A 288,358-nucleotide genomic window follows, 5' to 3' on the forward strand; every position below is an offset into this window, starting at 1 on the left:
CAATTATGATGTGGGTAATCGGGAGCTTTTGGCCATGAAGTGGGCATTTGAGGAGTGGCGTCATTGGCTTGAGGGTGCTAGACATCGTGTGGTGGTCTTGACTGATCACAAAAATCTGATTTACCTTGAGTCTGCCAGGCGTCTGAATCCTAGACAGGCTCGTTGGTCGTTGTTTTTTTCTCGTTTCAATTTTGTGGTTTCATACCTGCCAGGTTCAAAGAATGTGAAGGCAGATGCTCTTTCCAGGAGTTTTGTGCCTGACTCTCCTGGAGACTCTGGGCCTACTGGTATCCTTAGGGATGGGGTAATATTGTCCGCCGTCTCCCCAGACTTGCGACGTGCATTGCAGGAGTTTCAGGCGGATAAACCTGATCGTTGTCCACCAGAAAGACTGTTTGTTCCGGATGATTGGACCAGTAGAGTCATCTCCGAGGTCCATTCTTCTGTGTTGGCTGGTCATCCTGGAATATTTGGTACTAGAGACTTGGTGGCCAGGTCTTTTTCGTGGCCTTCCTTGTCAAGGGATGTGCGCACCTTTGTGCAGTCTTGTGAAGTGTGTGCTCGGGCTAAGCCTTGCTGTTCTCGGGCCAGTGGGTTGTTGTTATCCTTGCCTATCCCGAAGAGGCCTTGGACGCACATTTCCATGGATTTTATTTCAGATCTCCCTGTCTCACAGAAAATGTCCGTTATCTGGGTTGTGTGTGACCGCTTTTCTAAGATGGTTCATTTGGTACCCTTGCCTCAGTTGCCTTCCTCCTCTGAGTTGGTCCCTTTATTTTTTCAGAACGTGGTTCGTTTGCATGGGATTCCGGAGAATATCGTTTCTGACAGGGGATCCCAGTTTGTGTCTAGATTTTGGCGGACGTTTTGTGCTAAGATGGGCATTGATTTGTCTTTCTCGTCTGCATTCCATCCTCAGACGAATGGCCAGACGGAGCGAACTAATCAGACCTTGGAAACTTATTTAAGGTGTTTTGTTTCTGCTGATCAAGATGACTGGGTTGCCTTTTTGCCACTGGCCGAATTTGCCCTTAATAATCGGGCTAGTTCTGCTACTTTGGTTTCTCCTTTCTTTTGTAATTCGGGGTTTCATCCTCGTTTTTCCTCTGGTCAGGTGGAGCCTTCGGATTGTCCTGGAGTGGACGTGGTGGTGGACAGGCTACATCAGATTTGGAATCAGGTGGTGGACAATTTGAAGTTGTCTCAGGAGAAGACTCAGCAGTTTGCTAATCGCCGTCGCCGCGTGGGTCCCCGACTTCTTGTTGGGGACTTGGTGTGGTTGTCTTCTCGTTTTGTCCCTATGAAGGTCTCTTCTCCTAAGTTCAAGCCTCGGTTCATCGGTCCTTATAAGATCTTGGAGATTCTTAACCCTGTATCTTTTCGTTTGGATCTCCCAGCATCGTTTGCTATTCATAATGTGTTCCATCGGTCGTTATTGCGGAGGTATGAGGTGCCCGTTGTTCCTTCGGTTGAGCCTCCTGCTCCGGTGCTGGTGGAGGGCGAGTTGGAGTATGTTGTTGAGAAGATCTTGGATTCTCGTGTTTCCAGACGTAAACTCCAGTATTTGGTTAAGTGGAAGGGTTATGGTCAGGAGGATAATTCCTGGGTGGTCGCCTCTGATGTTCATGCGACTGATTTGGTCTGCGCCTTCCATAGAGCTCATCCTGATCGCCCTGGGGGTTCTCGTGGGGGTTCGGTGACCCCTGTTATGGTTCTCAATGGCAAGAGAACATAGCCCAGCAAACATAAGAACTAGCTCTTGGAAGGATGGAAACTAAACTGACCATGAACTAAACCTGTCGCACAACTAACAGTAGCCGGGTAGCGTAGCCTGCGTTTTATCCCTAGACGCCCAGCGCCGGCCGGAGGACTAACTAATCCTGGCAGAGGAAAATATAGTCCTGGCTCACCTCTAGAGAAATTTCCCCGAAAGGCAGACAGAGGCCCCCACAAATATTGGCGGTGATTTTAGATGAAATGACAAACGTAGTATGAAAATAGGTTTAGCAAAATTGAGGTCCGCTTACTAGATAGCAGGAAGACAGAAAGGGCACTTTCATGGTCAGCTGAAAACCCTATCAAAACACCATCCTGAAATTACTTTAAGACTCTAGTATTAACTCATAACATCAGAGTGGCAATTTCAGATCACAAGAGCTTTCCAGACACAGAAACGAAACTACAGCTGTGAACTGGAACTAAATGCAAAAACAAACAAGGACTAAAGTCCAACTTAGCTGGGAGTTGTCTAGCAGCAGGAACATGCACAGAAAGGCTTCTGATTACAATGTTGACCGGCATGGAAGTGACAGAGGAGCAAGGCTAAATAGCGACTCCCACATCCTGATGGAAACAGGTGAACAGAGAGGATGATGCACACCAGTTCAATTCCACCAGTGGCCACCGGGGGAGCCCAAAATCCAATTTCACAACAGTACCCCCCCCTCAAGGAGGGGGCACCGAACCCTCACCAGAACCACCAGGGCGATCAGGATGAGCCCTATGAAAGGCACGGACCAAATCGGAGGCATGAACATCAGAGGCAGTCACCCAAGAATTATCCTCCTGACCGTATCCCTTCCATTTGACCAGATACTGGAGTTTCCGTCTGGAAACACGGGAGTCCAAGATTTTCTCCACAACGTACTCCAACTCGCCCTCAACCAACACCGGAGCAGGAGGCTCAACGGAAGGCACAACCGGTACCTCATACCTGCGCAATAATGACCGATGAAAAACATTATGAATAGAAAAAGATGCAGGGAGGTCCAAACGGAAGGACACAGGGTTAAGAATCTCCAATATCTTGTACGGGCCGATGAACCGAGGCTTAAACTTGGGAGAAGAAACCCTCATAGGGACAAAACGAGAAGACAACCACACCAAGTCCCCAACACAAAGCCGAGGACCAACCCGACGCCGGCGGTTGGCAAAAAGCTGAGTCTTCTCCTGGGACAACTTCAAATTGTCCACTACCTGCCCCCAAATCTGATGCAACCTCTCCACCACAGCATCCACTCCAGGACAATCCGAAGATTCCACCTGACCAGAAGAAAATCGAGGATGAAACCCCGAATTACAGAAAAAGGGAGACACCAAGGTGGCAGAGCTGGCCCGATTATTGAGGGCAAACTCCGCTAAAGGCAAAAAAGCAACCCAATCATCCTGATCTGCAGACACAAAACACCTCAAATATGTCTCCAAGGTCTGATTCGTCCGCTCGGTCTGGCCATTAGTCTGAGGATGGAAAGCAGACGAGAAAGACAAATCTATGCCCATCCTAGCACAGAATGCTCGCCAAAATCTAGACACGAATTGGGTACCTCTGTCAGAAACGATATTCTCCGGAATACCATGCAAACGGACCACATTTTGAAAAAACAGAGGAACCAACTCGGAAGAAGAAGGCAACTTAGGCAGGGGAACCAAATGGACCATCTTAGAGAAACGATCACACACCACCCAGATGACAGACATCTTTTGAGAAACAGGAAGATCCGAAATAAAATCCATCGAGATGGAAGAGGGGGAAAAAATATATCCCAAAAAGGAAATCTTCTGAACCCCAAAAACGCACTTAGAACCCTTCACACACAAGGAATTAGACCGCAAAACCTGAAAAACCCTCCTGACCTGCTGGACATGAGAGTCCCAGTCATCCGAAAAAATCAAAATATCATCCAGATACACAATCATAAATTTATCCAAATAATCACGGAAAATGTCATGCATAAAGGACTGAAAGACTGAAGGGGCATTTGAAAGACCAAAAGGCATCACCAAATACTCAAAGTGGCCCTCGGGCGTATTAAATGCGGTTTTCCACTCATCCCCCTGCTTAATTCGCACCAAATTATACGCCCCACGGAGATCTATCTTAGAGAACCACTTGGCCCCCTTTATGCGAGCAAACAAATCAGTCAGCAGTGGCAACGGATATTGATATTTAACCGTGATTTTATTCAAAAGCCGATAATCAATGCACGGCCTCAAAGAGCCATCTTTCTTAGCCACAAAGAAAAAACCGGCTCCTAAGGGAGATGACGAAGGACGAATATGTCCCTTTTCCAAGGACTCCTTTATATATTCTCGCATAGCAGCATGTTCAGGCACAGACAGATTAAATAAACGACCCTTAGGGTATTTACTACCCGGAATCAAATCTATGGCACAATCGCACTCCCGGTGCGGAGGTAATGAACCAAGCTTAGGTTCTTCAAAAACGTCACGATATTCAGTCAAGAATTCAGGAATCTCAGAGGGAATAGATGATGAAATGGAAACCACAGGTACGTCCCCATGCGTCCCCTTACATCCCCAGCTTAACACAGACATAGCTTTCCAGTCAAGGACTGGGTTATGAGATTGCAGCCATGGCAATCCAAACACCAACACATCATGTAGGTTATACAGCACAAGAAAGCGAATAATCTCCTGGTGATCCGGATTAATCCGCATAGTTACTTGTGTCCAGTATTGTGGTTTATTGCTAGCCAATGGGGTGGAGTCAATCCCCTTCAGGGGTATAGGAGTTTCAAGAGGCTCCAAATCATACCCACAGCGTTTGGCAAAGGACCAATCCATAAGACTCAAAGCGGCGCCAGAGTCGACATAGGCATCCGCGGTAATAGATGATAAAGAACAAATCAGGGTCACAGATAGAATAAACTTAGACTGTAAAGTGCCAATTGAAACAGACTTATCAAGCTTCTTAGTACGCTTAGAGCATGCTGATATAACATGAGTTGAATCACCGCAATAGAAGCACAACCCATTTTTTCGTCTAAAATTCTGCCGTTCACTTCTGGACAGAATTCTATCACATTGCATATTCTCTGGCGTCTTCTCAGTAGACACCGCCAAATGGTGCACAGGTTTGCGCTCCCGCAGACGCCTATCGATCTGGATAGCCATTGTCATGGACTCATTCAGACCCGCAGGCACAGGGAACCCCACCATAACATCCTTAATGGCATCAGAGAGACCCTCTCTGAAATTCGCCGCCAGGGCGCACTCATTCCACTGAGTAAGCACAGCCCATTTACGGAATTTCTGGCAGTATATTTCAGCTTCGTCTTGCCCCTGAGATAGGGACATCAAGGCCTTTTCCGCCTGAAGTTCTAACTGAGGTTCCTCATAAAGCAACCCCAAGGCCAGAAAAAACGCATCCACATTGAGCAACGCAGGATCCCCTGGAGCCAATGCAAAAGCCCAATCCTGAGGGTCGCCCCGGAGCAAGGAAATCACAATCCTGACCTGCTGAGCAGGATCTCCAGCAGAGCGAGATTTCAGGGACAAAAACAACTTGCAATTATTTTTGAAATTTTGAAAGCAAGATCTATTCCCCGAGAAAAATTCAGGCAAAGGAATTCTAGGTTCAGATATAGGAACATGAACAACAAAATCTTGTAAATTTTGAACTTTCGTGGTGAGATTATTCAAACCTGCAGCTAAACTCTGAATATCCATTTTAACCAGGTGAACACAGAGCCATTCCAGGATTAGAAGGAGAGAAAGAGAGAAAGGCTGCAATATAGGCAGACTTGCAAGAGATTCAATTACAAGCACACTCAGAACTGAAGGAAAAAAAAAAAAAAATCTTCAGCAGACTTCTCTTTTCTCTCCTTTCTCTGTCAATTAATTTAACCCTTTTTTGGCCGGTCAAACTGTTATGGTTCTCAATGGCAAGAGAACATAGCCCAGCAAACATAAGAACTAGCTCTTGGAAGGATGGAAACTAAACTGACCATGAACTAAACCTGTCGCACAACTAACAGTAGCCGGGTAGCGTAGCCTGCGTTTTATCCCTAGACGCCCAGCGCCGGCCAGAGGACTAACTAATCCTGGCAGAGGAAAATATAGTCCTGGCTCACCTCTAGAGAAATTTCCCCGAAAGGCAGACAGAGGCCCCCACAAATATTGGCGGTGATTTTAGATGAAATGACAAACGTAGTATGAAAATAGGTTTAGCAAAATTGAGGTCCGCTTACTAGATAGCAGGAAGACAGAAAGGGCACTTTCATGGTCAGCTGAAAACCCTATCAAAACACCATCCTGAAATTACTTTAAGACTCTAGTATTAACTCATAACATCAGAGTGGCAATTTCAGATCACAAGAGCTTTCCAGACACAGAAACGAAACTACAGCTGTGAACTGGAACAAAATGCAAAAACAAACAAGGACTAAAGTCCAACTTAGCTGGGAGTTGTCTAGCAGCAGGAACATGCACAGAAAGGCTTCTGATTACAATGTTGACCGGCATGGAAGTGACAGAGGAGCAAGGCTAAATAGCGACTCCCACATCCTGATGGAAACAGGTGAACAGAGAGGATGATGCACACCAGTTCAATTCCACCAGTGGCCACCGGGGGAGCCCAAAATCCAATTTCACAACAGACCCCTCCTCAAGGGGGGGGGTACTGTTGTGGATTCTGTTTTTGGGCTCCATCTGGTGGTTACAACTGGTACTGGGTGACTTTGGTGGGTTGCGGTCTCTGGTTTCCACCTGTCCATCAGAGGCTGGGTGTTTCCTATTTAACCTGGCTTTCCTGTCATTCCCTTGCCGGCTATCAATGTATCAGTGTGTCTCTGTTACCTTTGCTACCTGCTCCTAGGCCTTCAAGACAAGATAAGTCTGGATTTCCCTGTTTCATGTTTGCTTTCATGTTTTTTTGTCCAGCTTGCAGATATGTAATTCTCTGCTGCTGGTTGCTCTAGTGGGCTGAAATTACCACTCATGTACCATGAGTTGGCACATGAGTTCAAGTAATTTCAGGATGGTATTTTGAAGGGTTTTAAGCTGACCGCGCAGTTCTCCTTTTGTATCCTCTGCTATCTAGCTTTAGCGGGCCTCATTTTGCTGAATCTGTTTTCATAACTACGTGTGTGCCTTCCTCTCATTTCACCGTCATTATATGTGGGGGGCTGCTATTTCTGTGGGAATATTTCTCTGGAGGCAAGATAGGTCTGTGATTCTTCTGATAGGGGTAGCTAGATCTCCGGCTGGCGCGAGACATCTAGAGTCCCCCCAGGTACGTTCCCCGGCTGCTGTTAGTTGAGTGTTGAGGTTCAGGATCGCGGTCAGCTCAGGTTCCATCACCCTAGAGCTCGTCCTGTTTTTGCCCATGTTAGGTGTTTAATTCCCTGCCATTGGGACCATGACAGTGGGCCTCATTTGCTGAATCTGCTTTCACCCCTGTGTATGTGCCTTCCTCTTACCTCACCGTTATTATTTGTTGGGGGCTTCTATATCTTTGGGGATTATTTCTCTGGAGGCAAGTGAGGTCTTTCTCTCTCTCTAGGGGTAGTTAGCTCCTCAGGCTGGCTCGAGACGTCTAGGATTTTTTAGGCACGTTCACCTGCTACTTCTAGTGTGTTTGGATAGGTTCAGATTTGCGGTCAGTCTAGTTTGCCACCTCCCTAGAGCTTGTCCTATGTTCGTTACTTAGCTGGAGTAATTTGTGATCCTCTACCACTAAGGATCATAACACGAGACCACGAAATCGAAACGGGAGAAAAACAACGACCAACGAGCCTGTCTAGGATTCAGCTGCTTGGCAGACTCGAAATAAATCAGATTTTTGTGATCAGTCAAGACCACCACACGATGCTTAGCTCCCTCGAGCCAATGTCGCCACTCCTCAAATGCCCACTTCATAGCCAACAACTCCCGATTACCAACATCATAATTCCGCTCGGCAGGCGAAAACTTTCTTGAAAAGAAAGCACATGGCTTCATCACAGAGCAATCAGAGCTTCTCTGTGACAAAACAGCCCCTGCTCCAATCTCAGAAGCATCAACCTCGACCTGAAAAGGAAGAGAGATATCAGGCTGACATAAAACTGGAGCCGAAGAAAACCGGCGCTTCAGCTCCCGAAAGGCTTCCACGGCCGCAGGAGACCAATTAGTCACATCAGAACCCTTCTTGGTCAAATCCGTCAAGGGTTTAACCACGCTAGAAAAATTAGCAATGAAGCGACGGTAAAAATTAGCAAAACCCAAGAACTTCTGAAGACTCTTAACAGATGTAGGCTGAGTCCAGTCATGAATAGCCTGGACCTTGACTGGGTCCATCTCAATAGTAGAAGGAGAAAAAATAAAACCCAAAAAGGAAACCTTCTGTACTCCGAAGAGACATTTTGAGCCCTTCACAAATAAGGCATTAGCACGCAGGACCTGAAATACCATCCTGACCTGCTTTACATGGGACTCCCAATCATCAGAAAAGACCAAAATGTCATCCAGATACACAATCATAAATTTATCCAGATATTCTCGGAAGATGTCATGCATGAAGGACTGGAACACAGAAGGAGCATTAGAGAGTCCAAAAGGCATCACCAAGTACTCAAAATGGCCTTCGGGCGTATTAAATGCTGTTTTCCATTCATCTCCCTGCTTAATACGCACAAGGTTATACGCACCACGAAGATCTCGTATCTTGGTGAACCAACTGGACCCCTTAAGCCGAGCAAACAGATCAGATAATAATGGCAAAGGATACTGAAATTTGACCGTGATTTTATTTAGAAGACGATAATCTATACAAGGTCTCAGAGAACCATCCTTTTTGGCCACAAAAAAGAATCCTGCACCAAGAGGGGAGGAGGACGGGCGAATATGTCCCTTCTCTAAAGACTCCTTTATATAACTCTGCATCGCGGCATGTTCTGGTACAGACAAATTAAAAAGTCGTCCCTTAGGGAACTTACTACCAGGAATCAAATTTATAGCACAATCACAATCCCTATGAGGAGGCAGGGCACCGGATCTGGGCTCATCAAATACATCCTGGTAGTCCGACAAAAACTCAGGGACCTCAGAAGGAGTGGAAGAAGCAATTGACACCAAAGGAGTATCGCCATGAATCCCCTGGCAACCCCAACTTGAAATAGACATAGCTTTCCAATCCAGAACTGGATTATGGGCCTGCAGCCATGGCAGACCCAAAACGACAACATCATGCAAATTATCACCATCGAAACCTTCAAAAAGAGTCTGAAGACCCACCTCTTCCGACAAGCCTACAACCTGCAGTAACCACCGATCAACCAACCGCTGCACGATCAGCTCTATCCTCACCTACTGTATTCTCACCCATCCCTTGTAGATTGTGAGCCCTCGCGGGCAGGGTCCTCACTCCTCCTGTACCAGTTATGACTTGTATTGTTCAAGATTATTGTACTTGTTTTTATTATGTATACCCCTCCTCACTTGTAAAGCGCCATGGAATAAATGGCGCTATAACAATAAATAATAATAATAATAATTATGCAGCACAAGAAAGCGAATCACCTCCTGATGTACAGGAGTCATGCACATGGTCACTTGAGTCCAATACTGAGGCTTATTCTCAGCCAATGGTGTAGCATCAATTCCCCTCAGTGGAATAGGGAATTCCAAAGGCTCCAGGACCAAACCACAGTGCCTGGCAAACGACAAATCCATCAGGTTCAGGGCAGCACCTGAATCCACAAAAGCCATAACCGAGTAGGATGACAAAGAACAAATTAAAGTAACAGACAAAATGAATTTAGGCTGTATAGTACCAACGGTGACAGATTTAGTGATTTTTTTAACGCGCTTAGAGCATGCTGAGATAACATGAGTTGAATCACCACAGTAAAAGCACAACCCATTTTGACATCTATGATTTTGCAGCTCAATTCTGGTCAGAATTCGGTCACATTGCATAGACTCAGGTCTCTGTTCAGAAAACACCGCCAGATGGTGTGCAGATTTGCGCTCCCGCAAACGCCGGTCAATCTGAATGGCCAAAGCCATTGAGTCATTCAGACTTGCAGGTGTGGGGAACCCCACCATAACATTCTTAATGGCTTCAGACAGACCTTCTCTGAAATTTGCAGCCAGGGCACACTCATTCCATTGAGTAAGCACCGACCATTTCCGAAATTTTGGACAATATACCTCAGCTTCATCCTGGCCCTGAGAGAGAGCTAGCAAGGCCTTTTCTGCCTGGTTCTCAAGATTAGGTTCCTCATAAAGCAATCCAAGCGCCAGAAAAAACGCATCCACATTCCGCAATGCAGGATCTCCTGGCGCCAGGGAGAAAGCCCAATCCTGAGGGTCGCCACGTAACAGGGAGATAATAATTCTAACTTGCTGAGCGGAATCACCAGAGGAACGAGGTCTCAAAGAAAGAAATAATTTACAATTATTCTTAAAATTCAGAAACCTAGATCTATCTCCAGAAAACAACTCAGGAACAAGTACTTTTGGCTCAGATATAGGACTGTGAACAACAAAATCCTGAATGCTTTGCACCCTTGCAGTGAGATGATCCACACTAGAAGTCAGAGTGTGAACATTCATGTCTGCAGCTGAGCTCAAAACCACCCAGAGTTCAAGGGGATGAAAGAAGCTAAACAGACTGCAGCAAAGGACAGCGGGAGGAAAAAAAAAAATTGTACTCAGGACTTCTCTTATCCCACTTCTGCGATGCATTAAACACTTTTTGGCCTGCTGTACTGTTATGATCCGTAGTGGCTGAGGATCACAGATTGGACTAGCTAAGTTACTGAACATAGAACAAGCTCTAGGGAGGTGGTAACTGGACTGACCGCAAAACCTGATCCTAACCAAACACACTAAAGGTAGCCGGTGAACGTACCTAAATTCCTGGACGTCTCGACGCAGCCTGAGAAACTTGCTACCCCTATAGAGAAAGTAAGACCTCACTTGCCTCAGAGAAATTACCCCAAAGATATAGGAAGCCCCCAACAAATAATAACGGTGAGGTAAGGGGAAAATACAAACGCAGAAATGAAAACAGATTCAGCAAATGAGGCCCACTAATACTAGATAGCAGAAGACAGACAGGGAACTGTGCGGTCAGTAAAAAACCCTATACAAAATATCCACGCTGAGAATACAAGAACCCCCACACCAACTAACGGTGTGAGGGGAGAAACTCAGCCCCCTAGAGCTACCAGCAAGCAAGGAAATCACATATTAGCAAGCTGGACAAGGACAAATAAATAACCAAGAAACATATTGAACTCTGATGAGCAAAAAATAACCAAACAGAAACTTAGCTTCTCTTGACGAGACTGATAGCGAGGGAATTCAGAAGAGATCAAAATAGCACTGAATACATCGACAGCAGGCAACAACTAATAGTCCAGGTGAGCTAAATAGGAAACCAGCTAACAGATAACGAGACAGCTGATCCAGCCTCAGACCTGCAGAATGACACAAAGAGCCACAAGAGGGAGCCCAAAGCCAGCACTCACACAGTACCACTTGTGACCACAAGAGGGAGCCTAAAAACAGAGTTCACAACAGATGTGGTTACCAGCATCTGACGTCTATGCGGTAAGTTTGACCCGGTCTTTTTAAACAGCACACTCTGATAAACTCAGCCCTGAAGTTTCAGAGGTCCCTTGTAAAATGGGGGGTACTGTCACGTGTTTTCCGCAACGGAGAGGAGCCAGAAGATCACACCATCTGATTTCTCTTATTCCTGCACTGACTAGAAAATTTCTCTTTTATATTAAACGGTACAGGTTTCTTCTAGCAGTGCAAGGGTTAATCTGCTTAGTGAGACTCATGGAAGCTTAAATGCATTAAGGCTCTCAGCTGTTCACTGTTGTTTATTCCCCTCTCCTATGTAAACTGGAATCTGGCAAGCAGACATTGCCAGAGCTAGCTTTATTGCTGCATGTTCCAGGAGTTTGTGGAGAGTTGTTGTTTGAGAAAGTCTTTGTTGGATTTATTTAAGATTGTTGTTTGGTTTGGGTGTGTGCATATCCTCTCCTTCTCCTACTTTGGTTTTTCCCAAATACTACACTCCCCGGTGTTTTTCTCTGTTGTTTGTGTGCACATATTTGTATGATTGGTATTTTCCTTTACCCCGTTCATATTACCTTGTTAGTTTGGTGGGTGTATTGCAATATACCACTACTCCCCTCTTCCCTGGGTGGGGGGAGGGAACAGACTAAGGGCAGATTCAGGAGCTCAGCAAGGCAAGTGGCCCCATCATCTTCACCATTAGAAGTAATCTGGGGAACAGGGATAGGTAGGGCGCCCCCTAGCATTAGGGACAGGGAAGGAGCCCCTGGTCCTGGGATACCCATCAAAAGTCGTGACACATGCAGCCATACAGTCCAATTGAACATAATCCCTAAATGTGGTGTAAACCTACATCAATGAGCTTGCCAAACTCAGGCTGTTGGTCTTGTCATTGCCTTCTTTCAATAAACACCTTTATTCTTTAGTTTTGAAAAAAAAAATCAATTGTGACGGTCTCTGAGTTTGACATTTTATCAGTATTACTAATTGGGATCTTTTTTTAAAACTAGTTGAATTCAATGTATAGTAACATTAATTTTTAGTCCACAATATAGAGCATTTAATTTGGTGCTTTTTGAAACTCTTAGGACTCCTTCAAATGCACTTTATTCAGCATTTTCAAGCACTTGGAAAAAAACTGAAATTTTAAGCATTTTTAATAGATTAGTTGGTTAGATTTTTTGAAATTTTGTTACATTTTAAATTTATTTTTCATGGCATTTTTCAAGTACATAAAGGCTTATGGGGAAAATAACCATAAAAATTATCAAACCAAAAGCACAAAAATGCCAAAGATGCAAGAAATGTCAACCAAACAATAAACAGCACAAAATCATTTTGTATGTAAAAGTGACCTTATACTACTTTACTAAAGCCAATAATGAAGACACTTACAGGTAGGTATTTTAGGAACATTTTAACACTGCAGTCACATGCTGCAGGCATAATACATTTTTTTTGTTAAAAATTGCAATTTTGTTGTGATTTAATGAAATGTGGCTGCAGCGTGTAAACATTCACGTCTGTTTTACTTGTGAAGAATTGACTGATTTTCATCAGTGTCTTGAATCAGTTTTTCATCACTTTTTCCCTATAGACTATAAGGGCTTAGGCAGACAACCGTAATATTTGGATGAGTGCTACCCGTCATTTTGACTGATTGTCCACATGTTATTCTGTGGGGCTGTGCACAAATCCGATTTTTTTCCTCCGACAAAGCTTGCTATGGGAACAAAAAATCACCGTATGCCCGATATTCGGATTGCACTCAGCCATGCAAGTCAATGGGTCCGTTGAAACCATCAAACTGTGCTCGGATGACATCTAAGTGCAATCTGATTTCCATAGACTGTGAGTGAAGAAGATGGAGAATTTTTTTCTCCATCGTCTCCACATCCGAGAGAATCAGGTCACACTCTGATCGACCTCATGGTGCATAATTGACCTTATTCTCTTGAATGATAGAATACATGGTCATTTGCACCTAACCTAATAGGTACTCGTTCTATGCATGAAAAACATGGATACAATTCATAAGTGAAACAGACATCTGGATGAGGCCTAACTGTTGGAATCTAAAGCTAAGAATCCATATGTGCACTATGATGCGAGCATGGTCCGTGTTATAAGGCCGTCTGACTGCGCCCTAATAGAAGTCTCCCTTCTTAACATCAGAAAATATCTGCAGTTTCTAATGTGTTAGTGATCATCATGAAAAGAGCAGAAATGGCTAGGCTAGGATTTTGTCTAAAAATATTTATTGAATCTCATCTGCATGTCATGGAACTCTATAATGCCATTAGCTTTCTAATTAATTCCCAATCTGTCACTACCGGGTATAATAGCTGATGAAAAATAGCTACAGTGAGAGTGGATTAATGCATTCATTTAGGACCAGCAGAAGATGTTTGTTTTGTAAAACATGCATGATGTAAAATGTGTTATTTGGCTGTTGGGAAATGCCGTGTATGTGTAAACACACTTGCTCATTTCAAGTCACATGTATTAGGTAAAGTTGTGTAGAGAGATGGTTGACTTGTGCTTGAGTGCATGGAAATATAGAAGAGCTGCATATATTTGGATGCCAATATATAGCAACAATGTGTCATGTCTTTTTTAATATATTTATTAGGAATGAGTAAATCTTTTAACTGCGAATTTGTCAACAAAATTTGATTTGCAGCAAAATAATTCTGCACGAATCGCAATACCGCAAATCTTTCAATTGCCTGGAAACGATGGGTGAGGAGTTGAATGGTTTTTATTTCCACAATGCATTTCAATATCAGACTAGCTTCTTTTTAACATGAAAAAAAAAACAATTGCACAGCAAGAGTTCGAGGGCAAGCGGTTGAAACACTTTGTCGAATTAAAAACCGCTCAACTCATCTTGGTCCTAAGGGTTCTTCAATACAGCAGCGCAGTGTGATATCGTGTTATTGTCCAAATTGGTCATGTAAAAATATTGCAATCATGGAAGCCCATCAATTTTAGTTTGAGAAAAAAGTTTGCCTCTTGTGTCCAGCCCTGCGCAGGCAATTTATCCTACACAGAGTCCGACAGGTGGAATTCACCTCACTTGATGCCCAAGTATTTAATTTCAACAAAAAAAGGAAGGAGATAATGAGACAGCTTTCTTCTAGAAATAGTGGTGCTATGTATCTTCCATTAAGGCTGAGCACACGCCATCATTTTGTAAAAAGCAGTACACTCAAAATGGTATAATAGCCCAATGTGGTGAACTTGGACATGTTGGAGTTGACTTTCTACACAAAGGCATTACTAGACTCACATTTCTTGTGCACACATAACTGATGATACAATGCAGGGAGAGGAAGAACAGTAGAGAAAGCGATATATTTTAACGGGCTGGAGGGTGGAACCACTGTACCAAAGCCCAAGGAAGACCTGGAGGGGTGTGACTAGAAGCCTCACCCAATCTGACCTCAGATCCGCAGCAGCTAACGACACTGAGATCTGAGGAGAGACAAGGGATGTGGTGCAGGTCCTACTCCAGGACTGTCCTTGGGTGAACAACCCCTAGAAACAGGTATCTGAGATGGCCCGGGGAAATGTCCAACAGATGCAGACATACAGAGAAGATGACAGGAACTGCAGGTGCAGACAGGACAGGTTGACAAGCTCAGGCGGGTGCAGCAGGCTTGGCTGCCATTGTGGTATGCACTGGCAGGTGCAACTGGTAAGGTTGCCGTTGAGGTGAGTACTGGTGGGTGTGACTGGTTCGGCTGCTCTTGGAGAGAGTACTGGTGGGTGAAACCGGTTCGGCTGCCATTGACGTGAGCACTGGCTGGTGCAGCTGGCTGCGCTGCAGTTGAGGTGAGTACTGGATGGTGCGGCTGGCTCAGCTGCCGTTGAGGTGAGCACTGGCGGGTGTGTAGCGCCCCCACTGCCGCAGGGCCGAGCGGTACCCGGTACCGGGCCTCTGAGTCTCTGCTCTGGGATTGTCACGTTGGCTAGACCCGGTCCGTGACCCTGCTGAGGGGCGTATAGTAATAGATGTGGATAGTGGTGGTGGTGCGGTGCAGTAAATAACGAGGACACCAGGTTGCAGTCTCTTTACCTCTTTACTGAAGATCGCTGGATCCTCAATCCGGAATACGGTTCACCAGGCTGCGCAAGTCCGGCCGGTCCAATGGCACCTCCAGAGTTCTCCTCGCAGGTGGAAATCTGTGCCTTCCTGCTAGCGCTATGTGTTGTGATCCTTCCCTGCTGTGCTTACGGAAAGTCCCCACAACTGTTGTGTCTGTTTCTTAGGTTCCCTCACAACTCGATTAGATGATGTTCTGCTAATCTTCCGTCCCTCCCTGATGTTACGGTTAGGACGGCACCCGTATGACGGGTAGGCTCGGAGCTCTTCCGGGACCCTAGAGTCGCCCCTCTCCACAAGTTGCCCCCTATGTCTTCGTAGGTGATTTAGGTGAGACAGCCCGGCTATGACTGACTGTCCTGCCGTTGGTTTGAAGTATTGCTTGAAGCTAGATGTATAAATACTTCCTCGGCGTTCCGGCCGCCGGTTGTGCGCCTCAGTAGGATGTTGCCTCGGTCTCACAGCACGACTCCTACTGGTATTCTTGTTGCCTTGATCTCGTTTCTCACTCAGCACAATCTATCTCGCTTCTAATCCTTCCTTGGGCACCGCCGCTATGCTGAGCAGGCACGGTCCCTTGACGTTCTCTCAAGTTGCCAGACCTCTGTCAGGATCCCACCCCCGACAGGGGCCCTACCGAATCTTCCCCCACAACACCCTCTGCCACAAGGTGTTGCCTGGTTCCAACCCAGTCAGCTTTCTGTCCTAACTTCCTGCCTGACCCCCAGTTTTACCAGTATGTGAGGAGTGGCCTAATGAATAGAACCCTTAGCTCCCCCTGGAGGCCCGGCTGTGAAATGTATTGGTGTCTGTGATACCTGGTCAGATGAACTCCTTCAGTGCCATCAGACGTACCATAGCTCCCCTTAGTGGCGGAGCCACAGTACTGCAACGACCAAGACTCTGGGGCGCTGCAGGTGCAGCAGACTAAATGCAAATACTGGGACCTGAGAACTGACAAGAGTGGTAGGAACAAACTCAAAACATTGCACATGCACCTCCATGTTGGAGGAGACACTATAAATAGTAAGTGACCTCCAGCTATTGGCTGAGGACACTTTAGAAGAGTGCTCGTGGCCCCTTTAAGAAAGAGGTAGTGTGTGCGCGCCCTAAGCACAATGCCTGGAGACTGCAGGCAGAGATGCGGGCACTGCATAGATAAGGATGATGATGATGATGACAATGACCAAGCACTACCTGAAGATGCGCCTGGCTACCAGAAACATGATCAAGAGAAGACAAAAGGCATCTTGATCCTTGCACAAATTACTGGTCAGTTTGATTTTCCTCTGAGAGTAGGTGATGCCATCTCATGTAGTCACGGAGAGCTGTATTTCCTACTGCAAAGACTACACTGCAATAGATTGGTCCTATGGCTATGTGGAAAAGAATATCCACACCAGAGATGGCCGCATGTAGGATATGCCACCACAATGACTAGTAAAAAAATGTATTCCAGCATCAGGGTCTTCCAAAAAAATCTATACATTTATTGTGAAAAAAGAAGAACCCAAGAATCGCAATTCCACACCAACACCAAACCACTTAAAATTAAGAGCAAACGCGTTTCAGATGGTAGTCTTTAATCATTGCATATCAAAATGTGAAAAGAACGGTGTGTTAAGTCATATGTAATGATACATGATAGATGGGAACCAATCACAGAATGGCAGCATTTTTGTGGTCAAAAAGTTAATCAAAAATAAAAGACAAATATAACCATGTGGATATTACAAAACATATTCATAGTGATATATAAGATCTTTCCTAATATTAATCCCAATGAGTACCACCAGAGGTTGAGGCACTAATGAGCTTCCTTCACCAACAGTAATCATAGCATTAAAGGGGGTTGTCCACTACTCGGCAACTCCTGCTAAATCCCAAGTAAAATAATAACACCTATACTCACCTATGGTGCTGGCTTTGGTCCAGTGGTCTGGACACTCACTCTCCCGGTATAGTTATGTCATGCAATCCCTGTGCTTATCAGTGCTGGCCTCATACATTTCACATACATTCGGAGGAGGTGAGAAATTCTTTCAAACTACCCCATCCAATGATATTGTCACTTTTTCTTTTACCATACTTTTGTACATACGTAAGTGTAATTGACGCTTACAAAAATGTTCTACTAGTTATTCAAGCATTGACAAAATACTGAAGAAGAAATGCTAGGTAGCCACATGTGACACCCACAAATCCTAATCCAACAACGACCTGTAGTATTGGTGTGGCATGTACGGTGTTGTGAATTAGACTTTTTTGGCTCCCTCTTGTGGTCACTAGTGATATGACTCTGGGATTGTCTTTCCCCAGTTTGGCACCACCTGGGTCGTTAGTCCAGGGGTGTTGCTATATAAACTTCCTGAATTCTCAGTCTGGTGCCTGGCATCGTTGTAATCAGTTCCTTTCTGTTTGCTCCTGTCTGCTGGTCCTGGTTCTTGCAAAATTAAGCTAAGTCCTGCTTCCTTGTTTTTTTGGTTATTTGCATTGCTATTATTTTTTGTCCAGCTTGTACTAAATGTGATTCCTGATTTTGCTGGAAGCTCTAGGGGGCTGGTATTCTCCCCCCGGGCCGTTAGACGGTTCGGGGGTTCTTGAATATCCAGCGTGGATATTTTTATAGGGTTTTTGCTGACCGTATAAGTCATCTTACTATATTCTGCTATTAGTCAGTGGGCCTCTCTTTGCTAAATACCTAGTTCATTCTTACGTTTGTCTTTTCTTCTTACCTCACCGTTATTATTTGTTGGGGGCTTGTATCCAACTTTTGGGGTCTTTTCTCTGGAGGCAAGAAAGGTCTATCTTTTCCCTTCTAGGGTTAGTTAGTTCTCCGGCTGGCACGAGACGTCTAGAACCAACGTAGGCACGTTCCCCGGCTGCTGCTATTTGTGGTGCTAGGATTAGATATATGGTCAGCCCAGTTACCACTGCCCTATGAGCTGTTTTTTTGTGTTTGCAGACTTGGTATTTACTTCTGAGACCCTCTGCCATTGGGGTCATAACAGTACGGGTCCCAAATTTAACAAAATAAATAGGTGTTCAAGAACAGATCTGCACAATGAAATGTGAAGATTTTTGTATATTTTTTTCATTTCGTTAACACAAATAAATCCTCTTTCCTAAAACTGACATAAGAAAAAAATGCCAGGTAGAAATATGCCCCAAAAGCAAAATGTTGTAGAAGGCCGTTGTATTATTGTGGCGTCTACAGTTGTCAAATTGGACTAGTAAAACAGGTGTGCAAAAAGTTAAACGTGTATATATTATAAAAAATTTGTTTAATTTTTTTTAACACTATTCTATCCATCTTGACAGAAAAGCCGTAAGAAAAATTACTATGTTGGAAGGTAGATGACCAAAAAACAAAATTCAGCAACAGCCCACAGTATTATTGTAGCATATATGGTTTTCAAATTGCAAAGCAGGTGTAAAAAGTTTAAGATGTATTTTTTTTTTTACTATTTTTTTCTATTTTTATAACAAATTTCAATCCCCTTTTGCAAAACAGAATGTAACAAGTTGTAGATAGGTAAAGTACACATCCCAAAAGTCAGCACCATTAACAGTGCAATGTATTGGTGTAGCGTGTAGGATGTAGACCTTGACTAGTAAAACAAGTATACGTGCACATCTATTGCTTGTAGTTTTATAACTTTATCATATTGTGAAACTTTTAAAATACAAATGAATATATTATAAAACACAAATGAGCTCTATAAATACAAAAGAGAAATAGAAAATGTTTTAACATCTCTCATATCAAGTGTGCAAGATGCTTTCTGTCATTTATAACAGGGTGTAACACAATTTTATGATGACTAAAGATACATAAAATGTAATGGAGGTTGCCACATTGCTAACGAATGGGGACCACTCTTGGAGATCCATTGTAAAATAAGAGGGCGCCATCTGCGCTGTTGGAAGGTGATGGGCCTTACCTGAAGCTAGGATGTAGATCAAGCTAAATAATGATAGTTAAAGCCTAAGGCCATGATCACACTATCAGTATTTGGTCGGTATTTTACCTCAGTATCTGTAAGCCAAAACCAGGAGTGGGTGATAAATACAGAAGTGGTACATATGTTTCTATTATACTTTTCCTCTGATTGTAAGCCAATATCAGGAGTGGTAAAAACACTGAGGTAAAAAAGTCACCAAATACTCATGTGAACGTGGCCTTATTGAGACTGACGTACACGCTAGCCTTAGGTCACGTTCACACGTTCAGTATTTGGTCAGTATTTGTAAGCCAAAACCTGGAGTGGATGAAAAATGCAGAAGTGGTGACGTGTTTCTATTATACTTTTCCTCTAATTGTAAGCCAATATCAGGAATGGTACAAACTCTGAGGTAAAAAACTCACCAATACTCATGTGAGCGTGGCCTTATGGAGAATGATGTGCACACTAGCCTTAGGCCACGTTCACACGTTCAGTATTTGGTCAGTATTTTACCTCAGTATCTGTAAGCCAAAACCAGGAGTGGGTGATAAATACAGAAGTGGTGATGTGTTTCTATTTTACTTTTCCTCTTATTGTTCCACTCCTGGTTTTGGCTTACAAATACTGAGATAAAATATTGACCAATTACTGAACGTAACCTAAGAGTCATTAACTCTATAAGGAACAAGCCAAATTTTTACCTTAAAATGTGTATTCAATTAAATAAAAAACTATAGTGTACTAGTGCGCACAATAATATATTTTCCTAAATACATTACTGTACAGTCTACCTGTTCTGCTCCGTGCACTGACAGGCTGTCTAGGACTCGGAGCACCTTTATTCTACTACATGTTCTTTACTACTGCTTACTTGTACCAGGATAAGCCGCTCATTTAAATATCAAGAGAGCAGCCTCATTGTATTTGCAGATACATGGCATATTGTACAGGACCCTGAAAAAGCTCCTACCCCAAGAGTTAAAGGGATTTTTTTGCAACTTCCAACATCTATTTTTTACTTTTTATATGTATGGTCTTACTTTACCTGTATTAGTAATCTGCTTACTTTTCTTCTAAAGGTACCTTCACACTCAGCAACTTTACAACGAGAACGACAACGATCTGTGACGTTGCAGCGTCCTGGATAGCGATCTCGTTGTGTTTGACACGCAGCAGCGATCTGGATGCCGCTGTGATATCGCTGGTCGAAGCTAGAATTCCAGAACTTTATTTGGTCGTCAGGTCGGCGTGTATCGTCGTGTTTGACAGCAAAAGCAACGACGCCAGCAATGTTTTACATGGAGCTAACGACCTCTGAGAACGATAAGTGAGTCGCCGTTACGTCACTGGATCGCTCCTGCATCGTTCTCGAGCTGCTGTGTTTGACGTCTCTACAGTGACCTAAACAGCGACGCTCCAGCGATCGGCTCGTTGTCTATATCGCTGCAGCGTCGCTGAGTGTGACGGTACCTTAACTTCATTGTATATTGTTCAGATTCACATTTTGAGGGCTTTAGAACTAATCACTGATCAAGTAACTATACTTTTTTAACGTTCTTTTTATGTTTGTTGCAGATAACCAAAAGGGCCGATTAGTTAAGAATTACTTTTTTGTAAGAGTACAAGGTGCCTAGGAGCAAGATCTGCCAAATTCAAAGAGGAACCATGCACTTTTTAAAAGGAATCTGTCTCCAGGTTTTTGCACTTGAGAGCAGCATAATTTAGGAAAAGTGTTCCTGATTCGAATGATATGTCTTTTAGTTTACTGGGTGCAACAGTTATGATACAATCAGTTTTTAACATGCAGCAGAGCTCAGAAAGCTAACCTCGCCAACAGCATAGTTTTCTGCGTACACTGTCTATTGACAGCAAGCTGCTTATCAGACGAGGGGATGTGGTTGGACCAGGGTTTAAGTGAGCTATAGTCTGGGCTGGGCAGTGATAATCTCCTGGTGATAAAACCTTCATTGTATTGAAACAATAGCACACAGTCTAAGTCTATCTTCATATGTCCAATAATCATCCATCAGAAAGGATCCAGCAGCAAAGAGTTGACAAAAAAGTTGTGCAGATGCAACTTTTGAACGGCTTAAAAAACCTGATGTGAAATGGATCTTTTTTTTTTCAAAGCGAACCTGTCAGCAGTTTTGGCCGCTATAAGATACGGCCATCACCTTTCAGGGCTTATCTACAGCATTCTATAATGCTGTAGATAAGCCCCAGATCTGACCTGAAAGATAAGAAAAATAGGTTTTATTATACTCACCCAGGGGCGGTCTGGTGCGGTCCGGTCTGATGGGTGTTGCAGGTCCAGTTCCGGCATCTCCCATCTTCTTGTGATGCCGCCCTCCTGCTTGCTTCACAGGCTCCCCAGCATCGTGCTTCTGGGCAGGCATACTTATGTGACTTGTTGAGGGCAGAGAAAAGTACTGCAGTGCGCAGGAGGAGGGAAAGGTCACAGAGGCCCGGCACCTGCGCACTGCAGTACTTTCCACTGCCCTCAACAGGGCAGATAAGTACGCGTCCTCAGGAGTGCAATTCCGGGGAGCCTGTGAAGCAAACAGGAGGGCAGCATTGCAATAAACTGGGAGGCGCCAGACCAGGACCTGCAACACTCATCAGACCGGACTGACCCCCCAGGTGAGTATAATAAAACTTATTTTTCTTATCTTACAGATCGGACCGGGGGCTTATCTACAGCATTATAGATGGCTATTTAACGGATCCTTTTTCCATAGACTTAAATATTAAAAAACAGATCCAGTTGAAATTAGTGTTTTTGTATCTGCACAACTTTTATGTCGATGTATTGCTACTGGATCCGTTTTAATGGATAATTACTGGAGATGTGAAAATAGCTTATTAAGTGACAATCAGTGCCTCAGCCCCTACCTAATATATAGCAATAACCTGAGGACAGTTTCAGAAATATACTTCATTCATGGACTGGAGCACATCTTTGTCTTAATTTACACTTGAAAAGTCACAATTTTATTGTGCTGCTTCAAAATAAATTTGCGATGCTCCAAATAGTTTCATGCCAGATTTGTGCTAAAACTGTCTGATGATTTGACCCCATGCTATTTTGAACACTGTAGTGTTGTCTGGAATGCCAGATCAATGCAGAAGTCCTTTTATGCAAAAAATAAAAAGCTTGCAGTTTTCATGATGGCCACTGGAGATTTTTTAGACTCAAACTTCCTGTTATTTCACGAAATTCACATGTACATTCCCTGCAATTTACAGACTCTGACCCTGTCTTTTGTATGGAGGCAACCAGGTACAGACTGGGGCTGAAATTCAGCCCTGGCATTTGAAATCACACAGGCCCATGCTGTCCCCGTCCCCAAGCAGCAGATGGTATATATTACAAAAATTACTCTGGATGGAGGAAAGCAAGATTTACTACAAGGCCAATATTTCAAATAAAACCCGAGGCCTGCTGGAGTAAGTGACGGAATCACTGACTTTTTGCCCCATCACAACTCTCAACAGTATGGGTGTCTTGAGAACACCGATTCTGCTAACAACGCTGCAGACAGTGCAGCCCACAACCAGACAGGCCCTTCTGGCATTTGCCAGAATTGCCAGATGGCCAGTCCGGCCCTGGAGGCAACTAATGAGTGTGGTCAGCTGTGATATTGTCTATTGCGAATGGTTGATCCTATATTATTATGTGTTAGCCATCATTGTATTCCTAAATATATGGAGCCTGCCTAAAACTCTTCCTGATAGGAGATTAAGTATAAAAAAATAATGGCCAGTGTGAAAATTACGAGATTACAAATCTTTCTTTTTTATAAAGTGATGATATAAAAAAATTGCTCCCCATCCCCCCAATACATGCATCACAAAAACCGAAGTTAAACAGTAAGTTATTTTCTGAACACAAATTCCCTTTAACTGCTGCAATCCTTTCCTTGTATTAAGTAAAGAGAGAAGTAAATTCCCAAAGCTAAGAGGGACAACTGAACTGAAAACAAATTGAGAATAGAATACATATGTGTAATCCGAACATGTAGGTAATTCCATACAAATGGGGACTAGAGAATGAGAAACAGTCACGTAAACAGACAGGTCAGAGAGAGGGAAATATTCATAGCAACCGATTCATTATTGTTAATTTTAAGGCCCACAAGTAATGTCAGCAAAAAAATGCCTGAAACACTAGGTGAGAGAAAGCTAAGTGGGCAAAAAAGCTCAATAGGGCATTATCCAGACAACAGCAGTAAATGGAGGTGCGGCAGTGCTCATCAGGTATTGTGAGAAAGCACAACACTTTATAGGCACAAGCAGGGCCGGAGTTTGGCGCAGGCAGACCAGGCATACGCCTGGGGCCCCCACCTAGAAAGGGGGCCCCCTACCTCTGCAGCCCCTGCATGAAGTGCCCAGAGGGTGTACAGCAGTGGCGTCTCTCCCAAACCCCCCTGGAGACCCCCTCAGTGCTGTGATTTACTCATGTGGTCCCGGAGCTCTGTGCTGTTTGCTGTAGGATCAGGTTTCACAGTCACATAGGCAGGGATCAGCATAGGCTCTGACCAGTCACTAAATCATTGCTTGTAATCTGACAGGGCGACCTGCAGTCACTACTGTCTGGATGACACAAGACAGGAATATTGTCTGCTGAATCAGGGCATTTATTATATAGAAATAAATGAATTCCCACGTGAAACAATAAGGGTAAACCATACACATATAGTACAGGTGAGCATAGGAATCAGCGCTTTTGGTGCATTTTTTTTTGCAGCCAAAGCCTGCTCTCTTGGCAGTAAAAACACTGCTTTCAAAGCACCCTTTTTTTAGGGTATGTGCAGATGATCCGGAAATGGCAGCCCTTTGGACGCAGTGGACATGTGCGGTGTCCAAAGTGCTGCCATGTTTTGAACACAGGTGATTCCGCGTGTGTTCATTGATCTGTGCGGAATCCCTGCATCCTATACATTGCAGGGGTGAGATTTCTCTTGTGGAGACTCGCGTCTACGCCATATAAATTGACATGCTGCAGCCTGGACAGACGCGCCCCACGTCCGTCTCTGCGGATGAGGTGCGGGTGTCTGTGCACGCATAGTAGAGATGGAATTTCTTGAAATCCCATCCACTATACTGTAACATCTGGCCGCTGCGGGTTGGACGCTGTACAAGTACACAGCAGCCGAACCGCAGCGTTTACTGACTGTGGTCGCATACCCTTAGAGCTTTTGCTGTTTGTTTTTTACAGTATGCATTTTGTCTACAGTACATGTTTAATAAAGTTAGTGTTATTCACAAAAAATGCAGCGAAAAACAACGTTGCCACATTTGCAGCATTTCTTAAACTTTTTCATTGCTTTCTACGGGTGAAAAAAATTGCTGAAAGAAGTGACACTCTGCAGATTTAGGCTATGTGCACACTCTGCGGCGTGCTCTGCGGGTTCTCCCGCAGCGGAATTGATAAATCTGCAGGGCAAAACCGCTGCGGTTATCCCTGCAGATTTATCGCGGTTTGTTTTGCGATTTCCGCTGCGGGATTACTCCTATACTATTGATGCTGCATATGCAGCAATATGCAGCATCAATAGTAATGGTAAAAATAATAAAAATTGGTTATACTCACCCTCTGATGTCCGGATCTCCTCGGCGCTGCACGCGGCGCTCCAGTTCCAAAGATGCTGTGCCAAGAAGGACCTTCGTGACGTCACGGTCATGTGACCGCGGCGTCATCACGGTCATGTGACCGCAACATCACCGCAGGTCCTGCTCGCACAGCAACCAGACCGGACGGCCGCGTGCAGCGCTGAGAGGTGAGTATAGCATCATTTTTTATTTTAATTCTTTTTTTTTACACTATTTATGCTTCCCAGGGCCTGGAGGAGAGTCTCCTCTCCTCCACCCCGGGTAGCAACCGCACATTATCCGCTTACTTCCCGCATCGTGGGCACAGCCCCATGTGGGAAGTAAGCGGTTCAATGCATTTCTATGGGTGCAGAATCGCTGCGATTCTGCACAAAGAAGTGACATGCTGCGGGTTGTAAACCGCTGCGTTTCTGCGCGGTTTTTCCCGCAGCATGTGCACTGCGGTTTGCGGTTTCCATAGGGTTTACATGTTAATGCATCAAAATCGCCGCGGATCCGCGGTAAAAACCGCGAAGTGTGAACATGGCCTTAAAGAACACTGCAGTTGTGAAATTCAGTCAAGGGAAAATAAAAGGGTGTGCAGGAGATTTCTGAAAATCTCAGTTTTTGCTTGTGCTGTAAAATGCTGTAAACTTCTTATTTGCAAAAGAAAGAGCTGCACAAATTCTGCATAAGAACATGGCGAAAAGCTGCTTTTCAAAGTGCCAGCAAAACATAAGAGATTTCCGAAATCTCCTGCAGGCGCTTGTTTGTTTTCTGACTGGATTTCAGAACTGTAGCACTTTTTAAATCCCCTCAGTTTTACCTGCAGATTTACCGCAGATTTATCGTGGAATTACTGCGGTTTTTGTGCGGTTTTCAACAGCGTTTTTACACCTGCGGATTCCTGTTAGCAGGTGTAAAACGCTGCGGAATCCGCACAAAGAATTGACATGCTGTAGAAAATACAACGCAGCGTTTCCGCGCGGTATTTTCCGCAGCATGTGTACTGCGGATTTTGTTTTCCATAGGTTTACATGGTACTGTACAACGCATGGAAAACTGCTGCAGATCCACAGCAAAGTCCGCAACGTGTTCACATACCCTGAGAAACACGTCACTACTTATGTATTTATCACCCTCCTGGTTTTGGCTTACACATGCTGATTTGAAATACTGACCAAACACTCAACGTGTGAACGTGGCCTTAAACATACTGTAGACAAAACAAACATCCTCACTCCAAAAAAAAGCTGAAAAAAGTGTGAAGAACACCACAAAACAAGCTGAAAACAGGTGTTTTGAACGCAGCATTTTTACTGCTAATAGAAAAGGTTTTGGCTACTGAAAAAAAATGCTGCATGTGAACATAGTCTTAGTCTGAAACGCTATGTCTATCTGTGGTGTTACATAGGACTGCAGGTGACATCTACTACATTATCTGTTCTCAGAGAGTTAGCACTGTTTTATCTGAAGAGTTAAAAAAAAATTAAGAGGGGGTTGGGGGCAACTCTTTGTCTTGGGCCCCCAATCTTTTCTGACCCTAGCAATGCCCCTGCGTACAGCTAATAGTGGCAGACCCGTTGGCCGATATAAGGCCCCTAAATATGGAGGCCACAGTGCAATGTTATCATTTGGGGCCCCCACTTTAAATTTTTGCCTAGGGCCCCACTTTGTCTAAAACCGGCCCTGGGCACAAGATATAATCCAGCTGCTCCTGCTCTGCAGTCTGGGGGCTCCAATGTGAAGCTCAGTTTCTGGGGTTTCTCCTGATGAAGAAATTATAGATAATTCAAAACGCGTCGAGAATAAAACTGCTATAATTTAATTATACCCTAGATTCTCTGGATATCTTTTATTCCATGCTGAGGAGTAGTGCAGCACAATGGTATCTCCTACAACTAAAATGGGCATTTAAAGATCTTTCTATGCTTCATCCGAGAAGTGGTGTACGGCTTATCAGTGGTTTAAGGCTACTTTCACACTAGCGTCGGGCACTGCACGTCGCAATGCGTCCTTGTGGAGAAAATACGCATCCTGCAAAGTTGCCCGCAGGAAGCGTTTTTTCTCCATAGACTTTTATTAGCGACGCATTGCGACGCAGTGCCACACGTCGCAACCGTCATGTGACGGTTGCGTTGTGTTTTGGCGGACCGCCGCCACAAAAAAAGTTACATGTAACTTTTTTGTGCATCGAGACCGCCATTTTCGACCGTGCATGCGCAGCTGAAACTCCACCCCCTCCTCCCGGACCTTGCAATGGGGCAGTGGAAGCATCCTAAGACTGCAATCGGGCATTTTTTTCACAGTATGCATCGGTACATCAGGCCAATGCAGCGCGATGGACCCGTACCGTCGCTAGTGTGAAAGCAGCCTAAAATGTGTCAAAATGTGGCAATATATTTGCGCAGAAAACAGCGACGCTTGTCACTACTCATGGACATGCCACGAGGCGGGATAGTCAAGAGATCTGGGGTCAAAACCAAGAAGGCTTGTAATAGACAAAGGGAAAAGACAAAAGCGTAGTCAGGTCACAGTCCGAGGTCAGAGTATAAGAAATGTAGCGGAGCAAGACAAAGGGGAAAGTCAAACGGATGGTCAAAAGTAAATCCAAGGTTGGCAATGGAGATCTGTGTGAATACGACTCTGCACAGAACAAACACACACACACCACTTGAGCAAAGCTACAATTGGCAATGGTCTGACTATTGTCAGAGTGCTAAACAGCCCTGTAATCACCCAGAATGGATGACACCTGGAGGAGATTCCACAGAACCAGCTAGATAGCACTGCTGAGCTGTCATTCACAATATTCACAACTCTGCCTCAGATTGGGCAGTTGAGCTGTCACTCACAATCCTGACAGCTCAGCAAGCCCTAGATCACATAGGGCAACAGAGCTGTCATTCTCAGCATCCATAGGACCCAGTGAGTGGTGGAATCGTGACAAAAACTATGGTAAACCAACTAGAAGGTAGCATATAGGTAAATAAAATTGTCTAAAAATGTGCCAGATTTGTTATCTATTGTAATAAAATTGGTTCACTTAGTCTAAGCCCATGTGGTCCAATTTTAAAGGGAATCCTACATAAGAAGGAAATGCCTAAATTTCATATTATAGTAGCCTACAAATACCAAAAATCATAAACCTACAAAGTGTATTCAAAAAGAGGCAATGGTATTGAGTCGCCCACCAGGGCAGGGTAATCAGTACCGGGTCCAGTCGGCTATTAAAGGGGATGTCACGGTGGCTGCGACCCGGTCCGTGGCCCTGAGACTCACTGTAAAAGGGAACGGTCTTTAAAGGGGAATTGTGAATAAAGGTACCTTCACACTAAGGGACTTTGCAGCGAGAACGACGACGATCCATGACGTTGCAGCGTCCTGGATAGCGATCTCGTTGTGTTTGACACGCAGCAGTGATCTGGATCCCACTGTGATATCGCTGGTCGGAGCTAGAAGTCCAGAACTTTATTTTGTCGCTGATCACCCGCTGTCCATCGCTGGATAGGCGTGTGTGACGCCGATGCAGCGATGTGTTCACTTGTAACCAGGGTAAATATCGGGTTACTAAGCGCAGGGCCGCGCTTAGTAACCCGATATTTACCCTGGTTACCATTGTAAAAGTAAAAAAAAAAAACAGTACATACTCACATTCTGATGTCTGTCACGTCCCCCGGCGTCCACAGGGTTACGCGCTGCTGCTCAGAGCTTCCTGCACTGACTGTGTCAGTGCCGGCCGTAAAGCAGAGCACAGTGGTGACATCACCACTGTGCTCTGCTTTACTGCCGGCGCTGACACATTCAGTGCAGGCAGGAAGCTCTGAGCAGCAGCGCGTAACACTGTGGACGCCGGGGGACGTGACAGACATCAGAATGTGAGTATGTACTGTTTTTTTTTAACTTTTATAATGGTAACCAGGGTAAATATCGGGTTACTAAGCGCGGCCCTGGTTACCCGGGTGCTGCAGGGGGACTTCGGCATCGTTGAAGACAGTTTCAACGATGCCGAAGTCGTTCCCCTGATCGTTGGTCGCTGGAGAGAGCTGTCTGTGTGACAGCTCCCCAGCGACCACACAACGACTTACCAACGATCACGGCCAGGTCGTATCGCTGGTCGTGATCGTTGGTAAGTCGTTTAGTGTAACGGTACCTTAAGTCTGTTGTGACGCCACCTGTGGTGTTCGGTCAATAGGGGGACCAATGCTGCTTTAAAGGGGTCCTCTGGGGGATGTTGTTGCAGCAATGATGGTGACGGTTCCCAAAGGTGAAGCAGGGTCCCCAGGGGTCCTAGAGTGTATGGTGATGATGGTGTTTGCCGGTCAATGAGTAAAGGACACAAGTTGTAAAGTCTTTACCTGGTTTACTGTAGTTGGCAGGCCACAGTCCAGGGTACCAGCAACAGGTACATTAGTCCAGGCAGCCCGGAAACAAGTGGAATCCCCTTGGCAAGTCAGGTTGGGAGCCTTCCACTGTGCGCTTGCTATGGTCCCTTGCTGTCTGTAATGTCCTAACAAGGTCCTGGTTCTTTCCCCTGTCCTGGGACAGGTACCCGAATGGTAGGCAGCTTGAGCCGTTCCTTCTGGGGTTTCTGCACGGTGACTCCAGGCTCCAGGGTGTTGCTGTACCACAGGCTTAATTTTGGCAGTACACGTGTAGTTCTGTGCCCTCCAGTTCTGCTATGGGGCTTGCAGCTCCCCACAGCCTCAGGCTCCCGGTACCCGGTTTCTGCGCTTTGGCTCCTCAGAGGCCCACTTGTAGCCTCCTTGAGCCCTGAAATCTCTCCTCTGCTCCTTTCTTGTCTGCACTCCAGACTGTCTGATCCAGACTAAACTCAGCTCCTCCTTCAAACCAGGAAAGCTGCCCTAAAACAGGGTTTTGAGCTCCCCTCCTGGCCTGGATTCAGAAGGTGTTGTGTGTGTGATTTACCTGCCAAAGAGATCCCTCTTGTTTCCAGGCATAGCACTACCCTCCCCGAGAGGAAGGCAGCACTACTGTGGTACCCAAACTCCTGGGGTGCCACAGTATAATATTAATTTCTTTATTGATTAAATGTGAATTGCATATTAAAAAGCATATAAAAGACAAAAGACAAGATAAAAAAAGTTTAAAAGAAGGGGGAAGGATGTGCTGTGTTGTATATGATCTGTAAACAGTATGTAAAGTGCACTGTGCATAGAAATACATTCATAACATACGATGAATTTAATAATAAGAAATATATGTATACAGTTATATGAAAAAGTTTGGGCACCCCTATTAATCTTAAGCTTAATGTTTTATAAAAATTGTTTTTTTGCAACAGCTATTTCAGTTTCATATATCTAATAACTGTTGGTCACAGTAATGTTTCTGCCTTGAAATGAGGTTTATTGTACTAACAGAAAAGTTGCAATCTGCATTCAAACAAAATTTGACAGGTGCATAAGTATGGGCACCCTTATCATTTTCTTGTTTTACATACTCCTACCTACTTTTTACTGACTTATTAAAGCACTTTTTTTTGTTTTGTAACCTCATTGAGCTTTGAACTTCATAGCCAAGTGTATGCAATCATGAGAAAAGCTACTTAAAGTGGCCACTTGCAAGTTGTTCTCCTGTTTGAATCTCCTCTGAAGAGTGGCATCATGGGCTCCTCAAAACAACTGTCAAATGATCTGAAAACAAAGATTATTCAACATAGTTGTTCAGGGGAAGGATACAAAAAGCTGTCTAAGAGATTTAACCTGTCAATTTCCACTGTGAGGAACATAGCAAGGAAATGGAAGAACACAAGTACAGTTCTTGTTAAGGCCAGAAGTGGCAGGCCAACAAAAACATAAGAAAGACAGAAAAGAAAAATGATGAGATCAGTCAAGGACAATCCTCAGACCACCTCCAGAGAGCTGCAGCATCAACTTGCTGCAGATGGTGTCACTGTGCATCGGTCAACTACACAACGCACTTTGCACAAGGAGAAGCTGTATGGGAGAGTGATGCGAAAGAAGCCGTTTCTGCAAGCACGCCACAAACAGAGTCGGCTGAGGTATGCAAAAGCACATTTGGAGAAGCCAATTTCTTTTTGGAAGAAGGTTCTGTGGACTGATGAAACCAAGATTGAGTTGTTTGGTCATACAAAAAGGCATTATGCATGGCGGCAAAAAAACACAGCATTCCAAGAAAAACACTTGCTACCCACAGTAAAATTTGGTGGAGGTTCCATCATGCTTTGGGGCTGTGTGGCCAATACCGGCACCGGGAATCTTGTTAAAGTTGAGGGATGCATGGATTCCTCTCAGTATCAGAAGATTCTTGACAATAATGTTCATGAATCAGTGACAAAGTTGAAGTTACGCAGGGGATGGATCTTTCAGCAAGACAATGATCCAAAACACCGCTCCAAATCTACTAAGGCATGCATGCAGAGGAACAATTACACTGTTCTGGAATGGCCATCCCAGTCCCCAGACCTGAAAATCATTGAACATCTGTGGGATCATTTGAAGAGGGCTGTCCATGCTCGGCGACCATCAAACTTAACTGAACTGGAATTGTTTTGTAAAGAGGAATGGTCAAAAGTACCTTCATCCAGGATCCAGGAACTCATTAAAGCTACAGGAAGTGACTAGAGGCTGTTATTTTTGCAAAAGGAGGATCTACTAAATATTAATGTCACTTTTCTGGTGAGGTGCCCATACTTATGCACCTGTCAAATTTTGTTTGAATGCAGATTGCACGTTTTCTGTTAGTACAATAAACCTCATTTCATGGCAGAAACATTACTGTGTCCAACAGTTATTAGATATATGAAACTGAAATAGCTGTTGCAAAAAAAACAATTTTTAGAAAACATTAAGCTTAAGATTAATAGGGGTGCCCAAACTTTTTCATATAACTGTAATTGTCTAGTGACCAAAAAAATCAGTAAATTAATATTATTCCACAGTGCAACAATGTAGCAAGACCAGCCACCAGAACTATAGATCAACTCCAAGGAAATTACAAGCACGGATATACGTTTTTAGAAAATTAGTACTTTATTTGCAGTAGTTACAATATATTGTGTGCACATGTTTGACAACAAAGCTAAATAAAAAATACACTCACTGGCCACTTTATTAGGTACACCTGTCCAACTTCTTGTTAACACTTAATTTCTAATCAGCCAATCACATGGCGGCAACTCAGTGCATTTAGGCATGTAGACATGGTCAAGACAATCTCCTGCAGTTCAAACCGAGCATCAGTATGGGGAAGAAAGGTGATTTGAGTGCCTTTGAACGTGGCATGGTTGTTGGTGCCAGAAGGGCTGGTCTGAGTATTTCAGAAACTGCTGATCTACTGGGATTTTCACGCACAACCATCTCTAGGGTTTACAGAGAATGGCCCGAAAAAGAAAAAAAATCCAGTGAGCGGCAGTTCTGTGGGCGGAAATGCCTTGTTGATGCCAGAGGTCAGAGGAGAATGGGCAGACTGGTTCGAGCTGATAGAAAGGCAACAGTGACTCAAATCGCCACCCGTTACAACCAAGGTAGGCCTAAGAGCATCTCTGAACGCACAGTGCATCGAACTTTGAGGCAGATGGGCTACAGCAGCAGAAGACCACACCGGGTACCACTCCTTTCAGCTAAGAACAGGAAACTGAGGCTACAATTTTCACAAACTCATCGAAATTGGACAGTAGAAGATTGGAAAAACGTTGCTTGGTCTGATGAGTCTCGATTTCTGCTGCGACATTCGGATGGTAGGGTCAGAATTTGGCGTAAACAACATGAAAGCATGGATCCATCCTGCCTTGTATGGAGCATCTTTGGGATGTGCAGCCGACAAATCTGCGGCAACTGTGTGATGCCATCATGTCAATATGGACCAAAATCTCTGAGGAATGCTTCCAGCACCTTGTTGAATCTATGCCACGAAGAATTGAGGCAGTTCTGAAGGCAAAAGAGGTCCAACCCGTTACTAGCATGGTGTACTGTTGTGGATTCTGTTTGCGGGCTCCCTCTGGTGGTTACTGCTGGTACTGGGTGACTTTGGTGGGTTGCGGCCTTTGGTTTCCATCTGTCCATCAGAGGCTGGGTGTTTCCTATTTTACCTGGCCTTTCTGTCATTTCCCTTGCCGGCTATCAATGTGTTCAGATGTGCTCTGTTTGGTTCCTGCCTACCTGCTCCCAGATCTTTCAGGATAAGCTAAGTGCTGATTTTCAGTTGTTTGGTTTTTTGTCCAGCTTGCTTAGAATGTCTCTTTGTTAGCTGGTTGCTCTAGTGGACTGAGGTTTTCCCCATGTGCCATGAGTTGGCACATGGGTTCTTGTAATCTCAGGATGGTTTTTTTGATTAGGGTTTTTTTGCTGACCGCTCAGTCCCCTTTTGTGTCATTCTGCTTTCTAGTTTTCAGCGGGCCTCTATTTGCTAAAGCTATATACATCATCTCTATGTGTGTGCCTTCCTCTCATTTCACCGTCAATACTTGTGGGGGGCAACTATATCTTTGGGGTTAATTCCTCTGGAGGCAAGTGAGGTCTTTGTTTCCTCTGCAGTACTAGTTAGCTCTTAGGCTGGTGCGTGGCGTCTAGAACCAACGTAGGCACGCTCCCTGGCTATCTCTAGTTGCGTTTGTCAGGCGTAGGGCAGCGGTCAGCCCAGGTTCCATCACCCTAGAGCTCGTCCGATATTTATTATACTTTGCTAATCCTGTGCTATCCCTAGCCATTGGGGATTCATGACAGTATAGCCGGCCCACAAAGTGTTAATTGTTTGGGCTGAAGCAGGAGATATAGAAGTGTTCAAGGGAAAATTTTTTTTTTTTTTTCCTTCAGAGTTTTGCTGCCTAGCCCTTAATTGCTGTCTAGCTGCTTCTTACCTCCTCTTAACCCTTGAATGGCTCTGATCTTAGCTGTTTATCATGGATGTCCAGAGTTTGGCTTCCAGCCTGAGTAATCTCGCGGCAAAGGTTCAAAACATACAGGATTTCGTTGTTCACACTCCCATGTCTGAACCTAGAATTCCTATTCCAGAGTGTTTTTCTGGAGATAGATCTACCTTCCTGAATTTCAGGAACAATTGTAAATTGTTTCTCTCTTTGAAATCTCGCTCCTCTGGAGACCCTGCTCAACAGGTCAAGATTGTTATATCGTTCCTACGGGGCGACCCTCAGAATTGGGCATTTGCATTGGCACCAGGGGATCCTGCATTGCTCAATGTGGATGCGTTTTTTCTGGCATTGGGATTGCTCTATGAGGAACCTAACCTAGAGATTCAGGCTGAAAAGGCTTTATTAGCCCTCTCTCAGGGGCATGATGAAGCGGAAATATATTGTCAGAAATTTCGGAAATGGTCGGTGCTTACTCAGTGGAATGAGTGCGCCCTGGCTGCAAACTTCAGAAATGGTCTTTCTGAGGCCATTAAGGATATTATGGTGGGGTTCCCTGCGCCTACAGGTCTGAATGAGTCTATGGCTATGGCCATTCAGATTGATCGGCGTTTACGGGAGCGCAAACCCGTGCACCAGTTGGCGGTGTCTTCTGAACAGGCACCTGAGACTATGCAATGTGATAGAATTCAGTCCAGAAGTGAACGGCAAAATTATAGGCGGAAAAATGGTTTGTGTTTTTATTGTGGTGATTCAGCTCATGTTATATCAGCATGCTCTAAACGCACAAAAAGGGTTGATAAATCTTTTGCCATTGATACTCTGCAGTCTAAGTTCATTTTGTCTGTGACTCTGATTTTTTCACTGTCTTCCATTTCCGTCGATGCCTATGTGGATTCAGGCGCTGCCCTGAGTTTTATGGATTGGTCATTTGCTAAACGCTGCGGTTTTAGTCTAGAGCCTCTGGAAGTTCCTATTCCTCTGAAAGGAATTGATTCTACACCATTGGCTATGAATAAACCGCAGTATTGGACACAAGTGACCATGCGCATGACTCCCGTTCATCAGGAGGTGATTCGCTTCCTTGTACTGTATAATTTACATGATGTACTAGTGCTTGGTCTGCCATGGTTACAAACTCATAATCCTGTCCTGGACTGGAAAACAATGTCTGTGCTAAGCTGGGGATGTCAGGGGGTTCATGATGATGCACCTCCGATTTCTATCGCTTCATCTACTCCTTCGGAGATCCCTGCGTTTTTGTCGGATTATAGGGATGTTTTTGAGGAGCCTAAGCTCAATTCGCTCCCTCCCCATAGAGAGTGTGACTGTGCTATAGAATTTATTCCTGGCAATAAGTTCCCTAAGGGTCGTTTATTTAATCTGTCACTGCCAGAGCATACTGCTATGCGGAATTATATTAAGGAGTCCTTGGAAAAGGGACATATTCGTCCATCTTCGTCCCCTCTGGGAGCAGGTTTTTTTTTCGTGGCAAAAAAAGATGGTTCCCTGAGGCCTTGTATAGATTATCGCCTTCTGAATAAGATTACAGTCAAATACCAGTATCCATTGCCATTATTTACTGATTTGTTTGCTCGCATTAAGGGGGCTAGGTGGTTCACTAAAATAGATCTTCGTGGTGCGTATAATCTGGTGCGGATAAAACAGGGTGATGAGTGGAAAACCGCATTTAATACGCCTGAGGGCCATTTTGAGTATTTGGTAATGCCTTTTGGACTCTCCAATGCTCCGTCAGTCTTTCAGTCCTTTATGCACAATATTTTCCGTGAATATCTGGATAAGTTTATGATTGTGTATTTGGATGATATTTTGGTGTTTTCTGATGACTGGGAGTCTCATGTTCTACAGGTCAGGAAGGTGTTTCAGGTTTTGCGGGCCAATTCTCTGTTTGTGAAGGGCTCAAAGTGTCTCTTCGGAGTCCAGAAGATTTCTTTTTTGGGGTACATTTTTTCTCCTTCTACTATTGAGATGGATCCCGTTAAGGTTCAGGCTATTTGTGACTGGACACAACCTACATCTGTTAAGAGCCTTCAGAAGTTCTTGGGGTTTGCTAATTTTTATCGTCGGTTCATTGCTAATTTTTCCAGTATTGTTAAACCTTTGACTGATTTGACTAAAAAGGGTGCTGATGTTGCTGATTGGTCTCCTACGGCCGTGGAGGCCTTTCGGGAACTTAAGCGCCGGTTTTCTTCTGCTCCTGTGTTGTGTCAACCAGATGTTTCACTTCCTTTCCAGGTGGAGGTTGATGCTTCCGAGATTGGAGCGGGGGCGGTTTTGTCACAGAGAAGTTCTAATGGCTCGGTGATGAAGCCATGTGCTTTCTTCTCTAGAAAATTCTCGCCCGCCGAGCGCAATTATGATGTGGGTAATCGGGAGCTTTTGGCCATGAAGTGGGCATTTGAGGAGTGGCGTCATTGGCTTGAGGGTGCTAAACATCGCGTGGTGGTCTTGACTGATCACAAGAATCTCATTTACCTTGAGTCTGCCAGGCGTTTGAATCCTAGACAGGCTCGTTGGTCGTTATTTTTTTCTCGTTTCAATTTTGTGGTTTCATACCTGCCAGGTTCAAAGAATGTGAAGGCAGATGCTCTTTCCAGGAGTTTTGTGCCTGACTCTCCTGGAGACACTGGGCCTGCTGGTATCCTTAGGGATGGGGTAATATTGTCCGCCGTATCCCCAGACTTGCGACGCGCATTGCAGGAGTTTCAGGTGGATAAACCGGATCGATGTCCACCAGAAAGACTGCTTGTTCCGGATGATTGGACCAGTAGAGTCATCTCCGAGGTCCATTCTTCTGTGTTGGCTGGTCATCCTGGAATATTTGGTACAAGAGACTTGGTGGCCAGGTCTTTTTGGTGGCCTTCCTTGTCTAGGGATGTGCGTACCTTTGTGCAGTCTTGTGAAGTGTGTGCTCGAGCTAAGCCTTGCTGTTCACGGGCTAGTGGGTTGTTGTTATCCTTGCCCATCCCGAAGAGGCCTTGGACGCACATTTCCATGGATTTTATTTCTGATCTCCCGGTTTCACAGAAAATGTCCGTTATCTGGGTTGTGTGTGACCGCTTTTCTAAGATGGTTCATTTGGTGCCCTTGCCTAAGTTGCCCTCCTCCTCTGAGTTGGTTCCTTTGTTTTTTCAGAACGTGGTTCGTTTGCATGGGATTCCGGAGAATATCGTTTCTGACAGGGGATCCCAGTTTGTGTCTAGATTTTGGCGGACGTTTTGTGCCAAGATGGGCATTGATTTGTCTTTCTCGTCTGCGTTCCATCCTCAGACGAATGGCCAGACGGAGCGAACTAATCAGACCTTGGAAACTTATTTGAGGTGTTTTGTTTCTGCTGATCAGGATGACTGGGTTGCTTTTTTGCCACTAGCCGAATTTGCTCTTAATAATCGGGCTAGTTCGGCCACGTTGGTCTCTCCTTTTTTTTGTAATTCGGGGTTTCATCCTCGTTTTTCCTCTGGTCAGGTGGAGTCTTCGGATTGTCCTGGAGTGGACGTGGTGGTGGACAGGCTACATCACATTTGGAATCAGGTGGTGGACAATTTGAAGTTATCTCAGGAGAAGACTCAGCAGTTTGCTAATCGCCGTCGCCGCGTGGGCCCCCGACTTTTTGTTGGGGACTTGGTGTGGTTGTCTTCTCGTTTTGTCCCTATGAAGGTCTCTTCTCCTAAGTTCAAGCCTCGGTTCATCGGTCCTTATAGGATCTCGGAGATTCTTAACCCTGTATCTTTCCGTTTGGATCTCCCAGCATCGTTCGCTATTCATAATGTGTTCCATCGGTCGTTGTTGCGGAGGTATGAGGTGCCTGTTGTTCCTTCGGTCGAGCCTCCTGCTCCGGTGCTGGTGGAGGGAGAATTGGAGTATGTTGTTGAAAAGATCTTGGATTCTCGTGTTTCCAGACGCAAACTCCAGTATTTGGTTAAGTGGAAGGGTTATGGTCAGGAGGACAATTCCTGGGTGGTCGCCTCCGATGTTCATGCGACTGATTTGGTCCGCGCCTTCCATAGAGCTCACCCTGATCGCCCTGGGGGTTCTCGTGAGGGTTCGGTGACCCCTCCTCAAGGGGGGGGTACTGTTGTGGATTCTGTTTGCGGGCTCCCTCTGGTGGTTACTGCTGGTACTGGGTGACTTTGGTGGGTTGCGGCCTTTGGTTTCCATCTGTCCATCAGAGGCTGGGTGTTTCCTATTTTACCTGGCCTTTCTGTCATTTCCCTTGCCGGCTATCAATGTGTTCAGATGTGCTCTGTTTGGTTCCTGCCTACCTGCTCCCAGATCTTTCAGGATAAGCTAAGTGCTGATTTTCAGTTGTTTGGTTTTTTGTCCAGCTTGCTTAGAATGTCTCTTTGTTAGCTGGTTGCTCTAGTGGACTGAGGTTCTCCCCATGTGCCATGAGTTGGCACATGGGTTCTTGTAATCTCAGGATGGTTTTTTTGATTAGGGTTTTTTTGCTGACCGCTCAGTCCCCTTTTGTGTCATTCTGCTTTCTAGTTTTCAGCGGGCCTCTATTTGCTAAAGCTATATACATCATCTCTATGTGTGTGCCTTCCTCTCATTTCACCGTCAATACTTGTGGGGGGCAACTATATCTTTGGGGTTAATTCCTCTGGAGGCAAGTGAGGTCTTTGTTTCCTCTGCAGTACTAGTTAGCTCTTAGGCTGGTGCGTGGCGTCTAGAACCAACGTAGGCACGCTCCCTGGCTATCTCTAGTTGCGTTTGTCAGGCGTAGGGCAGCGGTCAGCCCAGGTTCCATCACCCTAGAGCTCGTCCGATATTTATTATACTTTGCTAATCCTGTGCTATCCCTAGCCATTGGGGATTCATGACAGTGTACCTAATAAAGTGGCCGGTGAGTGTATATGAACAATCATTATTGTATAAAAACTTAAGTAGGCATGGGGGGCACCATAAAGGAATAAAATAATATGCAGGACTCCTACAGATAAAGTATAAGTGTAAAGAGGGGGGATATTACGCAAGTGACCTCAAAACAATGTGGGCAAATTCAAAAATAACCTATAGCGTGAGCTTATATATAAAGCAAAAAAATTGTGCGAAGTGCTAAGTGCCATATAATAGAAAAGGGGAAAGAGGGGTAATAAGGAGATCCTGTACCTTTAAGGCGCCACCGAGTCCAAACAATGCGCACACCCCGACGTGCATTTCGGATAAAGAATCCTTCGTCATGGTTGTTTTTGCACCAAGTTATTGTAACTTGAGGGATAACGGTATTGTGCACACTCCTGTACTAATATAATTTTTCGAATTAATTTGAAATACACATTAAGGACCAAGGTATTTTCTTCTGCTTTGCCTCCTTAAATTTCATCAGCCTTCTTGTTCTATACTTTAAGGGCTTTGCAGCCATTTAAAAGGATCCTGCCAACTGATTAAAGCTGCTCAAAACAAAGGCAGCATCAATTAGAGTTTTTGGCGCCTGTATTCTAAATATTTATGTTTTGCGCTAGTGCAGCGCCCCAGAGTCCTGGTCGTTGCAGTATTGTCGCTCCGCCGCTAAGGGGAGTGATGGTACGTCTGATGGCACTAAAAGAGTTCACCTGACCAGGTATCACAGTCACACATTACACTTCACACTCTGGCCACCAGGGGGAGCAAAAGGTTCTATGTATTAGGCCACTCCTCACACTCTGGTAAAACTGGGGGTTGGATAGGAAGTTAGAGAGAAGCTGACTGGGTTTTGCCCAGGTAACATCTAGTGAGAGGAGAGCGTTACTTGGGAAGATTCAGGGGGGTCCCTGTCAGGGGTGGGATCCTGGCAGAGGCCTAGCAAAGGACAGATCGTTACGGAGCCGTGCCTGCACCTCATTGCGGCGGCATCTTAAGAAAGGACACGAAGCGAAGTATACTGTGGAGAAGTGAGAAATGAGATCACAGCACAAAGGTGATAGAACCAGAAGGAGTCGTGCCCCGAGATCGGCAACATCCTTCTGAGGCGCGTAGCCGGCGGCCGGAACGCCGAGGAAGTAATAGACTCTACGCATTACTTGAACTACGGCAGGGCAGTTAACTTTAGGTTGGCTGTCTCACCTTTTACACCTAATGAAGACAACGGAGGCAATTGTGGGAGAGGGGCGTCTCTAGGGTCCCTATAAAATAACTCCAGGCCTACCCCGTCATATGGGTGCATCCTATCCAAACCATCTGGGGGACGGAGAGAGAGAACAGAAACATACACGACAGTTGTGAGGACTATCCCGTGGTGCTCAGCAGGGAAGTACTACAACACCCAGGCGCTAGTAGGTAGGCGACTGATTTCCACCTGCAAAGGGAACTCTGGATGTGCCTTCGGACCGGCCGGTCTCAGCCAGCCCTGTTAACAGTGCTCTGGATTGTGGATGCCGAAGCCTTCAGTAAAGAGGTAAAGAGACTGCAACCCTGTGTCCTCGTTATTTACTGCGACCTACACCGTCACCTACATCTTTAATTGGGCGCCCCTTAGCAGGGCCACGGACCGGGTCAGGCCACTGTGACATCCCCAGGACCGAGAGACCCGGTACCGAGTACCCCGCTGCCCTGCGCTTGGGGGCCGCTCCACTAAGACACTGTCACATTTAAGAGAAAAATAGAAAAATCGGAAATAAAGACAATGTGACTGGTGCAAGAGGTCGACTTCTCCCAACCTACTCAGTGAGACTTACTATACAGGTCCCTCCATATACATAGAGAGAGACCTGTAAGTCAAGCAGAATTGGCAGGGAGAAGATGCCTCCTGGAGTAGTCACTAGTCCCCAGCCTCACTTTCAAATGTGAATTTCTTAAAAATGCTGCAGTATTTCAGAGCAAATCATAAATAGAGGTGCACATAGGGGTTCAGTTCATGTGGGGGACAAAACATCTGAGTGGGCCCTAACACATAACCCTGATTACAACTGCGGTGGAGCAGCCTAATTGTGGGTATTGGGGGACCTCGGACAGATGACCGAGCTGTTACTGGAAAAAAATCTTTACAAAGATACCAGCGCTGCAGAACATATAAGAGATTACAGTACAGTTAAATTTAGTGACTTACAGGTGACTCTTTTTCTGATAGAGTCTCTCACTTTTCCCGTCTTTTCCATCTTGCTTAGACTGACGTGACAACTCTCCAGCCAGGACTTGTCTGCAGACATTACAACAAAGACACATTTGACTTCTAACATTTCCTGCACGGCCCACATCTACAGTTGTGCTCAAAAGTTTACATATCCCGGCATAATTTTTGCTTTCTAGGCCTTTTTTCAGAGAATATGAATGATGACACCAAAACTTTTTCTCCACTCATGGTTAGTGGTTGGGTGAAGCCATTTATTGTCAAACTACTGTATTTTCTTTTTTTTAAATCCTAATGACAACCCAAACCATCCAAATGACCCTGATCAAAAAGTTCACATACCCCATTTCTTAATACTGTGCATTGTCTCCTCTACAATCAATGACAGCTTGAAGTCTTTTGTGGTAGTTGTGGATGAGGTTCTTTATTCTCTCAGATGGTAAAGCTGCCCACTCTTCTTGGCAAAAAGCCTCTAGTTCCTGTAAATTCCTGGGCTGTCTAGCATGAATTGCAATCTTGAGATTTCCCCAGAGGGGCTCAATGATATTGAGGTTAGGAGACTGAGATGGCCACTGCAGAACCTTCACTTTGCTCTTCTGTAGCCAATGACAGATAAACTTGGCCTTGTGTTTTGGATCGTTGTCATGTTGGAACGTCCAAGTACATCCCATGCACAGCTTCCGGGCTGATGAGTGCAAATTTGCCTCTGGTATTTGCTGATAACATGCTCCATTCATTCATCTTTCCTTCAACTTTGACCAAGTTCCCTGTGCCTTTGTAGCTCACACATCCCAAAAACATCAGCGATCCGCCTCCATGCTTTACAGTAGGAATAGTTTTCCTTTCATCATAGGCCTTGTTCTCCTTTCTCCACATGCAACGTTTATGTTTGTGGCCAAAAAGTTCGATTTTGGTCTCATCACTCCAAATTACCTTGTTCCGGAAGTTTTGAGGCTTGTCTCTGTGCTGTTCTGCGTATTGTAGGTAAGATACTTTGTGGCATTTGTGCAGTAATGGCTTTCTTCTGGCGACTCGACCATGCAGCCCATTTTTCTTCAAGTGCCTCTTTATTGTGCATCTTGAAACAGCCACTCTGCTAGTTTTCAGAGTCCTGTTTTTCAGAGGATGTTATTTGTGGGTTTTCCTTTGCATCCCGAACAATTTTCCTGGCAGTTGTGGACAACAATTTTGTTGGTCTACTTGGCCGTGGTTTTGTTTTTACAGAGCCCCTGATTTTCCACTTGTTGATCACAGTTTGAACGCTGCTCACTGGAATTATCAATTACTTGGATATCTTTTTGTATCCCTTTCCTATTTTATACAGCTCAACTACCTTTTCCCGTAGATACATTGGCAATTCTTTTGCTTTCCCCATGATTCACTATCCAGAAACGTCAGTGGCTGGATGAAAGAGTCTGTCTGGATCCCAGAAACTCACTCAGCTTTTATGTACATACTGATTTCAAGCAAACAGGCCTGTTATGATCCTGGTGGTTAGAACACATGAACTGACCTGATAAGTAAACCCAAAAATAAGGACAAGCTCTGGGAATGTGGGAACTTTACTGACCGCAATTCTGATCCTATCAAACCACACTATAGGCAGCCGTGGAGCGTTCCTAACTCGGCCTAGACGCCTCGTTCACAGCCTGAGAAACTAGCTACCCCTAGAGAGAAACAAAGCCTCACTTGCCTCAGAGAAATTTTCCCCAAAGTGTAAGCAGCCCCCCACAAATAATAATGGTGAGTTTAAGGGGAAAACACAAACATAGAAATGAAAATAGGTTTTAGCAAATGAGGCCCGCTAATAACTAAATAGTCAGAAGATAGCAAGGAATCTGTGCGGTCAGTATAAAATACTACAAAAGTATCCATGCAGAGACTACAAAAAGACCCCCACACTGACTCATGATGTGAGGGGCGCAACTCCGCACCCCAGAGCTTCCAGCTAGCAATCAAATAGCATATAAGCAAGCTGGACTGAACTCATAACATACTGAGAAACATTTTCAAATAGAAATGAGCAAAAATGGACTAGCATGAACTTAGCTTCTCCACGAGGAGACAGGTCACAAGGGAAGTCCAGAGAGATCTGAACCAGTACTGAATACAACGACAGCAGGCAACAAGTAAAGGTCCAGATGGAGTTAAATAGGCAGCAGGCCTAGCAGGAAACGAGGCAGCTGGAGTCCAGCTACAGACCAGCCGTAACACTAAAAGCCACCAGAGGGAGCCCATGAACAGAACTCACAAAGTACCACTCATGACCACAGGAGGGAGCCCGAGAATGGAATTCACAACAGTACCCCCCCTTGAGGAGGGGTCACCGATCCCTCACCAGAGCCCCCAGGCCGATCAGGACGAGCCAAATGAAAGGCACGAACCAAATCGGCAGCATGGACATCAGAGGCAACAACCCAGGAATTATCCTCCTGACCATAGCCCTTCCATTTAACCAAGTACTGAAGCTTCCGTCTCGAAATACGAGAATCCAAGATCTTCTCCACCACATACTCCAATTCTCCCTCGACCAACACCGGAGCAGGAGGGTCAACAGACGGAACCACAGGCACCACATACCTCCGCAACAATGACCAATGGAACACATTATGAATGGGAAAAGATGCTGGGAGGTCCAAACAAAATGACACCAGATTGAGGATTTCCAAAATCTTATAAGGACCGATGTAACGAGGTTTGAACTTAGGAGAGGAAACCTTCATAGGAACATAACGAGATGACAACCATACCAAATCCCCCACACGAAGTCGGGGACCCACACAGCGACGACGATTAGCAAAGCGCTGAGCCTTCTCCTGTGACAACGTCAAATTGTCCACTACGTGGTTCCAAATCTGCTGCAACCTATCCACCACAGAATCCACCCCAGGACAGTCAGAAGGTTCAACCTGACCTGAGGAAAAACGAGGATGAAAACCAGAATTACAAAAAAAAGGCGAAACCAAAGTAGCGGAACTAGCCCGATTATTGAGGGCGAACTCAGCCAATGGCAAAAAAGTCACCCAATCATCCTGATCAGTAGAAACAAAACATCTCAGATAAGTTTCCATGGTCTGATTCATACGTTCGGTTTGGCCATTCGTCTGAGGATGGAAGGCCGAAGAAAAAGACAAATCAATGCCCATCTTAGCACAAAAGGACAGACAAAATCTGGACACAAACTGGGACCCTCTGTCAGACACAATGTTCTCCAGAATACCATGCAAACGGACCACATTCTGAAAAAACAGCGGAACCAAATCAGAGGAGGAGGGTAACTTAGGCAAAGGCACCAAATGGACCATTTTAGAAAAACGATCACAAACCACCCAGATGACAGACATCTTCTGAGAGACTGGAAGATCCGAAATAAAATCCATGGAAATATGAGTCCAAGGCCTCTTCGGGACAGGCAAAGGTACAAGCAATCCACTGGCACGAGAACAGCAAGGCTTGGCCCGAGCACAAATCCCACAGGACTGCACAAAGGAACACACATCCCGCGACAAAGAAGGCCACCAAAAGGACCTAGCCACCAAATCCCTGGTACCAAAGATCCCAGGATGACCCGCTAACACTGAAGAATGAACCTCGGAAATAACTCTACTGGTCCATCTTTCCGGGACAAACAGTCTCTCCGGTGGACAATGGTCAGGTCTATCGGCCTGAAACTCCTGCAGCACCCGCCGCAAATCAGGGGAGATGGCAGACAAGATCACCCCCTCTCTGAGGATACCAGCCGGCTCAGAAACTCCCGGAGAGTCAGGCACAAAACTCCTAGAAAGGGCATCAGCCTTCACATTCTTTGAGCCCGGAAGGTATGAAACCACGAAATCAAAACGGGAGAAAAACAGCGACCATCGAGCTTGTCTAGGATTTAACCGCTTGGCAGACTCGAGATAAATCAAATTCTTGTGATCCGTCAAGACCACCACGCGATGCTTGGCTCCCTCAAGCCAATGTCGCCACTCCTCGAATGCCCACTTCATTGCCAACAACTCCCGATTACCAACATCATAATTCCGCTCGGCAGGTGAAAACTTTCTAGAAAAGAAAGCACATGGTCTCATCACCGAGCCATCAGAGCTTCTCTGTGACAAGACAGCCCCTGCTCCAATCTCAGAAGCATCAACCTCGACCTGAAAGGGAAGAGAGACATCAGGCTGACGCAAGACAGGAGCCGAAGAAAACCGACGTTTCAGCTCCTGAAAGGCCTCAACAGCCGCAGAAGACCAATTAGTCACATCAGCACCCTTTCTAGTCAAATCCGTCAAAGGCTTAACCACACTAGAAAAATTAGTGATGAAGCGCCGGTAAAAATTAGCAAAGCCCAAGAACTTCTGAAGGCTCTTCACCGATGTAGGTTGAGTCCAGTCATAGATGGCCTGGACTTTAACTGGATCCATCTCGATAGTAGAAGGGGAAAAAATAAAGCCCAAAAAGGAAACCTTCTGGACTCCAAAGAGACATTTAGAGCCCTTCACAAACAAGGCATTGGCACGCAGGACCTGAAACACCATCCTGACCTGCTTCACATGAGACTCCCAATCATCAGAAAAGACCAAAATATCATCCAGGTACACAATCATGAATCTATCCAGATACTCTCGGAAGATGTCGTGCATGAAGGACTGAAACACGGAAGGGGCATTAGAAAGCCCAAAAGGCATCAACAAGTACTCAAAATGACCTTCGGGCGTATTAAATGCTGTCTTCCATTCATCGCCCTGCTTTATACGCACAAGATTATAAGCTCCTCGAAGATCTATCTTGGTGAACCAACTAGCCCCCCTAATCCGAGCAAACAGATCGGACAGCAGAGGCAAAGGGTACTGAAATTTGACCGTGATTTTATTTAGAAGGCGATAATCTATACAGGGTCTCAGAGAACCATCCTTCTTGGCCACAAAAAAGAACCCTGCACCCAAAGGTGACGAGGACGGACGAATATGCCCTTTCTCCAAAGACTCCTTTATATAGCTCCGCATAGCGGTATGTTCTGGTACAGATAAATTAAAAAGTCGACCCTTAGGGAACTTACTACCAGGAATCAAATTTATGGCACAATCACAATCCCTATGAGGAGGTAGGGCACTGGATTTGGGCTCATCAAATACATCCTGGTAATCCGACAAAATTCAGGGACTTCAGAAGGAGTAGAAGAAGCAATTGACACCAAAGGAACATCGCCATGTACCCCTTGACAACCCCAACTTGACACAGACATTGCTTTCCAATCCAGGACTGGAATATGAACCTGCAGCCATGGCAGACCCAACACGACAACATCATGCAAATTATGTAACACCAGAAAGCGAATAACCTCCTGATGTGCAGGAGTCATGCACATAGTCACTTGAGTCCAGTACTGAGGCTTATTCTTGGCCAATGGCGTAGCATCAATTCCCTTTAGTGGAATAGGGAATTGCAATGGCTCCAAGATAAAACCACAGCGCCTGGCAAATGACAAATCCATCAAATTCAGGGCAGCGCCTGAATCCACAAAAGCCATAACAGAGTAGGATGACAGAGAGCAAATCAAAGTAACAGACAAAATGAATTTAGGCTGTACAGTACCAATGGTGACAGACTTAGCGAACCTCTTTGTGCGCTTAGAACAATCAGAGATAACATGAGTGGAGTCACCACAGTAAAAGCACAACCCATTCTGACGTCTGTGATTTTGCCATTCAATTCTGGTCAGAATCCTGTCACATTGCATAGACTCAGGCTTCTGTTCAGAAAACACCACCAGATGGTGCACAGGTTTGCGCTCCCGCAAACGCCGATCAATTTGAATGGCCAAAGACATTGACTCATTCAGACCCGCAGGCGTGGGGAACCCCACCATAACATCCTTAAGGGCTTCAGAAACACCCTTTCTGAAAATCGCTGCCAGGGCACACTCATTCCATTGAGTGAGCACAGACCACTTCCTAAACTTCTGACAGTAAACCTCTGCTTCATCCTGACCCTGAGAGAGAGCCAGCAAAATCTTTTCTGCCTGGTCTACTAGATTAGGTTCCTCATAAAGCAATCCAAGCGCCAGAAAAAACGCATCCACATTTAGCAATGCAGGATCTCCTGGCGCCAGGGAGAATGCCCAATCTTGAGGGTCACCACGTAACAAAGAAATAATAATTTTAACTTGCTGAGCAGGGTCACCAGAGGAATGAGGTCTCAGAGAAAGAAACAATTTGCAATTATTTTTGAAATTCAAAAACCTAGATCTATCTCCAGAGAACAGCTCAGGAATTGGTATTTTAGGTTCTGACATAGGACTGCGAACTACATAATCCTGAATGCTTTGTATCCTTGTAGCAAGCTGATCCACACAAGAGGACAGACCTTGAATGTCCATATCTGCAGCTGAGTCCTGAACCACCCAGAGATTAAGGGGAGGAGAGAGGCTAAACACACTGCAGAGGAAAAAAAAAAACCTCAGAGCTTCTCTTATCCCTCTTTTGCGATGCATTAACACTTTACTGGCCTGCTGTACTGTTATGATCCTGGTGGTTAGAACACATGAACTGACCTGATAAGTAAACCCAAATATAAGGACAAGCTCTGGGAATGTGGGAACTTTACTGACCGCAATTCTGATCCTATCAAACCACACTATAGGCAGCCGTGGAGCATTCCTAACTCGGCCTAGACGCCTCGTTCACAGCCTGAGAAACTAGCTACCCCTAGAGAGAAACAAAGCCTCACTTGCCTCAGAGAAATTTTCCCCAAAGTGTAAGCAGCCCCCCACAAATAATAACGGTGAGTTTAAGGGGAAAACACAAACATAGAAATGAAAATAGGTTTTAGCAAATGAGGCCCGCTAATAACTAAATAGTCAGAAGATAGCAAGGAATCTGTGCGGTCAGTATAAAATACTACAAAAGTATCCACGCAGAGAAAACAAAAAGACCCCCACACCGACTCACGATGTGAGGGGCGCAACTCCGCACCCCAGAGCTTTCAGCTAGCAATCAAATAGCATATAATCAAGCTGGACTGAACTCATAACATACTGAGAAACATTTTCAAATAGAAATGAGCAAAAATGGACTAGCATGAACTTAGCTTCTCCACGAGGAGACAGGTCACAAGGGAAGTCCAGAGAGATCTGAACCAGTACTGAATACAACGACAGCAGGCAACAAGTAAAGGTCCAGATGGAGTTAAATAGGCAGCAGGCCTAGCAGGAAAAGAGGCAGCTGGAGTCCAGCTACAGACCAGCCGTTACACTAAAAGCCACCAGAGGGAGCCCATGAACAGAACTCACAAAGTACCACTCATGACCACAGGAGGGAGCCCGAGAACGGAATTCACAACACAGGTCACAGGTGAGGATGTTACCTTTAGTAGCCATTCAAACCCATTTGTGACAACTTCTGTGCATGTTATCAGGCCAAAATCACCAGGGTATGTGAACTTTTGATCAGGGTCATTTGGATGTTTTGGGTTGTCATTATGATTTAAAAAGAGAAAACACAGTAGTTTGACAATAAGTGGCTTCACCCAACCACTAACCATGAGTGGAGAAAAAGTGTTATCATTCATATTCTCTGAAAAAAGGCCAAGAAAGCAAAGATTCTGTCGGGGCAGGAAATGTTAGAAGTCAAATATGTCTTTGTTGTAATGTCTAATAAACCTATATAGAGGATTCAAGACAGAAGTATATACAGGTCCTTCTCAAAAAATTAGCATATAGTGTTAAATTTCATTATTTACCATAATGTAATGATTACAATTAAACTTTCATATATTATAGATTCATTATCCACCAACTGAAATTTGTCAGGTCTTTTATTGTTTTAATACTGATGATTTTGGCATACAACTCCTGATAACCCAAAAAACCTGTCTCAATAAATTAGCATATCAAGAAAAGGTTCTCTAAACGACCTATTACCCTAATCTTCTGAATCAGCTAATTAACTCTAAACACATGCAAAAGATACCTGAGGCTTTTAAAAACTCCCTGCCTGGTTCATTACTCAAAACCCCCATCATAGGTAAGACTAGTAGCGACCTGACAGATGTCAAGAAGGCCATCATTGACACCCTCAAGCAAGAGGGTAAGACCCAGAAAGAAATTTCTCAACAAATAGGCTGTTCCCAGAGTGCTGTATCAAGGCACCTCAATGGTAAGTCTGTTGGAAGGAAACAATGTGGCAGAAAACGCTGTACAACGAGAAGAGGTGACCGGACCCTGAGGAAGATTGTGGAGAAGGACCGATTCCAGACCTTGGGGAACCTGAGGAAGCAGTGGACTGAGTCTGGTGTGGAAACATCCAGAGCCACCGTGCACAGGCGTGTGCAGGAAATGGGCTACAGGTGCCGCATTCCCCAGGTAAAGCCACTTAAAAGCAGCACTGGACTGTTGCTAAGTGGTCCCAAGTACTTTTTTCTGATGATAGCAAATTTTGCATGTCATTCGGAAATCAAGGTGCCAGAGTCTGGAGGAAGACTGGGGAGAAGGAAATGCTAAAATGCCTGTAGTCCAGTGTCAAGTACCCACAGTCAGTGATGGTGTGGGGTGCCATGTCAGCTGCTGGTGTTGGTCCACTGTGTTTCATCAAGGGCAGGGTCAATGCAGCTAGCTATCAGGAGATTTTGGAGCACTTCATGCTTCCATCGGCTGAAATGCTTTATGGAGATGAAGATTTCATTTTCCAGCACGACCTGGCACCTGCTCACAGTGCCAAAACCACTGGTAAATGGTTTACTGACCATGGTATTACTGTGCTCAATTGGCCTGCCAACTCTCCTGACCTGAACCCCATAGAGAATCTGTGGGATATTGTGAAGAGAAAGTTGAGAGACGCCAGACCCAACACTCTGGATGAGCTTAAGGCCGCTATTGAAGCATCCTGGGCCTCCATAACATCTCAGCAGTGTCACAGGCTGATTGCCTCCATGCCACGCCGCATTGAAGCAGTCATTTCTGCCAAAGGATTCCCGACCAAGTATTGAGTGCATAACTGAACATTATTATTTGATGGTTTTTTTGTTTGTTATTAAAAAAAACTTTTATTTGATTGGACGGGTTAAATATGCTAATTTATTGAGACAGGTTTTTTTGGTTATCAGGAGTTGTATGCCAAAATCATCAGTATTAAAACAATAAAAGACCTGACAAATTTCAGTTGGTGGATAATGAATCTATAATATATGAAAGTTTAATTGTAATCATTACATTATGGTAAATAATGAAATTTAACACTATATGCTAATTTTTTGAGAAGGACCTGTATTTTGACATATTTATTTTAGTAATCAAATAAGTAAATGATAACAAAATATTCTCAAAGAATGCGGCGAGCAGCAGATAATCACATATAGGTTTATTAGTCTCTAACAGGTTCATGACTATTTATGTTATTCTGTTGTATATATACTAATTTGTTGTAATGTCTGCAGACAAGTCCTGGCTGGAGAGTTGTCATGTCAGCCTAAGCAAGATGGAAAAGACAGGAAAAGTGAGAGACTCCACCAGAAAGAGAGTCACCTGTAAGTCACTATATATAACTGTACTTTTCCTCTAGATAGATAGATAAAAATGCTGGAAGCCGCACTTCCTGCCTCCTCTTGTTTTTTTTCTGCATCTATGATCTATAAGCCAGCAGTAGATCCCGAAGTTTGCACCAGAACCTGCTAGCCTTAGTGCTCCTTTACTTTTTCTAGATAGCTAGTAGATACCGTAGGAAGGTAAAGAGGAAAGCAAAGTCCATAACAAAGAAGAGTTTCTACCTGCTCTTGAGCAGGAGACAAGATCCAAACCAAGGGCCCTTCACCTCACCAGAAGACAAGAAGATGTCTGTTTCCATCTATTGCCCGCCCCCACGTTGCCATACAGCCAGGTCTACAGAGAATTATGGAGAAGAACCAAGATTTGTCCAAGGAGACAAAGGTAATTGTAGGAGTCAGATGTGCTGCACTCCTGATCTACTCTCCCTCTGCTGATTGGCATGGCAGAATACCACCTGCCATGGAAACCCTGTGTGTACCTGTGTGCAGCTGGCTAGACATTGAGGGCAGAACACGCAGTTCTATAGACTCCAGGTTTAGAACAGAGACCGGTAGTACAGGGACATCATGTCTCCTTGTTTAAAGGGGGTTTTGACTACTAAGTCAACCCTTCTTGATCTAAATGTTTGACCCTGATAAGTTAAAAAAGCTTATACTCACCTTCCATGTTGGCGCCGTTCCCATGGTGTCGGCAATCGCTCTCCCCAGGGCTCTCATCCTGTTGTTGTAACACGTGACCCCGGCGCCTATTCAGGCACCTATTAAATGAGGGCGTGGAAAGGGGTGTCATTTCAACTAAACTTAAAGACTCTTTAATACAAGAGTACCCAGTGACGCCAACTCTATCTCCTTCCAAAGGTTCACAAGTACAAACCCCCCCAAACCCACCAGGCAGACCTGTTATCTCAGGGATTGGGGGTCTTTGTGAATGCAGATACATCGATCATTACTTGCAAGGATGTGTTGAAACCTTACCATCATATTCAAGAGACACAACAGATATTTTAAGAAAATTGGATGGGATATGCTGATGGTCTCTGGTGACATGGTGTCACTATATACATCTATTGGTCACAACCATGACCAAATCTTTCTTGACATGACTAATTTGGATCATGATTTGATAGATTTTATTGTATCTTTATTACATTTTGTATTAACTCATAATTTTCTTGTGTTCAAGGACCGCCCCTTCCTACAGCTCCAGGGAACAGCAATGGGGGCCACCTGTGCGCCCTCGTATGCTAATCTTTTCCTGGGGCTGTGGGAGAGGGAAATAGTTCTTGACACACCAAGACACGAAAACCTCATCTCGTGGTCACGCTATATAGACGAAATTTTCTTCATCTGGCAGGGCTCCACGTCGCAATTAGATAATTTCCTCCAATGCCTTAATACTAATGATTTAAATATTGATTTAACCTGGAACTATAGTAAATTCACAATGTAATTTCTTGATATTCTAATCACAAGAAGAGCTGATGGCATGGTAGCTACAGGTGTGTTCCGTAAAAATGCAGCAACAAATGCATTGTTACATGCTGACTCATCCCATCTCTCACAACTTAAAAAATCAATACCGATTGGTCAATTTTTAAGAATATGCCGTATCTGTTCTGATGATTTTGCATTCCATCAACAGGCAGGAAACCTTACTAATAGGTTCACAGAACGAGGTTACAAATCTAAAGATATTCAAAAAGGTTATACACGGGCCATCAAAACCAATAGGCAATCATTGGTGAGATATAAGTCAGCACAAAAACAACAAAAAAAAAAAAAAAAATTTTGAAGTAAAACCCCGTTTTATCTCTACTTTCAATTCAAACTGGATACATATAAGGGATATACTTTCAAAAAACTGGCCCATTCTGCTCACAGACAAAGATCTTAAGTATCATCTAACCTGCACTCCATCCATCACGTGGCGGAGATCTCGTAAACTTGGTGATATCTTGACTAAAAGCTATTATATTCCATCTAAAAATAACCAATTGCTGTTCGGTAGTAAAGGTCCACCATAGTTCATTCTCTTGTGGGTCATGTTGTGTCTGCAAATTTACTCCAAAAACCACACAGTTCTCCAACGCTAAAGGAGATAATTTTTTTAAGATCGTTCATCATATTTCATGCAATACGGAATCTGTTATCTATCACCTCGCTTGCCCCTATGGCCTAGTATACATAGGTATCACCACGAGAGCCTTGAAGGTATGGAAACAGGATCATGTAAGAGATATTCTTAATGCTGAGAAAGCTGACACGGATTTTGAGAAATTAAAGAACATCCCAAGACACTTCCGTGAACAACATGACTGTAACCCAAAAGGTTTGAGAGTCTGTGGGATAGATCGGGTATATATGGGAATAAGGAGTGGTAACTTAAAACATAAACATTTACAATTAGAGACCAAATGGATGGTCTCTGTTATGGTTCCCAATGGCAGGGGAACATCAGAAGCATAGAAAAAACGGACAAGCTTTCGGGTGATGGAAACTAGAGCTGACCGCGATGCTAAACCTATACACACAACTAATAGTAGCCAGGGAACGTACCTACGTTTTTGCTAGACGTCTCGCACCAGCCGGAGAGCTAACTACCCCTAGTAGATGAAACACAGTCCTGGCTTGCCTCCAGAGGAAAATCCCCCACAGGAGATAGTAGCCCCCCACATATAATAACGGTGAGTTAAGATGAAAAGACAAACGTAGTATGAAAGCAGATTTAGCACAGCGAGGCCCACTAACTAGATAGCAGAAGGATACAATAGTGGACTTCGCAGTCAGCTACAAAACCCTATCAAATACCATCCTGAAATTACCTTAAACTCATGTGCCAACTCATGGCACCGGAGTGGCAATTTCAGCCCACAAGAGCTTCCAGCTGCAGAGAATCACATAAGTGCAAACTGGACAAAAGATACAAAAATAGACAAAGGACAGAAATGTCCAACTTAGCTGGTCAGCAGACTGGGAGCAGGTACATGCAACAGAAAGACTCTGGTTACATTGATGGCCGGCATTGGAATGACTGAGGAACAAGGCTAAATAGGAAACTCCCACATCCTGATAGAAACAGGTGAAAAGCTCAAAGACACCAGTACCACAAGCGACCACTGGGGGAGCCAAATAACCGAATCACAACAGTACCCCCCCCTTAAGGAGGGGGCACCGAACCCTCACAAGAACCACCAGGGCGATCTGGATGAGCCCTATGAAAGGCATGGACCAAATCAGAGGCATGAACATCTGAAGCTGAAACCCAAGAATTATCCTCCTGACCGTAGCCTTTCCACTTAACCAGATATTGAAGTCTCCGTCTGGAAACACGGGAGTCCAAGATTTTCTCCACCACGTACTCCAATTCACCTTCAACCAGCACAGGAGCAGGAGGCTCAACAGAAGGCACAACTGGCACCTCATACCTCCGCAATAACGACCGATGGAAAACATTATGGATAGCAAAGGATGCTGGGAGGTCCAAACGAAAAGACACAGGGTTAAGAATTTCTAAAATCCTATAAGGACCGATGAACCGAGGCTTAAACTTAGGAGAAGAGACCCTCATAGGGACAAAACGGGAAGACAACCACACCAAGTCCCCAACACGAAGACGAGGACCAACACGACGATGGCGATTAGCAAAATGCTGAGTCCTCTCCTGGGACAACTTTAAATTGTCCACCACCTGCCCCCAAATACGATGCAACCTGTCCACCATAGTATCCACTCCAGGACAATCCGAAGATTCCACCTGACCAGATGAAAAACGAGGATGGAACCCTGAATTGCAAAAGAAAGGGGAAACCAAAGTGGCAGAACTGGCCCGATTATTAAGGGCAAACTCTGCCAACGGCAAAAAGGTGACCCAGTCATCCTGATCAGCAGACACAAAACACCTCAAATAAGTCTCCAAGGTCTGATTAATACGCTCCGTCTGGCCATTCGTCTGAGGATGAAATGCAGACGAAAAAGACAAATCAATGCCCATCCTGGCACAAAACGCCCGCCAAAATCTGGACACAAACTGAGATCCCCTGTCAGAAACTAGATTCTCCGGGATACCATGCAACCGAACCACATTCTGAAAAAACAGAGGCACCAACTCAGATGAGGAAGGCAACTTGGGCAAAGGTACCAAATGAACCATCTTAGAAAAACGGTCACACACCACCCAGATGACAGACATTTTCTGAGAAACAGGGAGATCAGAAATAAAATCCATAGAGATGTGTGTCCAAGGCCTCTTAGGAATAGGCAAGGACAACAACAATCCACTAGCCCGAGAACAACAAGGCTTGGCCCGAGCACAAACATCACAAGACTGCACAAAAGTACGCACGTCCCGAGACAGGGAAGGCCACCAGAAGGACCTAGCCACCAAATCCCTGGTACCAAAAATTCCCGGATGACCTGCCAACGCAGAAGAATGAACCTCCGAGATGACTCTACTGGTCCACTCATCCGGCACAAACAATCTACCAGGCGGACAACGATCAGGCCGATCCGCCTGAAACTCTTGTAAAGCACGTCGCAGGTCAGGGGAGACAGCAGACAATATCACCCCATCCTTAAGGATACCCGTAGGTTTAGAATCACCAGGGAAATCAGGTTCAAAACTCCTAGAAAGGGCATCTGCCTTCACATTTTTAGAACCTGGCAGATACGAGACCACAAAATTAAACCGAGAGAAAAACAACGACCAGCGCGCCTGTCTAGGATTCAGACGTCTGGCCGACTCAAGATAAATCAAATTCTTGTGATCAGTCAAGACCACCACCTGATGTCTAGCACCCTCAAGCCAATGACGCCACTCCTCGAATGCCCATTTCATCGCCAAAAGCTCCCGATTACCAACATCATAGTTTCGCTCGGCGGGTGAAAATTTTTGAGAAAAGAACGCACAAGGTCTCATCACTGAACCATCTGAACTTTTCTGTGACAAAACCGCCCCCGCTCCAATCTCGGAAGCATCAACTTCCACCTGAAAAGGAAGTGAAACATCAGGCTGGCGCAACACAGGGGCAGAAGAAAAGCGGCGCTTAAGCTCTCGAAAGGCCTCCAGAGCAGCAGGAGACCAATCGGCAACATCAGCACCTTTTTTAGTCAAATCAGTCAAAGGCTTGACCACGCTAGAAAAACCAGTTATGAATCGACGATAAAAATTAGCAAAGCCCAAAAATTTCTGAAGGCTCTTAAGAGAAGTCGGCTGCGTCCAGTCACAAATTGCCTGAACCTTAACAGGATCCATCTCAATAGAAGAAGGGGAAAAAATGTACCCCAGAAAAGAAATCTTCTGAACCCCAAATACGCACTTTGAACCCTTTACAAACAGAGAATTGGTCCGCAAAACCTGAAAAACCTTCCTAACCTGTTGAACATGAGACTCCCAGTCATCCGAAAAAATCAAAACGTCATCCAGATACACAACCATGAATTTATCCAGATATTCACGGAAAATATTGTGCATAAAGGACTGAAAGACCGAAGGGGCATTTGACAAACCAAAAGGCATTACCAAATACTCAAAATGGCCCTCGGGCGTATTAAATGCGGTTTTCCACTCATCCCCCTGCTTAATTCGCACCAAATTATACGCACCACGAAGATCAATCTTAGAGAACCACTTAGCTCCCTTAATGCGAGCAAATAAATCTGTCAGCAATGGCAAAGGATACTGATATTTGACTGTGATCTTATTTAAGAGTCTATAATCAATACAAGGTCTCAAAGAACCATCTCTTTTGGCTACAAAAAAGAACCCTGCTCCTAAAGGAGACGAAGAAGGACGAATATGTCCTTTTTCCAAGGACTCCCTAATATACTCTCGCATAGCAGCATGTTCAGGTACAGACAGATTGAATAAACGACCCTTAGGAAATTTACTGCCAGGAATCAGATCTATGGCACAATCACAATCTCTGTGAGGGGGAAGAGAATTAAGAGTAGACTCCTCAAAAACATCACAATAATCAGACAAAAAAGCCGGGATCTCAGAGGGAATAGATGAAGCAATGGAAACCAAAGGTGCGCCCCCATGATTTCCCTGACATCCCCAGCTTAGTACAGACATTGTTTTCCAGTCAAGGACTGGGTTATGGGTTTGCAACCATGGCAATCCCAGCACTAATACATCATGTAGATTAAACAACACAAGGAAGCGAATCACCTCCTGATGGTCTGGAGTCATACGCATAGTCACTTGTGTCCAGTATTGTGGTTTATTACTAGCCAATGGTGTAGAATCAATACCCTTTAAAGGTATAGGGACTTCCAGAGGCTCTAGATCAAACCCACAGCGCCTGGCAAAGGACCAATCCATAAGACCCAAAGCGGCACCAGAATCCACATAAGCATCCGCGACAATAGAAGATAACGAACAAATTAAAGTCACAGACAAAATAAACTTGGACTGCAAAGTGCCAATAGCAGAGGATTTAGCAACTTTGTTTGTTCGTTTTGAGCATGCTGATATAACATGAGTTGAATTCCCACAATAGAAGCACAACCCATTTTTGCGTCTATAATTCTGTCGTTCGCTTCTGGACAGAAAACTGTCACATTGCATACTCTCTGGTGCTTTCTCAGAAGACACCGCCAAATGGTGCACAGGTTTGCGTTCCCGTAAACGCCGATCAATCTGAATAGCCATTGTCATGGACTCATTCAGACCCGTAGGCGTAGGAAACCCCACCATGACGTCTTTTACGGCATCAGAGAGCCCTTCCCTGAAATTTGCCGCCAGAGCGCACTCATTCCACTGAGTAAGCACAGACCATTTTCGAAATTTCTGGCAATATATTTCGGCTTCATCTTGCCCCTGAGAGAGGGCTATCAAGGCCTTTTCAGCCTGAATCTCTAAATTAGGTTCCTCATAAAGTAACCCTAAGGCCAGAAAAAACGCATCCACATTGAGCAACGCAGGATCCCCTGGTGCCAATGAAAATGCCCAATTTTGAGGGTCACCCCGCAATAATGAAATCACAATTTTAACCTGCTGTGCAGGATCTCCAGCAGAGTGAGATCTCAGAGAAAGAAACAATTTACAATTGTATTTAAAATTCAGAAAACAAGATCGATCTCCGGAGAAAAACTCTGGTATAGGAATTTTAGGTTCAGACCGAGGAGCATGTATAACAAAATCTTGTATATTCTGAACTTTAGCAGCAAGATTATTCAAATTTGTAGCCAGACTCTGGAGATCCATATTTCAACAGGTAAAATCTGAGCCATTCAGGGGTTAAGAGGAGAGAAAAGCAGGAGACTGCAATTAGAGCTGGAGTGCAACTTCAGAGGGAGGAAAAAAAAAAAAAAATTTCACACAGTTCCTTTTCTCTCCTGCTTCAGACCATAGATTAAACATGTTGGCCGGCCATACTGTTATGGTTCCCAATGGCAGGGGAACATCAGAAGCATAGAAAAAACGGACAAGCTCTCGGGTGATGGAAACTAGAGCTGACCACGATGCTAAACCTATACACACAACTAATAGTAGCCAGGGAACGTACCTACGTTTTCGCTAGACGTCTCGCACCAGCCGGAGAGCTAACTACCCCTAGTAGATGAAACACAGTCCTGGCTTGCCTCCAGAGGAAAATCCCCCACAGGAGATAGTAGCCCCCCACATATAATAACGGTGAGTTAAGATGAAAAGACAAACGTAGTATGAAAGCAGATTTAGCACAGCGAGGCCCACTAACTAGATAGCAGAAGGATACAATAGTGGACTTCGCAGTCAGCTACAAAACCCTATCAAATACCATCCTGAAATTACCTTAAACTCATGTGCCAACTCATGGCACCGGAGTGGCAATTTCAGCCCACAAGAGCTTCCAGCTGCAGAGAATCACATAAGTGCAAACTGGACAAAAGATACAAAAATAGACAAAGGACAGAAATGTCCAACTTAGCTGGTCAGCAGACTGGGAGCAGGTACATGCAACAGAAAGACTCTGGTTACATTGATGGCCGGCATTGGAATGACTGAGGAACAAGGCTAAATAGGAAACTCCCACATCCTGATAGAAACAGGTGAAAAGCTCAAAGACACCAGTACCACAAGCGACCACTGGGGGAGCCAAATAACCGAATCACAACAGGTCTCCTTAAATACCACCACTCCCTTCGGTCGAAACGAATTTATTAGCTTCAAGTCTTTTCTTCAAATGTAAGATCAAGCATTTTTTAATATATTAGGCTCTCTTTGTTTATGTTTTTATTTATATTTTATATGTCTTATACTGTATATCTAATCTTATTCAGCTTACAATATTTCAGGATTTGGATATGGATTCAGATAACCATTCAATTATCCTTACCCTGGTATGGTGCCTCTTTGGGGATTTGCATGCCTGTCACCCTGGCTTCTTCTGTGATTTCCATGTTTTTGTCAGTGTCTACAATTGTGGGACCAGCCAGCGCAGTCATTAAGCAAAGAATAAGAAGGCAAGAAGAGAGGATAAGAAAAATGATTATGATTTTGTTTTTTGCTTTTATTATCTTCTGACTTATTATATATGCTGCTATTATAGTAATATGCTATGTCCTTAATTCCCATCTTATCTTTTCCTCTCTATACTACTATTTACCAAAATGATGATCTATTAAATCCTGACGCCTTACTGAATGGTTGCTCCCTACTCTAAATATTCTATACTCTGATGCTGTTATAAACAATCTTATCTGATCTGTTTTAAAGTTCTCGGCTATATGTACTATTATACAGATAGTCAGATTAGAACTTGAATATTTACCATCAATAGAGTGCTGGTCTAGATTCTACTTGTTAATTAATGTACCCAGACGCACTGCCGAATGTGCACTGCCTCGGGATCGTGTCTGGCTTCCGGTTGCTGTGGTGATCGTGGGGATGATATCATATCCTCACTCCGATCACGTGTGGTGCCGTTCGCCGGCGTCGGCCATGGGGGTGCGGTATCACATTGGAGTGCGCTGATTAGTGCTTTCCTCCCAGTCTTTACATGCCTACTGGCTGCCTTCATCATGTGAACAGGTTTCGTGTACTTTGATTGGTCCATAGTTCAGGAAGATCCTGCTAATACTCTTGTAGGTTATGGGGTCTGACTCCCTATTGGGTGAGAGTCCAGTAAGGTCCTATTCCCAACATATGATTGAGACTATTGAACCACGAGTAAGGAACTCCACTCACAACAAGTTGTTTATTGTTCTATTATCATACTCACTATAAAGGGAGCTTAATTTTTAGCCCCTTAGTGACAGAGCCAATTTGGTACTTAATGACCGAGCCAATTTTTACAATTCTGACCACTGTCACTTTATGAGGTTATAACTGTGGAACGCTTCAACGGATCCTGCTGATTCTGAGATTGTTTTTTCGTGACATATTGTACTTCATGTTAGTGGTAACATTTCTTCGATATTACTGGCGAATATTTATGAAAAAAACGGAAATATGGTGAAAATTTTTAAAATTTTGCAATTTTCAAACTTTGTATTTTTATGCCCTTAAATCAGAGAGAGATGTCACAAAAAATAGTTAATAAATAACATTTCCCACATGTCTACTTCACATCAGCGCAATTTTGGAAACAACATTTTTTTTTTAGTTAGGGAGTTATAAGGGTTAAAAGTTGACCAGCAATTTCTCATTTTTACACCACCATTTTTTTTAGGGACCACATCACATTTGAAGTCATTTTGAGGAGTCTATATGAGAGAAAATAACCAAGTGTGACACCATGCTAAAAACTGCACCCCTCAAGGTGCTCAAAACCACATTCAAGAAGTTTATTAACCCTTTACGTGCTTCACAGGAACTGAAACAATGTGGAAGGCAAAAATGAACATTTAACTTTTTTTTGCAAACATTTTACTTCAGAACTATATTTTTTAATTTTCACAAGTGTAAAAACAGAAATTTAACCATAAATGTTGTTGTGCAATTTCTCCTGAATACGCTGATACCCCATATGTGGGGGTAAACCACTGTTTGGGCGCACTGCAGAGCTTGGAAGAGAAGGAGCGCCGTTTGACTTTTTCAATGCAGAATTGGCTGGAATTGAGATCGGATGCCATGTCACGTTTAGAGATCCCCTGATGTGCCTAAACAGTGGAAACGCTGCACAAGTTACACCATTTTGGAAACTAGACCCCTTAAGGAACTTATCTAGATGTGTGGTGAGCACTTTGAGCCCCCAAGTGCTTCACAGAAGTTTATAAAGTAGAGACGAGAAAATAAAAAATCACATTTGTTTACACAAAAATGATCTTTTAGCCCACAAATTCTTATTTTCACAAGGGTAACAGGTGAAATTAGACCACAAAAGTTGTTGTGCAATTTCTCCTGAGTACGTCGATACCCCATATGTGGGGGTAAACCACTGTTTGGGCGCACCGCAGAGCTTGGAAGAGAAGGAGTGCCATTTTACTTTTTCAATGTAGAATTGGCTGGAATTGAGATCGGATGCCATGTCACGTTTAGAGATCCCCTGATGTGCCTAAACAGTGGAAACCCCCCACAAGTGACCCCATTTTGGAAACTAGACCCCTTAAGGAACTTAACTAGATGTGTGGTGAGCACTTTAAACCCCCAGGTGCTTCACAGAAGTTTATAACGTAGAGCCGTGAAAATAAAAAATCGCATTTGTTCTACAAAAATGATCTTTTGCCCTCAAATTTTTATTTTCACAAGGGTAACAGGAGAAATTAGACTACAAAAGTTGGGCAATTTCTCCTGAGTACATCGATACCCCATATGTGGGGGTAAACCACTGTTTGGGCACACTGCAGAGCTTGGAAGAGAAGGAGTGCCGTTTTACTTTTTCAATGTAGAATTGGCTGGAATTGAGATTGGACGCCATGTCGCGTTTGGAGAGCCCCTGATGTGCCTAAACAGTGGAAACCCCCACAAGTGACACCATTTTGGAAACTAGACCCCTTAGGGAACTTATCTAGATGTGTGGTGAGCACTTTAAACCCCCAGGTGCTTCATGGAAGTTTATAGCGTAGAGCTATGAAAATAAAAAGTCGCATTTTTTCTACAAAAATGATCTTTTTGCCCCAAAATTTTTATTTTGACAAGGGTAAAAGGAGAAATTAGACCACAAAAGTTGTTGTGCAATTTCTCCTGAGTACGTCGATACCCCATATGTGGGGGTAAACCACTGTTTGGGCGCACCGCAGAGCTTGGAAGAGAAGGAGTGCCGTTTTACTTTTTCAATGTAGAATTGGCTGGAATTGAGATCGGACACCATGTCACGTTTGGAGAGCCCCTGATGTGCCTAAACAGTAGAAACCCCCGACAAGTGACCCCATTTTGGAAACTAGACCCCTTAAGGAACTTATCTAGATGTGTGGTGAGCAATTTAAACTCCCAAGTGCTTCACAGAAATTTATTAAGTAGAGCCGTGAAAATAAAAAATCCTTTTTTATTTCCTCAAAAATTATTTTTTAGCCTGCAATTTTTTATTTTCTCAAGGGTAACAGGAGACATTGGACCCCAACTGTTGACCAGTTTGTCCTGAGTACGCTGATACCCCATATGTGGGGGGGCACTGTTTGGGCACCCATCGGGGCTTGGAAGGGAAGGAGCACCGCTTGGAATGCAGACTTTGATGGGATGGTCTGCGGGCGTCATGTTGCATTTGCAGAGCTCCTGATGTACCTTATCAGTAGAAACCCCCCACAAGTGACCCCATTTTGGAAAATAGACCCCCCAAAGAGCTTATCTAGATGTGTGGTGAGCACTATGAACCCCCAACTGCTTCACAGAAGTTTATAATGTAGAGCCATGAAAATAAAAAAAATCATATTTTTTCCACAAAAATGATTTTTCACCCCCAAATTTTTACTTTCACAAGGGTATCAGGAGAAATTGGACCCCAAAATTTATTGTGCAATTTATCCTGAGTAGGCTGATACTCCATATGTGGGGGTAAACCACTGTTTGGGTGCATGGCAGAGCTCGGAAGGGAAGGAGCACCGTTTTGGAATGCAGACTTTGATAGAATGGTCTGCGGGCGTTATGTTGCGTTTGCAGAGCCCCCGATGTACCTAAACAGTAGAAACCCCCCACATGTGACCCCATTTTGGAAACTAGACCCCCCAAAGAACTTATCTAGATGTGTTGTGAGAACTTTGAATGCCCAAGTGCTTCACAGAAGTTTATAATGCAGATTCGTGAAAATAATTTTTTTTTTTCCACAAAAAAGTCGTTTTAGCCCCCACGTTTTTATTTTCACAAGGGTAACAGGAGAATTTGGACCCTAAAAGTTGTTGTCCAATTTATCCCGAGTACGCTGATGCCCCATATATGGGGGTAAACCACTGTTTGGGCGCACAGCAGAGCTCAGAAGGGAGGGAGCACCATTTGACTTTTTGAGCGCAAAATTGGCTGTGGCGTTAAGAGACCCCCTGATGTACCTAAACAGAGGAAACCCCCCAAATCTAACTCCTAACCCCAACACACCCCTAACCCTAATGCCAACCCGATCCATAATCCTAATCACAACCCTAACGATAATCACAACCCTAACCCCAAAACAACCATAACCCTAATCAGAACCCTAAATCCAACACACCCTTAATCCTAATCTCAACCCTAACCTCAAACCTAACCCTAATCCCAATACACCCCTTATCCCAACCCTAACCTTAACCCTAATCCCAAACCTAACCCTAATCCCAAACGTAACCCTAATGCCAACCCTAATCCAAACCCTAATCCCAACTTTAGCCGCAACCCTAGTCCTAACTTTAGCCCCAACCCTAGCCCTAACTTTAGCCCCAACCCTAACCCTAGCCCCAACCCTAACCCTAAATTTTGCCCCAACTCTAACCCTAGCCCTAACTTTAGCCCCAACCCTAACCCTAGCCCTAACCCTAAATTTAGCCCCAACCCTAACCTTAAATTTAGCCCCAACCCTAACCCTAAATTTAGCCCCAACCCTAACCCTAACCCTAAATTTAGCCCCAACCCTAACCCTAAATTTAGCCCCAACCCTAACCCTAACCCTAGCCCTAGCCCTAGCCCTAAATTTAGCCCCAACTCCTCTAGCTGCCGGCCGGCAGATCATGGCGGGCGCACTGCGCATGCGCCCGCCATTTTCTTACCGAAGGAAGTAGCCGGCGGATAGGAGAGGACACAGGAGGACCCAGGGACACCGGTAAGTATGATAGGGTCCCCAATCCCCCTATTTCTCTGTCCTCTGATGTGCGATCACATCAGAGGACAGAGAATTACACATCGCTTTTTTTTTGCGGTCGCCGGTAAACAGTTAATTACCGGCGATCGCAAAACAGGGGTTGGTAAAAACCGACCCCGATCATGTTCTTTGGGGTCTCGGCTACCCCCAGCAGCCAAGACCCCAAAGATCTCCCGGGTGCCGGCCGGCGGGCGCACTGCGCATGCCCCCGCCATTTTTTGGCTGGAAGAAGATGGTGGCGCCCATCGGGAGCCACGAGGAGCACCGGGGGAGACAGGTGAGTATCGGGGGGCTATTGGGGGCGATCGGGGACCCCATTTCTCTGTCCTCTGGTGTGCGATCACATCGGAGAACATAGAAATTAAATGGCAAATCGTGGTTGTTTTTTTTGCAACCGCCAGTAAACGGTTAATTACCAGCGATCGCAACTCGGGGGTCAGTAAAAAAAACCCGAATCATGTTCTCTGGGGTCTCGGCTACCCCCGGTAACCGAGACCCCAGAGAAAATCCGACTCTGGGGGGCGCTATTCACTTTTTCCACAGCGCCGTTAATTAAAGGCGCTGTGGTTTAAGTACCCTTAACTGCCGCAGTTAAAAGGCGTATCAGCGGTCGTTAAAGGGTTAAGTTAGACATGCCTCCTGACAAAGCCTAGCAGGCAAAATGCGCGTCGAGGTGCAGCCCAGTGTGGTGCAGAGACGAATATATAGGAACCATGGCCTCAGGTATAGTTTAGTGATGTAACAACTGTTTGCTCAATCTATCTCCATCTATAAGCTGATTATTTATATTGATATTATTATTTCCTTTGACATCTGATGGGAGCTTCTGGGTTGGCAGACCAGGCGCACCTATGATTTGTTAAGATTGTGCTTGTTACTCGTCATTTTACAGGGGTATATTTGCCCTTAATCAGGTTCCTTCAAATAGACTCTTTAGCCTTAAAGGGACGGGTAATTTTGTCAAATCCGACTGTTTGTGTTGTCTCTGTTTGTCCTTCTTTGGCCCTCAAACCTGTTCTCTGATATTATTTGTTACTTGTTACTATTTTTGATTTAAGATTAATAAAGTCTGATTTTTTATTATTTACTTAGCTTGATATCTTTTTTATAGTCTTCATGGATTTATGATATATATGTAGGCACATGGATGCTGTACAGTTTCTGACCCAGTGAGACTATTCTCTTAAGGTTACATATTTTGAACGCTTTTTTGCTGTTTAAAGAAGTTGAATCTTTATATGGGAGATTTATATAGGTTTTGATGAAAAGGAAGTTATGGCTGCAGCGGATCTCTGACTTCCTTTTCATGTTCAGTTTGACAGAAGGTGGAGACAGTGACATCAGTGCTGAGTAGGTGCCGGGGTCACGTGTCACAAAAACCGCAGGAGAGCCCCGGGGAGAGCGAGTGCTGACACTGCGGGAACTACGCTGGCATGGGATGTGAGTATAATCTTTTTTTATTTTATCGGGCATGGCTTATGAGAAGGAATTGTCCTAGTAGTGGACAGCTTCCTTAACTATATGCACAGCAATATAGTTAACAGAAACTCCGGGTGGATGCCTCTGAGCATGGGGCCTGGGGCAACTGCCCCCTCGACCCCCTGCTAGCAATGCTATGCATTAGACAGTATCTGATTCCTGCTGCCCATTGTTAGGGAAACATGAATAAGCTGACAGATTACCTTTAGGCCATGTGCACACGTTCAGTATTTTTCGCGAAAAACGTGATAAAAACGCGAAAAAAACGCTAACATATGCCTCCCATTATTTTCAGTGTATTCCGCATTTTTTGTGCAAATGTAGCCTTTTTTTCCGCGAAAAAATCGCATCGCGGAAAAAAAAGCAACATGTTCATTAAAATGCAGAATTGCAGGGGATTCCGCACACCTAGGAGTGCATTGATCTGCTTACTTCCCGCACGGGGCTGTGCACACCATGCGGGAAGTAAGCAGATTATGTGCGGTTGGTACCCAGGGTGGAGGAGAGGAGACTCTCCTCCACGGACTCGGCACCATATAATTGGTAAAAAAAAAGAATTAAAATAAAAAATAGTCCTATACTCACCTTCGATGTCTTCCCGCCTCTCCGCTGCATGCTGCCGCTTCGGTTTCTAAAGCTGGTGTGCGGTGAAGGACCTGTGATGATTTCACTGTCTTCTGATTGGTCGAGACCGGTCATGTGCACACAGGGTATGTGCACACGTCTGGATTTCTTGCAGAAATTTCCTGAAGAAAACCGGAAATTTTCTGCAAGAAATCCGCAATTTTTTTTTTGCGTTTTTTTTCCGGTTTTTTCGCGGTTTTTTTTAGCATTCTGCAAGCGTAATTAGCTTGCAGAATGCTAAAGTTTTCCAAGCGATCTGTAGCATCGCTTGGAAAACTGACTGACAGGTTGGTCACACTTGTCAAACATACTGTTTGACAAGTGTGACCAACTTTTTACTATAGATGCTGCTTATGCAGCATCTATAGTAAAAGATAGAATGTTTAAAAATAATTAAAAAAAATAAAAAAAATGCTTATACTCACCTGCAGACCTCAGCGGCGTCCGTTCCGTATAGATGGTGTGTGCGCGCAGGACCTTCCATGACGTCGCGGTCACGTGAGCGGTCACATGACCGGTCTCGACCAATCACAGGACCGTGACGTCATCGCAGGTCCTTCACCGCACACCAGCTACAGGAACCGAAGCGGCAGCATGCACCTGAGAGGCGGGAAGACATCGAAGGTGAGTATATCACTATTTTTTATTTTAATTCTTTTTTTTTTACCACTTATATGGTGCCCAGTCCATGGAGGAGAGTCTCCTCTCCTCCACCCTGGGTACCAACCGCACATAATCTGCTTACTTCCCGCATGGTGTGCACAGCCCCGTGCGGGAAGTAAGCAGATCAATGGACTCCTAGGTGTGCGGAATCCCCGCAATTCCGCATTTTTAATGAACATGTTGCTTTTTTTTCTGCGATGCGATTTTTTCGCGGAAAAAATCGCATCATTTGCACAAAAAATGCGGAATACACTGTAAATAATAGGAGGCATAGGTTAGCGTTTTTTTCGCGTTTTTATCACGTTTTTATAGCGAAAAAACGCGAAAAAAACGCGAAAAATCCTGAACGTGTGCACATGGCCTTAAGGATCTTTTTTTGCTGGATGAGTCAAATTTTTAGGGTAAGTTTTTGCATAACTATATGCTAACATTTAATAACACATATTTTTGTCTGGTGTTCACACAATAATGTGCATTTTCCTTTATACAGCAATACTGTGGTATTGCTTTATATAGCACAAACAATCAGACAATCACAGGTGCAAGTCTCCTATGGGGACTACAAAATACCATGAAAAGTAAAAAGTGATATTTTACTAAATCTGAAAGAAAAATAAAAATAAATAAAAAAAAAATTCGAATCGCTCCCTTTTCCCCATTAAAAATTAAGAAATGGAAAAAATATACATAAGTAAAAATCCCATGTATAAAAATATAAAATATCTCGTAAATTTTCCAGTGGATCAATTTCCCGAGGCTCTCAGAGATTGGAAAAACTCCTGTGCCGAGATCAGCAACGATTGTGGAGCTACAGTGGTTACATGGCATGCAGAATTGAGTCTGTCAATCACATCTACCCTCTCACTTCTGAACAACATAACTACATCCCACATTTACATCATTCTTCCTTTCTGCATTAATTGTTTAAATAGGCTAAGGCTTTCTTTACATCACATCTGGAGTATAGCGTTGAAAAATATGTTTTTTCTTCAGTAAAAAAATGCTTCACAACAAAAAAAAATTGGATAAAAACTGTTTGCAAATAAAGCAGGATATATGTCTACCACTGACTGTCATTGCAATAAAAGCTTATACCTTATTGAAAACTGTTTTTGCAGTATTGAATTAATTATGCTTTTGAGTGCAGTCATATTTTAATATGCCAAATGATACTGTATTGGACTGCAGTTAGCACATTTATCTTAGACTGCATTTACACATGTATGTGACACTCACGACTGCTGTCCAATTTTTTATCGGACAGCAATCAGACCCATAGAGTAGAATGGATGTATTCACTTATTCATTAGATTTTCGAATCCGAGTGTGAGATCCGCGTTACTCCAATCATGTGCTATTTTGATACAATTTTACTGATTAGATTCAGTCTGTCAAAACTGTAATCTGAACAGCCCTATTGAATTGCATTAGTCCAAGGATGCATAGCCAGCTGAAATGTATTACAACGCAGGGAACTTGCGGGCTTTCTGCACTGCAATATACGTCTCTAGCCAATCAGAGGCCAACAGGTGATGTTGGCGAGCCTGTGACTGGGGGGCATGGCAGTGACATCATGTGCCATGGCGTGCATGACAAACTCAGCAGCCGACTCCTGCACAAAGAAGAGGACCCAGCACTGCGTGGGAGCATGGGAAAGGTTTTTTAACCCCTTCATGACCCAGCCTATTTTGACCTTAATGACCTGGCCGTTTTTTGCAATTCTGACCAGTGTCCCTTTATGAGGTAATAACTCAGGAACGCTTCAATGGATCCTAGCGGTTCTGAGATTGTTTTTTCGTGACATATTGGGCTTCATGCTAGTGGTAAATATAGGTCGATAATTTTTGCGTTTATTTGTGAAAAAAATGAAAATTTCAAATTTTGAATTTTTATTCTGTTAAACGAGAGAGTTATGTGACACAAAATAGTTAATAAATAACATTACCCACATGTCTACTTTTCATCAGCACAATTTTGGAAACAAAATTTTTTTTTGCTAGGAAGTTATAAGGGTTAAAAGTTGACCAGCGATTTCTCATTTTTACAATGAAATTTACAAAACCATTTTTTTTAGGGACCACCTCACATTTGTAGTCAGTTTGAGGGGTTTATATGGCTGAAAATACCCAAAAGTGACACCATTCTAAAAACTGCACCCCCTCAAGGTGCTCAAAACCACATTCAAGAAGTTTATTAACCCTTCAGGTGCTTCACAGCAGCGGAAGCAACATGGAAGAAAAAAATGAACATTTAACTTTTTAGTCACAAAAATGATCTTTTAGCAACAATTTCTTTATTTTCCCAAGTGTAAAAAGAGAAACTGGACCCCAAAAGTTTTTGTACAATTTGTCCTGAGTACGTCGATACCCCATATGTGGGGGGAACCACTGTTCAGGCGCATGACAGGGCTCGGAAGGGAAGGAGCGCCATTTGACTTTTTCAATGAAAAATTGGCTCAAATCTTTAGCGGGCACCATGTCGCGTTTGGAGAGCCCCTGTGTGCCTAAACATTGGAGATCCCCCACAAGTGACCCCATTTTGGAAACTAGACCCCCAGGTGCAGGGGCGGATTATAATAGGGTCAATCTGGGCGGTAGCCCAGGGCCCAGCGGTGTGGGGGGGCCCTCGGCTACTGCTCAGATTGCCCGCCGCCAGTCAGGGCATTACTGCCCTGACTGGCGTATGGGCCCGGTGGGCAGAGAGGGGGCCCGCATCGGGCCCTGTCTCATCTGCTCACCCTACCGGCGCTGCGGCGGTTTCCTATTGACGTGCGGGCGCGCGCCCGCACGTCAATAGTTAACAACAGCCGCCAGCCAATTGGAGGCTGGCAGCTGAAGTCGGCCGCAGGCGCAGCACACGTCGCCGGCGTCTGATGTCATTGTCAGTCGCCGGCGAGTGCGAGCTGCTGGAGGGAGCTCGCCACTGGAGCGCACAGGTCAGGTGAGGAGAACTCGTTTTTTTTTTCTTTGCGAATGGCCAGATTGCTGGTGACACTGGGGCAGAATGCTGGACACACTGGGGCAGATTGCTGGACACACTGGGGGCAATATGATGGAGACACTGGGGCAGATTGCTGGACACACTGGGGCAGATTGCTGGACACACTGGGGGCAGGATGCTGGACACACTGGGGGCAATATGCTGGACACACTGGGGGCAATATGCTGGACACACTGGGGGCAATATGCTGGACACACTGGGGGCAATATGCTGGACACACTGGGGGCAATATGCTGGACACACTGGGGCAATATGCTGGACACACTGGGGGCAATATGCTGGACACACTGGGGCAGATTGCTGGACACACTGGGGGCAATGCTGGAGAGGAGACACTGGGGCAGATTGCTGGACAGACTGGGGGCAATATTGGAGACACTGGGGCAGAATGCTAGACACACTGGGGCAGATTGCTGGACACACTGGGGGCAATATTGGAGACACTGGGGCAGAATGCTGGACACACGGGCATTTTGCTGGACAGATTGGGGGCAATATTGGAGACACTGGGGCAGATTGCTGGATACACTGGGGCAGATTGCTGGACACACTGGGGGCAATATGCTGGACACACTGGGGGCAGGACTGGAGGCATGGGCAGAATGAAGATATGGGGCATGATTGGAGACACGGGGCAGAATGAAAGACATGGGGCAGGATAGGATCATGGGGCAGGATGGATACGATGGAGACAGATGGGGCAGGATGGGGAGATCATATGGGGTAGAATGGATACTCATGAGGGCAGGATGCGAGAACATATGGCTGGAGCCAGGAATGAGATACACGGGGCCAGGATGGGGGATATTATTATTACCATAGGGGCTAATTAAGGGATATTATTACTGCAGTGATGTATTTATTTTATTTTTTGAGTATATTGTTTTAAATGGGGGGGGGGCGGTCCTGTTACTGTGCAGAGTGACACTATGTCGCCTTTTTTTCTTCATGTGGTGTAATGTAGAAGTTGTGAAAAATTAAGTAATGTGTTCTGCAAGCGGAGCTCTAACTGTGTTATTTCCTGCAGAAACGAGCCCTGGCTGGAAGAAATGATGGCGGTCGGTGCTGGATGAAAGATGAAGGACTTCACCTAGAGACGTCACTGGTGAGTCAGTGTTACCTATACACTGACACTATACACTGTATACTATATACAGAGGTCCTGTGTATAATGTCACCCACCAGTGATCGCTGTATAACCTCTACACAGACACTGCATACCAAGTATAGATCTCCTGTGAATACTGGCACTTATGGTGATAGTATTGTGTTTTTTTGTTTTTTTTTATCATTGAAATGGAAATGGTGTTGCGGTGTTTGTCCCTTGTATGTGCTATTTGGTCATCATGTGGTGGTAATATGTGGTCTTGACATGGTGTAGCGGTATTTGTTCCTTGTATGTGATATTATTCGATCACTGTGGTTGTAATATGTGGTCTGTTCATGGTGCGGTGGTATTTGTTCCTTGTATGTGATATTATTCGATCACTGTGGTGGTAATATGTGGTCTGGTCATGGTGTGGTGGTATTTGTTCCTTGTATGTGATATTATTGGTCATTTTAAAAATTGAAAAATAAATCAAAATATGCCTAAATTGTATTGCATATTTTAACAAATATTTAATAGGTTACAGTAGAGTGGGGCCCGGCCAAAAGTGTCTACCGTGTTATGGTGGCGGCTTACAAAATCTTTGTCACATGACCCCATCACATGACCCCATCACATGACTGGGGGGCTCACACTGTCTGAACAGCCCGGGGCCCTGGCTACCCTTAATCCACCCCTGCCCAGGTACTTCACAGATTGATCCGTAAAAATGAAAAAGTACTTTTTTTTCACAAAAAATTTCTTTTAGCCTCAATTCTTTTATTTTCACATGGGCAACAGGATAAAATGGATCCCAAAATGTGTTGGGCAATTTCTCCTGAGTACACCGATACCTCATATGTAGTCACAAACCACTGTTTGTGCACACGGCAAGGCTCGGAAGGGAAGGAGCGCCATTTGACTTTTTGAATGAAAAATTAGCTCCAATCGTTAGCGGACACCATGTCGCGTTTGGAGAGCCCCTGTGTGCCTAAACATTGGAGCTCCCCCACATGTGACCCCATTTTAAAAACTAGACCCCCCAAGGAACTTATCTAGAGGCATAGTGAGCACTTTGAACCCCCAGGTGCTTCACAAATTGATCTGTAAAAATGAAAAAGTACTTTTTTTTTCACAACAAATTTCTTTTAGCCTCAATTTGTTCATTTCCACATGGGCAATAGGATAAAGTGGATCCTAAAATTTATTGGGCAATTTCTCCTGAGTACACTGATACCTCACATGTTGGGGTAAACCACTATTTGGGCACATGGCAGGGCTCAGAAAGGAAGGAGCGCCATTTGACTTTTTGAATGAAAAATTAGCTCCAATCGTTAGCGGACACCATGTTGCATTTGGAGAGCCCCTGTGTGCCTAAACATTGGAGCTCGCCCACATGTGACCCCATTTTGGAAACTAGACCTCCCATGGAACTAATCTAGGTGTGCGGTGACCACTTTAAACCCCCAGGTGCTTCACAGAAGTTTATAACGCAGAGCCATGAAAATAAAAAATCATCTTTCTTTCCTCAAAAATTATTTTTTAGCCCGCAATTTTTTTTTCACAAGAGTAACAGGAGAAATTGGACCCCAAAAGTTGTTGTCCAGTTTGTCCTGAGTACGCTGATACCCCATATGTGGGGGGGAACTAATGTTTGGGCACACATCAGGGCTCGGAAGGGAAGTAGTGACGTTTTGGAATGCAGACTTTGATGGAATGGTCTGCGGGCATAATGTTATGTTTGCAGAGCCCCTGATGTGCCTAAACAGTAGAACCCCCCACAAGTGACCCCATTTTGGAAACTAGACCCCCCAAGGAACTTATCTAGATATGTGGTGAGCACTTTGAACCCCTAAGTGCTTCACAGAAGTTTACAACGCAGAGCCATGAAAATAAAAAAATATTTTTCTTTCCTCAAAAATGATGTTTTAGCAAGCAATTTATTATTTTCACAAGGGTAACAGGAGAAATTGGACCACAATATTTGTTGCCCAGTTTGTCTTGAGTACGTTGATACCCCATATGTGGGGGTAAACCACTGTTTGGGCACACGTCGGGGCTGGAAAGGGAAGTAGTGACATTTTGAAATGCAGACTTTGATGGAATGGTCTGCGGGGGTCACATTGCGTTTGCAGAGCCCCTGATGTGCCTAAACAGTATAAACCCCCCACAAGTGACCCCATTTTGGAAACTAGACCCCCAAGGAACTTATCTAGATGTGTGGTGAGCACTTTGAACCCCCAAATGCTTCACAGAAGTTTATAACGCAGAGCCATGAAAATAAAAAATAATTTTTCATTCCTCAAAAATTATGTTTTAGCAAGCAATTTTTTATTTTTGCAAGGATAACAGGAGAAATTGGACCCCAATAGTTGTTGCCCAGTTTGTCCTGAGTACCATTTCACTTTTTGAACACAAGATTGGCTGGAATCAATGGTGGCGCCATGTTGCGTTTGGAGACCCCTGATGTGCCTAAACAGTGGAAACCCCTCAATTCTAACTTTAACACTAACCCCAACACACCCCTAACCCTAATCCCAACTCTAGCCATAACCCTAATCACAACCCTAACACCAACACACCCCTAACCACAACCCTAACCCCAACACACCCCTAACCCTAATCCCAACCCTAACCCTAATCCCAACCCTAATCCCAACCCTAACCACAACCCTAACCCCAACACACCCATAACCCTAACCATAACCATAACCACAAGCCTAATCTTAACCCTACTTCCAACCCTAACTCTAATTCCAACCCTAACCCTATGTGCCCACGTTGCAGATTCGTGTGAGATTTGTCCGCACCATATTTGAAAAATCCGCAGGTAAAAGGCACTGCGTTTTACCTGCAGATTTACTGCGGATTTCCAGTGTTTTTTGTGCGGATTTCACCTGCGGATTCCTATTGAGGAACAACGCTGCGGAATCTGCACAAAGAGTTGACATGCTGCGGAAAATACAATGCAGCGTTTCCGCGCGGTATTTTCCGTACCATGGGCACAGCGGATTTGGTTTTCCATAGGTTTAGATGGTACTGTAAACCTGATGGAAAACTGCTACGAATCCGCAGCGGCCAATCCGCTGCAGATCCCCAGCCAAATCCGCACCGTGTGTACATAGCCTTATTCTAACCCTAACCCTAGTTCTAACCCTAATTCTAACCCTAGCCCTAACCCTAGCCCTAATCCTAACCCTAGCCCTAACCCTAACCCTAGTGAAAAAATAAAAGTAAATATATTTTCTTTATTTTATTATTGTCCCTACCTATAGGGGTGATAAAGGGGGGGTTCATTTACTCTTTTTTTTATTTTGATCACTGTGATAGGTTTTATCACAGTGATCAAAATGTACCTGGAACTAATCTGCCGGCCGGCAGATTCGGCGGGCGCACTGCGCAAGTGTCCGCCATTTTGGAAGATGGAGAAGACGGACGGACACGGGAGGCTCGGTATGTATGAGGGGGTGGGATTGGAGTACAGGGGGATGGATCGGAGCACGGGGCTGGGAAGGGAAGTAGTGACGTTTTGAAATGCAGACTTTGATGGAATGGTCTGCGGGGGTCACGTGGCGTTTGCAGAGCCCCTGATGTGCCTAAACAGTATAAACCCCCCACAAGTGACCCCATTTTGGAAACTAGACCCCCAAGGAACTTATCTAGATGTGTGGTGAGCACTTTGAACCCCCAAATGCTTCACAGAAGTTTATAACGCAGAGCCATGAAAATAAAAAATAATTTTTCATTCCTCAAAAATTATGTTTTAGCAAGCAATTTTTTATTTTTGCAAGGATAACAGGAGAAATTGGACCCCAATAGTTGTTGCCCAGTTTGTCCTGAGTACCATTTCACTTTTTGAACACAAGATTGGCTGGAATCAATGGTGGTGCCATGTTGCGTTTGGAGACCCCTGATGTGCCTAAACAGTGGAAACCCCTCAATTCTAACTTTAACACTAACCCCAACACACCCCTAACCCTAATCCCAACTCTAGCCATAACCCTAATCACAACCCTAACACCAACACACCCCTAACCACAACCCTAACCCCAACACACCCCTAACCCTAATCCCAACCCTAACCCTAATCCCAACCCTAATCCCAACCCTAACTACAACCCTAACCCCAACACACCCATAACCCTAACCATAACCCTAACCACAAGCCTAATCTTAAGCCTACTTCCAACCCTAACTCTAATTCCAACCCTAACTCTAATTCCAACCCTAACCCTATGTGCCCACGTTGCAGATTCATGTGAGATTTGTCTGCACCATTTTTGAAAAATCCGCAGGTAAAAGGCACTGCGTTTTACCTGCAGATTTACTGCGGATTTCCAGTGTTTTTTGTGCGGATTTCACCTGCGGATTCCTATTGAGGAACAACGCTGCGGAATCTGCACAAAGAGTTGACATGCTGCGGAAAATACAACGCAGCGTTTCCTCGCGGTATTTTCCGCACCATGGGCACAGCGGATTTGGTTTTCCATAGGTTTAGATGGTACTGTAAACCTGATGGAAAACTGCTACGAATCCGCAGCGGCCAATCCGCTGCAGATCCCCAGCCAAATCCGCACCGTGTGTACATAGCCTTATTCTAACCCTAACCCTAGTTCTAACCCTAATTCTAACCCTAGCCCTAACCCTAGCCCTAATCCTAACCCTAGCCCTAACCCTAACCCTAACCCTAGTTCTAACCCTAACCCTAGTGAAAAAATAAAAGTAAATATATTTTCTTTATTTTATTATTGTCCCTACCTATAGGGGTGATAAAGGGGGGGTTCATTTACTATTTTTTTATTTTGATCACTGTGATAGGTTTTATCACAGTGATCAAAATGTACCAGGAACTAATCTGCCGGCCGGCAGATTCGGCGGGCGCACTGCGCAAGTGTCCGCCATTTTGGAAGATGGTGGCGCCCATGGAGAAGACGGACGGACACGGGAGGCTCGGTAAGTATGAGGGGGTGGGATTGGAGTACAGGGGGATGGATCGGAGCATGGGGCTGGGAAGGGAAGTAGTGACGTTTTGAAATGCAGACTTTGATGGAATGGTCTGCGGGGGTCACGTTGCGTTTGCAGAGCCCCTGATGTGCCTAAACAGTATAAACCCCCCACAAGTGACCCCATTTTGGAAACTAGACCCCCAAGGAACTTATCTAGATGTGTGGTGAGCACTTTGAACCCCCAAATGCTTCACAGAAGTTTATAACGCAGAGCCATGAAAATAAAAAATAATTTTTCATTCCTCAAAAATTATGTTTTAGCAAGCAATTTTTTATTTTTGCAAGGATAACAGGAGAAATTGGACCCCAATAGTTGTTGCCCAGTTTGTCCTGAGTACCATTTCACTTTTTGAACACAAGATTGGCTGGAATCAATGGTGGCGCCATGTTGCGTTTGGAGACCCCTGATGTGCCTAAACAGTGGAAACCCCTCAATTCTAACTTTAACACTAACCCCAACACACCCCTAACCCTAATCCCAACTCTAGCCATAACCCTAATCACAACCCTAACACCAACACACCCCTAACCACAACCCTAACCCCAACACATCCCTAACCCTAATCCCAACCCTAACCTTAATCCCAACCCTAATCCCAACCCTAACCACAACCCTAACCCCAACACACCCATAACCCTAACCATAGCCATAACCACAAGCCTAATTTTAAGCCTACTTCCAACCCTAACTCTAATTCCAACCCTAACTCTAATTCCAACCCTCACCCTATGTGCCCACGTTGCAGATTCGTGTGAGATTTGTCCACACCATTTTTGAAAAATCCGCAGGTAAAAGGCACTGCGTTTTACCTGCAGATTTACCGCGGATTTCCAGTGTTTTTTGTGCGGATTTCACCTGCGGATTCCTATTGAGGAACAACGCTGCGGAATCTGCACAAAGAGTTGACATGCTGCGGAAAATACAACGCAGCGTTTCCGCGCGGTATTTTCCGCACCATGGGCACAGCGGATTTGGTTTTCCATAGGTTTAGATGGTACTGTAAACCTGATGGAAAACTGCTACGAATCCGCAGCGGCCAATCCGCTGCAGATCCCCAGCCAAATCCGCACCGTGTGTACATAGCCTTATTCTAACCCTAACCCTAGTCCTAACCCTAATTCTAACCCTAGCCCTAATTCTAACCCTAGCCCTAACCCTAACCCTAGTTCTAACCCTAACCCTAGTGAAAAAATAAAAGTAAATATATTTTCTTTATTTTATTATTGTCCCTACCTATAGGGGTGATAAAGGGGGGGTTCATTTACTATTTTTTTATTTTGATCACTGTGATAGGTTTTATCACAGTGATCAAAATGTACCTGGAACTAATCTGCCGGCTGGCAGATTCGGCGGGCGCACTGCGCAAGTGTCCGCCATTTTGGAAGATGGTGGTGCCCATGGAGAAGACGGACGGACACGGGAGGCTCGGTAAGTATGAGGGGGTGGGATTGGAGTACAGGGGGATGGATCGGAGCACGGGGGGTGGATCGGAGCACGGGGGGAGCGGACAGGAGGATGGGGGGAGCAGACAGGAGCAGACCACAGTACAGGACAGGACAGAGGATGGGGCGGTGGATTGGTGGCGGTGGCAGGGGGGCAGATCAGGGTTTCCAGCCATGGCCGATGATATTGCAGCATCGGCCATGGCTGGATTGTAATATTTCACCACTTTTCATAGGTGAAATATTACAAATTGCTCTGATTGGCTGTTTCACTTTCAACAGCCAATCAGAGCGATCGTAGCCATGGGGGGGCGAAGCCACCCCCTGGGCCGAAGTACCACTCCACTGTCCCTGCAGATTGGGTGAAATTGGAGTTAACCCTTCCACCCGATCTGCAGGGACACGATCCCTCCATGACGCCACATAGGCGTCACAGGTTGGATTGGCACCAACTTTCATGATGCCTACGTGGCGTCACAGGTCGGGAAGGGGTTAATGTGTTGGAGAAGAACAGAACCTTATACCAAGAAAGGGGCCCAGGATGGGGCACAATAACCCTTGGAGGGAACCAGGATGGAACACATTATTTCCAGAAGGGGACCAGGATGGGGCACATTATACTAAGATTCAGCGCAGGTTGGGAGACATCCTAGGAAGGCACTCAGTATTGGGACATTATACCAGAAAGGAGAACAGGATGTAGGAAATTATGCAAGGAAAAAATGGGGGACATTATACCAATAACGAGGCAAGGTTGGGAGCCATTATCCCAGCAAGGTAATTAGTATGGGGGACATTATTACTGGAAAGGGCCCAGGATGAGGGACATTATGCTAAGAAGGAGCCCCGGATGGAGGGCATTATTAATCAAAGGGACCCAGGATGGGGAACATTATACAAAAAAGGGGCTAGGATGGTGGACATCATTATAAGGGATACAAACACATATGAGGGAGTACCCAATTAACATGAGAATTATTTTCTGTAGCAAGTAGGTTGGCAGTGCTGCCCTCTTCCGCTAGATATGCTTACTAGACACTCTCCCTGCTTAGTTGGCCAAGTTGCATTCATGAGAAAACATGAAAGAACAGGCACAAACTGACCCTGATTTTTTTGTCAAAAGTCATCACAGGGGATCATTCTTGGAGTTACGCCTATGATCCTGAAACAAAACAGCAGTCCAGCCAGTGGAAGACAGCTTCATCGCCTAGACCGAAAAATACGATATATATATATCGTCTAAGGGTTATATAATAAGGGATATATAAGGGACATATAATTGTCTAAGGGTTTAATTGTCTGTCTGTTCTGGAAATCCCACGTCGCTGATTGGTCGAGGCCAGCCGGCCTCGACCAATCAGTGACGGGCATTGTCCTTCACTGCTGTCAAGTGCCGCCATTGTGTTGTCTAAGGGTCTAATTGTCTGTCTGTCTCGGAAATCCCGCCTTGCTGATTGGTCGAGGCCAACCGGCCTCGACCAATCAGCGACGGGCACAGTCTGCCGCGAATTCTGGAATCATCATTGTCCTCCACTGCTGTCAAGTGCCGCCATTGTGTAGGGTGTGTGCCTGCGTCTCCCTGTATGGGCGGCATCTCCCTGTGTTTCTATCTTAGAATGGGTCGTAAACGAAAATACGCCAATGAGGATGACAGAAAAGCAGCAGCAGCAGCAGCAAGAAAACGACAACATCGGGAACAGGAGACACCACAACAAACTGCCGCCAGACAAACCCAGGATGTGGAATCTCACAGACAACGTCGCCAACAGGAGACACCACAACAAACTGCTACTAGACAAGCCCAGGATGCGGAATCTCACAGACACCGTCGCCAACCGGAGACACCACAACAAACTGTTGTACGACAGGAACAACATGATCGCCAAATTCATAAAAAACGAATGCTCTACCAACTAAGGCAGGACCAAGACAATATTCAACATCTTGCACATTACGTAACAGACAATGAAAGTACAATTCATGAAAACTACTGTGGGAATATGAATGCAGTTTGCTCTAAATGCGACTCTCTGAATTTCATTGATGAAAAACCATCTGACAATCAGTTTACTCAATGCTGCCAAAAAGGAAAAGTTATGCTACCGAGACTTCACTACTCAGATCTGTTTGAGCAGTTAATGAAAGGAATGCATCAACACAGTAGAAATTTCATGGAAAATATCAGAAGCATAAACAGTTCTCATGCGTTTGCTTCATTCGGTGCCAACATTGCACCGCCCCCTGGATTCGGACCATATTGTTTTAAAATTCACGGCCAGATCTACCACCGCACTGGAACACTTCACCCAGAAATAGGACAACCACCAAAATTTGCACAATTATACATCATTGATACAAATGAGGCTACAGAACAAAGGATGAACCTAAAAGAAAACAAAAAGTGTGATGCTGAACTGATGAACCAAATTGCTGTACATTTACAAAAAATAAGCCCATTTGCTGCCGTATATCGCATGCTAAAAGACGTTCAAGCTGAGGAGGAACAGAGGGCTATACAAAATGGTACAGAAATGCCTTCTATTGTCATGGCCATTAAACAAGAACGTAAACAGAATCCTCGACTTTACAACAAACCACGTGTAAGTGAGGTCGCAGTTGTTTTTCAAAACGATGATGGAGAACCGCCTTTTCAAAGGGATATATTAGGCCATCTTAAGCCAGAAGAAAACAACCCTTTGGTTCCTAAGACACAACGAATTAGCATTTTGCACAGCAACCTTGATGCTCTTCTGTATCCGCTATTTTTTCCAAGAGGTGAACAAGGGTGGCATGAAAACCTAAACCAACAAGGAACTTCAAGAAGAATTACACAGCTGCAATACTACAGTTTTCGTCTGTCTGTCCGAAATTACTTCAATCCTATTTTAAACGGTGGGAAACGGACACAACAGTACTTAGTTGACGCATATGTTAAAATTGAAGCTAATCGTCTAAATTTCATAAGAATGAACCAAAAACAACTTAAAGTTGAAGACTACTGCGTTCTTCAAGAACATTTGCAAAAACAATCAATTGAAAAGGGAATTCCAATTGGAAAAACAGTAATCCTCCCGTCGTCGTTTGAAGGTAGCCCCCGCAACATGCAACAGCGTTATCAAGATGCAATGGCAATAGTAACAAAGTTTGGAAGACCTGACATTTTTGTGACAATGACCTGTAATTGTAAATGGCCGGAAATTACCGAAAATCTAGAACCCTGGCAAAAAGTTGAACACAGGCCGGACTTAGTCGCACGCGTATTTCGACTGAAACTCATCAGCCTTTTGAAAGACATCAAAATGGGCTTTTTGGAACAGTCGTAGCAATGGTACATGTCATAGAGTTTCAGAAACGAGGTTTCCCACATGCGCATATACTAATTATCTTAGATACGGATTCCAAGATCTTACTTTAGAAGACGCAGTTACCCTACATATGCCTAAACAACTTCGTGAATTGTTTGCCTACATCTGTGTATTTGGACCGCCTACAAATCCAGCTCAACTTTGGACAAATTTTAAAGAACATCTAATCGAGGACTACTGCTTACATCTTCACAACAGAAGTGGAAGTTGTCAAAATTGCGAATCTTATGCCATGCAAGATGTCCAAAATATCTTACTACTACATGGAAAAACGTTTTCAGACTTTAATTTGCCCCAGCCTGCCATTCAAGTTCCACAAGTTCCAGAGTATGACGAAGCTTACAAATTATTGTTGGCAACCGAGAAGACAAACTCCTTAAATGAACAAGAACGGATTGCATATGACACTATTGTGAGCGCTATAGAAAACCAAGCAGATGCAAGGCCAAAATGTTTCTTTATTGATGGTCCAGGAGGGAGCGGTAAAACATACCTCTATGAAGTTATAATGCATCACGTTAGAGGGTTGGGAAAAGTCGTATTGCCGTCGGCTACAACAGGGATTGCAGCAAACCTTTTACGAGGAGGTCGCACTATTCAGTCTTTGGGATACCAGTTCCAGTCAATGAAATCTCTATTTCCAGAATAAAACAAGACACATTTGCAGGAAGACTGTTAAAAAATGCACATGTTTTCATACTTGATGAGTGCACCATGGCACCCAAATATGCTTTGAGCTTAATTGACAGACTTCTGCGTGAAGTAATGACTACAAATGTTGCTGAAAAAAAATAAAATTCCGTTTGGAGGTAAAGTTTTTGTCATTGGCGGAGATTTTAGGCAATGCCTTCCAGTCATACCAAATGGAACAAGAACAGATGTTATCGAGTCCAGCTTAAAAATGGCTGACCTTTGGAAACAGTTCAATAAACTCCAACTAATTAACAATATGCGATCTTCGGACCCAGAGTATAGCAACTGGCTTCTTAAACTTGGCAACGGTGAACTTAGCAACGAATACAACCTTGGAGAAGATATTATTGAAATACCAGAAGACATGTTGTGCACTGACTGCATCGTAACTGATGTTTTTGGACAATGCATTGAAATTGATGTGAATGACCAAAGCAGTGTTGAGAGGGCCTCTTCTCATGCAATTCTCTGTCCCAAGAATGATGACGTGGCTCTGCTAAATTCCCAGGTGATGGATAGAATGCCTGATGAGTATAAGTTGTATAAAAGTGATGATTCAGTGGATGTAGACAATGAAGATGAACGAGAGCATTATCCAGTTGAATTTTTAAATAGTCTTACGCCATCAGGAATGCCATCCCACAGACTTCAACTGAAAGTTGGAACAATCATAATGTTGCTGCGGAATCTAAATACGAAAAATGGTCTATGTAATGGAACTCACCTTATTGTTACTGGACTCCATTCTCACGTCATTCAAGCAAGAGTGATCACTGGATCAGCAAAAGGAGATGAAGTGTTCACTCCACGCATTGATTTATGTCCTTCAGACACGGGTCTTCCATTTAGGCTTCGGCGTCGACAGTTTCCAATAAAACCAGCTTTTGCCATGACAATAAACAAGTCACAAGGTCAAACTCTACATTGTGTTGGCATATATCTACCGCAGCCCGTTTTTGGTCATGGACAACTCTACGTTGCATTTTAAAATGAGATCCAACGTCAAGGTGCAAGTTCTTCCTACCCCTTTACAAGGAAAGTTGCTTATAGGTAGTCAAAAGGTATTCACAAGAAATGTGGTGTACAAAAATATTTTGGCTTGATATTGTTAATAAATATATTATAGTGTCAATGTCCTTCTACAGTGTCCTGTCCTGTTACAGTTCATGTAATGTGGTTTATATATTTTGATGATCTGTTTCATAATTTCATTCAATTGTATTAAGTTCTATGACTAATAAAATTTAATGATAATAAATATATTTTACCCATTATTGCATTATTTTTCAATCTTCATAAAGATATAATGTGCTATATACTACATGGGCAGTGTTATATACTACGTGGGCTGTGTGATATACTGCAGGGGCTGTGCTATACTACATTGGCAGTGTTATATACTACGTGAGGTGTGTGATATACTGCAGGGCTGTGCTATATACTACATGGGCAGTGTTATATACTTAGTATATAGGAGGCATGTAGTATATAGCAGACAAATAGTACGTGGCCTGTGCTATATACTATGTGGCTGCTATATACATACATACATATTCTAGAATACCAGATGCGTTAATACAGGCCACGCACTATATATAACACAGCCCACTTACTATATAACACAGCCCAGGCAGTATATAGCAGCCACGCAGTATATAACACAGGGTACATAGTATATAGCACAGCCCATGCAGTATATAACTGCACCGCCCTCTGCCTGAACAGTTAGTGCGGAGAGACGGGACGCTGAGGAGCAGAGACGAGAGGTGAGTATGTGATATTTTGTTTTTATTGCCTCAGCAGCAGCATTACATGTGGCACAATGCTGTATGGAGCGTCTATGGGGCCATAAAGAACTGCATGGAGCATTACATGGGCCATCTATGGGGCCATAACAGCATGGAGCATTATATGGGCCATCTATGGGGCCATAACTGCATGGAGCATTATATAGAGCATCTATGGGGCCATAACTGCATGGAGCAATATATGGGGCATTATATGGGTCATCTATGGGGCCATAAAGAACTGCATGGAGCATTATATGGGGCATCTATGGGGCCATAACTGCATGAAGCATTATACTATGTGACTGGGCAAAATACTACGTGACTGGGCAATATACTATGTGGACATGCAATGTACTGTGTGGGCTGCACAATGTACTGCGTGGGCTGCGCAATGTACTGCGTGGACTGCGCAATGTACTGCGTGGGCTGTGCAATGTACTACATGGGCTGCGCAATGTACTGTGTGGCTGCGCAATGTACTGCGTGGGCTGCGCAATGTACTGCGTGGGCTGCGCAATGTACTGCGTGGGCTGCGCAATGTACTGCGTGGGCTGCGCAATGTACTACGTGGGCTGCGCAATGTACTACGTGGGCTGTGCTATACACTACGCATACATATTATAGAATACCCGATGCGTTAGAATCGGGCCACCATCTAGTATATATATATATATATACAGTACAGACCAAAAGTTTGGACACACCTTCTCATTTAAAGATTTTCTGTATTTTCATGACTATGAAAATTGTACATTCACACTGAAGGCATCAAAACTATGAATTAAGACATGTGGAATTATATACTTAACAAAAAAAATGTGAAACAACTGAAATTATGTCTTATATTCTAGGTTCTTCAAAGTAGCCACCTTTTGCTTTGATGAGTGCTTTGCACACTCTTGGCATTCTCTTGATGAGCTTCAAGAGGTAGTCACCGGGAATGGTTTTCACATCACAGGTGTGCCCTGTCAGGTTTAATAAGTGGGATTTCTTGCTTTATAAATGGGGTTGGGACCATCAGTTGTGTTGTGCAGAAGTCTGGCGGATACACAGCTGATAGTCCTACTGAATAGACTGTTAGAATTTGTATTGTGGCATGAAAAAAGCAACTAAGTAAAGAAAATCGAGCGGCCATCATTACTTTAAGAAATAAAAGTCAGTCGGTCCGAAAAATTGGGAAAACTTTGAAAGTGTCCCCAAGTGCAGTGGCAAAAGCCATCAAGCGCTACAAAGAAACTGGCTCACATGAGGACCGCTCCAAGAAAGGAAGACCAAGAGTCACCTCTGCTTCTGAGGATGTTTATCCGAGTCACCAGCCTCAGAAATCGCAGGTTAACTGCAGCTCAGATTAGAGACCAGGGCAATGCCACACAGAGTTCTAGCAGCAGACACATCTCTACAACAACTGTTAAGAGAAGACTTTTTGCAGCAGGCCTTCATGGTAAAATAGCTGCTAGGAAACACAAGGAATGGACATTAGACCAGTAGAAATCTGTGCTTTGGTCTGATGAGTCCAAATTTGAGATCTTTGGTTCCAACCACCATGTCTTTGTACGACGCATGGTTCCCACCGTGAAGCATGGAGGAGGAGGTATGATGGTGTGGGGGTGCTTTGCTGGTGACACTGTTGGGGATTTATTCAAAACTGAAGGCATACTGAACCAGCATGGCTACCACAGCATCTTGCAGCGGCATGCTACTCCATCCGGTTTGCGTTTAGTTGGACCATCATTTATTTTTCAACAGGACAATGACCCCAAACACACCTTCAGGCTGTGTAAGGGCTATTTGACCAAGAAGGAGAGTGATGGAGTGCTACGCCAGATGACCTGGCCTCCACAGTCACCAGATCTGAACCCAATCGGGATGGTTTGGGGTGAGCTGGACCGCAGAGTGAAGGCAAAAGGGCCAACAAGTGCTAAGCATCTCTGGGAAATCCTTCAAGATTGTTGGAAGACCATTCCCGGTGACTACCTCTTGAAGCTCATCAATAGAATGCCAAGAGTGTGCAAAGCAGTCATCAAAGCAAAAGGTGGCTACTTTGAAGAACCTAGAATATAAGACATATTTTCAGTTGTTTCACACTTTTTTGTTAAGTATATAATTCCACATGTGTTAATTCATAGTTTTGATGCCTTCAGTGTGAATGTACAGTTTTCATAGTCATGAAAATGCAGAAAAATCTTTAAATGAGAAGGTGTGTCCAAACTTTTGGTCTGTACTGTATGTGATTTTGATATTTTCAGGACTGTGGTGATCAGTCTGACAAGATGAGTCCTGGCTGGGAGATGTTGACATGAAGGTGTGACCAGATGGAGAAGAAACAACAGAAAACAACTCTAATCAGAGGAGATGTCAGCGAACAGTGGATGTAAATATTTATTCTGTATCTGTACTATATGACTTGGTGTAATTCTGTTATTTGTAAAATGACCTCCATTAGGTCACATTCTCATATTCATATAAATTGTCTGTGTGCTGCCAATTTTTTTTACCGGGTAGAGTTTCATAGATGCATTTATCTATCTCGTAAAATCACAGATCCGAGAATGAGATCTGAGAGAATCTGAGCATGTCCATTTGTGATCTTATTTTGAGGATCAGAATAGGACACACTCAAAGGCAGGGGCTGGCTGGCAATTTTCAGCCTGGGGGGCAATCACAAGACAGTGGCCCTCGAGTTGCGGTGGCCCTCCTTTTCCCTGCTTATATCTGGCCACTGCATTAAAGTAGCAGAGAGAACAGGCTTTAAAAACAGGCTGGTACACAGATATGGGAACAGAACGGAGCTTACTACAGAGATATGGGAGCAGAACAGAGCCTATTATAGAGATATGGGAGCAGAACCGAACTTACTAGATTCAGAGATATGGGAGCCAAACCGAGCTTACCGCAAAGATATGGGAGCAGAACCGAGATTACTACAGAGATATGGGAGCAGAACCGAGCTAACAGCAAGGATATGGGAGCAGAACCAAGCTTACTGCAGAGATATGGGAGCAGAACGGGGCTTACTACAGAGATATGGCAGCAGAAACGAGCTTACTACAGAGATAAGGGAGCAGAACCAAGCTTGCTACAGAGATAAGGAAGCAGAAACGAGCTTACTACAGAGATATGGGAGCAGAGCCGAGCTTATTGCAGAGATATGGGAACAGAATAGACCTTACTACAGAGATATGGGAGCAGAACCAAACTTACTACAGAGATATGGGAGCAGAACCTAGCATACTACAGAGATAAGGGAGCAGAACCGAGCTTACTACAGAGATATGGGAGCAGAACCGAGCTTACTACAGAGATAAGGGAGCAGAACCGAGCTTAATAAGTCTACTACATGGAACCAAGTCTGCTACATAGAAACTGGAGCAGAACTGAGATTACGACATACATACAGTACCATAATCTGGATTACTACATTCAAGCTTGATAAAGACCCATGTGGGTTGAAACGTTGCATTTTGGCAAATAAAGGAAATCGTTTTTGAACACTTTCACCTGGATTGGATGCTGTCCTTCATTTCTTATGTGGTATGTACATTTTCCATGGGGGTCCAGTGGAACTAGGACGTGCATCCGCTCATCTGCTGTGCTGTCGGCCAGTTACCTCTTTTTCAGACATTAAAGGTGCCCGCCACCTCTGCAGTGGATCTGGTCTTCAGCCTCTTGATAATCCAGGCTTTGGTCGCAGGGTGGATTTTTGGCATGTTGTCAAGAGCTCAAGTTGCAGTTCAAGTGAAGGTCTGGGGTGCTGGGTTTCTTTTTATACACACACACTAAATAACCGATCATTTACTGAGCACAGGTAAGGATGTAAACTAGGATTGGGTGCATTATATGACCAGGCGACAAAACTTTTGTCTTGCTAAAATCTGACCATTCTGTGTCCATTAACTGATCAATATTTCTGCATTGATGTCAATTTATTTTCTTAACCTAAACCACATTTTGGAAGGTTTCAGCTTTCAAAAGAATAATTTATACAACCAATGGATGAATTTAACATCAGGTTATAAGCTTTTATTTACATAACATGGATAAGCGACATTACTTCTGTCAGGGAGCGTACAACTTTTACTACTAGTATACTACAATACTGATCATTAATTTTAAAAAAGCACAACACTAAGTGCCATTGTATACAGGAACTCTGTATTTACGGTCAGTGTAAAGATACTACAGTGATCACTGGTGACATTATACACAAGAGATCTGTATAAGGTGTCAGTGTACAGGTAATACAGTGATCACCACTGCCAGTGCCATTATACACAGGAGCTTTGTATAAAGTATACAGTGTATAGTGTCAGTGTACAGGCAATACACTGACTCACTAGTGATGTCTCTAGCTGAAGTCCTTCATCTTTGCTTTTCATTTTCATCCAGCACAGACTGCCATCATTTCTTCCAGCCAGGACTCATCTCTGCATAAAATAACACAGTTACCTAGAGCATGGCTTCCAGACCACATTCCCCACTTTTTCCCTTTCGTCTACACCATGTTCCAAATTATTATGCAAATTATATTTTTCTCGGATTTTCCTAAATGGTCGGTGCAAATGACAGTCAGTCTAATAAAAGTCATCACCCGATAGAGTATACATCAAATTTTATTGGAGAAACCTCCCAATGATAACAGTATAATTTCCAAAATGAATAAAAACTCAAAATGCACTGTTCCAAATTATTAGGCACAGTAGAATTTCTAAATATTTGATCTGTTTTAAAGAACTGAAAATGCTCATTTGTGGAATTTACAGCATTAGGAGGTCACATTCACTGAACAAAAAAGATATTTAACTCCAAAACATCCTAACAGGCCAAGTCACATGTTACCATAGGAACCCTTCTTTGTTATCACCTTCACAATTCTCGCCTCCATTGAACTTGTGAATTTTTGGAGAGTTTCTGCTTGTATTTCTTTGCATGAAGTCAGAATCGCCTCCCAGAGCTGCTATTTTGATGTGAACGGCCTCCCACCCTCATAGATCTTTTGCTTGATGATCCTCCAAAGGTTCTCTATAGGGTTGAGGTCAGGGGAAGATGGTGGCCACACCATGAGTTTATCTCCTTTTATGCCCATAGCAGCCAATGACTCAGTGGTTTTCTTTGCAGCACGAAATGGTGCATTGTCATGCATGAAGATGATTTTGCTCCTGAAGGCACGTTTCTGCTTTTTATACTATGGAAGAAAGTTGTCAGTCAGAAATTCTATATACTTTGCAGAGATCATTTTCACACCTTCAGGAACCTTAAAGGGCCCTTCCAGCTGTTTCCCCACGATTCCAGCCCAAAACATTACACATCCATCTCCTTGCTGACGTTGCAGCCTTGTTGGGACATGGTGGCCATCCACCAACCATCCACTACTCCATTCATCTGGACCACCCAGGGTTGCTCGACACTCATCAGTAAACAAGACTGTTTGGAAATCAGTCTTCATGTGTGTCTGGGCCCACTGCAACCGTTTCTGCTTGTGAACACTGTTTAGGGGTGGCCGAATAGTAGGTTTATGCACCACAGCAAGCCTTTGAAGAATCCTACACCTTGAGGTTCGAGGGACTCCAGAGGCACCAGCAGCTTCAAATAACTGTTTGCTGCTTTGTAATGGTATTTTGGCAGCTGCTCTCTTTATCCAATGAATTTGTCTGGCAAAAAACCTTCCTCATTATGCCTTTATTTGCATGAACTCTGTCTGTGCTCTATTTCAGTCACAAATCTCTTCACAGTATGATGATCACTCTTAAGTTTTCGTGAAATATCTAATGTTTTCATACTGTGACCAAGGCATTGCACTATTTAATGCTTTTCAGCAGCAGAGAGATCCTTTTTATTTCCCATATTGCTTGAAACCTGTGGTCTGCTTTATAATGTGGAACATCATTTTTAAGTAGTTTTTCTTTAATTAGAATCACCTGGAAAACTAATGATCACTTGTGTTTAAGATTGATTTCAGTGATCCATTGAGCCATGACACACAATACCATCCACGAGTTTATTTGAAAAACAAAACAATTACATCTTTATGACACTTAAATCCAATTTGCATAATAATTTGGAACATGGTGTACACTAGACATCTGAATACAGAGGTGCACCCACAAACAATATATAATTGGTTATTATGCAACCTCAGATTGTAAGCTTGCGAGCAGGGCCCTCATTCCTTTTGGTATCTGTTGATCTATGTGTTTATTGTTATGCTTAATGTCCATTGTCTGTACAAGTCCCCTCTAAAATGTAAAGTGTTGGCACTATAGAAATAAAATTATCATAATTATTATTATTAACCGACCATTCCAAATATAAATTATAATCCACCACTGTGCACTCACTAACTATAAATAGCCACTTTCCCCATTTAATATATAAATGAATTAGCACCTGTACTCTTTCCCCCAATTCATTACCAGTCACTTCATCCTCAACGCCCCCCACTATGTACCTACCACTCTAACCCTAACCCCGATTCATTATAGTTGCATGCCCCTCCCGCCCTAAGGGTACCGTCACACAGTGCCATTTTCATCGCTACGACGGCACGATTCGTGACGTTGCAGCGTCGTATAAGTATCGCTCCAGCGTCGTATACTGCGGTCACACGTTGCAATACACGGCGCTGGAGCGATAATTTCATGACGTATTTGTGATGTAGAAGCCGTTGGTTACTGTGCGCACATCGTATACAACCTGTGTCACACAATGCAATCATGCCGCCACAGCGGGACACTAGACGACGAAAGAAAGTTTCAAACGATCTGCTACGACGTACGATTCTCAGCGGGGATCCGGATCGCAGTAGCGTGTCAGACACAGCGATATCGTAAATGCATCGCTGGAACGTCACGAATCGTGCCGTTGTAGCGATCAAAATTGCACTGTGTGACGGTACCCTAATTCATTGTCATGTCTTTCTCTCTCACCCTCTATTCATTATCAACTGCTCTACCCCACATTCAATACATCATTTACTCCCCCACCCTTAAAATTCATTATTTGTTCTTCCCCTAGATCATCATTTGCTCTCCCCACCCCCTCTTCAATTGATCATTTGCTCTCCCCACCTTCAATTAAATTGCTGTCCCCTGTCCCTCACACTGAATTTATAATTTTGCAGTCCCCCCACTTTAATTTGAAGTCCCCTTACTTCATTCATTGCAGTCCCCTATCACCCCCTCACTTCATCTGCAGTGCCCCTTCATCATTTGCAGCCCCCTATCCCCCTTCCATTTCATCATGAGCAGTCCCACATCAGACACACTTCATCATGTGCAGTCCTGCAGTCCCCTTCTCCCACTTCATCATGTGCAGTCCCCTTACCCCTCCACTTCATCATGTGCAGTCCCCTTACCCCCTACTTCATCATGTGCAGTCACCCTTACCCCCCACTTCATGTGCAGTCCATCTTACACTCCACTTTATCATGTGCAGTCCCCATTACCCCCCACTTCATGTGCAGATCACCTTACCCCCACTTCATCATGTGCAGTCCCCTTTAACCCCCAATTCATCATGTGCAGTCCCCCTTACATCCCACTTCATCATGTGCAGTCCCCCTTACCCCCACTTCATGTGCAGCCCCACTCCCCCTTCATCATGCGCAATCCCCCTTACCCCCACATCATCATGTGCTGCCCCATTCCATCATGTACAGCCCCACTCTCCCCATTTCATCATGTGAAGTCTCCTTTATCCACTAAACTATCATGTGCAGCCCCACTCCCCCTTCATCATGTGCAGCCTTACTTACCCCCTCACTCCATCATGTGCAGTCTCATTTAACCCCCAAATTCCATCATGTGCAGCCTCCTTACACCCCCCACTTCATAACTTGCAGTTACCCACCATTAAATTTATTTTATAAAGAAAACAAAAAAGTTCTTCATACTTACCTCACCAGTCGCTCACCTGCAGTGCCTCTCTGCTTCTAGCATCCGGGTCATGTCGGCGTGTGCGTGAGGATGCTATCGCGCATGCCCAACACCTAACCTGGAAGTATAGAGAACATGAAGGGAGCAGTAGCTGCGCAGCCGTCAAGGTGACAGCCAAGCATAGCTCCTGGCCCCAGCACAGACGTGTGCGCTAACTGTGATGCGGCTGTGTCTGCTGCCAGCTGCATCACAGTACAGCAGACATGGCTGCGCACAATTTGCTGTGTGGCTGTAGCCACCACCAGGCAGCCGGCCCTGAACAGCTGCTGGGGGAGCGGCCCGGGGGGCATTTGCCTCTTTGCCACCTGGGCCAGTCAGCCCCTGGCGTAGTGTGTTACTTATGGTAGGCCTTGTTACATTGGTCCCAGCTCTCTGCAGTTCATTCACTAGGTCCCCCCGCGTGGTTCTGGGATTTTTGCTTACCGTTCTTGTGATCATTCTGACCCCACGGGGTGGGATTTTGCGTGGAGCCCCAGATCGAGGGAGATTATCAGTGGTCTTGAATGCCTTCCATTTTCTAATTATTGCTCCCACTGTTGATTTCTTCACTCCAAGCTGGTTGGCTATTGCAGATTCAGTCTTCCCAGCCTGGTGCAGGGCTACAATTTTGTTTCTGGTATCCTTTGACAGCTCTTTGGTCTTCACCATAGTGGAGTTTGGAGTCAGACTGTTTGAGGGTGTGCACAGGTGTCTTTTTATACTGATAACAAGTTTAAACAGGTGCCATTACTACAGGTAATGAGTGGAGGAAAGAGGAGACTCTTAAAGAAGAAGTTACAGGTCTGTGAGAGCCAGAAATCTTGATTGTTTTTTTCTGACCAAATACTTATTTTCCACCATAATATGCAAATAAAATGATAAAAAAACAGAAAATGTCATTTTCTGGATTTTTTTTTCTCAGTTTGTCTCCCATAGTTGAGGTCTACCTATGATGTAAATTACAGACGCCTCTCATCTTTTTAAGTGGTGGAACTTGCACTATTGCTGACTGACTAAATACTTTTTTGCCCCACTGTATATATATATATATATATATATATATATATATATATATATATATATATATATATATAATCATCTAAGGGGTACTTCTGTCTGTTTGTCTGTCTGTCTGTTTGCCTGTCTGTCATGGAAATCCCGCGTCGCTGATTGGTCGCGACCGGCAGGCCGAATCCTGTGTATAAAATGCATTATTCTGAAAACTTCCTAAATAAACTACATACATATTCTAGAATACCCGATACATTAGAATCGGGCCACCATCTAGTATATATATATATATATATATATATATATATATATATAATTGTCTAAGGGTTTTTCCGTCTGTCTGTCTGTCCTGGAAATCCCGTGTCTCTGATTGGTCGAGGCCGCCAGGCCTCGACCAATCAGCGACGGGCACAGCATGGCGACGATGATGTCATAAAGGTTGCCTCGACCAATCAGCGACGGGCACAGTCTGCCGCGAATTCGCCTCAACCAATCAGCGACGGGCACAGTATCGACGTAGATGTCATAATGGTTGCCATGGCGACGATGATGTCATAAAGGTTGCCTCGACCAATCAGCGACGGGCACAGTCTGCCGCGAATTCTGGAATCATCATTGTCCATATACTACGGGGACATGCATATTCTAGAATACCCGATGCGTTAGAATCGGGCCACAATCTAGTATATATATATATACACACACTATATATAATCTGTAGATCGGTTGCCACAAAAGGAGGGGGGCCCAAAAATATTTATTACACAGGGGCTCCAAGCTATAAGTGTGCGCCCCTGAGTGTGCCGTCCAATTTTTAATAGATCAGCTCATGCCCATATAATACGTCAGTTATTGCTGCTATTAACCCTGTGTGACTAACTTTTTATTATTGATGCTGCCTATGCAGCATCAATAGTAAAAAGATCTAATGTTAAAAATAATAAAAAATCATTATATACTCACTTTCCGGCGCCTTTCCCGCTCCTCGCTACGCTCCGGTCCATGCATTGCGGTCTCGCGAGACCGCTACGTCATCATCTCGCGAGACCGCAATGCATTCTTGGGACCGGAGCGTCGCAAGTAGCATCGCTAAATGCCTCGCCTGGATCCGGGGGCCGCCGGAGGGTGAGTATATAACTATGTTTTATTTTAATTCTTTTTTTTAACAGGGATATGGTGCCCACATTGCTATATACTATGTGGGCTGTGTTATATACTATGTGGGCTGTGTTAAACACTACGTCTCTGTGCTATATACTACGTGGGTTGTGCTATATACTACATCACTGTGCTATATACTAAGTGGGCTGTGTTATATACTGCGTGAGCTGTGTTATATACTGCATCTGTGCAATATATTACGTGGCTGGGCAATATACTACGTGGCTGTGATATATACTGCGTGAGCTGTGCTATATACTACGTGACCTGTGCTACATACTATGTGAGCTGTGCTATATACTATGTAGCTATGCAATATATTACATGGCTGGGCAATATACTACGTGGCTGTGTTATATACTGCATGAGCTGTGCTATATACTACATGAGCTGTGCTGTATACTACATGGCTGTGTTATATACTACGTGGGCTGTGCTATATACTACGTAGCTGTGCAATATACATGGCTGAGCAATATACTACGTGGCTGTGTTATATACTATGTGGGCTGTGTTAAATACTACATGGCCTGTGTTATATACTACGTGGGCTGTGTTATATACTACGTGGGCTGTGCTATATACAACGTGGGCTGTGCTATATACTATGTGGGCTGTTATACACTTCGTGGGCTGTGTTATATACTACGTGGGCTGTGCTATATACCAAGTGGGCTGTGTTATACACTGCACGGGCTGTGCTATATACTACGTGGGCTGTGTTATACACTAGGTGGGTTGTGCTATATACTATGTGGGCTGTGCTATATACTACATGGGCTGTGCTATATACTACGTGGCTGTGCTATATACTACGTGGCCTGTGTTATATGCTACGTGGCTGTGCTATATGCTATGTGGGCTGTGCTATATACTACGTGGCCTGTGCTATATACTACGTGGCCTGTGCTATATGCTACATGGCTGTGCTATATGCTACGTGGGCTGTGTTATATGCTATGTGGGCTGTGTTATATGCTACTTGGATGTGGTATATTTCTCTGCTGTATCTGTGCATCATGAATCATGGTATGTGTTAAAGAGGGGGGCCCACTGAGACTCTTTCGCCCGGGGCCTCAAAAACCTGGAGCCGGCCCTGGCTTCACTGATTGGTCACGCCCGGCTGGCCGCGAACAATCAGCGACAGGCGCAGTCCGGCCGCGAATTGGCGCGGAATTTGAACCACGCTTCGCTAATTGGTCGCGCCCGGCCAGCCGAATCCTGTGTATAAAATGCATTATTCTGAAAACTTCCTAAATAAACTATATACATATTCTAGAATACCTGATGCATTAGAATCGGGCCACCATCTAGTATATATATATATATACACACACTATATATAATCTGTAGCTTGGTCGCCACAAAAGGTGGGGGGCCCAAAAATATTTATTACACAGGGGCTCCAAGCTATAAGTGTGCGCCCCTGAGTGTGCCGTCCAATTTTTAATAGATCAGCTCATGCCCATATAATACGCTAGTCTGAATGATCCCTTAGGCTAAGTTCAGACAAGCACTGAACTCTATGGACCAGTCACGTTTGCATAACAGTCGGTTACATATGCTACCTAGAATTTATATGTACTAGTCTGGGCTATAACTTTTTTCAAAGTATGTGTGAAAAATAGCACATGTGCACCAGTACACATGCAATATTGGTCCATGAGTTGTCCATTCACACAGACAGCATGTGGGCCAAAATACGCTCATCTGAACATAGGACTAAATAATTGCATAGAATAGGTCATTAATGTTAGATTGGTGGGGATCAGATACCCAGTACCCCCACCAATCAGTTAAAATCTGTATGGCAGCACCCGGAAATAATAGTACAATATTTATTGGCCTCTGTTGAGTACTTCTGCTTATCTGCCATTCAAGGTATTTGTATTGTAAAGTAACTTAATTTGCCTTGTGTGCAAAATAAAGCTGGATGAAGTGGAAGGTTATTCCGGTGCTATCGTAACCAAAAGATTTTGGTACAATAAGAACATTTGCCCAAAGTTGTCACAACTCACAATTGTTTTACGACAAATTTCCAGAAATGTAGACATTTCTTAGATAATGTGTGTAATATTGTGTCATAAACCCATAATTCTTAAAACTACAGTTGTTATAGAAGCATGTGACCAGACCTGTCCATCAGCCTCCCCCAACTGAAAAATACCGCACATGGGAAAGCTATTTTATAACTGGTTGGGGAGGTTTGGTCACATTCTGGGCCAGGACAAGGTAGTTTGGTGTCCTAGGCAGATGAGGCAAGCATCCCCACATGCCAAGCAAAGGAATGGGTGTGAGAGAAGATAACAAGACCTGCAGTACATTGCCAACCCCCCTCCATGTGGGTTAGGTAACAATCTCTGGTGACCTTTTCCTCTAAAGTTGTTAACTGAAAATAGCAGCAAACTAAAAAAGTGGTGTAATCTATTGGTGTGGCTAAACAGAAAGTGCAATTTCACAGTTAAATATACAATTGATCAATGTTTGCAGACTGTTTACATGATACCAGGGACAAATAGTGATATTTATCCCTGACAGCCTATATTTTAAAGGTCAAACCCAAGGATAGTCATGGAAACTAATGTATCTTAACTATAATGGGGGTCGTTTTTTTCAATTAAGGCTGCTTTCACACTAGCGTCGGCCTGAAGTGCCGACGCGCATTGTGAAAATAATGCCCGACGTGGGCAGCGGAAGCAGTCTTACGATACTTCCGCTGCCCCATTGTAAGGTCCGGGGAAGAGGGGGCGGAGTTTCAGCCGCGCATGCGCGGTCGAAAATGGCGGACACGACGTGCAAAAAAGTTACATGTAACATTTTTTTGTGCCGACGGTCCGCCAAAACACGACGCAACCGTCGCACGAAAAAGTTATATGTCTGACAGTCTTTGCATCCATCATGGAACAAATAAGTGAGTGATGATGGTTCTGGTGATGTATTCTTGCACTGATGATGGTACTAGGGCTGTAGTCATGAACTACTGATGGAAATGGTGATGTATTTGTTACGACTGCGACCGCAGACGCGGCCCAGCCGACGCCTCCACGTTGCCAGACCACGACAAATGGGGCGAGCATAACAGGTGGGGACGGAATGTGGACCCACTAGACCACATAGTGTAACCTGAACCTACCCAGACTAGGGAAGGGCAGTGGGCAGGGTCTATGGCAGCTGTTCATGTGGACAAGATGGTGACATGCAGAACTAGATTACACCGCACAACTTCAGGTATGAAGAAACAAAGTTTACTTAAACGAAATCACAGTACATAAACAGAACATAACGATGCCAGGAGGACAGCCTCCCACTCAGGCCTCAGGCTTAGCACCGGCTCAGAAGGAGAACATCAGACACTGACCCAGGACAGACGTCATCACAGGGTGGACCCTGGGGAACCAGCGGAACATCGGGACACAGGCTGGACATCAGGACACAGGCTGGACATCAGGACATCAGGACACAGGCTGGACACCAGGATATCAGGACAGGCTGGACATCAGGACATCAGGACACAGGCTGGACATCAGGACATCAGGACACAGGCTGGACATCAGGACATCAGGACACAGGCTTGGACATCAGGACACAGGCTAGACATTAGGACATAATAAATACAGCCCAGCATGGACCAAGACAAACAAGATCTCTCACACATGCTCATGGCCATGTGTCATAAGTGTCGAAAGAAGAGATCGCATTAAATTCAATAATGAGGACACTCCAGCAGCCATGAATTATACCAGAGAAACACTCAGAGTACACGTCCAAATTTAAAAAAAGTTTAGATACAAATTTTATTCAACAAAAAAGTCACATACTTGATAATTGTACCATCACATAATAAATACACATACTTCAGCAAGGGAAACTATGGAAAACACTGAAAAAGACCGATGACAGCCCCTGTGGATGTCTGCATCTATTCCATGAATAAAGTGCTATTAGTGCATGTCACAAAATGGGGGTTTAAGGAACAGGTAAATGCTTACTATATGTTATATATCCCACAATCGGAGTCACAGTCAGGTATAGTGCACTAAATACCAAACCCAGTTCCCCAAATCTTACCCATTATGCAGACTCCCAGGGATCACCACCAAAGCCCCAATGCGCGTTTCGCGTCGGCTTCGTCAGGGGGCAGTCACATCAGGACATCAGGACACAGGCTAGACATCAGGACATCAAGACACAGGCTGGACATCAGGACATTAGGACACAGGCTGAACATCAGGACATCAGGACACAGGCTGAACATCAGGACATCAGGACACAGGCTGGACATCAGGACACAAGCTGGACATCAAGACATCAGGACACAGGAAACACATCTGGGACACAGGCATGGCAGCCCAGGTCATCGATTACATCAGGACATCAGGGACACCGGAAAGACATCTGGAATACAGGTGTGGCAGCCCAAGTCACCAGTTACATCAAGACATAAGGGACACCGGAAACACATCTCGGACACAGGCGTGGCAGCCCAGATCATCTATTGGGACACGGATGGCACAGGACCAGGAACACTGGCATGACTGTTCAGGTCAACGGCTGAGACACAGACGGCACAAGACCAGGCAGCGGTAGTCGGGCTCTGGGCACCAGGCAGCGGTTGTCAGGTTCCAAATTACAGTCGTCAGGCTCCGGCATCAGACCTAGGAAGGAACTCAAGCGGGATGGTGCAAACACCACCGGGTTGGACAAGGGCCGAATGGAGTTAGCACCGCATAGCAGGCTGAGCACAGCATAGTAAACGCTCAGCAAAAACACCGGACTCCATCTTTCATAGACGAACCCAGGTAGTTCACAGTAACTGGGTACAGGGTTCCAGACACAAAGGGACTTCAGGAACATAACACAGAGGACACAGTTCAGACAGGGTCAGGTACAGGAACGGATGCAGGATCAAGGGTTCAGGCCTGAGAATGCAGCCCTCAGGGAGGCAGGAACACAAAACACAACAGAAACGGGCCTGGATATGCAGGGAAGGTGGATCTGGATACTCTGCCCCCAGAGCAGGCAGAAAAACAGGACACAAAAGGATCTGGGTACTCAGCCCCCAGAGCAGGCAGAAGAACAGGCATCAGCTTTCCTAGAACTGAACGTAGGCAGCACAGTAGCTGAACACCGAACACACATGGCAAGACTCAGAAACTTAATACAAAGCTCTGGCAACGCCCAACAGGGAAGAGGGAATTTATATAGGAGCTGCCTCTCAGCAATAGGCTGGGGAAAGCAACTCAGGTGCACACACAAACCCTAATAAAAGCAAGGAAGGTGTGGCCGCGCACACCCTAAGCACAAATAGAAATCAGTGCAACACAGCAAGCACAGGAACTGTGGCTTAAGGCACCTGGCAGTGGCTGCAAGCCTGGGCATTTGTGGAAAGTCATGCACCAGCAGCAGAGGGCCTCACAAACCATGGATAGCTTCTACAGCGGCAGCCAGGGACCGCACATGTGGATGGTCATGCAGCAGAGCAAAGACATCACAACACATGTACAGCTATGCAGTGGAGCAGGGAACTAAGCAGCATCCATACAGGTAACAGACAACAGTATCTCTGCTAGATAGGGGGAGAGGAGCAAAGGGTTAAAGCAGAGACATGAGAGTAACGCCAGAGAAAAAAGGTACAAACCCACCGGCGTTACAGTATTCTTGTACTAATTATTTGTCTGGTGCTGTATTCATGTATTTTTGATGGCTCTGGTATTGCATTCATGTACTGATTATACTTTAGGTGATGTATTCATGTAGTAATGGTGGTTCTGGTGATGTATTCCTCACCAGAACCATCATCAGTAGATGCATAAAACACCATAGCCATCAATAATACATTAATAAGGCATCAGAACCATCATCAGTACATGAATATAGCACCAGAAACAACATCGGTACATTAATGATGTATTCCTCAGCAGAACCATAATCAGTACATGAATACAGTATCAGAGCCATCAGCAGTACATGAATATGTCACCATAACCACCATTTGTATAGGAATATGTCACCAGAACCATTATCAGTATATGAGTACATCATCAGAACCATCAATACAGGAATACATCACCAGAACCACCATGACTACAAGAACAAAGCTTAGTACAGTGATCAATTGCAATGTCCCCATGTATATTTATATCACATGAACCTACAACTCTCAATATATCCTTAACAATGGTAAGAAGATACTGGGAGTTGTTGACAATCATCAGAATGCTGACCACAAAAAACAAAGAGACAGCGCCACAATGGATGGTGAAAAAATAGGAGCTTACATTTATTCCGCCTCCTGTAGCGACGTTTCGGTCAACAGACCTTTATCAAGCACTTTATCTGTTGACCGAAAAGTCGCTACAGGAGGCAGAATAAATGTAAACTCCTATTTTTTCACCATCCATTGTGGAGCTGTCTCTTTGTTTTTTGTGGTCTTGATACTGTCCGGGATGGGCTCCCTGGTTTTGGACGTGCGCCCTTGTGTCTGCTGAGACCTTCAATCTTTATATAAAAGGGTGCGGTTTTGACTTTCTTTTGTTTTGACTCTAATCATCAGAATGCTGACCATACAGGAACCACAGTAATGATGTCAGCGTCAGAAATAAACTGACACACAGGTGCCTTACAAGTGACATCTTCTATGATTTTCATCCCTTTCATCTCCATCTGGTCCAGAAGTCATAGTGACTTTTCACATCCACAACTAGTCTCTGCAGACTTTCCTTTTCTAAGGCCTTCTGAAGCATATCCCAACATAGTGTCCTTAAAAATAAGAGTGTTATTATCATGCCCTTTGAATAAAAATATCTCCCCATTAAGTGCCATAAATAAGCCTCTTATGGTATATAGACTACACACTGTCTGTACTTATGAGCTATAACCACCACACTGTCTACCATTATCAGCTACACCCGTCTCATCATCAACAATTATCAGCTGTAACCGTCAAACCATCTGCCTTATGAACTGTGGCTTGTCCTCTCTCCACTGTTTTCCCTTTCACTCTGTATATCCACACTGTCCCCCTGCCATGCTAACCCCACTCCACACTGTGCCTCCATTACTGTGCTTTCCCCTCTCCATATCCATACTGTGCGCCTTCTTCACATTAGGCCATCATACTGCCCGCCACACTGCCCTTTTCAAACAGTGCTCCCTTTTCACTCTGTTGCTCTCCACACAGTATAATATTCACCACAGCCCCCCATACAGTATGATGTCCACCACAGCCCCCATATATAGTATAATATCCACCACATCTTCCCTGATATAGTATAATGTCCACCACAGCTCCCATTTATTAAGATAGTTCCCAGTGCCCTCTATACACTATGATGGCACCCACTGACCCTCATAGAGTATGATGTCCCTCACAATCCCTTATACACATTATAATGACCCCATTGCCTCCCATGCAGTATGATGGCTCCCACAACTCCCCATACACCATAATATTCACTATAACCCTAATATAGTATTTTTAATTTTAAAGTGCTGCGAAATATGTTTACGCTATATAAATAAAAATTATTATTATTATTATTATTAATGCCCACCACAGTCCCCCATGCAGTATGATGTCCACCACAGTCATCCCCCCCCACAATATGGTCATCACCATAGCCCCCCACATGCAGTATAATATCTCCCACAGCCCACTGCACAGGATGCAGATACCATAGAATGGTGCAGGTGGGAGCACCATTCTGCGTGTGAATCTGAGGGACTCAGGACAGCAGGATTGATGATGCCATTACATTGCACCTCCTGTGCAGACAGAATCTCAGTCCGCATAGTTCACTGACAGGAGCAGCTATTAGGGGCCGGCAAAAGGTAAGTAGTTTGTACTTTTTTATTGTCAGTACTTGTGAAGGGACACGTTGCCTTGTTGGGGCATCATAGTGTATGTTCTGGGGGAGGAGTTGCAGGGTCATTAACATGTTTGGGCTGTAGGAGTCCACAAACTTGTGGGGAGCTGTCGTCACATTATAATATGTGGATCCTCACCCTGCCTATGGCATCTGTGGAGGACATCATATTGCATGTAGTGTAGACGCACTCATAATAGGTATAGGGCTGTGGCTGCTCTCATAATGCATGTGAGTGGGGGCTTACATACTTTGTGGGGGCTGTGGATACTGTGTATAGGGGATCGTTGGGCCTCCGTGCTATATATAGTGTAGCTGTGAGTCCATCATACTGTGGGGGTTGGGGAGAGCACTTTAGGGGCTTCACTCTGTGGGAGGAATTATACTGTATTTGAGTTACTTTGGTGGCATGATACTTTTCTGGAGACACTGTGATGTCATCCTAATATGCGTAAGGGGGGGCTGTGGGGAGGAATTCAGTGTTGGGGTATCATGCAGTGTTGGGAAAAAATTTTTGGCCCATGAAAGGGGCATAGTAGTTGGTGAGAACGTTAATGGGTTCCAGTATTGGCATAATTACTGTGTATCTGCTGTAATATATTTCTCTCTCCCCCTAATTTTAAAAGTTGGGAGGTATCACACCCTACTAGTCTGCTAAACTTTTTGGGGAGAGGTGGCATGTAAGGGTGAAGGTCAATTAGTATTTCTATGTACGCCACTATTATATATCCTAATAGTTTATAATAGAATCCATAAGTGGCAATGGAAATCCTAATTGAACAGAACAGGATCCCAGTGAGAATATGGTTTTATATACTGTAGCTACTCCAGGTGAAGCATTTGTACATTTATAATAACAGAGGGGGCAATTCATCAAAGCCTGAAAAGTCCAATTTTTGTGCAATGCGAGGTTGCTCAAAAAATTTGACTTTTAGGATTTTCACGCCATTCTTATTCCAGCTCTGACAAAATGGGTAGAGCTATTGCATGAAGGGGGCTTGATGGGGTGTGATGACCTCCGCTCATCAAATTTATGAGGAGGCTGGAGTAAGATTTGCGCCAAGGAACACATAGCAGCGCACACCACTGCGTGCCTCGCCTGATTCATGAAGAGGCTTGAGCCTGTTAATGAATCAGGAGCTTCTCCTACAAAACACCCCCCTCATCAAGACTGGAATCTTCGGTCATGATGAATCGCCCCTATTATTTTTAACAGAAATGCAGCAGCTGAGAATAGAAACCAAAACCATTTGCACCCAGTCTGTCATATTGGCTAGGCAAAGAGACTGCTTAGCTCAAAAGGTATGGTCAGATGAAGCAAGCTTGCTGAGTCAAGACACAACTGCATTTTATAAGATTGATTATTAAACAATCACTTGATTTTGGAGGAGAAAACTTGTTTCACCTGCAAACTGCATAGCCATTACAATCAGCTTTTCACTCCAAGGATCGTAGGAACGTGCATGTACAAATTAGGATTTGCTTGCTTTGTAAATTTATATTATCCATTATCCATTATAAAACATAAATCTATCTCTACAGTGCCCCACACTCAATCCTTTTAATCATACTGGTGTGTGTTCCTAGAGGAGCTGTCCAGGATTAGAATAAAAAGAATCTTTGGATTTCTAAAAATAGTGCCACCATTAGACTGTGACTGGGATTGCAACTCTGCAAAGCCAGTGGAGAAGAGAGTAACTCTGCAAAAAAGCAAACCTAAAAAAACAGACATAGAAAACCAATTTCAAACATTGACAGTCTTTTTAAATTAATTCTACAGAAGGTCACATGGATAGAGTCCTGCAGTTAGAGGGGGTTCAGACATAGCATTCGGCAAGAGTGTCGCATGCCGCCAAACTGGTTATGCTAAGAAGCGGCTTCCGAAATGTGGCGGCTTTTCTCTGCATTATTAGGAATTAAAAAGCATAGCAGAAAAATAGAAGCCGTATTTACCAACACAGGTCACAAAACTAATGTACTTACAGGATTTTTTATTAATATTAGAAATTAGTTGCAAATGGATTGTCTATTGTTCAAAAGTCCTAAATGGGCTCACCCCCAGAAACAAAATATTCGATTGCAGTCCTTATAAAGTAATTTTCCTCCTATTGAAGCCCATCAGTGGTTATACTCATTAAGATACCCCTTTCATGGTCCCCATAAAGTATGATGCCAACAAAGGTGCCCCCAAACACAGTATGACACCCCCACAGTGAATTACTACACAGTACCCTCCACACACAGTTTGATGCCCTTACATCATCCCCACCTTGCAAATTATGATACTCCCACAATGACCCCAACTCATGAAATGAGTGTTCCCTGGGACGCTTCTTCACAATAATCTTGCACTGTAAATGGACCTTAGCTTTTTTCCATGTGTGAGTGCCAGACAGCCTTGTTTGTCATGCATGAATTTCATTTCTTCTTAGAATATAGGAGATGAGACCCTCTGGAGGACTACCTGCATCAGTCAGTTCACCAAGCTTTGCTGTGTGTTTGTCTGGATCCATAGCGGGTTGCAGAATTGGAATTTTCAGCTCCATTATTCAACATTCAGACATTGTAAGAGAATGAATAGTTCTACATGGGAGATACAGCAGCTGTTATACTGTATGCACCATCACAACAAGAAGGATTGAAGGGAGAGAACAGACACACACACCAAACAAAAAAGCAGCTGACACTGTCACCACAGAGCTATCTGCTCCACAGAGTCAATCCACAACATAATCCAGCAGCTGTTGCATAATCCAACAAGCCTGTGGACAGGGCAGGTGGACTGATGGATGGGATATTACATCGTCACAGCAGAGAACACGAAATCATTGTTGCTGGAGCAGGAAGGGGAATTCTTCGCTCCTTTAAGAATGGCATCTCACACACAATTTTTGATGCAGATGTATGAGATAACGCTTTATTAAATTATATTATTATAAAAATACTTTAAAAACCCATTAAGACTGGGATGCCATATGTATAGCCCCTTTTTTGTTTGCTTGTGGCACAAAGCAAAAATTAACTGAACCTCAAGAGTGGTATTACATAAGTCTTAAAAGGGTTGCAACGGAATACTAATCTAACAAGGTTATGATCTTCCAGAAATAGTGACTCCCTCTCCATTGGTTGTGTCTGGTAATGCAGTTAATCCCCAAAAAGGTGAATAGGGCAGAGCTGTGAAACCATCCAGAACCTGTAGCACTGTTAACAATTATAAAATTGTTCAGATCCTTAACCCCTTAAGCCCCGAGGGTGGTTTGCACATTAATGACTGGGCCAATTTTTACAATTCTGACCACTGTCCCTTTATGAGGTTATAACTCTGGAACGCTTCAAGGGATCCCGATGATTCTGACATTTTCTCGAGACATATTGTACTTCATGATAGTGGTAAAATTTCTTTCATATTACCTGTGTTTATTTGTGAAAAAAAAAGGAAATTTGGCGAAAATTTTGAAAATAACATTTCCCACATGTCTACTTTGCATCAGCACAATTTTGGAAACAAAATTCTTTTTTGTTAGGGAGTTATAAGGGTTAAAAGTTGACCAGCAATTTCTCATTTTTACAACACCATTTTTTTTTAGGGACCACATTACATTTGAAGTCATTTTGAGGGGTCTATATGATAGAAAATAACCAAGTGTCACACCATTCTAAAAACTGCACCCTCAAGGTGCTCAAAACCACATTCAAGAAGGTTATTAACCCTTCAGGTGTTTCACAGTAGTTTTTGGAATGTTAAAAAAAAAATTAATTTTTTTTCACACAAAATGTACTTCAGCTCCAATTTGTTTTATTTTACCAAGGGTAACAGGAGAAAATGGACCCCAAAAGTTGTTGTACAATTTGTCCCCCGATACCCCATATGTGGGGGTAAACCACTGTTTGGGCGCATGGCAAAGCTCAGAAGGGAAGGAGCGCCATTTGACTTTTCAATGCAAAATTGGCTGGAATTGAGATGGGATGCCATGTTGCATTTGGAGAGCCACTAATGTGCCTAAACATTGAAACCCCCCACAAGTGACACCATTTTGAAAAGTAGACCCCCTAAGGAACTTATCTAGATGTGTGATGAGCACTTTGACCCACCAAGTGCGTCACAGAAGTTTATAATGTAGAGCCGTAAAAATAAAAAATAATATTTTTTCACAAAAATGAATTTTTCGCTCCCAATTTTTTAGTTTCCCAAGGGTACCAGAAGAAATTGTACCCGAAAAGTTGTTGTGCAATTTGTCCTGAGTACGCTGATACCCCTATGTGGGGGTAAACCACTGTTTGGTTGCATGGCAGAGCTCGGAAGGGAAGGAGGCCATTTGACTTTTCAATGCAAAATTGGCTGGAATTGAGATGGGATGCCATGTTGCATTTGGAGGGCCCCTGATATGCCTAAACATTGAAACCCCCCACAAGTGACAACATTTTGGAAAGTAGACCCCCTAAGGATCTTATCTAGATGTGTTGTGAGAGCTCTGAACCCCCAAGTGTTTCATACAGTTTATAACGCAAAGCCGTGAAAATAAAAATTATTATTTTTTCCACAAAAAATTATTTTCTAGCTCCCAGTTTTGTATTCTCCCAAGGGTAACAGGAGAAATTGGACCCCAAATGTTGTTGTGCAATTTGTCCTGAGTACACTGATACCCCATATGTGGGGGGCAACCACCGTTTGGGCGCATGGCAGAGCTCAGAAAGGAAGGAGCGCCATTTGGAATGCAGACTTAGAAGGATTGGTCTGCAGATGTCATGTTGCATTTGCAGAGCTCCTTATGTACCTAAACAGTAGAAACCCCCACAAATGACCCCATATTGGAAACTAGACCCCCCAAGGAACTTATCTAGATGTGTTGTGAGAACTTTGAACCCCCAAGTATTTCACTACAGTTTATAACGCAGAACCATGAAAATAAAAAAATCATTTTTTTCCCACAAAAATGTTTTTTTAGCCCCCCCCAAATTTTTATTTTCCCAAGGATAACAAGAGAAATTGGACCCCAGAAGTTGTTGTCCAATTTGTCCTGAGTATGCTGATACCCCATATGTTGGGGTAAACCCCTGTTTGGGCACATGGGAGAGCTCAGAAGTGAAGGAGCACTGTTTTACTTTTTCAACTCAGAATTGGCTGGAATTGAGATCAGACGCCATGTCGCGTTTGGAGAGCCCTGATGTGCCTAAACAGTGAAAACCCCCAATTTTAACTGAAACCCCAACCCAAACACACCCCTAATCCCAACCACACCCCTAACCCCAACCCTAACCACACCCCTAACTCCAACACACCCCTAACCCAAATCCCAACCATAACCCTAAAAACACCCCTAACCCTGACACACCCCTAACCCTAATCGCAACCGTAAATGTAATCCAAACCCTAACCCATATCCCTAGCTCCAACCCTATCCCTAACCCTAGCCCTAACCCTAACCCTAGCCCAATCCTAACCCTAGCCCTAACGCTAACCCTAGCATCAACCCTAACCCTAGCCCTAACGCTAACCCTAGCATCAACCCTAACCCTAGCCCCAACCTTAACCCTAACCCTAACCCTAGCCCTAACCCTAGCCCTAACCCTAGCCCTAACCCTTACCCTAGCCCTAACCCTAGCCCTAACCCTAATGGGAAAATGGAAATAAATACATTTTTTTAATTTTTTTATTTTTCCGTAACTAAGGGGGCGATGACGGGGGTTTGATTTACTTTTATACCGTGTTTTTTAGCGGATTTTTATGATTGGCAGCTGTCACACACTAAAAGATGCTTTTTATTGCAAAAAAATTTTTTTTGCGTTACCACATTTTGAGAGCTATAATTTTTCATATTTTGGTCCACAGAGTCATGTGAGGTCTTGTTTTTTGTGGGACGAGTTGACATTTTTATTGGTAAAATTTTTAGGCATGTGACTTTTTTTATCGCTTTTTATTCTGATTTTTGTGAAGCAGTATGACCAAAAACCAAAGGGGGGGGAGGGGGGGCATCATGTTATAAGGTCAGATCACTGATCTGACACTTTGCAGGGCTGCAGGCTTACCAGCGCTTGCTCTGAGCAGTCACTTGGTAAGCCACCTCCTTGCAGGACCCGGATGCAGCCCCGCGGCCATTTTGGATCCGGGGCCTGCAGGGAGGAGATACTCGGTACAAGGTGAGCACATCGCCTTGTACCGAGGGTCTCAGGGAAGCATGCAGGGAGTCCCCTCCCTGGGCGATGCTTCCCTGTACTGCCGGAAAGCTGTGGTCATGTTTGATCGCAGTGTGTCGGGGGTTAATGTGCCAGGGGCGGTCCGTGACCACTCCTGGCACATAATGCTGGATGTCAGCTGCGATTGTCAGCTGACACCCGGCCGCGATCGGCCGCGCTCCCCCCGTGAGCACGGCCGATCGCTATGACGTACTATCCCATCCCTGGAATTAAGTCCCAGGTCACCTTGACGGGATTGTACATCATATGGGATTAAGGGGTTAAAAGCACCACTCCAGTGTTTTTTTTATTTCATCACTGAAGTGGTGCAACTAATCTAAATTTCCTGAACCTAGCATTAAACTTACCAGTAGAGATGAGCGAATATGTTCAGAAAATGATCGCCAAACATAAATTTGGCACGAATATGGCAGTTTTGGATTTGTGATCGGAAACAAGCAAATTTTATTAAAATCATGAAAAATTGGTAACATTCGGTAAAAGTATTTTGAGCACTCTGGCTACGATAATGGTGGTGCATGATGACTGGGTGGCACGCGTTTGATGAGGGGAGGGGGTGCTTGTGAATGCTTTTTTCCAAATTTTGTGTATGCATATTGCGGCTAGCCAATCAGGACGCAGGAAACATCCACAATGTCCAGACACAACGGCTTGTTCCATTGGCTGCTGAAGTTACATGTCCTTCTCTATATAAAGAGCAGACATCTTGTTTTAGCTCCATTTTTTCAGTATAACAGCACAGAGAGAGTGATCCTGACACTGGTCATGGGTGCTGATATATTTTAGCTATTTAGCTAGGCAGTTGTTTCTAAGTCAGATTGTTTAGATAGCTAGTGTCCTGTGGGCTGTGAAATCGACCTTTCAGTAGATTTATTTTTCTTGTGTCATTTGTGAGGTCCACAGACAAAGACAGCAGGGTACTTTTCATACAAGTGTCAGTATTCCGGGTTTTTCAAGTCACCTTGTGAATGATCTAGCCCTTTGTTAAGATGGAGTTTGCTGTTTTTGTCTGCCCTATTTCCTGTTCGTTTGTTTAAAACCCAGCTCAGGTGTCAGCTTCTTTGCTGGAGTATTCTGCTTCCATTCCCCTTCAGCTCAGCTGCTTGTTCTACTGTGCTTCTACCCGTGGCTCTGGACATTCTCTGTGTATGTAAGCTACACTCTCTAAAGGCCCCGTCTCACATAGCGAGATCGCTAGCGAGATCGCTGCTGAGTCACAAGTTTTGTGACGCAACAGCGACCTCAGTAGCGATCTCGCTATGTGTGACACGTACCAGCGATCAGGCCCCTGCTGCGAGATCGCTGGTCGTGTCAGAATGGCCTGAACCTTTTTTTGGTCGTTGAGGTCCCGCTGACATCGCTGAATCGGTGTGTGTGACACCGATCCAGCGATGTCTTCACTGGTAACCAGGGTAAACATCGGGTTACTAAGCGCAGGGCCGCGCTTAGTAACCCGATGTTTACCCTGGTTACCAGCGTAAATGTAAAAAAAAACAAACACTACATACTCACCATCTGTTGCCCGTCAGGTCCCTTGGCGTCTGCTTCCTGCTCTGCCTCTGACTGAGCCGCCGTAAAGTGAGAGCGCAGCAGTGACGTCACCGCTGCGCTCTGCTCTCAGCTCTCACTGTACGGCGGCTCAGTCAGAGCAGGAAGCAGCCGGCAAGGGACCTGACGGGCAACAGATGGTGAGTATGTACTGTTTGTTTTTTTTTACATTTACGCTGGTAACCAGGGTAAACATCGGGTTACTAAGCGCGGCCCTGCGCTTAGTAACCCGATGTTTACCCTGGTTACCCGGGTGCTGCAGGGGGACTTCGGCATCGTTGAAGACAGTTTCAATGATGCCGAAGTCGTTCCCCTGATCGTTGGTCGCTGGAGAGAGCTGTCTGTGTGACAGCTCCCCAGCGACCACACAGCGACCACACAGCGACGCTGCAGCGATCAGCATCGTTGTCTGTATCGCTGCAGCGTCGCTGTGTGAGACGGGGCCTTAAGTTACCTTTAGTCTGTTTACTTTGGAACTTAACCCTTGGTTCACTCCTCCTGGTAAGAACTCTGTTTCTGAACTGTGCTTTTGAACTAAGTTCCTGGACTGTGTTTTGCTGCTTAATCCTTCATTTACTCCCCCTGGTGGGAGCTGCTGGAATCTACACCAGTATAATACTTTAATGTGAACTTGTTTCTGGACTTACCCATGTTTATGACACAACTGAGATCAACTTGTGAACTAGTTTCAGGACTTATCCGTGTTCATGCCACACCTGGGATTAATCTATGGACTTGTTCTGGACTTCCCTGTGTTTACTACATACCTGGATTTGACTCTTTCTGCACCAACAGTGTTTTGGATCTGCACCACATCACCTGTCACACTCACCTTCTGATCACCTTGCCGAGGACTGTGCCTTAAGAACTCTGCCGATTTGCTGTATATGTTTCAAGGACTTGTTTCATTGCGGGTTATCAGTATATTGTTTTGGGTGTTTTTGCTGTGATACAAATACACTATTTGCACTAAAGAAACCCGTCTCTGTCTGTTCATTGCCCCACACTATCAGAATCCTCGAGTTCCTACAATAGTATTACAACAAGTGTGTTGTGCACTGCTTCTATTGTGCTCCATGCACGAGTAGACCTTTCAAAGTCTATTTTTTTCAGTTGCTAAATGTGATTCAGCATGTGATTTGTCATTTAGTGGTAGTGAAAATCACCTTTGTGCAGAGCTGTTGCAGAGCAAAAAACCCCTATTTTTTATATTGCTAAAAGTGATACAGCACGTCATATCCCACCTTGTAAATTAGTGGCGGCGAAATTCATCTGTGTACAGAGCTGTTGCACAGTAAAAAAATTTTTTTCAGTTGTTAAAATGATTCAGCACGCCATATCTCACCTTGTCAATTAGTGGTGGTAGAATTCATCTTTGTGCAGAGCTGTTGTAGAGTTAAAAAAAACTATTTTTTTCTGTTACAAATGTGATACAGCATGCCATACCCCACATTCTTATTTTGAGGCAGTGAAAGTCATATTTTGCCGAGTTAAAAAAACGATTTTTGTCTGTTGCTAAATGTGATACAGCACGCCATATCCCACCTCGTCATATAGTGGCAGTGAAATTAATTGATGTGCAGAGCTTTTGTGATGTAAAAAGAATATTTTTTTCTTTTACAAATGTGATACAGCATGCCATAACCCACCTTCTCACTTTGTGATGTTGAAATTCATCTGTGTGCAGAGCTGTTGCAGAGTAAAAAAAACTATTTTTTTCTGTTACAAACGTGATAGGGCATGCCATATCCCACGGTTTCATTTTGTGGTGGTGAAATTTATCTGTGTGAAGAGCTGTTGCAGAGTAAAAAAACTTTTTTTTCAGTTGCCATCACACCATATCTCACCTAGTTATTTAGTGGCAGTGAAATTCATCTGTGTGAAAAGCTGTTGTGGAGTAAAAAAAATGTTTTTTCTGTTGCTAAACATGATACAGCACACCATATCCCACCTTGTCATTTAGTGGCGGTGATATTCATCTGTGTGCAGAGCTTTCGCAGAGTAAAATATACTAATTTTTCAGTTGCTAACATGATAGGGCATACCATATCCCACCTTCACATTTAGTGGTGGTGAAATTCATCTGTGTGCAGAGTTGTTGCAGAGTAAAACAAATTATTTTTTTCAGTTGCTAACATGATAGCTCTGATGATGTCGCATGCAACTGCTCATGCACCGCCGGCGCCATTTTAATGTATTTAATTTTTTTAAAAGACCACAATATGAACTGTGTAAGAGCACTATTTAAAATAGTGACTAGTGTTGAGCATTCCGATACCGCAAGTATCGGGTATCGGCCGATACTTGCGGGTATCGGAATTCCGATACCGAGATCCGATACTTTTGTGGTATCGGGTATCGGTATCGAAACAACATTAATGTAATATAATGTGTAAAAGAGAGAATTAAAATAAAAAATATTTCTATACTCACCTCTCTGACGCAGCCTGGACCTCACCGAGGGAACCGGCAGCGTTCTTTGCTTAAAATTCGCGCGTTTACTTCCTTACGTGAAGTCCCGGCTTGTGATTGGTCGCGTGCCGCCCATGTGGCCGCGACACGACCAATCACAGCAAGCCGTGACGTAATTTCAGGTCCTTCAGGATTTTAAAATTACGTTCTGGCTTGTGATTGGTCGCGTCGCGGCCACATGGGCGACGCGACCAATCACAAGCCGTGACGTCACGGGAGGCTGGACACGCGCGCATTTTAAAATGTGCGCGTGTCCAGCCTCCCGTGACATCACGGCTTGTGATTGGTCGCGTCGCCCATGTGGCCGCGACGCGACCAATCACAGCAAGCCGTGACGTAATTTCAGGTCCTTCAGGATTTTAAAATTACGTTCTGGCTTGTGATTGGTCGCGTCGCGGCCACATGGGCGGCACGCGACCAATCACAAGCCGGGACTTCACGTATGGAAGTAAACGCGCGAATTTTAAGCAAAGAACGCTCCCGGTTCCCTCGGTGAGGTGCAGGCTGCGTCGGAGAGGTGAGTATAGCAATATTTTTTATTTTAATTCTTTATTTTACACATTAATATGGATCCCAGGGCCTGAAGGAGAGTTTCCTCTCCTTCAGACCCTGGGAACCATCAGGGATACCGTCCGATACTTGAGTCCCATTGACTTGTATTGGTATCGGGTATCGGTATCGGATTGGATCCGATACTTTGCCAGTATCGGCCGATACTTTCCGATACCGATACTTTCAAGTATCGGACGGTATCGCTCAACACTAATAGTGACCTGTCATTAAAGCCCCTAAGTATGAATATAAGAACATTGCACCAAAAAAGAAGAAGACCTGCCCACAGGCCCAGCTCAAAGCACAAGAATCTCATTAACAGAAAACGGCAAATACAGATTAAATAACAACCACAAGATGGATTTCATCAACCCAGGGATAATTTTAATCAGTGTAACGGTGCCAACTAGACAATGCCTGTAGTTTACTTAGCAAAAGCCAGATGACAGGTTTGCTTTAAATTACTATTTTGCATCTGTGTTTTCAAAGAAAAAAGTCGTATTATCACTTGATATTCACAGTACCATCGATGGAATAAAAGAATCCACACTATAAACAGAGAGATGATGAGGGAACACTTAGCTAATTTAAATCTCCTGATCCAGATGAATTACATCCTAGGGTGCTGAAAGGAGACGAAATTGCAGAACCACTAGCCAGAATGGTTGAAAAGCACTGGAAAAAGGAGAATTCCTAGAAGATTTTAGAAGGTGAAATGTTGTCCCTATATTCAGAAAAGGAAAGAAGATGGAGCCAGGAAATTACAGGGCAGTGAGCCTTACTTCTGTAAAAGGAAAGATCTTAAACAGCATGTATGTAAATTCTTGGATAAGAATACAGTAATTATCCAGAGCCAGCATGGGTTTGTAGCAAACAAGTCATGCCAGAATAATCTAATTTCCTTCTATGATGGATTCACTGACTGGGTAGATCAGGGAAATGAGGTAGATAAAGTATATATCGATCTCAGCAAAGCATTTGATAAAGTATCTCATACTATCCTAATTGAAAAAAATGACCAAGTATGGAATCGACAAGGCTACAATTAGGTGGATTCATAACTGGCTCAGTGATCGTAGTCAAAGAGTGGAAATAAATTGTTGCACATCCAATTGGAAGAGTGTTTCAAGTGGAGTACCACAAGGCTCTGTCCTGTCCAATGTTGTTCAACATTTTTTATAAATGATCTAGATAAAGTAATTGAAGGTAAAATAATGAAAATTGTAGACAATTAAAAATAGGAGAGATAGCTAACACTAGAGAAGACAGAGAAAGGATTTAGAAGGATCTAGATTAGCTTGATCAATGGGCAGTGTCTAATAGAATGGTATTCAACATAGGAGAAATTCAAGATTCTACATCTGGGAAAGAAAATGAAAATTACATCTACAGAATGGGACAAATAGAGCTAAGCAACAGCATGTGTGAAAAAGACGGGTACACTAATAGATCACAGACTGCACTTGAGTCAACAGTGTGATGCAGAAGCAAAAAAGGCAAACACAGTTCTGGGATGTATTAAGAGAAGCAGAGTCTGAATCATTTGAAGTAATTATCCCCCTCTATCCCTCCTTGGTCAGGCCTCATCTGAAATACTGTGTCCAGTTCTGGGCACCACATTTTAAAAAAGACAACGAAAAACTGGAGCCACCAGGGCGGTGAACGGACTACAAAGTATGTCCTACGATTAAAGGATCTGGGAATGTTTAGCTTGCTAAAAAGAAGGCTAAGAGGATACTTAATAGCAAATAACTACAAATATCTAATAGGATGTCACAGTGTAGAGGGGTCCCTTCCAACTCTAACATTCTATGATTCTATGAGAGGTAATGGTCACAAGCTCTCAATGTAAGTCTATGAGAGCCTCATTCTGGCCTTGTCCTGGCTCACATAGGCTTAAAATGAGTTGTGACTTCTGGATCCTCCAGCAAACACTGAAGTTATCCGGCAGGTCACAAACACTGAGAACAGAAGACTGTGTTTAGTAAGTATAATACTGGGAGTAGGAAACTTAAAAAAAACAATATAAAATATTTTAATTGTCTAATCTACGGTAGCCATTAGTTGTGTCCTTTGAAGAAGTTTATTTAATTGAACACAGAGGTTACGTGCAGCATCAGAATCCTAGGATAACTTCCATTTTCCTTATAAGCCGTAACTGAAATATTACCATGTACTTCTATTAATATGTAGACTATAGTTCCAATAAAATTGTGCATGAGCTGTTTTCTGGCATTTGGTCTGACCTGCATTTTCTGCTGTGAATGAAACGTGCACAGACTACAAAAGAGAATTCAGATCAATGCACAGACTATTATTACATTTATAACTCCTCCTCCATTCGTGTGGACCTGTTTTCTCTAACAGCACTGCCTTCTTAATCCATTTATTGTTTTCCATGCCTTTGATTTTTTTTAAACACACGATAATGCTTCCAGCAAGGGCTAAACCATCCATATTTTCTGATATGTTCAATTTCAGTATATGTGCTGCCACAGCAAGCACTTTTTGATATGGTCAATTTTCAACTGGGTGAAGACAAAATAGGCATGTATCCTAAGGATAATTGGATTATTAACAGAGCAAAAACTATTGAAAAAGGTTGCCTGCTATTGACAATCTTTATGGAAAAGGACATGCTAAAGGGAAAGTCATGGTAAGAGTCATTTGCCCCTCCCAATTATCAAAAGCTGATAGCTTTCCTGATGTCTCCTGTAGCCAGGTGAGGGGACTGCATTTGGAGAAGTCCTCATCTTGTTTTATGGAGGGTACACCACTGACTGCTAGTGCCCACTTAACTCAATGATTTCTATTGGCGCTTTGTAGTATCCCTGGCAAATAATATAGACAGATGGGGGTTTTAGCTTCATTATGAACAGTGGTTCTCCAAGATGGACAATGCCCAATTCTATTGGAAGACTGGAGAACCAGCATAAACTATAGTCGGTGATCAGTTGATCATTTCCTATTGATCAATTGATCATCAAGAGAAATAAAGGAAGAGCAGACTAATGGGATAGTCATGTAAAGTGCAGAGGCCTCCAAAAACCTAGGACTATGTTGGGATGAAGTTTCTGTTATTTCTGTAAAAATTCATTTCATTTTAGGAACCTTGAATTTAAAAATGTCACATCTGCTCTTGCAATGTCTTCATCTGTTGCTAGGCGCAGCCGTATTCATTCTGTGGGAGGCGCTGGTGATAGAAGAGAGGTTGGAACCAGAAGCTCTAGACGGTGCAGGCTCTGTCCAGTCACTAAGATTAGGATGGCTGGGACTTGCAGTGCCGTCCAGTCTGGCAGTATGGGTGTGTGTGCAGTGCAGCTGGAGTTATCAGCTCCCTGCTCCAGCCACTTGAAGAGCACCACACCTTACTTAGAGAGGTATTCCCATTTCCAAGATCCTTTCCCAATATATAGTAGATGTTATAATAATAATATTAGCAAATGTCTACAAATAAATATGTAGTATAGTTCTGACTCCCTATGTTGCTTACCCCATGTGCAGGCATTGCAGTAGCTTAGGTATCCATGGTTACGAGTAACGACCACTCATATAGTGACAGTTAGTTAGTTGTTAGTGGTCGTAACCATGGATACCTAAGTTACTGCAATGCCTGCACATGTGGTAAAAGACATAGCAAATCAGAAGAACTATACTACATTTCTATTTGGAGGTATTTGCTAATATTATTATTATTACACTTACTACATATCGGGATAGGATTTTGGAGATGGGAATACCTCTTTAAGCTTCCAACTTACTGCTGGAGGCTGCCAGATACAGCCTTGTGAACCTCTGGTTCAGTCCTTTAGTTCAGCTCCAGTATACACCATGTTCCAAATTATTATGCAAATGATATTTTTCTCGGATTTTCCTAAGTGGTCGGTGCAAATGACAGTCAGTCTAATAAAAGTCATCACCCGTTAGAGAATACATCGAATTTTATTGAAGAAACCTCCCAATGATAACAGTATAATCTCCAAAATGAATAAAAACTCAAAATGCACTGTTCCAAATTATTATTATTATCAGTAGAATTTCTAAACATTTGATATGTTTTAAAGAACTGAAAAAGCTCATTTGTGGAATTTGCAGCATTAGGAGGTCACATTCACTGAACAAAAAAGCTATTTAACTCCAAAACATCCTAACAGGCCAAGTTACATGTTAACATGGGACCCCTTCTTTGATATCACCTTCACAATTCTTGCATCCATTGAACTTGTGAGTTTTTGGAGAGTTTCTGCTTGTATTTCTTTGCATGAAGTCAGAATTGCCTCCCAGAGCCACTGTTTTGATGTGAACTGCCTCCCATCCTCATAGATCTTTTGCTTGATGATACTCCAAAGGTTCTCTATAGGGATGAGGTCAGGGGAAGATGGTGGCCACACCATGAGTTTATCTCCTTTTATGCCCATAGCAGCCAATGACTCAGAGGTATTCTTTGCAGCATGAGATGGTGCATTGTCATGCATGAAGATTATTTTGCTCCTGAAGGCACGTTTCTGCTTTTTATACCATGGAAGAAAGTTGTCAGTCAGAAACTCTATATACTTTGCAGAGGTCATTTTCACACCTTCAGGAATCTTAAAGGGCCCTACCAGCTGTTTCCCCATGATCCTGGCCCAAAATATGACTCCTCCACCTCCTTGCTGACGTCGCAGCCTTGTTGGGACATGATGGCCATCCACCAACCATCAACTACTCCATTCATCTGGACCATCCAGGGTTGCTCAACACTCATCAGTAAACAAGACTGTTTGAAAATTAATCTTCATGGGCCCACTGCAACCATTTCTGCTTGTGAACACTGTTTAGGAGTGGCCTAATAGTAGGTTTATGCACCACAGCAAGCCTTTGAAAGATCCTACACCTTGAGGTTTGAGGGACTCCAGAGGCACCAGCAGCTTCAAATAACTGTTTGCTGCTTTGTAATGGTATTTTGGCAGCTGCTCTCTTAATCCAATGAATTTGTCTGGCAGAAACCTTTCTCATTATGCCTTTATCTGCATGAACTCTGTCTGTGCTCTGTTTCAGTCACAAATCTCTACACAGTATGATGATCACTCTTAAGTTTTTGTGAAATATCTAATGTTTTCATACCTTGTCCAAGGTATTGCACTATTTAACGCTTTCAGCAGCAGAGAGATCCTTTTTATTTCCCATATTGCTTGGAATCTGTGGCCTGCTTAATAATGTGGAATATCATTTTTAAGTAGTTTTCCTTTAATTAGAATCACCTGGAAAACTACTTATCACATGTGTTTAAGATTGATTTCCGTGATCCATTTATATTGAGACACAATACCATCCACAAGTTTATTTGAAAAACAAAACAATGAAATCTTTATGACACTTAAATCCAATTTGCATAATAATTTGTAACACAGTGTAATGTGTTTGTTTCCTGTTTTTAACCTCGGCTTGTTGTATTGACTTTTCTTGCATCCTCCAATTTTGTACTTTTCCTGTCCTCTTGGTTCTGACCCAGCTACCTCACCACTCCTGCCAGCCTGCACCACCATACAGCAGTTTATTCTATGACTCCAGCTGAGGAGCCCATGTTTAAATCCAGATCCCTGTACAAGTTGAAGGGTGAAGGCCAGGGCAATCCTGGGGATCTAGTAGCCATTTTATAGCTGCCAAGTGACTACTAATGCAGCCACATTACTACAGTAAAAATGAAGATGGTCAACACATAAAACATACAACCACATTCAGTAAAATTGTTTAATTAGCAGAGAGCACTGAAATGTTTAAATAACTTATGTCTTATGACAATGTTTATTTCAATGAGAATAGTTTGCGCCAATTTTTAAAATCTTGTCACCATACACTTTCTAATACATGAAAGAAATTTGAAACATTACACACAATTCAGATACCATTCTAAGATATATATATATATATATATATATATATATATATATATATATACAGTATATATATATATAGCAAAGTGTACCCAAAATGTTACTGAGCTTAATCTCTGGTCAATTCTGCTACAGAATGCAGTTTACATTGCACTGGTCTATCCAGGCAGTGGGGCACTTAAAAGGTCACAGTGTGCATTTGGTTGTACCCTAATCTAAATCAAATCAATATTTGGTGTGACCACCCTTTATCTCAGAGACAGCATCAATTCTTCTTACACACAGTTTTTGAAGGAACTCGGCAGGGAAGTTTTTCCAAACATCCTGGAAAACAAACCACAGATTTTCTGTGGATGTACACTTGCGTAAATCGCTCTGTGTCTTCATGCAATCCTAGACAAAATCAATGACATTGAGATCAGGTGTTTTTTAAGGCCATATCATCACGTGCATCACTACTTTTTACTGAAGATAGTTCTTAATGATATTGGCTGTAAGTGTGGGAGAGTTGCTTTGCTGCAGAAAAAAATGAAGCCAGTCAGATGCCTCCCTGATGATATTGCATGATGAATATATATCAGCATATCTGCCTGTGTTTATCAGCAATGAGGATATCATGAATCTTGACCACATCACCAACTCCATTTGCTGAAATACAGCCCCAAACATCACGGAATTCTCACATGCTTCACGTTTTGCCTCCAGAAATTAATTATTGTACCACTCACACTCTCCTGCCCTTCAGCAAATAAACTGTGTTATGTTACAGATACATATTTCAAATTTTGACTCGTCAGACCCAAGCACCAGCTGCCAATTTTCTGTACCCCGATTTCTATGTCTTAGTCCATAGTTGAATCACTTGGTCTTTTTTCCGAGTCAAACGTATGACTTTTTAGCTGCAAATCTTCCATGAAGACCACTTCTAGAAATATGTCTTTGAACAGTAGATGGGTATAGCTGGGTCCCACTGGTTACTGCCAGTTATGAGTTGATGTCACGGCTGGACAGCTTTAATTTTAGAAGGGTAGTAAGGATGATGTGTCTATCATCTGCTGCACTAAGTATCCTTGGCCAACCACTGTGTTTACATTCCGCAACAATGCCATTTCTTGATGCTTCTTCGAAAGAACTTGAACAGCATATCTTGAAACTCCAGTGTGGTTTGAAATCTTTTTTTTTTCCTGGGAGAGACCTTGCCGATGCAGCATAACTACCTGGTATCTTGTTGCTGTGCTCAGTTTTGCCATGGTCTTGTGCTCCACAAGATAAAGTTTGTCTGTTCCTCACCCAGTTTTAGTCCACTTACATTGCTGTTTCTGTTTGAATTAATGATAGTGTTTGAACCAACATATGAAAACAATGATCATTATCACCTCTTTGTTATAATTGACTACTCAAACACGTAACTATAATTCTACAAAAAAAAGACTTTGTACAAGTGTACTTCAAAGAATTGATGCTGTTTTGACGGTAAAGGGGGTGCAAGAATTATGCCAAATATTGATTTGATTCATTCATTTTGCATGTTGTCAATTGATAAAATAATCTAACACTTTTATTTTTTTTAAAGAATTCTTACCTTGCATCATTTTTTACACACCTGCCTAAAACTTTTGCCCTGGTCTGTACGTATTCTTATGCCTACAGTCTTCTTCATGTGTTACTTGAATAGCATAGACAATTTAAGTGCAAGGCAAGATATCTGCATTAGCGAGCTGGTAATATGTTGGTTAACATTCCTTATCCTCAGCCCTAAGATACCATGATAGTTGTATTTTAACATTAAACAAACACAGCAAGATCCTTTTCTCTGCCCCCTCCTCTTCCTCATGGCTTGCGTTACAAATTGTACATTTAAATTGCTGGCAGGATTCATTACCTTCTCCTCTCTGATTCCAGCCATGCGGAAAATATTGCACTGGTGAAGCACAGAGAGAGATGAAAACAGTGAGAGTGAGGAGGGAGAAAGAGAGCGAGAGGACTGAAGAATGTGAGGGTGGTGTATGTAAGTTATATACATTTGTATGGACGTTTACTCTCCTACAAATATCACATCTGCTGTGGTAATGCCAATGTATTGTCAGATTTTCCTTCATTTGGGTACAAACATATGAAAATAAAGTTCAGATCTTACATTAGCTCATTACATTCCTCGTGGATTACATGGATTACAAACAAGATTATAGAGGGGTTTTGTAATAGTCAGAACCACCAGTGGGAGTTGTCAATAATATATTTGCTGGAACATATAAAGGCATGCTAAATCTAAAGAACAAATTGGAATTTATAACAAGAGGTGCTAATATCATTCCCACATACGTATGTAAATGGATCTCAAGAGATATATAAGGGGAAAATGAAGTTTCCCAGAAAAATCCCCATAAAGAAGACTACATTTAATTTCACCCAACATAAAAGGGCATCTTATCCCTAAACATAGACTGCATATTAAGAAATACTAACCCTAAGACAGCCGTTAGGTTTAGTATTTCTTGGATTTACAGCAATATTGTGTAAAGAAATCAGTGGTTTAATACATTCTTGTAAGTAGGTGATGGACACTTCCACCAGTACAATCAATGTACCCGTGCCGCCATTTCTAATGTGAGATCCAATATCCATATGATTTTTTTTGTATGCACAATCAATTTTAATCAAGGATAAATAATGGTTTGTTGCATATATATGGGGTAATAAAAAATAATAAAGGACTTTTAATGGAAATAGGCCTTAACACCCAGCCGTTTTAGCTATGCATATTGTAACCTGGGCTAGGCTGGCTCCTATACCGCTTGAGAATCGCCTTGTCTATAATGATGTCATGTAGCATGCAGAATAAAGATATCTGTCTAGCAGATGTATGAAGCATGTGCTTTCCTCCCCTGTGTAACCCTGTACAAGGTGTGAGGGTTTCCCTCTCTCTTTTAAAGAGTGTCCTGTCTAGTAAGAAATATATGCAGAGTGAGAGGGAGGGGAGAAGGTAGCCGCCAGTCCATTAAACTAGTGAATTAATTATCTCATTAATGGGGCATTCTTTATCCCAGGGACAAAAAGATCAGGGAAGAATCATATTAACTTTAACAAAACGTTCTCACTCAAGAGTCAGATGTAACAGAATTGTAGGACACACAGATATGTGCAGTCCTATGTAAATACCACAGTATAGGCTTCTGAAACTGATGCGTTCTATATACTGGAGAACGAAGCAATATAAATAAGCATAAATGTACCGCAAATATTATAAAGTATGCAGCTTTTAGAAATTATCATAGCAGATATGTGAATTGCTAATATTAATAATAGTGACAGAGTACAAAGGAATATTGGAATGTAAAAGGCTATGTATATAGCAGTACCCTGCCCGGTGTATTCACTCTATTTCATTTATAGAATAAAAGACCTTTCCCCTGTTCTAATTGTTTGGACAGAAGGCATCGCTCATCTTGGCGGGTTTAGACGTGGTTACATTTGCATATTACAAGACTCCGTGAATCTGTCTTCTTCCCTCTGGGTGAATATTGTTGATATGGCAATGCAGTGCCCCCATTTGCCTTTGTTTGGAAGGTGTTAAAGTGAGCTCTAAATCTAGAAGCAGAGGAAACGAGATAGCGGCACTGTGTATAATAGGACAGAACATAGGGGAGTCTCAGAAGGAGAAGGAACCAGTCCAGGGTGTATTCTGTCCTAAATACCGTATGAGTATTATCAGATCATTGTATTCGTATTTTACTACTAATAACAGATGACATTAGATTTGAAGTATATATATATATGTTTGACTTTTGTCTCTAGTCACTGTGGTATAAGGGTTACTTATGTTTTTCTTACGTAGGACTGCAGGCAAAAAGTGCTGCATTATTTGCTGCATCCGCACAGTTATCAGGACGGAGAAACGATGCAGCCCCAGAGAAATTCACCTCCACTACACCAGTCGCCATGAAAGCAAGGCACAATAACTATTAGCCAGCTTTAAGATGACAGGTGAAATTTCCAATCAGGATGTGACCTCTGAGCTCATTATAACAAGTTGGAAACGGTATATTGTGGAGGCTTCCCTCTATAAAATACCTTCTTCCATCTTCAGCAAACATTGTGGGCTTGTGGCTCCTGGGCAGAAATGAAAATGTGATGATGATGGTATATTCTATGCAGGTAGAGGGGCACTGGAGAAGAAGTCATTGTGACACAAGGTCAGAGGAGTGAAAGCTTCAGAACTAGGAGCTGTCCTTGGCTTGGTGCTGAAATCTCCTGTCTCTGATCTTGGCATTGCAGTGAGCAGGCAAATAATATAATAACTTATTTTACTTTCTTTCAATAACCGGTAGAAATGCATATATAGTGTACCTTCCATTAACATTTATACATGCGTACAAATAAATAGGGAGAGAACTTATGCATATGTGTGTTTATGTCCATATATATAAATATATATTTATTTATTTAAATATATTACCATACATCTGCTATATGCGTAAGCACAATATGAAAAATGATGCATATATATATATATATATATATATATATATATATATATATATATATATATATGTTGATACAGATATATTCTACTTCTGAATTTTCAATTTTCGATTTGCCAATCTTCTTGCTGCTATGAATCTAGTATTGCTTATCTCTAGTCCCTTTTGTAAAAAATTGTATTGTTAGACTGAGTTAGCAGGACACAACTTGCAAATAGAGGTCGGTGGAGATGCTATTAAATTGCCCAAGTATTAAGGACATTCAGGTAATGCTGGCGATTTCTATCTGCACTGAATAAGGGGAAGTTAGAATTTAATGAGAAAGCGCTAGCCCCAAAAGTGAAGGCACTGAAATGGGCTTAGAATGAGAAAATTGAGGCAAAATTGAAAGGGAAGAATACACAGAAGTGTTGCAGCGATAACGGGAGATGCCAGAGTGGAGTGATGTGATAGTGAGGAACACATCAGCTGCATGCTATACTGTATAAGTGAAGAGAAGACATGGCCATGGAGAGTTGAGGGAATTACATAGGGGAAGATGAGCTGTGGGCACAACAGATATATAACTGCTAGTTGAGCACATTTAGGATTCTAAAATTAGAGAGAAGTAGTATTCAGACATAAGTAATTAGTTATTTTGCTGAAGAAGCTAGCGCCGAAACGCGTGTTGGGGCTTACCCCTATGCGGTGATGCAGGCACATTTTGGTATGGGTTTACGCCAAAACGCGTGTTGGGGCTTATCCCTATGCGGTGATGCAGGCACATTTTGGTATGGGTTTACGCCGAAACGCGTGTTGGGGCTGACCCCTATGCGGTGATGCAGGCGCATTTTGGTATGGGTTTACTTTTACATCTTTATATATTTATGAAGATGAGGGAATGATCCAAATGTAAAAACAGAATTTATATAAAAAATTAAATGCAGGGAAATATTATATAATGAAATGCCCCCTGAAGAAGGTAGTGCTGAAACCTACGCCAAAGAAGGTAAGGCCGAAACGTACATTGGGGCTGACCCCTATGCGGTGATGCAGGCGCATTTTGGTATGGGTTTACTTTAACATCTTTATATAAATATAAAGATGAGGGAATGATCCAAAAGTAAAAACAGAATTTATATAAAAAATTAAATGCAGGGAAATATTATATAATGAAATGCACCCTGAAGAAGATAGTACTGAAACCTACGCCAAAGAAGGTAGCGCCGAAACGCACGTTGGGGCTAACCCCTTTGCGGTGATGCAGGCATATTTTGGTATGGGTTTACTTTTGCACTTTATATTGTCATGTTTTGTTTTTAGAATCATCTTCCCGTTCTATGGCACTAGGCACTTTTTTTCCTCTGATCAGCTGTGGATCATTACTATAGTTATGCACTTTGTGTCTTATACCCTGATCTATGGGTTTCTATACAGCTAATGTATGATACGTTGCACTGACACTAGTTCGCCTACTATACCACTGACTATATTATGAATATGCATGCACTTACATCACACTTTGTAATTACTTCATTGTGCATCATTGTTCCCTTTCTTGTAAATTATTTGTGCCGCATATCACATATTGTACTATATTGCCTGTAATTCTCATCTCTGCCTTGTCGTCTCTTTGACAATTGTGGTTCTGTTTTTAAAATCCCATATTTTTAATTTTAATCATATTTTTGATCTAATAAAAAATATATTTTCTTTAAATTCAATTCTTTACAGGTTTACATTGTTGTTCCAAGTTTGCCCCCGTTATTTTAGATTCCATCTTCACTAAATGAGTGTCAGTATTTAATTATACACTTGCATTATACATTATAAGTACTATTGCCCCATTTTTTGGGACACTAATAAGTAATCCGACAAGTCAGATGTCAACGTATCTGGAGGACTAATAGCGGGCAGATGACTGTAGTGTACGGAAACGTCATATGGGTGAATAAAGAGGGAAAGTAGGGTACTAGGCTTGTGAAGAGAGGACTGGCAGCGGAGGCAGGGAAAGTGCCAGACTCAGGCACAGGGAGAGAGCACACACAGGTTCATTACTGTGCATTTTCCCTGCCTTTTGCGTTAAGTGATGATCTTGATGAGCTAATGAACCTGCAGACTGGAAACGCTGAGTGTTTGTATAGCAAGCTCCTGGGTCCCTGTGCTGCCCGCAGACAATTAGAGCCTCATTAATATGCTAATCTGGTGTTGGGCTTTGGAATTGGTGTGGAGCCTGTGATTCTGGGGGTGGGGTTGGGGTGGTAACTGTATCCTAGCAACCTTTACACAGAGGTAACCTACATCTCCTGGCATCATGCATTGCTTTATTTTGGGAAGCTATGCAGTGCAGTGGCTATTAGGTCATGGAGTGAAAATGTTAATATATACCATATCTGCAGAAAAAACAGATTATTCAAAAAATACCTAATGGTACTGTTAAGGAGAACTATGTGGTGTAAAGGTGTCAATTGATACCTGATCCAGAAACAAGTGGTAAGATGGATTATCTGAACATCTGCGGTGACGAAACTCTCATTTCCAGTTGATGGAACTGATGAAAATCTATCCCATCTGTCAGAAAATGTATCGAACATGCGTAAAATGTTTCTTGATCACTAGTCATTATCTCTCCAATTGTCGCATTTAACAACTATTGGCGGAGAACTTCCCATGTGTAGCGAGCACATGTTCTATCGTAATGATTGTTGCTACAATCGGCAAAGCCCCATGTTTCCAATGTTAGCAAAATATCTGGGAATTTTTGTTGCAGTGGTAAAGGGAGAAAATGGGAATTTGACAATCAGAGAATTTGAAAAAAATTGCAGCAAAAAGTCTTCTTGTATTGGAGAAACAATTCATATGAAGCAAAATGTGTTTACAAGTATGTGGCTGGCAGGATAATATAATAATATTGCAATTTGATCAAACTCAAGGAATGAACTTAAAGGGGTAGTCCAATTTTGGAAACAATTTATTTTTACTTACGTATATGCTCGTGTATAAGCTGAGTTTTTCAGCACATTTTTGTGCTGAAAAAAACCCCCTCGGCTTATACACGAGTCATTGTCCCAGGTTATGATGGGGAAGGGGAGCGGCGGAGCAGCAGGTCACAGGAGGCAGGAGCCGGCGGCTCCGGCTAAAGCTTGTGCCTGCTGCTAGAAAGAAATGAATATTCACTGCACTGGCAATGAATATTCATTTCTCTTATAGCAGGCACAGTTACAGCCACAGCAGCCGGGCTATCACGGGTGCCTGCTCATTAAGGTAATGAATATTCACCTCTCTCCACTCCAATACATGTGGAGAGAGGTGAATATTCATTACTTTAATGAGCGGGACACGTGATCGCTCGGTAGCAAGAGCTGCTGACACCGGAATAAGATGCTGCGAGTGCACGCAGGGAAGTTAAGTAGGATGTTTGTGTTTTTTTTCATGCTTTTCTCATGGGGGCCATACATACAAGGATGAGCATGAGGAACCATTCAGATTAGGATGGGAATAAGGAGCCATGCATACAAGGATGGGAATAAGGAGCCATGCATACAAGGATGAGGATGAGGAACCATGCATACCAGAACAGGGATTAGGGGACAATGCATACCTGGCTTATACTCGAGTCAATACATTTTCCCAGTTTTTCGAGGCAAAATTATGTCTCTTGGTTTATACTCGGATCGGCTTATACACAAGTATATACGGTAAATGGAAGATAGAACCGCCAATCAGTAAACCTTTACTGATTGGCTGTCACTTAATAGCCTGTTTACACAGGCAGACCAAAGTAAGCGATGCACATTGAGCGGTCTATACTAGATCCCTCAATGAGTATAGACTGCCATGCTTCTCGGAAGTGTTTACATAGGACAATGCACCGCCGAGAACAATGATCTTTGGCACATATGGAGAACATTGCATGACCTATAAGTCTCCTTACACTGGCATGTCAGACAGGTCACTTCCCACAAAGAGAGATGTTACCCTTGGAGACCATTGAGAAAGGGGTCTCTGTTCAGAGAGGCTCCACCTCCAATCTCCATTTTCAGTTATATAGGAGCTGTAAAACTAACAAATAAGAGGAAAGATTGCCTACAGTCTTGTTGCTTTTTCTCTTACAAGGAATTGAGATTACTCAAGCTGTCTTTAAAATCTTCCAAAACTTGAATAGCTATACCCCATATGCCGGGGGTTGGGCCAGCCTTGGGGTTGTGTGAGCTGTATAGATCTAAAGAGAGCATTATTTGTTATTACTGAAAGAAACATCTCAGACACCTGAGTTTATCTTACACGTTGCCTGAGCTTATACAGCTGGAGAAGATGCGGCCTTATTTTTTACTGATTGGGCAGTGTAATTTGCTTTATTATTTTGCACTTTATGATAGAGAAATGGGTCAACATTCTTATTACATACTGCACGGGGAACCATTGTGCCTACGATCAGCCTTGTAGATGGGGGAGGTGTAGTGGTGAGTAACATTGTAAAACACTATTAGAAGAGGAAACCCATAAGGATTTGCACAGATGTCTCATGGTGTATGGATGCTTGTTATATGAAAATGTATAAAGTCTGTTAAAGAAAGACATAGATAAAAAAAATTTGCTTAAAAGACGCGGGATTCTGCGCGTGCGCAGATGGAGATCGCGGCGGCCATTTTCCTGAAGCCCCGGGCAGCAGAGCGCTCCATCTGTGCACGCGCGGCCACAGAAAGATGGCCGCGCCCACCGGTAAACGGCTGAATAGCGCAGATCGCGCTCTTTTGCATCTCCTGGGCATTGGATAGTCTCTGTTGGACATGCGCACACCACTACGCCACCAACGGAATGATGAGCCTGATCTGGGGGAGAAACAGCGCTGTCACCACGCCCATATGACCAGACCAGCGTGAGTGACAGCAGAAAACGGCGACTTTACAAAGGTATTTCGGCAGCATAGGTGGGTAATAAAGGCACACAAAAGACACTAATGTAACGCCCAGCTCTGCCCCTATTTAACGCTTTTTTTTAGCTCATCTTCAAAAAACGGGGTGACAGGTTCCCTTTAATGCATGTGCTGGGAAATGTTAATTCTAAGGGGATTTTTGATTTTGGTCAAACCCCTTCTATCCAAAGATATATAGAGGTAATAGATTTACAAGAGTTTGAAGCCACTATAAAGTGCATCTTTGCTTTATATTGATGGACCCGGAATGTCTCTGTATCATGGAAATGATAATGAACTTCCATAGGTTCTAAGTAGAGATGATCAAGTTTTATTTTTAATTCAAAATGACTGGTTTTGGTGAATTTTTCTTAAAAATGTGAGTTAATTTTTTTCTATGTGTATTGCAGGTATTCCAATTACCCTGAAAAATGTACATAATACTATTTGGTTTTCTAGGACTGTTACCAAATACTTTCAAGCTCTTTAACGCAAACACAGCCTGAGTAATATCAAGAGACTTCCACATGTGTGGCTAGAGGTGTTACGCCGCCGCCGCCACCCGCTTCTCCCTGCTATACTTACCTGTCCTCGGCGTCTCGGCGCGGCTCTGCTGCTGCGGCGTCTCTCCTCCAGCGCTCGCTCCTGGCGTCAGCTGATCGTCGGGTGCGCATGCACGCCGGCTTCCGTTCTGCGCGTGCGCACCTCTAGCCTCTTTCTACCGCTGACCGTCCTGTCCTCTCTATGATCTTGGAGGACCCTCTCCACCCGGAAGTAGCTCTTGCGCTCGTATATCTTCCTGTCTGCTCCTTGCCTCTGTGCCTGGTGATCACTTGTGCTTTGCAAGTGCTCCTGGTCGCACGTGTTCTCTTTGCATCTTTTGGGGCTCTGACTCTGTGCCTTGCTTTTTGTCTTTCCGCAGTGCCTTCGTCCGTCCTTAGCGGCGGTGTCTGAAGTTCCCGTCTCGTCTCCGTTCCTGTGTTTCCAGCTCTCCTTGTGTCTCATGTACCTGCGTCCGTCCTTGGCGGTGGTGTCTGAAGTTTCCGTCTCATCTCCGTTCCTGTGTTTCCAGCTCTCCTTGTGTCTCATGGTATCGTATTCCTTTTAGTCCCGTCCCTCCTGCGGTCCACCCATGTCCTTTCGCTTGCCTCCAGGCCCAGTCTCTCCTTTCCAGTCCTTTTCCCTCGTTTTCCGTTCCTCTCTTCTTCCTTGGTCCTCCAGCTTCCGTGGCGATAGTCCCTCGCGCTCCTGCCCCTAACACTCCCTGTATAGGGGGTGGTCCACCAGGTCAGCTCGGCTGTGAGGGGTTCGTCATCGCGGACTTAGAGGGTCCACCTATTTTCCTGAGATTCCTCACAAGAGGTAAATGCAGGGGTGGACATACCATAGGATATACCATACAATCGCACAGGGGCCGAAGAAGCAAACAAGAGGGTCCACTTACACATCCAAAGCAGCTTTCTTCTGTCCGTGTCCTACCCTGGGTCAACAGATTGTAACTGTTCTTCACTTCTGCTTTGTCACACACACTATCAGTACAGTATTTTCAGAGGGATTTTTTTTGAACTTTTTCTGCCTCTCTCTATTGCTAAGCTGTGAGTTGTGAACTCCTTTTACCAAATAGATTCTCTCAGTTGCTGTGCTGCATTCCCTGCCTCAGCTTTTAAACAGGTTATGATAGGCTGTGCTATACTATGTGATGTGCTGTAAATTGTAATGGTTATGCTATACATTGAGATGTGATACCTGCCAGGCACTAGTGGGAAGCCTGCCTTGTCGTGCCTTAGAACATGTGAGCCTTCTCTGAATAATACAATTTTCTGTATTGTGTAAAATAGCAGTGAATATTTTTGGCAATTATCAAAAATTAAATCGCAAATTGTTCATAGATGCTTGGTCCGGTAAATTTCCTAAAGTTAGACGTGAATTAGATTTCCGTCAAATCGATTCAGTCATCTCTAGGTAGTACTGCATCAATGAATTGTAAGAGACCCCTTTCTTCTGCAATAGCAACTGATAGCCAGGACAAGCAATAGAATCGCGTGGTCAGATCCTCATTAGGGATAGCCAACTTGTAGATGGGATTTCCTAACTTACAGGCGTATGACCTCTATTGCGCATTTATGTATAAATCATGAAATTGAATTTATGACCAGCATTAAAGTACTGACAGGGAATCTCTGTGTTCCATATGCAGATATAAAAATACAAGGCCACTGGTTCTGTCATATACAACACTACTTCATTAAATCAGAAATTGGAGGAGGAGAACCTTTGTGGACAAGGTGGAAAGGTGTTATTGGATCTAGGCTTCGTACAGCTATATTTCAAATCCTCCTTAATTGTAACATCAAGGTTACAGACCTATCCTCATTCTCCTCGTTCCATAATAATAATAACCAAAATGCAAAAGAGAACTAAAAATGAATTTAAAATTATTAGAATGGCCGTGAATATACAATTAAAATATAGAATAAGTTATCAAAGAAAAGCAACTTCCATCCTTGAATATTAATAAAACCACCATAGGGATCCAGCAGTAATTAAGTTTCAGAATTGTAAACTGGAGACATTGTAAGGAGATGGGCACACTGCTCACGTTACTCCTTGAAAATACATGTTTTGTTGCAGTGTATTCTAATGTGTAATGTGTATTGTGACATGAGTTATTGGTGATAGTTTTGTGTTCTGTTGAACAGTCGGGACTCGGGAGAGTCAGGGTTAAAATTTAGGACTATTTCAGAGCGGGAGGGGCTAAGGGGAAGGGACAGAGACAGTTTCCTATCAGAAAGGTAGATTGGGCCCAGCGTGCAATGAAAGTGGATCTATGGTCTGACTAGCGAGCAGAGCTGCGTGATGTGGGTGCCCCTGATGTGAGTGGAGTCCAAAGCAGTAGATGGCGTGATCCTGAGTAAAGAGAGAGAGGGAAAGAGAGAAGTGACTGAAGGACAGAGTGATTCACTGGAGACGGGTCCTGGGACAGGACGCCTAGCAGTATGGCCCTGAGTTTATAAGTCAGAGAGGTAACGGACAGGACAGTACAGAGAACATGAGATGAAAAGAGTGCTCTGGGCTGGGGTTCCAAGGTGTCAGAAGCCTAGAATCTAAGTACAAGCCATATTGACAAACTTGTTTCCTTAAAAGGGAAGAGGACGCGGATCCGTGGGTTGAGAATACTTGACTGGACTGTAGTACTTTGTTGGATTGCGGTGAAGATATAAGGCTGAGTAAGGTAGAATTGAGTCATTCTGAGAAGGACAGTAAGAATGTATATGAAGATGTTGAAGATGCTCCATGTTTTAAAGGAAACATTTGTGAAGTATTAAATTCGCTATCTACTGTGCATAGTTCCCACCAAGTTGCTGTTTAGTAAAAGATAGATTATTGTTGGTTGATGGTCTCCCTCTTTGAACTTTACAACACCTGATCCTGGACAGCCGAAGTCACCAGCATCATACGGCCTGCAAGACATAGCATCCCCATAGCACAAGTCCACATATAGACCCCCACCTGCATGTAACGTGCTGCTGGGACATAAGAGACCAGTACCTCGCCCACAGCTATCACCCTGTGCCATGTTACAACGTAATCACTTTTTTTTTCATTTAAAGTATTTTGTGCTACAGGTTTTTGTAGGATTGTTAAATCTGTCAACTGTAGAATTTTTTTATAATGTCCTTTTTTGAGGCAGTGAAAATGACACAAATTGTGTATTTGAATGACAATGAATCCCACAGAATTACGATACACATTTGTCAGGACTCTGAACATTTTTTATTACCTTTTTGTGCATTACTGCCCTTTTCCAAGATGGCGTCTTTGGTCTCATGTGCACTGTGTCTTCCTGCTATAAAACTCCACCCCAGCCTTCAGTCTGTGCTAGAGTATTCTGCCTTGCATCCAGCTCCTGACCTCTGGTGACTCCCTGGCTATATACCTGCTCCTGTGAACCTGTGGGGTTATCCTGCTACTTTGCTCTGAGTTCCTGCTGCATACACCAGTTCCAGTAATCCTCCTTCATCTGCTGCTCGTGTTTGCTTCCATCTGCATTTGCTGGACATGTAAGCTGTTTCTGCTCTGCAAGAACCTGAAACTATTACCCAGACCTCCCTGTTTGAGCTAAGATATTATTTGAACTGCCTTATAAGCATATCTCTGTGTTGTGGTCAAGGACTTCTTCTTGTCAAGTATCCTCAAGAATAATTGTGCTTCATAGACATTCTGCATGATTGCATTTTCCTCTGAAGTTACCTATAGACTGCTGAGCTGCATTTGATATTTGCACCAAGTGTTGTGGACTTGAGTTTCTCTCTGCACCTGTTTGAATCACCGTGTGATAATATAGACTTTACCACTTATAAAACTGTGTCCTGTAGTTGTCTTGTTCCATGCAAAGAGTCTCCTGAGTTATCCCCTATAATTAGGGTTGAGCGAAACGGATCGGTCAATTTCATAAATCGCCGACTTTCGGCAAAGTCGGGTTTCGTGAAACACGAGCCAATCCCAGTGTAGGATCGGCCATGCGGTCGGCAATCTTCACGCCAAAGTCGCGTTTCATATGACCCGTTCAGCGCCATTTCTCAGCCAATGAAGGTGGACGCAGAGTGTGGGCACCGTGATGACATAGGTCTCGGTCCCCACCATCTTAGAGAAGGGCATTACAGTGATTGGCTTGCTTTCAGCGGCGTCACAGGGGCTATAAAGGGGCGTGCACGCCGACCGCCATCTTACTTCTGCCGATCGTAGCATAGGGAGAGGTTGCTGCAGCTTCGTCAGAAGCATGGATATTGTTAGGGAGGAAATATAAACCCCCAAACCGCTTGTGCTGTAGCTATTTCCACTGTCCAACACCACCTTTTCTTTGCAGGGACAGTGGAGGCTAGATTTCTGTGCATCAGCTCTGTAGCTTATAAGGCTCCCTGATAGCTGCATTGCTGTTTGTATGCCACTGTGCAAACCAACTGCTTTTTTCAAAGCAAAAATCCTGTTGCTTCTTTCTGCACAGTTCTCTTGTTTCTTTGTTTGTCCACACTTTTGTGTGCAGCAGTCCTTTTTACTGCTGGCTGCCATACTTGTCCTGAGATCATTGTAGGGAGATTGTTAGTGTAGCACAGTCCCTTTTTTTTTTTTTTTTTATATATCTGCTAGCCACTGTCTGCCACTGAAGCTGTGTAGTGTAATACAGTGGGTCTGATTTTCCCAGCAGTCTCCCACACCTATAAAGGGAAATTTCTATTCCCACTAAGTGCATCTGCGTCAGTCCTGTTTGTGGCATATCTGTCAGCCACTTTCTGACACTGAAACTGTGTAGTGTAATACAGTGGGCCTGATTTTCCCAGCAGTCTCCCACACCTATAAAGGGAAATTTCTATTGCCACTAAGGGCATCTGCGTCAGTCCTGTTTGTGGCATATCTGTCAGCCACTTTCTGACACTGAAACTGTGTAGTGTAATACAGTGGGCCTGATTTTCCCAGCAGTCTCCCACACCTATAAAGGGAAATTTCTATTGCCACTAAGGGCATCTGCATCAGTCCTGTTTTTGGCATATCTGTCAGCCACTTTCTGACACTGAAACTGTGTAGTGTAATACAGTGGGCCTGATTTTCCCAGCAGTCTCCCACACCTATTAAGGGAAATTTCTATTGCCACTAAGGGCATCTGCGTCAGTCCTGTTTGTGGCATATCTGTCAGCCACTTTCTGACACTGAAACTGTGTAGTGTAATACAGTGGGCCAGATTTTTCAAACAGTCTCCCACACCTATAAAGGGAGATTTAAATTCACAACAAGTTTACGTACACCTTCTACCTGGTTTTACAGTACCATATAACGGTTGTTAGTTTGGTTACATTTTTCCAAGAATGAGGAAGTCTGGTGGAAGAGGTCGTGGCCGTGGGCGGTCATTGGCAGCTGGTAATGATGGTAGTGGTGGTGGAGCATCAGGTGGTCGTGGGAAAAGCAAAATAGCACCTAAGTCTCGAGTTGTTGAGCCAGCATCATCTTCTGGCTACACAAGGCCTCAAACGCTCCCTTTTCTGGGAGTAGGAAAACCACTTTCACAGCCGGAGCAGCAGGAAAAGATTTTGGCTTTCCTTGTTGACTCTGCCTCTAGCTCTTTTGCCTCCTCTTCGGAAAGTGCAAAATTTAAAAGCAGCACGTCATCAGTGGATGCTCCTGGTCAGGAACAAGTCGCTTCCTTGTGTCCTTCACCCAGAGCAACAGTAAAGGATGCGTCAGGCGACACAACAGGTTACTCCATGGAGCTCTTTACACATACCGTGCCTGGGTTAGAAAGGGAAATTGTTAACAGGGCATGCCCATTACAAGATGAATCGGACATGGAGTGCAGAGATGCACAGCCACAGCTAGATTATTATGCTGTTCCATTGACTCACATCACTACATTGCCCTCGCAGTGTACTGAGCCACAATCTGACCCTGATGAGACTATGGTGCCCCGTCCCGAACGCTATAGCACTGGCTTACACGGTAACACAGAGGAAGGTGCACAGGACATAGAAGAGGAGGTGATAGGTGACCCAGTTGTTGACCTCGATTGGCAGACATTGGGGGAACAGGGTGCCGCCGGCAGTAGCTCTGAAGCGGAGGAGGAGGAGCCGCAGCAGGCATCAACATCTCAACAGCTTTCATCTGGCAGGCCCGTATCTGGCCAAAAATGTGTGTCAAAACCAAAAACAGTTGTAGGACAGCGTGGCCATCCGGTTAAAGTAGCACAGTGAGCAATGCCTGAAAAGGTATTCGATAGTAGGAAGAGTGCAGTCTGGCAATTTTTTAACCAAGATCCGAATGATCAGTGCAAAGTGATCTGTAAGAAATGCTCAAGGACCTTTAACAGAGGTCAGAATGTCAAAAATTTAAATACAACTTCCATGCGTAGACATTTAACTACCATGTACTTGCAAGCCTGGACTAACTACCAAATGTCCCATAACGTTGTTGCACCCGCTCACAATGAAGCTAGTCAGCAACGCTACATTCCTTCCCTCACTGTAAGCCCACCGTTTACGACACCACCTGCAGCAAATGTGGAGGTATCGTCGCAAGGCCAAAGCAGTCAGGGAATCACCAGGTTCTTGGTAGGAAACACTGTATGTAGGCCAACAGCAAGAATACCATCACCAACCCTCTCTCAGTCTGCCATGTCCACCACCACCCCCGCTAGTTCCACCATATGCAGCTCTCCAGTCCAGCTCACCCTACAAGAGACTCTCGTTAGGAAAAGGAAGTACTCGTCCTCTCATCCGCGTACACAGGGTTTGAACGCCCACATTGCTAGACTAATTTTGTTAGAGATGATGCCCTACCGGTTGGTTGAAAGCAAAGCTTTCAAAGCCTTGATGGCCTACAAAGTACCACGCTATGACCTACTCAGTCGACACTTCTTTGCGAGAAAAGCCATCCCAGCCCTCCACCAGCATGTCAAAGACCACATTGTCCATGCACTCAGGCAATCTGTCAGTAGAAAGGTGCACCTCACAACAGATGCATGGACCAGTAGGCATGGCCAGGGACGTTACGTGTCCATCACGGCACACTGGGTTAATGTGGTGGATGCAGGCTCCACAGGGGACAGCCATATTGGGACAGTTCTGCCTAGCCCATGGTCTAGGAAACAGTTGGCTGTAGGCGTTCGCCACCCCTCCTCCTCCTCCTCGTCCTACAGCAGAAGCGAGAGCTCGTCCACAGACCACAGTCGCACGACCACTCCATCCGCAGCTGCCAGTGTTGCACATGAGGTGTCCCATTATAGAACAGCTAGTGGTAAGCATCAGCAGGTTGTCTTGGAAATGAAGTGTTTGGGCGACAACAGACACACCACGGAAGTTCTGTCCGAGTTCTTGCAGCAAGAAACTCAGTCATGGCTGGGCAGTGTACATCTTGAGGCAGGCAAGGTAGTCAGTGATAACGGAAGGAATTTTATGGCTGCCATAGCCCTTTCACAACTGAAACACATTCCTTGCCTGGCTCACACCTTGAACATGGTGGTGCAGTGCTTCCTGAAAAGTTATCCGGGGTTACCCGCCCTGTTCCTGAAGGTGCGAAGACTTTGCTCGCACATCCGCTGTTCGCCCGTACACTCCAGCCGTATGCAGAACCATCAGCGATCTTTTCAGCTTCCCCAGCACCGCCTAATAATCGACGTTGCAACAAGGTGGAACTCCACACTGCACATGCTTCAGAGGCTGTGAGAACAGAGGCATGCTGTTATGTATTTGTGGGAGGATACACATACACGGGCAGGCAGTTGGATGGCAGACATGCAGTTGTCAGGTGTGCAGTGGTCGAAGCTACAAGACCTGTGTCAAGTCCTTCAGTGTTTTGAGGAATGCACACGCCTGGTCAGTGCAGACGACGCCATCATAAGCATGAGCATCCCCCTAATGCGTCTGCTGATGCAAAGTTTGACGCACATAAAGGAGCAGGCGTCTGCAGCCGAGGACGAGGGAAGCCTTGATGACAGTCAGCCATTGTCTGCTGAGCGAAGTCTCCTGGATGAGGTGGCGGACAAAGAGGAGGACGAGGAGGATGATGGGGATGAATATTTATGGCAGGAGGAAGCTTCTCAGGGGGCAATAGAAACTGGTGGCGTTGCAAGGTCAGGTACAGGGTTTTTGAGGGAGACAAGTGATGTTGATTTGCCAGAAAGTGCTCCTCAACCCAGCACAAGCAGTGAATTGACACCTGGAACATTGGCCCACATGGCGGATTATGCCTTGCGTATCCTAAAAAGGGACCCCCAAATAATCAAAATGATGACCGATGACGATTACTGGTTGGCCTGCCTCCAGGATCCACGCTATAAAGGGAAATTGCAAAATATCATGCCACATGAGAACCTTGAGCAAATATTGGCTACCAAACAAGCAACTCTTGTAGACCGTTTGGTTCAGGCATTCCCAGCACACAGCGGAGGTGATGGTTCTCACACGAGCTGCAGGGGGCAACATAGCAGAGGTGTTAGAGGTGCACAAATCAGAAGTGGCGTTGGACAGAGGGGTTTTATGACCAGGTTGTGGAGTGATTTCGCAATGACCGCAGACACGACAGGTACTGCAGCATCAATTCAAAGTGACAGGAGACAACATTTGTCCAGTATGGTTACTAACTATTTTTCCTCCCTTATCGATGTTCTCCCTCACACGTCATTCCCATTTGATTACTGGGCATCCAAAATAGACACCTGGCCTGAATTGGCAGAATATGCATTACAGGAGCTTGCTTGCCCAGCTGCTAGTGTGCTATCAGAAAGAGTATTCAGTGCTGCTGGTTCAATACTGACCAAAAAAAGGACTCGTCTGGCTACCCAAAATGTTGATGATCTAACCTTCATTAAAATGAACCAATCATGGATTTCTAATTATTTTGCCCCACCTTTCCCTGCTGACACCTAGCTTTCCTGTAAAAAGGTCTTGCTTTTGAACTCGTCTTACTGACTGCTCCAATTTCTCCATTTGCAGCTGCTGTGTGTCCACCATAGGCCATTTTCACACATCCCTAAGTGGGCTGACTCCCCCCACGGGGCCGTGGTCACCACTTGGCGCAAGCACCCGTGCGAATGCCGTTTGGCTGAACAGGTGGGTGTGCCCACTTTTGGGCGACGGCACTGGCACAGGGTCCCTCATAGTACAATGAAGTGTCTCTGGCGGTGGTGGTGCACACCCAACGTCAGACACACTGTCGTAACATGAGGGGCCCTGGGCCAGTACCGCCGCCCACGAGAGAGTGTACCCCCCCAGCTCAAACAGTGCTCTACCACTTGCAAAATTACCTCTCACTGCTCTACCACTGTTTAGTCTGTGCTGTTAAATCCTTCAATGGCACTGCCAATACCAATTTGTTGACATGATTGATGCTAGTAAAAATATTCAGGGGCCCTGTCCTACATTTACACCAGTTAATACTTTGCGCCAACTACCACTGTCTGCAAGTCAGCAGAGGAGCCCACCCCTCTACCTAGGTATGCCACCTGTTTATTTGTGAAATTTTTTTTGGGCCAGACATTAACCTCACTTTATTATTTTGGCCTACTAACTGTGTCAGACACTCCTTACAGTTGTCCTCCACTGAACAAAGCTAGGCCGCCTGCGTACTCATGTAAGCTATTTTTAACTGCATTTTGCCTATCACTTTTTTGGCCCTACTAACTGTGTCTGCCCCTCATTGCAATCGTCCTCCGCTGACCAAACCAATGCTGCCTGTGTACCCCTGTAACCTATTTTAAACTGCATAGAGCCAACTTTTTTATTTTAGGCCTAGTAAGTCTGTCTGCGGTCCCTCCTTGCAATCGTCCTCCGCTGACCACACCAATGCTGCCTGTGTACGCCTGTAACCTATTTAAAACTGCATAGAGCCTACTTTTTTATTTTAGGCCTAGTAAGTCTGCACCACTCCTTCCAATTGTCCTCCGCTGACCACACCAATGCTGCCTGTGTACCCCTGTAACCTATTTTAAACTGCATAGAGCCAACTTTTTTATTTTAGGCCTAGTAAGTCTGTCTGCGGTCCCTCTTTGCAATCGTCCTCCGCTGACCAAACCAATGCTGCCTGTGTACCCCTGTAACCTATTTAAAACTGCATAGAGCCTACTTTTTTATTTTAGGCCTAGTAAGTCTGTCTGCGGTCCCTCCTTGCAATTGTCCTCCGCTGACCAAACCAATGCTGCCTGTGTTCCCCTGTAACCTATTTTAAACTGCATAGAGCCAACTTTTTTATTTTAGGCCTAGTAAGTCTGTCTGCGGTCCTTCCTTGCAATCGTCCTCCGCTGACCAAACCAATGCTGCCTGTGTACCCCTGTAACCTATTTAAAACTGCATAGAGCCTACTTTTTTATTTTAGGCCTAGTAAGTCTGTCTGCGGTCCCTCCTTCCAATTGTCCTCCGCTGACCACACCAATGCTGCCTGTGTACCCCTGTAACCTATTTCAAACTGCATAGAGCCAACTTTTTTATTTTAGGCCTAGTAAGTCTGTCTGCGGTCCTTCCTTGCAATCGTCCTCCGCTGACCAAACCAATGCTGCCTGTGTACCCCTGTAACCTATTTTAAACTGCATAGAGCCTACTTTTTTATTTTAGGCCTAGTAAGTCTGCACCACTCCTTCCAATTGTCCTCCGCTGACCACACCAATGCTGCCTGTGTACCCCTGTAACCTTTTTTAAACTGCATTGAGCCAACTTTTTTGGTTAAGGCCTACTACCTGTGTCTGTCTGCGCCACTCAATACAGCTGTCCTCCTCTGAAAAAAGCTGACCTTCAATTGTCAGGTTTTCAGCCTATAGGAGTTTGAAAACTGCATTGGGGCTACTAGTTTGGTTGGGCCTACTAACGGTGTTTGCCGCTCCTTGGTGTTCTCCTGGTTTTTTATCCTGAGCTTCTATCTTCAGGCTTTCGGCCTGTATTTAGAATATTAAACTGCATTTAGGCTACTAGTTTGGTTGGGCCAACTTACAGTGTCTGCCGCTCCTTGGTGTTCTCCTGGTTTTTTTTCCTGAGCTTCAATCTTCAGGCTTTCGGCCTATAATTTTACTATGAAACTGCATTTAGGCTACTAGTTTGGTTGGGCCTACTAACGGTGTCTGCCGTTCCTTGGTGTTGTCCTCCAAGGAAAAAAGCTGAGCTTCAATCTTCAGGCTTTCGGCCTATATCAGATATTAAACTGCATTTGGCCTTCTTGTTTGGTTGTGCCTACTAACGGTGTCTGCAGCTGCTTGGTGTTGTCCTCCACGGAAAAAAGCTGAGCTTCAATCTTCAGGCTTTCGGCCTATATTTTTAATATGAAACTGCATTTGGCCTACTAGTTTGGTTGGGCCCTACTAACGGTGTCTGCCGCTGCTTGCTTTTCTCCTCCACTGAACAAAGCTGAGCTTCAATTTTCAGGTTTTCAGCCTATATCAGATATTAAACTGCATTTGGCCGACTAGTTTGGTTGGGCCCTACTTACGGTGTCTGCCGCTCTTTGGTGTTCTCCTCCACTGAACAAAGCTGTGCCGCCTGTTTACTCCTGTTACCAATTTTGAACGTTATTTGGCCCACTTTATTATTTGGGCCTACTAACTGCGTCTGCCTCTCATTACAGTTGTCCTCCACTGAACAAAGCAATGCTGCCTGGTTAGTCCTGTTACCAATTTTGAACTGCATTTAGCCCACTTTATTATTTGGGCCTATATCTGTGTTTCCTCCTCATCCTGCCCATTGCCCAGCCAGTGCTACATGAGTCTGCTGGTACATTGACCCAGACCACTATATTCCCCTTGCACTCTACACAGCCAGAATCTGACCCTGCTGAAAGTCAGGTTCCCCTTCCCGCATACTATACCACCTTACACGGGGACAAAGAGGAAGGCGCAGATGAAAGTGCAGGTTCCTTCATCAGGTGGGGAGAGCATACTCGTTGGCGACGTCACTGTCACAGGGCCCCTCATATTACGCAAAAGTGTCTCTGCCAGTGGGAGGCGCCCCCGCCGTCAAACACAACGCCGTACTTTGAGGGGCCCTGTGCCAGTACCAATGCGAACAAGTGGGCCCCCCCGCTTTCTCAGGATCACAGCACTTGCAAAGTTGAAATACCTCTCCCTGCTCCACCACCATGACGTAGTCCACCCCCCCCACAACTTTAGCCAAATAACCCCCAATTTTCAATGCCTAACTGTTATTATAAGGTAAATTAAGATTCACAAGCTTAAGTGACACGAATTGATGTTTTTGACATTAAAATGGGCACTGTAGGTGTTTTCCTGTCCTCCACTCACTGCCGACTTTGCTTCCCCATTGACTTACATTGGGTTTCGTGTTTCGGTCGATCCCCGACTTTGCGCGATAATCGGCCAGTTTCACTCGACTCAACTTTTGACAAAGTCGGGTTTCGCGAAAAAGTAAAAGTCGCTCAACCCTACCTATAATTATTACAACATTTGGCACAAGATCTGATAGCCATTTATACATTTAGTGCATTTTCTTGCTAATGCCCTTTTTTCTAGATGCTTTTCAAAACTGTTTTGGAAGGTGCAAAAAGGGTTAAATACACATAATTGTTTTGATGCACGACATGTTTTCCATTTTTTGGTATGCTTTTCACTCTGCAGATTGACTTAGTAAATCTGCCTTCTGTGTCTGTTTTTATGTCTTCATGTTTTCACAAAATAACCAAATGATTGGATAAACTGTGCATACAACTCTCCATTGGCAAGTCTCTGCTTGCATATATGACACATGTAAGACATTACGAATTTGGTGGTTTCCAAAGGATCTGTATTGTGGATGATTGTGGGTCAAAGTATTAAAACAATCGCTTTAGAAGAAATTAATATTTATATATTGAACTATTATACACAGTGGATATGGAAAGTAGGGTTGAGCGACTTTTATTTTTATAGGATCGAGTCGGGTTTCACGAAACCCGACTTTCTCAAAAGTCGGGTCGAGTGAAATCGGCCGATCCTATAAAAAAGTCGGGGTCGGGGTCGGCCGAAACATGAAACCCAATGCAGTGCAATGGGATACTATGGTTCCCAGGGTCTGAAGGAGAGGAAACTCTCCTTCAGGCCCTGGGATCCATATTAATGTGTAAAATAAAGAATTAAAAAAAAAATATTGATATACTCACCTCTCCGACGCAGCCTGGACCTTACCGCTGGTAACCGGCAGCCTTCTTTGCTTAAAATGAGCGCGTTCAGGGCCTTCCATGACGTCACGGCTTCTGATTGGTCGCGGCCGCCCATGTGACCGCCACGTGACCAATCACAAGCCGTGACGTAATTCTCAGGTCCTAAATTCCTAATTCTAGGAATTTAGGACCTGAGAATTACGTCACGGCTTGTGATTGGTCGCGTGGCAGTCACATGGGCGGCCGCGACCAATCACAAGCCGTGACGTCATCTAAGGCCCTGAACGCGCTCATTCTTAGGAAGGAAGGCTGCCGGAAAGAAGCCGAGGGTGAGTATATTCCTATTAGGTATATACTCACCCTCGGACGTGCCCTGCTTCTTTCCGGCAGCCTTCCTTCTTAAGAATGAGCGCGTTCAGGGCCTTAGATGACGTCACGGCTTGTGATTGGTCGCAGCCGCCCATGTGACCGCCACGCGACCAATCACAAGCCGTGACGTAATTCTCAGGTCCTAAATTCCTAATTCTAGGAATTTAGGACCTGAGAATTACGTCACGGCTTGTGATTGGTCGCGTGGCGGTCACATGGGCGGCCGCGACCAATCAGAAGCCGTGACGTCATGGAAGGCCCTGAACGCGCTCATTTTAAGCAAAGAAGGCTGCCGGTTACCAGCGGCGATGTCCAGGGGCCTCCGGAGAGGTGAGTATATCAATATTTTTTATTTTAATTCTTTATTTTACACTTAAATGTGGATTCCGATACCGATTTCCGATATCGCAAACATATCGGAACTATCGGAATTCCGATACCAGATTCAGAAGATCGCCGACCTCATGGCTGACCCCACACAGGGGTCGGGTCGGGTTTCATGAAACCCGACTTTGCCAAAAGTCGGCGACTTCTGAAAATGGCCGACCCGTTTCGCTCAACCCTAATGGAAAGTATTCAGACCCCTTTAAATGTTTCACTCTTTGTTTCATTACAGCCATTTGGTAAATTCAAAAAAGTTCTTTTTTTTTCACATTAATGTTCACTCTCCACCCCATCTTGACTGAAAGAAAACAGAAATGTAGTAATTTTTGCAAATGTATTAAAAAAGAAAAACTGAAATATCACATAATCATAAGTATTCAGACCCTTTGCTCAGTATTGAGTAGAAGCACCCTTTTGAGCTAGTACAGCCATGAGTCTTCTTGGGAATGATGCAACAAGTTTTTCACACCTGGATTTGGGGATCCTCTGCCATTCTTCCTTGCAGATCCTCTCCAGTTCCATCAGGTTGTATAGTTAACGTTGGTGGACAGCCATTTTCAGGTCTCTCCAGAGATGCTCAATTGCGTTTAGGTCAGGGCTCTGGCTGGGCCAGTTAAGAATGCTCACAGAGTTGTTCTGAAACCACTCCTTTGTTATTATAGCTGTGGCTTAAGGTCATTTTCTTGTTGTAAGGTGAACCTTCGGCCAAGTCTGAGGTCCAGAGCACTCTGGAAGAAGTTTTCATCCAGGATATCTCAGTACTTGACCGCATTCATGTTCCCTTCAATAACATCCAATCATCCTGTTCCTGCAGCTGAAAAACACCGCCATAGCATGATGCTGCCACCACCATGTTTCACTGTTGGGATTGTATTGGGCAGGTGATCAGCAGTGCCTGGTTTTCTCCACACATACCGCTTAGAATTATCACCAAAGAGGTCTATCTTCATCTCATCAGACAAGAGAATCTTAAGGCCCCGTCTCACATAGCGATTTACCAACGATCACGACCAGCGATACGACCTGGCCGTGATCGTTGGTAAGTCGCTGTGTGGTCGCTGGGGAGCTGTCACACAGACCGCTCTCTCCAGCGACCAACGATCAGGGGAACGACTTCGGCATCGTTGAAACTGTCTTCAACGATGCTGAAGTCCCCCTGCAGCACTCGGGTAACCATGGTAAACATCGGGTTACTAAGCGCAGGGCCGCGCTTAGTAACCCGATGTTTACCCTGGTTACCAGCGTAAATGTAAAAAATAACAAACAGTACATACTCGCCTTCTGATGTCCGTCAGGTCCCTTGCCGTCTGCTTCCTGCTCTGAGTGCCGTACAGTGAGAGCAGAGTGCAGCGGTGACGTCACTGCTGTGCTGTGCTCTCACTGTACGGCCGGATCTCAGTCAGAGCAGGAAGCAGACGGCAAGGGACCTGACGGACATCAGAAGGCGAGAATGTACTATTTGTTATTTTTTACATTTACGCTTGTAACCAGGGTAAACATCGGGTTACTAAGCGTGGCCCTGCGCTTAGTAACCCGATGTTTACCCTGGTTACCAGTGAAGACATCGCTGGATCGGTGTCACACACACCGATTCAGCGATGTCAGCGGGACCTCAACGACCAAAAAAAGGTCCAGGCCATTCCGACACGACCAGCGATCTCACAGCAGGGGCCTGATCGCTGGTACGTGTCACACATAGCGAGATCGCTACTGAGGTCGCTGTTGCGTCACAAAACTTGTGACTCAGCAGCGATCTCGCTAGCGATCTCGCTATGTGAGACGGGGCCTTTATTTCTCATAGTCTGGGAGTCCTTTATGTGCTTTTTAGCAAACTCTGTGTGGGCTTTCATATGTCCTGCACTGAGGAGAGCCTTCCGTCGGGCCACTCTGCCAAAAAGGCCCAACTAGTGGAGGACTGCAGTGATAGTTGACTTTGTGGAACTTTCTCCCATCTCCCTACTGCATCTCTGGAGCTCAGCCACAGGGATCTTGGGGTTCTTCTTTACCTCTCTCACCAAGGCTCTTCTCCCACGGTTGCTTAGTTTGGCTGGACGACCAGGTCTAGGAAGACGTCTGGTGGTCTGTTGTGAATTCCGTTCTCGGGCTCCCTCCTGTGGTCATGAGTGGTACTGTGTGAGTTTGTTCTTGGGCTCCCTCTGGTGGCCTTTAGCGATATGGCTGGTCTTGGCTGGGCTCAGCTGTTTCATCTCCTGCTAGGCTGGGCCTATTTAACTCACCTGGACCTTTACTTGTCGCCTGCTGTCGGTGTATTCAGTCCTGATCCTGTGCTCTCCTGAATATTCCTTGTGACCAGTCTCCTGCTATGAGAAGCTAAGTTTGCTTGTTCAGTTTCTCATTATTTCCTTGAAAACGTTTCTCATTATATTATGAGTTCAGGCCTGCTTGCTTTTATGTGATTTTTTGCTTGCTGGTTAGTTCTGGGGTGCAGAGTGCGCCCCTCACATCGTGAGTCGGTGTGGGGGTTCTTGTATTCTCTGCGTGGTTTACTTTTGATAGTTTTTGTACTGACCGCACAGACACCTATCTATTATCTGCCTATCTAGTATTAGCGGGCCTCATTTGCTAAACCTGTTTCATCTCTATGTTTGTGTTTTCCCCTTAACTCACCATTATTATTTGTGGGGGGCTATCTAAAACTTTGGGGATATTTCTCTGAGGCAAGTGAGGTCTTTGCTTTCTCTCTAGGGGTAGTCAGTTTCTCAGGCTGTGACGAGGCGTCTAGGTTTTCAGGTAACGCTCCACAGCTGCCTTTAGTGTGTTTGGATAGGATCAGGATTGCGGTCAGTATAGCTTCCACATCCCCAGAACTTGTCCTATATATTTAGGGTATATGTGTCAGGTCAGTTTGAGATCCTACCACCAGGATCATAACAGTACAGCAGGCCCAAAAGTGTTAATGCAGCAGAAGAGGGAGAAGAGAAATCTTAAGGTCATTTTTTTTTCCTCTGCACTGTGTTTAGTGTCATGGTTCCCAATGGCAAGGGAACGTAAGAAACATATAAATAACGAACGAGCTCTCGGGTGATGGAAACTCGAGTTGACCGTGAGCTAAATCTACCACACAACTAATAGTAGCCAGGGAGCATACCTACGGCTTCCTAAATGCCACGCGCCAGCCGGAGGACTAACTACGCCTGGTAGAGGAAGAAACAGACCAGGCTTACCTCTAGTGAAATTCCCCAAAGATGATAGCAGCCCCCACATATATTAACGGTGATTTCAGGGGAAAAGACATACACAGTATGAAAGTAGATTTAGCAAAGAGAGGTCCACTTACTAGATAGCAGAAGGATACAAAAGAGGACTTCACGGTCAACTGAAAACCCTTTCAAAAAACCATCCTGAAATTACTTTAAGACTCCTGTGTCAACTCATCACACAGGAGTGGCAATATCAGACCACAAGAGCTTCCAGCAACAGAAAATGACAAAACTGTACACTGGACAAAAATACAAAAACGATAAGGACAATAAGTCCACTTAGCTGATCAGCAGACTAGTAGCAGGAACATGCAACCGAAAGACTCTGGTTACAATGATGACCGGCAAGGAAATGACTGGAGAGCAAGGCTAAATAGGAAACTCCCAAACACTGATGGAAGCAGGTGAACAGAAGCAGCAAAGTGCAAACAAGTCACCAGTACCACCAGCAACCACCAGGGGAGCCCAAAAAGCGGATACACAACAGTTTAGCCTCTCTCCTCCCCTTAATCTCTGGGTGGTTCTGTATGCAGCTACTAATATGGACATTCAGAGTCTGTCTTCTAGTGTGGATCATCTCACTGCAAGGGTACAGGGCATTCAGGATTATGTAGTCCGCAGTCCTATGTCAGAGCCTAAAATACCTATTCCTGAGCTGTTCTCCGGAGATAGATCTAGGTTTTTGAACTTTAAGAATAATTGTAAGTTATTCCTTTCTCTGAGACCTCGCTCATCTGGCGACTCTGTTCAGCAAGTTAAAATTGTTTTTTCTTTGTTGCGGGGTGACCCTCAAGATTGGGCATTCTCTCTGGCACCAGGAGATCCGGCACTGCTAAATGTTGATGCGTTGTTTCTGGTGCTTGGAGTGCTTTATGAGGAACCAAATCTGGTAGACCAAGCAGAGAAGGTTTTGCTGGCTCTCTCTCAGGGTCGGGATGAAGCAGAGGTTTATTGTCAGAAGTTTAGGAAGTGGTCAGTGCTCACTCAGTGGAATGAGTGTGCCCTGGTGGCGATTTTCAGAAAGGGTCTTTCTGAAGCCCTTAAAGATGTTATGGTGGGGTTCCCCACGCCGGCGAGTCTGAATGACTCAATGTCTTTGGCCATTCAGATTGATCGGCGTTTGTGGGAGCGCAAACCTGTGCACCCTCTGGCGGTATTTTCTGAGCAGAAACCTGAGCCTATGCAATGTGACAGGATTCTGACCAGAGTTGAACGGCAAAACCACAGATGTCAGAATGGGTTGTGCTTTTACTGTGGTGATTCTGCTCATGTTATCTCAGCATGCTCTAAGCGCACAAAAAGGGTTGCCAAGTTTGTCACCATTGGTACTGTACAACCCAAATTCATTTTGTCTGTTACTTTGATTTGCTCTCTGTCATCCTACCCAGTTATGGCTTTTGTGGATTCAGGCGCTGCCCTGAATTTGATGGATTTGTCATTTGCCAGGCGCTGTGGTTTTATCTTGGAGCCTTTACAATTCCCTATTCCGCTAAAGGGAATTGATGCTACACCATTGGCCAAGAATAAACATCAGTACTGGACTCAATTGACCATGTGCATGGCTCCTGTACATCAGGAGGTAATTCGCTTTCTGGTGCTACATAATTTGCATGATGTTGTCGTGTTGGGTCTGCCATGGCTGCAGGCTCATAATCCAGTCCTGGATTGGAAAGCAATGTCTGTGTCAAGTTGGGGTTGCCAGGGGATTCATGGCGATGCTCCTTTGGTGTCAATTGCTTCTTCTACTCCTTCTGAAGTCCCTGAATTTTTGTCGGACTACCAGGATGTATTTGATGAGCCCAAATCCAGTGCCCTACCTCCTCATAGGGATTGTGATTGTGCCATAAATCTGATTCCTGGTAGTAAGTTCCCTAAGGGATGACTTTTTAATTTGTCTGTACCAGAACATACCGCTATGCGGAGTTATATAAAGGAGTCCTTGGAGAAGGGACATATTCGCCCGTCCTCGTCCCCTTTGGGTGCGGGGTTCTTTTTTGTGGCCAAGAAGGATGGTTCTCTGAGACCCTGTATAGATTATCGCCTTCTAAATAACATCACGGTCAAATTTCAGTATCCCTTGCCACTGTTGTCCGATCTGTTTGCCCGGATTAGGGGGGCCAGTTGGTTCACCAAGATAGATATTCGTGGAGCATATAATCTTGTGCGCATAAAGCAGGGCGATGAATGGAAAACAGCATTTAATACGCCCGAAGGCCATTTTGAGTACTTGGTGATGCCTTTTGGGTTTTCTAATGCCCCCTCTGTGTTTCAGTCCTTCATGCACGACATCGTCCGAGAGTACCTGGATAGATTTATGATTGTGTACCTGGATGATATTTTGGTCTTTTCTGATGATCGGGAGTCTCATGTGAAGCAGGTCAGGATGGTATTTCAGGTCCTGCGTGCCAATGCCTTGTTTGTGAAGGGCTCTAAATGTCTCTTCGGAGTCCAGAAGGTTTCCTTTTTGGGCTTTATTTTTTCTCCTTCTACTATCGAGATGGATCCAGTCAAGGTCCAGGCTATTCATGACTGGACTCATCCTACATCTGTGAAGAGTCTTCAGAAGTTCTTGGGTTTTGCTAATTTTTACCGTCGCTTCATCACTAATTTTTCTAGTGTGGTGAAGCCTTTGACGGATTTGACCAAGAAGGGTTCTGATGTGACGAATTGGTCTCCTGCGGCCGTGGAGGCCTTTCAGGAGTTGAAACGTCAGTTTTCTTCGGTTCCTGTCTTGCGCCAGCCCGATGTCTCTCTTCCCTTTCAGGTCGAGGTTGATGCTTCTGAGATTGGAGCAGGGGCTGTTTTGTCGCAGAGAAGCTCTGATGGCTCTGTGATGAGACCATGTGCTTTCTTTTCAAGAAAGTTTTCGCCTGCCGAGCGGAATTATGATGTTGGTAATCGAGAGTTGTTGGCAATGAAGTGGGCATTTGAGGAGTGGCGACATTGGCTTGAGGGAGCCAAGCATCTTGTGGTGGTCTTGACGGATCACAAGAATTTGACTTATCTCGAGTCTGCCAAACGGTTGAATCCGAGACAGGCTCGATGGTCGCTGTTTTTCTCTCGTTTCAATTTCGTGGTTTCATATCTTCCGGGTTCGAAATACGTGAAGGCTGATGCCCTTTCTAGGAGTTTTGTACCTGGCTCCCCGGAAGTTTCTGAACCGACTGCTGTTCTCAAAGAGGGGGTGATTTTGTCTGCCATCTCTCCTGATCTGCTACGGGTGTTGCAGGAGTTTCAGGCCAATAGACCTGACCGTTGTCCACCGGAGAGACTGTTTGTTCCAGACAGATGGACCAGTAGAGTTATTTCCGAGGTTCATTCTTCGGTGTTGGTGGGTCATCCTGGGATTTTTGGTACCAGGGATTTGGTGGCAAGATCCTTTTGGTGGCCTTCCTTGTCGCGGGATGTGCATTCCTTTGTGCAGTCCTGTGGGATTTGTGCTCGGGCCAAGCCTTCGTGTTCTCGTGCCAGTGGATTGCTTTTGACTTTGCCTGTCCCGAAGAGGCCTTGGACGCATATTTCCATGGATTTTATTTTGGATCTTCCTGTCTCTCAGAAGATGTCTGTCATCTGGGTGGTTTGTGATCGCTTTTCCAAAATGGTCCATTTGGTACCCTTGCCTAAGTTGCCTTCCTCCTCCGATTTGGTGCCACTGTTTTTTCAGAATGTGGTTCGTTTACATGGTATTCCGGAGAACATTGTGTCCGACAGAGGATCCCAGTTTGTGTCCAGATTTTGGCGATCCTTTTGTGCTAAGATGGGCATTGAATTGTCTTTTTCGTCAGCCTTCCATCCTCAGACGAATGGTCAAACCGAACGAACTAATCAGACCTTGGAAACTTATATGAGATGTTTTGTTTCTGCTGACCAGGATGATTGGGTGACCTTTTTGCCATTGGCTGAGTTCGCCCTCAATAATCGGGCTAGTTCTGCTACTTTGGTTTCACCTTTCTTTTGCAATTCTGGTTTTCATCCTCGTTTCTCCTCGGGTCAGGTTGTCTTCTGACTGTCCTGGGGTGGATTCTGTGGTGGATAGGTTGCAGCAGATTTGGAACCATGTGGTGGACAATTTGACCTTGTCCCAAGAGAAGGGTCAGCGCTTTGCTAACTGCCGTCGCTGTGTGCGTCCCTGACTTCGTGTGGGGGATTTGGTATGGTTGTCTTCTCGTTATGTCCTGATGAAGGTTTCCTCTCCTAAGTTCAAGCCTCGTTTCATCGGTCCTTATAAGATTTTGGAAATCCTCAACCCTGTGTCTTTTCGTTTGGACCTCCCAACATCGTTTGCCATTCATAATGTGTTCCATAGGTCATTGTTGCGGAGATATGTGGTGCCTGTGGTCCCTTCTGTTGATCCTCCTGCTCCGGTCTTGGTCGAGGGGGAGTTGGAATATGTGGTGGAGAAGATCTTGGATTCTCGTATTTCGAGACGGAGGCTTCAGTACTTAGTGAAATGGAAGGGTTATGGTCAGGAGGATAATTCCTGGGTTGTCGCCTCCGATGTCCATGCGGCCTATTTGGTTTGTGCCTTTCATTTGGCTCATCCTGATCGGCCTGGGAGCTCTGGTGAGGGTTCGGTGACCCCTCCTCAAGGGGGGGGTACTGTTGTGAATTCCGTTCTCGGGCTCCCTCCTGTGGTCATGAGTGGTACTGTGTGAGTTTGTTCTTGGGCTCCCTCTGGTGGCCTTTAGCGATATGGCTGGTCTTGGCTGGGCTCAGCTGTTTCATCTCCTGCTAGGCTGGGTTTTGTGATTCGGTTCGTGGGCTCCCCCGGTGGTCTCTTGTGGTACTGGTGTCCTGCAAGCTTTGCCTTCTCAGTTCACCTGTTCCTATCAGGATGTGGGAGTATCCTATTTAACCTTGCTCCTCAGTCATTCTAATGCTGGCCATCAATGTATCCAGAGTGATTCTGTTGCATGTTCCTGCTCCCAGTTTTCTGCTCAGCTAAGTTGGACACTTAGTCCTTAAGGCTATTTTTGTATGTTTTGTCCAGTTTGCACTTATGTGAATCTCTGCAGCTGGAAGCTCTTGTTGGGCTGAAATTACCACTCCGGTGTCATGAGTTGTCACATGAGTTAAGGTAATTTCAGGATGGTGTTTTGAAGGGTTTTGCAGCTGACCGCGAAGTCCTCTGTTGTATCTTTCTGCTATTTAGTTAGCGGGCCTCTCTGTGCTAAATCTGCTTTCATACTACGTGTGTCTTTTCATCTGCTCTCACCGTTATTATATGTGGGGGGCTGCTATCTCCTGTGGGGACATTCTCTGGAGGTAAGCCAGGACTGTGTTTTCTTCTACCAGGGGTAGTTAGTTCTCCGGCTGGCGCGCGGCATCTAGAGACAACGCAGGAATGCCCCCTGGCTACTTCTAGTGTGGTGTGTAGGTTTAGCATCGCGGTCAGCTCTAGTTTCCATCACCCGAGAGCTTGTCCGTTTATTCTATGCTTCTGATGTTTCCTTGCCATTGGAAACCATAACAGTATGGCCAGCCCAAATGTTTAATCTATAGGCTGAAGCAGGAGAGAAAAGGAACTGTGTGAAACCTTTTTTTTTTTTTTTTTTTCCTTCCTCTGAAGTTGCACTCCAGCTCTAATTGCAGTCTCCTGTTTTCCTCTCCTCTTAACCCCTGAATGGCTCAGACTTTATCTGTTGAAATATGGATCCCCAGAGTCTGGCTACCAATTTGAATAATCTTGCCTCTAAAGTTCAGAATATACAAGATTTTTTGTTACATGCTCCTCGGTCTGAACCTAAAATTCCTATACCGGAGTTTTTTTCTGGAGATCGATCTTGTTTTCTAAATTTTAAATACAATTGTAAATTGTTTCTTTCGCTGAGATCTCATTCTGCTGGAGATCCTGCCCAGCAAGTAAAAATTGTTATTTCTTTACTGCGGGGTGACCCCCAAAATTGGGCATTTTCATTGGCACCAGGGGATCCTGCGTTGCTCAATGTGGATGCGTTTTTTCTGGCTTTGGGGTTGCTTTATGAGGAACCAAATTTGGAGATTCAGGCTGAGAAAGCCCTAATAGCCCTCTCTCAGGGGCAAGATGAAGCCGAAATATATTGCCAAAAATTTCGAAAATGGTCTGTGCTTACTCAGTGGAATGAGTGCGCTCTGGCGGCAATTTTCAGAGAAGGTCTCTCTGATGCTGTAAAAGACGTCATGGTGGGGTTTCCTGCGCCTACTGGTCTGAGTGAGTCCATGACAATGGCAATTCAGATTGATCGGCGTTTACGGGAACGCAAACCTGTGCACCAGTTGGCGGTGTCTTCTGAAGAGGCACCACAGAGTATGCAATGTGATAGCTTTCTGTCCAGAAGCGAACAACAGATTTATAGGCGCAAAAATCATTTGTGCTTCTATTGTGGAAATTCTACTCATGTTATATCAGCATGCTCTAAACGAACAAAGAAAGTTGATAAATCCTCTGCTATTGGCACTTTGCAGTCCAAGTTTATTTTGTCTGTAACTCTAATTTGTTCGTTATCTTCTATTGTTGCGGATGCGTATGTGGATTCTGGCGCCGCTTTGAGTCTTATGGATTGGTCCTTTGCCAGGCGCTGTGGGTTTGATCTAGAGCCTCTGGAAGTTCCTATACCTTTAAAGGGTATTGATTCTACACCATTGGCTAGTAATAAACCACAATACTGGACACAAGTGACTATGCGTATGACTCCAGACCATCAAGAGGTGATTCGCTTCCTTGTACTGTATAATCTACATGATGTGTTGGTGCTGGGATTGCCATGGTTGCAAACTCATAACCCAGTCCTTGACTGGAAAACAATGTCTGTACTAAGCTGGGGATGTCAGGGAAATCATGGGGACACATCTTTGGTCTCCATTGCTTCATCTATTCCCTCTGAAATTCCTGAGTTTTTGTCTGATTATCGTGAGGTTTTTGAGGAATCTACTCTTAATTCTCTTCCTCCTCACAGAGATTGCGATTGCGCCATAGATTTGATCCCTGGCAGTAAATTTCCTAAGGGTCGTCTATTCAATCTGTCTGTACCTGAACATGCTGCCATGCGAGAGTATATTAGGGAGTCCTTGGAAAAGGGACATATTCGTCCTTCTTCGTCTCCTCTTGGAGCGGGGTTCTTTTTCGTAGCTAAAAGCGATGGTTCTTTGAGACCTTGTATTGATTATAGACTCTTGAATAAGATCACAGTCAAGTATCAGTATCCTTTGCCATTGCTGACAGATTTATTTGCTCGCATTGAGGGGGCGAAGTGGTTCTCTAAGATTGATCTTCGCGGTGCGTATAATTTGGTGCGAATTAAGCAGGGGGATGAGTGGAAAACCGCATTTAATACGCCCGAGGGCCATTTTGAGTATTTGGTGATGCCTTTTGGTCTGTCAAATGCCCCTTCGGTCTTTCAGTCTTTTATGCACAATATTTTCCGTGAATATCTGGATAAATTTATGATTGTGTATTTGGACGATATCTTGATTTTTCCGGATGACTGGGAATCTCATGTTCAACAAGTTAGGAGGGTTTTTCAGGTTTTGCGGACCAATTCTCTGTTTGTTAAAGCTTCAAAGTGTGTTTTTGGGGTTCAGAAGATTTCTTTTTTGGGGTACATTTTTTCCCCCTCTTCTATTGAGATGGATCCTGTGAAGGTTCGGGCTATTTGTGACTGGACGCAACCGACTTCTCTTAAGAGGCCTTGGACACACATCTCTATGGATTTTATTTCTGATCTCCCTGTTTCTCAGAAGATGTCCGTCATTTGGGTGGTGTGTGACCGCTTTTCTAAGATGGTTCATTTGGTGCCCTTGCCCAAGCTGCCTTCCTCATCTGAGTTGGTGCCCCTGTTTTTTCAGAATGTGGTTCGGCTGCATGGTATTCCGGAGAATATCGTTTCCGACAGGGGATCCCAGTTTGTGTCCAGATTTTGGCGGGCGTTTTGTGCCAGGATGGGCATTGATTTGTCTTTTTCGTCTGCATTTCATCCCCAGACAAATGGCCAGACGGAACGTACTAATCAGACCTTGGAGACTTATTTGAGGTGTTTCGTGTCTGCTGATCAGGATGACTGGGTCTCCTTTTTGCCGTTGGCTGAGTTTGCCCTTAATAATCGGGCCAGTTCTGCCACTTTGGTCTCCCCTATCTTTTGCAATTCAGGGTTCCATCCTCGTTTTTCATCTGGTCAGGTGGAGTCTTCGGATTGTCCTGGAGTGGATACCATGGTGGATAGGTTGCATCGTATTTGGGGGCAGGTGGTGGACAATTTGGAGTTGTCCCAGGAGAGGACTCAACGTTTTGCTAATCGCCATCGTCGTGTTGGTCCTCGTCTTCGTGTTGGGGACTTGGTGTGGTTGTCCTCCCGTTTTGTCCCTATGAGGGTCTCTTCTCCTAAGTTTAAGCCTCGGTTCATCGGTCCTTATAAGATTTTGGAAATTCTTAACCCTGTGTCTTTTCCTTTTGACCTCCCAGCATCCTTTGCTATCCATAATGTCTTCCATCGGTCATTATTGCGGAGGTATGAGGTACCACTTGTGCCTTCTGTTGAGCCTCCTGCTCCTGTGCTGGTTGAGGGTGAATTGGAGTACGTGGTGGAGAAAATCTTGGACTCCCGTGTTTCCAGACGGAGACTTCAATATCTGGTGAAATGGAAGGGCTACGGTCAAGAGGATAATTCTTGGGTTACAGCTTCTGATGTTCATGCTTCTGATTTGGTCCGTGCCTTTCATAGGGCTCATCCAGATCGCCCTGGTGGTTCTTGTGAGGGTTCGGTGCCCCCTCCTTAAGGGGGGGTACTGTTGTGATTCGGTTCGTGGGCTCCCCCGGTGGTCTCTTGTGGTACTGGTGTCCTGCAAGCTTTGCCTTCTCAGTTCACCTGTTCCTATCAGAATGTGGGAGTATCCTATTTAACCTTGCTCCTCAGTCATTCTAATGCTGGCCATCAATGTATCCAGAGTGATTCTGTTGCATGTTCCTGCTCCCAGTTTTCTGCTCAGCTAAGTTGGACACTTAGTCCTTAAGGCTATTTTTGTATGTTTTGTCCAGTTTGCACTTATGTGAATCTCTGCAGCTGGAAGCTCTTGTTGGGCTGAAATTACCACTCCGGTGTCATGAGTTGTCACATGAGTTAAGGTAATTTCAGGATGGTGTTTTGAAGGGTTTTGCAGCTGACCGCGAAGTCCTCTGTTGTATCTTTCTGCTATTTAGTTAGCGGGCCTCTCTGTGCTAAATCTGCTTTCATACTACGTGTGTCTTTTCATCTGCTCTCACCGTTATTATATGTGGGGGGCTGCTATCTCCTGTGGGGACATTCTCTGGAGGCAAGCCAGGACTGTGTTTTCTTCTACCAGGGGTAGTTAGTTCTCCGGCTGGCGCGCGGCATCTAGAGACAACGCAGGAATGCCCCCTGGCTACTTCTAGTGTGGTGTGTAGGTTTAGCATCGCGGTCAGCTCTAGTTTCCATCACCCGAGAGCTTGTCCGTTTATTCTATGCTTCTGATGTTTCCTTGCCATTGGAAACCATAACAGCTGGGCCTATTTAACTCACCTGGACCTTTACTTGTCGCCTGCTGTCGGTGTATTCAGTCCTGATCCTGTGCTCTCCTGAACATTCCTTGTGACCAGTCTCCTGCTATGAGAAGCTAAGTTTGCTTGTTCAGTTTCTCATTATTTCCTTGAAAACATTTCTCATTATATTATGAGTTCAGCCCAGCTTGCTTTTATGTGATTTTTTGCTTGCTGGTTAGTTCTGGGGTGCAGAGTGCGCCCCTCACATCGTGAGTCGGTGTGGGGGTTCTTGTATTCTCTGCGTGGTTTACTTTTGATAGTTTTTGTACTGACCGCACAGACACCTATCTATTATCTGCCTATCTAGTATTAGCGGGCCTCATTTGCTAAACCTGTTTCATCTCTACGTTTGTGTTTTCCCCTTAACTCACCGTTATTATTTGTGGGGGGCTATCTAAAACTTTGGGGATATTTCTCTGAGGCAAGTGAGGTCTTTGCTTTCTCTCTAGGGGTAGTCAGTTTCTCAGGCTGTGACGAGGCGTCTAGGTTTTCAGGTAACGTTCCACAGCTGCCTTTAGTGTGTTTGGATAGGATCAGGATTGCGGTCAGTATAGCTTCCACATCCCCAGAACTTGTCCTATATATTCAGGGTATATGTGTCAGGTCAGTTTGAGATCCTACCACCAGGATCATAACAGTGGTCCCAATCTTTTTCCATTTAAGGATTATGGAGGCCACTGTGCTCTTAGGAAACTTGAGTACTGCAGAAATTCTGTTGTAACCTTGGCCAGATCTGTGCCTTGCCACAATTCTGTCTCTGAGCTCCTTGGTCAGTTCCTTTGACCTCATGACTCTCATTTGGTCTGACATGCACTGTGAGCTGTGAGGTCTTATATAGACTGGCGAGTGCCTTTCCAAATCAAGTCCTATCAGTTTAATTAAACACAGCTGGACTCCAATGAAGGAGTAGAACCATCTCAAAGAGGATCACAAGGAAATAGACAGCATGTGACTAAAATATGAGTGTCTGAGCAAAGGTTCTGAATACTTATGACCATGTGATATTTCAGATTTTCTTTTTTAATAAATTTGCAAACATTTCTACATTTCTGTTTTGAAAGTCAAGGTGCAGAATGTACATTATTGTGAAAAAATGAACTTTTTTGAATTTACCAAATGGCTGCAATGAAACAAAGAGTGAAAATTTTAAAGGGGTATGAATACTTTCCGTACCTACTATATAAAAGTATTTCTGTAATAACCAGAGTTATGATACATTTGGAAAAATATGTAAGATTTGATTTAAATTTATTAGGTAAAGCCAGAGCTAATTAATAATTCAATATTGACAAAGAAACGAGGGAATGAAATAAAAGAAAAAAAAAAACAACAAACAGTTATGGCAAGTGATGAGCGAATGTGCTCGGATAAGGTGTTATCCGAGCATGCTCGTGTGCTAATAAAGTATCTTGGGTGTGCTTGAATACTATTTTGAAATCCCCGTGCCTGCATGTTTCACGGCTGTTTGACAGCCACAACACATGCAGAGATTTCCTGTTTGTTAGGCAATCTCTGCATGTATTGCTGCTGTGGAACAGCAGTTGCAGGGACTCGAATATAGTATTCGAGCACACCCAAGATACTCTATTAGCACACGAGCATGCACAGATAATGCCTTATTCGAGCATATTCGCTCATCACTACTAATGGCTGAAAAGTAGTGATGAGCGAGTGTGCTCGTTACTTGAGTTTTCCGAGCATGCTTGGGTGTTCTCCGAGTATCTTGGGCGTGCTCGTAGATTATGTTTGTGTCGCCACAGCTACATGATTTGCGACTGCTAGACAGGGAATCTTCACATGTATTCAGGCTGTTAAGCAGCCACAAATCATGCAGCTGTGGCGACACAAACACAATCTACAAGCATGCCCAAATACTCAGAGAACACCCGAGCATGCTCAGAAATCTCGAGTAACGAGCACACTCGCTCATCACTACTGAAAAGAACTTGGCCGGTGAGTGACTGAGGATTATTTTGTCAATTTTTACAATTATTCTCCTTCTTTTCTTCCTGCACCCTCCAATATTTGGGATTTGTATTATACAGCAATATTATTTTATGAGCCTTTATTGCATTTATATGTGAATTTGATTTTCAAACAGATACACAAATTATTTTTTATCATCTTTTGAGAATATGTATGAAGAAAATGATGGCATGCTGAAACCCATGCCTCATGTACAGTATTTTTTTGGAAAAATACTACATCTCCTAGAACACAGAGGCACAATCTTGCAATGCGTGTTTGTGTACTGCCATATTTATGTGGTGTTTCCAGGCTTGTTATTAAAGTCTGCAGTCACACTATATGACTGCAGACTTCTGAATCTATTCAGCCTACGCACTGCACGCTGTCAGGATTTTCCCGAGTGGTGGCCGCGTGACCACATGTGTGCAATTTGCATACTTCTGGCCACATTTTAACTAGTCTTGCGTGTCCTCACTCATTGCAGGTGAATTGAGTGAGGTCGCGCACATCTAGTCGCCATGTAAATGCATGTATGCAAATTTCATACCGTCCGACATAGATTGCAGACTTTTTTTTTACCAAACCTGGACAACACCGTTAAGCCTTGGCCATGTATAGAACAATTTCATCTGTATGAGCCTGCTACACAAATAGTGGTAAGCTGTGGTTTCTGCAAATAAATGTTTCCTTCATATCCACTTTCCCCTAACCTAGTCTAACATATATATATATTTTTCTATTTTCTTCTATGTAACCAGCTTTGAGTAATTTCAATAATCCAACTTCTACCGGCCATGTAAATAATGATAATCATTAGCTGCAGCCAGCAGCTTTGGTAAATTTTCTTCCCTTATGCTTTCCTTATGGTATTATGTGTCGAAGTATGGGCAGATAAAACTTTTTAGCATTTATATTTATTATTCAAAAATGTGAGCAGGAAATAAAAGTTGCAGATCTGAAGGTGTTAATATACTTTAAAGTCACTCTGGCATAACCTGCCAATTTTAACGGGACTATATGAGGTTATGAAAGTGTCCCAATTCTGACAGCAGATGTCAGAGCAAAACAGGACCGGGCATTTTGTATTTCGACATGTCTGACCATTTTGTTGTCATGGAAGATAACCTGTCACCAGAGATGTCAAGCAGCGGCTTACTTATCCTTCCTTATTCAGTACAAAAGCGGGCCTAGCTCAGCCACAGGTTGGAGGTAGAGAGTCAGGTGGAATGAGGCTCTTCAGTGTAGTTTAGGGATTAAAACAGAAGATGACACACAAACATTTATATTATCATGATTGTGCCAGAAAACGAAGACAGAAATATTTAGTTTTTGATTATTCTATGTGCAATAAGTGTACTTTTTAACTAACCAATGTGAAAAACTAAGGTACTTTACACACTTCTTAAACAGAATGTATCTTCATAAAATTGCCTATTGTTCAAATTAAGTTTCTGTATTAAATATAATTGTTTTAAAATATCTGTGCAATTAATTTTTATTTAATATCAATTGTGTTTAAAAATATTGAAAACTTGACATTTTTATCATGACCACTGGGGCTATTTTAGTGTCAGGTGTTTCTTTATAGAAGACTTTTCAGCAACCTTATTATCATCACAGACAGGATTACAAAGACAGGGAACAACATCTATACCCAGCTGGTAAGACAGAATCCACCGTTCACAGTAGGTGAAATCCCAGATCTCCCTGATCCCTATAACCTTTGCATATGCTTTTTAGATGCTTTAATATAATAGATAATAGATAATAGATATATATAGTATATATCTATTATATATAACAGAGTCTAATTCGGTGTATTGCTGCATATGAACATGTGTATTTCCTGAAAAAACAACAAGTAGGAGTAAAGATTGGCCACAGTGTGAAAATTGCAGTATTTTTTATTTTTTTTAAAAGATTGATATGGAAAAAAAAACAAAAACCCAAAAACATTGCAAGTTGTAAACTCTTACATAAAAATCCTTTCGTACCCTTGTCTCCCATCCTTTCGACTTAGTTTATGTTTTATTGTTGCTGCTATTTTATCACCCTTTTCATTCCTTTTGTATAACTTTCATTTGGAAAACTCACTGCTAACACTCTCTGATATAAAAGATTTCCCACATGTTGTCTCATCTACCTGCGCCTTTTTCAGATCTTTACAACTTGTTGCTTTATTTTTAATAATCATTCATTACCTCTTTTATATATATATGTATTTTTTATTTAAATTACATATTGCAGGTTTCAAGAAAACAGTGAAAAGGAAACATGCACAAGCAGATAGCATGGCCTATTCATCAGAATGAGCATTAGCCGATAGAGTCCAGTGGTTCCAAAGTTTATCATATCGGTGCGGACAGCCAAGGCCAACATATGTCATTTTGTAATTTTCAAGAAATGCTTTAATTAAGCTCAGCCAATAAGATATCTTGCTTCAGTGCATTTTTTGTCATTTTCAAATCATTTCTAATGTAGTAGAGCACAAGGCTAAAAAATATCTATCCATAGAGACTCAGGACCCTTCGGGTGCCTTCAATTGCCAATATTCTAAATTCTTTATCCCAATCTATATTATCTATAGTTCAAAAATGTTCTATTCAAAATGGTTGTAAATCAAAGCAAATGCGGATATCCAGTTTTATCCAATGTTTTTAATGTAGAACAGCAGAAAGCCGCCCAAACGTATGCAAGAAGATATATGATTGGCTATATGGAAAATGTCTGCACTAAAACATTAATGAAATAGAAAGAATTAGCCATGCGATCTTCTCATGAGTCTAGCTCACATATGCATCTGACTGACACTTTTGTATCGGGTTCAGAATCTTAGACCCAATATTTATATCTAACAATGTGGGGGTTAGAATATAAAGAAGAGAGTCTTAAAAAATCACTAATCATTTCCTGAAAGCAGTTACACTTGAGATCAAAGAGGATCTACACTTTAGAATGAATTCTTGTTATGCTGTTGCTGGTATAAGTGCAGTTTAATCCACTGTCATCTGTGAACAAGGTAAGAGAGGCCCTTTCACAAACTTTTCTATATAAATTCTAGGTATGTTCTTGACTAACCTCAAATAATTGGAAGTATGTTTCCTTTAATGGTTTAAGTACTGATATCATTCTCATCCATTCTAACGTTGACCATACACAGTTAGGGTACCATTACACTAAATGATTTACCAACGATCACGACCAGCGATACGACCTGGCCGTGATCGTTGGTAAGTCGTTGTGTGGTCGCTGGGGAGCTGTCACACACACAGCTCTCCAGCGACCAACGATGCCGAGGTCCCCGGGTAACCAGGGTAAACATCGGGTTACTAAGCTCAGGGCCGCGCTTAGTAACCCGATGTTTACCCTGGTTACCATCGTAAATGTAAAATAAAAGCAAACAGTACATACTCACATTCCGGTGTCACGTCCCCCGGCGTCTGCTTCCCGCACTGACTGTGAGTGCCGGCCGTAAGGCACAGCACAGCGGTGATGTCACCGCTGTGCTCTGCTTTCACTTTACGGCCGGCGCTCACAGTCAGTGCGGGAAGCAGACGGCGAGGGACGTGACACCGGAATGTGAGTATGTACTGTTTGGTTTTTTTTTACATTTACGATGGTAACCAGGGTAAACATCGGGTTACTAAGCGCGGCCCTGCACTTAGTAACCCGATGTTTACCCTGGTTACAAGCGAACACATCGCTGGATCGGTGTCACACACACCGATCCAGCAATGACAGCGGGAGATCCAGCACGAAATAAAGTTCCAAACGATCTGCTACGACGTACGATTCTCAGCAGGGTCCCTGATCGCTGCTGTGTGTCAGACACAGCAATATCGTATGGATATCGCTGGAACGTCACGGATCGTACCGTCGTAGCGATCAAAGTGCCACTGTGAGGCGGTACCCTTACATTTTTATTATCAACCTTATAGACAAGGATACACATTGTGGAGAAAAGTCATCATAGCAAACGATAATTGAGGCTCATCATCTTGACATATATTTTAAGCCACTAGTTGCCGAATGTAAAATTCACTCATGTCAGTCCATTTATCTGTCATTATGCAAATTCAGTAAGTAGGGGGTTCACTATAAAATACCATAGATGTGAAATTTTGATGGATTGGTGAAAATAATGGTGAAGGAAGGGTTGTTTGAGCCATATAGTCTATACTCTGATGCACTTTTGTAGTCAGGGGCATAACGGTCGTGGCTGCAGAGGGTCAACATCGATCGGGCCCATGTGGGAGGGGGACCCGCCGACGCAAAATTACACTTGGATGTGCATCCTCGGATGCACATTCAGGTGAAATGTATTGTGCAATACATGCCACCAGCCAATTAAAGGCACTATATCAGGATGGGACACATTATACCAGGGTGGGGGACATTACATCCGGACAGGGACATCATACCAAGATTTTGGTATTATACCAGAATTGGGGCATTATACTAAAATGGGGGCATTACATCAGAATGGGAACATTATACTGTACCACGATGAGGGACATTATACTAGGATGAGGGCATTATACCAAGATGGAAACTTTATACTAGGATGGTGGACATTATACCAGAATGTGGACATTTTATCATGACAGGGACATCATACCAAGATGGGGGTATTATACCAGAATTGAGGCATTATACTAAAATGGGGGCATTATACCAGGATGGGGACATTCTACCAAGATGGGGACATTATACTAGGATGGTGGACATTATACCAGAATGTGGATATTATATCAGGAAGGGGACGTTATACAAAGATGGGGGTATTATACCAGAATTGGGGCATTATACTAGAATGAGGGCATTATATCTGAAAGGGGACATTATAGTAGGATATAGGACATTATACCAGAATAGGAGCATTATACCAGAATAGGGACATTATACCAGAAAGTGAGACATTATACCAGCATGGGGACATTATACTAGGATGAGAGACATTAAACCAGGATAGGTGACATTATACCAGGATGGGGAACATTAAACCAAGATGGGCGACATTATACCAGGAAGTGGCCAGGATGGAGCAAAATATTATAGTATGGGGCCCAAGATGGGAGGCATTATTACTGTAAGGAGCCTGGATGGGCATATTATTACTGAAAGGGGTCCAGAATGGGGGAGACTATTACAAGAAGGATCCAGGACGAGGGACATTATTACATAATACATATGTCTTTATAGGATCTAGAATGCTACAAGGGCCCATACATATTACCAACTTGCAGGTGAGGGACCAAGTCCAAATTTTGCATCGGGGCCCATTTGACTCTAGTTACACCAGTTGTAGTATTTATGGGAAAAGAACAGCTTAAACTGTAAATGGCAAAATGTCGATCATAAATATATTTCACCATTATTATTGTAAAACTGTATAACGTTTGGAAGTACTATAGCCACCCCCTGTATGTATGGTTCTGTGTAAAGAGAAATGCTGACACTTTAATATTGCTTGAGTACAGATAAATTAAATTAGCCAAAGTCCTAACTAAGGAGATAATTTATTCAAAAGAAATGGCATAAATTAATTTACAAAGAAGTCCTGGAATTATTCTGTAAATATGGAAAATCGCAGAGCTGTGTGAGCCATGATTATGGATCATGGCCTAAGCATTAATATAATGCATGTGGATTCATATGGCAAAATAGTTCATATAATAAACAGGTAAAGCATTTATAAATACCTAATACATCAGGTAGTATTATAAATAAAATAAAATGAAGGCGTATGTGGAGATAGCCTTTCCATTGTAAAAGGTTGTGGGCAGTGTGGGACTCAAAAAACACAAAGGATCGAAATCATGTGCTATAAGGCAGAGCCAGCACTATACATGACACCATGGGATAGTTGTACTAGTCTTCTCTACTATATAGGCAGCAGAAACTTAATGGGTTTTTACTGTAGACAATTATTGGTAACAAGCATTCCGAAGAATGCTCGATTCATGATAACCAGTATAAACAGGTTGATAATAATCACCTAATAAAAGAGTAAAATGCTTGTTTATTGGCTGAAGTGCTTTTTAAGCTTGTTTAAAATAATCTTTATCGGCAGCACATCGTTCTGTGTAAACAGCACATGTGCTGATGAAAACAATGACAGTCTACGTGCACAGAACGATCTATTACTGATTGTTCTGTGTGCATCGGAAGCGCGGTTGGCCTGTCTAAACAGGCTACTAAACGACTGCCAATTGACAAAGATGCAGCCGATTGGCGGTCAAATAACTTTGCACATTGGCTGATAGACACCCGCACTTTTGCTGGGTTTAAACATATTGAGCGTGGCTGTTGAACAACCGCCAATTGGGTATATGCAAGCTAACTGGCCATTTAATAGTCTGTTTAGATCTCACCAACAACACTTCCAACCACACAGACCGATCACTAATACGATCCTTCTGTGAGCATAGAATATCATTGTTCTCTGCTGCACATCACCTGTTTACATTGGATGTTGTGCTGCTAAGGCCATGTTCACACGTTCAGTATTTGGTCAGTATTTTACATCAGTATTTCTGAGCCAAAACCAGGAGAGGAACAATCAGAGGAAAAGTATAATAGAAACACGTCACCACCTCTGTATTTATCGCATGCTCCTGGTTTTGGCTTACAAGTACGGATATAAAACACTGACCAAATACTGATCAATTGAACATGGCCTAAGAAGGACAATTTTTACACCTGCTAAAAAATCATGACACCTGATGAACAAATATTTGCCTATTCGATAGTCGCTTGACAGCCTTTTAAGATGGCTTGCTTGTCAGGAATGAATGTTCTTAAGGACTATCTTTACACCACCTCTTATTTTCGAACAAAATTTTCATCGAAAATGCCTCACATTCAGGGCCGGACTGGCCATCTGGAAATTCTGGCAATTCTGGCAAATGCCAGAAGGGCCTGTCTGGTCATGGGCTGCCTTGTCTAACACGTTGTTAAAAGATTCGTTGTTCTCAGGACACCCATACTGTTAAGAGTTGTGATGGAGCACAAAGTTGCTGACTCCGCCACTTACCCCAGCAGCCTCAGGTATCATTAGAAATATTAGTCTTATAGTAAATCTTGCTTTTCTCCATTCAGGGTAATATTAGTAATATATCCCATCTGGTTTATGGGGACGGGGACAGCATGGGTCTGTATGATTTCAAATACCAGGGCTAAATTTCAGCCCCAGTCAGTACTTGCTCACATTGTCACATCTTAAGCACACCCCACCTTTGAGAACGCTTATATTTCAAGTGTACAAGTTTTTTTCAACTGTTAAATACATAGAATCGCATTTATCATAAGGAGAATTTATGAAATCAGTTTTGTAGGCAGGAGCATTGTTATTTGTGACTAATTTAAAATAGTGGCACGCAGGAGGTTTAATTTAAGTGTTGATGCACTATGGTAAAATGTTGGTGCTGACATCAAATTGCTGAAAGTATATTTTATATCTCAGATTACAAATTAAACTGTAACCGTAAATGAATAGTTGGGATGCTGCTTCTCCAAGACAAAATCCATCTGCATTTGCTTCTGACGTTTGCGAAAGGGTTAATAAGATTGTGTGTACAGAAGTGTGCAGGAGTGGACAAGATCAGCGATAGTTATTGACAAGTGGTTACTGAGTGACAGACAGAGGTATTGATGATTCTGAGGATTGCTGACTTGTGTGGTTGAGAAAGCTGACAGCTGACACGGTAAAAAAGAAGGTGGGGGCAGCAGTGCTAGAAGAGTAGAGAGAAGGAGTTATAGAGAACCCCCCATGGTGACATATTCCTAATGTGAAAATCAAAGTCAAATATTTGTTGAAGAAAAACTAACAGTGTGTACCTCTCCGCCATCCATCTGCTGTATATCCAGGCTCTTTCGCCTTTCTATACCTTGCATTTCCTGTTTCCATCTCCATTCTTCTTGTACTGTTGGCTGCCTTTTCTTTTTGCGGCTTTTCTGAGCCTCACATATTTTTTTTTTGTTTTAACTTAACAACATATTTTGTTACTTCTTTGTTCAGCTTTCCTGACCATCATTGCGTATGTTTCTCAATAGTTATTGCAGATTTGCCTTTTCACTGGTTTGCTCCCGCAGACTGGAATGGGAATTTAATCTCCAATAAATAGTCAGACTATTATAGTATCATAATCAGAGATGGGCCCCCCCACTGGTCATAGTCTGGCTGAGCATAACATTTTAACCCCTGCCTCTCATCGCTATGAGAGTATGGCAGCTCCAGCCTGGAGGAAAGAAAAAACGTCACTTCAACTATAGGAAAAGCCTATAAATTCATTTTTTTGGTATAGTTTACCCCTTCCCAGTTCTACATAAGACTAGACATTTGGTGTAATTTGTCGGACCCTTGGACAGAAGATTTGTTTGGCTGCAGCACTGACATAGAAAGAATGTGTTCTTTGGGGAATTTCTTTTCTTGGTTAACAAAACAGTGGCTTGTGACCCTTATTAATCAAGCTGCTTTAAGGCCATGTGCACACGTTGCGGATTTCTTGCAGAAATTTCCTGAAGAAAACCGGAAATTTTCTGCAAGAAATCCGCATTTTTTTTTTTGCGTTTTTTTTCCGTTTTTTTCGCGTTTTTTTAGCATTCTGCAAGCGTAATTAGCTTGCAGAATGCTAAAGTTTTCCAAGCGATCTGTAGCATCGCTTGGAAAACTGACTGACAAGTTGGTCACACTTGTCAAACATACTGTTTGACAAGTGTGACCAACTTTTTACTATAGATGCAGCTTATGCAGCATCTATAGTAAAAGATAGAATGTTTAAAAAAAATAAAAAAAATAAAAAAATGCTTATACTCACCCAGACATCTCATCAGCAGCGTCCGTTCGTCTTCCTATAGCTGGTCTGTGTGCACAGGGCCTTCCGTGACGTCACGGTCACGTGAGCGGTCACATGACCGCTCACGACCAATCACAGGACAGTGACGTCATCGGCAAGGTCCTTCGCCGCACATCAGCTACAGGAACCGAACGGCAGCGTGCAGCGGTGAGGCGGGAACACTGCGCGGGACATCGAGGGTGAGTATAGGACTATTTTTTATTTTATTTCTTATTTTTTGACCACTTATATGGTGCCCAGTGCGTGGAGGAGAGTCTCCTCTCCTCCACCCTGGGTACCAACCGCACATAATCTGCTTACTTCCCGCATGGTGTGCACAGCCCCGTGCGGGAAGTAAGCAGATCAATGGACTCCTAGGTGTGCGGAATCCCTGCAATTCCACATTTTTAATGAACATGTTGCTTTTTTTTCCGCTATGCGATTTTTTCGCGGAAAAAATCGCAACATTTGCACAAAAAATGCGGAATACCTTGTAAATAATAGGGGGCATATGTTAGCGTTTTTTTCGCGTTTTTATCACGTTTTTATAGCGAAAAAACGTGAAAAAAACGCTAAAAATCCTGAACGTGTGCACATGGCCTAACAATCAAGGTTATCAGCAGTATTATCTGTAAAGATACAGAAGTAGCAATTTCTAAACAAATGATCAGGAAACCACAAACGCTTTCTTAGGGTACCGTCACACAGTGCAATTTTGATCGCTACGACGGTACGATTCGTGACGTTCTAGCGATATCGTTACGATATCGCAGTGTCTGACACGCAGCAGCGATCAGGGATCCTGCTGAGAATCGTACGTCGTAGCAGATCGTTTGGAACTTTCTTTCGTCGCTTGATCACCCGCTGACATCGCTGGATCGTTGTGTGTGACAGCGATCCAGCGATGCGTTCGCTGGTAACCAGGGTAAACATCGGGTAACTAAGCGCAGGGCCGCGCTTAGTAACCCGATGTTTACCGTGGTTACCAGCGTAAAAGTAAAAAAAAACAAACCGTACATGCTCACCATCTGATGTCCGTCCGGTCCCTTGCCGTCCGCTTCCCGCTCTGACTGTCTGCCGGCCGGAAAGTGAGAGCAGATCACAGCGGTGACGTCACCGCTGCACTCTGCTCTCACTGTACGGCCGGATCTGTCAGAGCAGGAAGCGGACGGCAAGGGACCGGACGGACATCAGATGGTGAGCATGTACGGTTTGTTTTTTTTTACTTTTACGCTGGTAACCACGGTAAACATCGGGTTACTAAGCGCGGCCCTGCGCTTAGTAACCCGATGTTTACCCTGGTTACCCGGGGACTTCGGCATCGCTCCAGCGCCGTGATTGCAACGTGTGACCGCAGTCTACGACGCTGGAGCGATAATCATACGATCGCTGCGACGTCACGGATCGTGCCGTCGTAGCGATCAAAATTGCACTGTGTGACGGTACCCTTAGTGCCCTAATGGTTTGCACGCGACATTGTAGTGCGGTAGTACCAACACGTTATGTAAGCACATTGGTCTTGTTTTACTGTTTTTGACTTAGGGTACCGTCACACAGTGCAATTTTGATCGCTACGACGGCACGATCCGTGACGTCGCAGCGATCGTATGATTATCGCTCCAGCGTCGTAGACTGCGGTCACACGTTGCAATCACGGCGCTGGAGCGATGCCGAAGTCCCCGGGTAACCAGGGTAAACATCGGGTAACTAAGCGCAGGGCCGCGCTTAGTAACCCGATGTTTACCGTGGTTACCAGCGTAAAAGTAAAAACAAACAAACCGTACATGCTCACCATCTGATGTCCGTCTGGTCCCTTGCCGTCCGCTTCCTGCTCTGACAGATCCGGCCGTACAGAGAGAGCAGAGTGCAGCGGTGACGTCACCGCTGTGATCTGCTCTCACTTTCCGGCCGGCAGACAGTCAGAGCGGGAAGCGGACGGCAAGGGACCGGACGGACATCAGATGGTGAGCATGTACGGTTTTTTTTTTTTTACTTTTACGCTGGTAACCACGGTAAACATCGGGTTACTAAGCGCGGCCCTGCGCTTAGTTACCCGATGTTTACCCTGGTTACCAGCGAACGCATCGCTGGATCGCTGTCACACACAACGATCCAGCGATGTCAGCGGGTGATCAAGCGACGAAAGAAAGTTCCAAACGATCTGCTACGACGTACGATTCTCAGCAGGGTCCCTGATCGCTGCTGCGTGTCAGACACTGCGATATCGTAATGATATCGCTAGAACGTCACGAATCGTACCGTCGTAGCGATCAAAATTGCACTGTGTGACGGTACCCTTACGCATACATTTACAATTGTGATGCCACATTTATCAGCTGTTCATGGCATAGCTCCCGGCCCTAAAATTCTCAGGGAGTAAATCAGAATCTTTTGCCAGAAATCTGGTATGGAAAAGTTGCAATTTTTTGTGCAATTCGTAGTTGCTTATAAGTTTTGCATATTTTTTGTTTTTTTATGCAACTTTTGAAAATGGGACAGAACATAGTTGAAGGGGTGTAGCCTTCGGCAACCTGAAAGATTCACCATAATTTACACTACAAAAATGAAGTAAATTATTGCAGAATGTACTCTAATCCTTGACATATTCTCCTCTATACTTACTAATGACAAACATCCGGGGATATTGCTTGTGTTAGAAAATATCAGGTGCACAGAATGGAATAAATATATTTTAGATTTTGCCACAAATTCTCTCCCCAACAATGTAAACCCACAGATAACACAGAGATAACAAGAAGAGATAACACAGTAATAGGTTTCATAGTACAGATAATGTAATATATGTTAGCTATATCCTATGTAACACCACAGATAACACATTGATAACTCTCTGAGTACAGATAATATAGTAGATGTTACCTGCAGTCCTATGTAACACCACATATAACACATTGATAATTCAGAGTACAGATAATATAGTAGATGTTACCTGCAGTCATATGTAGCACTATGGATAACACAGTGATAACTCTCTGACTACAGACAATGAGGTAGATGTTACCTGCAGTCCTATGTAACATTACAGATAACACAGTGATAACTCCCTGAATACAAATAATATAGTAGATGTTTTGGTGCTGTTTCCATGTACTGATTATATTTCTGGTGCTGTATCTGTGCACTAATGAAGTTTATGGTGCTGCAATTATATAGTAATGGTTGTCCTGGTGATGTGTTCATGTACTGATAGTGGTTCTTGTGCTGTAATCATGTTTATTTTGTCACTGTATTTATGTACTTATGATGTCTGTTGCACTGTATTCATGTAATGATGTTGTTTTTTTGCACTGTATTTATGTAATAATGATGTTCTGCTAATGTATTCATGTACTGTTATTGTTTCTGATCATGCACATATATAGCAATTTGTCAGATGTTGTTCTCCATGTCTACATTGATGACATAGTGTGTGGTCTGACAAGTTAAAGCGACCTTGTCACCAGGTTTGAGCGATATGAGATAAAAGGCCACCATCTTTTAGGCCTGATATATAGCATTCTATAATCCTCGCGCCTCCGCTTCCCCCCTCTGAAAATCTCTTCACTGGCTCCCATTCCCTCAGCGTATCCAGTTCAAATTACTAATACTGACCTACAAAGCCATCCATAACCTGTCTCCTCCATATATCTCTGAACTAATCTCCATATATCTTCCCTCACATAATCTCCGGTCCTCCCAAGACTGTTATGATCTGGTGGCCTAAGAGCAGCATGAGACGTACTCTGGAGAAGGTGGTACCTGTACTGACTGCAGACCCTGAACTTAACACCGCAACTAGAAGTAGCCGTGGAATGTACCTAGCGCTCCCTAGACATCTCGACACAGCCGGAGGACTAATTACCCCTAGAGATAGAAAAGGGAAAACTATCTTGCCTCAGAGAAAATCCCCAAAGGATAGACAGCCCCCCACAAATATTGACTGTGAGAGGAGAGGGAAAAAACATACACAGACTGAAATGAGAATTTAGCAAAGGAGGCCACTTCTAGCTAAATAGAAAGGATAGGACAGAGTACTATGCGGTCAGTATTAAAACACTAGAAAATATCCACCACAGAAAATACGAAATCTCCACAGCTAACTAAAGATATGGAGGGTATATCTGCATCTCCAGAGATACCAGCTTGGCTAAACAAATCCTTATACAGACCAAGCTGGACAAGACAAAAACATGGAAAAGAACTGAACAATAAGGCCACAGCATGTGGACAGCAAAAATCAAGGCCAGAACTTATCTTTGTTGAAATGAACTGCAAAGCAGAAGAGACCAGGCAGGGATGTGAATCTTCCAGGAACAATGGACAACTGGCACTCACTAAAGGGTGAAGCAAGACTAAATAGCCCAGTCAAAATTGCAAAAAGTGAACACACCTGATAAATGCTGCGATTCAGAGACAGCAGCGCTACCACTTACAACCACCGGAGGGAGCCCAAGAGCAGAATTCACAACACAAGACCTCCTTCTCTCCTCCACACTTATTTGCTCCTCATCCAATCGCCTCCATGAATTCTCCCGAATATCCCCCATCCTCTGGAATTCTCTGCCCCAAAACGTCCGGTTATCCACCACATTCGGATCCTTCAGACGGAACCTGAAAACTCATCTCTTCAGGAAAGCCTACAGCCTGCACTGACCCCGCTGCCTCCTCATCACCACCGAAGCTACCGCCTCACCAACACCGGAACTCCTGCAACCCCCAACCTACTGTCTCCTTCCCCATAATCCTGCAGAATGTAAGCCCGCAGGGGCAGGGTCCTTGCCCCTCTGTATCAGTCTTTCATTGTAAGTTTGTTTACTGTAAGTGATATCTGTAACTTGTATGTAACCCCTTCTCATGTACAGCACCATGGAATCAATGGTGCTTTATAAATAAATAATAATAATAATAATAATAATATAATGCTGTACATATGCCCCCAACCCGACCTGCAAGACAAGAAAAAGAGCTTTTTTTATACTCACCTGTGGGGCGGTCCAGTCTGAGGGGTGCTGTTGGTTTTGGTCCTACTCCTCCCTTCTTCTTGTAATACCGTCCTCCTTCTTGCTTCAAGTGGATGATGCGTCCTTACGTCATCCACACAGTCTCCCCATCATCGTGCTTCTACACAGGCATACTTCTTTGCCCTAACTAGGGCAGAGTAAAGTACTGCAGTGCGCAGGTGCAGGAAAAAGTGAACGAGCCCCAGCGTATGCGCACTGCAGTACTTTATGCTGTCCTAGTCAGAGCAGAAAAGTATGCCTGTGGAGGAGTGGGATGTTAGGGAGACTGTGCGGATGATGTAGGGATACATGAGTACGTGACCGCATGTGTGCAAATCGCTGGTACAAGAGAATCCTAATAGCGTGAAGTGTGCACTGTGAGAATTCAGAAGTCTACAGTCACATAGAATGACTGCAGACTCATCACCAATTTGGACAAACCCTCTAATACTTGTAACATAAATAAAAATATGAGAATTAGTCAGTATCACAAAAAAATTTACATTCTGGTACCTTATAGATGACATTGTCTCTGGAGTTGTCCTCTTTCTTTTCTTCTTCATCTTGTCCAGACGCCTTGATGAGTTTTCTCATACACAGCTCGTCTCTGCAGACTTCCATCTTCTCCGGACTTCTGCAGCATATCCCAACACAATGCCATTAAAGATAGCAGTGTCATTGTAATGCTACTGAATTAAAATACTTACCCTACGCTGAGCCCCTCAATAAATGATTGCCCCTCACTATATTCCTTTCATATGGTACATGCCCAACACACTGCCCTCTCCTTTCCATACTGGCCCCCTGTTCACACTGTCCTCTCACATTGTGTCCCCCCTATAAGGCCCAGTCTCTGTACTGTGCCCCCTCACCACAATCACCCTCCTTGGCTTACTATCCCTTCCTGGCTGTGCCCTTAAAATGTCCTGCCATGCTACCCCCACACTACTCAGTCTTAATTCTGTGCCCACTCACACTTTTCTCCCTCATACTGTCTCGTCGTACTATTCCCCTCAATAGTCTTTTCCCATGTTTCCCCCTACCTCCACAGTTACCCTCTCACTCTCCATATGGCCTCCTCACACATCTCCCCGACTCCCTATACTGTGTCCGCTATCATCCCACCCCTCACTCCCCCATACTGTTTCCTCATACATGCCCCAGCTCACCTCTTTCTGTGTCTTCAAATTTCTCCCGCTCCCCATATTGTGTCTGCGCTTTTCCCTTCCTTGCTCCCCAAACTTGTGTCCTCAAATCTTCCCCATTACACTAAATCTCCCCCACACAGTAAATCTGCTCCACCACAGTAAATCTACCCCACCGTCACAGTTAAACTTCCCCACACACAGTAAATCTCCCCCACCACAGTAAATCTTCTCCACCACAGTAAATCTCCCCCAACACAGTAAATCTCCTTTCCCACTACAGTAAATCTCCCCTTCACACAGTAAATCTCCCTCTCACACAGTAAATCTCCCCACAACAGTAAATCTCCCACCCACACAGTAAATCTTCCCCACCATAGTAAATCTCCACACACAGTAAATATCCCCCAACAAGGTAAATCTCCCCCACCACAGGAAATCTCCCCCCCTAAATCTCCCCCTGTTACATTTAATCTTCATTGTATTCAGCTCCACTAGTGTGGAGCACTTACCACCAATGTTCTTCACGTTTCTGTGCACCGGTGAATGATGTCAGCAGCAAGACTTGGCAGTCAGAGGTTTAATTGTACTTGTGTCTAAAAAATGCGAGTTCAATTGTTCACCGGGAGCCGGCATGCTGCATCTTCTGTGAGTTGGCTGTTGGCTTGACAGCCAGCTCACATAATGGCCGACTCTCAGTCGGAGATGGGGGGGCGGCAAAATACAGCCACCAGGGGCGACAGTTTGGACTGCCACATTAGGTGGCCCGGGAAGCACCCACCTGCTGTCTGTGCCCATGGCAGATGCCCCGGCTTCCCCCTCCTAACCCTGCCTCTGGCTCTGGCACACCAATCTGATAAATAGCTAAAGCAAGTTTCTGGTATTGTAGAAGAGTATGGGAAGAAATCTCAATCCAAGAAATAATTAAATACACACAAGCAAATGTGTCTCAATTTCAAATCTGCTTTGCCTTATGCTGAACTTGACTAATTCATTATTTTTCTGCCCACAACTTCAAACATTTATTTAAAGCTCAAAATTTTGAATTCTGTCCCCCAATACATATAACATTATATCAGCTGACTTTTCCACATATTTTAAAAAGGAGATTGACAGCATTAAAGAAAGCCACTTAAAATAAAATCTTTGCAACACTTTTACATCACTGCTTATAACCTTCTTCCCCACTTTAGTGTTGAAAAGCTTTCCAACCTACTTTGAAAGTCACATCTCACTACCTGTGGACTTGATCCAATATCATCCCACCTCATCCCCAGATTTCATTCTATGTTTACCCTAAACCTGCAAATATCCTCTTTAGAGAGAAGGAAGAACTAAACTCTTGCACCACCTATTGGATGTAGCAATCTTAAAAGTTAATATTGACCCTTTAACAAGCCTTGCCACATGACTTAAGATAAGAAGCCAAATCGGGAACTCCATTGGCAGGTACGTGTTTTGGGATGTTTGTTCCTCATCACTGCAAAGAAAGATAAGATTTGGTTAGGTGAGAGGCCTTTAACTGGGGGCTAAATGCACATGGAAGTTTTCCTGAAGCGGCTTCACTGGCGGTATGGTCATGACTCTGCCGATCATCACCCAAAGAATGAGCTTGTCAAATCTTTTAACCACTTGAGGGTTTCTTAGGCAAATAAAAGAAGGGACAGACAGAACATGCGCACAGCAATGTCTTTTTGTGGGGTGCTTTTGCATCGCTTTTTTAGACAGATTCCACTTGGAATCTATCTGAAAAAAATCTTGTGCACATACCCTAAAGGGGAGCGTATCTCCTTGTGGAGAGTGCCAAGGCGGAGTAAAAAGACTCATCGCTTCAACCTTTAACGACAGAAGTTTTCCATTCTTCGTTTAAATATACAACCATTGTTAAGAAGCCATCCCATAAACACATCTTTTTGTCCAGATATTAACCATCCCACATCTCCTATTTGCCTCAAAAACTGCTTGAACAATCTTCCCACTTTTATTTTCTACAAACTGGCTTTCAGTCCCACCACTCTTCTTACATAGACCTAAAGTCCACTACTGGACAACCCTTTATTAGTGGTGCTGCGTAAATGTTTAAAAATCTTAGCTTTTTTTGTACCAGCACTGCTCCTCCGCTCTTAGCTCTGTGTCCCCCGCTGGTCTTCTGACATGCTCAATTCAGAATACACCGGTCTTCTATAAGTGGCAGAACAGATATATATGGCTGGGTAGAAATACAGTATAATAATCTTTATTTTTAATAATAATCTTTATTTTTATATAGCGCTAACATATTCCGCAGCGCTTTACAGTTTTGCACACATTATCATCGCTGTCCCCGACGGGGCTCACAATCTAAATTCCTTATCAGTATGTCTTTGGAATGTGGGAGGAAACTGGAGAACCCGGAGGAAACCCACGCAAACACGGAGAGAACATACAAACTCTTTGCAGATGTTGTCCTTGGTGGGGTTTGAACCCAGGACTCCAGCGCTGCAAGGCTGCAGTGCTAACCACTGCGCCAGCGTGCGTATTTGTGCACACTGCACAACAGTGATTAATTTTATTATGCAATAGTTGCTGATCTTAAACTGAGGTTGGTGAGCATTTTAAAATATAAATGACCGCTAATACAATAATAATAGATAATTAATAACCTGCGAGACTAACAGTGGTCTTTGGCCTTGACCGAGAGTTATCATAAGTTCCCTACCAACCACCCTAATTATTATATGTATGTTTGACCTGTATCAATGCGATATTTGAGCAGTATTTATCACATTTATCACTTGGATGTTTGTGGCCTCACATGAGAAATGTAATAAATGATAAATCTAATAGCTGTGGGGCACTTCTATGGATCCTAATACCGAGCGCATTAATTGTTGACAATACATATTTCCAGTTTGATGGTTACCACCGAAGTCAGTCCCCATTATTATGCAGTTGCAGTGATCAGACAACTCCTACTGAGTGACTACCTTATCCCATTTTATCCAATATACTGTTATAATCTTCACACTTATATGTGTGACAAAATGTACTATTGTTTTATACCTGTATATTTGATTCACCAGCAGATCTGTTCTATATAGGTCATTTTAAGGAATCATATGTAATTTACCATTTTCAAGAAAATACAAAACTATGCCTGTAAATACAAGGTTATTAGTGTGGATATAGAGTGAGAAGATAGTAGGCGAATACTCATTTCAACCACAATTAATAAGGCAAGGCAATAGAATGAAAAGGATGGGAGCTAGTAGAGGGCCAAGTATTAAATCCAGAACTTGTCTTTTCAGAGCATAAAGAGGTCAAAACCCTTGAACAGTATCATTTACCCGCCCCTGTCTGAGCCCTGGGCTGGCAGAGGCAGCACACTTCTGCTCAATAGCACGCATCATAAATAGAACATTATCTGCAGGGCCAGTAGCACATGGTCCCAGCTCGGTCCCTCACCCCGCCTTCACTCACCCAGCTACCTCTCAGCACTGGCTGCAAGCAGAACAGGCTTTATAGTGGCTTCATGCCATAAGGCTTCTATTAACCCTTTTGTTGCTGCATTCCCGTGACTGAATCATCTAAAGAAATAAATAGTTTGATGGTTTCCACCTTGCGATTTAGCCATCTATGCCTTTTCACTACTTGGATTTTACTCTGTAATATTGCTCTCTCTCAAGCATTGGTCATACTAGCTGCTATGAATAAAAATCATGATTATACCTGTGCTATCATTTGGATGTGAACAGTGTGAGTTTTATAATGTCCCCGCAGCAAAACAACAAAAAAAAAGAATCTGACATCCTGGGGGCTGGTAAAGGAACAGCATATTATCATAGCCATACCCATCATTTTCTTTGGAACTGATTTCCTAATTTTCTCTCTTATTTTCTTTGTCATGTTGAACCTTTATTTTCACCTCTATCTTTTGCATGATTTTTGCCTGTCCATGCCTCCCCTCCTTGTCTCTCCTATTCTCTCTAGTAAACATATACTCAATCCATGGGAGACAATCCTGCTGCTGCCACTGCCTTGTGCATGCCTTTGTCTATCCAGCCCCCTCTCTTGTCCCCAGGGTCTCTTCCCGCTTTGCTATAATGGGAGGCTATTCACAGAGATAAATGGTCAGGCTGTGGTGGGGCCTCACCTGAGGGGATCCCCCCCTTTAACTAATAGCCTTTTAATTTTCTGCCAGAAGGGCACAGACAGAGGAGGCAGAAATCAATCACACATCCATCTTCATAATTCCTGGCTAGGGAGTGTTTGGAGCGGAGTACCCTCCTGGGTATGAGTCAAGAGGAGAGAGGGTGAGAAAGACCAATGAACAGGCTATCCTTTATGTGGTAATGCAAAGGGGTAATAAATCTCTGAGTTACCATCCTATCACTTCATAGATGGTTTTCCCGCTAATCACATTCTGTGCTGATAATTTCATGTTTTGAAATAAATGTATCAAGCAACGTCTCAGGGGAAGATACATGATCATAGTGGAAGAGAGGGCTATTGAGAGATCAATATGCAGGGAAATGATCGTCTGTGGACTTTATGTAACAATATAATTGTTTCAGATACAGAATAAAGGAATGGTCTTAAATTGTTGGTCTACATAAAATACTGAGTATCCCATGAGTTTCATAAAAGGTGGAGCTGTCGTTTCACTTCTACAGGTTGTTGTTGGAACAAGCTTGCAAGTGCCCAACTGACCGACCCAATCAATGACCTGTCACAATGGTATGAAAAAAAGACCTTCACATCATGGCAAACCTCACAACCAGCAGGGTGCAGATTCATCCTGACCCAGCGAGGAGCATAGTCACTGCCTATCGATATCTCTCACTGTGCGCTGGGCAGAAGTACTGGACGATAGATATAAATGCAATGATGGCAATCATTTTTTTACATGCACAGATGACAAAGATCAACATTAAACATTGTGGATTGGTCTTTTCATCCTTTTTCTGGCAACTATTGAAAATAAATAGACAATGTCTCCAGCCATCCAGCCAACAAGCAGATTATCAGTGTGCAGTGAAAATTACTTTTCTCATAATGTTAAATACCAGAGAAAATTGTATGCACTCATTAACCTAGCTAGGAATATTGGTAGTACAAGTGCTTCTCAGTAAATTAGAATATCATCATCAAGTTAATTTATTTCAGTTCTTCAATACAAAAAGTGAATCTCATATTTTGTAGAGTCATTACAAACAGAGTGATATATTTCAAGTGTTTATTTCTGTTAATGTTGATGATTATGGCTTACAGCCAATGAAAACCCAAAAGTCATTTTCTCAGTAAATTAGAATACTTTATAACACCAGCTTGAAATAATGATTTTAAAATCCGAAATGTTGTCCAGGACTCCTTTTGTATCAGTTACTGCATCAATGCGGCGTGTCATGGAGGCGATCAGTCTGTGGCACCACTGAGGTGTTATGAAAGTCCAGGATGCATTGTTGGGTCTGGTGTCTCTCATCTTCCTCTTTACAATACCCCATAGATTCTCTCTGTTGGTTTTAAAAATCAGATATTGGTACTTTTGACAGTGTGGGCAAAAAGCTTGTTGGCAGAGGGAAGCATAAAGTGCGCTAAAATTTCTTGGTAGACGGCGGCGCTGACTTTGGTCTTGATAAAACACAGTGGACCTACACCAGCGATGACATGGCTCCCCAAACCATCACTGAGTGTAGAAACTTCACACTAGACCTCAAGGAGCTTGGATTGTGTGCCTCTCTACTCTTCCTCCAGACTCTGGGACCTTGATTTTCAAATGAAATGCAAAATTTACTTTCATCTGAAAACAACACCTTGGACCACTGAGCAGCACTCCAGTTCTTTTTCTCCTTGGCCCAGTTAAGATGCTTTTGGCGTTGTCTATTGGTCACGAGTGGCTTGACACAAGGAATACGACACTTGTAGCCCATGTCCTGGATACATCTGTGTGTGGTGGCTCTTGAATCAATGACTCCAGCAGCAGTCCACTCCTTGTGAATCTCCCCCAAATTTTTGAATGGCCTTTTCTTAACAATCCTTTCAAGGCTGTGGTTATCCCTGTTGCTTGTGCACCATTTTCTACCACACTTTTCCTTCCACTCAACTTTCCATTAATATGCTTGGATACAGCACTCAGTGAACAGCCAGCTTCTTTAGCAATGACCTTAAAAAAAAAAGTGCCGCGCACCACGAAGGCATATATCTTTGTCCACCCTGAGCGGGTGTAGGACGCTGGTGACGCCACTTATCTCCGGACATTATCTCCGGACAAAGCCACGGAAGTTTGCACAAATTGCCGGAAGTAGTATTCTAGGCAATTATATATTAGATTTTAATGTTATCAGTGTTTACCTTTGAACGTTTATATTGTATTGTCCTGTCACCAGCCATGTGTACGATTATCGGCCGAAAGCCTCTCTGGAACCAATAATCACCCCATGTAAAGGTATCTTTATAAGTTAAAGATTCAGAATACTATGACTTTTATCATATCCTGAACAGTCAAGTTTTTTATGAACCGTTAAGGTTTTCTGGTTGAAGTAAAAAAAACTCTGAGTGTTTACAGTTTGAAACCATAAAATGTTGAAAAATTATGTCATTCTTGAGTATATCACTCAATGGTGCTCATAAACGTGTCAAATTTGATCTATAATATACTTTAATATACGTTACGTTAATCTTTAATATACTTAAGAACAGGGCCCCAGACATCACACAGGGGGTCTGAAACACCGCACAGTGGTCCAAAATATCGCTGTGCTCTGCCTGGGGCCCCATATGCTGCCTGGGGCCCCTGTGCTCTGCCTGGGGCCCCATATGCTGCCTGGGGCCCCTGTGCTCTGCCTGGGGCCCCTGTGCTCTGCCTGGGGCCCCTGTGCTCTGCCTGGGGCCACTGTGCTCTGCCTGGGGCCTCATATGCTGCCTGGGGCCCCTGTGCTCTGCCTGGGGCCCCATATGCTGCCTGGGGCCCCTGTGCTCTGCCTGGGGCCCCATAGGCTGCCTGGGGCCCCTGTGCTCTACCTGGGACCACTGTGCTCTGCCTGGGGCCCCATATGCTGCCTGGGGCCCCTGTGCTCTGCCTGGGGCCCCTGTGCTCTGCCTGGGGCCCCATGTTCTGCCTGGGGCCCCTGTGCTCTGCCTGGGGCCACTGTGCTCTGCCTGGGGCCCCATGTTCTGCCTGGGGCCACTGTGCTCTGCCTGGGGCCCCTGTGCTCTGCCTGGGACCACTGTGCTCTGCCTGGGGCCCCATATGCTGCCTGGGGCCCCTGTGCTCTGCCTGGGGCCCCATATGCTGCCTGGGGCCCCTGTGCTCTGCCTGGGGCCCCTGTGCTCTGCCTGGGGCCCCTGTGCTCTGCCTGGGGCCACTGTGCTCTGTCTGGGGCCCCATATGCTGCCTGGGGCCCCTGTGCTCTGCCTGGGGCCCCATATGCTGCCTGGGGCCCCTGGGCTCTGCCTGGGGCCACTGTGCTCTGCCTGGGGCCCCATAGGCTGCCTGGGGCCCCTGTGCTCTGCCTGGGACCACTGTGCTCTGCCTGGGGCCCCATATGCTGCCTGGGGCCCCTGTGCTCTGCCTGGGGCCACTGTGCTCTGCCTGGGGCCCCATATGCTGCCTGGGGCCCCTGTGCTCTGCCTGGGTGTAGGACACTGGTGACGTCACTTATCTCCGGACATTATCTCCGGACATTATCTCCGGACATTAGCTCCGGACATTAGCTCCGGACATTAGCTCCGGACAAAGCCACGGAAGTTGGCACAAATTGCAGGAAGTAGTATTCTAGGCAATTATATATTAGATGGGCATTTCCTGAAGGAAATACATGGTGCTTGAACAGCGCTACCAGCTTTACAGCAGCACTTTTCACACACGTGACTGGGGGGCGTGCTTACTTTTGCACCCGGGGCCGGGGGCGCGCTTACTTTTGCACCCGGGGGCGCACTTACTTTTGCACCCAGAGGCGCACTTACTTTTGCACCCGGGGGCGCACTTACTTTTGCACCCGGGGGCGCACTTACTTTTGCACCCGGGGGCGCACTTACTTTTGCACCCGGGGGCGCACTTACTTTTGCACCCGGGGGCGCACTTACTTTTGCACCCGGGGGCGCACTTACTTTTGGTGGGCGGGGCTCCTCGGCCTCCGATTTGGTGGGTGGGGACCCTCGGCCTCCGATTTGGTGGGCGGGGACCGGCCTCCGATTTGGTGGGCGGGGACCCTCGGCCTCCGATTTGGTGGGCGGGGACCCTCGGCCTCCGATTTGGTGGGCGGGGACCCTCGGCCTCCGATTTGGTGGGCGGGGCCCCTCGGCCTCCGATTTGGTGGGCGGGGCCCCTCGGCCTCCGATTTGGTGGGCGGGGCCCCTCGGCCTCCAATTTGGTGGGCGGGGCCCCTCGGCCTCCAATTTGGTGGGCGGGGCCCCTCGGCCTCCGATTTGGTGGGCGGGGCCCCTCGGCCTCCGATGTGGTGGGCGGGGCCAGGCCCCTCGGCCTCCGCTTTGGTGGGCGGGGCCGCTCGGCCTTCGATTTGGTGGGCGGGGCTCCTCAGCCTCCGATTTGGTTGGCGAAGCCCTTCGGCCTCCGATTTGGTGGGCGGGGACCCTCGGCCTCCGATTTGGTGAGCGGGGACCCTCGGCCTCCGATTTGGTGGGCGGGGACCCTCGGCCTCCGATTTGGTGGGCGGGGACCCTCGGCCTCCGATTTGGTGGGCGGGGCCCCTCGGCCTCCGATGTGGTGGGCGGGGCCCCTCGGCCTCCGCTTTGGTGGGCGGGGCCAGGCCCCTCGGCCTCCGATTTGGTGGGCGGGGCCCCTCGGCCTCCGATGTGGTGGGCGGGGCCCCTCGGCCTCCGATTTGGTGGGCGGGGACTCTCGGCCTCCGATTTGGTGGGCGGGGACCCTTGGCCTCCGATTTGGTGGTCGGGGACCCTCGGCCTCCGATTTGGTGGTCGGGGACCCTCGGCCTCCGCTTTGGTGGGCGGGGCCCCTCGGCCTCCGATTTGGTGGGCGGGGACCCTCGGCCTCCGCTTTCGTGGGCGGGGCCCCTCGACCTTCGATTTGGTGGGCGGGGCTCCTCGGCCTCCGATTTGGTTGGCGGGGCCCCTCGGCCTCCGATTTGGTGGGCGGGGACCCTCGGCCTCCGATTTGGTGGGCGGGGACCCTCGGCCTCCGATTTGGTGGGCGGGGACCTTCGGCCTCCGATTTGGTGGGCGGGGCCCCTCGGCCTCCGCTTTGGTGGGCGGGGCCCCTCGGCCTCCGATTTGGTGGGCGGGGCCCCTCGGCCTCCGATTTGGTGGGCGGGGCCGCTCGGCCTTCGATTTGGTGGGCAGGGCTCCTCGGCCTCCGATATGGTTGTCGGGGCCCCTCGGCCTCCGATTTGGTGTGTGCTCTGCCTGGGGCCACTGTGCTCTGCCTGGGGCCCCATATGCTGCCTGGGGCCCCTGTGCTCTGCCTGGGGCCCCATATGCTGCCTGGGGCCCCTGTGCTCTGCCTGGGGCCCCTGTGCTCTGCCTGGGGCCCCTGTGCTCTGCCTGGGGCCCCTGTGCTCTGCCTGGGGCCACTGTGCTCTGCCTGGGTGTAGGACACTGGTGACGTCACTTATCTCCGGACATTAGCTCCGGACAATAGCTCCGGACAATAGCTCCGGACAAAGCCACGGAAGTTGGCACAAATTGCAGGAAGTAGTATTCTAGGCAATTATATATTAGATATATGAGTTCACTTTTTGTATTGAAGAACTGAAATAAATTAACTTTTTGATGATATTTTAATTTAGCACTTGTATGTTTTATCAATTGAGCAGTGCAATAGCAAGCCTTGCCTTCACCTGGGGCAAAATTTCAGATTGCTGCCATACTGCTATATACAGTTAAATATTAAATAAAAAAAATGAAATATAGATATGTTTAAATTATTAAGCATTTAAGAAAGTATTAATAAAGCTGTCTTAATGTTCTATATCAGCATACATCAGGTTGTGGTGCACAAAGTGCTAAAGATCTATTGGTACATTGTGTCAGTTACTAAACTTTGAACTTCCATCAGGTAATGTTATTAAACTTATACAGTCAAGTAATGGCTGCATTTAGTTATCAAGTCAGCTGTTACAATATACATAAAAAATACAACTGGAACAGGTAGCAGTGGTGCTTGATAGTTGAGATTGTAGCAATGTCGGGTAGGCTAGGGTTAAATCCTAGCTCTGCAGGCTTTGATTAGTACACCAAAGACTACAGGCTAGGTGTTCATCTAAGGCTAGTTTCACATTTGCGTTAGAATCCGCAGCATTTAATCCACATCCGCAAGTGCTAGAAAAAACGCATATAAACGCGTACAAACGTGGCGTTTTTTAGATGCATGCGGGAACGCATGCGGTTTAAAAAACGCCAGGTTCGCACGCTTTTCCATGCGTTTTTTTCTGCATTTGCGTTTTTGGTGCGCATGGTGACAAATTTTACAGGAGAAAAATCTAGATAACCAGACACCGCCAATGGGACTACAGAGGGCGTGTATTATGGGATATCTTTATATAGACCCTTGAACAGCTGAAATCTTCAGATTTTGCTCCTGTATCCTGTGTCATGATGGATCTTCACATGGAGAGCTTTTATTTCAACCTGGATTTAAGCATCAAGCTGTTTCTTGCCTGTGCATTTGCTTGGGAGCAAGACAGAAATTGCGAAAGATGGAAAAGGAGAAGTCGTAGGCGTTTTTGGAGACACCCCATTATCGAACTACGTGAGAGCCGTGGAGCCTATCACACGCTGTATGGCGAGCTTAATGCCAACCCGGACAAATTCCCGGAATATACAAGGATGTCGCAAGACTCGTTCCGGGATTTGCTTGCTCGTGTAAAGGAGCCATACGGAGACAGGACACCCAGCTCCGTAGAGCGATTCCACCTGAGGAACGTCTGCTGGTCACATTAAGGTATGTAAGAAATGTAAACCAATGCCAGTGCTAATTTTGGGTGTACTAAACATGTTTTTTTTTTTGGTTTGGTAATTTCCTTTCTCTCTTTAGCATAACCACACCTTAAATAGAACTGATTGTAATTTTTCTTCAATTCTTTTCTTCCAGATTTCTGGCAACCGGAGAGAGTTTATCATCCCTCCATTTCCAATACCGGCTTGGAATATCCACCCTGTCGGGAATAGTTGCGGACACCTGCCGGGCTTTGTGGAATGTACTCCAGGATGAGTTTATACCCCTACCCACCTTGGACATGTGGATTGAAATTGCGGAAAAATTCTGGAGTGTGTGTGATTTCCCCAACTGTTTAGGAGCAGTGGATGGAAAGCATATCCGCATTATCAAACCAGCCAGAACAGGATCGGAGTATTTCAACTATAAAAAATATTTTTCTGTTGTGCTCATGGCAATAGCTGATGCGGACTGTCGCTTCATCGCCGTGGACATTGGAGCTTTTGGCCGTGGCAACGATTCACAGACTTTCAAGAACTCGGATATGGGCCGCTGTGTGTATGGCAAAAATTTTGATTTTCCACAGCCACAACCTCTCCTCAACACTCAAGGTCCACCGATGCCATTTGTTATGGTTGGGGATGAGGCCTTTCAGATGTGCGAAAACCTACTGAAGCCATATTCCAGTCGTGACTTGAACCACTCGAAAAGGATCTTTAACTACAGACTGACCAGGGCACAAAGAACTGTAGAGTGTACCTTTGGGATTCTAGTCTCAAAATGGCGCATTCTTGCATCAGCCATTAATCTAAAAATGGAGACAGTTGACGAGGTGGTCATAGCCTGTGTGGTTCTGCACAATTACATTATGGCTAAGGAGCGGCCCAACATTGAACTGGATGAACCAGTTGCACACCCACTGCCCGATTATCAGCATCACCCATTGCGGCCAACAGCTGAAGTTGGCCACATGCGGGACCAATTTGCTGCCTTTATTGATTCTGATATTGGACGTGTGTCATGGCAGGACAATGTTGTGTAAATATCCTGTTGTTATTTTATCTGTACCAGTTATTTTCTTACATGTTACTAATGTTTCTCGTTAATAAACTTTTTTTTGTTGTCTTGACCGTGTCTCATATGTATTTCCTCTATAAGCCGAGGTTGTCCTCACACTAGCAGTATTTGGTCTGTATTTATTATCAGTATTTGTAATCCAAAACCAGGAGTGGGTGATGAAGGCTGAAGTGCTAGATATGCTAATATTATACTTTTCCTCTAATAGTTCCACTCCTTGTTTTGGCACAAATACCAATATAAAGTAGTGACCATATACTGCTAGTGTGACGGCAGCCATGTGGTTTTAGTGATAAGGTTGTTGACGTCATTGAGTCCTGTTCTGTTCTGCTATGCAGTATCCATTGGACACAGACTGAAGAGACAATGGCTGTCATACAAAACAGATCTATACTCATCAAGTCAGGTGTCAGAAATAATGAATTCATGATGCACATATAACAGCCTCATGAATTCACTATTTCTGACACATGCGCAGGTGAGCATAGATATGCCGTGTATGACCGCCATCGTCCCTTGAGTTTGTGTGAAATAGATTATGTCCACAGAAGAGAAAAAGGAGGCTATACAATGCAGTTCTCTACTCACCAGGTCAGGCGTCCCAACTTATGAGTTTTTGGACACCTGACCTGTAGAGTATAGTTTTGCATGGTATTGCCACCATTTGCTCTTCAGTCTGCAACACTAGTCACAGACTAAGCAGAATGAACAGATTAAGGAGAAAATACAAGTATACATTTTTTGGTCCACCTCATAGCTCTATACTAAAGACACACAAAGTCTTGTACTTGCTAACTACTGGAGCTATGATGTGGCCAAAAAATAACGTGTGTGGCGAAGTTTGTTATTTGGTGCACGGTGTGTGTTGCCGGCGGCGAAAGACACAATAAACCAAACATAATTGGGGCAAAAAAACTTGTATTTATTTTTTAACAACCAAAATATTTATTTAACTGCGCCTGCTTGGGGTAGAGTGATGTAAACGGGGGGTATGAAGCACTGAGGCATGGCTAACCGTGGACGATGCAGAGGTGGCAGGAGAAGGGGCAATGAAACTAGTGGGGTCTGGTAGTTCGGGGATAGGGCTTGACACATGAGAGGCTTGAGACGCACTGGAAGGGTGAGACAAACCTGACATTACAGACACACTTGGAGGTGAAGGGGGAGGAATACTAAGAGTCCGCTGTTTTTTTTTTTTCTGGGATTGCCGGGTTCTGGTAAGCCTTGGTGGGCTCATATGTCGTGGCATGGTCATGGTGGGTGACCTGTTAGGGTCCGGCTGCACTGTGTCAGAGTCCATAGTGCTCGTAGAGCGTGCAGCCATGCTAGAGTCCATAGTGCTCATAGAGCGTACAGCCATGCCAGAGTCCATAGTGCTCGTAGAGCGTGCAGCCATGCCAGAGTCCATAGTGCTCATAGAGCGTGCAGCCATGCCAGAGTCCATAGTGCTCGTAGAGCGTGCAGCCATGCCAGAGTCCGTGCAGCCATGCCAGAGTCCATAATGCTTGTAGAGTGGAAGGCCATGCCAGGGTCCTGCTGCATTGTGGTGGTGGCGGTACGGAAGGCCATGCCAGAGTCCTGCTGCATCGTGGTGGTGACGGTACGGAAGGCCATGCCAGGGTCCTGCTGCATCGTGGTGGTGGCGGTACAGAAGACCATGCCAGGGTCCTGCTGCATCGTGGTGGTGGCGGTACGGAAGGCCATGCCTGGGTCCTGCTGCATCGTCGTGTCAGTGGAGGAGGTCCAAGCAGGAGCAGCGGTTGTCACGGTGGTGGCGGTGGGCTGTCCAACAGCACTCGGCATCGTGGTGGTGCTGTACTGGTGTCCGGCAGTGCTAGGAATAGAGGTGGCCGTGGAGTGGTATGCAGCAGAGGTCGGCATTGAGGTTAATCGTGACAGTGAAGGCACAGGTGGATATGCCGCCACTGTCTGCTGAAAATACCGACTCTGCTGCATAGCCTGCACGTAAGCAGCATTGCAGGCCTGCATGACACTCAGCTGGAGATCAGGAGTAAGGTGTTCCGACATGCCCTGCTCAATTTGGTTAAAAAAATGATGTGCTGGCCTCTGGAGGTCGGCTTTTACTTGGTCAAGGCTTTTGGTGACCTCCTGGATACGTGTATTCATGTGGTTAAGGGAAATATCCATTCGGTCACCCAAAGCCTTGAGTCCTTCGTGAAAAACCAAGATCAAGTGCAAAAACTCGGGCATGAGGGACCTGTCCGATGCCCTCTGCCGCTGCCGGGAGGAGCCCCCCAAAAAAGGAGCAGTGGCAGAGGACTGGGAAAGGGGAACACCTGATGGACCAGCTTCCTGGTCTCCAGTTAGTGTGGCAGGCCCACTTGCTGCAGCTGGATGGCTGGGATGGGTCCGTGGCTGTCTGATGAAGAACCGCTCCAGAACCTGGGTCAACAGTGCTGCTCCATGTGCTGTGAAAAAAGGAAAAAGAAAATTAATACCAAAAATTAACCAGACGCAAAATCCTGTGGAATAGAAATATACAGATTATGGCAATACAATAAAACCTAATGCACGGGAGAAATACTTACGTTCTCTGGGCAAGGACTGGTCTTAAAAATGCCAGAATGCGATGGTATTTGTATTTTCTGATCCTTGCTCCTGAACCACTGGGAACACGGCTCTCTTGACGCAGGTCCTTGTTGAAGCGGTCCTTCATCGAACGCCAACGTGTTTTGACTCTGGCCACTGTTGAAAAAACAAAACATAATGGTTTTAGACAATGGACTTTTGGCCGTGCTCACACAACTGTGTGTGATGAGAGAAACTCCTGAGAATTTATATCATCACACACAGTTATGTGAGCACGGCCAAGGTCTCTGCTGCTTCACAATGCATTGCAATACTTACCAAAAGCATTTCGGACCCGATTCGGGGCATTGTCCCAGCCATCCTACATCTCTTTGGCCACCTCATTCCATAGGCGCTGGGTCGTCACGCTGTCCGAGTGCTGTGGAACCCGGGTGTCCCACAACGGGACTCGCTCCTGGACCAGGGAGATGAGGATATCGTTGTCAATGAGGTCCTCATCCCGTTCTGGAACCTAAAACATAAGTGAAGACATTAAATGCTGTATACATTAACATAAGGAAAAGAAAGAAAACAGAGGCTGAGAAATGGCATGAATAAGGAAAGTCAAGATAAAAAAGGAGTCTAGAAGAAAATTATAAAGAAAGAGGAAAGTAAAGAAAGGAAGATTCAAGTTGGAGCGGCCCCCAAACGCAGGGCAACGGGGTACTCGGTACCGGGTCTCTCTCTCTGTTCTGGGGATGTCAAGGTGGCCTGACCCGGTCCGTGGCCCTGCTAAGGGGCACCCAATTAAAGATGTAGGTGACGGTGTAGGTCGCAGTAAATAACGAGGACACAGGGTTGCATTCTCTTTACCTATTTACTGAAGGCTTCGGCATCCGCAATCCAGAGCACTGCTAACAGGGCTGGCTGAGACCGGCCGGTCCAAAGGCACTTCCAGAGTACCCTTTACAGGTGGAAATCAGTGGCCTTCCTACCAGCGCCTGTGTGTTGTAGTGCTTCCCTGCTGAGCACCACGGGATAGTCCTCACAACTGTCGTGTATGTTTCTGTTCTTTCTCTCCATCCCCCAGATGATATGGATAGGACGCACCCGTATGACGGGGTAGGCCTGGAGTTATTTTATAGGGACCCTAGGGACGCCCCTCTCCCACAATTGCCTCCGTTGTCTTCGTTAGGTGTAAAGGTGAGACAGCCAACCTAAAGTTAACTGCCCGGCCGTAGTTCAAAGTAATGCGTAGAGTCTCTTACTTCCTCGGCGTTCCGGCCGCCGGCTACGCGCCTCAGAAGGATGTTGCTGATCTTGGAGCACGACTCCTTCTGGTTCTATCTCCTTTGTGCTGTGATCCCGTTTCTCACTTCTCCACAATATGCTTCGCTTCGTGTCCTTTCTTAGGAGTCTGCCGCTAAAGGCACAGGCACGGCTCCGTAACGATCTGTCTGTCCTAGGCCGCTGTCAGGATCCCACCCCTGACAAGTCCTCTCTCGAACTCTCCCCAGCTACTTTCTCCATGACTTCCTATCCAACCCCCAGTTTTACCCATGTGTGAGGAGTGGCCTAGTAGATAGGACCTTTTGCTATCCCTGGCGGCCGGAGTGTGAAGTGTAATGTGTGTCTGTGATACCTGCAAGGTGAACTCTTTTAGTGCAATCAGACGTACCATCACTCCCCTTAGTGGCGGAGCGACAGTACTGCAATGACCAGGACTCTGGGGCGCTGCACAAGAATACTAAAGTGAGGAGACAGTAAACAGTCAGCCAGGTATACTTACACGCTGCCGCCTTGACACTCGACCGTGACCCCGCTGCTCCTGCCCGGCCTCTGCTGCAGTAGAAGAAGTGCTCTAAAAAAAGGAAAAAAAATTGTCATATGTGTAGATATGACAGTGAATACTTACCAATCTGTGGAGGTGACTACTCACTTCACTGACATGTTCTACTTCAGAAGGCCCAGGACGTTGCTCCTCATCAGAAGAAGAAGACATTCTGATGCATGCAGAAAGAAAGAAATGGCAGAAATTAGGACATGTAGAGACAGAAAATAGAAAATAAAGGCATTGGATAGGATATACTCACATTGTTCAGAGTCTTGTTTCCAAGGATGTAGCCTGCGTCTCGTCTGCTTCAGTGTCTGCTGAGTAGTGACCTGCAAATGTCCACTCCCTCCCTTTATCACCTTGTATGTGGGGGTGGCTTATCAGTGTCTAGACATGTTTTTCTCTTGTGGAACGCATGCGTTCACGAACGCAAGCAAACGCATGTGCTTGTGAACGCATGCGTTCATATAGACAGCAATGCGTTTTTTTGGCGCATTCCTTACGCAATCGACCACATACGTTACCAGGCGGCAAATTGACATCTCTAGAAATTACTACATGTTGCATTTCCGCGCCAAACCGCAGACGACGAAACGACGCATGCGTCGTCAAACGCGGCAAAACGCGAACGATCGCAGACGCATGCGTCCCTAATGTTAAATATAAGAATACACAATGCATGCGGATATTTGCGGAAGAAACGCATACGGATGACTGCGGATGGAGTGCGTCAAAACAATGCATTACTGTCTATAGGAATGCAAGCATACGCAAGGACATGCGTTCGCCTGCGTTCGATACGCATGCGCACTTTATAATGAAAAGGTCCAGGAAATGATGTCACCACCTGCAAAATCCTGATGTATAAAAGGGGGTCTGGAGACAGGTAGTGCATTACTCTCAAGACTCTTGATGGAAGCAGAAGACTCATCACTGAAGCCCAAGATTCATCACTGAAGCCAAGAATCATCACTGAGGCCTAAGGATACTTCCACACTAGCGTCGTACGATGCACGTTGCAATGCGACGTGCCGACGTACCGATGCATACTGTGAAAAAAAACACAACAGGGGCAGCGGATGCAGTTTTACAACGCATCCGCTGCCCCATTGTATTGTCCGGGGAGGAGGGGGCGGAGTTGCGGCCGCGCATGCGAAGTCGGAAATGGTGGACATGACGCACAAAAAAAGTTACATGTAACTTTTTTTGTGCCGACGGTCAGCCACAACACGACGCATCCGTCGCACGACAGATGCAAAGTGTGGCAATCCATCGCAATGCGTCGCTAATGCAAGTGTATGGAGAAAAAACGCATCCTGCGGGCAATTTTGCAGGATGCGTTATTTCTCCAAAACGACGCATTGCGACGTGCGTCGTATGACGCTAGTGTGAAAGCACCCTTAGGCTCAGTACTGAAGCCCAAGACTCAGCACGGCTCTCTGCATGGAAGCATAAGACTGGTTGTCTCCTGCTGCTGCCATCTCTCTTGGTTCTGGCGTCTCTCCTGGTGCTGCTGGCCTAGTGAGGAAAACACAGCTATGTAAGTATAGAACCTTTTAAAATGTCTGTCTCTCTTCATTTTTCGTTCTGTTCCTTTAGACTGGTTGTCTCCTGGTGCTGCCACCTGTCTCTTATGCTGTCATCTCTACTGGTGCTGCCATCGGTCTCTGGTGGTGACGTCTATCCTGGTGCTGCTGGCCTGGGAGGACAACACTGGCTATGTAAGTATACAGTAGAACCTTTGAAAGTGTCTGTCTCTCTCACTGGTTTTTCTGTTCCTTGTAGACTGGTCGACTTTGCTGGTGCTTCGGTTGTCTCCTGGTGCTGTGGTTGTCTCCTGGTGCTGCCATCTGTCCCTGGCCTGTGCTGACTCATGTGCTATTGGACTACTGACTGTAATGTAAGTATTGGTGACAATCTTTTTTTTTTTTGCCAACATATTGTTTGGCTCTTAACAACTTTAATTTTTCTTCTCGGTTCTTTTCTCTAGTGTTTCACTTGCCTGCTGCCAGCTATTACAATATGTCCTCCACTGAAGCTTCCGAAGTGGACATGATGCTGACTATGTAATCACATTTGATTACCGATTGGTATGTATTGACTGGTAATACTATACATGTGGTAAATCATGTATTTTCTTTACAGGTACATTCCAGTGGGGACCAGCAGGAGCAGTCAAGTGAAAATGAAGCTTCCCAGGGTCATCGAGCTCATGTTTCTCAGGAGGAAAGATGGGGTGTAAGTAGTGTTGAGCATTCCGATACCGCAAGTATCGGGTATCGGCCGATACTAGCGGTATCGGAATTCCGATACCGGGATTCCGATACTTGGCGCGTATCGGATACCGGAATCGGAAGTTCCATGATTCAAAATTCAGAAATTCAGCCAATGAGAAAGATTCCAAGTGTGGGCACATCCTGTTTAGCATGGAGGGCATGAAAGTACTGGCAAGGCTGTGATTGGCTGCTGAAATGATGTCATGATGCAGTTTAAAAGTCGCTGGCGCCATTTTGCGATCACTCTGCTGTGAATTCAGTTAGTGACAGGACGCTGTTTGCTGACTGAGGGACAGTTTAGAGATAGCGATTTGCTTCTTTGTGCTTTCCAAAGGCTAATTTAGCAACCGCTGTGTTCACCTACTATTCACCTTGCTTTTGCCTTGTAGCGCTGTTTTCACAGCGATCTGCAAGGTCTCTCTGTGTGTGTGTGTGTGAGTGCAGCCCACTCTCTAGTCTGAGTGCAGCCACATAGGCCATCCATAGCTGGTTGTATTCAGTTCAGGGAGGGTGGTTCATTGCCTCATACTGTCCTTTTTTTTTTTTTTTTTTGAAGTAGTGCAGGCTGCTGCACATTTTTTCAAATAATTCCTATTAGTGTCTTTCCACCCGTCTCCATCTAATTTGTGGAAAAACACTACATAGGATAAAGTAGAGGAGGGTTTTTGGGCCTTGCAGCGCCGTTTACGGCTGTCTGCACGGTCTCCGTGTGACTGCAGCTCGCCCTGTAGTCTGTGAGCAGCCGTAGCTTGGTTGTCTCCAGCTCAGGGTTGTTCACTGCGTCATACCGCCAAATCAATTTTAATTTTTTTTCAAGTACTGTAGTCTGCTGTTAATTAATTTAAAAAAATCCTATTAGTGTCTTTCCACCCGTCTCCAGCTAATTTGTGGAAAAACACTACATAGGATAAAGTAGAGGAGGGTTTTTGGGCCTTGCAGCGCCGTTTACGGCTGTCTGCACGGTCTCCGTGTGACTGCAGCTCGCCCTGTAGTCTGTGAGCAGCTATAGCCTGGTTGTCTCCAGCTCAGGGTTGTTCACTGCGTCATACCGCCAAATCAATTTTAATTTTTTTTCAAGTACTGTAGTCTGCTGCTAATTAATTTAAAAAAATCCTATTAGTGTCTTTCCACCCGTCTCCAGCTAATTTGTGGAAAAACACTACATAGGATAAAGTAGAGGAGGGTTTTTGGGCCTTGCAGCGCCGTTTACGGCTGTCTGCACGGTCTCCGTGTGACTGCAGCTCGCCCTGTAGTCTGTGAGCAGCCGTAGCTTGGTTGTCTCCAGCTCAGGGTTGTTAACTGCGTCATACCGCCAAATCAATTTTAATTTTTTTTCAAGTACTGTAGTCTGCTGCTAATTAATTTAAAAAAATCCTATTAGTGTCTTTCCACCCGTCTCCAGCTAATTTGTGGAAAAACACTACATAGGATAAAGTAGAGGAGGGTTTTTGGGCCTTACAGCGCCGTTAACGTCTGTCTGCACGGTCTCCGTGTGACTGCAGCTCTATCCGTTGTCAGTTCAGCCCCCAAAAAAGAAATAAATAATAAAGTTCACCAAACACACCAGTTACACCACTTTACATTTGTGTAGGCCACATTAACTCATATTAAAGTCTAGTCCACACTTTAGCTAATTAGTGTTTCTTATACCTGTTAGGAGGAGTTTTCAGGAATAAGCACACAAAGCCGTTAGTACTTTTCTGCTTTTCTTTATCAGTCAACCACGATGAAGAAGGCAGTGAGTAAGGCACGTGGGCGTGGGCGCGGAGCAGGGAGGGGACGTGGGGATTCTGTGCCCGCTGCGGGCACCGGTGACTCATCAGCACCCACTTTCACGAGGGAACAGTCGTTCATGCGCAGCTTTGTCGCCGAGCGCCGTACACCGCTGCTGCGTGAAGACCAAATTGAAGCCGTTGTGGGATGGATGGCAGCTAATGCATCAACTTCCATTAGTGCCACATCCTCTCAGACACAGAGCACTGGAGAGCAGCCATCTGTCTCTTCACCACCTGCCAAATTGCCCAGGCAGACAGAGAGCCCAGGACAGGAGCCGTCTCTACTTCTGTTCTCTGAATCTCTTGGCTTGGAAACAGGGGGCCAGCCAAGCAGCATTGGAGAAATGGAAGAAGAGGCAGGGTGCAGTGATGCCCAACAGCTTTTTCTCTCTGAGTCTGAAGAGGCGGGTGGGCCAGTGGCTCCGTTCACCACATCGCAGGCCGCATCAGCTGATGATGACACTCAGGTGCCACTTACTGGTGCGTGCTCTGCTGCTGAGACTACCCGGGAGGAGCAGTTGGGGGCAGAGGGTAGTGTGGATGACGAGGTCCTTGACCCATCTTGGCGTCAGGGACAGGAAGGTGGTGGGAGCAGCTCTGAGGAAGAGATTCCCCGTACGGTCCAAAGAGGGAGAGGGAGGGGGAAGACTGCGGATCCTGCAGCCTCCGCTTTGGCACCCGTAAGGAGCATGTCTCTTCCAAAAGTCAAAAGGGGGGCTCCCAAGACTTGCAGTGCCTGGTCCTTTTTTGACACAGTTGCAGATGACATTTGCTATGTCAGATGCAAGGTGTGTCATCAAAAAATCAAAAGAGGTCAAAAAGTCGCCAACCTCAATACCTCCAACATGTGGAAACATGTGCGCAACAGGCACCCGGCGGAGTTAGACAAACACACTGAAGAGCTAGGCCAACCAACAGCGGCAGCTACCACCTCTTCAGCTCGTGTTGCCTCTTCCTCTAGCTCACACGCAGCTGGTTCGGCTTCCTCCCAGGATCGCCGTGGAAGAACCTCTGGCCCTGTTGTCCAGAGACCCGCTGTAATTCCACCCGCAGCACCACTTTCCCAGTCAACCACACACTCCCAGCCCAGTCTACAGCCATCGGTAGTACAGGCATGGGAGAAAAGGCGGCCTTTCTCGTCAAACCACCCACGAGCACAGGCTCTGACTGCAGGCATTGCCAAACTTCTGTCACTGGAAATGCTGTCATTCAGGCTGGTGGAGACTGACAGCTTCCGTGACTTGATGTCATTGGCAGTCCCACAGTACAGTGTGCCCAGCCGCTTTTACTTCAGCAGGCAAGCCGTCCCTGCCCTGCACAAGCATGTGGAGGGACACATAAAACACGCGCTACTGAACGCCGTCAGTAGCAAGGTCCACCTCACCACCGATGCGTGGACCAGTCAACATGGACAGGGGCGATACCTTTCCCTCACTGCCCATTGGGTTAATGTAGTTGAGCCGGGTACAGACCGTGCGAGTGGCGCAGGACGTGTCCTGCCCACTCCAAGGATTGCAGGAATCCATTCTGTACGCATTGACTCCTCCTCTTACACCAGTTCCTCAGAATCATCGCTGCAGGAGCCGTCACAGTCCACCTCCACATGGACCCGTGATGAACGTGTACCTGTTACGACCGACATGAGCACAGCCGTGGCCAAACGTCAACAGGCCGTCTTGAAATTAATTTTTTTGGGGAATCGTAGCCACACAGCGCAGGAGCTCTGGAATGCCATCAAGCAGGAGAGCGATGTGTGGTTTGAGCCAGCGAATCTCCAGCCAGGCATGGTAGTGTGTGATAATGGCCGAAATCTGGTGGCAGCCCTGGGCCTCGGCAACCTCACTCACATCCCATGTCTGGCACATGTGCTCAATTTGGTCGTGCAGAGTTTTTTGAGGGACTATCCGGATCTTGATGCACTGCTGCACAAGGTCCGCCTAGAGTGTGCTCACTTGCGGCGTTCCAGCACGGCAAAAGCGCGCATTGCGGCTCTGCAGCGCCGACACCGCCTGCCGGAACATCGCATCATATGTGACCTACCTACCAGGTGGAATTCCACGTTACATATGTTGGAGCGGTTGTGTGAGCAGCAGCAAGCTGTAATGGAGTACCAGCTGTATCAGGCGCACAAAAGTCGCAGTCAGCGCCGTACAGACTTCACAACCACAGAGTGGGCCACTATGAAGGATGTCTGCCAGGTTTTGCGTCCCTTCGATTATTCCACGCGGATGGCGAGTGCAGATGATGCACTAGTCAGCATGACTGTCCCCCTTATCTGCCTGCTTGAAAAATCACTGCAAGCGCTAAGGGATGATGTTGTGGAAGAGGTGGAGGATGAGGATTCACCACTTCCATCATCTTCTGGACAGTCAGCGCCACGTGGTTCCTCACAAACGCGTAGGCAGGGGACAGTTTGTGAGGAGGATGAGGAGGAGTCAATGGAGGAGGAAGACATCCGTCCAGAGGAGGGAGTTACACAATTGTCCAGTACTCAGTGTGTACAGCGAGGGTGGGGTGATGACGAGCGGGCAGAGATCACGCCTCCAGCTGGGGACAGCGTTTCTTGGGCAGTTGGCAGTCTGCAGCACATGGTGGATTACATGCTGCAGTGCCTGAGAAACGACCGCCGCATCGACCACATTCTCAACATGTCTGATTACTGGGTGTTCACCCTCCTCGATCCTCGCTACCGGGACAACGTAGAAAGCCTCATCACACCGTTGAACCGGGAGCGAAAAATGCGGGAGTACCAAGACACACTGGTCAGTTCCATCATCTTCTCCATTCCAACTGAGAGAAGTGCTGCTAGTGCATTCCAAAGCAGCTCAGTGCGTCCAGGCAGTGGTGGAGGCTCTGCACAAAGAGGGAGCAGAAGCAGTGCCTCTGCCCAAGGCAAGACCAGTATGGCCCAACTGTGGCACAGTTTTGTGTGCCCCCCACAAAAGTCTACACCATCACAGACGGCTCCAGTCAGCAGGAGGCAACGGTTCCGTCAGATGGTGACAGACTACATGTCTTGCCCTCTTGCTGTACTCCCAGACGGCTCTTCCCCTTTCAAGTTTTGGGTCTCAAAGCTGGATACATGGCCAGAGCTAAGCCAGTATGCATTGGAGGTGCTGTCTTGCCCTGCGGCCAGTGTATTATCGGAACGTGTCTTTAGTGCTGCAGGTGGTGTACTAACTGACCGTCGCATGCGACTATCCTCCGATAACGTTGACCGGCTTACTTTCCTGAAAATGAACAAGGCCTGGATCTCGCAGGAATTTGCCACTCCTCCTCCTGATTAAATAATTAGGTCACTGTATACGTTATCCAGGTCTCCTGTTGTGTTCATCTTTCAACCACCTGAACTTACATTCCTGGGCTCCAACAACGCCAGTTGAGGCTCAGAAGTGCCATCTGCACAGTCAAAACATACGACCCAGTGTTATTGGGTTTCAGTAACGTCAGCTGATCCCCAGCTGTGTAGCCGGCAATGTGTCCTGCGACCGCCACGCTGACACAACTGAAATGTAAGGGAACCTGTCCCCCCCCCCCCCCAAGGCGTTTGTTACTGAAAGAGCCACCTTGTGCAGCAGTAATGCTGCACAAGGAAAAGGTAGCTATTTTCATTATGCTCCTTGCACACGCAGAACTTAACACTTATAAAATGTGTCCACTGATACCGTAAAACCGTCCCGGAGGTGGGACTTTCCTTCGTAATATGACGCAGCACAGCTGTCATTCCTACCCCCTCGGCGCCGTGCCCCGGCTCCTCATCGTTGTTTGATTCCGTCCCGGAGCCTGCGCTGTTATGTTATCCCTTGGCCAGGCACACTTAGCGCTGCCCATCTTCTGACATCATTTGGTGTCAGGCTGGCTGCGCCTGTGCGGCCGCGCTGTCCGAGAGCCCGCCTCGCAGTGTGGTCTAATGTAATCCCACCGCGGGCCTGGGATCAGTGGCCATGCGCAGTGCATATCCTCGCCTCTCGCTCCACTCCCTACGGCTTCTTCAGACTGTGCGGTGCCAGCTGATCCGTAATAGCATGCCACGGCCGTGGCAGCGCACAGTCTGAAAAAGCCGTAGGGAGGGGAGCGAGAGGCGAGGATATGCACTGCGCATGGCCACTGATCCCAGGCCCGCGGTGGGATTACATTAGACCACACTGCGAGGCGGGCTCTCGGACAGCGCGGCCGCACAAGCGCAGCCAGCCTGACACCAAATGATGTCAGAAGATGGGCAGCGCTAAGTGTGCCTGGCCAAGGGATAACCTAACAGCGCAGGCTCCGGGACGGAATCAAACAACGATGAGGAGCCGGGGCACGGCGCCGAGGGGGTAGGAATGACAGCTGTGCTGCGTCATATTACGAAGGAAAGTCCCACCTCCGGGACAGTTTCACGGTTTCAGGGGACACATTTTATAAGTGTTTAGTTCTGTGCTTGCAAGGAGCATAATTAAAAGAGCCACCTTTTCCTTTTGCATCTTTTGAGCTGCACAAGCTGGCTCTTTCAGCTACAAATGCCTTGGGGGGGGGGGTTAAAGGTTCCCTTTCTCCAATCAGGCTTCGGCCTACATTGTGTTCCTCTGCTTCTACTGCTGTCCCTGGGCTCCAACACCGCTAGTTGTTGCCTGGTAGTGCTGTACGCACAGTCAACAGTCGCTCCTCTGTTATTGGGGTTCAGTAACGTCAGCTGTTCCCCTGCTGTGTGTGTGGCAATCCCTCCAACCTCCTCCAACCTCATCCAAACTCCTCCTCCTCCACCTGTCCCTGGGCTCCAACACCGCTAGTTGCCGTCCAGAAGTGCTGTACGCACAGTCAACAGTCGCTCCTCTGTTATTGGGGTTCAGTAACGTCAGCTGTTCCCCTGCTGTGTGTGTGGCAATCCCTCCTACCTCCTCCAACCTCCTCCTACCTCCTCCTCCTCCACCTGTCCCTGGGCTCCAACACCGCCAGTTGCCGTCCAGAAGTGCTGTACGCACAGTCAACAGTCCCTCCTCTGTTATTGGGGTTCAGTAACGTCAGCTGTTCCCCTGCTGTGTGTGTGGCAATCCCTCCTACCTCCTCCTTCCTCCTCCACCTGTCCCTGGGCTCCAACACCGCCAGTTGCCGTCCAGAAGTGCTGTACGCACAGTCAACAGTCCCTCCTCTGTTATTGGGGTTCAGTAACGTCAGCTGTTCCCCTGCTGTGTGTGTGGCAATCCCTCCTACCTCCTCCTTCCTCCTCCACCTGTCCCTGGGCTCCAACACCGCCAGTTGCCGTCCAGAAGTGCTGTACGCACAGTCAACAGTCCCTCCTCTGTTATTGGGGTTCAGTAACGTCAGCTGTTCCCCTGCTGTGTGTGTGGCAATCCCTCCTACCTCCTCCAACCTCCTCCTCCTCCACCTGTCCCTGGGCTCCAACACCGCCAGTTGCCGTCCAGAAGTGCTGTACGCACAGTCAACAGTCCCTCCTCTGTTATTGGGGTTCAGTAACGTCAGCTGTTCCCCTGCTGTGTGTGTGGCAATCCCTCCTACCTCCTCCAACCTCCTCCAACCTCCTCCTCCTCCACCTGTCCCTGGGCTCCAACACCGCTAGTTGCCGTCCAGAAGTGCTGTACGCACAGTCAACAGTCGCTCCTCTGTTATTGGGGTTCAGTAACGTCAGCTGTTCCCCTGCTGTGTGTGTGGCAATCCCTCCTACCTCCTCCAACCTCCTCCTACCTCCTCCTCCTCCACCTGTCCCTGGGCTCCAACACCGCCAGTTGCCGTCCAGAAGTGCTGTACGCACAGTCAACAGTCCCTCCTCTGTTATTGGGGTTCAGTAACGTCAGCTGTTCCCCTGCTGTGTGTGTGGCAATCCCTCCTACCTCCTCCTACCTCCTCCTACCTCCTCCTCCTCCACCTGTCCCTGGGCTCCAACACCGCCAGTTGCCGTCCAGAAGTGCTGTACGCACAGTCAACAGTCCCTCCTCTGTTATTGGGGTTCAGTAACGTCAGCTGTTCCCCTGCTGTGTGTGTGGCAATCCCTCCTACCTCCTCCTACCTCCTCCTCCTCCACCTGTCCCTGGGCTCCAACACCGCCAGTTGCCGTCCAGAAGTGCTGTACGCACAGTCAACAGTCCCTCCTCTGTTATTGGGGTTCAGTAACGTCAGCTGTTCCCCTGCTGTGTGTGTGGCAATCCCTCCTACCTCCTCCTACCTCCTCCTCCTCCACCTGTCCCTGGGCTCCAACACCGCCAGTTGCCGTCCAGAAGTGCTGTACGCACAGTCAACAGTCCCTCCTCTGTTATTGGGGTTCAGTAACGTCAGCTGTTCCCCTGCTGTGTGTGTGGCAATCCCTCCTACCTCCTCCAACCTCCTCCAACCTCCTCCTCCTCCACCTGTCCCTGGGCTCCAACACCGCTAGTTGCCGTCCAGAAGTGCTGTACGCACAGTCAACAGTCGCTCCTCTGTTATTGGGGTTCAGTAACGTCAGCTGTTCCCCTGCTGTGTGTGTGGCAATCCCTCCTACCTCCTCCAACCTCCTCCTACCTCCTCCTCCTCCACCTGTCCCTGGGCTCCAACACCGCCAGTTGCCGTCCAGAAGTGCTGTACGCACAGTCAACAGTCCCTCCTCTGTTATTGGGGTTCAGTAACGTCAGCTGTTCCCCTGCTGTGTGTGTGGCAATCCCTCCAACCTCCTCCAACCTCCTCCTACCTCCTCCTCCTCCACCTGTCCCTGGGCTCCAACACCGCCAGTTGCCGTCCAGAAGTGCTGTACGCACAGTCAACAGTCCCTCCTCTGTTATTGGGGTTCAGTAACGTCAGCTGTTCCCCTGCTGTGTGTGTGGCAATCCCTCCTACCTCCTCCAACCTCCTCCAACCTCCTCCTCCTCCACCTGTCCCTGGGCTCCAACACCGCTAGTTGCCGTCCAGAAGTGCTGTACGCACAGTCAACAGTCGCTCCTCTGTTATTGGGGTTCAGTAACGTCAGCTGTTCCCCTGCTGTGTGTGTGGCAATCCCTCCTACCTCCTCCAACCTCCTCCTACCTCCTCCTCCTCCACCTGTCCCTGGGCTCCAACACCGCCAGTTGCCGTCCAGAAGTGCTGTACGCACAGTCAACAGTCCCTCCTCTGTTATTGGGGTTCAGTAACGTCAGCTGTTCCCCTGCTGTGTGTGTGGCAATCCCTCCTACCTCCTCCTACCTCCTCCACCTGTCCCTGGGCTCCAACACCGCCAGTTGCCGTCCAGAAGTGCTGTACGCACAGTCAACAGTCCCTCCTCTGTTATTGGGGTTCAGTAACGTCAGCTGTTCCCCTGCTGTGTGTGTGGCAATCCCTCCTACCTCCTCCTACCTCCTCCTCCTCCACCTGTCCCTGGGCTCCAACACCGCCAGTTGCCGTCCAGAAGTGCTGTACGCACAGTCAACAGTCCCTCCTCTGTTATTGGGGTTCAGTAACGTCAGCTGTTCCCCTGCTGTGTGTGTGGCAATCCCTCCTACCTCCTCCAACCTCCTCCAACCTCCTCCTCCTCCACCTGTCCCTGGGCTCCAACACCGCTAGTTGCCGTCCAGAAGTGCTGTACGCACAGAGCCAAACACCTCGCCAATGTGTTAGTGGGGTTCAGCACCGCCAGCTGTTCCCCTGCTGTGTATACGGCAACGTGTACTGCGACCGCCACGCAGACACAACAAGTTAAATGTAAGGGAACCTGACCCCCCCCCCCCCCAGGCGTTTGTTACTGAAGGAGCCACCTTGTGCAGCAGTAATAATGCAAAGGGAAAAAGTGCCTCTTTTCGTGATGCTCCTTGCACATGCTGAACCTAACACTTATGAAATGTGTCCCCACACAGCGTTAAACCGTCCGGTAGGTGGAACTTTCCTTTGTCGTGTGACGCAGCACAGCCATCATTTTTACCCCCTTGGCGCCGTGCGCACACTCCTCAGCGTTGTTTGAATCTGTCCCGGAGCCTGCGCTGTTAGGTTAGCCCTTGGCCATGCACACATGTTGCGCTGCCCGTCTTCTGACCTCATTTGGTGTCAGGCTGGCTGCGCCTGTGCGGGTGCGCTGGTCGAGATCCCGCCTCGCAGTGTCGTCTAATGTAATCCCACCGCGGGCCTGTGATCCGTGCCCGTGCGCAGTGCATATCCTCTCCTCTCACTCCCCTCCCTACGGCTTCTTCAGACTGTGCGATGTCAGCTGGTCCCTAATAGCATGCCACGGCCGTGACAACGCACAGTCTGAAAAAGCCGTAGGGAGGGGAGTGAGAGGACAGGATATGCACTGCGCACGGGCACGGATCACAGGCCCGCGGTGGGATTACATTAGACGACACTGCGAGGCGGGATCTCGGCCAGCGCACCCGCACAGGCGCAGCCAGCCTGACACCAAATGAGGTCAGAAGACGGGCAGCGCAACATGTGTGCATGGCCAAGGGCTAACCTAACAGCGCAGGCTCCGGGACAGATTCAAACAACGCTGAGGAGTGGGCGCACGGCGCCAAGGGGGTAAAAATGATGGCTGTGCTGCGTCACACGACAAAGGAAAGTTCCACCTACCGGACGGTTTAACGCTGTGAGGAGACACATTTCATAAATGTTTGGTTCCGCATGTACAAGGACCATAATTAAAAGAGCTAAGTTTACCTTTTCCAGCATTAGTGCTGTACACAATGGCTCTTTCAGCTACAAACGCCTGGGGGGGGGGGTGTTAAAGGTTTCCTTTCAACTTGCTCGAGTGCAGGCTTCGGCCTACACTCCGCTCCCCCTGCTCCTCCTGCTGACCCTGGGCTCTAACACCGCCAGTTTTTGCCCAGATGTGCTAGCTGCACAGAGAAAAACACCAGCCAATGTGTCAGTGGGGTTCAGCACCGCCAGCTGTTCCCCTGCTGTGTAGCCGGCAACGTGTCCTGCGACCGCCACGCAGACACAAGAACTGAAATTGAAGGGAACCTGTCCCCCCTCCCCCAGGTGTTTCTATGTTTTACAGCTACCTTGAACAGCAGTAATGCTGCATGTGTTCAAGGTGGCTCAGAAACTTATTCTCCTTGCCCATGTTGAAGTGAACACGTCTAAAATGTGTCCTCTGTGACCATTAAAACGTCCCTCAGGTGTGATTTGACTTTGTATTGACACACGCAACAAGCTCCTTGGTAGCGCTGCCCGTCTTCTGGCATCATTGTTTGGCTGGCTGCGCCTCTGCGGCCGCCCTGACCCACACAACGCCCCTCGGTGTCTTATTTATTGGGACTGCGAGGGTGTGATTGATGGGCAGGATCAGTGCATCAGTTCGCCTGTCCCTCCTCTCCTTCCGCCTTCTTCGGACTGTGCGGCTTCATGGCCGTGGCATGCGATAAGGGATCAGATGACGCCGCACAGTCTGAAGCGGGTGTAAGGACCCGAGTGTGAGAGGCGAACATATGTGCTGCGCCAGGCCCTGAATCCCAGCCCCGCAGTGTTTTAACAATGTTAAGACACTGCGGGGCTGGGATTCATGGGCATCGCGAACCGCACCGGCCGACATTACATGATGCCAGAAGATGGGCAGCGCTAACGGCGCTAGGCCAGGGGATAACACGACAGCGCAGACTCCTGTACAGCAAATAACAACGCTCAGGAGGCTGCACCCAGCACCAAGGTGGGATTCTTGACATCTGTGCTGCGTCTCATTACAAAGGGAACTCTCGCCTCCATTACACAGTTTGACTGTATAAAGGGCTAAATGTTATACGTGTTCCATTCAGCGTGTGCAAGGAGAAAAATTACAAGAGCAACCTTTGACTTGCGCAGCACTACTGCTGCATAAGCTGTGGCTCTTCTACTTTGTAACCCCTGAGGGGGGGTTAAAGGTGACTTTTGAAATCGGTTCAATTAGGCTTCGGCCTACACTCTGCTCCACCTGCAGAGCCCGGGCTCCAACAACGCTAGTTGCTGTCCGGAAGTGCTGGCTGCACAGAGCCAAACACCTCGCCAATGTGTCAGTGGGGTCCAGCACCGCCAGCTGTTCCCCTGCTGTGTAGCCGGCAACGTGTCCTGCAAAAGCCACGCAGACACAACACACCCAAAGCTGCCGCCTGTGCAGGCTTCGGCCTACACTCCCCTCCCCCTGCTCCTCCTCCTCCTGCTCCTCCTCCTGCTGTCCCTGGGCTCTAACACACCGCCAGTTTTTGCCCAGATGTGCTAGCTGCACAGAGAAAAACACCAGCCAATGTGTCAGTGGGGTCCAGCACCGCCAGCTGTTCCCCTGCTGTGCAGCCGGCAACGTGTCCTGCAAAAGCCACGCAGACACAAGAACTGAAATTGAAGGGAACCTGTCCCCCCTCCCCCAGGCGTTTTTACGTTATCCAGCCACCTTGTACAGCGGTAATGCTGCATGTGTGCAAGGTGGCTCATAAACGTATTCTCCTCGCACATGTGGAACTGAAAACACGTCTGAAATGTGTCCTCTGTGTGACCATTTAACCGTCCCGGGGGTGTGACTTTCCTTTGTAATGACACGCTGCAACCCCCTTGGTAGCGCTGCCCGTCTTCTGGCATCATTGTTTGGCTGGCTGCGCCTCTGCGGCCGCCCTGACCCACACAACGCCCCTCGGTGTCTTATTTATTGGGACTGCGAGGGTGTGATTGATGGGCAGGATCAGTGCATCAGTTCGCCTGTCCCTCCTCTCCTTCCGCCTTCTTCGGACTGTGCGGCTTCATGGCCGTGGCATGCGATAAGGGATCAGATGACGCCGCACAGTCTGAAGCGGGTGTAAGGACCCGCGTGTGAGAGGCGAACATATGTGCTGCGCCAGGCCCTGAATCCCAGCCCCGCAGTGTTTTAACAATGTTAAGACACTGCGGGGCTGGGATTCATGGTGATCGCGAACCGCAACGGCCGACATTAAATGATGTCAGAAGATGGGCAGCGCTAACGGCGCTAGGCCAGGGGATAACACGACAGCGCAGACTCCTGTACAGCAAATAACAACGCTCAGGAGGCTGCACCCAGCACCAAGGTGGGATTCTTGACATCTGTGCTGCGTCTCATTACAAAGGGAACTCTCGCCTCCATTACACAGTTTGACTGTATAAAGGGCTAAATGTTATACGTGTTCCATTCAGCGTGTGCAAGGAGAAAAATTACAAGAGCAACCTTTGACTTGCGCAGCACTACTGCTGCATAAGCTGTGGCTCTTCTACTTTGTAACCCCTGAGGGGGGGTTAAAGGTGACTTTTGAAATCGGTTCAATTAGGCTTCGGCCTACACTCTGCTCCACCTGCAGAGCCCGGGCTCCAACAACGCTAGTTGCTGTCCGGAAGTGCTGGCTGCACAGAGCCAAACACCTCGCCAATGTGTCAGTGGGGTCCAGCACCGCCAGCTGTTCCCCTGCTGTGTAGCCGGCAACGTGTCCTGCAAAAGCCACGCAGACACAACACACCCAAAGCTGCCGCCTGTGCAGGCTTCGGCCTACACTCCCCTCCCCCTGCTCCTCCTCCTCCTGCTCCTCCTCCTGCTGTCCCTGGGCTCTAACACACCGCCAGTTTTTGCCCAGATGTGCTAGCTGCACAGAGAAAAACACCAGCCAATGTGTCAGTGGGGTCCAGCACCGCCAGCTGTTCCCCTGCTGTGCAGCCGGCAACGTGTCCTGCAAAAGCCACGCAGACACAAGAACTGAAATTGAAGGGAACCTGTCCCCCCTCCCCCAGGCGTTTTTACGTTATCCAGCCACCTTGTACAGCGGTAATGCTGCATGTGTGCAAGGTGGCTCATAAACGTATTCTCCTCGCACATGTGGAACTGAAAACACGTCTGAAATGTGTCCTCTGTGTGACCATTTAACCGTCCCGGGGGTGTGACTTTCCTTTGTAATGACACGCTGCAACCCCCTTGGTAGCGCTGCCCGTCTTCTGGCATCATTGTTTGGCTGGCTGCGCCTCTGCGGCCGCCCTGACCCACACAACGCCCCTCGGTGTCTTATTTATTGGGACTGCGAGGGTGTGATTGATGGGCAGGATCAGTGCATCAGTTCGCCTGTCCCTCCTCTCCTTCCGCCTTCTTCGGACTGTGCGGCTTCATGGCCGTGGCATGCGATAAGGGATCAGATGACGCCGCACAGTCTGAAGCGGGTGTAAGGACCCGCGTGTGAGAGGCGAACATATGTGCTGCGCCAGGCCCTGAATCCCAGCCCCGCAGTGTTTTAACAATGTTAAGACACTGCGGGGCTGGGATTCATGGTGATCGCGAACCGCAACGGCCGACATTAAATGATGTCAGAAGATGGGCAGCGCTAACGGCGCTAGGCCAGGGGATAACACGACAGCGCAGACTCCTGTACAGCAAATAACAACGCTCAGGAGGCTGCACCCAGCACCAAGGTGGGATTCTTGACATCTGTGCTGCGTCTCATTACAAAGGGAACTCTCGCCTCCATTACACAGTTTGACTGTATAAAGGGCTAAATGTTATACGTGTTCCATTCAGCGTGTGCAAGGAGAAAAATTACAAGAGCAACCTTTGACTTGCGCAGCACTACTGCTGCATAAGCTGTGGCTCTTCTACTTTGTAACCCCTGAGGGGGGGTTAAAGGTGACTTTTGAAATCGGTTCAATTAGGCTTCGGCCTACACTCTGCTCCACCTGCAGAGCCCGGGCTCCAACAACGCTAGTTGCTGTCCGGAAGTGCTGGCTGCACAGAGCCAAACACCTCGCCAATGTGTCAGTGGGGTCCAGCACCGCCAGCTGTTCCCCTGCTGTGTAGCCGGCAACGTGTCCTGCAAAAGCCACGCAGACACAACACACCCAAAGCTGCCGCCTGTGCAGGCTTCGGCCTACACTCCCCTCCCCCTGCTCCTCCTCCTCCTGCTCCTCCTCCTGCTGTCCCTGGGCTCTAACACACCGCCAGTTTTTGCCCAGATGTGCTAGCTGCACAGAGAAAAACACCAGCCAATGTGTCAGTGGGGTCCAGCACCGCCAGCTGTTCCCCTGCTGTGCAGCCGGCAACGTGTCCTGCAAAAGCCACGCAGACACAAGAACTGAAATTGAAGGGAACCTGTCCCCCCTCCCCCAGGCGTTTTTACGTTATCCAGCCACCTTGTACAGCGGTAATGCTGCATGTGTGCAAGGTGGCTCATAAACGTATTCTCCTCGCACATGTGGAACTGAAAACACGTCTGAAATGTGTCCTCTGTGTGACCATTTAACCGTCCCGGGGGTGTGACTTTCCTTTGTAATGACACGCTGCAACCCCCTTGGTAGCGCTGCCCGTCTTCTGGCATCATTGTTTGGCTGGCTGCGCCTCTGCGGCCGCCCTGACCCACACAACGCCCCTCGGTGTCTTATTTATTGGGACTGCGAGGGTGTGATTGATGGGCAGGATCAGTGCATCAGTTCGCCTGTCCCTCCTCTCCTTCCGCCTTCTTCGGACTGTGCGGCTTCATGGCCGTGGCATGCGATAAGGGATCAGATGACGCCGCACAGTCTGAAGCGGGTGTAAGGACCCGCGTGTGAGAGGCGAACATATGTGCTGCGCCAGGCCCTGAATCCCAGCCCCGCAGTGTTTTAACAATGTTAAGACACTGCGGGGCTGGGATTCATGGTGATCGCGAACCGCAACGGCCGACATTAAATGATGTCAGAAGATGGGCAGCGCTAACGGCGCTAGGCCAGGGGATAACACGACAGCGCAGACTCCTGTACAGCAAATAACAACGCTCAGGAGGCTGCACCCAGCACCAAGGTGGGATTCTTGACATCTGTGCTGCGTCTCATTACAAAGGGAACTCTCGCCTCCATTACACAGTTTGACTGTATAAAGGGCTAAATGTTATACGTGTTCCATTCAGCGTGTGCAAGGAGAAAAATTACAAGAGCAACCTTTGACTTGCGCAGCACTACTGCTGCATAAGCTGTGGCTCTTCTACTTTGTAACCCCTGAGGGGGGGTTAAAGGTGACTTTTGAAATCGGTTCAATTAGGCTTCGGCCTACACTCTGCTCCACCTGCAGAGCCCGGGCTCCAACAACGCTAGTTGCTGTCCGGAAGTGCTGGCTGCACAGAGCCAAACACCTCGCCAATGTGTCAGTGGGGTCCAGCACCGCCAGCTGTTCCCCTGCTGTGTAGCCGGCAACGTGTCCTGCAAAAGCCACGCAGACACAACACACCCAAAGCTGCCGCCTGTGCAGGCTTCGGCCTACACTCCCCTCCCCCTGCTCCTCCTCCTCCTGCTCCTCCTCCTGCTGTCCCTGGGCTCTAACACACCGCCAGTTTTTGCCCAGATGTGCTAGCTGCACAGAGAAAAACACCAGCCAATGTGTCAGTGGGGTCCAGCACCGCCAGCTGTTCCCCTGCTGTGCAGCCGGCAACGTGTCCTGCAAAAGCCACGCAGACACAAGAACTGAAATTGAAGGGAACCTGTCCCCCCTCCCCCAGGCGTTTTTACGTTATCCAGCCACCTTGTACAGCGGTAATGCTGCATGTGTGCAAGGTGGCTCATAAACGTATTCTCCTCGCACATGTGGAACTGAAAACACGTCTGAAATGTGTCCTCTGTGTGACCATTTAACCGTCCCGGGGGTGTGACTTTCCTTTGTAATGACACGCTGCAACCCCCTTGGTAGCGCTGCCCGTCTTCTGGCATCATTGTTTGGCTGGCTGCGCCTCTGCGGCCGCCCTGACCCACACAACGCCCCTCGGTGTCTTATTTATTGGGACTGCGAGGGTGTGATTGATGGGCAGGATCAGTGCATCAGTTCGCCTGTCCCTCCTCTCCTTCCGCCTTCTTCGGACTGTGCGGCTTCATGGCCGTGGCATGCGATAAGGGATCAGATGACGCCGCACAGTCTGAAGCGGGTGTAAGGACCCGCGTGTGAGAGGCGAACATATGTGCTGCGCCAGGCCCTGAATCCCAGCCCCGCAGTGTTTTAACAATGTTAAGACACTGCGGGGCTGGGATTCATGGTGATCGCGAACCGCAACGGCCGACATTAAATGATGTCAGAAGATGGGCAGCGCTAACGGCGCTAGGCCAGGGGATAACACGACAGCGCAGACTCCTGTACAGCAAATAACAACGCTCAGGAGGCTGCACCCAGCACCAAGGTGGGATTCTTGACATCTGTGCTGCGTCTCATTACAAAGGGAACTCTCGCCTCCATTACACAGTTTGACTGTATAAAGGGCTAAATGTTATACGTGTTCCATTCAGCGTGTGCAAGGAGAAAAATTACAAGAGCAACCTTTGACTTGCGCAGCACTACTGCTGCATAAGCTGTGGCTCTTCTACTTTGTAACCCCTGAGGGGGGGTTAAAGGTGACTTTTGAAATCGGTTCAATTAGGCTTCGGCCTACACTCTGCTCCACCTGCAGAGCCCGGGCTCCAACAACGCTAGTTGCTGTCCGGAAGTGCTGGCTGCACAGAGCCAAACACCTCGCCAATGTGTCAGTGGGGTCCAGCACCGCCAGCTGTTCCCCTGCTGTGTAGCCGGCAACGTGTCCTGCAAAAGCCACGCAGACACAACACACCCAAAGCTGCCGCCTGTGCAGGCTTCGGCCTACACTCCCCTCCCCCTGCTCCTCCTCCTCCTGCTCCTCCTCCTGCTGTCCCTGGGCTCTAACACACCGCCAGTTTTTGCCCAGATGTGCTAGCTGCACAGAGAAAAACACCAGCCAATGTGTCAGTGGGGTCCAGCACCGCCAGCTGTTCCCCTGCTGTGCAGCCGGCAACGTGTCCTGCAAAAGCCACGCAGACACAAGAACTGAAATTGAAGGGAACCTGTCCCCCCTCCCCCAGGCGTTTTTACGTTATCCAGCCACCTTGTACAGCGGTAATGCTGCATGTGTGCAAGGTGGCTCATAAACGTATTCTCCTCGCACATGTGGAACTGAAAACACGTCTGAAATGTGTCCTCTGTGTGACCATTTAACCGTCCCGGGGGTGTGACTTTCCTTTGTAATGACACGCTGCAACCCCCTTGGTAGCGCTGCCCGTCTTCTGGCATCATTGTTTGGCTGGCTGCGCCTCTGCGGCCGCCCTGACCCACACAACGCCCCTCGGTGTCTTATTTATTGGGACTGCGAGGGTGTGATTGATGGGCAGGATCAGTGCATCAGTTCGCCTGTCCCTCCTCTCCTTCCGCCTTCTTCGGACTGTGCGGCTTCATGGCCGTGGCATGCGATAAGGGATCAGATGACGCCGCACAGTCTGAAGCGGGTGTAAGGACCCGCGTGTGAGAGGCGAACATATGTGCTGCGCCAGGCCCTGAATCCCAGCCCCGCAGTGTTTTAACAATGTTAAGACACTGCGGGGCTGGGATTCATGGTGATCGCGAACCGCAACGGCCGACATTAAATGATGTCAGAAGATGGGCAGCGCTAACGGCGCTAGGCCAGGGGATAACACGACAGCGCAGACTCCTGTACAGCAAATAACAACGCTCAGGAGGCTGCACCCAGCACCAAGGTGGGATTCTTGACATCTGTGCTGCGTCTCATTACAAAGGGAACTCTCGCCTCCATTACACAGTTTGACTGTATAAAGGGCTAAATGTTATACGTGTTCCATTCAGCGTGTGCAAGGAGAAAAATTACAAGAGCAACCTTTGACTTGCGCAGCACTACTGCTGCATAAGCTGTGGCTCTTCTACTTTCTAACCCCTGAGGGGGGGTTAAAGGTTACCTTTGAAATTGGTTCAAGTAGGCTTCGGCCTACACTCTGCTCCCCCTGCAGAGCCCGGGCTACAACACCGCTCGTTGCTGTCCGGAAGTGCTGGCTGCACAGAGCCAAACACCTCGCCAATGTGTCAGTGGGGTCCAGCACCGCCAGCTGTTCCCCTGCTGTGTAGCCGGCAACGTGTCCTGCGACCGCCACGCAGACACAACACACCCAAAGCTGCCGCCAGTGCAGGCTTCGGCCTACACTCCCCTCCCCCTGCTCCTGCTCCTCCTCCTTCTCCTGCTGTCCCTGGGCTCTAACACACCGCCAGTTGGGGCCCAGATGTGCTAGCTGCACAGAGAAAAACACCAGCCAATGTGTCAGTGGGGTTCAGCACCGCCAGCTGTTCCCCTGCTGTGCAGCCGGCATCGTGTCCTGCAAAAGCCACGCAGACACTTGCTCTTGTACCTTCTGCTCCCCATCCTGGTTCCAGTACCGTCAGCTGGTTCCGGGCAGAGCCTTTGGCTTAGGTGCCTCCCTTTGGTATCCGAGTTCCACCAACGTCAGGTGGTCCTTGGTAGTGCTTTCAGGCACGGGTACCTCCTGCTTAGTAACCGGGTTCCAGTAACGTCAGCTGGTCCTCGGTAGTTCCATTGGCTCTTGGACCTTCGGCTACCCATCCGGGTTCCAGCACCGTCAGCTGGTTCTCGGCAGTGTCTTTTGCTCTTGTACCTTCTGCTCCCCATCCTGGTTCCAGTACCGTCAGCTGGTTCCGGGCAGAGCCTTTGGCTTAGGTGCCTCCCTCTGGGTATCTGAGTTCCACCAACGTCAGGTGGTCCTTGGTAGTGCTTTCAGCACGGGTACCTCCTGCTTAGTAACCGGGTTCCAGTAACGTCAGCTGGTCCTCGGTCGTTCCATTGGCTCTTGGACCTTCGGGTAGCCATCTGAGCTCCAGTTCCATCAGCTGGTTCTCGGCATTCTCTCAGCCTTCTTGTACCTTCTGCTGCATTTCCAAGTTCAAGAGACTAAACACGATGACCCGGAAGACCACCCCTAAGATGACGACGACACCAGAGACGACAACCACCGTGATGACGACGACCCTGGAGACGATGACCCTGAAGACCACCCCGATGACGACGACCCCGGAGACGACCCCGATGACGACGACCCCGGAGACGACGACCCTGGAGACGACGACGACCTGGAAGACCGAGAAGCAGAAGAACAAGAGGCTGCAGAACAAAGAGCAGAAGGACATTAAGCATAACACAAAATATCAGAGCAAAAAATATTATGTAAATTATAAGCAGAAGAAGACTAAGCAGTGTATGGGGGTGAGTCCGTTCCTCCTCGTGGTGCCCCTGGATAAAGCCTGATGCTGCAGGCCAAACTGAACGCGGACAAATGTAACTGTTTTGTGACAGGCAGAACGGAAGGTGTAATCTTCAAACTTTTATAGATAACAACTACGGGAATGCCTGTCACAAATAAGAATATGATGAAGAAGTAGAATATGATGAAGATAATAGTAAAATAAAAAGAATATGAACAATGTAACCCAAAAAATAATAGGTAGAAGATGAAGAAGAAGATGAAGAAGGTGAAGAAGTTGATGTCAAAGAAGCTGATGATGAGGATAATGAAGAAGAAAGCGTGGGAGAAGTAAAAAAGAAGGTGAAGGGCGTGGAAGTAGTGAAACATCAATATCTGACATAAAAAAAAAAAATAACATAGTCAAATTCTTTCTAACGCCGAACGTCATAAAAAAAAAAAAAAAATCCTGCTATTCTATTAGATTGGGCTAAACCTCTGTGCCTTTAATGTCTCCGCCACGTCCCCCAATACATCCTACATTATTCTTAGTTGTTTTCCTTCATGTAGAATGAACCTACAAGTGTATAAAGGGTTTATTTTAATTCCGATATTTTCGTCCCATTGACTTGCATTGGGATCGGGTATCGGTATCGGATTGGATTCCGATACTGTGACGGTATCGGCCGATACTTTCCGATTCCGATACTTTCCGATATCGGAAAGTATCGCTCAACACTAGGTGTAAGTATTCTGTTCAGCAGAGTTGTAAAAGAATTTGTTTTTAGTTTTACTTAAACTTTAAGTCCATCTAGTTCAACCCATAGCCTAACCTAACATGCCCTAACATGTTGATCCAGAGGAAGGCAAAAACAACCCATGTGGCAAAGAGTAAGCTCCGCATTGGGGAAAAAAATTCCTTCCCGACTCCACATACGGCAATCAGACTAGTTCCCTGGATCAACACCCTATCAAGGAATCTAGTATATATAACCTGTAACATTATACTTTTCAAGAAAGGCATCCAGTCCCCTCTTAAATTTAAGTAATGAATCACTCATTACAACATCATACGGCAGAGAGTTCCATAGTCTCACTGCTCTTACAGTAAATACAGTTATTATGTACTTGTTATTAAGTACTTGTTCTCACCCACAAAGCTCTCCACAGTGCGGCACCCCCTTACATCTCCTCCCTCATTTCTGTCTATCGGCCTAGCCGACCGCTGCGCTCTGCAAACGACTTTCGACTAACCTCTGCACTAATCCGTACCTCCCACTCCCGACTCCAAGACTTCTCCCGTGCTGCGCCAATCCTCTGGAATGCTCTACCCCAAGATATTAGGACCATCCACAACTTGCATAGTTTTAGGCGCTCGCTCAAAACTCATTTGTTCAGAGCGGCCTATCACGTTCCCTAATCAGTCATTTTATGTTTGTGTGTGTGTGTGTGTAGCCCATTCACTATCTCCATCTACCCCCCCACCCCCTGAAGATGGCTGGACCATCATTGTAAATACATCATTGCAAATACACACCTGTACTTTGTATCTCCCCACCTCATTGTAGATTGTAAGCTCTCACGAGCAGGGTCGTCTTATTTTGTCTTATTTTGCTTTATTACTGTATTGTTAACATTGTTACCTATGACTGTTGTGTTTGAAACTGTTAAACTGTAAAGCGCTGCGGAATATGTTGGTGTAGCGCCCCCACTGCCGCAGGGCCGAGGGGTACCCGGTACCGGGCCTCTAAGTCTCTGCTCTGGGGTTGTCACGGTGGCTAGACCGGGTCCGTGACCCTGCTGAGGGGCGTACAGTAATAGATGTGGATGGTGGTGGTGGTGCGGTGCAGTAAATAACGAGGACACCAGGTTGCAGTCTCTTTACCTCTTTACTGAAGGTCTCTGGGTCCTCAGTCCGGAATACGGTTCACCAGGCTGCGCAAGTCCGGCCGGCCCAATGGCACCTCCAGAGTTCTCTTTGCAGGTGGAAATCTGTGCCTTCCTGCTAGCGCTATGTGTTGTGGTCCTCCCCTGCTGTGCTTACGGGATAGTCCCCACAACTGTTGTGTCTGTTTCTGATGTTCCCTCACAACTCGATTAGATGATGTTCTGCTAATCCTCCGTCCCTTCCTGATGTTACAGTTGGGACGCACCCGTATGACGGGTAGGCTCGGAGCTCTTCCGGGACCCTAGAGTCGCCCCTCTCCACAGGTTGCCCCCTATGTCTTCTTAGGTGATTTAGGTGAGACAGCCCGCCTATGACTGGCTGTCCTGCCGTTGGTTTGAAGTATTGCCTGAAGCTATATATATAGAAATACTTCCTCGGCGTTCCAGCCGCCGGCTGTGCGCCTCAGTAGGATGTTGCCTCGGTCTTACAGCACGACTCCTACTGGTATTCTCCTTCTTGCTTTGATCTCGTTTCTCACTCAGCACAATAAATCTCGCTTCTTGTCCTTTCTTAGGGCACCGCCACTATGAAGTGCAGGCGCGGTCCCGTAGCTTTCTCTCTATTTGCCAGGCCTCTGTCAGGGTCCCAAACCTGACAGGGACCCTACCGAATCTTCCCCCACAACACCCTCTGCCACAAGGTGTTGCCTGGTTCCAACCCAGTCAGCTCTCTCCCTCACTTCCTGCCTGACCCCCAGTTTTACCAGTATGTGAGGAGTGGCCTAATGAATAGAACCCTTAGCTCCCCCTGGAGGCCCGACTGTGAAATGTATTTGTGTATGTGATACCTGGTCAGATGAACTCCTTCAGTGCCATCAGACGTACCATAGCCCCCCTTAGTGGCGGAGCCACAGTACTGCAATGACCAGGACTCTGGGGCGCTGCATTGGCGCTATATAAATAAAGATTATTATTATTATTATTATTATGCTTAAACCTTCGTTCCTCCAGAGGATGCCCCCTTGTCCCTGTCTCAGGTCTATGATTAAAAAGATCATCAGAAAGGTCTTTGTACTGTCCCCTCATATATTTATACATTAAAATAAGATCACCCCTTAGCCTTCATTTTTCCAAACTAAATAGCCCTAAGTGTAATAATCTATATTGGTATTGCAGACCCCCCAGTCCTCTAATAACTTTGGTCTCTCTTCTCTGCACCCGCTCTAGTTCAGCTATGTCTTTCTTATACACCAGAGACCAGACCTGTACACAGTACTCTAAGTGTGGTCAAACTAGTGACTTGTATAGAGGTAAAATTATGTCCTCCTCATGAGCATCTATGCCTCTTTTAATGCATCCCATTATTTTATTTGCCTTTGTAGCAGCTGCCTGACACTGGCCACTAAATGTGAGTTTGTCATCCACTCATACTCCCAGGTCTTTTTCATTGACGTTTTTGCCCAGAGTTTTAGAATTAAGCACATAGTTACATAGTTACATAGTTACATAGTTATTAAGGTTGAAGGAAGACTGTAAGTCCATCTAGTTCAACCCATAGCCTAACCTAACATGCCCTAACATGTTGATCCAGGGGAAGGCAAAAAAACCCCATGTGGCAAAGAGTAACTCCACCATGGGGAAAAAAATTCCTTCCCGACTCCACATACGGCAATCAGACTAGTTCCCTGGATCAACGCCTTATCAAGGAATCTAGTGTATATACCCTGTAACATTATACTTTTCCAGAAAGGCATCCAGTCCCCTCTTAAATTTAATTAATGAATCACTCATTACAACATCATACGGCAGAGAGTTCCATAGTCTCACTGCTCTTACAGTAAAGAATCCGCGTCTGTTATTATGCTTAAACCTTCTTTCCTCCAGACGTAGAGGATGCCCCCTTGTCCCTGTCTCAGGTCTATGATTAAAAAGATCACCAGAAAGGTCTTTGTACTGTCCCCTCATATATTTATACATTAACATAAGATCACCCCTTAGTCTTCGTTTTTCCAAACTAAATAGCCCCAAGTGTAATAACCTATCTTGGTATTGCAGACCCCCCAGTCCTCTAATAACCTTGGTCGCTCTTCTCTGCACCCGCTCCAGTTCAGCTATGTCTTTCTTATACACCGGAGACCAGAACTGTGCACAGTAATCTAAGTGTGGTCGAACTAGTGACTTGTATAGAGGTAAAATTATGTTCTCCTCATGAGCATCTATGCCTCTTTTAATACATCCCATTATTTTATTTGCCTTTGTAGCAGCTGCCTGACACTGGCCACTGAATATGAGTTTGTCATCCACCCATACACCCAGGTCTTTTTCATTGACGGTTTTGCCCAGAGTTTTAGAATTAAGCACATAGTTATACATCTTATTACTTCTACCCAAGTGCATGACCTTACATTTATCCCCATTAAAGCTCATTTGCCATTTATCAGCCCAAGCTTCTAGTTTACATAAATCATCCTGTAATATAAAATTGTCCTCCCCTGTATTGATTACCCTGCAGAGTTTAGTGTCATCTGCAAATATTGAAATTCTACTCTGAATGCCCCCTACAAGGTCATTAATAAATATGTTAAAAAGAAGAGGGCCCAATACTGACCCCTGTGGTACCCCACTGCTAACCTAACATAATAGTTATGCATCTTATTACTTCTACCCAAGTGCATGACCTTACATTTATCCCCATTAACCCTTTTACCCCCAAGGGTGGTTTGCACGTTAATGACCGGGCCAATTTTTACAATTTTGACCACTGTCCCTTTATGAGGTTATAACTCTGAAACGCTTCAACGGATCCCAGTGATTTTGACATTGTTGTCTCGTGACATATTGTAATTCATGTTAGTGGTAAAATTTCTTTGATATTACCTGTGTTTATTTGTGAAAAAAATGGAAATTTGGCAAAAATTTTGAAAATTTCACAATTTTCCAACTTTCAATTTTTATGCCATTAAATCACAGAGTTATGTCACACAAAATACTTAATAAGTAGCATTTCCCACATGTCTACTTTACAGCAGCACAATTTTGGAACCAAAATTTTTTGGTTGTTAGGGAGTTATAAGGGTTAAAAGTTGACCAGCAATTTCTCATTTTTACAGCACCATTTTTTTTAGGGACCACATCACATTTGAAGTCACTTTGAGGGGTCTATATGATAGAAAATACCCAAGTGTGACACTATTCTAAAAACTGCACCCCCAAGGTGCTCAAAACCACATTCAAGAAGTTTATTAACCCTTCAGGTGTTTCACAGGAATTTTTGGAATGTTTAAAAAAAATGACTATTTAACTTTTTTTCACAAAAAATTTACTTTAGCTCCAATTTGTTTTATTTTACCAAGAGTAAGAGGAGAAATTGGACCCAAAAGGTTGTTGAACAATTTGTTGTGAGTATGCTGATGTGGGGGTAAACCTCTGTTTGGGCGCATGGCAGAGCTCAGAAGGGAAGGAGCACCATTTGACTTTTCAATGCAAAATTGACTGGGATTGAGATAGGATGCCATGTCACGTTTGGGGAGCCCCTGATGTGCCTTATCTAGATGTGTGGTGAGCACTTTGACCCACCAAGTGCTTCACAGAAGTTGATAATGTAGAGCTGTAATAATAAAAAATCAATTTTTTATTTTTCCAAGAGTAACAGAAGAAATTGGACCCCAAAAGTTGTACAATTTAATCTGAGTACGCTGATACCCCATATTTGGGGGTAAACCACTGTTTGGGCGCATGGCAGAGCTCAGAAGGGAAGGAGCGCTGTTTGACTTTTCAATGCAAATTTGACCGGAATTGAGATGGGACGCCATGTTGCGTTTGGAGAGCCCCTGATGTGCCTAAACATTGAAACCTCCCACAAGTGACACAATTTTGGAAAGCAGACGCCCTAAGGAACTTATCTAGATGTGTGGTGAGCATTTTGACCCACCAAACGCTTCACAGAAGTTTATAATGTAGAGCTGAAAAATAAAAAATCATATTTTTTCACAAAAATGATCTTTTCACCCCCAATTTTTATTTTCCCAAGGGTAACAGAAGAAATTGGACCACAAAATTTGTTGTACTATTTGTCCTGAGTATGCCGACACCCCATATGTGGGGGTAAACCACTGTTTGGGCGCATGGCAGCGCTCGGAAGGGAAGGAGCGCCATTTGACTTTCCAATGCAAAATTGACTGGAATTGACATGGGACGACATTTCGCGTTTGAAGAACCCCTGATGTGCCTAAACATTGAAATCCCCCGCAAGTGACACCATTTTGGAAAGTAGACCCCTAAGGAACTTAATTAGATGTGTGGTGAGCACTTTGAACCCCCAAGTGTTTCACTACAGTTTATAACGCAGAGCCGTGAAAATAAGAATTCTTTGTGTTTTCCACAAAAATTATTTTTTAACCCCAGTTTTGTATTTTTCCAAGGGTAACAGGAGAAATTGGACCCCAAAAGTCGTTGTCCAATTTGTCCTGAGTACGCTGGTACCCCATATGTGGGAGAAAACTACTGTTTGGGCGTATGGCAGAGCTTGGAAGGGAAGGAGTGCCGTTTGGAATGCAGACTTAGATGGAATGGTCTGCAGGCATCACATTGCGTTTGCAGAGCCCCTGATGTACCGAAACAGTAGAAAACCCCCACAAGTGACCCCATATTGGTAAATAGACCCCCCAAGGAACTTATCTAGATGTGTTGTGAGAACTTTGAACCCCCAAGTGTTTCACTACAGCTTATAACGCAGAGCCGGGAAAATAAAAAATAATTTTTTTTCCACACAAATTATATTTTAGCCCCCAGGTTTGTATTTTCCCAAGGGTAACAGGAGAAATTGGACCCCAAATGTTGTTGTCCAATTTGTCCTGAGTATGCTGATACCCCACATGTGGGGGGGAACCACTGTTTGGGCGCATGGCAGAGCTCGGAAGGGAAGGAGCGCCATTTGGAATGCAGACTTAGATGGATTGGTCTGCAGGCATCATGTTGCATTTGCAGAGCCCCTGATGTACCTAAACAGTAGAAACCCCCCACAAGTGACCCCATATTGGAAACTAGACCCCCCAAGGAACTTATCTAGATGTGTTGTGAGAACTTTGAACCCCCAAGTGTTTCACTACAGTTTATAACAAAGAGCCATGAATATAAAAAATCCTTTTTTTTCCACACAAATTATTTTTTAGCCCCCGGTTTTGTATTTTCCCAAGCATAACAGGAGAAATTGGACCACAAAAGTTGTTGTCCAATTTGTCCTGAGTGCGTTGATACCCAATATGTTGGGGTAAACCCCTGTTTGGGTGCACGGGAGAGCTCGGAAGGGAAGGAGCACTGTTTTACTTTTTCAACGCAGAATTGGCTGGAATTGAGGTCGGACGCCATGTCACGTTTGGAGAGCCCCTGATGTGCCTAAACAGTGGAAACCCCCCAATTCTAACTGAAACCCTAACCCAAACACACCCCTACACCCAATTCCCAACCCTATCCCTAACCACATCCCTAACCTTAATCACAACCCTAATCCCAACCATAAATGTAATCCAAACCCTAACTTTAGCCTTGACCCTAACCCTAACTTTAGCCCCAACCCTAACTTTAGCCCCAACCCTAACCCTAACTTTAGCCCCAACCCTAACCCTAACTTTAGCCCCAACCCTAACCCCAACCCTAACTGTAGCCCTAACCCTAACCCTAACTTTAGCCCCAACCCTAACCCTATCCCTAACTTTAGCCCCAACCCTAACCCTAACCCCAACTTTAGCCCCAACCCTAATGGAAAAATGGAAATAAATACATTTTTAAAAATTTTATTATTTTTCCCTAACTAAGGGGGTGATGATGGGGGGTTTGATTTACTTTTAAAGACGCTTTTTATTGCAAAAAATAGTTTTTGCGTCTCCACATTTTGAGAGCTATAATTTTTCCATATTTTGGTCCACAGAGTCATGTGACATTTTTTGATCGCTTTTTATTCCGATTTTTGTGAAGTAGAATGAACAAAAAACAGCTGTTCATGAATTTCTTTTGGGGGAGCGCTTATACCTTTCCGCGTTTGGTAAAATTGATAAAGCAGTTTTATTCTTTGGGCCAGACCGATTACAGTGATACCTCATTTATATCATTTTTTTATGTTTTGGCACTTTTATACGATAAAAACTATTTTATATAAAAAATAATTATTTTTGCATCATTTTATTCTGAGGACTATAACTTTTTAATTTTTTCATTGATGACGGTGCATGGCGGCTCATTTTTTGCGGGACAAGATGACGTTTTTAGTGGTACCATGGTTATTTATATCCGTCTTTTTGATCGCGTGTTATTCCACTTTTTGTTTGGCGGTATGATAATAAAGCGTTGTTTTTTGCCTCGTTTTTTTTTTTAAGGTGTTCACTGAGGGGGTTAACTAGTGGGACAGTTTTATAGGTCGGGTCGTTATGGACGCGGTGATACTAAATATGTGTACTTTTATTGTTTTTTTATTTAGATAAAGAAATTATTTATTGGAACAATATTCAGTATATATATATATTTTTTCTTTATTTAAGAATTTTTTTTTTTTTACACATGTGAATATTTTTTTTTAAATTTTATACATTGCCCCAGGGGTGCCATCACAGTAAAGTGACAGATCGCTAATCTGACACTTTGCAGTGCACTGAGTCAGATCAGCGATCACACAGGCATTGCAGGGAGGCTTCCCAGCGCCTGCTCTGAGCAGGCGCTTGAAAGCCACCTCCCTGCAGGACCCGGAAGGCCCCCCGCGGCCATTTTGGATCCGGGCCTGCAGGGAGAAGGAGGTAGGAGACCCTCGGAGTAACGCGATCATATTGCGTTGCTCCGAGGGTCTCAGGGAAGCATGCAGGGAGCCCCCTCCCTGCTCGATGCTTTCCTATGCCGCCAAAATGCTGCGATCATCTTTGATCACAGTGTTCCGGGGGTTAATGTGATGTCAGCTGTGATAGTCAGCTGACACCCAGCCGCGATCGGCTCTGATCACGCAGGACGTACTATTCCGTCCATGGGAATTAGGGCCCACCCCACATGGACAGAATAGTACGTCCAATGGTAGAAAGGGGTTAACCCCTTAATCCCATATAACGCACTATCCCGTCGAGGTGACCTGGGACTTAATTCCCAGTGACGGGATAATACGTCATATGCAATCGGCCGCGCTCACAGGGGGAGCACGGCTGATCGCGGCCAGGTGTCAGCTGACTATCGCAGCTGACATCCGGCTCTATGTGCCAGGAGCAGTCACGGACCGCTCCTCACACGATAACCCCCGAAACACTGCGATGAAACATGATCACAGCATTCCGGGAGCATAGGGAAGCATCGCACAGGGAGGGGGGCTCCCTGCGTGCTTCCCTGAGACCCTTGGCACAAGGCAATGTGCTCACCTTCTACTGAGCATCTCCTCCCTGCAAGCCCCAGATCCAAAATGGCCATGGGGCTACTTCCAGGTCCTGCAGGGAGGTGGCTTACAAGCGCCTGCTCAGAGCAGGTGCTGGTAAGCCTGCAGCCCTGCTTGTCAGATCGCTGATCTGACACAGTGCTGTGCAAAGTGTCAGATCAATGATCTGACCCTATAGTGTGATGTCCCCCCCGGGACAATGTTATAAAGTAAAAAAATATATATATTTAGATGTGTGAAAAAAAAAATCCTAAATAAGAAAAATATAAATGGTTCCCATAAATACATTTCTTTATCTAAATAATAAAAAAAGAAAGTTCACATATTTAGTATCACCGCGTCAGTAACGACCCCACCTATAAAACTGTCCCACTAGTTAACCCCTTCAGTGAACGCTGCAAAAAAAAGAGGCAAAAAAACAACGCTTTATTTTCATACCACCAAACAAAAAGTGGAATAACAAGTGATCAAAAAGACGGATATAAATAACCACGGTAACGCTGAAAACATAATCTTGTCCCGCAAAAAATGAGCTGCCACATAGCATCATCAGCAAAAAAATAAAAAAGTTACAGTCCTCAGAATAAAGCGATGCAAAAATAATTATTTTTTTCTATAAAATAGTTTTTATCGTATAAAAGCGCTAAAACATAAAAAAATGATATAAGTGAGGTATCGCTGCAATCGTTCTGACCCAAAGAATAAAACTGCTTTATCAATTTTACCAAACGTGGAACGGTATAAACGCCCCCCCCCCCAAAGAAATTCATGAATAGCTGGTTTTTGGTCATTCTACCTCACAAAAATCGGAATAAAAAGTGATCAAAAAATGTCACGTGCCCGAAAATGATACCAACAAAAACGGCAACTTGTCTTGCAAAAAACAAGACCTCTCATGACTCTGTGGACCAAAATATGGAAAAATAATAGCTCTCAAAATCTGGAGACGCAAAAACTATTTTTAGCAATAAACAGCGTCTTTAAGTGTGTGACAGCTGCAATCATAAAAATCCGCTAAAATACACGCTATAAATAGTAAATCAAATCTCCCTTCATCACCCCCTTAGTTAGGGAAAAATAATAAAATTAAAAAAATGTACCGTATTTTCCGGCGTATAAGACGACTGGGCGTATAAGACGACCCCCCAACTTTACCAGTTAAAAAATAAAATCTTCTTAAAAGTTGGGGGTCTTCTTATACACCGTATGTCGTCTTATAGGGCCGGTGAATATGTGCCTTTTGGGGGGGGGGAGTGATCCTGATGACGACGAGGGGGCGTCTCACAGGAAAGTGAGTATCCCCCATTACCTTATCATAGCGCTGCAGCGTGGGGTCTCTGTGCTGGGAGCGGCGGCTGCTGTGCTGTGGTGCGGCGGCTCCTCTTCTGCAGTGTGGGGCCTCTGTGCTGTGGGGTGGCGGCGGCGTATCTTTATGCAGTCGGGGCTCCTCCGGCATCTCATTAAAGCCTGGAGGCCCCGCCGGCAACTCCATCGGTACAATGCGGTGGCCTCCAGGAAAATGGCCGCTGCTCAGATTCAGATCTCGTCCCGAGATCTCGGGAGACGAGATCTGAATCTGAGCAGCGGCCATTTTCCCGGAGGCAGCTCAATAGGTGCGATGCGGTGGCCTTCGGGAAAATGGCCGCTGGGGGCTGCGCATGCTCAGATTCAGATCTCGTCCCGAAATCTCGGGACACGAGATCTGAATCTAAGCAGTGGCCATTTTCCCGGAGGCCACCGCATTACACCGATGGAGTTGCCGGCGGGGCTTCCAGGCTTTGAGATGCCGGAGGAGCCCCGACTGCATGAAGATACGCCGCCGCCACCGCCCCACAGCACCAGAGGCCCCACACTGCAGAAGAGGAGCCGCCGCACCACAGCACAGCAGCTGCCGCTCCCAGCACAGAGATCCCACGCTGCAGCGCTATGATAAGGTAATGGGGGATACTCACTTTCCTGTGAGACGCCCCCTCGTCGTCATCAGGACCACTCCCCCCCCCCCCACCCACCATATACACCCGGCGTACAAGGCGATTCCCGGCGTACAAGACGACCCCCGACTTTTAAGAAGATTTTCAGGGGTTAAAAAGTCGTCTTGTACGCTGGAAAATACGGTATTTATTTCCATTTTCCCATTAGGGTTAGGGATAGGGTTAGGGCTAGGGTTAGGGCTAGGGTTAGGGTTAGGGATAGTGTTAGGAATAGGGCTAGGGCTAGTGTTAGGGCTAGCGTTAGGGCTAGGGTTAGGGATAGGGTTAGGCTAGGGATAGGGTTAGGGCTAAGGTTAGGGCTAGGGTTAGGGCTAGGGTTAGGGTTAGGGCTAGGGTTAGGTTTGGGGATAGGGTTAGGGCTAGGGTTAGGGTTGGGGCTACGGTTAGGGCTACAGTTAGGGTTGGGGCTAAAGTTAGGGTTAGGGCTGGGGCTAAAGTTAGGCTTAGGGTTGGGGCTAAAGTTAGGGTTAGGACTACAGTTAGGGTTGGGGCTAATGTTAGGGTTACATAGTTACATAGTTACATAGTTATTAAGGTTGAAGGAAGACTGTAAGTCCATCTAGTTCAACCCATAGCCTAACCTAACATGCCCTAACATGTTGATCCAGGGGAAGGCAAAAAAACCCCATGTGGCAAAGAGTAACTCCACCATGGGGAAAAAAATTCCTTCCCGACTCCACATACGGCAATCAGACTAGTTCCCTGGATCAACGCCTTATCAAGGAATCTAGTGTATATACCCTGTAACATTATACTTTTCCAGAAAGGTATCCAGTCCCCTCTTAAATTTAATTAATGAATCACTCATTACAACATCATACGGCAGAGAGTTCCATAGTCTCACTGCTCTTACAGTAAAGAATCCGCGTCTGTTATTATGCTTAAACCTTCTTAGTTAGGGTTAGGGTTAAGGCTAAAGTTAGGGTTAGGGTTGGGGCTAAAGTTAGGGTTAGGGTTGGGGCTACAGTTAGGGTTGGGGCTAAAGTTAGAGTGTAGATTACATTTACAGTTGTGATTAGGGTTAGGGGTGTGTCAGGGTTATGGGTGTGAAACTAGATTTTTTAGCAAAGGAGGCCAATACTATCTAAATAGACAGAGATAGAAAAGGCTACTGCGCAGTCAGTATAAAAACTAAAAGTCCACGCAGAGTTTACAAAAATAACCACCACACCGACTCACGGTGTGGAGGGGCAAATCTGCGACCCCAGAGCTTCCAACTAGCCGGAATATTTCATAATGACAAGCTAGACAAAAGAGACATAAATTGAACTGAACAGAAGGTCATAAGCAGGGAAACACCCAAAAAGTAGCAGACTTATCTTAAGCTGAAAATGGACTGGCCAACAGAGAACTTCCAGGAAAGGACTGAATCCACAGGAAATACATTGACAGCTGGCATCCACTAAAGCCAAAAGCCCAGTTAAATAACAAGGCCAGGAAACCGATAGTGAACGCAGCTGCTAAGTTCCACTTGAAACCACCAGAGGGAGCCCAAGAGCAGAACTCCCAAAAATACCATTCGCAACCACAGGATGGAGCCCAAGAACGGAATTCACAACAGTACCCCCCCTTGAGGAGGGGTCACCGAACCCTCACCAGAGCCCCCAGGCCGATCGGGACGAGCCAAATGAAAAGCACGTACCAAATCGGCAGCATGGACATCGGAGGCAAAAACCCAAGAGTTATCCTCCTGGCCATAACCCTTCCACTTGACCAGATACTGAAGTTTCCGCCTTGAACGACGAGAATCCAAAATCTTCTCCACCACATATTCCAGCTCCCCCTCAACCAACACCGGAGCAGGAGGGTCAACGGAGGGAACCATGGGCACCACATATCTCCGCAACAAAGATCTATGGAACACATTATGAATGGAAAACGAAGCTGGAAGGGCCAAACGAAAAGACACCGGATTGATAATTTCCGAAATCCTATAAGGACCAATAAAACGAGGTTTGAACTTAGGGGAAGAGACCTTCATAGGAACATGACGAGAAGACAACCAGACCAAATCCCCAACCCGAAGCCGGGGACCAACGCACCGACGGCGGTTAGCAAAACGTTGAGCCTTTTCCTGAGACAATGTTAAATTGTCCACCACATGAGTCTAAATCCGCTGCAACCTGTCCACCACAGAATCCACCCCAGGACAGTCCGAAGGCTCAACCTGCCCTGAAGAAAAACGAGGATGAAAACCGAAATTGCAAAAAAAAGGCGAAACCAAAGTAGCCGAACTAGCCTGATTATTAAGGGCAAACTCGGCCAACGGCAAGAAGGTAACCCAATCTGTTGTGAATTAGACTTTTTGGGCTCCCTCTTGTGGTCACTAGTGATATGACTCTGGGATTGTCTTTCCTTAGTTTGGCACCCACCTGGGTCATTAGTCCAGTGGTGTTGCTATATGAACTTCCTGAATTCTCAGTCTGGTGCCTGGCATCGTTGTAATCAGTCCTTTCTGTTTGCTCCTGTCTGCTGGTCCTGGTTCTTGCAAAATTAAGCTAAGTCCTGCTTCCTTGTTTTTTGGTTATTTGTATTGTTCTTATTTTTTGTCCAGCTTGTACTAAATGTGATTCCTGATTTTGCTGGAAGCTCTAGGGGGCTGGTATTCTCCCCCCGGGCCGTTAGACGGTTCGGGGGTTCTTGAATATCCAGCGTGGAAATTTTGATAGGGTTTTTGCTGACCGTATAAGTCATCTTACTATATTCTGCTATTAGTCAGTGGGCCTCTCTTTGCTAAATACCTAGTTCATTCTTACGTTTGTCTTTTCTTCTTACCTCACCGTTATTATTTGTTGGGGGCTAGTATCCATCTTTTGGGGTCTTTTCTCTGGAGGCAAGAAAGGTCTATCTTTTCCCTTCTAGGGTTAATTAGTTCTCCGGCTGGCGCGAGACGTCTAGAACCAACGTAGGCACGTTCCCCGGCTGCTGCTATTTGTGGTGCTAGGATTAGATATACGGTCAGCCCAGTTACCACTGCCCTATGAGCTGTTTTTTTGTGTTTGCAGACTTGGTATTTATTTCTGAGACCCTCTGCCATTGGGGTCATAACACCAATCATCCTGATCAGCAGACACAAAGCATCTCAAGTAGGTTTCCATGGTCTGATTGGTTCGCTCCGTCTGTCCATTTGTCTGAGGGTGAAACCCCGAAGAAAAAGACAAATTAATGCCCATTCTACCACAAAAGGACCGCCAAAACCTAGAAACAAACTGGGTACCTCTGTCAGACACAATATTCTCCGGAATACCATGCAAACGAACCACATGCTGAAAAAACAAAGGAACTAAATCAGAGGAGGAGGGCAACTTAGGCAAAGGTACCAAATGGACCATTTTAGAAAACCGGTCACAAACCACCCAGATGACAGACATCTTCTGAGACACAGGAAGATCGGAAATAAAATCCATGGAAATATGCGTCCAGGGCCTCTCAGGGATAGGCAAGGGCAAAAGCAACCCACTAGCACGAGAACAGCAGGGCTTAGCCCGAGCACAAATCCCACAGGACTGCACGAAGGAACGCACATCCCGTGACAAAGAAGGCCACCAAAAGGACCTGGCAACCAAATCTCTGGTTCCAAAGATCCCAGGATGACCAGCCAACACCGAACAATGGATCTCAGAAATCACCTTATTAGTCCATCTATCAAGAACAAACAATTTCCCCACAGGACAGCGGTCAGGTCTATCAGCCTGAAACTCCTGAAGCACCCGCCGCAAATCAGGGGAGATAGCAGAAAGAATCACCCCCTCCTTGAGAATACCAGCCGGCTCACGGACTCCAGGAGAATCAGGCAAAAAACTCCTAGACAAGGCATCAGCTTTCACATTCTTAGATCCCGGAAGATACGAGACCACAAAATCAAAACGGGAGAAAAACAAAGACCACCGAGCCTGTCTAGGATTCAAGCGCTTGGCCGACTCAAGGTAAATCAGATTCTTATGGTCGGTCAAGACCACAACACGATGCTTGGCTCCCTCAAGCCAATGTCGCCACTCCTCGAATGCCCACTTCATAGCCAACAACTCCCGATTGCCGACATCATAATTACGCTCAGCAGGCGAAAACTTTCTGGAGAAGAAAGCACACGGCTTCAACACAGAGCCATCAGAGCTTCTCTGAGACAGAACAGCTCCTGCCCCAATCTCAGAAGCGTCAACCTCGACCTGAAAAGGGAGAGAAACATCTGGCTGACGCAACACAGGGGCAGAAGTAAAACAACGCTTAAGCTCCTGAAAGGCCTCCACAGCCGCAGAGGACCAATTCACCACATCTGCACCTTTCTTGGTCAAATCGGTCAGAGGTTTAACCACAGTAGAAAAATTAGCAATGAAGCGGCGATAAAAATTAGCAAAGCCCAAAAATTTCTGAAGGCTCTTCACAGATGTGGGCTGAGTCCAATCATAAATAGCCTGGACCTTAACAGGGTCCATTTCAATAGCCGAGGGAGAAAAAATGAACCCCAGAAAAGAAACCTTCTGAACTCCAAAAAGGCACTTGGACCCCTTCACAAACAGTGTATTAGCACGAAGAATCTGAAATACCATCCTGACCTGCTTCACATGAGTCTCCCAATCATCGGAAAAAACCAAAATATCATCCAAATATACAATCATAAATTTATCCAAATACTCCCAGAAAATATCATGCATAAAGGACTGAAACACAGATGGAGCATTAGAGAGCCCGAAAGGCATCACAAGATATTCAAAATGGCCTTCGGGCGTATTAAATGCTGTTTTCCATTCATCACCCTGTTTGATGCGGACCAGATTATACGCCCCTCGGAGGTCAATCTTGGTAAACCAGCTAGCCCCTTTGATCCGGGCAAACAAATCAGAAAGCAAAGGCAAAGGGTACTGGAATTTGACCGTGATCTTATTGAGAAGGCGATAATCTATACAGGGCCTCAAGGAGCCATCCTTCTTGGCAACAAAAAAGAACCCCGCTCCCAACGGTGACGAAGACGGGCGAATATGCCCCTTCTCCAAGGACTCTTTTACATAAGTCCGCAGAGCGGTATGCTCTGGCACAGACAGATTGAAAAGTCGACCCTTAGGGAACTTACAGCCAGGAATCAAATTAATAGCGCAATCACAGTCCCTATGAGGAGGCAGAGGACTGGATTTAGGCTCCTCAAATATATCCTGGAAATCTGACAAAAACTCAGGAACTTCAGAAGAAGGGGACGAGGAAATTGACATCAGAGGAATGTCACTATGTATCCCCTGACAACCCCAACTAGTCACGGACATAGATTTCCAATCCAGCACTGGATTATGTACCTGTAACCATGGAAACCCCAGCACAACCACATCATGCAAATTATGCAACACCAAAAAGCGAATATTTTCCTGATGTGCTGGAGCCATGTTCATGGCTAACTGTGTCCAGTCCTGAGGTTTATTCTTGGCCAATGGCGTAGCATCAATCCCCATCAAGGGAATAGGACTCTGCAACGGCTCCAAGGAAAAACCACAGCGCTTGGCAAATTCCAGGTCCATTAAGTTCAGGGCAGCGCCAGAATCCACAAATGCCATTACAGAAAAGGATGACAATGAGCAAATCAGGGTAATAGACAAGAGAAATTTAGGCTGTAAAGTACTGATGGTAACCGACTTAGCAACCCTCTTAGTTCGCTTCGGGCAGTCAGAGATAGCATGAGTAGCGTCACCACAGTAAAAACACAGCCCATTCTGACGTCTGAACTCCTGCCGTTCTGCTCTCGTCAAAACTCTATCGCATTGCATAGGCTCAGAACGCTGCCCAGAGGACACCGCCATATGGTGCACCACCTTACGTTCACGTAAGCGCCGATCAATCTGAATGGCCAGAGACATTGATTCGTTCAAACCAGCAGGCGTGGGAAACCCCACCATAACATCTTTAAGAGCTTCAGAAAGACCCTTTCTGAAAATAGCCGCCAGGGCATCCTCATTCCATCTTGTAAGCACAGACCACTTTCTAAATTTCTGACAATATATCTCTACTGCTTCCTGACCCTGACACAGAGCCAGCAAAATTTTTTCTGCCTGATCCACAGAATTGGGTTCGTCATAAAGCAGTCCAAGTGCTTGAAAAAACGAATCTATATTGAGCAATGCAGGATTCCCTGGCTCAAGGGAGAATGCCCAGTCCTGCGGGTCGCCACGCAACAAAGAAATAACAATCTTCACCTGCTGAATGGGGTCACCAGAGGAACGGGGTCTCAGAGCAAAAAATAATCTGCAATTATTTTTAAAATTCAAAAACCTAGATCTATCCCCATAAAACAAATCAGGAATAGGAATTCTAGGCTCAGAAACAGGAGTTTGAACAACATAGTCTTGGATACTCTGTACCCTTGCAGCGAGATGATCAACACGCGCAGACAGAACCTGAACCTCCATATCAGCACCAAGCTCCTGCACCATCCAAAAATCAAGGGGAAAAAAAAGGACAAAACAAGTAACACACAAAAAAAAAAAATGACTCAACTTTCTCTTCCCTCTTTTGAGATGCATTTAACACATTGTGGGCCAGCTGTACTGTTATGACCTGGTGGGTACGGAGCGGTACTGAGATGACCTGGTGGGCAAAACCAATCATGGACTCGCTAAGGAGCAGCACTGAAATGACCTGGTGGGTAAAACAAAAATAGGACTAGCTCTGAGGAGGTGGTAACTTTACTGACCGCAATCCCTACTCCTAACACCAACACTAGATATAGCCGTGGAGCGTTCCTATTTTTGCCTAGACGCCTCTGCACAGCCTAAGAACTAGCTACCCCTGAAGATGGAAACGGAAAGCTATCTCGCCTCAGAGAAACCCCCAAAGGAAGATAGCCCCCCACAAATATTGACGGTGAGTGGAGAGGGAAAATGACAAACTCAGAAATGAAACTAGATTTTTTAGCAAAGGAGGCCAATACTATCTAAATAGACAGAGATAGAAAAGGCTACTGTGCGGTCAGTATAAAAACTAAAAGTCCACGCAGAGTTTACAAAAATAACCACCACACCGACTCACGGTGTGGAGGGGCAAATCTGCGACCCCAGAGCTTACAACTAGCCGGAATATTTCATAATGACAAGCTGGACAAAAGAGACATAAATTGAACTGAACAGAAGGTCATAAGCAGGGAAACACCCAAAAAGTAGCAGACTTATCTTAAGCTGAAAATGGACTGGCCAACAGAGAACTTCCAGGAAAGGTCTGAATTTACAGGAAATACATAGACAGCTGGCATCCACTAAAGCCAAAATCCAAGTTAAATAACAAGGCCAGGAAACCGATTACTGAACGCAGCTGCTAAGTTCCACTTGAAACCACCAGAGGGAGCCCAAGAGCAGAACTCCCAAAAATACCATTCGCAACCACAGGATGGAGCCCAAGAACGGAATTCACAACAGTATACCCCAACATATGGGGTATCAGCATACTCAGGACAAATTGGACAACAACTTTTGGGGTCCAATTTCTCTTGTTACCCTTGGGAAAATAAAAATTTGGGGGGCTAAAAATCATTTTTTGGGAAAAAAAAGATTTTTATTTTCAAGGCTCTGCGTAATAAACTGTAGTGAAACACCTGGGGGTTCAAAGTTCTCACAACACATCTGGATAAGTTCCTTGAGGGGTCTAGTTTCCAATATGGGGTCACTTGTGGGGGGTTTCTACTGTTTAGGTACATTAGGGGCTCTGCAAACGCATTGTGACGCCTGCAGACCATTCCATCTAAGTCTGCATTCCAAACGGCGCTCCTTCCCTTCCAAGCTCTGCCATGCGCCCAATCGGTGGCTCCCCCCACATATGGGGTATCAGCGTACTGAGGACAAATTGGACAACAACCTTTGGGGTCCAATTTCTTCTCTTGCCCTTGGCAAAATAAAAAATTGGCGGCGAAAAGATCATTTTTGTGAAAAAATATGATTTTTTATTTTTACGGTTCTGCATTATAAACTTTTGTGAAGCCCTTGGTGGGTAAAAGTGCTCACCACACATCTAGATAAGTTCCTTAGGGGGTCCACTTTCCAAAATGGTGTCACTTGTGGGGGGTTTCAATGTTTAGGCACATCAGTGGCTCTCCAAACGCAACATGGCGTCCAATCTCAATTCTAGTCAATTTTGTATTGAAAAGTTAAATGGCACTCCTTCCCTTCCGAGCTCTGCCATGCGCCCAAACAGTGGTTTACCTCCACATATGGGGTATCAGCGTACTCAGGACAAATTGTGCAACAACTTTTGGGGTCCATTTTCTCCTGTTACCCTTGGTAAAATAAAACAAATTGGAGCTGAATAAATTTTTTGTGAAAATAAGTTAAATGTTTATTTTTTTAAACATTCCAAAAATTCCTGTGCAACACCTGAAGGGTTAATCAACTTCTTGAATGCGGTTTTGAGCACCTTGAGGGGTGCAGTTTTTAGAATGGTGTCCCACTTGGTTATTTTCTATCATATAGACCCCTCAAAATGACTTCAAATGTGATATGGTCCCTAAAAAAAATGGTGTTGTAAAAATGAGAAATTGCTGGTCAACTTTTAAAGGGAACCTGTCACCTGAATTTGGCGGGACCGGTTTTGGGTCATATGGGTGGGGTTTTCGGGTGTTTAATTCCCCCTTTCCTTACCCGCTGGCTGCATGCTGGCCGCAATATTGGATTGAAGTTCATTCTCTGTCCTCCGGAGTACATGCCTGCGCAAGGCAATATTGCCTTGCGCTGGCGTGTACTCCGGACGACAGAGAATGAACTTCAATCCAATATTGCGGCCAGCATGCAGCCAGCGGGTAAGGAAAGGGTGAATCAAACACCCAAAAACCCCGCCCATATGACCCAAAACCGGTCCCGCCAAATTCAGGTGACAGGTTCCCTTTAACCCTTATAACTCCCTAACAAAAAAAAATTGGGGTTCCAAAATTGTGCTGATGTAAAGTAAACATGTGGGAAATGTTACCTATTAAGTATTTTGTGTGACATATCTCTTTGATTTAAGGGCATAAAAATTCAAATTTGGAAAATTGCGACATTTTCAAAATTTTCGCCAAATTTCCATTTTTTTCACAAATAAATGCAGGTAATATCAAATAAATTTTACCACTATCATGAAGTACAATATGTCACGAGAAAACATTGTCAGAATCATCAGGATCTATTGAAGCGTTCCAGAGTTATAACCTCATAAAGGGACAGTGGTCAGAATTGTAAAAATTGGCCAGGTCATTAACGTGCAAACCACCCTTGGGGCTTAAGGGGTTAAAGCTCATTTGCCATTTATCAGCCCAAGCTTTTAGTTTACATAAATCATCCTGTAATATAAAATTGTCCTCCTCTGTATTGATTACCCTGCAGAGTTTAGTGTCATCTGCAAATATTGAAATTCTGCCCTGTATGCCCCCTACAAGGTCATTAATAAATATGTTAAAAAGAAGAGGGCCCAGTACTGACCCCTGTGGTACCCCACTGCTAACCGCGACCCAGTCCAAGTGTGCTCCATTAATAACCACCCTTTGTTTCCTATCCCTGAGCCAGCTCTTAACCCACTTACACATATTTTGCCCTATCCCCATTATTCTCATTTTATGTATCAACCTTTTGTGTGGCACCGTATCAAAAGCTTTTGAAAAGTCCATATACACTATGTCCACTGGGTTCCTTTGGTTCCGTCCGGAACTTACCTCTTCATAGAAATTGATCAGATTAGTCTGACAGGAACGGTCCCTAGTAAACCCATGCTGATATTGGGTCATGAGGTTATTCCTCTTCAGATAGTCCAGCATAGCATCCCTTAGAATGCCCTCCAGGATTTTACCCACAGTAGAGGTTAAGCTTACTGGCCTATAATTTCCGAGTTCAGTTTTTGTCCCCTTTTTGAATATTGGCACCACATTTGCTATACGCCAGCCCTGTGGTACAGACCCTGTTATTATGGAGTCCTTAAAGATTAAAAATAATGGTCTATCAATGACTGTACTTTATTCCTGCAGTACTCAGGGGTGTATCCCATCCGGGCCCGGAGATTTGTCAATTTTAGTGATTTTTAGACGCCGCCGTACTTTCTGCTGGGTTTTAAGCAGGTGACACTTAATGGGGAATTTTTGTTATCACTGATCATATTGTCTGCCATGGAATTTTCGTGTGAAAAAGCTGATGAAAAAAAGTCATTTAGCATATTGGCTTTTTCCTCATCCTCATCCACCATTTCACCCAGACTATTTTTAAGGGGGCCAACACTATCATTTTTTAGTTTCTTACTATTTACGTAGTTGAAGAATATTTTGGGATTATTTTTACTCTCTCTGGCAATGAGTCTCTGTCTCAATCTTTGCTGCCTAGATTTGCTTTTTACAGAATTTATTTAATTTTCTGTATTTATTTAATGCCTCATCACTACCTACTTCCTTTAATTCTCTAAATGCTTTATTTTTGTCACTTATTGCGCCCCTTACAGCTCTATTTAGCCATAGTTGTTTCCTCCTATTTCTAGTATGTTTATTCCCATACGGTATATACTGTGCACAGGTCCTATCCAGGATGCTAATAAACGTCTCCCATTTTCTTTGTGTATTTTTATGTCTCAGGATATCGTCCCAGTTAATTGCACCAAGATCATCTCTCATCCATTGGAAATTTGCCCTCCTGAAGTTTAGTGTCCTTGTAACCCCTCTACTACACATCTTATTAAAGGATACATGAAAACTTATTTTATTTTACTAAATTATTTTGTGATCACTATTACCCAAGTGACCCCCAACCCTTATATTTGATATGCAGTCTGGCCTGTTGGTTAATATTAGGTCTAGCAGTACCCCCATTCTTGTTGGGTCCTGAACCAGTTGTGAAAGGTAATTGTTTCTCATAGTTGTCAGAAACCGATTACCTTTGCTGGAACTGCAGGTTTCCATTCCCCGATCTATTTCAGGGTAGTTGAAGTCCCCCATAATAATGACTTCTCCTTGAGTTGCAGCTTCATCTATTTGCTTTATGAGGATATTCTCCGTTGCTTTCATTATTTTTTTAGACTTATAGCAAACCCCTATCAGTAATTTATTATTTTTCCCCCCTCCCCTTATCTCCACCCACAGGGACTCTACATTTTCATTATAGTCACCTATATTATCACGCAGGATGGGTTTTAAGGATGATTTTACATATAGACACACCCCTCTACCTCGCTTATCCATTCGGTCATTTCTGAACGGACTATAACCCTGTAAGTTAACAGCCCAGTCATGGCTCTCATCCAGCCATGTTTCAGATATCCCCACCATGTCATAATTATGCTCCAACAACATTAATTCTAATTTGGCCATTTTGTTGGCGAGGCTTCTGGCATTAGTATACATACACTTTATGTATCTTTCTGCACCTCTATTCTTTCTTAAATTATTAATTGTTCTAACCCCACCCCCATGCCCCCGCCACCCCCAACTTCCTTATTTGTGCCCAGGTCTCTATCTGCACTATCTTCCCCTCCTATAAAATGAATACCCTCCCTCCCTTCCCTAGTTTAAACACTCCTCCAACCTTCTAGCCATTCTCTCCCCCAGCACAGCTGCACCTTCCCCATTGAGGTGCAGCCCGTCCCTAGCGTAGAACCTGTAGCCAACTGAGAAGTTGGCCCAGTCCTGCAGGAACCCAAACCCCTCCTTCCTACACCAATTCTTGAGCCACTTATTAACCTCCCTAATCTCCCGTTGCCTCTCTGGCGTGGCACGTGGTGCAGGCAGTATTTCGGAAAATACCACGTTGGAGATCCTTGCTTTCAGCTTGCAGCCTAATTCCCTGAAATCGTTTTTAAGAACCTTCCACCTACCTCTAGCTTTGTCATTTGTGCCAATGTGCACCATGACTGCTGGGTCCTCGCCAGCCCCTCCCAGTAATCTGTCAACCCGATCAGCGATGTGTCGGACTCGAGCGCCAGGTAGGCAGCTGTTGTGAATTCCGTTCTCGGACTCCCTCCTGTGGTCATGAATGGTACTTTGGTTAGTTTTGCTCTTGGACTCCCTCTGGTGGCTTTGAGCGGAACTGCTGGTCACTGAGGTTGGCTTTGTCAGCTGCTCTCGTTTATTGCTATGCTGGCTTCCCTATTTAACTCCACTCAGATCGTTACTTCATGCCAGCTGTCGTTGTTTCAGTATTGGTTCAGATCTCTCTTGGACTTCTCTGAGGAACTGTCTTCTCCAGCAGAAGCTAAGTCTTTGCTAGTTCATTTTTTGTTACTGCGTCCTGAATATATTTCTTAGTACTGCTATTTCTAGTCCAGCTTGCTATTATGATATTCCCTTGCTAGCTGGAAGCTCTGGGGTGCAGAGCGGCACCTCCACACCGTGAGTTGGTGTGGGGAGTCTTTTTGCTTACTCTGTGTGGCTTTTTGTAGTCTTTTTGTGCTGACCGCATAGTTCCCTTTTCTATCCTCTGACTAAATTAGTGAAGTCTGGCCTCCTTTGCTAAAACCTGTTTCATTCCTGTGTTTGTGTCTTTCCTCTTAACTCACAGTCAATATATGTGGGGGGCAGCCTTTACCTTTGGGGAATTTCTCTGAGGCAAGGTTAGGCTTCTATTTCTATCTTTAGGGGTAGTTAGCTCTTAGGCTGTGAAGAGGCGTCTAGGGAGAGTTAGGTACGCTCCACGGCTATTTCTAGTGTGTGTGATAGGAGTAGTGTTTGCGGTCAGCAGAGTTCCCACTTTCCCAGAGCTTGTTCCGATTTCTAGTTTACTCATCAGGTCTTTCCGGGTGCTCCTAACCACCAGGTCCATAACAGTACAGCTGGCCTTCAAAGTGTTAATGCATCTCAAAAGAGGGATAAGAGAAGTTCTGAACCCATTTTTTTTTCTTTGCAGTGTGTTTTGTCTCTCTTTTCCCCTTAATCTCTGGGTGGTTCAGGACTCAGGTGTAGATATGGATATTCAAGGTCTGTCCTCTTGTGTGGTCTCACTGCAAGAGTACAAAGCATTCAAGATTATGTAGTTCAGAATCCGATGTTAGAGCCTAGAATTCCAATTCCTGATTTGTTTTCTGGGGATAGATCTAGGTTTCTGAATTTCAAAAATAATTGTAAACTGTTTCTTGCTTTGAAGCCCAGCTCCTCTGGTGACCCCATTCAGCAAGCAAAAATTATTATTTCTTTGTTGCGTGGCGACCCTCAAGACTGGGCATTCTCCCTTGCGCCAGGAGATCCGGCATTGCTTAATGTAGATGCGTTTTTTCTGGCGCTTGGATTGCTTTATGACGAACCGAATTCAGTGGATCAGGCAGAGAAAATCTTGCTAGCTTTGTGTCAGGGTCAGGATGAAGCAGAGATATATTGTGAGAAGTTTAGAAAATGGTCTGTGCTTACTCAATGGAATGAGTGTGCCCTGGCAGCAATTTTTAGAAAGGGTCTTTCTGAAGCCCTTAAGGATGTTATGGTGGGATTCCCCACACCTGCTGGTCTGAATGAATCAATGTCCTTGGCCATCCAAATTGATCGGCGTTTGTGTGAGCGCAAAATTGTGCACCATTTGGTGGTGTCCTCTGAGCAGAGGCCTGAGCTTATGCAATGTGATAGAACTTTGACCAGAACTGAACGGCAAGAACACAGACGTCAGAATAGGCTGTGTTTTTACTGTGGTGACCCCACTCATGCTATCTCTGATTGTCCTAAGCGTACTAAGCGGTTCGCTAGGTCTGTAACCATTGTTACTATACAGCCTAAATTTCTTTTGTCTGTTACTTTGATTTGCTCTTTGTCATCCTACTCGGTTATGGCATTTGTGGATTCAGGCGCTACCCTGAATTTGATGGACTTGGAGTTTGCCAGGCGCTGTGGTTTTTTTTTGGAGCCTTTGCAGTATCCTATTCCATTAAGGGGAATTGATGCCACGCCGTTGGCCAAGAATAAACCTCAGTACTGGACTCAGTTGACCATGTGCATGGCTCCTGCACATCAGGAAGATATTCGCTTTTTGGTGTTGCATAATTTGCATGATGTGGTCGTGTTGGGCTTGCCTTGGCTACAAGTTCATAATCCAGTATTGGATTGGAAATCAATGTCTGTGTCTAGTTGGGGTTGTCAAGGGGTACATGGCGATGTTCCGTTGGTGTTAATTTCTGCTTCCACTCCTTCTGAAGTCCCTGAGTTTCTGTCAGATTACCAGGATGTATTTGATGAGCCCAAATCCAGTGTCCTACCCCCTCATAGGGATTGTGATTGTGCTATAAATTTGATTCCTGGTAGTAAGTTTCCTAAGGGCCGACTTTTCAATTTATCTGTGCCAGAGCGCGCCGCTATGCGGAGTTATATAAAGGAGTCCTTGGAGAAAGGGCATATTCGCCCGTCTTCATCACCGTTGGGAGCAGGGTTCTTTTTTGTGGCCAAGAAGGATGGTTCTCTGAGACCCTGTATAGATTACCGCCTTCTCAATAAAATCACGGTCAAATTTCAGTACCCTTTGCCTCTGCTGTCTGATTTGTTTGCTCGGATTAAGGGGGCTAGTTGGTTCACCAAGATAGATCTTCGAGGGGTGTATAACCTTATGCTTATTAAACAGGGCGATGAATGGAAAACAGCATTTGATACGCCCGAGGGCCATTTTGAGTACCTGGTAATGCCATTCGGGCTTTCAAATGCTCCATCTGTGTTTCAGTCCTTTATGCATGACATCTTCCGAAAGTATCTGGATAGATTCATGATTGTATATTTGGATGATATTTTGGTCTTTTCGGATGATTGGGAGTCTCATGTGAAACAGGTCAGAATGGTATTTCAGGTCCTTCGTGCTAATTCCTTGTTTGTGAAGGGGTCTAAATGTCTCTTCGGAGTTCAGAAGGTTTCCTTTTTGGGCTTCATTTTTTCCCCTTCTACTATCGAGATGGACCCTGTTAAAGTTCAGGCCATTTATGATTGGACTCAACGTACATCTGTAAAGAGCCTCCAGAAATTCCTGGGCTTTGCTAATTTTTACCGTCGCTTCATCGCTAATTTTTCTAGTGTGGTTAAACCTTTGACTGATTTGACAAAGAAAGGTGCTGATGTGGTGAATTGGTCCTCTGCGGCCGTTGAGGCTTTTCAGGAGCTGAAACGTCATTTTTCTTTGGCCCCTGTGTTGCGTCAGCCAGATGTTTCGCTCCCTTTTCAGGTCGAGGTTGATGCTTCTGAGATTGGAGCAGGGGCTGTTTTGTCTCAAAGAAGTTCTGATGGCTCTGTGATGAAGCCATGTGCCTTCTTTTCTAGAAAGTTTTCGCCTGCTGAGCGTAATTATGATGTTGGCAGTCGGGAGCTGCTAGCTATGAAGTGGGCATTCGAGGAGTGGCGACATTGTGGTCTTGACGGATCACAAAAATCTGACTTATCTCGAGTCTGCCAAGCAGTTGAATCCTAGACAGGCTCGATGGTCGCTGTTTTTCTCCCGTTTCGATTTTGTGGTCTCATACCTTCCAGGTTCTAAGAATGTGAAGGCGGATGCCCTTTCTAGGAGTTTTGTGCCTGATTCTCCGGGAGTCCCTGAGCCGGCTGGTATTCTCAAAGAGGGGGTAATTCTGTTTGCCATCTCCCCTGATTTGCGGCGGGTGCTGCAGGAGTTTCAGGCTGATAGACCTGACCGTTGTCCAGCGGAGAAACTATTTGTCCCTGATAGATGGACTAGCAGAGTTATTTCTGAGGTTCATTGCTCAGTGTTGGCTGGTCATCCTGGCATTTTTGGGACCAGAGATTTGGTGGCTAGGTCCTTTTGGTGGCCTTCCTTGTCTCGGGATGTGCGTTCTTTTGTGCAGTCCTGTGGGACTTGTGCTCGGGCTAAGCCCTGCTGTTCTCATGCCAGTGGGTTGCTTTTGCCCTTGCCAGTCCCGAAAAGGCCTTGGACGCATGTTTCCATGGATTTTATTTCAGATCTTCCTGTCTCTCAAAGGATGTCTGTCATCTGGGTGGTTTGTGATCGCTTTTCTAAGATGGTCCATTTGGTACCCTTGCCTAAATTACCTTCCTCCTCTGATTTGGTGCCATTATTTTTTCAACATGTGGTTCGTTTGCATGGCATTCCGGAGAACATTGTGTCGGACAGAGGTTCCCAGTTTGTCTCTAGGTTTTGGCGGTCCTTTTGTGCTAAGATGGGCATTGATTTGTCTTTTTCTTCGGCTTTCCATCCTCAAACAAATGGCCAAACCGAACGAACCAACCAGACTTTGGAAACCTATCTGAGATGCTTTGTTTCTGCTGATCAGGATGATTGGGTGACCTTCTTGCCATTGGCTGAGTTTGTTCTTAATAATCGGGCTAGTTCGGCTACTTTGGTTTCGCCTTTTTTTTGCAATTCTGGTTTTCATCCTCGTTTTTCTTCGGGGCAGGTTGAGCCTTCTGACTGTCCTGGTGTGGATTCTGTGGTGGACAGGTTGCAGCAAATTTGGACTCACGTAGTGGACAATCTGACATTGTCCCAGGAGAAGGCTCAACGTTTCGCTAACCGCCGTCGTTGTGTTGGTCCCCGACTTCGTGTTGGGGATTTGGTTTGGTTGTCTTCTCGTTATGTTCCTATGAAGGTTTCTTCTCCTAAGTTTAAGCCTCGTTTCATTGGTCCTTATAAGATTTCTGAAATTCTCAACCCTGTGTCATTTCGTTTGGTCCTTCCAGCTTCTTTTGCCATCCATAATGTGTTCCATAGGTCGTTGTTGCGGAGGTACGTGGCGCCTATGGTTCCCTCCGTTGATCCTCCTGCCCCGGTGTTGGTTGAGGGGGAGTTGGAGTACGTGGTGGAAAAAATTTTGGATTCTCGTATTTCGAGACGGAAGCTTCAGTACCTGGTTAAGTGGAAGGGCTATGGTCAGGAGGATAATTCCTGGGTTGTTGCCTCCGATGTCCACGCTGCCGATTTGGTCCGTGCCTTTCATTTGGCTCGTCCTGATCGGCCTGGGGGCCCTGGTGAGGGTTCGGTGACCCCTCCTCAAGGGGGGGTACTGTTGTGAATTCCGTTCTCGGACTCCCTCCTGTGGTCATGAATGGTACTTTGGTTAGTTCTGCTCTTGGACTCCCTCTGGTGGCTTTGAGCGGAACTGCTGGTCACTGAGGTTGGCTTTGTCAGCTGCTCTCGTTTATTGCTATGCTGGCTTCCCTATTTAACTCCACTCAGATCGTTACTTCATGTCAGCTGTCGTTGTTTCAGTATTGGTTCAGATCTCTCTTTGTTGTGTATCCGCTTTTTGGGCTCCCCTGATGGTTGCTGGTGGTACTGGTGACTTGTTTGCACTTTGCTGCTTCTGTTCACCTGCTTCCATCAGTGTTTGGGAGTTTCCTATTTAGCCTTGCTCTCCAGTCATTTCCTTGCCGGTCATCATTGTAACCAGAGTCTTTCGGTTGCATGTTCCTGCTACTAGTCTGCTGATCAGCTAAGTGGACTTATTGTCCTTATCGTTTTTGTATTTTTGTCCAGTGTACAGTTTTGTCATTTTCTGTTGCTGGAAGCTCTTGTGGTCTGATATTGCCACTCCTGTGTGATGAGTTGACACAGGAGTCTTAAAGTAATTTCAGGATGGTTTTTTGAAAGGGTTTTCAGTTGACCGTGAAGTCCTCTTTTGTATCCTTCTGCTATCTAGTAAGTGGACCTCTCTTTGCTAAATCTACTTTCATACTGTGTATGTCTTTTCCCCTGAAATCACCGTTAATATATGTGGGGGCTGCTATCATCTTTGGGGAATTTCACTAGAGGTAAGCCAGGTCTGTTTCTTCCTCTACCAGGCGTAGTTAGTCCTCCGGCTGGCGCGTGGCATTTAGGAAGCCGTAGGTATGCTCCCTGGCTACTATTAGTTGTGTGGTAGATTTAGCTCACGGTCAACTCGAGTTTCCATCACCCGAGAGCTCGTTCGTTATTTATATGTTTCTTACGTTCCCTTGCCATTGGGAACCATGACAGTATGACCGGCCCGTGTTAAACTTATTGGCAGAAGAAAGGAGAGCAAAAAGAAGTCTGTAAATTTTTTTTTTTTTCTTTTTCCCTATGCTTGCTCCATAGTTGGATCAGTTGTATTTCAGCTCTAATTACAGCCTTTGCCTTTCTCTCCTTATAATCCGTGAATGGCTCTGAGCTCACCTGTTTAAAGATGGATCCCCAGAGTTTGGCTGCAGGTTTAAATAATCTTGCTACGAAGGTTCAAAATTTACAAGATTTTGTTATGCATACTCCTATTTCTGAACCTAAAATCCCTACACCAGAGGTGTTTTCCGGAGATAGATCTCGGTTTCTGAATTTCAAATATAATTGTAAATTATTCCTTTCTCTCAGACCTCACTCCTCAGGAGATCCTGTTCAGCAGGTTAAGATTGTAATTTCTTTGCTGCGAGGTGACCCTCAAAATTGGGCATTTTCATTGGCACCAGGGGATCCTGCGTTGCTCAATGTGGATGCGTTTTTCCTGGCTTTAGGGTTGCTTTATGAGGAACCTAATTTAGAGATTCAAGCTGAAAAAGCTTTGATAGCCCTATCTCAAGGGCAAGATGAAGCTGAGATATACTGCCAAAAATTTCGTAAATGGTCTGTGCTTACTCAGTGGAATGAGTGCGCCTTAGCGGCAAATTTCAGAGAGGGCCTTTCTGATGCCGTTAAAGATGTTATGGTCGGGTTCCCTGCGCCTACGGGTCTGAATGAGTCCATGACAATGGCAATTCAGATTGATCGGCGTTTGCGGGAGCGCAAACCCGTGCACCATTTGGCGGTATCTTCTGAAGAGACGCCAGAGAAAATGCAATGTGACAGAATTATGTCCAGAAGCGAGCGGCAGAATTATAGGCGTAAAAATGGGTTGTGCTTCTATTGTGGTGATTCTGCTCATGTTATATCGGCATGCTCTAAACGTACTAGGAAGGTTGACAAGTCTATTTCAATTGGCACTTTACAGTCCAAATTTATTTTGTCTGTAACCTTGATTTGTTCATTATCAGTTATTACCGTGGATGCCTATGTGGACTCTGGCGCCGCTCTGAGTCTTATGGACTGGTCCTTTGCCAGGCGCTGTGGGTTTGATTTAGAGCCTCTGGAAGTCCCTATACCTCTGAAGGGTATTGATTCTACACCTTTGGCTTGTAATAAACCACAGTTCTGGACGCAAGTGACTATGCGTATGACTCCAGACCATCAGGAGGTGATTCGCTTCCTTGTGTTGTACAATTTACATGATGTTTTGGTGCTTGAATTACCATGGTTACAGTCTCATAACCCAGTCCTTGACTGGAAAGCTATGTCTGTGTTAAGCTGGGGATGTCGGGGGGCTCATGGGGACACTCCTTTGGTGTCCATTTCGTCATCTATTCCATCTGAGATTCCGGCATTTTTGTCTGATTATCGTGATATTTTTGAAGAGCCTAAAATTGGTTCACTCCCTCCTCACAGGGATTGTGATTGCGCCATAGATCTGATTCCTGGCAGTAAATTTCCAAAGGGTCGTTTGTTTAACCTATCTGTACCTGAACATGCTGCTATGCGCGAGTATATTAAGGAGTCCCTGGAAAAGGGACATATTCGTCCTTCTTCATCACCTTTAGGAGCCGGTTTTTTCTTTGTCTCTAAAAAGGATGGCTCTCTGAGGCCTTGTATTGATTATCGACTCCTGAATAAAATTACAGTCAAATATCAGTATCCGTTGCCTTTGCTGACTGATTTGTTTGCTCGCATAAGGGGGGCTAAATGGTTCTCTAAGATTGATCTTCGTGGGGCGTATAATTTGGTGCGAATTAAGCAGGGGGATGAGTGGAAAACCGCATTTAATACACCTGAGGGCAATTTTGAGTATTTGGTAATGCCTTTCGGCCTTTCTAATGCACCTTCGGTCTTTCAGTCCTTAATGCATGATATTTTCCGTGAATATTTGGATAAATTTATGATTGTGTACTTGGATGATATTTTGATTTTTTCTGATGACTGGGAGTCTCATGTTCAGCAGGTCAGGAGAGTTTTTCAGGTTTTGCGGGAGAATTCTTTGTGTGTAAAGGGTTCAAAGTGTGTTTTTGGGGTTCAAAAAATTTCCTTTTTGGGGTACATTTTTTCCCCTTCTTCTATTGAGATGGACCCTGTCAAGGTTCGGGCTATTTACGACTGGACGCAGCCTACTTCTCTGAAGAGTCTTCAGAAATTCTTGGGCTTTGCTAATTTTTATCGTCGATTTATAGCTGGTTTTTCTGGCGTTGCTAAACCTCTGACGGATTTGACTAAAAAGGGTGCTGATGTTGCCAATTGGTCCCCTGCTGCTGTGGAGGCCTTTTGGGAGCTTAAGCGCCGCTTTTTGTCTGCCCCTGTGTTGCACCAGCCTGATGTTTCTCTTCCCTTTCAGGTTGAGGTCGATGCTTCCGAGATCGGAGCGGGGGCGGTTTTGTCGCAGAAAAGTTCCGACTGCTCAGTGATGAGACCTTGTGCGTTCTTTTCGCGAAAATTTTCTGCCGCCGAGCGAAACTATGATGTGGGTAATCGGGAGCTTTTGGCCATGAAGTGGGCATTTGAGGAGTGGCGTCATTGGCTTGAGGGTGCCAGACATCAGGTGGTAGTTTTGACTGATCACAAGAATTTAATTTATTTGGAGTCTGCCAGGCGCCTGAATCCTAGACAGGCACGTTGGTCGTTGTTCTTTTCCCGGTTTGATTTTGTGGTCTCGTACTTACCGGGTTCTAGGAATGTGAAGGCAGATGCTCTTTCTAGGAGTTTTGAGCCTGACTCTCCTGGGAATTCTGAACCTGCTGGTGTCCTTAAGGATGGGGTGGTTTTGTCTGCTGTCTCTCCAGATCTGCGACGTGCTTTGCAAGAATTTCAGGCGGATAGACCTGATCGTTGTCCGTTTGGTAGACTGTTTGTTCCTGACGATTGGACCACTAGAGTCATCTCGGAAGTTCATTCTTCTACTCTGGCAGGTCTTCCGGGAATTTTTGGCACCAGAGATTTGGTGGCTAGATCCTTCTGGTGGCCTTCCCTGTCTCGAGATGTGCGTGTTTTTGTGCAGTCTTGCGATGTGTGTGCTCGGGCCAAGCCTTGTTGTTCTAGGGCTAGTGGGTTGTTGTTGCCCTTGCCTATTCCTAAGAGGCCTTGGACGCACATCTCTATGGACTTTATCTCGGATCTCCCTGTTTCTCAGAAGATGTCTGTCATCTGGGTGGTGTGTGACCATTTTTCTAAAATGGTTCATTTGGTGCCATTGCCTAAGTTGCCTTCCTCATCTGAGTTGGTCCCTCTGTTTTTTCAAAATGTGGTTCGCTTGCATGGTATTCCGGAAAACATCGTTTCTGACAGGGGTACCCAGTTCGTGTCTAGATTTTGGCGGGCAGTCTGTGCCAGGTTGGGCATTGATTTGTCCTTTTCGTCTGCATTCCATCCTCAGACCAATGGCCAGACGGAGCGAACTAATCAAACTTTGGAGACTTATTTGAGGTGTTTTGTGTCTGCGGATCAGGATGATTGGGTTGCCTTTCTGCCGTTGGCGGAGTTTGCTCTTAATAATCGGGCTAGTTCTGCCACTTTGGTTTCTCCTTTCTTTTGCAATTCAGGGTTTCATCCGCGTTTTTCATCTGGTCAGGTTGAATCTTCGGATTGTCCTGGAGTGGATGCGGTAGTGGATCGGTTGCATCGGATTTGGGGACAAGTGGTGGATAGTGTTGAGCGATACCGTCCGATACTTGAAAGTATCGGTATCGGAAAGTATCGGCCGATACCGGCAAAGTATCGGATCCAATCCGATACCGATACCCGATACCAATACAAGTCAATGGGACTCAAGTATCGGACGGTATTCCTGATGGTTCCCAGGGTCTGAAGGAGAGGAAACTCTCCTTCAGGCCCTGGGATCCATATAAATGTGTAAAAGAAAGAATTAAAATAAAAAATATCGCTATACTCACCCTCCGACGCAGCCTGGACCTCAGCGAGGGAACCGGCAGCGTTGTTTGTTTAAAATTCGCGCTTTTACTTGGTTACATGAAGTCCCGGCTTGTGATTGGTCAGGGCGGCCATGTTGCCGGGACGCGGACCAATCACAGCAAGCCGTGACGAAATTACGTCACGGCTTGCTGTGATTGGTCCGCGTCCCGGCAACATGGCCGCCATTAACCAATCACAAGCCGTGACGTCACGGGAGGCTGGACACGCGCCCATTTTAAAATGCGCGCGTGTCCAGCCTCCCGTGACGTCACGGCTTGTGATTGGTTGCGTCTCCCATGTGACTGCGACGCAACCAATCACAAAGCCGGGACGTAATTTTAAAATCCTGAAGGACCTGAAATTACGTCACGGCTTGCTGTGATTGGTTGCGTCTCCCATGTGACTGCGACGCAACCAATCACAACGCCGGAACGTAATTTTAAAATCCTGAAGGACCTGAAATTACGTCACGGCTTGCTGTGATTGGTTGCGTGCCGGTCACATGGGCGGCACGCAACCAATCACAAGCCGGGACTCACGTAAAGGAAAGAAAAGCGCGAATTTTAAACAAAGAACGCTGCCGCTTCCCTCGGTAAGGTGCAGGCTGCGTCGGAGAGGTGAGTATAGCAATATTTTTTATTTTAATTCTCTCTTTTACACATTTTTACATTAATGTTGTTTCGATACCGATACCCGATATCACAAAAATATCGGATCTCGGTATCGGAATTTCCGATACAGCAAGTATCGGCCGATACCCGATACTTGCAGTATCGGAATGCTCAACACTAGTGGTGGATAATTTGGAATTGTCCCAGGAGAGGACTCAGCAGTTTGCTAACCGTCGTCGTCGTGTTGGTCCCCACCTTCGCGTTGGGGACTTGGTGTGGTTGTCTTCCCGTTTTGTCCCTATGAGGGTTTCTTCTCCCAAATTTAAGCCTCGGTTCATCGGTCCTTATAGGATTTTGGAGATTCTTAACCCTGTTTCCTTTTGTTTGGACCTCCCGGCATCTTTCGCTATCCATAATGTGTTCCATCGGTCGTTGTTGCGGAGATATGAGGTACCGGTGGTTCCTTCTACTGAACCTCCTGCTCCTGTGCTGGTGGAGGGTGAATTGGAGTACGTCGTAGAGAAGATCTTGGACTCCCGTATTTCCAGACGGAGACTTCAATATCTGGTTAAATGGAAAGGCTATGGTCAGGAAGATAATTCTTGGGTAACTGCCTCTGATGTTCATGCCTCGGATTTGGTTCGTGCCTTTCATAGGGCTCATCCAGATTGCCCTGGCGGTTCTTGTGAGGGTTCGGTGCCCCCTCCTTAAGGGGAGGGTACTGTTGTGTATCCGCTTTTTGGGCTCCCCTGGTGGTTGCTGGTGGTACTGGTGACTTGTTTGCACTTTGCTGCTTCTGTTCACCTGCTTCCATCAGTGTTTGGGAGTTTCCTATTTAGCCTTGCTCTCCAGTCATTTCCTTGCCGGTCATCATTGTAACCAGAGTCTTTCGGTTGCATGTTCCTGCTACTAGTCTGCTGATCAGCTAAGTGGACTTATTGTCCTTATCGTTTTTGTATTTTTGTCCAGTGTACAGTTTTGTCATTTTCTGTTGCTGGAAGCTCTTGTGGTCTGATATTGCCACTCCTGTGTGATGAGTTGACACAGGAGTCTTAAAGTAATTTCAGGATGGTTTTTTGAAAGGGTTTTCAGTTGACCGTGAAGTCCTCTTTTGTATCCTTCTGCTATCTAGTAAGTGGACCTCTCTTTGCTAAATCTACTTTCATACTGTGTATGTCTTTTCCCCTGAAATCACCGTTAATATATGTGGGGGCTGCTATCATCTTTGGGGAATTTCACTAGAGGTAAGCCAGGTCTGTTTCTTCCTCTACCAGGCGTAGTTAGTCCTCCGGCTGGCGCGTGGCATTTAGGAAGCCGTAGGTATGCTCCCTGGCTACTATTAGTTGTGTGGTAGATTTAGCTCACGGTCAACTCGAGTTTCCATCACCCGAGAGCTCGTTCGTTATTTATATGTTTCTTACGTTCCCTTGCCATTGGGAACCATGACATCTCTTGGACTTCTCTGAGGACCTGTCTTCTCCAGCAGAAGCTAAGTCTTTGCTAGTTCATTTTATGTTACTGCGTCCTGAATATATTTCTTAGTACTGCTATTTCTAGTCCAGCTTGCTATTATGATATTCCCTTGCTAGCTGGAAGCTCTGGGGTGCAGAGCGGCTCCTCCACACCGTGAGTTGGTGTGGGGAGTCTTTTTGCTTACTCTGCGTGGCTTTTTGTAGTCTTTTTGTGCTGACCGCATAGTTCCCTTTTCTATCCTCTGACTAAATTAGTGAAGTCTGGCCTCCTTTGCTAAAACCTGTTTCATTCCTGTGTTTATGACTTTCCTCTTAACTCACAGTCAATATATGTGGGGGGCAGCCTTTACCTTTGGGGAATTTATCTGAGGCAAGGTTAGGCTTCTATTTCTATCTTTAGGGGTAGTTAGCTCTTAGGCTGTGAAGAGGCGTCTAGGGAGAGTTAGGTACGCTCCACGGCTATTTCTAGTGTGTGTGATAGGAGTAGTGTTTGCGGTCAGCAGAGTTCCCACTTTCCCAGAGCTTGTTCCGATTTCTAGTTTACTCATCAGGTCTTTCCGGGTGCTCCTAACCACCAGGTCCATAACAGGCAGCACACCGTTCGACAATCTCTGTCTTTGTGACAGATTGCCCTATCTGTTCCCCTAATAATTATTATTCCCCCACTACCAGCACCTGTCTGGCATGCCCTGCTCTCCTATTTCCCTCCTTACTGTAGCAGTCACTCCTCCGGCTTTCAGAGGACATACCTGGCTGCAGCAGTGCTACCCCTGTACTGGCACCCCCCTCATCTGCCAACTTGGCAAACTTATTGGGGTGTGCCAGATCAGGACTAGCCTCCCTGGCACTCTTCCCTCTACCCGGCCTTCTAACTGTTACCCAGCTTGCTGCTCCATTGTCCTGCAGCTCCATCCTATAATCCCCCCCTCATCTATCCCATTGAGCGTCTGCTCAGTGAGCGGAAGACTCCTTTCCATATTGTCAATGGATCTCAGTGTTGCCATCTGCACATTTAGACTCAGAATCTGGGCTTCCAAATGCACAATGTGCTCACATCTCGCACAGCAGTATGCATCCTCAACCGGTTGATCAAGGATTGCATACATGTGGCAAGATGTGCACTGGATGGCATTAACAATAGTGGAGCACATTTCTTAATGAGGATTGCACCAGACAGAAAAGTTAAATAAAAAATAAATGCAATGTATCAATAAAAAACCGACAGCAATTCAGTAATTCCTCCCTTGGAAACTCCCAAATCCAAATCCAAAGTCACTAAATCTCAAGTCACACACCGCCGTTCGCACTTACGCTCAGGTCACACTCAGCTCGTTCACACTCGCTAAGCTGAAGATTTAAAGAGATTCTTTTTTTTTTTTATCTATAGGTTCCACAATGGGAAGAAGCCATGCAAGATATTGACAATGAGAAACTCATCAACCTTGTCCAAGAGCGAGTACTGTTGTGGGACACCCGTGACTGTCAGTACTCCGACAATGTGGTGATTTGACGACTCTGGGAAGAAGTGGCAAGATCGCTGCTGGCTGATGCCACACCACATGCCAGAAATAAGTATTGCAATGTGGTCTGATGCGGCAGTGAAAATGTTAATGGGTTTTTTTTACAATTAATTTTTCCCTTTTTTTCACTTCACAGGGAAGAAAATCAAAATCCGCTGGCGTTCCCCTGCCCACTCTAGCACCCTGCCAGCACCCCTGCCCACTCCAGCATCATGGTCAATAACTTCAACAGAGGCAACCTCTCCCACTGGGCCAACAAAAAAGAGGACAAAAACACATCATCTTAGGACAAGGACTAAGACCCAGAGACAGAAATCCCTCCCAAAATTGGACCTACCACCTCCACCCTCACCTACAAATGTTTCTCGATCTTGCTACCCCAATGTGTCTACTCCCATCCCTGATACTATCTTTCAATTTGTTCCCCTTCCCCTGTAACCCCTTCCTCAACTAGCACCCATTCCTCACTGCTCCACACCCCCAAGGTCCACCCCATTTCACCCTCTGATACACCCCGACCGTAAACCCAATCACCAATCCGAACCTTACCACCCTTTTTTTGTAATTATTGTTAATCATTTTTTTTTTTCAAAAATATCTTGTGTTTTCTTTGTTGCGCCGCCGCTGCAAAAAACATACATGTATCTGTTGTATTTTTGAGGAAACTTGGAACAGGAAAGGTACATTTGAATAGAACAGGTACATTTTAATATAACAGGTACATTTTAACGTAACATGTACACTTTAAAATTACAGACATGTACACTTGAAGATTACAGATAGATTTTACAATTACAGGTAAATTTTACTTAGCTGCTTAAACCATTGTGTCTTGCCATTCCACAGGTCCATTTTCAGACACAAAGTAATCAGCAAACTTATCTCTAATCTGGGCAACTTCCACAGTAGTCCGCAGAGGGTGACTTCTTTGGTAATCATGCAATGTAACAGGTTCCTCAGATTCTAAGTTGGGCCACTCTTTTGCCATGATGTAGTTGTGTAGAAGAACACATACTTTAACAAAATCATCAATAGTTTCAATTTTTAAATTAATAGATGTTGACAAAATGTGCTATTTACATACCAGCAATCCAGTAGTAGTTGTAAATTTTTTTTTGTGTGATTTAAGTCTCGACTTGAATATGGTTTAAGGAGGTTGGCACACATTTGGAAGGCCTCATCCCCAACCACAACAAATGGCATTGGTGGTCCTCCGGTGTTGGGAAGAGGCTGTGGTTGTGGGAAATTAAAATCATTACCATACAATTGTTGGCCCATGTCTGAGTTTTTGACAGTTTGTGAGTCATTTCCTCTTCCAAATGAGCCAATGTCTATGGCGACAAATCTACACTGAGCATCAGCAATTGACATTAGAACAATGGAATAGTATTTTTTATAATTGAAGTACTCACTTCCACTACCAGGAGGTTTTATAGTCCTAATGTGTTTTCCGTCCACAAGCCCCCAAGCAGTTAGGAAAATAATGCATTTCCTGGAATTTGGCTGCATTTTCCAACCAGATTTCAGTTGTGGGTTGGGGGAGGAATTCTGTACACAGATCTTCACCTAAAGCACGGCAGGTGTCTCCAATAATCCCAGACAGTGTGGAGACTCCAATCCTGAATTGAAAATGGAGGGATGATAATGTCTCTCCAGTAGCCAGGAAAAAAAAAGTCAGTACATGGCTTTAAAAAATAAAAATAAAAACATGGCTTTTAGAAAAAAAGGGAGAAAAAGCAGTACATGACTTTTATTACAATAATACTAATGACAGGTGTTTGTTTTCAAAATTATGTACCTCAGGGTGACCAACAGCCATTCCTCAGCAGGAATTGCTCGATGGAGCTGTGTGTCCTGCCTGGCGATTGATCCTTGGACATGATGCAACAAGTCATCAAAGCTGTGTTCTGTTATCCTCGTATACTCTAAAAACTTCTGAGGGTTTTGCCGCAGCTCTGTGTACAAGGAGTGGTATGCTCCACGGCTCTCTCGGAGTTCAAGGATGGGGTGTTGCCAATATCGACACCATCTTCTCCGTCTTTCTCTTCTTTGTTCTCAACAAGCAAAAGCAAAGGCAGCTGCCAATTTCAATTGTAAATCCAAATCTTCATACTGTAGAAGCTGTTCATGTCAAGATCCATTTTGCAGGTTGATAAAGCAGCCAAAGACTATGGTTTCATCAGTGCAGTGTGTCTACAACCCCTGGCAAAAATTATGGAATCACTGGCCTTGGAGGATGTTCATTTAGTTGTTTAATTTTGTAGAAAAAAGCAGATCACAGACATGGCACAAAACTAAAGTCATTTCAAATGGCAACTTTCTGGCTTTAAGAAACACTAAAAGAAATCAAGAACAAAAAATGTGGTAGTCAGTAATGGTTACCTTTTTTAACCAAGAATAGGGGAAAAATTATGGAAGCACTCAATTCTGAAGAAAAAATTATGGAATCATGAAAAACAAGCAAACAAAAAACACTCCAAAACATCACTAGTATTTTGTTGCACCACCTCTGGCTTTTATAACAGCTTGCAGTCTTTGAGGCATGGACTTAATGAGTGTCAAACTATACTCTTCATCAATCTGACTCCAACTTTCTCTGATTGCTGTTGCCAGATCAACTTTTCAGGTTGGAGCCTTGTCATGGACCATTTTCTTCAACTTCCACCAAAGATTTTCAATTGGATTGAGATCCGGACTATTTGCAGGCCATGACATTGACCTTATGTGTCTTTTTCAAGGAATGTTTTCACAGTTTTTTCTCTATGGCAGGATGCATTATCATCTTGAAAAATGATTTCATCATCCCCAAACATCCTTTCAATTGATGGGATAAGAAAAGTGTCCAAAATATCAACATAAACTTGTGCATTTATTGAAGATGTAATGACAGCCATCTCCCCAGTGCCTTTACCTGACATGCAGCCCCATATCATCAATGACTGTGGAAATTTGCATGTTCTCTTCAGGCAGTCATCTTTATAAATCTCATTGGAACGGCACCAAACAAAAGTTCCAGCATCATGACCTTGCTCAATGCAGATTTGCGATTCATCACTGAATATGACTTTCATCCAGTCATCCACAGTCCACGATTGCTTTTCCTTAGCCCATTGTAACCTTGTTTTTTTCTGTTTATATGTTAATGATGGCTTTCATTTATCTTTTGTGTATGTAAATCTCATTTCCTTTAGGCGGTTTCTTACAGTTCGGTCACAAACGTTGACTCCATTTTCCACCCATTCATCCCTCATTTGTTTTGTCATGCATTTCCTGTTTTGGAGACATATTGCTTTAAGTTTTTGGTCTTGATGCTTTGATGTCTTCCTTAGTCTACCAGTATGTTTGCCTTTAACAACCTTCCCATGTTGTTTGTATTTGGTCCTGATTTTAGACACAGCTGACTGTGAACAACCAACATCTTTTGCAACATTGCATGATGATTTACCCTCTTTTAAGAGTTTGATAATCCTCTCCTTTGTTTCAATTGACATCTCTCATTTTGGAGCCATAATTCATGTCAGTCCACTTGGTGCAACAGCTCTCCAAGGTGTGATCACTCCTTTTTAGATGCAGACTAACAAGCAGATCTAATTTGATGAAGGTGTTATTTTTGGGTATGAAAATTTACAGGGTGATTCCATAATCTTTTCCTCAGAATTGAGTGATTCCATAATTTTTCCCCTATGCTTGGTTAAAAAAGTAACCATTACTGACTACCACATTTTTTGTTCTTGATTTCTTTTAGTGTTTCTAAAAGCCAGAAAGTCGCCATTTGAAATGACTTTAGTTTTGTACCATGTCTGTGATCTGCTTTTTTTTCTACAAAATTAAACAACTGAATGAACATCCTCCAAGTACGGTGATTCCATAATTTTTGCCAGGAGTTGTATAGGGGCACTCAGGGTATTGTAGCCTTCAAAGGGGCACACAGGAAGCATTATTACTTTCTAGAGGACAAAATGTGATTACTATTGCTTACTAGGGCACTAACAGAGTGTGTTAATATTTTCTAGGCAACAATACTACTATCTAGAGCAGGGGTGCGGAACTTGTGATCTCCAATGTCCTTTTGTCTGTCCCCTTTGCAGATTACCAAGGACTGCAGTACTGGGGCCAGGGATCGCAGAGCTTGGGCCAATGGTGTCACGGGTGTGTCATGTCCTGACATGACTCCTGGAGGATCTGGGATCAAAAGGTCACAACATTCTAATAGAAGGCAGGTCCTCTTTAGGGCCATTTACCTTGAATTGAAGTGGATTTACTATCTTTCGGTACTAAAGGGGTAAGGACCCTTTATCTTCTGGCTGTGAACTTGAAGCTTGAGTACTCAGCTGTAGCACCTTGTGACCAGGACCCTTTATCTTCTGGCTGTGAACTTGAAGCTTGAGTACTCAGCTGTAGCACCTTGTGACCAGTCCCTTCCTCTATACAAACCCACTGCTAGTTTCATTCCTTGCTGCTTATAGTTCCTCTATCCTGTTCCTTTGAAGGAACCTGTCTCCAGAAAACCTGTGGTGTTTGTTCCTGTCCAGTGCTGGATTCTGGAAATGGCTGAATTAAAATGTCTTTTTAGTGAACTCTGCAGACGAGTCGATGCCTGAAGAAATCGTCACATCCCTCTGGGGCAGATGGAAAAGACAGGAAAAAAACAGAAAGAACCTTACATGTAAGTCACTTTATATGCAGTAACTACCCTATATTCTTTTAATATGTTCTGCGGGACTGGTATTAACCATTATATGGGGTCACCGTATGGCAGTAACATTAGTCTTGGTGTTTGTATAGTGATTTAATTTCAGTTACATCTGCCAAGGTTCCCCTTTACAGACTATGATTAGGGTGCGCTACTGTAATTGTAAAGATGATTGACTAGATTAGATACCCACTCAGATGTTTTTTTTCCCTACTTTCCTCACCTCCACCCCCTGTCCTAGGCCTCTGCTGTTTGTGTTGAATACATTTGTACTTGCACTTTACAATGTTAATTGGGTTTCATATATGTAGTACTGATAATTATTTTGTAAGTTGTGTATTTTACACTTTTTTATTATGTGTTTGTAATAGTGTGGCAGAGAAACACCCCTGAAGATATAATGATGATTGCAATGCATAAAGAAATATTGAACATATGATCATGACAGTAATATTGGTGCAATATTTTTATGTGATGTTTAATTTAATTGTTTATGAAATTATTATCATTTGCAACAATACCAGCACAAGGATCAAAAATTTGTCTGATCCAAATGGACCTAACTGATCAAGTACAATGAATTTATATCAGGGCTAGGAATAATTAATTATTCCTAGCCCTGCTATAAATTTATTATCATTTGCAAAAGTAAGATTTATTCACTTGTGTAAGGATAGTGAAGGTATAGTGTAGATTCAAAACACTGAAGAGTTAATAGCTAGATAGTCCTGCAGATGGGAGGAATATTTGGGAGTAAGATTCCCAATTGCTGACGCAGCTGACAGAACTCCCTCATAAGACAATCCGCATGCAAATCTACTGCATCAACCCAGGAATTATCTTCCGGACCAAAACCATTCCATTTATTGAGATATTGCAGATGATGTCTGACACGTCTGGTGTGCAAAACTCATTCCACCTCATACTCCTTGTCCTCCTCCAAGTCAACTTCAATGATGTCCTGAGGACCCGACATCCCCACAAACTTTTTAAGATGAGAGGAATGGAAGGAATTATTAGTCTTCCACAAAACCGGAAGCCAGAGCTTGACTGTCACAGGATTAATGATCTTAATTACCTTATACAGACCAACAAATTTAGGAGCAAATTTCCTAGATGGAACTTTAAGACAACGATTTTTGGAGGATAGCCAAAGAAAATCTCCCTCCGGAAGGACTGGGCTCGTCTACGTCTGCTGTTCGCAGTTCTCTTGATCGTAAAAAGACATGTTTCAACTTCTCTAGACCTTGCTCAAGTGAGAAAAATATATTTCTTCCTCTGGGACCACAGACTGCAAACCTGAAATATTTCCAAAAACTGGATGAAAACCCCTACAGTGTAGTGGCCTACACCAAAAGAAAGGCAAGGTACTGGTAGCAGTAGAGGTGTGATTATTAAGAGCGAACTCATAAAGGGGGAGAAAATCCACCCAATCCTCTTGATTAGGTGAAACAAAACATCTATATATATAATTGTCTAAGGGGTACTTCCGTCTTTCTGTCCTTCTGTCACCGTTATTCGTTCGCTGATTGGTCTTGGCAGCTGCCTGTCATGGCTGCCGTGACGAATCAGTGACGGCCACAGTCCGATTAGTCCCTCCCCTACTTCCCTGCACTCACTGCCCGGCGCCCGCTCCGTAATCTCCCTCTCACAGGGTTAATGGCAGCGGTAACGGCCCGCGGTGTAACGGGCTCCGTTACCGCTGCTATTAACCCTGTGTGTCCCCCAACTATTTACTATTGATGCTGCCTATGCAGCATCAATAGTAAAAATATGCATATTAAAAATAATAATAATAAAAAAAACCTGCTATACTTACCCTCCGCCGCCTTTCTCGCTCCTCGCCACGCTCCCCGGACCGCTCCATTATGAGCGTCAGCTTGCAGTGAGGTCCCGTCCCAGGGCTGGTGTGCGGCAAGGACCTGCCGTGACGTCACGGTCAGGTGACCGCGACGTCTTCATAGGTCCTGCTCCCACCAGCCCTGGCACTTGCAATGGAACTCGGCTTCAGGAAAATGGCCGCCGCGATCTCGATCTGCGCACGCGCGGAATCCCGCGGCCATTTTCCTGAAGCCGAGCACTACCATCTGCACAGGATCCCAGGAAGAGGAGAGGTGGGACGCAGAGGAGCAGCGACAAGAATGGTGAGTATGATACACTACAAGGGGCCCTCGGATCGTTAGGTGAGTATGTTTATTTTTTATTTTTTGGACCTGTGACATACGTGCCTTGATAATATACTACGTCACTGGGCAATATCCTACGTGGCTCTGCTGTATACTACAAGGCTGGGCAATATACTACGTGGCTGGACAATATACTACAAGGCTGGGCAATATACTACAAAGCTGTGCAATATACTATGTGGCTCTGTGCAATATACTACGTAGCTGCGTAATATCCTACGTCGCTGTGCTGTATACTATGTAGCTGGGCAATACACTACGTGGCAGGGCAATATACTACGTGGCAGGGCAATATACTACGTGGCTGGGCAATATACTACGTAAATGGGCAATATACTACGTGGACATGCATACTCTACAATACCCGATGCATTTGCATCGGGCCACCATCTAGTATTAAATATTGTTCTAATTCTTGGTTAATTCTCTGTCTATGACCATTAGTAATAACCTGAGGAGAACGAAAGCTTAATTCCTAATCTGGAGAAAAAGCTACACCAAAAGTTGCCGTAAACTGAACCCGTCTCTCAGAAATAATGTTTTTAGGACCAAGTATTGAATGCACTTACTGAATATACATTTCAGTAGGCCAACATTTTGGATTTTAAAATCATTTTTTCAAGCTGGTGTTAGAAAGTATTCTAATTTACTGAGATAATGACGTTTGAGTTTTCACTGGCTATTAGGCTACTTTCACACATCAGGGTTTCGCTGTCAGGCTCAATCCGGCTAAATAAAAAAAAACGGATCGGGCGAATGTTGCCGCCGGATCCGTTTTTTTCCCCATAGACTTGTATTAGTGCCGGATTGCGCCAGATGACATTGCGTTTCGTCCGGTTTTCGCCGGATCCAGCAAATCTGCCATTTCCGGTTTCAGAAAAAAACGTCCATAGCAACGTTTTTTGTCTCCGGCGAAAAAGCCGGATCCGGCACTTCCGGCTGTTTGCTAGAAAGGAAGGCTATGGGAGCCGGAAGGTGCCAGATCCGGAAAATGACGGATTCCGGCGCCGGATTCCATTTTTTTAAACTGAGCATGCTCCAAATTTTTTTTTTATCCAATTACCTGAATAGGCTAGTCGGATCTGTCGAAAAAACGGATCCGCCGCATCAGTTTGTCACAATCTGCGCCGGATCTGTTTTTTCCAACATTCGCCGGATTGTGCCTGATGAAAAAAACCTGATGTGTGAAAGTAGCCTAAGCCATAATCATCAACATTAACAGAAATAAACTCTTGAAATACATCACTCTGTTTGTAATGACTCTATATAATATATGAGTTTCACTTTTTTATTGAAGAACTGAAATAAATTAACTTTTTGATATTCTAATTTTATAAGATGCACCTGTATGTGATATACCATCAGCCTTAACATTCCTAGTACTAGGAAGATATGTCTCAAAGGAATCAAACCAAGTGAATAAGAGGGCCCACCGGGCCTGGCTAGATTTCAAGCACTTAGCAGCGTTTACATACAGTTAATTTTTATGATCAGTAAAGAACGTTACTCTCTCAACAGCCAAGGGTTCCTGATCACCTATATTATAGCTGGACTCTGCTTTTGAGAATTTACGAGAAAAAAAATCACAAGGATGAAAGTACATGTCCTTCTTCTGTGAAAGAACAACACCCGTCCTCACAGAAGAAACGTCTATCTCAACCACAAAATGCAGATCAACATTGGGTTGACTAAGGTTAGCAGCTCTAGAAAGGCTGTCTTGAGGGCAGCAAAAGCATCAACAGCCTCAGTTGACCAAGAGGAAAAGCTAGTACTCTTCTTGGTCATATCAGTAAGAGGTTTAACTATGACTTAGAAGTTCTTAATGAGCTTATGATAATAATTAGCCTCTGAACCTGAACCTCTGAAAAGCTTTAATAATAGTATGCTGCACCCAATCGAGGACGGCCTGAACCTTATTGGGATCCATCTGAAACCTTTAGCAGTAACCAAATGACCCAACAACTGAATCTGCTGTACCTCAAATTGACACATCCATAACTTGGCAAACAAATGATTGTCACAAATAACCTGAAGCACCTGTCAAACATGCTCCCGATGCTCCTCATGAGAACCTGACTAAATCAAAATATCACCCAAGTATAGGACCATAAATTTACCTACCAAAGAAGAAAAAATATAATTTCTGAAGTTCTGAAAGTTCTGAAACATTGCTGGATCATTGGTCAAACCGAATGGCATCACCAAATTTTCAAAGTAGACTTATCCATCAAGCTATCAGATACAGAAGTGTGATTCGTCACTCCACAGAACGTATATACACTGCTACCAAGCTCATAGCGCAGTGTTTTAGTGCTGATGTTAATACTGGAGGAAGTAGAACTCTGGATGGCTTGCTGTGGTTCCTAAAGGATTGTACGTTTCAATAATACCACTTAGTGACATACTGCTAATTGTGATAGCCCACTCGGCCATAATAGAGCATGTGAGTCTTAGGAGCCCAGTGACAAATTGGACCACACCCCATAGCCATCATCACAATTTCAATAGTATCTGCATCCTCAGGATGCAGGTACAGTACAATACAGTGGTGGAACAGGAAGCTATCAGCTCCCTCTTCCATCATTCAGCCTGTGTGTCTTCACTCCTCCTCCGAGGACACAAGGTTGCCTCAGGCCACATTCTGCACTGAGTGGAGCAGTACATTGGAGGAACGGGGCGAGGTGAGTAGTTTATATTTTTTTATTTCAGTAAGAACTTGTAGGGGGCTACTGAGACCATCATACTGTGTGTGGGGAATTATGGGGGTGATGATACAGTGTGTGGTGGGCTGTGGGGGCCATCATGCTCTGTTTGGGGAATTGTGGTTGCTCTAGGGCTTTTTAGGGTTAGTATATTCTTTGTATGCAGGCTATCATACTGTGTTAAGGTGGATGTGTGGGGGCCATAATACGGTGTGGGGGCCAACATACTGTGTATAGAGCCATCATACTGTGTGGAGGGCTGTGGGTTGATCACTTTGTGGGGGTGAATTATACTATGTAGGGGGCCATGACACTGTGTATGGGGAACCATGATATTGTGTGGGGGTGGCATCCTGTTGTGCTTGTGTGTGTGGGGCCATGATACCTTTTTGAGGGCTGTGAGAGCTTTGATAATGTGTATGGAGCGCCCCCACAGTAAGGGCAATGTGGTACTCGGCACCGGGTCCTTCGGTTTGGTAGGGATGTCACGGTGGCCCGACCCGGTCCGTGACCCTTTTGAGGGGTGTCCAATGAAAGAAAGAGTTTTTGTGGTTTTGGGAAAGGTCTTTAATGGGGAAGTTCGTGATGCCACCTGTGGTATTCGGTCAGGGTGACCGACGCTGCCTAGGGGTCCGCTGGGGTGATGTGATGGCAGCTAGATGGTATACCTTCCCACAGGTGAAGTGTGTCCCCAAGACTTCCCAGAGGTGTAGATGGTGGATGGTGTAAGGCACAGTGAATAACGAGGACACAAGGTTGCAGTCTCTTTACCTTTACTGAAGACTTCAGCATCCACAGTCCAGGGTACAGACCACAGGGTAGGCAGAGTCCAGCCAGTCTGAAGGCAAATCCAGAGTCCACTTATCCAGGTGGAAATCAGTAGCCTTCCTTCTAGCGCCTGTGTGTTGTAGTACCTCCCTGCTGAGCTTCTCGGTAAGGTCCTCACAACTCTTGTAGATGTTCTAGATGTTATTTCTTTCTCTCTGTCCCCCAGATGGTATGGATAGGACAAACCCATATGACTGATGGCCTGAGGCTTGTTTATAGGGACTCTAGAGACGCCCCGACCCCCACAAGTTGCCACCGTGTCTTCTTAGGTATTAAGGTCGGGCAGCCAACTTGGAATTGACTGTCCTGGCGGTCTCTCGAGCAAGGCTTGGAGATGGTTGCTCCCTCGGTGTTCCAGCCACCGGCTACGCGCCTCAGAAGGAGGCAGCCTATTACAGGGCAGAACTTCTTCTGGTGTTATCTCCTTGTGCTATGACTTCATTTCTCACCCTCTACAACACAATCCTCTTCGTGTCCTTTCTTAGGATGCTGCCACACATGGGGCAGGCACAGCTCCGTGTCTTTCTGTCTCGCTAGGCCTCTGTCAGGATCCCACCCCTTACAGGGACCCTCTGTCTGCAGCTCCGATGTTCCTCCTTTCCCCCTGTCTGCCTGACAGGTGTTGCTTGGGCAAAGCCCAGCCAGCTTTTCTCTAACTTTCTATCCGTCCCACCAGTTTTACCCTTCTGTGAGGAGTGCCCTAGTATATAGGAGCAAGGCTCCCCCTGGTGGTCTGGAGTGTGGAGTGTGGTGTATGGTTTGTGATACCTGGTAGGAAGATCTCCTTTATTGCCATCAGACGTAATATCACTCCCCCTGGTGGAAGAATAACATTACTGCAACGACCAGGACTCTGGGGCGCTGCATGTACGTGAGTTTGTTGTGGAATTATACTTTGTGAGGGTCTGTTGGGACCATGATACTGTATTTGGGTGCCATTATATTGTGTGTGGAGTGGAGATGAGCGAATTTGATAGGAAAACGATCGCCAAACATAAATTCGTGATCGGAAACCCAAGCTAAATTTTATAAAATTGGGTAAAATCGGTAAAAGTACTGGAAAATATTTGCATTGCCACTAGTGTTGAGCATTCCGATACTGCAAATATCGGGTATCGGCCGATATTCGCTGTATCGGAATTCCGATACCGAGTTCCGATATTTTTGTGATATCGGAAATTGGAATCGGAAGTTCCTATAAGTTCCCAGGCGTGTGCGGTGCGTATGGTTCCCAGGGTCTGGAGGAGAGGAGACTCTCATTCAGGCCCTGGGATCCATATTCATGTAAAAAATAAAGAATAAAAACAAAAAATATGGATATACTCACCCCTCCGACGGACCCTGGCTCTCACCGGTGCAAGCATCTGCCTCCGTTCCTAAGAATGCAGTGAGTGTAGGACCTGCGATGACGTCGCGGTCTTGTGATTGGTTGCGTGACTGGCGCGTGACCGCGACGTCATCGAAGGTCCTTCACTCACTGCATTCTTAGCAACGGAGGCAGACGCTTGTGGAGCGCCCCCAGACGCAGGGCCGCGGGGTACTCGGTACTGGGCCTCTCTGTCTCAGTCCTGGGGTTGTCACGGTGGCTAGACCCGGTCCGTGACCCTGCTAAGGGGCGTCCAATGAAAGGTGTGATGATGGTGCATGGTGCAGGTCGCAATGAATAACGAGGACACAGGGTTGCAGTCTCTTTACCTCTTTACTGAAGGCTTCAGGATCCTCAATCCAGAGTACTGCTAACAGGGCTGGCTGAGACCGGCCGGTTCAAAGGCACCTCCAGAGTTCCCTTTGCAGGTGGAAATCAGTGCCTGCCTTCTAGCGCCTGGGTGTTGTAGTACCTCCCTGCTGAGCACCACGGGATAGTCCTCACAACTGTTGTGTCTGTTTCTGATGTTATTCTTTCTCACAACTCGTATCTATTCTGATGTTCTTCTCCGTCCCCCAGATGATATGGATAGGACGCACCCGTATGATGGGTAGGCCTGGAGTTCTTCCGGGACCCTAGTGTCGCCCCTCTCCCACAATTGCCCCCTATGTCTGCTTAGGTGATTTAGGTGAGACAGCCAACCTATAATTAACTGTCCTGCCGCTGTTTGAAGTATTACTTGGAGCCTAATACTTCCTCGGCGTTCCGGCCACGCGCCTCAGTAGGATGTTACCTCGATCTTACGGCACGACTCCTACTGGCTTTATCTCCTTTCTGCTGTGATCTCGTTTCTTACTTCTCCACAATAAACCTCGCTTCTTGTCCTTTCTTGAGATACCGCCGCAATGTAGTGCAGGCGCGGTTCCTTAACATTCTGTCTTGTTCGCTAGGCCTCTGTCAGGATCCCACCCCTGACAGGGACCCCCCTGAATCTTCTTCCGCAACACCCTCTGCCACAGGATGTTGCCTGGTTCCAACCCAGTCAGCTTCTAACTAACTTCCTATCCAGCCCCCAGTTTTACCAGATTGTGAGGAGTGGCCTAGTACATAGAACCCTTTGCTCCCCCTGGTGGCCAGAATGTGAAGTGTATTGGTGCCTGTGATACCTGGTCAGGTGAACTCCTTAAGTGCCATCAGACGTACCATCACCTGTTGTGAGTTCCGTTCTCGGGCTCCCTCCTGTAGTCGTGAATGGTACTTTGGTGAGTTCTGTCCTTGGACACCCTCTGGTGGCTTTAAGTGGAACTGATGATCTTTGAGGTTGGCTTTCTCAGCTGCCCTCGTTTATTGGTGCTGCTGGCTTCCCTATTTAACTCTGCCCAGGTCGTTAATTCATGCCAGCTGTCAATGTCTCAGTACTGGTTCAGATCTCTCTTGGATTTCTCAGATGACCTGTCTACTCCAGCAGAAGCTAAGTCCTCGCTAGTCCATTTGCTGTTTATTGGTTTTTTAATATATTTCTCAGTACATGCTATGTTTCTAGTCCAGCTTGCTATTATGATATTTCCTTGCTAGCTGGAAGCTCTGGGGGTGCAGAGCTGCACCTCCACACCGTGAGTCGGTGTGGAGGTCTTTTTGCACACTCTGCGTGGTTTTTGTAGTTTTTTATACTGACCGCATAGTTCCCTTTCCTATCCTCTGACTGTCTAGAGAAGGTTCAGCCTCCTTTGCTAAAATCTGTTTCATTCCTGTGTTTGTTACTTCCTCTTAACTCACAGTCAATATTTGTGGGGGGCTACCTTTACTTTGGGGAATTTCTCTGAGGCAAGGTAGGCTACTATTTCTATCTTTAGGGGTAGTTAGCTCTTAGGCTGTGAAGAGGCGTCTAGGGAGAGTTAGGTACGCTCCACGGCTATTTCTAGTGTGTGTGATAGGATTAGGGATTGCGGTCAGTAGAGTTACCACTTCCTCAGAGCTTGTCCCAGGTTTTTCCATTTTAACCATCAGGTCATTTCGGGTGCTCCTAACCACCAGGTCCATAACAGTACAGCTGGCCCACAAAGTGTTAATGCATCTCAAAAGAGGGAAAAGAGAAGTTCTGAGTCAATTTTTTTTTCTTTGCTGCTTGTTTTGTCTTTCTTTTCCCCTTAACCTCTGGGTGGTTCAGGACTCAGGTGTAGATATGGATATTCAGGGTTTGTCCTCTTGTGTGGATTAACTCGCTGTTAGGGTGCAGAGTATTCAAGATTATGTAGTTCAGAATCCGATGTTAGAGCCTAGAATTCCAATTCCTGATTTGTTTTCTGGGGATAGATCTAAATTTTTGAATTTCAAAAATAATTGCAGACTGTTTCTTGCTCTGAAACGCCGCTCTTCTGGTGACCCCATTCAGCAAGTAAAGATTGTTATTTCTTTGTTGCGTGGTGACCCGCAAGACTGGGCATTCTCCCTTGAGCCAGGAAATCCTGCATTGCTTAATGTAGATGCATTTTTTTCTAGCGCTTGGATTGCTTTATGACGAACCTAATTCTGTGGATCAGGCAGAAAAGATCTTGCTGACTCTATGTCAGGGTCAGGATGAAGCAGAAGTATATTGCCAGAAGTTTAGAAAGTGGTCTGTGCTTACACAATGGAATGAGTGTGCCCTGGCAGCAATTTTCAGAAAGGGTCTTTCTGAAACCCTTAAAGATGTTATGGTGGGGTTCCCCACGCCTGCTGGTCTGAATGAATCAATGTCATTGGCCATTCAGATTGATCGGCGTATGCGCGAGTGCAAAGTTGTGCACCATTTGGCGGTGTCCTCTGAGCAAAGGCCTGAGCCTATGCAATGTGATAGGACTTTGACCAGAGCTGAACGGCAAGAACACAGATGTCAGAATGGGCTGTGTTTTTACTGTGGTGACTCTTCTCATGCTATCTCTGATTGTCCTAAGCGCACTAGGAGGTTCGCTAGGTCTGTCACCATTAGTACTGTGCAGTCTAAATTTATCTTATCTGTTACTCTGATTTGCTCATTGTCGTCCTACTCTGTTATGGCATTTGTGGATTCGGGCGCTGCTCTGAATTTGATGGACTTGGAGTTTGCCAGGCGCTATGGTTTTTTCTTGGAGCCTTTGCAGATTCCTATTCCCTTAAGGGGGATTGATGCTACGCCATTGGCCAAGAATAAACCTCAGTACTGGACTCAGCTGACCATGTGCATGGCTCCCGCACATCAGGAAAATATTCGCTTTTTGGTGTTGCATAATTTGCATGATGTTGTCGTGTTGGGTTTGCTATGGTTACAGGTTCATAATCCAGTACTGGATTGGAAATCAATGTCTGTGTCTAGTTGGGGTTGTCAAGGGATACATACTGATGTTCCTTTGATGTCAATTTCTTCTTCCACTCCTTCTGAAATTCCTGAGTTTTTGTCGGATTACCAGGATGTATTTGATGAGCCCAAGTCCAGTGCCCTACCTCCTCATAGGGACTGTGATTGCGCTATTAATTTGATTCCTGGTAGTAAGTTCCCTAAGGGCCGACTGTTTAATTTATCTGTGCCAGAACATGCCGCTATGCGGAGTTATGTAAAGGAGTCCTTGGAGAAAGGACATATTCGCCCGTCTTCGTCACCGTTGGGAGCAGGGTTCTTTTTTGTGGCCAAGAAGGATGGCTCTCTGAGACCCTGTATAGATTATCGCCTTCTCAATAAAATCACAGTCAAATTTCAGTACCCTTTGCCTCTGTTGTCTGATTTGTTTGCTCGGATTAAGGGGGCTAGTTGGTTTACCAAGATTGACCTTCGAGGGGCATATAATCTTGTGCGTATTAAACAGGGCGATGAATGGAAAACAGCATTTAATACGCCCGAGGGCCATTTTGAGTACCTAGTGATGCCATTCGGGCTTTCTAATGCCCCATCTGTGTTTCAGTCCTTTATGCACGACATCTTCCGGAAGTATCTGGATAGGTTCATGATTGTATATTTGGATGATATTTTGGTCTTTTCGGATGATTGGGAGTCTCATGTAAGGCAGGTCAGGATGGTGTTCCAGGTCCTTCGTGCTAATGCATTGCTTGTGAAGGGGTCTAAATGCCTCTTTGGAGTTCAGAAGGTTTCCTTTTTGGGCTTCATTTTTTCCCCTTCTACTATCGAGATGGACCCTGTTAAAGTTCAGGCCATTTATGATTGGACTCAACCTACATCTGTGAGGAGTCTTCAGAAATTCCTGGGCTTTGCTAATTTTTACCGTCGCTTTATCGCTAATTTTTCTAGTGTGGTTAAGCCTTTGACTGATTTGACGAAGAAAGGCGCTGATGTGGTGAACTGGTCTCCTGCGGCCATTGAGGCTTTTCAGGAGCGTAAATGTCTTTTACTTCGGCCCCTGTGTTGCGTCAGCCAGATGTTTTGCTCCCTTTTCAGGTCGAGGTTGATGCTTCTGAGATTGGGGCAGGGGCTGTTTTGTCTCAGAGAAGTTCTGATGGCTCTTTGATGAAGCTGTGTGCTTTCTTTTCTAGAAAGTTTTTGCCTGCTGAGCGTAATTATGATGTCGGCAATCGGGAGTTGTTGGCTATGAAGTGGGCATTCGAGGAGTGGCGACATTGGCTTGAGGGAGCTAAACATCGCGTGGTGGTCTTGACTGATCACAAGAATCTGACTTACCTCGAGTCCGCCAAGAGGTTGAATCCTAGACAGGCTCGATGGTCACTGTTTTTCTCCCGTTTCGATTTTGTGGTCTCATACCTTCCGGGATCTAAGAATGTGAAGGCTGATGCCCTTTCTATGAGTTTTTTGCCTGATTCTCCGGGAGTCTCTGAGCCGGATGGTATTCTCAAAGAGGGGGTGATTTTGTCTGCCATCTCCCCTGATTTGCGGCGGGTGCTGCAGGAGTTTCAGGCTGATAGACCTGACCGCTGTCCTGTGGAGAAACTGTTTGTCCCTGATAGATGGACTAGTAGGGTTATTTCTGAGGTTCATTGTTCAGTATTGGCTGGTCATCCTGGGATTTTTGGTACCAGAGATTTGGTTGCTAGGTCCTTTTGGTGGCCTTCCTTGTCACGGGATGTGCGTTCTTTTGTGCAGTCCTGTGGGACTTGTGCTCGGGCCAAACCTTGCTGTTCTCGTGCCAGTGGGTTGCTTTTGCCTTTGCCTGTCCCGAAGAGGCCCTGGACGCATATTTCCATGGATTTCATTTCTGATCTTCCTGTCTCTCAAAGGATGTCTGTCATCTGGGTGGTTTGTGATTGGTTTTCTAAGATGGTCCATTTGGTACCCTTGCCTAAATTGCCTTCCTCCTCTGATTTGGTTCCATTATTTTTTCAGCATGTGGTTTGTTTGCATGGCATTCCGGAGAACATTGTGTCGGACAGAGGTTCCCAGTTTGTTTCTAGGTTTTGGCGGTCCTTTTGTGATAAGATGGGCATTGATTTGTCTTTTTCTTCAGCGTTCCATCCTCAGACAAATGGCCAAACCGAACGAACTAATCAGACCTTGGAGACCTATCTGAGATGCTTTGTCTCTGCTGATCAGGATGATTGGGTGACCTTCTTGCCATTGGCCGAGTTCGCCCTTAATAATCAGGCTAGTTCTGCTACCTTGGTTTCGCCTTTTTTTTGTAATTCTGGTTTTCATCCTCATTTTTCTTCAGGGCAGGTTGAGCCTTCTGACTGTCCTGGTGTGGATTCTATAGTGGACAGGTTGCAGCAAATTTGGACTCACGTGGTGGACAATTTGACGTTGTCTCAGGAGAAGGCTCAACGTTTTGCTAACCGCCGTCGCTGTGTTGGTCCCCGACTTCGTGTTGGGGATTTGGTTTGGTTGTCTTCTCGTTTTGTTCCTATGAAGGTTTCTTCTCCTAAGTTCAAGCCTCGTTTCATTGGTCCTTATAAGATTTCTGAAATTATCAACCCTGTGTCCTTTTGTTTGGCCCTTCCAGCTTCTTTTGCCATCCATAATGTGTTCCATAGGTCGTTGTTGCGGAGATATGTGGCGCCTATGGTTCCTTCCGTTGATCCTCCTGCTACGGTGTTGGTTGAGGGGGAGTTGGAGTATGTGGTGGAGAAGATTTTAGATTCTCGTATTTCGAGACGGAAGCTTCAGTACCTGGTAAAATGGAAGGGCTATGGTCAGGAGGATAATTCCTGGGTTGTTGCCTCCGATGTCCATGCTGCCGATTTGGTTCGTGCCTTTCATTTGGCTCGTCCTGATCGGCCTGGGGGCTCTGGTGAGGGTTCGGTGACCCCTCCTCAAGGGGGGGGTACTGTTGTGAGTTCCGTTCTCGGGCTCCCTCCTGTGGTCGTGAATGGTACTTTGGTGAGTTCTGTCCTTGGACACCCTCTGGTGGCTTTAAGTGGAACTGATGATCTTTGAGGTTGGCTTTCTCAGCTGCCCTCGTTTATTGGTGCTGCTGGCTTCCCTATTTAACTCTGCCCAGGTCGTTAATTCATGCCAGCTGTCAATGTCTCAGTACTGGTTCAGATCTCTCTTGGATTTCTCAGATGACCTGTCTACTCCAGCAGAAGCTAAGTCCTCGCTAGTCCATTTGCTGTTTATTGGTTTTTGAATATATTTCTCAGTACATGCTATGTTTCTAGTCCAGCTTGCTATTATGATATTTCCTTGCTAGCTGGAAGCTCTGGGGGTGCAGAGCTGCACCTCCACACCGTGAGTTGGTGTGGAGGTCTTTTTGCACACTCTGCGTGGTTTTTGTAGTTTTTTATAGTGACCGCATAGTTCCCTTTCCTATCCTCTGTCTGTCTAGAGAAGGTTCGGCCTCCTTTGCTAAAATCTGTTTCATTCCTGTGTTTGTTACTTCCTCTTAACTCACAGTCAATATTTGTGGGGGGCTACCTTTACTTTGGGGAATTTCTCTGAGGCAAGGTAGGCTACTATTTCTATCTTTAGGGGTAGTTAGCTCTTAGGCTGTGAAGAGGCGTCTAGGGAGAGTTAGGTACGCTCCACGGCTATTTCTAGTGTGTGTGATAGGATTAGGGATTGCGGTCAGTAGAGTTACCACTTCCTCAGAGCTTGTCCAAGGTTTTTCCATTTTAACCATCAGGTCATTTCGGGTGCTCCTAACCACCAGGTCCATAACAATCACTCCCCTTAGCGGCGGAGCGTCAGTACTGCAACGACCAGGACTCTGGGGCGCTGCACTTGCACCGCTGAGGTCCAGGGTCCGTCGGAGGGGTGAGTATATCCATATTTTTTATTTTTATTCTTTATTTTTTACATGAATATGGATCCCAGGGCCTGAAGGAGAGTTTCCTCTCCTTCAGACCCTGGGAACCATCCAGGATAGCTTCCGATATTTGTGTCCCATTGACTTGTATTGGTATCGGGTATCGGTATCGGTGATATCCGATATTTTTTGGATATCGGCCGATCCAATCCGATACCGATACTTTTGAATATCGAAAGGTATCGCTCAACAATAGTTGCCACATAAATATTTTCAGCACTTTAGCAACAATAATGGTGGTGTTGTCTGAGCATTTGGCACATGTTGATGAGAAGAGGGGGTTTGCAGAGCTCAGAGGCGCCGCGTTCTTGGAAGCACAGCACAGCAGTCATTTTTCCCCCTAACTTGTGTGTGTTAAGAGGAACCAGAATAGTGGTCTCTCTTGCGTGTCGTGGCCGGAACAGTTGGGACTGTCACCATTGTTGCCGGGGGAAGCACTTTCTGACCGAAGTAGACCTTTGCACCTGACTGCTGGTGTGATATAAAAGAGACTGCACACGTGAGAACGGGGCTTTTGGGACCCAGTGTGTGCTACAGGAGAAGGTTGACTCCCTCTCCGCTGACCGACGCCAATTGACAGGCCCGCTTTGCAGCATGCCATCCCCTGCGCATACAGACTGTGCCTCTATTAAGACTGACCCCCCCGTTATTCTCTGACCCTAACATCACTAACCGGTCGGTGTATCTAACGCGGTCTCTCTCTATTAGCACTGATCTGGAGTTGCACGTGGCTCGCAGCGATGAAACTGTGGCCTCCAGTCCGGGACTTTGTTCATCGTCAGCCATGCAGCAGACCTTTCACCGTTCAGCACTCCTTTTCAGGATCACAACGCCACATGAAAGACCAGGATACTACATAGCTGTACAGAGACAGTGCTACACTTTTCTTCAGAATCGGATCAGGGATTTCTCGCGCCACCCACATCGTGGGATTTTCCAGCCACCACCGTCCAGGAACCAGAGACTGATAAGTTAACCCGTTAGTTCACCCATTATAGTTACTGTATTGCTATATACACACTGATGGCCTGTATATTTACACCCCCTCACTCCCTGCGTGGAATATTTACCGTTGTTATAATTATATAAAACCATTTAACTCTTGCTCTGCCTCCTGCTCATCACTGCATCCCACGTTCCTGCCAGTACCTTACATTTGCACATTGCGGCTAGCCAATCAGGGTGCAGGAAACACCCACAATGTCCTGACACCATGGCTTGTGTCATTGGCTGCTGAAATCACATGTCCCTCTTCATATAAATATTTGACAAGTGGTTTTAGCATTATTTTGACACTGATACAGCGCAGAGAGGCTGCTCCTGATGCTGCCACTGTTTGCATCAAGATTTCAGCTATTTAGTTAGGCGGGTGTATATCAGTCAGATAGTGTAGCTAGATAGTGTCCAGTGTGGCTGTAAAATTTACCTTCCATATTTTTTTTTTTGAGGGGGGAGGCATTACTGAGGTTCTCAGCAGCCAGGGCACATATCCTACAAGTGTGTTGTGCACAGCTTCTATAGTTCTCCATGCACGAGTATAGCATTCTAAATAATATTATTTCAGTAGCTAAATGTGAAAAAGCCTGCTGTATCCCATGTCATTTTTGCTAGTAAGATAGATTGTGTTATAGAGGCCTGATACATAGCCCCCCCCCCCAAAAAAAAAAAAATTCTTCTGTTATTAACGTCATACAGTAAGGGACATACCTTTAAAAAGTGTTTATAGCATCTAGTATGCTATAGAGGCCTGATACATAGGCCACAAAAAAATCTTCTGTTATCAAGGTCATACAGTAAGGGACCCACCTTTAAAAAGAGATTGTAGCATCTAGTGTGTTATAGAGGCCTAATACATGGGCCTCCCCAAAAATTCTGTTATTAACGTCATACAGTAAAAGACCTACCTTAAAAAGGATTTAAAGCACTTACACCTGATATAGTAGAGGGATATACAGTTAGGTCCATATATATTTGGACAGAGACAACATTTTTCTAGTTTTGGTTATAGACAATACCACAATGAATTTTAAACAAAACAATTCAGATGCAGTTGAAGTTCACACTTTCAGCTTTCATTTGAGGGTATCCACATTAAAATCGGGTGAAGGGTTTAAGAGTTTCAGCTCCTTAACATGTGCCACCCTGTTTTTAAAAGGACCAAAAGTAATTGGACAGATTCAATAATTTTAAATAAAATGTTCATTTTTAGTACTTGGTTGAAAACCCTTGGCTGGCAATGACTGCCTGAAGTCTTGAACTCATGGACATCACCAGACGCTGTGTTTCCTCCTTTTTGATGCTCTGCCAGGCCTTTACTGCGGTGGTTTTCAGTTGCTGTTTGTTTGTGGGCCTTTCTGTCTGAAGTTTAGTCTTTAACAAGTGAAATGCATGCTCAATTTGGTTGAGATCAGGTGACTGACTTGGCCATTCAAGAATATTCCACTTCTTTGATTTAATTAACTCCTGGGTTGCTTTGGCTTCATGTTTTGGGTCATTGTCTATCTGTAGGATGAAACGACGACCAATCAGTTTGGCTGCATTTGGCTGGATCTGAGCACACAGTGTGGCTCTGAATAACTCAGAATTCATTCGGCTGCTTCTGTCCTGTGTCACATCATCAATAAACACTAGTGACCCAGTGCCACTGGCAGCCATGCATGCCCAAGCCATCACACTGCCTCCGCCGTGTTTTACAGATGATGTGGTATGCTTTGGATCATGAGCTGTACCATGCCTTCGCCATACATTTCTCTTTCCATCATTCTGGTAGAGGTTGATCATGGTTTCATCTGTCCAAAGAATGTTCTTCCAGAACTGTGCTGGCTTTTTTAGATGTTTTATAGCAAAGTCCAGTCTAGCCTTTTTATTCTTGATTCTTATGAGTGGCTTGCACCGTGCAGTGAACCCTCTGTATTTACTTTCATGCAGTCTTCTCTTTATGGTAGATTTGGATATTGATACGCCTACCTCCTGGAGAGTGTTGTTCACTTGGTTGGCTGTTGTGAAGGGTTTTCTCTTCACCATGGAGATTATTCTTCTATCCTCCACCACTGTTGTCTTCCGTGGACGCCCAGGTCTTTTTGCATTGATGAGTACACCAGTGCTTTCTTTCTTTCTCAGGATGTACCAAACTGTAGATTTTGCCACTCCTAATATTGTAGCAATTTCTCGGCTTGTTTTTTTCTGTTTTCGCAGCTTAAGGATGGCTTGTTTCACTTGCATGGAGAGCTCCTTTGACCGCATGTTTACTTCACAGCAAAACCTTCCAAATGCAAGCACCACATCTCAAATCAACTCCAGGCCTTTTATCTGCTTAATTGAGAATGACATAACGAAGGGATTGCCCACACCTGTTCATGAAATAGCCTTGGAGTCAATTGTCCAATTACTTTTGGTCCCTTTAAAAACAGGGTTGCACATGTTAAGGAGCTGAAACTCCTAAACCCTTCATCCAATTTTATTGTGGATACCCTCAAATGAAAGCTGAAAGTCTGAACTTCAACTGCATCTGAATTGATTTGTTTAAAATTCATTGTGGTAATGTCTATAACCAAAATTAGAAAAATGTTGTCTTTGTCCAAATATATATGGACCTAACTGTATACTGTAAGATGGGAGTATGAGGACATTTCATACCATTCTGGCCCCCTGAGGAAGCTGATGCAAAACGTGCATCGGGGCACGCGTCACGCTCGCAGCCATGAATACAGGTGAGAACTTGTGATGGTGTGACTTGGCTCACCACTGTTCTGGTAATACACATTGTTGGTGACTGACTCAGTACCTTTATATTATGCAGTCCATTTCTTATGTGGTGTTATGACTATGAGTTCACCATTGGCAGCCTTGGTTTTCATTATGAATATATGTACTGGCATTTTATGTTTCTACATAGATTTCATGTGATGGCCCCTTCATCTGTGTTTATGCCTGTGGGGTGACACTACATATTTGGTGCATCTTGTACCTGATTTGAATAAGCTCTGTTATTGATTAATTTGTTCTGATACATGATTGTTTTGTACATTTTATTGAGTCAATATTAAAATTTACGTTTTAAATACAATTTTTGTGGTTTATACGCTCCATGTGTCTTTTGGTTCAACTTAAATTTTTTTTGTAGCATCTAGTGTGTAATAGAGGCCTGATACATAGGCCTCCCCCCAAAAAATTATTCTGTTATTAACGTCATACAGTAAGGGACCTACCTTTAACCCCTTAACACCAATGGGGGTTTGCACGTTAATGATCGGGTCAATTTTTACAATTCTGACCACTGTCCTTTTATGAGGTTATAACTCTGGAACGCTTCATCGGATCTCAGTGATTCTGTCATTGTTTTCTTGTGACATATTGTACTTCATGATAGTGGTAACAATTCTTTGATATGACTTGCATTTATTTGTGAAAAAAGCAAAAATTTGCCAAAAATATTGAAAATTTTGCAATTTTCCAATTTTGAATTTTCATGCCCCTAAATCACACAGATATGTCACACAAAATACTTCATAAGTAACATGTACTATACGTCTTCTTTACATCAGCACAATTTTGGAACCAAATTTTTTTGTTAGGGAGTTATAAGGGTTAAAAGATGACCAGCGATTTCTCATTTTAGCAACACCATTTTTTTTTTAAGGACCACATCACATTTGTAGTCACATTGAGGGGTCTATATGATAGAAAATACCCAAAATTGACACCATTCTAAAAACTACACCCCTAACGGTACTCAAAACCACATTCAAGAAGTTTATTAACCCTTCAGGTGCTTCACGGACATTTTTGGAATGTTTAAAAAATGAACATGTTACTTTTTTCACAATAAATTTACTTCAGATCCAATTTTTTTTATTTTACCAAGAGTAACAGGAGAAATTGGACCTCAAAAGTTGTTGTGAAATTTTTCCTGAGCATGCTGAAACCCCATATGTGGGGGTAAACCACTGTTTGGGCGCATGGCAGAGCTTGGAAGGGAAGGAGCTTCGCTTGATTTTTCAATGCAAAATTGGCTGGAATTGAGATCGGATGCCATGTTGTGTTTGGAAAGGGCCTGATGTGCTTAAACAGTGCAAACCCCCCACAAGTGACACCATTTTTTAAAGTAAACCCCCTAAGGAACTTATCTAGATGTGTGGTGAGCACTTTGAACCCCCAATTGTTTCACAAAAGTATATAATGTTGAGTCGAGAAAATAATTTTTTTTTTTTTAAATGATCTTTTAGCCTGCAATTTTTTATTTTCCAAAGGGTATCCAGAGAAACTGGACCCCAAAGGTTGTTGTGCAATTTGTCCTGAGTATGCTGATACGCCATATGTGGGGGGGAACAACTGCTGGAGTGCAGAGCTTGGAAGCGAAGGAGCACCATTTTGGAGTGCAGACTTTGATGAAATGGTCTGCGGGCGTTACAATGCGTTTGCAGAGCCCCTGATGTACCTAAACAGTAGAAACCCCCACAAGTGACCCCATATTGGAAACTAGACCCCCCAAGGAACTTATCTAGATGTGTTGTGAGAACTTTGAACCCCCAAGTGTTTCACTAAAGTTTGTAACGCAGAACTGTGAAAATATAAAAATCATTTTTTTTCCACAAAAATGATTTTTAGCCTGAATTTTGTATTTTCAGAAGGGTAACAGGAGAAATTGGACCCCAAAAGTTGTTGTCCAATTTGTCCTGAGTACGCTGATACCCCATATGTGGGAGAAAACTAATGTCAGGGCTCGGAAGTGAAGCAGTGATGTTTTGGAATACAGACTTTGATGGAATGGTGTGCGGGCGTCATGTTGCGTTTGCAGAGTCACTGATGTGCCTAAACAGTAGAAACCCCCCACAAGTGACATCATTTTGGAAACTAGACGTCCTACGGAACTTATCTAGATGTGTTGTGAGAACTTTAAACCCCCAAGTGTTTCACTAAAGTTTATAATGCAGAGCCGTGAAAATAAAAAATCATTTTTTCCCACAAAAATGATTTTTAAACCCCCAAATTTTTATTTTCACAAGCGTAACAGAAGATATTGGACCACAAAAGTTGTTGTCTAATTTGTCCTGGGTACGCTGATACCCCATATGTGGGGGTAAACCACTGTTTGGGCACACGACAGAGCTCGGAAAGGAAGGAGCACCTTTTGACTTTTCAATGCAAAATTGGCTAAAATTGAGATCGGACGCCATGTTGCATTTGGAGAGCCTCTGATGTGCCTAAACAGTGGAAACCCCCCAATTCTAACTCCAACCCTAACCCCAACACACCCCAAACCCTAATCCAAATCCTAACCATAACCCTAACCACACTCCTAACCCCACACCCCTAACCCTAATCACAACCCTATCCACAACCCTAAGACCAATACACCCCTAACCCTAATCCCAACGCTAACATAACCTTAACCACACCCCTAACCATGACACACCCCTAACCCTAATTCCAACCCTAACCCAATCCCAACCTTAAACGTAATCCAACCCTAGCCCTTATCCAAACCCTAACCCTAACTTTAGCCCCAACTCTAACCCTAACTTTAGCCCAAACCCTTACCCTAACTATAGCCTCAACCCTAACCCTAATGGAAAAATGGAAATAAATATATTTTTTTAATTTGATTATTTTTCCCTAACTAAGGGGATGATAAAGGGGGTTTGATTTACTATTTATAGCAGGTTTTGATATTGGGTTTTTATGTTTCGCAGATGTCTCACGCTAAATGATGTTTTCATTGCAAAAAAATAGTTTTTGCATCACCACATTTTGAGAGCTATTATTTCTCCATATTTTGGCCCACAGAGTCATGTGAGGTCTTGTTTTTTTGAGGGATGAGTTGATTTTTTTTTTTGTCCCATTTTCGGGCACATGACATTTTTGATGGCTTTTTTTATTCTGAGAGCTATAACTTTTTAATTTTTTCACTGATGGCACTGTATGGCATCTCTTTTTTTTTTGTGCGGGACAAGATGACATTTTCAGCGGTACTATGTTTATTTATATTCATCTTTTTGATCGCATGTTATTCCACTTTTTGTTTGGCGGTATGATGATAAAGCATTGTTTTTTGACTCATTTTTTATTTTTTTTATGTTGTTCACTGAAGGGGTTAACTAGTGGGACAGTTTTATAGGTCGGGTCGTTACGGACGCGGTGATACTAAATATGTGTACTTTTATTGTTTTTTTATTTACATAAAGAAATGTATTTATTGGAACAAGATTTATTTATTTATTTTTTCTTTATTTAGGAATTTAAAAAAAAATATTTTTACACATGCTAATTTGTATTTTTTTTTTAATTTTTACATTGTCCCAGGATGGGACATCACTGTATAAAGTCATATCGCTGATCTGACACTTTTCACAGCATTGTGTCAGATCAGTGATCTGACAGGCAGTGAAGGAGGCTTTCCGGTGCCTTCTTTCAGCCGCACTGAGAGGCCACCTCCCTGCAGGACCCGGAAGGACCCCGCGGTCATCTTGGATCGGGGGGTCTGAAGGCAGGGAGAACCTCAGAACAATGTGTTCACATCGCGTTGTTCTGAGGGTTTGAGGGAAGTACGCAGGGAGCCCCCTCCCTGCACGATGCTTCTCTATGCACCAAAACGCTGCGATTTTGTTTGATCGCAGGGTTCCAGGTGTGAAAGTGCCGAGGGCAGTCCATGACCGCTCCTGACACTTAGTGCTGGTTGTCAGCTGTGAGAATCAGCTGACACCCGGCCCCAATCGGCTGCACACGCCCTGTGTGCACGGCCGATCCGCCTCGATGTACTATGGACACATGAACAGAATAGTACGTCGGATGGCAGAAAGGGGTTAAAAAGAGTTTGTAGCATCTAGTGTGTTATTCTTGTGAATTCTGCTCTTGGGTTCCCTCCGGTGGTTGTTGGTAGTAATGCAGTTGTCCCTGGGTTGCAATCCTGGGCAGGTGTCCCTGCTGATTGCAGCTCTGACTGGGATATTTAGGTGTGCAGGATTCATTAGCCCTTGCCAGTTGTCTGGTTCCTCCAGCCCTGCTGCCAAATCAGCAAAGATAAGTGTCTGGTTTTGTTTCTACAGCACACATGCTGTGTGCTTTACAATTCAGTACTATTCAATGTTTTTTCTTGTCCAGCTTAGACTGTGTTTGGATATTTCAGTCAAGTTGGATTCTCAGGAGATGCAAATATACATTCAATGTCTTTAGTTAGATGGTGGAATTTTTGTATTATCTGCTGTGGATATTTTTAGGGTTTTAATACTGACCGCTTAGTATTCTGTCCTATCCTTTCCTATTTAGCTAGCGTGGCCTCTTTTGCTAAATCCTGTTTTCTGCTTGCATGAGTCTTTCCTCTAATACTCACAGTCAATATTTGTGGGGTGCTGCCTATCCTTTGGGGTTCTGCTCTGAGGCAAGATAGAATTCCCATTTCCATCTATAGGGGTATTTAGTCCTCCGGCTGTGTCGAGGTGTCTAGGATGTGTTAGGTACACCCCACGGCTACTTCTAGTTGCGGTGACAGTTTAGGGTTTGGGGTCAGTACAGGTTCCACCTTCTCCTGAGAAAGTCTCATGCGGCTCCAAGGTCACCAGATCATAACAGTACAACTGGCCTACAATGAGTTAAATGCATCTCAGAAGAAGGGAAGAAAGAGCCATTTTTTTTTCTGTAGATTGCTTTGTCTTTTCTTCCCTGTTTTTCTCTGGGTGGCTGAGGAGTCTTGTGCTAGCATGGATGCTCAGGGATTAGCTTCTCGTGTAGACCAGCTTGCTGCTAGGGTACAGGGTATTTCTGATTATATTGTTCAGACTCCAGTTTTAGAGCCTAAGATTCCTACTCCTGATTTGTTTTTTGGGGACAGGTCCAAATTTTTGAGTTTTAAAAACAACTGTAAACTGTTTTTTGCTCTGAGACCTCGATCATCTGGTGATTCCATTCAGCAGGTTAAAATTGTCATCTCCCTGCTACGTGGTGATCCTCAGGATTGGGCATTTTCCCTGGAATCTGGGAATCCGGCCTTGCTTAATGTAGATGCCTTTTTCAGGCTTTAGGATTATTATATGATGAACCGAATTCTGTGGATCAAGCGGAGAAGACCTTGTTGGTCCTGTCTCAGGGTCAAGAAGCGGCAGAATTGTATTGTCAGAAATTTAGAAAATGGTCTGTGTTGACTAAATGGAATGATGATGCTTTGGCAGCAATTTTCAGAAAGGGTCTTTCTGAATCCGTTAAAGATGCTATGGTGGGGTTTCCCACGCCTTTCGGTCTGAGTGATTCTATGTCTCTGGCCATTCAGATTGATCGGCGTTTGCGGGAGCGCAGAACTGTGCGCGCTGTGGCTGTTGTGATCGCTTTTTGGGCTCCCCTAGTGGTGGCTGGTGGTACTGGAGACTTGTGTGTTCTTTTCTGCCTCGCTCACCTGCTTCCATCAGTTTTGGGAGTTCCCTATTTAGCCTTGCTCTCCAGTCACTTCCTTGCCGGTCATCATTGTAACCTGAGTCATTCAGTTGCATGTTCCTGCTACTAGTCTGCTGATCAGCTAAGTGGACTCTTGTCCTTATTGTTTTGTATTTTTGTCCAGTTTACAGTTTTGTCATTTCCTGTTACTGGAAGCTCTTGTGGACTGAAATTGCCACTCCTGTGTGATGAGTTGACACAGGAGTTTTAAAGTAATTTCAGGATGGGTTTTTGAAAGGGTTTTTCAGCTGACCGTGAAGTCCTCTTTTGTATCCTTCCTCTATCTAGTAAGTGGACCTCGCTTTGCTAAATCTACCTTCATACTGTGTATGTCTTTTCCTCTGAACTCACCGTTAATATATGTGGGGGCTACTATCATCTTTGGGGAATTTCACTAGAGGTAAGCCAGGTCTGTTCCTTCCTCTTCCAGGCGTAGTTAGTTCTCCGGCTGGCGCGTGGCATTTAGGCAGCCGTAGGAATGCTTCCTGGCTACTGTTAGTTGTGTGGTAGATTTAGGTCACGATCAGCTTGAGTTTCCATCACCCGAGAGCTAGTCTGTAATTTTTGTGTTTCTGATGTTCCCATGCCATTGGGGAATCATGACAGTATGACCGGCCACTGTTAAAGTAATTGGCAGAAGAAAGGAGAGTAAAAGAAGTCTGTAGATTTTTTTTTTTTTCCTCTCATGTTTGCTACTTAGTTGGCTCAGTTGTATTTCTGCTCTATTTACAGCCTTGCCTTTCTCTCCTTCTAATCCTTGAATGGCTCTGATCTCTCCGGTTTAAGGATGGACTCTCAGAGTTTGGCTGCAGGTTTAAATAATCTTGCTACGAAGGTTCAGAATTTACAAGATTATGTTATACGTACTCCTATTTCTGAACCTAAGATTCCTACACCAGAGGTATTTTCCGGAGATAGATCTCGGTTTCTGAATTTCAAATGTAATTGTAAATTATTCCTTTCTCTCAGACCTCACTCCTCTGGAGATCCTGTTCAGCAGGTTAAGATTGTGATTTCTTTGCTGTGAGGTGACCCTCAAAATTGGGCATTTTCATTGACACCAGGGGATCCTGCGTTGCTCAATGTGGATGCGTTTTTTCTGGCTTTAGGGTTGCTGTATGAGGAACCTAATTTGGAGATTCAAGCTGAAAAAGCTTTAATAGCCCTGTCTCAAGGGCAAGATGAAGCCGAGATATACTGCCAAAAATTTCGTAAATGGTCTGTGCTTACTCAGTGGAATGAGTGTGCCCTAGCGGCAATTTTCAGAGAGGGCCTTTCTGATGCCGTTAAGGATGTCATGGTGGGGTTTCCTACGCCCACAGGTCTGAATGAGTCCATGACAATGGCGATTCAGATTGATCGGCGTTTGCGGGAGCGCAAACCCGAGCACCATTTGGCGGTATCTTCTGAAGGGACGCCAGAGAAAATGCAATGTGACAGAATTCTGTCAAGAAGCGAGCGGCAGAATTATAGGCGCAAAAATGGCTTGTGCTTCTACTGTGGTGATTCCGCGCATGTTATATCAGCATGCTCTAAACGTACTAGGAAGGTTGACAAGTCTGTTTCTATTGGCACTTTACAGTCTAAATTTCTTCTGTCTGTAACTCTGATTTGTTCATTATCAGTTATTACCGTGGATGCCTATGTGGACTCTGGCGCCGCTCTGAGTCTCATGGATTGGTCCTTCGCCAGGCGCTGTGGGTTTGATTTGGAGCCTCTGGAAGTTCCTATACCTCTGAAGGGTATTGATTCTACACCTCTGGCTTGTAATAGACCACAGTTCTGGACGCAAGTGACTATGCGTATGACTCCAGACCATCAGGAGATGATTAGCTTCCTCGTGTTGCATAATTTACATGATGTGTTAGTGCTTGGATTACCATGGTTACAATCTCATAACCCAGTACTGGACTGGAAAACTATGTCTGTGTTAAGCTGGGGATGTCGGGGGGCTCATGGGGACATACCTTTGGGTTCTATCTCGTCATCTATTCCCTCTGAGATTCCGGCATTTTTGTCGGATTTTGGGGATATTTTTGAAGAGCCTAAAATTGGTTCTCTCCCTCCCCACAGAGAGTGTGATTGCGCCATAGATCTGATTCCAGGCAGTAAATTTCCAAAGGGTCGTTTGTTTAACCTATCTGTACCTGAGCATGCTGCCATGCGAGAGTATGTTAAGGAGTCCCTGGAAAAGGGACATATTCGTCCTTCTTCATCACCTTTAGGAGCTGGGTTTTTCTTTGTCTCTAAAAAGGATGGCTCGCTGAGGCCTTGTATTGATTATCGACTCCTGAATAAAATTACTGTCAAATATCAGTATCCATTGCCGCTGCTTACTGATTTGTTTGCTCGCATAAGGGGGGCTAAGTGGTTCTCCAAGATTGATCTCCGTGGGGCGTATAATTTGGTGCGAATTAAGCAAGGGGATGAGTGGAAAACCGCATTTAATACGCCTGAGGGCCACTTTGAGTATTTGGTAATGCCTTTCGGCCTTTCTAATGCACCTTCAGTTTTTCAGTCCTTTATGCATGATATTTTCCGTGAATATCTGGATAAATTTATGATTGTGTATTTGGACGATATTTTGATTTTTTCTGAGGACTGGGAGTCTCATGTTCAGCAGGTCAGGAGGGTTTTTCAGGTCTTGCGGGAGAATTCTCTGTGTATAAAGGGTTCTAAGTGTGTTTTTGGGGTTCAAAAGATTTCCTTTTTGGGGTACATTTTTTCCCCTTCTTCTGTTGAGATGGACCCTGTCAAGGTTCGGGCTATTTGTGACTGGACGCAGCCTACTTCTCTAAAGGGTCTTCAGAAGTTCTTGGGCTTTGCTAATTTTTATCGTCGATTTATAACTGGTTTTTCTGGTGTTGCTAAGCCTCTTACGGATTTGACTAAGAGGGGTGCTGATGTGGCCAATTGGTCCTCTGCCGCTTTGGAGGCCTTTCGGGAACTTAAGCGCCGCTTTTCGTCTGCCCCTGTGTTGCGTCAGCCCGATGTCTCTCTCCCCTTTCAGGTTGAGGTCGATGCTTCCGAGATCGGAGCGGGGGCGGTTTTGTCGCAGAAAAGTTCCGATTGCTCAGTGATGAGACCTTGTGCGTTCTTTTCTCGAAAATTTTCTGCCGCCGAAAGAAATTATGATGTCGGTAATCGGGAGCTTTTGGCCATGAAGTGGGCATTTGAGGAGTGGCGTCATTGGCTTGAGGGTGCTAGACATCAGGTGGTGGTTTTGACTGATCACAAGAATCTGATTTATCTTGAGTCTGCCAGGCGCCTGAATCCTAGACAGGCGCGCTGGTCGTTGTTTTTCTCTCGGTTTAATTTTGTGGTCTCATATCTACCAGGTTCTAAGAATGTGAAGGCGGATGCCCTTTCTAGGAGTTTTGAGACTGATTCCCCTGGTGATTCGGAACCTACAGGTATCCTTAAGGATGGGGTGATATTATCTGCTATTTCCCCAGATCTGCGACGTGCTTTGCAAGAGTTTCAGGCGGATAGACCTGATCGCTGTCCACCTGGTAGACTGTTTATTCCTGATGATTGGACCAGTAGAGTCATCTCGGAGGTTCATTCTTCTACGCTGGCGGGTCATCCTGGAATTTTTGGTACCAGGGATTTGGTGGCTAGATCCTTCTGGTGGCCATCTCTATCTCGAGATGTGCGTGTTTTTGTGCAGTCTTGTGATGTGTGTGCTCGGGCCAAGCCTTGTTGTTCTAGGGCTAGCGGGTTGTTGTTGCCCTTGCCTATTCCGAAGAGGCCTTGGACGCACATCTCGATGGACTTTATTTCTGATCTTCCTGTCTCTCAGAGGATGTCTGTTATCTGGGTGGTGTGTGACCGTTTTTCTAAGATGGTTCATTTGGTGCCATTGCCGAAGTTGCCTTCCTCGTCTGAGTTGGTTCCTTTGTTTTTTCAAAATGTGGTTCGCTTGCATGGTGTTCCTGAAAATATCGTTTCTGATAGGGGTACCCAGTTCGTTTCTAGATTTTGGCGGGCATTCTGTGCCAGGTTGGGCATTGATTTGTCTTTTTCGTCTGCCTTCCATCCTCAGACTAATGGCCAGACGGAGCGAACTAATCAGACTTTGGAGACGTATTTGAGGTGTTTTGTGTCTGCAGATCAGGATGATTGGGTTGCCTTTTTGCCGTTGGCGGAGTTTGCTCTTAATAATCGGGCTAGTTCGGCCACTTTGGTTTCCCCTTTCTTTTGCAATTCGGGGTTTCATCCCCGTTTTTCTTCTGGTCAGGTGGAGTCTTCGGATTGTCCTGGAGTGGATGCTGTGGTGGATCGGTTGTATCGGATTTGGGAACAAGTGGTGGACAATTTGAATTTGTCCCAGGAGAGGACTCAGCGGTTTGCTAACCGCCAGCGTCGGGTTGGTCCTCGCCTTCGTGTTGGGGACTTGGTGTGGTTGTCTTCCCGTTTTGTCCCAATGAGGGTTTCTTCTCCTAAATTTAAGCCTCGGTTTATTGGTCCCTATAGGATTTTGGAGATTATTAACCCTGTTTCCTTTCGTTTGGACCTCCCGGCATCTTTCGCTATCCATAATGTGTTCCATCGGTCGTTGTTGCGGAGATACAAGGTGCCAGTGGTTCCTTCTGCTGAGCCTCCTGCTCCTGTGCTGGTTGAGGGTGAATTGGAGTACGTTATAGAGAAAATCTTGGACTCCCGTATTTCCAGGCAGAGACTCCAGTATCTGGTTAAATGGAAGGGCTATGGTCAGGAAGATAATTCTTGGGTAACTGCCTCTGATGTTCATGCCTCGGATTTGGTTCGTGCCTTTCATAGGGCTCATCCAGGTCGCCCTGGCGGTTCTTGTGAGGGTTCGGTGCCCCCTCCTTAAGGGGGGGGTACTGTTGTGATCGCTTTTTGGGCTCCCCTAGTGGTGGCTGGTGGTACTGGAGACTTGTGTGTTCTTTTCTGCCTCGCTCACCTGCTTCCATCAGTTTTGGGAGTTCCCTATTTAGCCTTGCTCTCCAGTCACTTCCTTGCCGGTCATCATTGTAACCTGAGTCATTCAGTTGCATGTTCCTGCTACTAGTCTGCTGATCAGCTAAGTGGACTCTTGTCCTTATTGTTTTGTATTTTTGTCCAGTTTACAGTTTTGTCATTTCCTGTTACTGGAAGCTCTTGTGGACTGAAATTGCCAGTCCTGTGTGATGAGTTGACACAGGAGTTTTAAAGTAATTTCAGGATGGGTTTTTGAAAGGGTTTTTCAGCTGACCGTGAAGTCCTCTTTTGTATCCTTCCTCTATCTAGTAAGTGGACCTCGCTTTGCTAAATCTACCTTCATACTGTGTATGTCTTTTCCTCTGAACTCACCGTTAATATATGTGGGGGCTACTATCATCTTTGGGGAATTTCACTAGAGGTAAGCCAGGTCTGTTCCTTCCTCTTCCAGGCGTAGTTAGTTCTCCGGCTGGCGCGTGGCATTTAGGCAGCCGTAGGAATGCTTCCTGGCTACTGTTAGTTGTGTGGTAGATTTAGGTCACGATCAGCTTGAGTTTCCATCACCCGAGAGCTAGTCTGTAATTTTTGTGTTTCTGATGTTCCCATGCCATTGGGGAATCATGACATGCGGCGTTGTCCTCAGAGCAGATGCCTGAGTCAATGCAGTGTGATAGGATTCTATCTAGAACGGAACAACAGGGATTCAGACGTCAGAATAGGTTGTGTTTCTATTGTGGCAATGCTTCTCATGTCATTTCAGTCTGCCCTAGGCGTCCAAAGAGGATCGCTAGTTCATTTACCATCAGTACTGTACAACCTAAATTTTTATTATCTGTGTCCTTGATCTGCTCATTATCATCATTTTCTGTCATGGCGTTTGTGGATTCAGGCGCCGCCTTGAACTTAATGGACTTTGAGTTTGCCAGGCGTTGTGGTTTTCCCTTGCAGTCTTTGCAGAACCCTATTCCTTTAAGGGGCATTGATGCTACACCTTTGGCTAAAAATAAGCCCCAGTTCTGGACACAGGTGACCATGTGCATGGCGCCAGCCCATCAGGAAGATTGTCGATTTCTGGTGTTGCATAATTTACATGATGCTATCGTGCTGGGTTTTCTGTGGTTGCAGGCACATAATCCTGTGTTGGATTGGAAGTCTATGTCTGTGACTAGTTGGGGATGTCAGGGGGTTCATAATGATGTTCCTTTGATATCAATCTCCTCTTCTTCCACTTCTGAAATTCCAGAGTTTTTGTCTGATTTTCAGGATGTATTCGATGAGCCCAAGTCCAGTTCCCTTCCACCGCATAGGGACTGTGATTGTGCGATTGACTTGATTCCAGGCTGTAAGTTTCCTAAGGGCCGACTTTTCAACCTGTCTGTGCCTGAACATACCGACATGCGGAGTTATGTTAAGGAGTCTTTGGAGAAAGGACATATTTGGCCATCTTCTTCACCATTGGGAGCAGGATTTTTTTTTGTTGCTAAGAAGGATGGCTGTTATGATCCTTAGTGGTTGAAGATCACAAATTACTCCAGCTAAGTAACAAACATAGGACAAGCTCTAGGGAGGTGGCAAACTGGACTGACCGCAAATCTGAACCTATCCAAACACACTAGAAGTAGCCGGTGAATGTGCCAAAAAATACTAGACGTCTCGAGCCAGCCTGAGGAACTAACTACCCCTAGAGAGAAAGAAAGACCTCTCTTGCCTCCAGAGAAATAATTTCCAAAGATATAGAAGCCCCCAACAGATAATAACGGTGAGGTAAGAGGAAGGCACATACACAGGGGTGAAAGCAGATTCAGCAAATGAGGCCCACTAATACTAGATAGCAGAAAATAGAAAAGGGAATCTATGCGGTCAGTAAAAAACCCTTACAAAATATCCACACTGAGATTTCAAGAACAACTCACGGTGTGGGGGGAGAAACTCAGTCCCCTAGAGCAACCAGCAAGCGAGGAAATCACATTTTAGCGAGCTGGACTAAAAACATAATGAACACTGATAATCAAAAAACGATCAAACAAAAACTTAGCTTGTCTTGGAGAGACTGGGAGCAAGGTAGACACAAGGAATCTGAAGAGCACTGAATACATTGATAGCAGGCAAGGAACTGAGTCTCCAGGTGAGCTAAATAGGAAACCAACCAAGGATAACGAACCAGCTGATGCAGCCAACCTGCAGAAAGACAACACTACACAGTACCGCTTGTGACTACTAGAGGGAGCCCAAAAATAGAGTTCACAACAGTACCCCCCCCTTGAGGAGGGGTCACCGAACCCTCATCAAGACCCCCAGGGTGATCAGGATGAGCTGCGTGGAAGGCACGAACCAAATCGGCCGCATGAACATCAGAGGCGACAACCCAGGAATTATCCTCCTGACCTTAGCCCTTCCACTTAACCAAATACTGAAGCCTCCGTCTAGAGATACGAGAATCCAAAATCTTCTCCACCACGTACTCCAATTCGCCCTCGACCAGCACCGGAGCAGGAGGCTCAACAGAAGGAACCACAGGTACCACATACCTCCGCAACAAAGACCTATGGAACACATTATGAATGGCAAACAATGCTGGGAGATACAAACGAAAAGACACCGGGTTAAGGATTTCCAAGATCTTATAAGGACCGATGAAGCGAGGCTTGAATTTAGGAGAGGAGACCTTCATAGGAACATACCGAGAAGACAGCCACACCAAATCCCCAACTCGAAGTCGGGGACCCACACCGCGGCGGCGGTTGGTAAAGCGCTGAGCCTTCTCCTGTGACAACCTCAAATTGTCCATCACATGGTTCCAAATCTGCTGCAACCTATCCACCACAGAATCCACCCCAGGACAGTCAGAAGGCTCAACCTGACCCGAGGAAAAACGAGGATGGAAACCAGAATTGCAGAAAAAAGGTGAAACCAAAGTAGCAGAACTAGCCATATTAAGGGCAAACTCGGCCAATGGCAAAAAAGTCACCCAATCATCCTGATCAGCAGAAACAAAACATCTCAAATAAGTTTCCAACGTCTGATTAGTTCGCTCGGTTTGGCCATTAGTCTGAGGATGGAAGGCCGACGAAAAAGACAAATCAATGCCCATCTTAGCACAAAAAGTCCGCCAAAACCTGGACACAAACTGGGATCCTCTATCAGACACAATATTTTCAGGAATGCCGTGCAAGCGAACCACATTCTGAAAAAATAGAGGAACCAAATCGGAGGAAGAAGGCAACTTAGGCAAGGGCACCAAATGGACCATCTTGGAAAAACGATGACACACCACCCAGATGACAGACATTTTCTGAGATACTGGAAGATCCGAAATAAAATCCATGGAAATGTGCGTCCAAGGCCTTTTCGGAACAGGCAAAGGCAAAAGCAAACCGCTGGCACGAGAACAGCAAGGCTTAGCCCGAGCACAAATCCCACAAAACTGCACAAAGGAACGCACATCCTGCGACAAGGAAGGCCACCAGAAGGACCTAGCCACCAAATCTCTGGTACCAAAAATCCCAGGATGACCCGCCAACACCGAAGAATGAACCTCGGAAATAACTCTGCTGGTCCATCTATCCGGGACAAACAGTCTCTCTGGTGGACAACGGTCAGGTCTATCCGCCTGAAATTTCTGCAGCACTCGTCGCAAATCTGGGGAAATGTCAGACAAAATCACTCCCTCTCTGAGAATACCAGCCGGCTCAGAAACTCCCGGAGAGTCAGGCACAAAACTCCTAGAAAGTGCATCAGCTTTCACGTTCTTCGAACCAGGCAGGTATGAGACCACGAAGTTGAAACGGGAGAAAAACAACGACCAACGAGCCTGTCTAGGATTCAGGTGCTTGACAGATTCAAGGTAAATCAGATTTTTGTGATCAGTCAAGACCACCACACGATGCTTAGCTCCTTCGAGCCAATGTCGCCACTCCTCAAATGCCCACTTCATAGCCAACAATTCCCGATTACCAACATCATAATTCCGCTCGGCAGGCGAAAACTTTCTTGAAAAGAAAGCACATGGCTTCATCACAGAGCCATCAGAGCTTCTCTGCGACAAAACAGCCCCTGCTCCAATCTCAGAAGCATCAACCTCGACCTGGAAGGGGAGAGAGACATCTGGCTGACATAAGACTGGAGCTGAAGAAAACCGGTGCTTCAGCTCCCGAAAGGCCTCCACGGCCGCAGGAGACCAATTAGTCACATCAGAACCCTTCTTGTTCAAATCCGTCAAAGGTTTAACCACACTAGAAAAATTAGCGATGAAACGACGGTAAAAATTAGCAAAACCCAAGAACTTCTGAAGACTCTTAACAGACGTGGGCTGAGTCCAGTCATGAATAGCCTGGACCTTGACTGGGTCCATCTCCACAGTAGAAGGAGAAAAAATAAAACCCAAAAAGGAGACCTTCTGTACTCCGAAGAGGCATTTTGAGCCCTTCACAAATAAAGCATAAGCACGCAGGACCTGAAACACCATCCTGACCTGCTTCACATGGGACTCCCAATCATCAGAAAAGACCAAAATGTCATCCAGATAAACAATCATAAATTTATCCAGATATTCTCGGAAGATGTCATGCATGAAGGACTGAAACACAGAAGGAGCATTAGAGAGTCCAAAAGGCATCACTAAGTACTCAAAATGGCCTTCGGGCGTATTAAATGCTGTTTTCCATTCATCTCCCTGCTTAATGCACACAAGGTTATACGCACCACGGAGATCTATCTTGGTTAACCAACTGGCACCCTTAATCCGAGCAAACAAGTCAGACAATAGTGGCAAAGGATACTGAAATTTGACTGTGATTTTATTCAGAAGACGATAATCTATACAAGGTCTCAAAGAACCGTCCTTCTTGGCCACAAAAAAAAATCCTGCACCAAGAGGGGAAGAGGATGGGCGAATATGTCCCTTCTCCAAAGACTCCTTTATATAACTCCGCATCGCGGCATGCTCTGGTATAGACAAATTAAAAAGTCGTCCCTTAGGGAATTTACTACCAGGAATTAAATTTATAGCACAGTCACAATCCCTATGAGGAGGCAGGGCACAGGACCTGGGCTCATCAAATACATCCTGGTAGTCAGACAAAAACTCAGGGACCTCAGAAGGAGTGGAAGAAGCAATAGACACCAACGGAGTATCGCCATGAATTCCCTGACAACCCCAACTTGACACAGACATAGCTTTCCAATCTAAAACTGGATTATGAGCTTGCAGCCATGGCAGACCCAAAATGACAACACCATGTAAATTATGCAGAACAAGAAAGCGAATCACCTCCTGATGTACGGGAGTCATGCACATGGTCATTTGCGTCCAATACTGAGGCTTATTCTCAGCCAATGGCGTAGCATCAATTCCCCTCAGAGGAATAGGAAATTCCAAAGGCTCCAGGACAAAACCACAGCGCCTGGCAAACGACAGATCCATCAGATTCAGGGCAGCACCCGAATCCACAAAAGCCATAACCGGGTAGGACGATAAAGAACAAATCAAAGTAACAGACAAAATAAACTTAGGCTGTATAGTACCAATGGTGACAGGTTTAGCGATTTTTTTTAAGCATTTAGAGCATGCTGAGATAACTTGAGTAGAATCACCACAGTAAAAGCACAACCCATTTTGACGTCTATGACTTTGACGCTCAATTCTGGTCAGAGTTCGGTCACATTGCATAGACTCAGGTCTCTGTTCAGAAAATACTGCCAAAGGATGAGCAGATTTGCGCTCCCGCAAACGCCGATCAACCTGAATGGCTAAAGCCATAGAATCACTCAGACTTGCAGGGGTGGGAAACCACACCATAACATTCTTAACGGCCTCAGAAAGACCTTCTCTGAAATTTGCAGCCAGGGCACACTCATTCCATTGAGTAAGCACCGACCATTTCCGAAATTTTTGAAAATACACCTCTGCTTCATCCTGACCCTGAGAGATAGCCAGCAACGCTTTTTCTGCCTGATTCTCAAGATTAGGCTCCTCATAAAGCAGTCCAAGAGCCAGAAAAAATGCATCTACATTAAGCAATGCAGGATCTCCTGGCGCCAGAGAGAAAGCCCAATCTTGAGGGTCACCACGCAACTAGGAGATAACAATTTTAACTTGCTGAGCGGAATCACCAGAGGAACGAGGTCTCAGAGATAGAAATAACTTACAATTATTCTCAAAATTTAGAAACCTAGATCTATCTCCAGAAAACAACTCAGGAATGGGTATCTTTGGTTCTGACATAGGGCTATGAATAACAAAATCCTGAATACTTTGCACCCGTGCAGTAAGATGATCCACACTAGAAGTCAGAGTCTGAACATTCATGTCTGCAGCTGAGCTCAAAACCACCCAGAGTTCAAGGGGATGAAAGAAGCTAAACAGACTGCAGCAAAGGAAAAGCGGGAGGAAAAAAAAAAATGTACTCAGGTCTTCTTTTTATCCCACTTCTGCGATGCATTAAACACTTTCAGGCCTGCTATACTGTTATGATCCTTAGTAGTTGAGGATCACAAATTACTCCAGCTAAGTAACAAACATAGGACAAGCTCTAGGGAGGTGGCAAACTGGACTGACCGCAAATCTGAACCTATCCAAACACACTAGAAGTAGCCGGTGAACGTGCCTAAAAATCCTAGACGTCTCGAGCCAGCCTGAGGAACTAACTACCCCTAGAGAGAAAGAAAGACCTCTCTTGCCTCAAGAGAAATAATCCCCAAAGATATAGAAGCCCCCAACAGATAATAACGGTGAGGTAAGAGGAAGGCACATACACAGGGGTGAAAGCAGATTCAGCAAATGAGGCCCACTAATACTAGATAGCAGAAAATAGAAAAGGGAATCTATGCGGTCAGTAAAAAACCCTTACAAAATATCCACACTGAGATTTCAAGAACCCCCACACCAACTCATGGTGTGGGGGGAGAAACTCAGTCCCCTAGAGCAACCAGCAAGCGAGGAAATCACATTTTAGCGAGCTGGACTAAAAACATAATGAACACTGATAATCAAAAAACGATCAAACAAAAACTTAGCTTGTCTTGGAGAGACTGGGAGCAAGGTAGACACAAGGAATCTGAAGAGCACTGAATACATTGATAGCAGGCAAGGAACTGAGTCTCCAGGTGAGCTAAATAGGAAACCAACCAAGGATAACGAACCAGCTGATGCAGCCAACCTGCAGAAAGACAACACTACACAGTACCGCTTGTGACCACTAGAGGGAGCCCAAAAATAGAATTCACAACAGATGGCTCCTTGAGACCCTGTATTGATTATCGCCTCTTGAATAAGATCACGGTCAAGTTTCAATACCCTTTACCTCTGCTTTCCGATTTGTTTGCTAGGATTAAGGGGGCTAGTTGGTTTACTAAGATTTACCTTCGGGGGGCATATAATCTTGTTCATATTAAGCAGGGTGATGAATGGAAAACTGCGTTTAATACGCCCGAAGGCCATTTTGAATACCTTGTGATGCCATTCGGGCTCTCTAATGCTCCATCTGTTTTTCAGTCCTTCATGCACGATATCTTCCAGACTTATCTTGATAAATTCATGATTGTATATTTGGATGACATTTTAATTTTTTCCGATGATTGGAAGTCTCATGTTAAACAGGTCAGGATGGTATTTCAGATCCTTCGTGATAATGCTTTGTTTGTGAAGGGGTGTAAGTGTCTCTTTGGAGTGCAGAAGGTTTCTTTTTTGGGCTTTATTTTTTCTCCCTCATCTATAGAGATGGATCCGGTTAAGGTTCAGGCCATTCATGATTGGATTCAACCCACATCTGTGAAGAGCCTTCAGAAATTTTTGGGCTTTGCTAATTTTTAACGCCGTTTCATTGCTAACTTCTCCAGTGTGGTTAAACCCTTGACCGGTTTGACGAAGAAAGGCGCTGATGTGACGAATTGGTCCTCTGCGGCTGTCTCTGCCTTTCAGGAGCTTAAACGCCGATTTACTTCTGCCCCGGTGTTGCGTCAACCAGATGTTTCTCTTCCGTTTCAGGTTGAAGTTGACACTTCTGAGATTGGGGCAGGGGCCGTTTTGTCTCAGAGGGATCCTGTTGGTTCCTTGATGAAACCGTGTGCCTTCTTTTCCCGTAAGTTTTCGCCCGCTGAACGCAATTATGATGTCGGTAATCGGGAGTTGTTGGCCATGAAGTGGGCATTTGAGGAGTGGCGACATTGGCTCGAGGGAGCTAAGCACCGTATTGTGGTCTTGACGATCATAAAAATCTGATTTACCTCTAGTCTGCCAGGCGGCTGAATCCTAGACAGGCTCGATGGTCCTTGTTTTTTTCTTGTTTTGATTTCGTGGTCTCGTATCTTCCGGGTTCTAAGAATATTAAGGCTGATGCCCTCTCTAGGAGTTTTTTGCCTGATTCTCCTGAGGTCCTTGAACCGGTCGGCATTCTGAAAGAAGGGGTGGTCCTTTCTGCCATTTCCCCTGATTTGCGACGGGTTCTTCAGGAATTTCAGGCTGACAAACCTGACCGCTGTCCAGTGGGGAAACTGTTTGTTCCTGATAGATGGACTAGTAGAGTGATTTCTGAGGTTCATTGTTCTGTGTTGGCTGGCCATCCTGGTATTTTTGGTACCAGAGATTTGGTTGGTAGGTCCTTTTGGTGGCCTTCTTTGTCACGTGATGTGTGTTCTTTTGTGCAGTCCTGTGGGACTTGTGCGCGGGCCAAGCCTTGTTGTTCCCGTGCTAGTGGGTTGCTTTTGCCTTTGCCGGTCCCTGAGAGGCCCTGGACACATATTTCTATGGATTTTATTTCTGATCTTCCGGTTTCCCAGAAGATGTCTGTCATCTGGGTTGTTTGTGACCGGTTCTCTAAGATGGTCCATTTGGTGCCTTTGCCTAAATTGCCTTCCTCTTCTGATTTGGTTCCGTTGTTTTTTCAGCATGTGGTTCGTTTGCATGGTATTCCGGAGAATATTGTGTCCGACAGAGGTTCCCAGTTTGTTTCTAGGTTTTGGCGGGCCTTTTGTGCTAAGCTGGGCATTGATTTGTCTTTTTCTTCCGCATTTCATCCTCAGACAAATGGCCAGACTGAGCGAACTAATCAGACTTTGGAGACTTATTTGAGATGCTTTGTGTCTGCCGATCAGGATGATTGGGTGGCCTTTTTGCCATTGGCCGAGTTTGTTCTTAATAATCGGGCTAGTTCGGCTACTTTGGTTTCGCCTTTTTTTTTTAATTTTGGTTTTCATCCTCGTTTTTCTTCTGGGCAGGTTGAGCCTTCTGACTGTC

The sequence above is a fragment of the Ranitomeya variabilis genome, chromosome 1, assembly GCF_051348905.1.
Source record: "Ranitomeya variabilis isolate aRanVar5 chromosome 1, aRanVar5.hap1, whole genome shotgun sequence".
In the NCBI taxonomy this organism is placed as follows: domain Eukaryota; kingdom Metazoa; phylum Chordata; class Amphibia; order Anura; family Dendrobatidae; genus Ranitomeya; species Ranitomeya variabilis.